Genomic DNA, 275,948 nt, shown 5'->3' on the forward strand with positions numbered 1-275,948 from the left:
CTGGCCGTGTTGACCCAACCTTGCTATCGACAAACGTAGGCTGCCATATTGTTGGGGCCGGGCAGGGACTTTTTCCACTTGGAAAATTGGCACCAGCCGTTTGGTTTTTGCCTACCTTGTAGCAACTGCCACAACTTGGTGAGGTTAGGCCAGGCTTCCTCAAACTCGGCCCTCCAGATGTTTTGAGACTACAATTCCCATCATCCCTGACCACTGGTCCTGCTAGCTAGGGATCATGGGAGTTGCAGGCCAAAAACATCTGGAGGGCAGAGTTGGAGGTAGGCATTGGGTAAGCCTTTGTTTGGATGGAGGGGATGTTGTAGCCGCCGCCTGTCCCTCCTCATTAAGGGTATCCTTTTAAAGGGATCCAGGGGGTGTGGATCCTGTCCGATGCCTGGATGTTTTACCCTTAGATGGTTTACCCTTAGATGCCTGGTGGTTTACCCTTAGATGGAGCGGGATGGCGAGATATAGCCTGGCTTCACCCGGTGCCTAAGCCAAGCCGCTCACATCTATAAACAGTAAAGTTGTGGCCTATTTGAACCCAGAAACCTAAATACTCGTGTCTGTGTGTTTATTATCCACTAGGGAACTGCGGGTCACGGGACCTTGGCATGCAAGATGAGTTGTGCCATCCTTCAGCACTAAACACATCTCTCTGACTTCTGTTCCAGCTGTGTCTTTGTTCAGCTGTAGATTCTTAAGAGTGAGATTTAGAGCTGTCTGACGGAGTAATGTCCAGAGGCACTTCACTATTTGCAAAACTTCTCCTGCTTTATGGAATTCAGCACAGGAAGGATTTCAGGCAAAATTCACTTGCAGAGAAAACAACAACAAGCCATGCAAAGGATTTTATCACCGTAGGCAAAATGGGCAGCTCATTAACTAAGCTGAGCACAGCATTGGCACACGGAGGCAAATAGTGCTGAAACTCTAGCCGGCTTCTAATCACTTAAGCTTCACATATTTCCATGTTGGAAGCCAATTTAAATTACACATAGGGCCAGGTTAGCAAGCACACACCAGCATCTCATTATCAACAGCATAAGTGGAATGTTAATAATGATTTCAGCTCTAGACTTCAAGATCCATCTAGTGTGCAGACCTTGGCTTCACCTGGTATCTAGGTTCAAGTTGGCTCTCCAGGACTTGATTAACATTTCCTAGCTCCTCAAATATAACTTGGAAAAAAAAGATTGCTGAGGGAAGAGAACTGTTTGTTTCCTATGGCCACTGACAGAGGACAACCGTTCCCCACAAAGGAAGCTTATACTGAAAAGGTGATTCTACACACTGAGCAACTATTAACAATGGACAGAGTAATCTAAACTCCTGATATTCCATTCTGGAGGGTTTTTTTGTTGTTACATGCAGGTATTCCTGGGGGAGCCTCACCACCAAGGCATGCTCTAATGTGGCACATGGTAGGAAGACACTGCTGGTGGAATTCTTGCCAGCAGCAGCCAGAAGGAATTCTCATTTTTTTAAAAAAAAGCGGGGTACGGGTATAGTTAAGTCGGCACAGGATCTAAAGGACTCTGAACTGGCCCTGCTGCCACAACATGATGGCATTGGGCCTGATCCAGGTATCTTTGCTGCAGCAGTCTAGAAGTTGGCATATCCCTTGACCCTTGCCTTCAGACATAGACCAGTGTGAGTGGTAGGGCAGTGTGAGTGGCAGGGTTGTGAATGCCAAAATGGGTATACTTCTCCATTAAGGCCTACTGCTGATGGCCAACGGGTTTGGACTCTACGTATATACATTTACTATATATGCATACCAAAGGCACAGACCTAGATACGGACTCTTAGACACTGTGTGCCCTGTGTTGATAAGACCAGGGCTTTTTTTTCAGCTGGAACTCACTGAAACTCAGTTCTGGCACCTCTCAGGTGGGCACCATTGCCATTATAAGGGAGGCGTTCATTGTGAGTTCTGGCATCTTTTTTTCTAGAACAATAGCACTATATAAATCTACTATAATTATTCTGATATATAGCAAAAAAAGACTACATATGTTTTTTAAAAACACTGCTGTTTTGCAAGTAAACCTTGAATGCATTTAGCAGCTGGTAAAGCCTTGCTGAATCAGAGCCCTGCCGTATCAAAATCTATTTCCCCATTCTTACTGAAACTGAAAATGGTGCCCTTGAAATTTGGTTCTCATCGTTTTCCAAAATCCAGATCCAACAATGGAGAAATGGACCATGAAAGAAATGTTCCTTAATCCTGTTTCTACACATGGCCTACTTTAACAACCTTCAATGCTTGGGCCAAAGGAAAACACTGTTTGCTCTAACTACCTTTCAATGGGCTGAAAAGTCATAGCCAGAAAATAATTATTAATGATTTGCTGTCATATTGGAACAAGTGAGGTGCCACTGGGATCTGCTCTGAGTTCAGACCATTTCAGTATTTATTTCCATCAGTGTGTTTTGCTCTTAGGTTCAAGACAGCAAGACGCCAGGAAGAACTTAGTTGAATACAATGAAGAAAGCAGAACACCACAATTCAAGGGCTTAGTTACAACCAGCAGCATTTAGAGACATTTTAAATATACATACATTGTTCACCCCCCCCCCCACCATACGGTTAGGCTGCTTGCATCCCACTGAACTTGGTGAAATCTAAATACTGTCAGCAATTTCAAAAATGCCAGGCTGACCAGTGACTTAAAGAGACCGGATATATTGTATTTGATTAATGGATAATACTAAACAAAAATTATGGAGGGGAAGAAAATAATATAAAATCAGGAAATAGTAAAATAAATTTTGGTATAACACCAATACTGAGTATTGTAGTGGAAGGAAAAATGAAACAGAAGTGAAAGTTCTCCGAGGAACACGTCAGTCAAAGAAGTTGTGAGATCTACAGGGAAAATATCATTGATGATCAACTAATACATGCCTTTATTGGCTTACCAATGCCACAATGTCTGTGGTATCAACTAGTATTCTAAGCTATGCAGTATAAAAATGGTAGCAAATATGTCAGCCTCTGGATGTTGTTGGACTCTAACTCCTATCACTCCTGTCCATTGACCATGTTAGTGGAGGTGGCTAGGACCTGGAGTCTGACAACATCTGGAAGGTAGAACGTTACAACATCCAATTCACACCTTCTATTCCAAAACACTCAGGGATGGTTGCAAACAAGTGTGACAAGACTTCTTCCATAGCTGCAATCCACATCTCAGATAGTCTTCCATTCTCCCCCTCAAGGCCATTGGACATCACATCTGATGGTAGAGCCACTCTCCTTTGTCCTGTGTTACAGGATCGTGCCCTTTGAAATGTTATTGAGGGATGTAGATTAGCTGCAGAATACTGGATTCAACTCTTTTCAAGCTTTAAAGGATGTTCACCTCTGCAGATAAGAGAGGCAGGAAGGTTAGATTTTATCTCTCTTCTCACTTCCCTCACATACCCTCGCATATGAGAAGGCATGGCCAATATGTCAGTTTGACAGATCGCCAGCATTCGTTGCAGCTAGAAATTTATTCTATTTACTAGACTAGCAACCTTCTTATGTGAAATATATATGAAGAGTGGTTGAGGGAGTTGGGTATGTTTAGCCTGGATAACAGGAAACTGAGAGGAGCTATGATAGCCATCTTCAAATAGCTAAAGGGTTGTCACATGGACAATGGAGCAAGCTTGTTTTCTCCTCTGGAGGGTAGGACTCAAACCAATGGCTTCAAGTTACAAGAAAGGAGATTCGGACGAAACATCAGGAAGACCTTTCTGACAGTAAGAGCTGTTTGACAGTGGAACAGACTCCCATGGGACAATAAAAGTACCATATAATAATGCAGTATATTACACTAATATGATATCATACAGTGCTATTTTTCTAGAAAAAGAGGTGCCAGAACTCATCATGAACTTCTTCCTTGTTCTCTTAGAACGACAAGGGCACCCACCTGAGAGGTGTCAGAACTGAGTTCCAGTGAGCTCCAGCTGAAAAAAAAGTCCTGATGTAATACAATATAATATATAAAATGGTAAAATTCAACAGCTGTTCAATAGTGGAACAGACTCCCTCAGAAGGTGGTGGCCTCTTCTTCCTTGGAGGATTTAAGCCCACGTTGGATGGCCATCTGTCATGAATTTCTGCATTGCAGGGGGTTGGACTAGATGACCCTTGGAGTCCCTCCCAACCAGTGGCGTAGCGTGGGTTGTCAGCACCCGGGGCAAGGCAAGTAATTTGCGCCCCCTAACCCATGGATTTGCGCCCCCAACCCGTGGATTTGCGCCCCCTAACCCGTGGATTTGCCCTAACCCCAGATGTTGCGCCCGGTGCGGCCGGCCCCCCCTGCACCCCCCACGCTACGCCACTGCTCCCAACTCTACAATTCTGATTCTTTGATATAGCACAATATGCTTGTATTCTGTTTTAGGCTTATTTTTTTGAAACATTGTTTTCCCCATTGCACCAATTGTACTTCTTGACATGTATCTCTAATAAAAGTCAATAAATATTTGGGTTTTTTTTTTACTTTAAAAAAGATATATAAACACAGGGCATAACAATCCAAAATCTCTTTGGATTATAGGTTTAAGCATTTATAGTGACTCTGAATGAAATTGTGTACTATAATTAAAATATTTGTTGTTTTTTTAAATTAACTTTACTTTGGTTATTTGTCACATTGGCTAATTACTTGAGTATCCAATTCAGTTAATTGCAAGATTGCTCATTGTTCATAACAGATTAGGATGAATTAATTACAAGAATGCTCATTAAAAACATGTCTGCTGTATCAGCATATTAAAACTACACAGGAGGGAGAACAGGGCAACCCTCTTTTTCTGCTAGAGGGAGGCCTGCAGCATAGCCAATGTCATCAACGTGGAGGGGAACAGTGGAAACCTAATGGGAGATGAATGATCTCTTGACCTCGGGAATCTGGACAGCTTTGTGTTCTCAAATTTAGCTGCAGTAAGATCTCCAAGGGGGCTAATCTTAGATTTAATTAAATTAATTAGTTTCAGATAAGGCATCTCCTAGCAGGTAACAGGTCCAGTGGCTATGCTAACACGCTTGCATAGTTATAAGCTAGCAGCCAGCAAGCATTAGGTTCTGTTTTGAGGTATTTATTTTTAAGATAAAAGCAACCCCAAAACAGTGCAAAGGTATTATATCCCAATAACTAAGTTATATATCCCATAACCAAGCATAAGGCCACTTCCAGACTATTTTACGGGTGGGATTAAATCTCATAGTGGCAAATTAGAGCAGATCTGGAGCTCTTGTGGAACAGACCTGCTTCAACCTAGCACCCCAACCACAGGAAGGTGTAGAAGAAGTTCACTGGATGGTGTAGGATAGCAACTGTTTAAAAAACATCATCTTTGCAAACAAATCAGAAGGGAAGCTCAGTCAACAGTAGATGTCACATAACTTCTCTGCAAACCTTGTGCAAACAAATCAGGGTGAATACTCAATAAAATATTCATTCTGGACTCCACCAATTGGGACTACAAAGTTGGTGGTGAATTCATTGCAGCAATATATATATGTTAGTCACACAAACACAAACACACACGTGATACATTTATACAGTGGTACCTCGGGTTACATACACTTCAGGTTACATATGCTTCAGGTTACAGACTCCGCTAACCCAGAAATAGTACCTCGAGTTTAAAACTTTGATTCAGGATGAGAACAGAAATTGTGCTCCGGCGGCGCGGCAGCAGCAGGAGGCCCCATTAGCTAAAGTGGTGCTTCAGGTTAAGAACAGTTTCAGGTTAAGAACAGACCTCTGGAACGAATTAAGTACTTAACCCGAGGTACCACTGTGATAATGTGGTTCCTATGTTATCAGAAGGACAGTTTTTCAAACTTATATGTGCTTTTACAGAATACTTACTTTTTGTGTAACTGAGACAAAGATCATGTTGATCTTTAGGAAGAATTTGGAGGCAACAAAAATGTCAAGGGTATTCAATTATTTGTGCCACTTTTAAGTATTTACTTCCACCATTTAACTGTTCAGTGACTTAGCTTCCTAAAATCCATTTGTCCTCCCCATTGATTTTCTTGGGTGATTTACACTATCATCTATTTAACTAATTAGGACACCTTATTTACCTTGTTACAAAGCGTTGACTTCTGTGCACAGCCTTCTCCTGCCTTAGCATAGATTCATCATAAATCTCTGGAGGTCCCTTTTATCTGACTTTACCTCCCACTTGCTTGCTATTCTCTTTTTAAGTAACAACAATTTTGCCAGGAGGTGATTTAAATTACTTATACAGCTTGTACCACAAAAAGGTGGGGTGAAACAAGCGACGATAAGAGCTTGCAGAGTGCAGGCATAAGGTTTCTGTGACAGTAACAAACATACGGAAACATGATCAAAAGATGTCAGAAATAGGAACATCTGCTGAAGAAGCAGAGGCAATCAGGGTACAGCCCAACTAGTTTTGGCAGCAAACCATTTCTAGATACGCCTTGATGGCCTCTCACTTCTGTTTCTCATGGGAAATAACTGCTGGAATTCCACTTCCTGTTCAGCTAGACAGCAACACCATCATGATGATCATGTTTCCACTGAGGAGAGTGTTTTTTTCCAGGGGGTTATATATAAAAAAGCTGATATGTATCTTTTAGCTCTGATATAAAAGAATCTAAACTTTTAAAAATCATCATTATTTGTATACCACCCTGTACCCACAGGTGTCATCACTCATTGTCCACTTCCAAGATAAAATAAGAACATAATACTGTATTAGCCTGCTGGATCATCTTTCCCCTCCCTCCTGCCCTAGGAGTCCTCATAAGGGAGCTGTGCCTGGAGGAAGAACTGTGAGGGGAGAGACTTCATCAGGCAAGGCCTCTTTCCACCTGCCTTGTCCCACCCTCCAGTCTCTGCTTCTCATTTGTATTGTATTATTTTATGAACTGTGGCTTGACATTGTTTTATTGATTGTAGTTTAGAAATTATTTATTGTAATTGTCAAGTGTAGATTTTTGTTTAATTTTTATATGCTGATATTCTAATGATTGTTGAATGTTACCTTATTTGATGTAGGTTGCTTATTTTAAACTTACGTTTTATTATCACATTTTTGTATTGCATTCGGTTGTTATAAGGTGTACTTTCTTTGTTTCTTCAGCTTGTAAACTGCCTTGAGTATTATAAGATAGAAAGACGGTATAGTGGTACCTCAGGTTAAGAACTTAATTCATTCTGGAGGTCCGTTCTTAACCTGAAACTGTTCTTAACCTGAGGTACCACTTTAGCTAATGGGGCCTCCTGCTGCTGCCGTGTGATTTCTGTTCTCATCCTGAAGCAAAGTTCTTAACCTGAGGTACTATTTCTGGGTTAGCAGGGTCTGTAACCTGAAGTGTCTGTAACCTGAAGTGTCTGTAACCCGAGGTACCACCGTATACAAATTAAAAGTGATGATGATGATGATGCCAATGGCCCATCTAGTCCAGCATCCTGTTCTCACATTGACCAAATGCCTGTGGGAAGCAGAACATGAACACAAGCGCCATCTCCCATTCTGTTGTTTCCAGCAACTAGTATTCAGAAGCATTGTTGCCTCCAACTGTGCAGGCAGGGCATAGCCATCATAGCTAGTAGCTTTTGATAGCCCTCTCCTACATGAATTTCTCCAATCTTCTTTTAAAGCCATTCAGGTTTATGGCCATCACCCAGAGGCATACCCAGGGTCCCTCGTGCCCTTGGCAAGGAGCTGTATTGTGCAACCCACTCAGGAAAAAAAAAAAAAAAACCACTTTACCACAATAGCCACATTAGAAAATGAAGACATTTTACTTGACCCAAGTACTCAAAGTGTCCAGAGTGATGGTGAGGCAAGGAGGGAAAAAAATTGTATACCCTTGTGCCATTTTGTGAGAAGGATGGGAATAATACTATATGGGCCTCCTTGAGCATGGTTTGGGCTTTGGGAAGGTGGCATAGAAATAAAATGATTGATGGTCTGGACCAGTCTTCTATGAAACTCCACTTATCAGGGGTTGGGGTTGGACTTTTATCATATTCAGGAGCTAAGTGGTGCTTCTACAAAAAGAGGGTTGATTAGAAGGGAGCAAGAACAACTCAAACACTCCTTTCAGTGAAAGTACTTAAAGGGGAGGGGAGGTCACTCTGCCACCCTTTTAAAATAAATCAATCCTGGCATTAGCTGTGGCAGTCCCTGTGGAGCCCATGGACCCCAGCACTTTGCTAGCCATTTTGGGTGCTGATGCCAGCCCAATCCTGACCAATACGATAGGCTTCAAAAAACTAATAACAAAACATATATTATTTGTCTATCTCACAGAGATGCTTGTTAAAAATAAATAAATAGCAGCACCAATATTAATTTCATTCCAAGGGAACTGTCTGTTTGAAGCATCATCATCAAATCTAATTTAAGAAACAAATTGCATCAAAATAGTGCCAAATATAGCATGAAGAAACAGGTACAATGCTCAACAATTGCGCAAGGTGTGAGGAGGTAACTGTGGGAAGCCCCTTTTGTAGATTGCAGTTGGAGATCTACAGGATTTAAGGGAATGTAAAACACACATCACTGAATGTACTAAGGACATAATAAAAAATAAGAAACCCACACCACTCAACTGCAGACAAAATTTTAAGAACCTGTTTATTAGCGGGCCACCATATAGTTTTCCATATAAAAGGCCATAGCTCGGTGTCAGAATACCTGTTTGCATACAGAAGGTCTCAGGTCTGGCATGCCCAGGTAGGGCTGGAAAAGACCACTGTTGGAGAACCTTAGAAAACCACAGCTAGTCACTGCAGACAGTATTCAGCTAAATGGACCATTGGTTTGTCTCATTGTAAGACAGATTCTTATGTTCCTACTACAGAGACAGAATTTCTAGAGAGTGTTTGGGTTTTCAAGAGGGATGATATGCGACTAGGAATTTTGCAAGGACAGATTTGTTTGAAGCTCTGTTCCTCATCATACCATCAAACCTATGGCTTTAGTATGGTTTTCTCCCCCTGCGTCATCAATAATAACTGACATTGATCTCTACCTCAAGCATCCCTACCCTCTTCACTGACAGAGATACTTTCTGTTATTTTCACTTAAATGGGTTGAAACAAGTGTTTCAATCCATCCTGCACAAAATCTTCAAAAATACATTTACTGTCACCATGATGAGATGGTGTGTTGCCATTTCAATATACATTGAAGCATTTACAAGACTGGCGACAATATTAGCTACACCACTAAAACAATGTGTTAATGTTAACTATTTTAAAAAGTTAGCTCTGAAAAGTGTTGAAGGGGGAACTGATAGCTATGCAGGGGCGAGGAGAACTTAACTCTCTGCCTTTATCTATTTTCAAAGTTTAAAAAAATCCACATTCTGCATGCAATTCAGTCATAAACTATCACAGAAGATCAATAACAGAGCAGCATACATAATGTAAGCTAAACCATCCCGCTAGACTATGACTGCAATTGTAAGCCTACTTGCCTGGCAATAAGCCCCATTGAATTAAATAGGAGTTGCTTCATGTTTAGTCTTGTACCGTATCTCTTTGTAAAAAGTCTGATTTGGGCCTCTAACAAATATTACATTTACTCTGTATTTGCCTTGATTGATTTAATGCTGCTGGTTTTGGTGCTCTCCCCACGGGATTATTGTTTATTAAGGGTTTATTGGTGTTTGCGATTTTTGGATGTTTAAGAGAAGTCAGGACTGAAAGGTTGGATTTAAATACTCAGATGAACAAAATAAACACAACAATAATATAACATGAACCGTGCTACCATGACCTCCTCTCACCCTCAGAACCATTCACTGCCGGACCACTTTCACATTTTGTATGCCAGCTTCCTACTAATTAGGAGACAAGGATAAGCAAGTTGTATGAACATCTGTTTGGAGCAAGAGAAAGCAAAGCTATTCAAATATGTTGCTATTCATCATTCATAATATGAAAGTCTGTATTTTTGTCTGTGATTTCCAAGCCTGAACAGGAAGCTGGTTTTGTGGTTAATATTTTATTGAAAACTTATTTTCTATATGAAAACAAACTGTTCCCACTTCCCCGTTCTCCTCATCTCCTCCCCTACATACATAGATATCCCATCCATTTTTGTTCACTTTCTGCAAAAATTCAGTAAACAGCAACAGTCCTGGTGCAACCGTGACCTCCTCAAACCCTCAGACCCATTCACTGCTGGCCAACTTTCATACTTTGTATGCCAGCTTCCTACTAATCAGGAGACAAGGAGAAGCAAGTTGTAGCAGAACTGGGCAGGACCAGAAAGAGAAGGCAAGGCAAGAGAAGGAAAAGTGGAAGACCCCCATCCCCTCAACTGAATTGAATTTTTCATATGTTACCAAGGCCAGCAAGTATTTATTGGTGGGGGTTTGGTTGCTTACCTATAGTTAGTTATTCATTCATCTATCTTATATATTTCCAGATCACTATATTGCCCAAATACAAGCTCTCTTTCTCTCCATCCCTCCACAGAAATAAAAGTACAAAGTTGCCTTGGAAAAAGTGACTCTTGCTTACCTCTTAAAACCAAGTTGTGCAGGCTAGCATGGAATTGAAACCTATCCCAAGCTATACAGAGACCAAGATTGTCTTTTTAGCTCCAGTTGTCTGGCTGGCTACTTAATGAGTGAAGGAGGAATGGGTATGGTTTGGTGGGCTGTTTTTTTTAAAACGAGATTGCTGTCACAGAGGTCAGTGTGGGAGTCCTCTGTTCCTGCTAACACAATGAAAACCTGCCTAGCTAGCAAATACACTCTAATAATATGCAGGAGAGCAGAAGAAAGTATTGGTTTCCTTGGCCCCCTTTCTCACTTCCCCAGGTATCAGGTAGCTAGAAGAAAAGAACCATCCATGAGGCACGCTAAAATGAAATGCTAGTTTCTGCTTTAGCTATAGCCACTTACATTCTGTTGCCAGATTTTGCCTGTCATCTTCTGAGGGATGAAGCCACGCTATAAGGTGTCCTGTACTAGTCCCAATCCTGCCAATTCTGGACTTGTTCTGAGGGTCAGAATGATTATGACAAGTGTGTTGCACATTGGGTGGCTCCTCCACGCCACTCATTCAGCAAACAAAGAGCGGAATCTCATTTGCAATACAACAGATTAACTTACCAGTTCATGTGCAGGTGGACCCAAGAATCTTGCAGCAAATAGCTTTTGGCACAACTTTGCAGATTTTGCAGTCTTATTTGTGGGTGAAAAGCATTTGAAAAATGCTGTCTGGATTAACTAATGTTTCTACAGCATTTTAAAAGGAACTGGCTTATGGTCATTGCATTGAGCTTGTTCTGAATTGTGCTCTCCATTTACTGGGAAAACATTTATGATAATTCAATTCATGAATTGCAGCCAATACAATTTTGTTATTGTTTTGCGGGTTTACGGTGCCGTAATAGGTAGCAAGCAAGCCATTTGGCAGGGAGGAGGCATATGTGTTCTAATATACTGTAATGTCTCATTGGGAAAGATAAAAGATGAAACAAGAAAAAGGATCCCCATGAAAAAACAACTTCGAAAAGGGCAGCCCGTTTAGAGTCTTGCAGCAAAAACAACAAAGGGCTTGAAGACAAACCCATTGATTATGGCATAAGCTTTCATGGATGAGAGTCTACCAGATGCATTAGTAAATTAATAAAAAATAAAAAAGGAAATATACATCTGCAAATGTGCACAGACTAATTGATTTACATATATGCAAACTAACTAGTCAGTGCATATCAGAGTAGCTGAACTTCTAAAGAAAAGCAGTTGGTTTGTAAAACACCAGTCAGAGAGGTAGCACCTTAATACTGACTTTGGAGGCTGGTCATGTAGTAAGGGGGCAAAATAGTGTTTCCTTATTCTTTTTATTTATTTGTTTATTTGTTTATTAAATGTCAGGGACGCAGCGGGAGCGCAGGGAGGGGAGGAGATGGAGAGCGAGGGGGAGCAATCCGAGGGCAGCGTAGGAGAAGAGGACAGTAGCCCGAGAGATTCCATGAGCCTCTCCAGCGAATCGGAAGATTCACAGAAGGGGGCGCCGATGGCCAGGGCAAGGGGGGCCCCAAGGGGGACACCCCAGAAGCAAGGGGCCAGCGGGGACTCCCAGAGCAGCAGTTGGAAATCAGGACCAGCTTCCCCACCAGAGCATAGTGGGGGGGAAGGGCCCCAGGTATCAGGGCCAGCGTATTCGCCACCAGCGAGAGAAGATGAGTCAGGGTTGACCACGCCTCCATCGGAGAGCGAGGGAACGGTCGAGAGGAAGGTTACCGGCTGGGCGCGTGCGCCAAGTTCAAATGTACAGGCGAGCGGCACAGCAGGTAGCCCGGATAGGGAACCAGGTCCTAAAGCCTGCCGGAAGGAGGGGCAGGAATCAGGGGGGTCAGCGTCAGAAGAGTCCAGAAAGGATGAAACCCCAGCGGGCAGGAGGGCCCAGAGGAGGAAGGAGTGAAGGAAGAGGTGGGGCAAGGCTAGAGTCTTAAACTGGTGTCAGGGGGGTGGAGACTCAGACGGGACTTCGCCGGTCTAGACTTTAAGACGTAGAGCGGCACGCTGCGGCTTTGAAATGGAAACTGAACTTCAATAAAGACTTTTGTACATAACTACAGCCGGGCGTTGGTCCTTTGTGAGCTGGGACCAAGGGGTGGCTCTGACATTAAAGATTTTCTTGATTTACAAAAGTGTGTGCAATGTCTCTCTCTCATTTTTTTTTCATGTAACATTTTTACAAATCGGTTTCATTTGTTGAGACATTAGGAAGAAAAGGGGGAAAGAGGTGGAGGGGGGAAGAAGGGTGGGGTCGGGAGGTGATGTTTCAATTTTACTTAATATATGTAGGGTTTGGTGTCAGCGTTGCTTGTGCAGGTTCTCTGCTGTTCACGTGTGTTCCTTTGGTTAGTGTTTCTTTATTCACAGCAAGAAAGCCAAACCCCAGGACCCTACTTAGTGGCCCCCTGTCTTATTTGTGCCTGTTGTGGGGATGGTGGGAAGGTGGAAGAAGGGAACCAGCAGAGTTCCCTTGGGTCCCCCCCAGCTTGCTGAGCCTAGTGGGTGCAAAATGGAGATGATCCATTTGGGGCCACCAAAATTTGGGCTCGCACATATGTAGCTAACTTAAACTGGTTTGGCTCTCCCTTGAGCCAGACAATGATCTGGTCCTGGCCATGCAGTTCTGTGAGCAGTTTCTTTGTTGTTCATCTGCAACATCTACCGTATTTTTCGCTCTATAAGACACACCAGACCACAAGACACACCTAGTTTTTGGAAGAGGAAAACAAGAAAAAATATATTCTGAATCTCAGAAGCCAGAACAGCAAGAGGGATCGCTGTGCAGTGAAAGCAGCAATTCCTTTTGGTGTTCTGGCTTCTGGGATAGCTGCGCAGCCTACATTCTCTCCATAAGATGCACACACATTTCCCCTTACTTTTTAGGAAGGAAAAAGTGAGTCTTATAAAGCATAAAATACGGTATATATCCCAATATCCAGCCAGAAATTTAACAGAGCAATACAAAGAAAATAACAAGATAGCATATATGTTTTTATATGTATTGCAGAGAATTAGTTTTCTAGTATTTTTAGTTCATTTCTAAACTGATCTTTAGGAAGAACCACCAGCATTTTGCTGGTAAATGTTACTCACTGAAGGTTATATAAGTGATCTGAGTTGATTTGTGTGCTTACGGACTTTCAAGAGAACAAAGGTGCTGCCATCTCTCCTCCTGGAAATCCACAATGAAAGCAAAAATGCAAACACTGTCTGGATAAAGGCAGGAGAATCTCCATATAGATCAAGGGAGATGACCAAATCATATGGGACTGCATATTTCATTTTCAGACAGGGATGTGAGACGCACATGCCATTATGCCTGTTTTCTAAAAATTTCCATGGCAATGCTGAAAGGCAGCTGGCACCATCATCTGACTGGGAACTACGGTTGTTTGCACAAGCATCAGACAAAAATGCTTGAATGCTGCTTGCTGGTGTTCTGATACTAGAGACGAGAGACACCTAGCCAAACCTGTAGTGCAAAAGGGGACATGATGTTCTTGCCGCAATGCTTTCTTCCCTGCGGAGAAAAGGGTGGAAGGGCTGCTTAAGCTGATAACACAAGAGCTGACTGACAATGATCGAGGCTGTTTATTTTGAAATTTTGCTACACAATATATTTTTCTCGGGGCTCTGGCATATCCCCAAGGATTGGAACTAAACTGCTCATTAGCACTCTCATTTACTGCAGAGAGTCTACCATTCTAATATCCATTCTCTGTGTTTTGCCATGCAAAGATTATCTAGAGATCAGGCAGAATACTTTGCTCTTCTCTTGTGTTTTACATGTGTGACCTTATTGCTGTGTAGACCTCAGTCAATGAGGCTCTGCCTCTCCACAAAGTAGGGGCTACACCAGCCTTCTACTTAGTGCCTTATATGTGTTTTGGACCACAACTCCCATATTTCCTGGCCATTAGCCAGGCTGCCTAGGACTGATGGGGCTTGTGGTCCAAAATGTTTAGGGAGCACCAGGTTGAGAAAAGCTGGGCTATACGAAGTACATCAATACTGCAGAGCATTCCACCATGCAACAATTTAGAAGCAGAATTGATTCCATATACAGTTGAAAGTGCAGGGAGGCCCTGCTGGTGATGCAAACATTGAGAGTTGCCTGGTTGACACTTATGACAGGATCTTCTCAGTGGAGGCCCCACATTTGTGGTACACCCTCCCTAGTGAGGTGCATCAATCTATTAACTTTTGGGGAACGTTTTTAAAACATTCCTGTTTACCAAGGCATGGTTGAAAGTTCTGTCCTTGGCAAGTTTGCAATTATCAGTTTGAGAGGTGGTGATTGCTTAAGACAGTAGGAATTCACTTCTGGATTCCAAGAAAGATCACAGTACAAATGAGGAATTTGAAACTGTTTTAGAAGTTTTAAATGAATTGTTTTAGGATTGACATGTTTGTTGCCCTGGACTCTTCCGGAGGAAGGTGTGGGGTATAAACTTAATGAGCATTTAATAAAGCCCCATTGGGCAGAGCATTCGTGCAAGGCTTCCACAGACAAGACTTGTGGAGTGAATCTTGCTGGACATCTTGCCTACTGTAAATTCTTCAGTCCATCTTCAAACCTTATGCAGCTTTCCTTTTTCTTTTCTTCTCAAATGTATTCCATAGTTTCTTGCAGAAGCAATTTGGGGTGGATATATCATGGAACCAGCGGCGGAGCTTCATGCTCCGGCACTGGGGGGGGCGGGGCGGAGAGCAGGCGGGGCGGGGCTGGCGTGTATCCTGGGGGTGGGGCATGCTGCTCACAGGGCCATGGCATGCACCCTGGGGGCGTGGCACTCAGCGTGGGCAGGGGGGCCAGCCGTGATGGCACCCAGCCGGGATCCCGCTGCTGGGGTTGGTGCGCTCCCCCCGCACTCCTCTTCCTCCGCCAGTGCATGGAACCAGGCTATTTTCTTTCCAGTTTTTGTGCCATAAGATGCTTTAAATGCCACAGCCGAATGATGTACCATGGGTTGTGGAATTTTGCTTGCAGGAGAAAGACGAGACTATATTGCCTTCAAGGCATCTTAAATATGATCTGGGGCTGTACAGCTTTTTCCCTCTGCTCTGTATTTTATATTATGCTGTTGTTGTTAATAATAACATTTATATCAGCATTAAAAACACCACAATGCACATATTTTGCTTCTGTGGTTGCAAAAGAAATTACCGGCCTTCTCTGCTATGTTCAACTATAGAGAACCATAGGGAGATCAGGTGACCCTCCTCCTTGCTGTCCTCAATAAATGCTGTATTTCTGACAGTAGATGAGCCACAAGTCCTTTACTCCATTATTCCTTCTACCATTCCCCCCTAAACCTAGTAAAACCTCTGGTGTTTTTGAGCCACTGCAGCTATCTCTGTGTGAGGAAACCTGGATGGCACCCATTCTGTCTATTAAGGTTCCCTTAATCAGCGTCACTGTCATTTCTGTAAGTGATACTGAAAGTATCATCTGATTAACACCCATTGATATATGGATTCTCCCCTTTTGTGTCTCTCAACCTAATTTTCACAGCTTGATGAGAGGGAAAAATTAACATCCCATGAAAAGTTTTAATCTGTATTTTTCATGCTAAAACTATGATGAACCTAAACAGGTGTTCTCCTGACTAATTCATAAATTAAAGCAATTCCTAGAATTGCTCCAGAGGAAGCAACTCCAGAGGAAAACAGATTTAATTTTATGCAAGTTGTTCATTGAATTGCAAATAAATACAATCTGTTTTAAATCAACTACAGGCGGAAGGGAGGGCAGAGAGATAGGAACAGGTTGGGTCATTGCATGGACAGAGCAAGAATGAGGAACAGGTAGCAGTCAGTGGGTCAGGACAGCGTGGGCCCATAATGCCTACCTGCTTCCTAATGCCAGGATTGCTGCCAGTCACTGAGAGGGGGAGAGGCAAGATGGCGGGGAGGTCAGGGTGGTGTAGTGCAGGCTGTTGCTCCTGCTGCTGTGCCTACACCATGCTAACCTTCCTGCTACCTCAACCCTCCATCTCCCCCTCTCAGAAACTGGCAGTGACTCCAACATGAGAAAGCCAGCTCAGCCATACCTCTCTCTTACCCACTGGCTGCTACCGTGAGTAACCTGTGGCCCTTCAGATGTTGTGGACTACAACTCCCTCCATCCCTCGCTGCAGCTCGTAAGAAGAGCAGGCCAAAAGCACATCCATCCCAGTCTCCTGTTTTCACAGTGGCCAACCAAGGCTTATAGGGAGCAAAAGAACTCTACCCACTTGTGAGTCCCAACCACTGGTAATCAGTGTTGCCTTCAGCAGCGGAGATTGGCTACCCCTGCTGCAGAGGGAGGCAACGAAAGTCTGTGCTCAAGGTCATTCAAGGTGGAAGGATTGCTGTGTGAAGTTGTTAGGGAAGGAAACGCTTGCCATATAGTTTCCCCATCGCCATTTTGCTCAGCACATATTGAATGTCTCCTCACCTTGCAGGAATTTCAAGGCACACTGTAGACGACTGTTCTGACAGCCATGAATATTATCTGGGGGGGAAGCTAAGGAGCAAGAAGAGACAAAGTTTCAAGACCTGCAATGAACAGAAGTGAGAGCCTGTGAAACAATAAATTAGGATAAATATCAGATTCTCCCTTCACAGGCCCATGCTGCAAGCTCAGTTCTTTCTTTTGCTATCAAGCCCGAACAAGGGCTACTGTATCAAAATGCTGCATATGTAAAAAAACCCAAAACCACAGCTTGCTTGCCTTAACACATCCCAGGGCTTTGTTGTTAAAAAGGATTTATGCAGCTTTGTCCCATAGGATATCAGCATATTTTCCCTTCTCAAATCAGCACACAAGCCAGCCTCAGAACTAAGCAGCATATGCGACTCACCATGCACTGCTGAATCTTAGAGCAGGGAGAGAGGGAGGAGAGGGGGAGAGGTGGGGGGGGAGCTGAGAAAAGCTGCAGTTGGGTTTTGAATGTCAGCAAACTATTGGCAGCAGTAGCCAAGGTTCAATGTGCTTTCTAACTGCAATATCCTAAAGAAGAGAATATTTTTTATTTTATTTTTAAAGGGACGAGAATACAGACTCAGGTTAGATGATGCCACCTTAAAGGCAAATGCTTTTCAGAAACTTCTGGCAGTCATCTCATGCCTTTGAGAAAGAACTGTCAGCAAAAGGCATTTGTTTTTGCATTACATTACGGGGGCGAAAGTTACAGATCTATACAGTTATCTTAAAAAAACCAGTGCTCAAAACAACGGAGCTGCCAGATGGTGGTGTGGTATTCACATATTTCCCTTTAGCCTAAATATTCTTCATACAGGGCTATAGGACTAGATGTGTTCCAGGTTGAGGGAATGAACTAACATTTGAGAACAGTTGTGTCCCTGTATTTGCTAGTCGTCAAGAACATATCATGCCAGCCAAAGAATCCCTTTGTGTCACCAACCAAAAGCCAAGGGCAACTTGGCCAAGTGAACAGAGGGAAAATAGAGCAAAAGCACCATGTTGGTCAGTGAAAGTACACGAACAGATATTGATGCTTGCCAGGTAACTAATAGTTGAGCTGGTGTCTGCTGGGAGGCCAACTGTCTGCTTGCACTTCCAGATGGAGATGAAAAGGTAAACAGTACAAAAGATGCATGGGGCAAGTTGAACAAGCACAGGTCAAGTTATATATACAGAATAGTCTTGTATAATTAGGCCAATCCAGTGGCAAGGAAGGTAATTTGAGACAGCAAGGTATGTGACCCACAAAAAGCTGCATATTATCTGGAGAGCCATGGGGAAAAGCCAGACAGGAATCCAGGAATAATCTACCATAAGACAGACCCCCCAAGTTGTAATCTATACTTCCCAGCTCAAACAATTTGGTGTAATCTGCAGTCTGTCCTGGACAATGTTTATTCTCTTTCACGGGCTTTAGGTGGTAGGACTACCTTGGCTCACAGACAGTCCTCTAACTTGACATGGCTACTTGCTTGTACCAATAGACCCTGCAATGGACTCATAGGCTAACTCTGCCTCCATTCTGTTCCAGACAACACTGTTGTAGGACCAAGCAATGTCAGCCACAATATCAAGGCTTTATTCCAATGCTCATCTTCCACTATGGTGTGTGTTATCATTTGTCAGTCATGCTGGTTTGCATGCTGCATAGGACAAACAGGTGGATCTCTACACAGAAAGAATAAACACTAACATGACATCAGAAAGGGTGGTAATCAGAAACTAGTAAGGGGACATTTCAGTTTCCTAGGACACTTCATTACCGATCCTAAAATGACTATTCTTAAACAGAGGCTCCAGTATGAACTTGCTAAATGCAGTGAAGATGCACCTCTTTACCCTGTCTTTTTCACTTGAGATGTGCATTTTTAGGAACCACCCTATTTCTGTGATTGAAAGTTTTTAAAAACTGTTCTTAATATTAAATTTTAGTTTTTGTAACTCACTCTAGGACCTCAGCATGAAGGGCAGATAATTAACAACAGCAACAACAACACCTGAACACTTAATCCAGATACCTGGTTTCTATCCAACTTCATGCTTTAAATTAGTGTCCTGAACCATGGGGTACCGGGCAGCAAGTCCCTCTGGAGTGCATGATCCCACGGGAGATGCTAGCACACAGTCCAGCAGGCCAACAGGTTCAATGTCCAAAGTTCAGTCAGGCCAGGTTCCCACCTCTGCAGCCAATACAGGGGTCAGGGCACCTGGAGGTCAGTTCTGCATACCCACAATCCCAAAGAGCTTCCTGGACCATCCAAGCCATGGTCCAATCAACGTGAGAAGTTGAGCAGACACAACCCCTCAGCAATGCTTCCCTCTTATACTTTGCATGCTGATTGCAACATCTGGGCTTGATGAGGCACGTGACCCTCATCTGTCCTGGGCCTATTTCAGCTGAGGAATCACACACCTCCCAGAGCTAGCGAGCCCCAGGTGGCCAGCTAGGGAGCTCGGCTATGGGCCCTTGCCTGCCTCAGCCTCCCAGAGCAGGCACCCCCAAACTCGGCCCTCCAGATGTTTTGGGACTACAATTCCCATCATCCCTGACCACTGGTCCTGTTAGCTAGGGATGATGGGAGTTGTAGTCCCAAAACATCTGGAGGGCCAAGTTTGGAGATGCCTGTCCTAGAGCATCCTTTCCTGCTGCTCCTTACACCTCAGAGTCTTCCATGTCCGTGGACACGGTGGCTACTCTGGTGATGTGTCCTGCTGCTCTGGTTCCTGTGCACTAATCCCATCCCCTAGTCATCCTCCACCAGCCCATGAGTATTTCTTACACCAACCTCTCCTTCCCCATCCCCTGCTTGCCCAGGAACCTCTTCCTCTCCCCGCCGCCCCAGACATCCTGCAGCTTCATGGCAATTAGTTTATCAAAGCTGGGGCTATCCTGAACATAACTATTTGAACAGTTACTGTGATTATTTCAACATGTTTGTAAGAATAATAAGGAACCACTCAGCTTTATGATCATCCTGGTACTGCAAGGTGCTGCAAAGCACTGAGTAGTGTTGTGTTGACTGCCTTTTGCTCATGTGAAAGGCATTGTAAGCTACTTTGTGAACCTACACCACGCTTGTGTAAATATGTGGATTACCCATACTACTTATCCAGGCTTCCTCACACGGAGACAGCTGCAATGCCACCAAACCACTGCCCTAACCAATTCTATTGGATATCATAGGATGAGGCCAATTTAGTTAAAAATTGAGTGCCCCCTGATAGTTTTTATGATGTCTGGTTGTGGTGGTGTTTTGATGGCTATTGAACAACTTGACTGAAAGGGTTTGGGGTGATTGCTCATAGCTGACAGAGTTCATTGCTTATCAAAGAGTGATCACTATTTGTTTATTATCAGCTTCCTAGATAGGGATAGAATAACAAATCAGGATTTCAATAGCAAACATATGTGCCAACAGTGGTCCCTTCAAGGCCAGTATAACACCATAGTTGATGCCTTTGCATCACAACAGAGATTAATGTGCCCTGCAACTACTGCCACAAATTTTAGGACGGGGACATTTTACTGATGATTTAGTGATGCTTGAAAGTAGAGTAAATAACTTCCCAGTTCTGCTTTCTATAATTATCCAAGTTGTGACCTTAGAACAGCTCCTGTAGCTTTTCCACCTGACGCTGCTTTAGCTGCATTTGCTTTATTGCCAGATAAAGCAGATGGCCAAGTTCATGCCCCTCTTTCCTGTTAAAACATCATCAGGTTCTTTAATAGATAAGATGACAAATTCTATCATACATTTGCATTTCAGGTTTCAGAGACATTTTCCTCCATGTGCACGGAAATGCCATTAATCGCAGTCACGATGTCAAGGACTAATTTATATGCTAACAGATCTGATGCTTGGCTTCTTTCTGCTTTGGAAAGGGGTGACTAGCAACAGAAAAGAGGCTAAGGTGTGGGGTGAGGAAAAGTGGAACCTTCCCATTCGTATGGAAAGTCAATTGCAACTCTATTTGCAGTGCCACCTCTTGGCAAGCAGCCTCGGATCTTACAAGCCACTTTCTCATTTACAGGATCATAGGCTTGGGATGTAAGGCTGTTGCTTGTGCTGTTCTCTCACAGAGTGGCAAACTTTGGATGAAATCCAACCAAAATTAATGAGTTTAAAAATATTATACAAAATTAATAAAAGCCCAAAGCATCAACATTAATGATATTTTCTAGATTGTGAGCCTATTGTGTTTTCTGTTTTTTTATACCATCTAGTACATATTTTGCACTTTTATAAATAATAAATGGTGATGTCGGTTTTCAAAAGATATGTCACTAATCCCCAAATCTGTGTTTTGTTAGCCTAGAACTAGACATTCATGATTTTAACAAGGGGAAATCGTGGGTCTGAACTTGCTGTTTAGGGTGTTGCTGATGAAGATTAGTTTTTGTATTTATTATTACTCGTTTCTAATCCCCTGTTGTAACATTAAAAATGACTCTAGACTGCATATCACCCCACAGTACATAGGTGAGTTCTCCAGTGCTGAATAGAAAAAGGAAATATAGGGAATATAGCCCGTTTCACTGTCGCTAGTCCCTGCTTCACCACATTACTTTGGTAGGGCTGGCAGCTCTTCTAAAAAATCTGCATTCAGTAAACATCTTGATGACACATCAGTCCAAATGTCTGGATGATGTCTTCTAGCTGTTACACACAGATATTGAAGAGCTTGAGGGACAAGATGGAACCCCAGATATCAGTAGCTGGTGGGCAGAACAAAAGTCCCTCAGCATCACCTTCTCATTCCATCCCCTGGGAAGGACTGTAGCCACTGTAAGGCCATGCTGCCAAGTCCCAACAAAAAGAGATGACGTAGAATGATACCACAGTCAATTTCTTATGCTTTTGTCAACCACCCTGTATGATATAAATGAGCAAACAAGCAAGCAAACAAAATATACATCTGTGGGATCAACTAACACCTTCCATTCTTCTGGGTGTTGTGTACTTTACATTGTGCATATTATTTACCTTAGTGATCTCTTTGCACCTATATTGTTTTGTTGAAAAATGAAAGCTTGTAGTGAAGATGATGATGATGATTTATTTGAAGTGGGAACAGGCTTAATAACATCTCTTGGCATTCTTGGGGTATGCTTGACCCCCAGACTGGATTTATACAGTATTTTTTTCCTTTATTTTTTTAAATTACTTTTTTATTCAAAATTAAAACAAAACATATTATCCAGAAACATATTATCCTTATTTTCTCCCTTTTTTCCTCCCTCCCCTCCCTCCCCCCACAGAACCCACCCCCCACCCCCTGACTTCCCTCAGTTCCAGTCTTTGATTTCTCTAAAAATGCTGTTTTCTGCATGTTACACAGTTGTATAGATCCTCAAACTATTTAGCTGATAATTATAAATAAAAAGTTTGTGAATGTTTATTCAAAACATACAATAATATATATATATATATCTATATCTATATATATATATAATGTGTGCAGTATTTTTTTTTCTATTGACAAGGGGTTAAAAGAACAATTCAAATCAATTTCATTTGTCCAGCTGCAGCCTTTTAGGTTCCTGTCTTTTCCCAGCCTCACACCTTCTGGGCAACTTGCAGTGTTCTGTAAGCGACACTTAGTACAAATTGGGTTACTGGCTTTCTTTATTTGATAGTCTGTCTCAACATGCAATCTGTTTTCAACTCTGTCAGCCAAGGTGAATATAACTTTTCCTTTGCAGTCTCTGCATGACACTTCTAACCTTTTCCTGACATGAAGATATCAAGCATGTTGAAAAACACTACAAGCTTTAAATCGAGCCAGTGACCTCAAATGAAATGTTACGTTGCATTTTGGGCTGCATGTTGAAGTTTCGCATTTCGCCCACCCCAGAGAGTGGTGTTGCTGCTTTTAAAAAATGTCAGCTCCATATAATATATGTGAGAGATGGTGAATATATGTCAAATCATCTTTCTTTGTTTTACCTGATGAGCTAGTGAATGAAATCAGGCCAAATAGGGAAGATGTCAATAGAAGGAGGAGGGAATGGAGAGGTGAAGGTAACAAATAATAGGGGACAAAGGGAAGGAAGAACTAGGAACTGATGCGAACAAATGCAGCTGGAGTAACTAGGGCTTTGTTTTAGCTGGGGAGCCAGTGTAGTGTCATGGTGAGAGTTTTGCGACTAGGACCAACAACACCCAGGCTTTAATCACCGACTTGTCCATGAACCACAATGGATGCATTTGGCCCAGGCTCTTAGCTTAATCCCTTCACAGGATTCTTGTGACAATAAAATGGGACAGTGGAGACATGGATACCACTCCAAGTTCTATGGGAAAAGAGTGGGATAAAAATGTAAGCAGTAAAGGAATGAGGACTACGGATGGAGTGGCCCCTTTCACATCACTTGATGGCTCCTTGTGGTAATTTCTGGCCTGCTGTTGCTTCTGAGGAAGGCCTGAGAGAGAGCCATGTGGTTCAAAGTGTGCAGTGTGCAGTGATGTGGACCAAACAGTGCTTCAACTTGAGGAGTGTAAAGTAGGACACATGGCCACCGTCATTATGGGTTTAGAGACCATCCTATTTGTGGGTTAATGGAACGAGTGAATCTTGAAGGAGGATTTGAGGGAAGAGAGAACAATGGAGCTGAGAAGGAGTTCCAGGCACAAGAGATAATAAGGCCAGGTATGGAGATGATTCTAGTTTCTCAGCACAGGAAATCTTTATACAGGAAACGAGCCTGCTCTAATGGTGACAGACTCACAGCAGGGACTGTAAGCCAACCTCATCTTTTGTCTATTAAACTGAAATGCTGAATTGAATGTGATCATTAACAGGCAGCCAGAACAATTCACTGGAAAAAGAGTTGTAAAGTGTTCAGAAGATGATCCTCTTTACTGTAGATGCGCTTCGTAGATTGTGTTGCAACTGAGAATCTTTACCTATTAATCATTACAGCAATTATTCATCATTGTAGCAAATCTGTGGCCATTGGTTAGTTATAATTATAGCTGTAGTCAGTCCAACGACATGTGGAAAGCCACAAGTTCCCCAATCCTGGTATAGAGGAATTGTGATTTAATCATAGACTGACTGAATGTATGTCTGGCTGTTTGGACACAGCTTTTTCAGATTTCACCATATGCAAAGGCTGAATCACATGGCCTTCTGGGCATTCATTGTTGGTGCTGCTGCTTGTTAACATTATTATTATAATACCCATCTTTCACCCTTAGGCTTCTGGACGGGTCACAACAATTTACAATAAAAAAGTCAAAACAGTATAAAACAAATTACAAAATACAGAAATAAGATGGGCCCTAAAAAGTATGCATAAAGTGTCAAAGATCAGGGTAAAGAGGTGCATCTTCAACAAACAATAAACATTGTACAGTGAAGGTGCCAGGCCCATCTCTGTGGTGAGGCAATTCCACAACTTAGGGGCTGCCACAGAAAATGCAATACTCTGAGCCACCAGCACCCAAGCTTCTGTGGGTGGTGGAACTGCAAACTGGGTCAGTAGTGAAGGAGGCAGTCTTTCAGATAGGTGAGACCCAAAGTCATTTAAGACTTTAAACTAATTTGTGCATTAATATTGGGCTTGGCAATGAACTGACAACCAATACAGCTGTGTTAAAACAGGCGTTATATGTCTTCTTGACAGGAAAGAAATAAAAAAGCAAGACAGGAGAGGGGGTGAATCTCCTTGTTTCTGCAATGTCATGCTGCGACCATATCCATACCACCAGTCAACAGTAATTATGATCCTTAAAATATGTAATTTCATCAATACAAGCAGCTGGTCTTTGCCCACAGGAGATAATCCATCACATTACCAATACATTACCAGTTTCAAACATTTCTCCTTCAGTCAAAAATGTCCTTAAGTATTGGAACTGCTGCTCAAAAATCTGTAAATTAACCAACTAGTTCTAATCAGATATTTTCAAAACTCATATAATGCAGTCCTATGTGTGCTGACTTAAAAGTAGCAATGGAAGGCATTATCTATTTTGGCTCTTTTGATTTCTCATTTTCCCAGTCCTAAATTCAAAAATCCACATTTCTGCAGCCATTTGTGGGTTATTAAAATGCTGAAAATTATTCAGCATTTTAGTGTGAATTTCTCCTATTAAACATGTTTTCATTGGCAGTTGTGACCAATGTACACATTTTTGCAAACAATTTATTACAATATAATGCATTTCAAATGCTGTTTTAACAAATGTATGCATTTTTGTACACATTGTCCTCCAATATACACATTTATGTAAACATTGTTTGGTGTGAGGACTGCATCGCAAAATTTGAATTTTGAAGGATGGCCATGCTTTGGTTTGCATATTGCTTTGGAAAGTGCAATTTTAAAGATTTGCCTTTAAATGTGAACTGAATTGAATTTGTCCCCCATCCCTGCTTAGAAGCAAGTATGTAAATAGGGCTTACTCCCAAGTAAACGTGTATATATTTGGCACCTTTAATATTTCAGGCTTTTAAAAAGATTTGTGTGATCAGAATGGCACACACAAAACCAAAACCATTCATTATTATTATTTAAATACCACCACCACTTGATACGATTAAAGCTGCAGTAAAGGATGGTAAATAGAATACATTAAATTGCACAATTAGATCCCCCCCTACTGAGTTAAACCCTAGCTGCTCATGTAATAATAATAATAGCAGAACAACAGCAGCACTGCGGTGCATCAGCCTATGAACAGGGCGTGCTAATGATAACAATCTCTGCTAGAATATGAAGAACTCCCACTGGACTACCTTAGGCCTACATTGAACCAAAGCTAATTGCTGCTTTATAAAAATTGTCTTCATTTTTATTTATTTCCCTAGCTATCAGAGAGAGCAGAAGCCCTGCCAGAAGCACTCTTACACAAAGTAATGTATGAGCAGCCAGTCAGCCAAGCTGCAGTTTGCAGAGTAATTAGTATCTTTCATGAATGATACATTTTTTAAAAAGATGAAGAATGGCGTGCAACTTAGATCTTATTGAGAGAAAGAGAGAAAGAGAGAAAGAGAGAGAGAGAGAGAGAGAGAGTCAGTGCTGTTACTTCCTGTACTATTTAGCTACTTCTATTTTCATTTCAAGAAGGAGGGTGGAATATTCTTTTCTTTTCTTTTCTTAATTTGGCAAGGACTTGGGTATGGGCATAAAGCACACGCCCAGAGAGACCGGAATACTGTACAGTGAATCTGGTACAAGAATTCCCTGTGACACAGAGCTGTTTGAGAGGCTTCAGTTATTGTTGTTTAGAAAAGGCATCAAGAGGCTCTCAGAGGGAGAGGCTAACTAGGAGCTGTGGAGAGTTTGGTTCCCATCACATTGTGAGAGCTTTGTTTATGTCACAAATGCAATCCACTGATCCACGGGGAATGAATTGTTTCACAGGCCGGGTGTCAGGAGTGCTGCTTAAGAGTGAGAGGAATTATCCTCTCCCCCTGTGTTTCAAACCAGATATGAACTTGATATTACTTCTATTTCTGACTGACTCACATGGAGTCTAGTTCTGTGTATTTGTCATTATAAGCAACTAGTCCTGCCTAGATCTGTGTACTAGGCAGGACTAGTAGGGAGAGACAGCAGCATACAGCTGGCCTCCTGAGACTGATGTTTTTGCTGCTAACTGGGAGGAAGAATGGGAGGGGCAAGGTAGCAAGGAGGGCTGGTGCTGTGTAGACCCACCAGCAGGAGCACCACACAGTGCCAGCCTCCCTTCCTCCTTGAACTTCTCCATCCCAGGTGTGCATCTGCATCTGGGATGTACCTTCCAACATTTCACAGGTGAATGAAAATAGGGGTATGTTTGTAAGACCTTGATCAGGCATAGGCAAACTCGGCCCTCCAGATGTTTTGGGACCACAACTCCCATCATCCCTGACCACTGGTCCTGTTAGCTAGGGATGATGGGAGTTGTAGTCCCAAAACATCTGGAGGGTGAGTTTGCCTATGCCTGACCTTGATTCTCATATAGGAATGTTGGAGAAAGTAAGTTAAGTTCACATTTTGAATGTGAGCCTACCCAGTTTTGGATTTGATATCCCTCTTTATCACTACCTGAAGGAGTCTCAAAGCAGCTAACATTCTCCTTTCCCTTCCTCCCCCACAACAAACACTCTGTGAGGTGAGTGGGGCTGAGAGACTTCAAAGAAGTGTGACTAGCCCAAGGTCACCCAGCAGCTGCATGTGGAGGAGCGGGGAATCGAACCCGGTTCACCAGATTACGAGTCCACCACTCTTAACCACTACACCACACTGGCTCTCACCAGTGTGCACTACTTAAAGTATTACACAACTTCAAGAAAAAGTGTGCATGAAAATGCATATATTTGTGGAAAAAACATACGGACATGCATTATATTAGAAGAAATTGCTTGCAGTGATGTGTATACCAGGGGAAATTTATTGAAAAAAATGTGTCTATTATTAAACGGGCAGTAATCAAAATAACCACACACTGATCCAGAAGAATGCTCAATGAAACATAAGATTGAAAAAAAGGAGAAACCAAGAGAAACGGAATTGCAACAACAGTATGGTTATTTTCAAGGACTTTATATCTAAAGATAAGCAGAACAATGGTACTCTTTGCAACAATGTGAAGAATAAATAAATGGACTCAAATGTGTACAAATAGCATATATACTAACATAAAAACCAACAATATGAAAACATTACAAACACATACAGTATCCTTGGGTAACAAAATTATTAACCACTGACTAAGAGTGAAAGTCTGTTTCAGTGATGATTCTTTCTCACGTTCATGCAATTGATGGATTGCTTCTGATTCCTTGGCAAAAATTCTTAATCAGATTCTAGTTTGAATCAATAATAAGTAGGATAGGTGCAATTCTTTAAATATGTCATTCTAAATAACATACCAACTCTGCTTCTATATAAGATACAATCTTTCTGAAAAGCAGCTAAGTTGGTAATAAGAAGCAATTCATTATAAAGAGTGACAAAGCAAGTCTGAAGAATTGCACCTATCCTAAAGCCATTGCAGGGCGGGGCGGGACGACACACACTAGTACTTATTGATTCAAGCTGGAATCTGATAAATGTCATCAATCAGTTGCATGAACTTGAGAAATATTCATAATTGAGTGACCTGCAGCTGGTGGCACATATTATTCCTTGTTTGCTGGGATTCTCTATGTTTTTGTAAAATTTTCATGATGTTGATATTTTATATTATAATAATATAGATACTATTTTTAGTATAATAGAATAGTATTTGTATATATTTAATTCTCTTTCTTTATTGTGCATATTTTCCATAGCTAACAGAAGTTCTATGCTATTGTGGATACAAATTTACAAACAGGAATAATGCAAGTTAAGTGCAAGATGTCAAACACTGATACTTTCAGAAGTGCTACATTGTCAGAAATTGCATCGAATGTCAAAAGGACAAATTAGCTTTGGTTTGCCATGCTCAGTTAGCTTGTTATAGACAATACTAAAAAAAAAATAAAAAAAAATAAAAAATCAATTAAAGGCACATCCTGTGAGATGTGACTTTTTCTTTATTATGCATCAAATGACCATCATACATTTGTTTGGGAAGAACTCAGAAATGGTAAAGGTAAAGGTAAAGGGACCCCATAACATTTGATCCAGTTGTGGCCGACTCTGGGGTTGTGGCGCTCATCTCGCTTTATTGGCCGAGGGAGCCGGCGTACAGCTTCCAGGTCATGTGGCCAGCATGACTAAGCCGCTTCTGGCAAACCAGAGCAGCTCATGGAAATGCCGTTTACCTTCCCGCTGGAGCGGTACCTATTTATCTACTTGCACTTTGACATGTTTTCGAACTGCTAGGTTGGCAGGAGCAGGGACCGAGCAATGGGAGCTCACCCTGTCGCGGGGATTCGAACCGCTGACCTTCTGATCGGCAAGCCCTAGGCTCTGTGGTTTAACCCACAGCGCCACCCACGTCCCGTCAGTACCATTTGGTCCTGAAGTACCATTACCTCAGAAATGGTACTTCAGTGCAAAAGATGTAGGTTGCCACATTCATTAGTCCATTAGCAACCCCTCCTCTGCATATCACAGTAAGGTAATACCTTTATATGAACCAGCTAAATGTCACCAAAAGTATGTGAGTATTGCCACGGTAGAAGAAGAAGAAGAAGAGTTTGGATTTGATATCCCGCTTTATCACTACCCTAAGGAGTCTCAAAGTGGCTAACATTCTCCTTCCCCTTCCTCCCCCACAACAAACACTCTGTGAGGTGAATGGGGCTGAGAGACTTCAGAGAAGTGTGACTGGCCCAAGGTCACCCAGCAGCTGCATGTGGAGGAGTGGAGACTCGAACCCGGTTCCCCAGATTACAAGACTACCGCTCTTAACCACTACACCACACTGGCTACCACACGGTAGTTAAATAAATGCACAAAATAGGAATGGACAGAATGAACAGAACAAAGAGCCATTTCACACATATATGTTCATAACTTGATAGCTGTAGCATTAATTGATTGATTACATTTTTATCCTGCCTTTCTTCCAAGGAATTCAGAGACAAAACACAAGCTTCTCTGTTCTCTTCCACACATTTTATTATCACAACAGACCTGTAATGTAATATTCAGCTGACAGGAAGTGGTTCAAAGTCAGCCAAGAAGCTTCACACTGGCTAGGGAACTGAACTGAGATCGCTTTGGTCCAAGGCCTAAATCTGACATGTAACCTCCATACCACATGTATCGGTATCACTTGGTGATTTGCCATCCCAGATCAGACACACAAATAGCACTCCCATATCACTGACCTGGTCATCATGATTTCTAATACAGCCAGCTCACACATTCAGCAATGAATCAGGAAGTGTTGAGAAATCAATGGCATATTTGAGAATTGGGGGGGAACAGTTTTCTGAATGAATATACATTCAACTCTGTGTTCAACCATATTCTTCTCTGTCTGGTTCTTTAAATTTATTTCAGATCTGAACAGTGGACCTGAAAGTCAAGATAATGTATGAAAACAATGCTGAATGACAGTTATCAGGATAATGAGAATAAATGAAAAACAAAGCATGTCTCTTCCCTCAACCATAGTTTCTGTCAGGAAGTGGCAGCAATCCTTGGGTCATAAGGGGGTTAGTTATCTGGCTCTAGGACACCATCTTAGACTGAGGCTTCTGGGAAGACCGGATGCTCAGAAAGCACATCTGCTTAAATGAAACTGGGCTGAGCCATGACACGTTGTCAGGTTCATTGACAAATAAAAATGGAAGAGGCTGATAGACTCTTGAAACTAAGCACCCAGGCTATATCTGGACCTTTGCTCAACACTCCCCAAATCTACAAGGACGACCGCACTTTCCTATTACATCCCTGGCAAGATAGGACGGGTGGAGTTCCTGAGCATGAAGCTGGCTCTTTGCTGGCTCTTTGCTGGCTAGTGATCCCCATTTTACAGCATATGCCTCCCAAAGGCCCAGAAAGAGTTAATAGCCCCTCAGCCATCCCATGAGGGAGGGAGGGATTGACAGCTAGCGAGCCACTATGGGGTCGCCCTCCTTGCCTGGGGTGCGGCGGGATGGGCTACACCTATTGGGGATGTTTGTCCTGCTGATTTTATATCTCAACATTATACCCTTCCGATTCAGGAGACCTGGTCCAGGGACGACTTAGTGAGGGGATATGATTCCTTTATAGAGGAGGCCAACACAGGGTTTGGGATCACCACCGTTGAAGGGCAAGGGATGTATGGCTGCGGGTGTAGATACTACAGGCAAAGGGTTTTGAGATGTGGTGATACTTGAACCCCTTCCAATCTATGCCCCATCCCGAGGGACGAAGGTGAGCAGGGATTACCCTCCTCTGTCATTGGTGTTGTACAATGCCAGGTCTATAGGCAATAAAACCGCCACCGTGCAATACTTTTTTTTATTTCACTGGGGGTTGACCTGGCTTGTGTGACAGAGACCTGGGTGTGTGAAGGTGAACTAATCTCCCTGCATGAGATACCACCCCAAGGTTTCTCTGTCCTCCACCAGTTGCAGACTGTGGGTTGGATGGGAGGGGTAGCATTGTTAATCCGGGAGGATTGCTCTTTCAGGGCTCTCCCATCACCATCAATCTCCGGCACTGAATGTGTTGGCCTAGATTTGTGTATACAACTGGTCAGTGTTCACAGATGCAATCTCAAATTGGTGGGTGAGTTGTCTGATTTCTGAATCAGCTGCATCCTGCTACCATTTTAGTAATTCCCTGTGCATCAGAAAGTTTCCTCTTTCTTAACTTTCATGGAAGTCCACACAAAGTTTTAGGATTGGAAGGTTTGCAGTGCTATTTCTGTTCCTGGGCAATGGGAAGTCAATGTACTTAGTTTTCAAGGAATCAGGATTTATTTTTTTTAATGCAACACTTACCATTGAAGAGCTGCTTTTATATCAATCTCATTTCCCAACATTAACATAATATTTTATTGCAGGATTGTCATGGATGATTAGTTAAAAGGCTTCCATGATGAATAGCACTGAGACTGCAAATTCTTTATGTTCCTCTGGTTTATTAAATGCATGTACTTTGAGGTTCTCTGGTGCATTCTACAAACACTATTGTTTGGGTGAGAAAAGTCTCCTTGGAAAACCCCAAAAAAGGTCCAGTCTTTCAAAGACTTGTGTTTGGTAACTTAATTTCCATCCCAATTTCTTTCTTGAAGACAGGATTTGAGATAGCATTCCAACACCAAATGGTATTTGAATATGAAAGGTATACCTTTGTTCTGAATATTCATACCAAAATTCACTCCAATATCTCAATCTTCAGTGAAGATTTCATGTTACAAACAACGATACACACAAATGGAATGCCAAAAAGTTATACCAATGGCTTATTTCACTTGGCTGATGATTATCCAATGATAAATCCCTATATTTCCCTAGTATTGAGAATTGTAAAAAGAAAAAGAAAAGGCAATATTAGCAAAGATGGAATTGTCAAGAGAGAGGGGATCATAGAAAGCTGACTAAGAATTTGATTTTCTGAATTTTTCTGAAAATCTTGATGTCAAGCTTATCTGCATGGTTCCCCCCACCCAAATTTCTCTCTTGCTCCAGAATCTCGACAAAATGAGCCATCAGATTCATCTAAAAGTATTAACAATTTGCTGACCAGACTAAATTCTGAGACTCTCTCAAAGCAACCGGGTGTGAATCTCTTGCTACTTCAACTCCTCTACACTGATTAAAGGATGGGGCGTGGCACGGATGCCAAATGTAGGCATGCCAACTTGGGTCTCTCATTGGCAAAGCTGCTGCACAGTGTCTGGAATGCCTCACCCCAAGCCTCATACTCCATTCCCTCAAAGGCAAAACCATTCCCCACATTCATTGACAGGGGCACAATATGTTCCTGTATGTTCAATGACTATGAAATCCAGGATTTGCAATTAAAATTACTCAAGATGCTTTCCCTCTACCAAAGTAGATTTGAGAGGCAAGCACAGGGATTACAATGTATTTAAACAGCTTGCTGTGCTACACACAAATCATTTAAAATATTATTCTGCAAGTTTAAAAAGAGCAGATCCAGGCCCGTCTATTCTCATAATTTTTTTCCTGCATCCTAAATCATATTATATAGGATTATTCATATCATTCCTGTCAGGTTCTTGTCTCAATTTAGTAAATATTTATGTAGTATTTAGCATTCCCATTATTTGTTATCTTCTTTTACCTCTGAAATCCACTCTTGCCCATCAGACAGGGTTATTTTTAAACCATTTTGGCTTCTCTATTCTGATTTTAAAAAGCACAAAAACTTCATTCATTTTCTGGAGACCTGTTTCTTTCTGACTTTTCCATTAGTTGACTTCTCCAGATAATGTGGTCATACGATCACTGTGTGCAGCACTTCTTCCCACCTCCGACAGCTGTTCCTTTTCAATAATTTGAGGAGCAGGACGAATCTGGAACATTGTAGTGACATTGTAGCTTCATGAGTGACATGAAGCTTGACCTCACAATTACTTGCCGAACAGTCACAATAACATATGGTATTCCCCCATGACTCTCCAACATGCAATCCCCCCACCCCGGGAGTATTTTGCATACAGAAATTAACTTTGACAAGAAGCAGTGGCTATCATCATTATCTTATCTTATGACTTTTCAAGTCGCAGATCTGGAACACAGAATGAAGAGCAGAATTTCACCACCTGCAACCTTTGTATCGCTTTCAATAGCCAGGGGTTCAGAGAAACTTCACACAGTCAGTGAAATGTTATGGCCTCTCTGAAGTCTAAATGCAGACTAATTAACAATCCTGGTCAGCTGGACCTGTAGCAAAGAGCAAGCACTTGCATCCAATCAGTGAATGTCTGCGGCCTAAATTTGTAATCCTATAAACACTTGCCTAGGAGCAAGTGCCATTGAACTGAATAAGACTCTTTACCGAGTAAGCTTGCAGAACAAGAATTAGTGCAGCCTGAGGGATATTTATTTCTCGAATAATGCCTTCACCCCGGATGTGCCCATTTGGTTACTTTGATATGCCAAAACAGCACTTTTACAAGTTTATTCCACACTCAAGTCAAAAATGCTTCTTGCAAGATCAGTTTCCCCAGAGAGAGAGAAAGAAAATGGCATCTTCTAAATCATTTGCTGTAAAAAAAAGTAATACCAGGTTATAGGATGCGTATTAAAGCCAGGTGAGGGAGAGTAATTTTCTTGAAGTTTATTTTTGCAGTTTCAGGTTGTAAAATGAGCTGATGGTTTTAAGTGGAATGTGTGGCAGCGTTGCTGAATATGCAAACACCAGCAGAGTGTCCTAAGTATAGGAAGCCGGCAGAACGTATGGCAGCTGAAGTTCCACCCACATAAATTACCCCTGAGCAACAGAAGAATTGTGTGACCATGTCTGCACATGCCACAAATAGTATTCACTGTAGTGAGGGGGGGGGGAATGTAGCTGCTACCAATGTTTGTTTGATGGTTCCTTAGATCAAGGATATATATATTCATTTCACCACCCCCAGAAGTGAGAGAAATGGTGGCCCAGGAGAGGGGTTTCTCTGTGACAGCTCCTAAATTGTGAAACCTCCCTTCCGCAGAGGTGTGTCTAGCATCTTTCCCTTTCCCTGGATGCTGTAGATTGGGGTCAGCAACCTTTTTCAGCCGTGGGCCAGTCCACCGTCCCTCAGACCTTGTGGGGGGCCGGGCTATATTTTGAAAAATAAAAATGAATGAGTTCCTATGCCCCACAAATAACCCAGAGATGCATTTGAAATAAAAGCACACATTCTACTCATGTGAAGACATGCTGATTCCCGGATCGTCCGCGGGCCAGATTGAGAAGGCGAATGGGCCGCATCTGGTCCCCGGATCTTAGGTTGCCTACCCCTGCTGTAGATGCACCTCATTACCCTGGCCTTATGGGGCCCACTGTTGTAACTGCCTTGGGTAACTTATGGTGAAGAGCGGGTAAGAAATCTTACATGTGTATAAATAAATAAAAACAATGCCAAATGGGCTAAAATAGCACATAATATTCAGCACTTTTTTCACTTTGTACTTCTCCCACCTTGATTCTTGTTCTTTTTCGTCCATTGATCTGTTTACTCAGATAAGAGCCATTTCGATGGGTACTAAATAATACACTCTCTTGAACTTCCGGTTGACAGCTTCTAGAGGGTAAGTGCTTTCATCCAAAGGAAGGGTCCTTTCCATTTGACGCACACCCCAAGAACTAATTAAACGCTCGTCATCTATGCGCTGTGTTTTGGTGAGTGACACCAGATGCGTTATCAGCTCACAGACAAAATTAAGAGAATAAAATGCCTTTGCAAGAGTGGTCCGAAGGCCATCATTGTCTAATAAAAGATTTGAAACTATGTGGAATTGGAAAAGAAATGATACATTCTGAGGCTATTTTCATCTCATTAGCTCAAGTCAAAAAGAATAAAAGCAAATGTAGTTTAGAAGATTAGCGGAGAAAACTGATGTGCAGTGAAAGAGGATGGCAAGCACCTTTTCCCTGGGCTTGTTTAAGCAGAGAGGCTGTAAAACTGTCATTCCAACTCTGGCTTCAGACATTCTAACAAGTGCTGGGAGCTGCACTTCCTGCTTTTGCAAAACGTTCAAAAGGGGAGCTTTCACAGCTTTCCTGGGGAAAATAATATAGTATCTCATTTAATAATAAAAACAGGAAGCAGCACTCACTTGCATTTCCTGTTTCAGTATGACTAAGAGTATCTATAGTGATGTATGGAAGTTAATGATGTATGGAAGTGAGAGCTGGACCATAAAGAAGGCTGTTCGCCGAAGAATTGATGCTTTTGAATTATGGTGCTGGAGGAGACTCTTGAGAGTCCCATGGACTGCAAGAAGATCAAACCTCTCCATTCTTAAGGAAATCAGCCCTGAGTGCTCACTAGAAGGACAGATCCTGAAGCTGAGGCTCCAATACTTTGGCCACCTCATGAGAAGAGAAGACTCCCTGGAAAAGACCCTGATGTTGGGAAAGATGGAGGGCACAAGGAGAAGGGGACGGCATAGGACGAGATGGTTGGATAGTGTATTCGAAGCTACAAACATGAGTCTGACCAAACTGCGGGAGGCAGTGGAAGACAGAAGTGCCTGGCGTGCTCTGGTCCACGGGGTCACGAAGAGTCGGACATGACTAAATGACTAAACAACAACAACAAAGAGTATCTAAGGCTGCTCCAAGAACTGACATTTCAAAATCCTAAGTAACAATATTCTCATTTCTCCATACTCTGCTATGTTTTTTGCAGACACTGTAGCACAGTGAATAATGAGTAGAATGGTAAACATAGCATAGCTGAACACCCTAGAAGTAGGAAGCATGCACACCTGACTACCTGGCTCCCCATTTGTGGAGTGCTTTGCCCAAGGAAGCACACCAGGCACCATCCTTGTCAGTTTTTGGCTATTAATTTTCATTGTACCTTGCTATGATTCTGGCCTCTTTTTGTTATTCTAAAGCAGCAATGCAGCAGCAAGCAAAGGCTCTAACAGCTCAGACAGCTGCTAGTGGCTGCAAAGCCAGACAGGGTGTGTGTGGCTGCTGCCATGGAAACAAAGGGGCAGTCCATTCTCCTTGTTGAGCACAGGATATGAGCTCAGTGTGTGTCGTGTGACCTGTACAGGATGTACATGGGTGGAGTTTGGAGTTTCTCTCTGTTGGTTGAAGAGAGCAGACATCTTTTACTGTATGACTGCTAAAGACAGGAATAAAAGCAATGTAGATACATTTCTGTCTGAGTCTGATTCCCCTCCCTGGGGATATGCAGGGAGGAGGAGAAGGAGGAGAAGCAGATGGTGTGTTTTTCTCACAGCCTGAGGAAAATCGCCGGAACGGACCTCGTGTGTTTTTCCTGCCGGGAGTTGCCGGAGGGAGGTCGAAAGAATTCAGCCGGTGCCTGGAGAGATAGGCACATACCTCTGACCGAGCCTGAATTCCAACACTTTTGTGGTGCTCATCTTTTAGCAGGGCATGGATAGGTTTGTGCATGTAATACATATGCTCCCTTTGGGTGAGTCCCACATCTCTCCCAAGAGTGAGATGCAATGCCCCAATTATATGTGTAAACAGTGGCATGAAAGATCATGGAAACAGAAGGCTGGCCATGCACAGATAATAATAAATAATAAAATTTTATTTATATCCTGCCCTCCCCAGCCGAAGCTGGGCTCAGAGCGGCTAACACCAATAAAAGTAACACAGCATTCTAAAATCAATTCATTCTAAAACCAGTTTAAAATCAAATTAATGGCAACCATTGGGCTAGAGTTCTGTGAGGATTACCAAAGGAGGGGGTCAGGCTGTGCCTTGGCCAAAGGCCTGGTGGAACAGCTCTGTCTTTCAGGCCCTGCGGAAAGATGTCAAGTCCCGCAGGGCCCTAGTCTCTTGTGACAGAGCGTTCCACCAGATCAGGGCCACAGCCGAAAAAGCCCTGGCTCTGATTGAGGCCAGCCTAAATGGACTACAACTCCATCTTTTTCAGTTAAAAATGTGGAATGCTTATAAGCTTCTGAAGCTCTGCCTCCCCCTCCTTTTTATTTTTAAAGATGCATATATCTATAAAGGCTTCTTTTTAGTACTATCTTGAAACAACTAAAAGGTGTCATTCTGTTGACCTGCCAGCGGAATCTTGGGCTTTGTTGCATGGCTCACTTAACAGTCACAAGCTCTCCCCCAAAGAGTTAGGCCTCTTAAATTTGCAAAGGAGTAAAGACTGACCCTTCCAGTGACAATGATTGCCTGCTCTTCTGAGATAACGGAGACAAGTGATTGAGTAACAGAGGCCAGGGCAGAGAATCAATTCTGTGCTAATGAGCATACGAGGCTATCAGGAAAGCATATAGCATGCAAGATTGGTTAGGTTAAAGGCAACATTCATCTGCTGACAAAGAAAAAGGGTACTTTTGACCCTGTAAAATGCTTGATCTGCTGTGCATAGATAAAAGTTGTTTGGCAAGGTTTCATTCCTCTTCCAAATGCCAGTGGCATGATCCTGCGAGCTGCTGCACCAGCAAATGAGAGTATAAACAAGTAACTGGGCATTTTTACCTTTCTGCCCAGAGCTTCACAGGTTTTTCTTCGTTGACCAGTATACAAAGAGAAGCACTCTGTCTCTCCCATTCCACTCCCATTACACTAGGTTTGTGATATTGTGAGGACTGGACGACTGTTTGTACAGGGGTCTCTGCACATGGCTGTTTTGCCACATGGATAGGGAGAAATTCAAAGAAAACCTGCAGTGACATGTGTTTTCTGTGTTTTGGAAACCTCTTCCTATGTTTTTGTAGTGTATCTGAGAAGGAGATGGTGCAAGATTTGAGATGCAATAAAATTTTATTAGTCCTGACTCATGACCATTATGTATTGGGACTCTCTTGTGTTCCTGGCATGATGGACTAGTGCTAGCTACCTCATTGGCTAGCACTGGCTGATGTCCTGGGTTGCTCCCATTCCAGGAACCAATCAGCAGGCTTGGTTGCTGGAGCATGGAGCTTGTGGCATGGACCAGAGGTAGAGCCCTACCTCCTCTGGTCCACAACTGGGCTATAAATTCAATCCCAGGTTGCAGCTTTGGCAGTCAGTGCCATCATGGATCACTGCCTTGCCGTGGCGAAGGGGCTTGAATAACTCAGAGAAGCTATGAGCTATGCCGTGCAGGGCCACCCAAGATGGACAGGTCATAGTGGAGAGTTTTGACCAAACGTGATCCACCTGGAGCAGGAACCGGCAAGCTACTCCAGTATCCCTGCCAAAAAAACTCCATGGACAAAGATAATTTGCCAACAAAGGTCCGTATAGTTAAAGCCATGGTTTTCCCAGTAGTGATGTATGGAAGTGAGAGCTGGACCATAAAGAAGGCTGATCGCTGAAGAATTGATGCTTTTGAATTATGGTGCTGGAGGAGACTCTTGAGAGTCCCATGGACTGCAAGAAGATCAAACGCATCCATTCTTAAGGAAATCAGCCCTGAGTGCTCACTGGAAGGACAGATCCTGAAGCTGAGGCTCCAATACTTTGGCCACCTCATGAGAAGAGAAGACTCCCTGGAAAAGACCCTGATGTTGGGAAAGATTGAGGGCACAAGGAGAAGGGGACGACAGAAGACGAGATGGTTGGACAGTGTTCTCAAAGCTACAAACATGAGTCTGACCAAACTGCGGGAGGCAGTGGAAGACAGGAGTGCCTTGCGTGCTCTGGTCCATGGGGTCACGAAGAGTCGGACACGACTAAATGACTAAACAACAACAACAGCCATCACAAACTTAGCTGAAAAAACAAGAATGCTGGAGACAGCAAAGAGCAGTGGCAATGAAGGAAGTGGCCAATGGGAAGCAGCCCAACTGCTCCTATATTCATCCCGCATCATGCTCTGTCTCCACTCACTTAGGTCCTGCCTAAGCTCTTTTGCAGATCTGTGCATTTAAGCTGCACAGATGTAGCAGGATACCTAAGTTCTTTGTACTGGTGCAGGGAGTGAGATTTCTGGGTGAACCAATACAAAGTGGAAAGAGACACTCATACCTGTGCAAGGCAACTTGGGTGGCATCCTGTTCAGCTTAGTTTGGTGCCTCAGGGTTAGAGAATAATGTGCAGGATGTGCAGTCACAACCTGTAGCATTGCCCTTGTATCATGATTTTACTAAGTATGTTGCACCACTGCACCAATATTGACTGATGTCCCTACTCAAGACCCAGTTGCCTTTACTACCAGCGTGATTATGCAAGGCTCTTGGGAGAAGTGATGTGCTAGGGTGCTGATGGGGCAAGTGGTGAGCTGGAAGCCATGTTGTATCCTAAATATGTTTTGCACTGAACAAATGTAGTGATATCACTCATGCTCTTGAAGGACTTGGAAGCTTGGGTGATATTTGTCCATCTGCACTACCCTTTTCTTGCCATCATTGGGCTGTCTGCTGTTTCCTCCATAAATCTTTGCCCCGTATGAAGTTTAATTGCAGGAAATGAAACTGGAAGTTTCACATGTGAATTTTGTGGCCATATCCAGCCAGATTGAAAGTACAGTGAGCATCCAACAGCTGTTTGAAAATCTTCCAGACTGTGACAAAAAAAAAGGATGTCAGACTCCTGGGTGCCAGACCAGTTTGTGAGTTACTGAGCAGGTGTGGATTTGAACATTTGCTAATTGCCTCCTCTTTAAATCCATGCTGTCAGCAAATGTGTAACACCTGAAATAATTGGGGGGAGAGGAGACAGGGCCCAGCTCGAGAGCTGCTGTTAGTTAATGTTTGCAAACAACCCAAATCATCTATTTCCATGATTGCTGCATATTGGGATAGTGGTCTGGACTGACGTGATAGGACTCTTCGCCACAAGCTGTATCTTGCTACCCATGGAATCAAGCACAGTCTCCAGAAAGGCCAAGACCAGTGAAAATGAATAAGATAAATACTATGCACCATTCACTTGGGGAAAGGAAGAAGGGCTCAGCAGTGGGATGAGGACCCATAGCTGAGTGGCAGAGCACATGCTTTGCATGCCCAAAACTCCCAGGTTCACTCCTTGATATCTGAGGTAATGGAAAGTACCTCCTCTTGACTCCTTGCAGTCAATGCTGACTTAGACAAACAGCGGAACCTGGTATAAGGACAGATATGGCTGGTGGGATGGCACAGGTGGAGTGGCCTCGCTGACCTGGCTTTCCAATGCCACACACCATTGCCAGTTTCTGAAAGGGAAGGGAGAGGGGCAAGGCATTGGGGAGCTTGGCAACTTCCTATGTTTCTAGGATATATATGGGTAAGAGTGTGCCTTCGTAATATAATGAAATTTTTGTTTTCTTCAGCACTACAGGGTAGAGGGTGAGAACACACCTTTTTCTTGAGAATGTCCAGTGTCCCACCTGGCAATAGCAATATCTAACCTCTGTTTTACCTGGTGGAAATATAAATTTTAGAAGGGAGAGGCGGGGCTTATCCACACTTACCTTTTGCTCCACTCTTTCCAGGCAGAGGCCCACACTTTAACACTCTGTGTCTGAGCTTTTTGGTGTTGTTGCCCTGAGCTTTCCTCATGAAAACCTGATCCTTAAAGCTGAATTGGAGCAAACACACATTTGGGTTTTCTGTGGAATAACATTTGCTCCAATTGAGTTTTAAAGAGTGGGTTTTCAAAGGGAAAGCTCCGGAGTAACAACAACAACAACATCATCAAAAGTGCTCAGACATGAAGCTTCATGGACGGTGCCTGGAAACCTAGCAGCAAGTGAGAGAGAAACACAGGACAGCCTGGGCATGATGAATGGTGATGGCAGAGAGAACTGAACACACACGAAAATATATTATCATGGTCCCAAGCAATCTGAGCATGGTCTGTGGGAAATTGCCAGCTGGAATTCTGGTGACTGTGATTCCCACCTAATGGAACATGGCTCAGTTGGGTCCACTGCTCTTCAGGTGACATTGCATCTGAGCAGGCTGAGTCTGGAAGAGGAAGGCTGAGAAGTCTCTCTCTCTCTGTGTGTGTAAGGTGACACACTGCACGTTAGATCCTGGCAATTGTTACTGGTCATTAATAGCCAATGGCCTAATAAATACTAATGACAACCCTGGCTCTAATTCACAAACAAGTTAAGCAGAATGGATTGAACCCATACAAGGCAACAGCTGTAAGCACCTTTAATTGGAAGTAAAGTCTACTTCACCCATTTCAATGGGAATAGTGCTGAAAATGCAACCCTCAAGGTGATCTCTCTGTTCCCACTCTGGCATTTAGAGATCTCTCTACATAGAACAGCCTCCTCCTGTTCGCTCTTGTGCAGCCATGCTCTTAGGTCATCTGCTTGGGAGCCAAAGGCAGCAGCAGCACGGCCACATGTGCCACGATGAGGCAGATCTGCATAATAAAAGCATCTCGACATATTGGCCTGGACAGCAACATAAAACTTGGCAGGAGGATGTGATGTTGAGCAGCATCCCCATGACGAGGGTTGGGCCTACAGCCACACAGAGATTTTGAGGTGCTAGTCAGGTTGATTTCAGAGGGTCTTAGAGGATGTAACCTAAATGAGCTTCGTGCTTGTTAGCCTGAGGAGCACCAAGGGGCTGGGTCACGTTTCCAGCAGGCAACAAGATATCTGACACAGATTTCTTGATGCCAATTTTAGCAGGACAGTTCTTGTATTCAAGGGAGCAAGACTTGCCAAGTATTTTGCAGTGTCAAAGTCATGAAAGCAGGTACCTTATAGAGCTGAGTGAGGATACAGCAGTTCAATAATGAGAGTAGACAGAGCTGTGATATGTCATCCAGAAACCCTATATAAATGAGAAACATAAACCTCCATTCACCATGACATGCCAGCTCTCTTTATTTTCAGTTTGGGGTCAGTCGGCACAAAATACTTGGGTGCATTCACCCCCCCATTTTTCTGGAGCAGTCAACGATTTAGAGACACATAATTCTCACAGCATCCAGCCAAATGTCACCTGAATCTCTCCGACATTGTATACTTTATGACATGTCTGTTCCCTCAGAGACATACTTAATCCTTCACAGCTGAGTGAACCAAGACACCGTGGGCCCAATTTGATTACCTCTTCATTGTTACAGCCCTTCACGGCGGAGCCAGGAACCTCCTGTCTGCTCAGCTCATGTCCCCTTTCACCGATTGCCAAATAACAACTGGAGGAGATATTTGATCGCAACGCTAAAAGCTTATTCCCAGCTCCAGAACTGACTTGCCGTGGCTGCTGTCCAGCCCAACAGCTGTGCACACTTGCGTTTTCATTGAAATCGGCAGGTCTTAAGGGCCTATAGTGTGGAGCGGGAGGCTCGTCAATGGTCGCAATCAAGTGTGGAGTTATGCATCCCCCTTTCAATCAGTTGAAGGACACATAACTATGCGGCAGATTAAAGCCAGTGTTGCCAACATTCTGATAAGAGGCAGGTCAGCTGTTTTCTTTCTTTTGCCAGATGTCAGCATCGGCAAATTTATGGGCACGTGGGTTCTTTTATTTATTTATTTTTTTAAAAAAATTAGGGCAGGGCGACTCACATGCCAATCACCTGATATGATGCCAGATAATCAATAGGTGGGTTGCCAGGTTTCTTACCCAGTACTTCCCACGTGTCGAACAGTCAACAGGTTGTTGGTCACTTGGGAACTGCAGTGCAAGGGGCTTTGCCTGTGCTGTGTTCAGGGCTAAAAGCCCAACAACCACCTATTCTTCATGTTTCCCAAGTACTAAGCATCGGGCTGGCAAAGCTGCTTTTTGGAGGGATGGGTTTCTTGATCAAATTCCCAATGGGAAGCTCAGTCATGCAGCTGACTTTTCAGCCGATGGGTGGTATGTTCATGCTTACTTCGTGCCAGGACTGGCTACAAGATTGAGTTCCCTGTGGGAATCATAGAAAGCTTATATGATTCTGGAATGCAAGGTAAGGCCATGAAGCAGGAAATTCTTGCTACAGATTTGGGGGGGGGGCATGGTTTTGTTTTATCATTACACACACCAGGGCCGTATTTAGGTTTGATGAGGCCCTAAGCTACTGAAGGTAATTGGGCCCTTTATATGTCCAGCTGTCCTTTGTCAACAACAAATTGTCACTGTTTTTTGTGTTGAATATATGCTACTGTATGTGGTAATCTATGGACCTAATAGGTATCTAAGGCCATTTGCACATAAAAAATAGGAGCCTACACAACACAAAACACTGTTGCTGTATGTAGGTTTTATTTTATTTGTTTTTTATCTTATACTTTGGAAATGTACATACAGGTTTTTTCCCCTTTAAATTTTTTTTGGGCCCCCAAGAGAGTGGGCCCCTAAGCTATAACTTGTTTAGCTTATAAGTAAATCCGGCACTGACACCCACACATAGGATAGTGAGTTATAGATTTTTAAAAGACTACGGTATTTGCCTGTCTAGCCCGGGATCATCTGCTCTCACCGGTAGTGACTCTATAGGGACTTAGACAGAGGAGTCTTTCCTATCACCTTCAACCTTTTTAAAAAAGGAAATGCCAAGGGACCTGATAAATTTAGAGCAGAGATGAATAACCTGTGACCCTACGTATGTCATTTGACTCCAACTCCCATCCTCCCTGTCCATTGACCATGGTGGTTGGGGCTGATGGGAGTTGCAGGTAAGATTTGATAGATAGCAGGTAAAGCAATGCATTTGGAGCTTTGTCAATTACCCATTTCTGTAACCTAGACTAATTTATTTGGACAGCAGTCTGTTACACTGATAACACTGGTCAACAACAAATTGGTTGTCTGTGTTTTTTCAGTTGATTTAGGACAAATCTGATGCGCTGAATCCAGAAAATCACATTGGTTTTGCTCAATCAGGTCAAGTTTTTGAGCTATGGCCACATGTCTTTTTTTTTACATTTTTGTTCACATGTACGCTTGTGTGGAGCATTTTAGAAGAAGTTGGTAGGGGTAAAATGCCATGTTGAATAATTGTTTTGATTGGAGATGATTATTTTAATGACAAGAAGTATTCAGGTCCGATAGTTCTGGGTGATTATGTCAAAAAGGGATCAGTTTGAAGTCATAAAACCTTGAAGTCTTCCATAAATTGGTGCGGCTGGGATCAACAGAAAGAACCGGAGCAGCCTCAAGTATCCTGATCTTCAGTTAGCACGTCGTCCTGTAGCTCATTGTGATGAAATTCCAGTGCCTATCTTCGGAGAACTTCCTGACATTAGTGATGAAGATGCCTCCAGTGTTGAAGGACATGAAGAAGAAGAAGTGGTTCTTGAAGATGATGCTCCATATCCATTTTCCCAAAAGGAGTTGAATGATCTAGTTCGCGACCTCAGCTTGTCAAAGGACTCTGCCGAACTGTTGGCATCCAGATTGAAGGGAAAAAACCTCCTCTCTGACAGTGCTCGCATCAGCTTCTTCCGCAACAGGCATCAAGAGTACCTCTGTTTTTTCTCGGAAGAGAAGGACTTGGTGTACTGTGCAGATATTGCGCAGCTTCTGCTCAAGCTTGGAATGCAACAGTACGAACCCAAAGATTGGAGACTGTTCATTGACGCAGCAAGCGATCACTGAAATGTGTTCTGCTACACAACGGCAACCAGTTTGCCTCTATACCCCTGGCTCACTCGAGTACACTGAAGGAGAACTATGAAGCGGTGAAGTATGTGCTGGAGAAAATTGGTTATGATCAGCATAAGTGGTTTATTTGTGTTGACCTGAAGATGGTGAACTTTTTGTTGGGACAACAGTCTGGCTTCACCAAGTACCCATGTTTTCTGTGCATGTGGGATAGTAGGGACTGTGCTCAGCATTACACAAAGAAGGACTGGCCTGTGCGGGAGGAATTGGTGCCTTGCAAAAAAAGGAACGTCATCAACGACCCTCTGGTGGACAGAGACAGAATACTCTTCCCACCACTGCACATCAAGCTCAGCTTAATCCAGCAGTTCACCAAGGCTCTGGACAAGGATGGTGACTGCTTCACTTACTTGTGCCAGGCTTTTCCAAGATTGACCATGGAGAAGTTGAAAGCTGGCATCTTTGACGGTCCTCAGATCTGTCAGCTCATCAGAGATCCAGAGTTTGGAAAGTCAATGAACGAAGTGGAACTAGAAGCGTGGAAGGCATTTGTTGTGGTAGTGAAGAACTTTCTTGGCAACAATAAGGCCAGAAACTACGCAGAATTTGTCAACAACATGCTGACTGCTTTCAGAAACCCGGGCTGCAACATGAGCGTCAAGATGCACTACCTATTTTCACATATGGACTGGTTTCCTGAGAACCTGGGTTCAATGAGTGATGAGCAGGGGGAGAGATTCCATCAGGACATGAAAGAGATGGAGACCAGGTATCAGGGTCGCTGGGACGCAGTCATGATGGCTGACTACTGTTGGACTCTGAAGAGAGACCTCCCTGCCGCTGAGCATTCCAGGAGTTCCAAGAAACGGAAGTTCAAGCCCTGAAGTTTGTAAAATGGTGAAGCAACATGCAATTTACGTGTACTTACCTTTATCAATGCCCACCATTCAGTTTACAGTAAACCTGACCTGATGGAGAGAAACGGATGCCATTTCCTGATTCAGCAGTGCAAAGATACCCTAAATCAGTTGTAGAAATCTAGACAACATTCAAAAAGTAAAAAAATTGTTGCCCAGTGTAATCTCCAGATTGAAGCAGATAAACCTTATAAACAAAGCCCTCAAAGCAAAGCCTGAGTCACTGGTGTCAGTCTGTGCTCCCTGGATCCCATTATCACTCTCCTCTGATATTTTATCTCTAAGTCATCCAGTCAGGTGCAAAGGTGATGAATGATACAAATTTGCCACTTCAGAAAAAGATGCTCTTTAGAGCGCAAGGGGTGATTTTGTCAGAAAGAGAGGCAGAGAGAGCTCCTTTATATCTAGTTCTACTTTCTAGGGGAAATATGGCACATCTATAACAAGTGCTGCTGAAGGACAGATCATGCCTTCAAAAAAATATGATGCTTACGTCTCCCAGGGCTATAAGGCACTTCCAACAACACACATCCGACAACACCTTCCTTCAGTTCCACCCATGCAAAGTTGCATCCACAGAAGCCACAATCTATTCAGCCATAATACCTAAATGGAACATTCATGCTCAGAAGCAACAGGCCAGATTCTGGAGGACAAGCAACAGGAGAGGATTGTTGCCTTCATGTTCTGCTTGCAAGCTTCCAGAAGAAGAAGAAGAAGAAGAGTTTGGATTTGATATCCCGCCTTTCACTCCCTTTAAGGAGTCTCAAAGCGGCCAACATTCTCCTTTCCCTTCCTCCCCCACAACAAGCACTCTGTGAGGTGAGTGGGGCTGAGAGACTTCAAAGAAGTGTGACTAGCCCAAGGTCACCCAGCAGCTGCATGTGGAGGAGCGGAGACGTGAACCCGGTTCACCAGATTACGAGACTACCGCTCTTAACCACTACACCACACTGGCTCTCCGGTGTGTCCAGAAGACAATTGGACAGGCACCACTGGAAGCAGGAGAAGATGGAAAAAAGTAAGTTGACGAAGACCTGAAGTTGAAGGCAGAGATGGAGTGAGGTGGTCCTGGGCAGCTCAGATTCTTTTTCAAACTCCCTTGCAGCCAAATTTTGCTGTAATGCTATCTCTACTCTCCTCCGCATCTAGTTTATGGAGGCAGGAGAGCAAAGGCACAGTGTTTTCAAGAAAAACAAGAGAAGATGCCCAATTACCCACCAGGGTCACTGATAAACCAGCTTCTTCTCACTGCCTTCCCTACGATCCATGGCCCCAAAAGAGCAGGCTCCCATGCAGTGCTTCTGGAGGGCAAGTAGCAAGGAGCAAATATTGTTTGTACACCTCTGCTGGAATATTGACGTCTAGTGTATTTTTGTTTGTTTATTTTGTCCTTAAAATGGTGATTCGGCACTCTGTATGTACTGCAAAAAAGGCCATGCTGATGCTACTGTAAACAATATAGCATGAACTCCCACTTAGAAAGGTGATGTTCCTACCTCCCAGTCGTCTCAAATTAGAGCTTAAAAACTTAATGGGAGCTCAGCTGTCAGCCACCTTATTAGAAATGCTGAGCTGTAATTGCTCCCTCCCTCCTTTTGATCAAGCTGATAGATCGGCTTCAGAAAGAAGCACCATTTTAAAACAGAAATTCAAGGCACAGCCAAGTTTCAGAAACAAAATCAAATGCAGAACAACACCTCTTTTGTACGTGTCTGATCTAAATTGTCACCCGATGCTTCCTTCCATTTCCTAACTATTGAGGCTTTGCAGCTTCTGGATGTATTTTATGCATTAAGTATCAACATGCCTCATTTTCTCAAGGTTTGGATTCAATGGAGTGTAAAGAATCAAGATGTTTTATGTTGAGTGAAACAGCAAGCAGTCATCAAGATCATATTCATTCTTCATTTTGGGAATTACCAACATAATTGATTACTCAGAAAGAGGAGACACTAAATAATTATTTAACAAGTTCCAAGGAGTGGATATAATTGGCATAGTTAATCACATTGGTCATTAAATGACTTCATTCTGGCAGAGTTCTCAAAATAAAAATAATACTTCATAAACATATCTGATGTGTGTGTGTGTGTTTGTGTGTGTTATAATGAACACCACAGTTACCAAATGTAAGTGTGGAAGCTCTGATGTACACACAGAGCAACTTTGCCCACTATGGTTTCTCTATTCATTTCAGTAAAGGGAACAGCTCTGCAAGACCAAGGTGATGCTCAGAGCCAGCCCTCAACTGAAGTAAATGAGGAAGTTCGCCTGAGGTGTACTGCAAGTGTGTGCATGGGACTTTGGATTGAGAGCGTTAAGTTAAATTGCTCTATTGCTTTTACCTGACCTAAAATAAGTACATAATTTGCATATTTGACTCTATTCAGACTGTTTGAATCAAATGACAAAGTACACTGTGGTACTGGCCTTTAAAACACTTTGGGTTCATTCTTACACTGGCACATTTTTCTTGTACACAAAAAGGAAGGAAATTTAAGGTTGCCATTCAAGAACACTTAAGACAGTGCAAATGATTCTTCCTTTGTTATTCCACTGATGAACAACTTCAATTCAGAACCCAATTACAAGTAAGAACTTTAAGGTCAATGCCTGAACCCATATTCGTTATTTTGGCATAGGTTCCATTGGAATAAAAAGATTGTACTATGGAACTGGCACAAGTTGTGTACTGTTCATTCTGCACTTGCAGTTAATCAATCTTTTAGTGTGGCATAACACTAAAGGTAAAGGACCCACCTGGACAGTTAAGACTTGTCAGGGCCTACATGAGCTTCAGAGTTTGAGAAAGGTGGGTGTAAGGGAAAGGTCGCTGCATTCTTCTGCAATTTTTAAAAAGATGCATTCTGCCGTTCCTGTTGAGGACTGCTATGGCAGATAGAGGTTAGAAGGGTCTGGCTGTCAAACTCTACAGTGAGAAACGTATGCTTTGTTTTAGCTGCAGTCCAAAGAACCACAAAACACACACAACCTTTTATCATTTGGAGAAGAATACAAAGAGGACCCTTCAAGTTCTAATCTACACACATAAAACAAATTCGTGCACAGGCGTCTTCCAAATACCCAACCCAAATGCCGAAATCCAGCATCGCCTGAGCTCTGTGAGTGCGGCTTTCTCCTAATTGAAGCACAGAGTGTTTGACATTCACAGGGAAACCAAAATGCTTGTTGACAAAGCTATTGTACTACCAACCTTACTATATGCTTGTGAAACATGGACTACCTATGAACGCCATCTCCGACTCCTCGAAAGATTCCATCAATGGTGTCTCCGAAAAATTTTACACATCACTTGGGAAGACAGGAGAGCTAATATCAGTGTACTGGAAGAAGCAAAGATCACTAGTGTCGAAGCAATGATTCTTCAACATCAACTTCGTTGGACTGGTCATGTTGTGCGGATGCAAAGCAACTACTCTATTCCGAACTTAAAAATGGAAAGTGTAATGCTGGTGGTCAACAAAAGAGGTTTAAAGACTGTTTCAAGGCAAATCTAAAAAAATGTAGTATAAACACTGACAACTGGGAAACACTGGCCTGTGAGCGCTCCAGTTGGAGAACAGCCTTTACCAAAGGTGTCATGGGCTTTGAAGACACAAACTCAGGACGTAAGAGAGAAACGTGCTAAGAGGAAGGCACACTTAGCAAATCCACACCGTGATCAATTCCCGCCCAGAAACCAGTTCCCACTGCGGAAGGACATGTGGGTCCAGAATTAGCCTCCACAGTCACTTATGGACTCATTGTTAAAACCATGTTTATGGAAGACAATCTTACTGAGTGATCGCCAAAGAAGAAGAATATAAAAAATGAAGCACAGAAATATGTGCAACTTTCTGTTATCCTTATGCCTAGAGACTAAACACATTTATTTGTAAGGTCCATTGATTTTAACTAAATTCATTTCCAGTTAAAGGTGCCAAAGACCTCTCTATTGCTGCATCCTCAGTTCCCATGGAACTTATTTCCAAGTGAGTAGTTTTTAGATTGACAGGTAAGATTGCAGTCAAAACCAAACATTGATTTGAAATGCTTCATTGCTGCCGCAATCCTGCACCAGAGTGTCTGTCTGCAATCTTCTCCTTTAGCATCTCTGCAATGTCAGTATATTTGCATGCACAGTTTGTGACACTGTGTTTGCACAGCAGTTGAAAGATGCAGTTCCAAGTTCTCATTTCCTGTTGTGGCGAGAGCAATGGCATGAGCCGCATGGTTCCATTATGCAAAAAGAAGGGATGGCACTTTGGAATATTAGGGCTACTGTAAATGGACAATGGACACCAAGAGGCAACTTCTTGGTACTTCTTTGTACTTTGTACTTTCTTGGTACTTCTTTGTACCAAGTAGCTCGAATGCACCTTAAGTTACATCCATTTGCTGAGATGCGAGCTGAAATCAGACTCACTGAGGGAGAGAATGCCAAGGGAGCTGAAAGCAGGTGGACAGGAGGGAAATTTGGCCTAAGATTTATCTGAATTTTGGGACAACTCTCTTGATGCTGCTCTGAATAGAATGTGGCAGTATCTGTGTTCTTTGCTTATTCAACCCCATAACAACCTGCTCAACCTGTACATATGTACAGATTGTTACAAAGTTATCACTCTCTTCTGCTGCACTCTCCTCTTAAAGAAGATTACCTCTGAAGGTTGCCAAAATGTCTGTGCCAGTGTAAAGCTGTAGAGAAAAGAATACACTCCACCAAGTGGCTGGAAGCGGAAAGTGGAGAGAAAACGTAATGTCTGAACTCAGCATGACACACTCATTTGCAGGCTGGTTAGAGTTGTACTTTGTGGTAACTGTTGGTGAGGGCTGCCACATGTCTGGAAATTCATGGACATTGCCAGGACTGGTCCTTCAAAAATGGCGTCCAGGAAAACCTGGGCGTATGGCAGCCCATATTGAAAATTTTGTTTGGCCAACAACTTTTGTTGATTATACTACTGTTGGTATAAGCTGATGGATGGAAAGGTGCAGGTCAGCCAACCAAGAGCGAGGGTGCTGGTTCTCTGCAAGCAAAAGTGACTCCTGGAGAGCAGAAGTGGCAGATTGGGCTAGGGAGAGGAGAAAATGCAGGGGAGACAAGATTGTAGAGCTGAACTCCTGCAGAATGCTTCAAAGAGGGGATTGCTGAACTTTACTGGCTAAAACGCTAAGGGTTGAATCACTGTTCCTAGCATGGGAAGCTTAGAGCTACCCTAGACCTGGTTTAGCAGTTCCTTTAAGCTTGGGGCTGCACAGCCACAGAATCCTATTTGCTGACACCCTCTGTACCTTAGTGTAACGCACTCCAGTTGTTGCTGCAGCCTCTCTGCTGCCACCAGCTTGGATTTCCTTATTGTGGTGCTCTCAAATTCTGCAGTTGGAAGAATCCCACTCTTTGGTTGCATCCCTGAAAGGGCTGTGAGTAAATGTATGCTGTATCACTCATAGTGACACCTCCATAGACTTAAAGTTATTAGAGTCACCAGGCAGATACTGAACTTCATCATCACATCAACCAATGTCAGTAACAATGTCTTAAATAACTGTTGCTGGTGCACAAGAAGCCAAGATACAGATAATGTGACAGGTGATTTATAGAGAACCAAAAATATTTCAGCCACATGTTGCAACATTTATCTAGATTGAGATGCTGGAGGTCAAGCATGTCCTACAGAAACAGAAACATAGAAATCAGTGAGGTGACAGCAGCTTTTATTGGCCCAGCTGGTAGTTGAAAGATGTATACAAGCTGTTGGGTTACACCCAACACTTCAGGCAAAATAATTTCCCTTGCATAAAAAGATTGGAGTAAATTATTTTAGATGGCATGTCATTATGTGCCCACGGCAGCACACAAAAATTCAAAGAAAGAATGGGAGGAATTCAACATCATGCTATTACGATTTTTTTCCACCAGGAAATGATTTCGGGCATGCAAGGAGAGGAGAGGGAAAGCCCCATTGCAGTAGCAGGACTCTTTGCACTGCCTCCCACTAGCACACTTGTTTAGCTGAACCCAGTCCAATAAAACTAACTTTGCAGACTCTGGATCTTAACACCACAACACCATTCATACAGCAAGCCAAACACAGCAGCAAAATGCTTTAAAAACATGACACCCCCCCTTAATGGTTAATTGTAGCTACAGAATTAATCTCGCACTGCAGAATTTTTCCAAGGGAAACCATGGAAGATGCATTTGTCCCTGCAGATCAAAGCACTTGGGGGGCTGTTTTAGCAAGTTTTCCAAAAGCAGGAGGTGAAGGGAAGAAAGGGCAGGGGAAAAAAAGGCTGAGAGAAAAGTTAAATTCATGAAACATACGGTAGAAACAACTTCCATGCGTTCCCAGGGAGCACATGCAAAGAGATTCCACTATTGCACTGCACTCACACTTCACTGCTCTTCAGTGCCCTTGGAATGTGAAATCTATTTACTGCAGCTCTCCACACTTTGAAATGTCTCTATTCAGTATCACAGGTGCTCCTCACCTATGGAGCCCGAACAAGAAAGGTGATTACTGCTGCAGAACAAAAGAAGGAGAGTTGCTCACATGACCCACATAGAACCAGAATCTCATCGTTGCCCAGAGTTAAGTGTTTCTTTAATGCTCATGGCTGCTGCGGTACCTTCAGACTGTGCCTTTTGACTGACAGTTTGCAGACAGCTAATTCCTCCATCCTGATTTAAGTCTTCAACTTATTTCCCCAGTGCTTTTGTTCCCCAGCTGACTGATTTATACGTACTCCAACAACTTTGACTCGGACAGAATGCATATTCACTTGTGGCAGACATCACAATAAAGATGTCGGTGTTTTTTGTGGAATTGCTAAGAATGGCTACCCACAATTCATCTCCAAAAAAGGAACAGAATTTGTTTTGTTTTTAACAAAAGAAAACTGTAGCAAAATGGGAAGGGTTCATGAGAAATAACGAAGAATTCGAAAAGGTAAATAAGTCAAGCGAATAATTGTATTAAGGAAAGACACTGACTCAAAGCAAGCCCATGATGAATTTTGGGTAAATGTTATCAGTTTAATTCACAAAGTGGGATGGCGGGGTTTTTTGTTTACAAAAAACAAACAAACAAACAAACAAAAAACAAAAAACAGGAAAAATGTTGGTTCCAACATTCCAAGTTAAAGGTTTATCTGAAGTTTGATAAATTCTCAATTTATCACCCGAGGTTTCACAGAATCATATGACTGTAGCGTTGGAAGGGACCCTGAGGATCATCTAGTCCAGCCCCCTGCAATGCAGGAATATGCATCTGTCCCATACGGGGACCAAGGCTGCCACCTTGGTATTATCAGCACCAACAGAAAGTTACTTACAATTTTGTTGGTCAATTCACAGTCAATTAATTTTTAGATGTATACACGTATTATGCGGAAAAATGTGTTATTGGAACAAATATATATTTATTAATAAAAATAGAAAAGGAACTCAAAGACACCTTCAGTGCAAATTACTATTGTAGGAAACCTGAAATGAACGCTCAACAATTTGAGGGTTGAATTGGCTTAATCAGCTCTAGGTGGTAACTGGCAACCTAGGGCTCCGGGGGAAAAATGGCACTTATTTATAAAACTTGCAAAGCTAATATCCTGGCACATTTCTGTGAATGTACCCCACAGTCTTCAAAAAACAGTAGCTAAGGCATGGGGTCACAGAAGATGAGGAGGCCAGGCCATGTCTGCATCCTCCTAGTGATTCGGGCATAGTTTTGAGTGAGCTTTTCAGCTGAACCTTAACAATTCTGATGCTGACCTACATAGCGCCATTCCGTTCATTTCCCCTGGATAATAGTGGCTGTTGAGGTGTGCACAATTTTCCAATATAGTAAGGAACCTTGCAGTCCTTTAAGAGGGAAATGTTGATTTAAGATGCTGTTAGATGGCAGATCAGCTCTCATCTCATTGATAACTCTTATTGCTCATTGTAGCCAGAATGTTGTAAAGCAATTCAGCAGTAACCTCTGAAATGACTGTTTGACTCAATTCTTATTAGGATAAAGGTTTGCTTCATCAAGGAAAGCCTTACAAGTGAATATTTTTACATATCTATTTGCTATACAAATTTATATCCTGCCTTTCTGTCAAAAGCTCTCAAGGCAGTTTACCTTGTAAATTTTAAACACAGTTTTAAAATGTTAATGATATAAGAGTCAGGGGGAGGGCTCTAAAATAACCCAAAGAAAAACGAACAGCAACAGCTCCAAATTAAATTGGTTAGATCCCAAAGCTTTCTCTAAAAGCCATGTTTCAGCTGCTTGCTGATAACTGAGCAACAAGGTTGCTGTACGAGCCACCTCAGAATATGCATTCCACAACCCAATAAGGGTTTTGGCCTTGTAGCCAAACCACTGAATTTGAAATGGCAAAGGGATGATGATCACTAGAGCCTCAGTTGCTGAATGGAGGACCAAAGGAAGAAGCCCCTGACTTGGACCACTTTTAAGGCCTTAAAGGTACCATAGTACTGTATATTGAGCCTGCTAGCAAACTGGGAGCCAGTGTGACCGAAAGAGCCCTCAGGCAATGTGATCAGAGCACCTCGCTTTAGATACCAGTGGAAGAAGTTGTCTCAGATTAACTGAAGTTTCCACACTCTGTTATGTGCAATACAACGATCCACCTTGAGAGCCAGTGTGGTGCAGTGGTTAAGAGCGGTGGACTTGTAATCTGGTGAACAGGGTTCGCTTCCCTGCTCCTCCACATGCAGCTGCTGGGTGCCCTTGGGCTAGTCACACTTCTCTGAAGTCTCTCAGCCCCACTCACCTCACAGAGTGTTTGTTGTGGGGGAGGAAGGGAAAGGAGAATGTTAGCCGCTTTGAGACTCCTTTGGGTAGTGATAAAGCAGGATATCAAATCCAAATCCAAAACTCACCTTGGATATAACAAGGGGAAACTTTGTGGGATAACCAGCCCCACATAACCAAGTCTAATTAAGGAATGAGGGGATTAAGACCACAGAGTAGAATGTTCTGTCTGGCTTAGCTCTCCTTGGGAGGAGCTAGATCAACACTGAAAACATTGCCTTTTGCCTCTAAGCTCTACCAGTCTGACATGGGGGCAGGAATCTTTTTATTTTATGTACAATACCTTTTTGTACAATACCCTGTGCAGAAGAGGTGCCGCACATTGAAACTGCTCCAAGCAGCTTAAAAGTGTTAAAACAAGAAAGAGAGAGAGAGAAAATCTTCCATTCACCTCATAAGTATACCTCATTGGTGCATGTTTTTGTCACTTTTTATGTCACAAAAGGACTTCCCTGGAATTGTCCTTTAAAATCCACACAGGAATGAGGAAGGACACACATTCACATCCACCTATGGAAGCAGGACAGGGGAGGCTGTGATCGATTCAACCATCCTTAATATATGCATATCAAACAGAAGTTTTAAAACGCAACCTTTAAAGATGGCACATTATGTTTATATCTATTTTGGGGCTGCCCTAACATACAGTAGTCTAATTTCAACCTTATAAAATAAAGCTGAGAAATGAATTGATTAAAATTACTGTCTTGGTTTCATTGTCTAAAGAAATCTGAGTTGTTCAGTACGTAAGGCCACTGCCCCACACTGGCTCACAGTGAGGGATTGGTAACAAATGCAGGGGTCAGCAAACTTTTTCAGCAGGGGCCACTCCACTGTCTATCAGACCTTATGGGGGGGCTGGACTATATTTTTTTTGGGGGGGATGAATGAATTCCTATGCCCCACAAATAACCCAGAGATGCATTTTAAATAAAAGGGCACATTCTACTCATGTAAAAACACGCTGATTCCTGGACCATCCATGGGCTGGATTTAGAAAGCGATTGGGCCGGATCCAGCCCCCGGGCCTTAGTTTGCCTACCCATGAAATAGGGTCTGAGCACTCCTTAAGCCTGAAGATGAAAAAGATGAATGTGAGCTGTATTATTCCAGTTACTCTGATGAAGATATCAATGAATGCCATGGGCTAAATAGTGGAGGCGGATTGGTTGATGGATTAAATAGCGTGGGAATTGGTTGAAGGGCAGGATAAAAATCCTATAATAAATAAAATGAAATACATCATGACAGCACCAAATGGTAGCAGCATATGTGCTGTGTTATCCTTGAACACCATTCCTTGTCTTACATCTCCCCCCCTTTCTGTTTTTTTAGTATACAGTGACCATAACAATCCAGAAATTTCTCTGAAGCAGACAGGACCTCCCTCTCTCCTCAAACTGTAATCACATCCAGGGATTTTCAGCAAAGAAGCAAAGTCAGCAGGAAAAGAAATCATCTGAGTGCCCTTCAAGCCATTCATCCTGAGCGTTTTTCTAGCACTGCATTGGTACTGCTGTGTAGTACAAATGACTCTTATTTTAGCATGCCTTCTGACTATAAATCAAGAAAGATGAAGCACAAGAGCAACAGGCGAATATCAGATGGACGGGTAAACAGCAGCAACACGGCTGGCATAAAAATGTATTCATCCCTCTTGTGGTGATTATTGGGACAAAATAGAAAGTGCAACTCGTGTTCAGATAAGAGCAAACAAAAGACTTACCTTTATTTAAAGTACAGGATGATGAAACCTTGAAAGCTCTGCTTTAAAGGACATGGTTGGTAGAGTGGAAAGCACAAAGTGGGGCTGTGGATACATTCTGGCATTGTCAGCCTGACAGGCAAGCAGTCCTAGAGAATGTAGACTGGTCAGGCACAATGGGATGTCGGTGGCGCTGTGGTCTAAAGCACTGAGTACCGTGGGCTTGCCGATCATAAAGTTGGTACAGTGGTACCTCAGGTTACATACATTTCAGGTTACATACGCTTCAGGTTACAGACTCCGCTAACCCAGAAATAGTGCTTCAGGTTAAGAATTTTGCTTCAGGATGAGAACAGAAATTGTGCTCCGGCGGCGCGATGGCAGCAGGAGGCTCCATTAGCTAAAGTGGTGCTCCGGTTAAGAACAGTTTCAGGTTAAGAACGGACCTCCAGAATGAATTAAGTACTTAACCCAAGGTGCCATTGTAGTTCAAATCTGTGTGATTGCTCTGTCCCAGCCCCTGCCAATCTAGCAGTTCAAAAACATACCAGCGCGAGTAGATAGTGTTGTGGCAGGAAGGTAAACATTGTTTCTGTGTGCTCTGGCACTCATCATGGTGTTCTGTTGTGCCAGAAGCAGTTTAGTCATGCTGGTCACATGGCCTGGAAAGCTGTTAGCGGACAAATGCTGGCTCCCTCGGCCTGAAAGCGGAGGTGAGGGCTACACTCCATAGTCAAATTCGACTGGACTTAACTGTCCAGGGAACCTTTTACCTTTACCTTTACCTTACAGCAGTTGAAAAGTTCAGTTGGATCAGACCAAGGGCTGAATGAATAAAACAGAAAAATGAATAAAACAGAAAGTCAGAAGATTCTAACATGTAAAACAGAGCCCATTCCCAAAACAGGGAAAGCCTTCACAAGATGTCTGAAGCAACTGATACTTCCTGCTTCACACATGGCAGAGGGAAGGGCATTCCTCAGCAATCTCCCATTGCTGTTCCCCAATGACTGGCATTCAGGTTAGGCATGCCCTCTCTGATTCTGGAGGCAATATACAGCAGTCATAACAAATAGCCATTGGTCACTCCAATAATTTGTATAATTGCCGGTCTCATAGCATTGTTGCCTTTTGGAGGTCTCCAGCATCAGATTCCACGTGATGCGTGTTGCACATGGCAGCCATACCACATAAAACAGCTTGTCAAGCAGATCATCCACATATGTGAAGCCTCTCATCCTTGGAAATGACTGCTGGTGTCACAGGATCTCTCATGATGGGCCAAGCTATGCTGTGAGCCTGTCTACATGTTACGGCCATAGCAGCTTTCATGTGGAGACGGTTGCAAGTGGGCCTCCATGTGGCAGTTGCAACTGCAACCTTTTCTCTCTCTTCGTGTTTTCTTTCTTATAGATTCAGCAGCAACATAAAGTGCACATCCAGCACATGACAGCAGATCAATATAAAATATAAGACAAAAGGTTACCCGACACAATAAAACAACAATGATAATTAAAGAAAGGAACAACAACCTAAAAACAATTAACTCCAGGCTCATTATTTACCAAACAGATGAAGCTAACAACAAACAACTGTGAATGTTTTTATACAGAGGGAAATTGAGGGAGATACAATTAGCGCAATAACAAAAATCATTATAAAATTGGCAGCGATCAATGGCTTCTGCATATTGGAATCTAGGTTATTTACATGAGTTATGATGTGAAACCAAGCTGGGAACAGTGAGGCAATGCACAAATAGCTGGCCACATTTTGTTAATTTACAATAAAGTTCTGCAGAGCGTGGTGGCAGTGCAGGAAGCTATCCGATTCAGGCTTATGTATATCAGGTGAGAAAAGCTCCTGCTGAATGAAAATGGAAGAAATTATCCCTGCTCTTCCCTTTAAGCTTCATCATTCAGGTGCATAAGAAACCTTATATCCTAATATCCTCCTACCATGGGCCCACAACTCCACTCAGGTAACCAAGATTAGCATTGTGTATTTTGCCCATGGGTCCCTTAGCCCTAAGTGGCAAGCCTCAGGAAGCATCCATTACCCTCAAACGTACCTAAGGGTGCTCACCTTAACTCGTTCCATGAGTTTGGCACAGTGCATATCCAGCAGGGGGAGCACCGGGATAGCCCCACTGGGACATTTTCACTAAATACAGTCTGCCCCCTACCTCCCAGGAAGCAGCAGTGATAAGCCTGACCAGATATCAGGTGAGCACTGCTGCCACACCATCTCTGTCTGCTACTGATCTGAACATTGGCTCTTCACTGACTTGCCCAGGTGCAAATGCCTGCACAGCTGTGAAGCTCACTGGAGTGTTGTGGAGAAGTCATCCACTCCCTGCCATCCTAATCTAGCCTACAGAGCTGCTCTGATGAAATGGGATGAAATTTGAGTTGAAAATTGTATAGCATTTGCTACAGCGAAAAGTGCTATCTTGATTAATAATATCCTGTACCAAACAGAATCACTTTCTCACACTAGTCCCTCTACAGAATCTCTTTTTGCAAAGGTACATTGTGTGTGTGTAAGGGGAAAAGGTAAAGGAGCCCTAAACAGTTAAGTCCAGTCAAAGGCAACTATGGGGTTGCAGCGCTCATTTCGCTTTCAGGCCGAGGGAGCCGGTGTTTGTCCACAGACAGCTTTCTGGGTCATGTGGCCAGCAGGACTAAACCGCTTCTGGTGCAACAGGACACCGTGACAGACGCCAGGGCTCATGGAAACTCAATTTACCTTCCCATCACAACAGTACTTAACTTATTTATTTACGTACTTGCACTGGTGTGCTTTTGAACTGCTAGGTTGGCAGGAGCTGGGACAGAGCAATGGGAGCGCACCTTGTCACAGGGATTTGAACTGCTGACCTTCTGATTGGTAGGTTCAAGAGGCTCAGTGGTTTAGACCACGGTACCACCCACCCACCCACCTGCCCACACGACAGACCTTTTATTAATGTCCTAGTCATAGGTCATTTTCTGCCCACCTAGCAGTTCGGAAGCACGTCAAAGTGCAAGTAGATAAATAGGTACCACTCCGGCAGGAAGGTAAACGATGTTTCAATGTGCTACTCTGGTTCACCAGAACCGGCTTAGTCATGCTGGCCACATGACCCAGAAGCTGTCTGCGGACAAACGCTGGCTCCCTCGGCCTATAGAGCGAGATGAGAAAGTCATCCATGGCTGGAGCTAAGGGTCAGAGGTACCTTTACCTTTAGTCATAGGTCATTACAGTATAATTTTTATTTTTTTAAAAAAACCAGGCCAAATAAGAATAAGAAATGCATCTAGCCTCATGTAATCCTGCATATGCTCATTGTCTTGCCGATTTCCAGGCCAGATTTGCGCTGCTGATGAATTATACTTCTAACAAAATCCCAGGGAACATGGAAGCCAAGCTGTGAGGCACTGTTGCATGTATCAGAACTCAGCAGTTAGAAGTAGTTGGGCTTTTGGAATGGTTTGCTTGACAGGGCAAAGCAGGCTAGTTCATTACCCCCACAGCTGCCGCTGCTTATGAAAAGCTGATGAGAATAAAAATGGGAAGAGGAAATGACTCTTGGTAGGATTGATACGATTAATGTTGTGCTGGGTAGGTCTAAATGCATGCCTTCCGCCATGGGGGTGAGCCACATTGTATGTGCAGAAGGATCATATTACAGTGGTACCTCTAGTTACGAACTTAATTTGTTCCGGAGGTCCGTTCTTAACCTGAAACTGTTCTTAACTAGAGGTGTGCTTTCGCTAATGGGGCCTCTTGCTGCCGCCGGCACACGATTTCCATTCTCATCCTGGGGCAAAGTTCTCAACTCGAGGTAACTCTTCCAGGTTAGCAGAGTTTGTAACCTGAAGCGTTTGTAACCTGAGGCGTTTGTAACTCAAGGTACCACTGTATAGGATATGTCTTATATGGGGGGGGGCATTGCCTAAAAATGAGGAAACGAAGCATAACAAAAGAGGGCAGAAAGGAGTGGCAATTTGTATATAATGCACAAAGGCTAATTTATGTGTCTTATACATGAAAAATTAGAATAATTAATATATGTTAAACAGAAATACATTTCACCATAGTGGGAAAGACTATGGGAGGGATTCAGCATAGCTCCATGCAGATTCCTGTGTCACACCAGCAGTTCTGCTTGCTTGGTGGAGTGATTGGCGTTCTCCTCCCCTCCCTGCTGTTCCAGGGGTTCTCCTAAAAAATTGGGGTTTACAGGGAGAAAGGAAGGAAGCACCCACGCACAAGCTTCTGCTGGTGGGCCTTTCTACTTAAATCCCATTTTATGACAAGGTAACTTATGTGTAAGGTCATTCCTAGAAAAATGTGATTGCCCTCTTTTTGGACAAAAGGGTCTCCTGTCCTATTTGGATGTCAATCAGGATGCCTTTTTTCCTGTTGAGCTTCGCCGGCCCAAAATGGCAGTTGTATCATTGTTGGTGCAGCTGAGTAGGAGCTCCGCCCAGCATGAGTGACAATAGAGAGAAGGGGGAAGGAGCAACTTCCCCTCCCCTTCCCCCCTTTCTTCCCTCTCACTGTTGGAGGACATTCCACAAACAGGAAGCCACCAGTGAAAAGAACCTCTGTTTTGTAGCCACCCATCTCACGTCCTTTGGCAGGACCACCCAAAGAAGGGCCTGAAAAGATTATTTTAGGGACCACTTGGCATCAGCCAATGTTGCCATTTTCTGGTTGCTGTGGCAAGGTTAGGGACAGAGCAAGAAGGAAATGTAGCAGAGAGGTGTGGTGTCATTGCCCAAGATACAGTGATGTTCCCTTCCTGTTCACCAGAAGGTCTGGATGTTCAGTGAGGGTCAAGAGAGGCTGCTGTCAGGCCTGCTTATACCTGTTAAAATGTTGTTCTAGGTACAGACCTGGAGCTTTCGAGGGGCACAAAGAAAGGGCAGAATGAGGAGAGTGGAAGACAGTGGGTACCTGAAGAGTGTACAAGCACAGCTGAGATGAGGAGCAGGCATTGTGACCACTTACTGCCATAGGTATCTTTTGGTTTGGCTATATTTTCCATCTTCCTGCAAGAAGGTTTTACAGCCAGTTTGAATCCCAAGACTTCTTCCAGCATGCTGTTGCAATTTCAATCCTTCCAAAGCAGCTGAATGAATTTCGCTCAGGGTAGAACAGCACCGAACAAGTCCTTCATCTGCCAGAGTCAGAGGTTTGTTTAAGAAGCACAGCTGCATAATGGCCCATGTAGGCTGCGCAAAGGTGCACCAAAGCGCCCCTTTAATCAGAGCACAGAGGCTGCACGGAGAGCCATTAAATGCTTTGTGAATGAGGAGTGATAATTGTGCTGTTAAATGTCTGCTTCTGAGTCCTAATGAGCGATGAAAGAGTAAGGCAAACCGCATTCTTAAGTAAGAAGACAACAAGCAACACATTTCTTAGCAATTAGAGTACCCCAGGGATTGCTCTTGAGGCAGAAGGCCAAACTTAGAACAATTCAACCACAGAAAGTACAGCCATCTCTGGAAGATGCTCTGCCTCTGTTTTGCTGCTTATGGTTTGGTTATTGTGTGTGTGTGGGGGGGGGGGGGGTAGGAAAGTTCACAGTGAAAGCCAAAGCAAAGCAAACAAGTGCTGGTAATGTTGGTACATAAGAGGCGGTTGCAGGATCAGGCCAATGGCCCATTAGTCCAGCATCCTGTTCTCACAGTGGCCAATCAGATGTCTGCTGGACTAAGTGCCACAGCACTCCCTCTACCTCATTTGCACAATATGATTATTGACAATGATTCAGAGTTTATCCACTCGGATCAATTCCAACCATACTTTTTCACCTTGATCCAGTTTTAGTGTCACCCAGGGATGGAGGGAAAATCTGCAAAACCTGGATTCCCCATCAGACTCGCCTACTTTGATCCAGGTGGGAAATGACCTGGACTGACTCACGATTCCTTTCAGTCCTCTTTAGAACCCACAGAAGATCTCGTCGTGAGGTGACTCGAGAGCAGCTATGCTGTACATTACTTTTTCATTATTATTTTACAAAGCTCCAGAAGTTGTCCTGCTGCTCACAGGCTGGTGCAGCTGCCATGTGAGATTCTTTCTGCTGCGTGCTTTGAATAGAATAGAGCAAGTCCCCCTGGCAGGGAGAGGATTTGATGACAGTCCATTGCTCTCAGGGGGAACTGTAGCGAGAGAGAAAATCACTGCCACCTCCATGTAACAGGGGGATTAAAAAACAACAACACTGGATGAAGGCAGCATGTAGCCCTCAGTCTGCCTCATCAATACTTTGATTTGTTATATTTTTATGTTTGCATTTCCAGGCAGATTTTAAAGGATGTCTCCTTTACATCACTTCTTCTAAAGTGCTTTATTCTCAGTGACTGCACAGTTCATGCATCTGATGATATAGACTGTTGGCCACAAAAGCTTCTTAGTCTTTAAGGTTGTCACAAAGACTCTTAGCTGATTTCTCTACAACAGACTAACGGGAATTCCTTGGAACTCAACTGATCAGTGGCAGACCTTGGGGTCTCAAATTTCAGTGGCACCCTGTGCGACAGCCAAATTTTCTCCTACCTCTCACCTTTCATTCAATGCAAGAGTTGCAGAGCTCCGAGTGTGACTGAACTGGTTTCACTCCCCTCAATCTGCCTCCGAAATGATTTAAACCCTGGCAGTTTAAACCGGTTCGGGGAAATCACACTGTGAGTCTTTAATAATGATCTTGTCTGAAGTCATTTTATACAGCAGCTTTTCCAAAAACATTCAGAGGTAAGTGTGAAGGCCTGAACAGAGCCTCATTATCACTAGTCAAGAACATGAAGAACAACATCATGCAAACACATTTATCAAACTGTCATTCTGCTGAAAAATGGAAACATTCAGGGAATGTATGTGGCAACAGAATATGGCATCCTTTCATATCCTAAATAATGTGTTATTCCATTATACAGGATATTGTTTAAATTTTGGGTGGGAAAACGATAATCAAAAAAGGTTATTGATTGTGTCACTCCACCAATAATAATGATTTCTTTGTGACTTTTCAACAGTGAGATACTGAGATTGCATAGTTAATATGAATATATTACTGTCAGTAATACACAGTCCAAAGGTAGCCTAATGCTCACCTTTTAATTATCCCAGATTTGGAAAAAATTGTGAGAAGTCTTCACTTTCAAGAGTCACTGATAGGCGTATCAATATTGTTAAAGAGAGTGCGTTTCCAAATGGGAAATAGTTCAGGTAAAACTAGAGGGGAAATGTTTATAATTGAAAAAGTGGAGTTTGAGTCTCACAAAGGAATAAGCAGATGGTAAAATCAAAGGATGTGAAGGAAAACAAAACCTTCTAAAAACTGAATCTGTTCAAAACTGTTCACAAGCCAAACATCCAGGCCCCCAAATGCAGGCTCAGAGTAAACAGCTAAGAGAAGTTCCAAAAACTGAAGAAGGGACAAGCTCAAATCAAGAAACCTGTTGTTATCTCCAAGCGAAGGGCAGGAGGGAACAGGGCTCCAAGGGCGTCCAAACAAGCAGAACTTGGAGCCAAGAAAGAATAAATAAAATTAAAGCAAAATGAGTTTTAGCACTGAGGTCATGATCTCATGTTCCAGCACAGGGTTGCCCAGCACTGCTGGCTGTGGGGAGTTTCACACCTTGTATCTTCTTTGCATAGGGATATGACCTCAGCTCGACTCAAGCATTGCCAACCCTTCTGTTTCTCACAATCCAGCAGAGTTCAGGAAGACAGAGACATTTCTGCAGACATTTGGGCCTGCTTTTAAGCTACAAGTAAGTGTCTTCTTGACCAAGGTTTGCTTCTATCCGCTCTCAAGGCTCTCTTCTATCCAGCTTCAAGGGCCATTGCCTTTACAATGCTTGCAGATCCCCCCCCCCAAATGGCCCAGGTAAAATACTGTACTCTTCCCTAAGCATCCCTTCCATCGAAAATCTCTCCCCCAGCCTGCTATTGGCTATATGGGTAAAGCCTCAAATACATAATATTATGCAGTTAAGACCCACATGAGCAGAAACATGCACATGGAGGCGTGTGAATTCACAAAACATCACAAGACCACCGTGATAGATGTTTGTTTTGATAGAATGCATTATTATGGACACATTATGTAAATGGAGAGATACAAAATGTCAAAGATCACCTTATGTGCCTGTGTTATGGTGTAGTCGCCTTGGAAGAATATTAAGATACACCCACACTGAGCAACTCAGCATGTCAGTAAAATGCTTTTTAATTGGTATGCTATATCCTGATGTTTGGTTAATGTGAGTTTGTGTGAGGAGAAGAGGGCAAGGGTATCTGCAGGGAAATGAGAGCAATGGGGCAGCTTCAGAAAGCAAGGGAGGAAAAGGGGATGGACAAATAAGGAACAGAATAAGAAAAGGGACACCCTTTTCTCTTTTTTTTATGCCTCCCTCCTGCCTCTCTCTTCTCCACATTCCTGCTACCTTGTTGCATCATGCCGAATATCCTCTGGATAGCTAAGATAGGAGTCTTACCCGTCTCTTATTTATGTAGCGCCCTCAATGTACCCACTGCCTTAGAGCTTCATAATCAAGGAGGTGGAGCTTCCAATTTGAAATAGGCAAATATAAAGGCAACAGAGCACAGGGAGGAAATGATATAGAGTTAGCAGAAAGTTTGCTGACCCAGAATTTGGGTTTGGGTGATAGCTGGCTCTCCAGGGCAATCCCCCCGTCCTCATAGCTGGCTGTTTGTTTTGGTCTCATGGCAAATAACAATATTTGCCCGCTTAGAGTTTAAATTTGAAATGGCCAATAGAGGCCATGGGGGGGGGGGGCAGGGCCTTGGCAGCAGACTGGATTGAACAAGTCTTCAGTCTGGTCTGTTTCTGGAATATTTAGGTCATCTGCACCTGGAGCTGACAACGCAGTCGGCAGAGCACTGCATGAACCCTTAGTCTATTTCCAGCAGTGGGGTGAGTTGGTGCATCAGTCCCGCCCTTGAGCAGGTGTAATATCTCAGAGTACCCCAGAAAAGGGGCCTGTTGAAAACTTCAGGCATCAGGCAGAAGGCTGATGCAGGATACACACCCAATGCTTAAGCCAGAGCCTACCTACATCTGTAATCAATAAAGTCATGGCCAATTTTCCATTCCAGTAGGTTATTGTGTCCATTTGTTCCACCATTTCACCACCTCACCCTTCCCGTCGCCAGGGGAACATTCAATTTAATTTAAATCTATGTTATGCTGGGAAATGTATTAATATCTCACCTACAAGGAATTTCGTAGGATGCTTGTTTGGATGGAGATTAAAATAAAGGAAAACATTGTGACTATTTTGTACTGTGCAAAGGTTAAATTAATAACCAGTACTTTCCTTCACTGTCAAGTTGTTATTTCTTAATTGTATATTACTAAACATAGCGGCACAATTCTAAAACAGAGACTCCAGAGCGGAATGCAATTCCACGCAGTTGTTTTCAAGCATTTACATTTTGATAAAAAAAAGATTTAAAGAAGTATAGAGTTTTTCACACCTTACAGTTTGGATTGCTTCATAATCTTGAATGCTCCATTTTCTCTTTTACTGCTTCACCAGTGAGCATCACATTGATGCTACAATGTAAACAGTGGTGGTTTTTAAAAATCTTTTTGTCCCCAAAGGGATCTCTTTCCTGAAAAGACATTTATTTTTCACAAATGCATTGTTACATGAACTGTGCAAACCAGCTTCCTTTTAAACACTGCCTAGTTGTCATATATTGACGTTAATCACTTTGCCATGAATTATGTGTAGCTGTCAGTGTTTGTAAAAAGAAAAAAAAAAAAAGAAAAAAGAAGAAGAAGGAAAGGGTTCTGACCTCCCTTTGTCTCTACAGCCTGGTCCTCAGACCCTTGTCTGCATAAAAGAGTCCACGAGAATATCCTTGCAGAGTTTTATTCTTAAAAGTCTTTGTGCAAAACACGACTGAAGAACTATACACACCAGCACCAATCAACCAACCCAAACACCAGCCTCAGCACCAAACTAACATTTCTCACTATATACAACCTGCTGCAAGCTGCTGAGTCATGCTGACCCAGCTTTATTCACATTAAAGAAACAGCGGCCATTTTAGCCGTGACAGTAGCTTGTAGGAAAGTGTTCTGGAACAGTTTCTGCAACCCCCATACAGGCCCTGTGGCCCACCAAGCCCTGCAAAACCCCACCTATCTTTTCCTGCATCCATTAAAAACTGCATACCCAGCCCACCAAACAGCTGTTTGGTGAGCTGGATGTGTGGTTTAAATGGGGAAATAGCTGTGCAGAGATTGCTATCCTCCTCACATGTCCATTTCTCTCTGTGTTTGTGGGTGTGCATGCACACACACAAATGCCTGTGCAAAATTATGTGTGTGCATGCAAGACACACAGCAATGACCCTCTCTGCATGTCCCACCCCCCCTCTGTGTGTGCAAGAGACAGCATTTGTGCATGTGTGTGCAAGAGTGTGCGCACATATTAATATGTTTGTGTGAGGGAGAGTTTAATTATGCACTGTTTTGAATGAGTACTGCCTTTTATCTATCCTGAATCTCCACCATTCACCTTCACTAAATAGGGACAAGGGTTGCACTGTGGTCTAAACTACTGAGCCTCTTGGGCTTGCTGATTGGAAGGTTGGCGGTTCGAATCCCCGCAACAGAGTGAGCTCCCATTGCTCTGTCCCAGCTCTTGCCAACCTAGCAGTTTGAAAGCACACCAGTGCAAGTAGATAAATAGGTACTGCTGTGGCAGGAAGGTAAGTGGTGATTCCATGCACTCTGGCTTCTATCATGGTGTTCCACCAGAAGAGGTTTAGTAATGCTGGCCACATGACCCGGAAGCTGTCTGTAGACAAACACCGGCTCCCTCAGCCTGAAAGCGAGATGAGCATCGCAACCCCATAGTCGCCTTTGACTGGACTTAACCGTCCAGGGGTCCTTTACCTTTTACCTTCACTAAAGAACCTCAGATCCTAGTACTATGACAGGGGAGAAATCAATCCACTTTTATAAGCCAGGGATAATTTTGTACAGCTATATCACGTTCCCTTTATCCACATCCCTCTTGGAAACTAAACAGCCCCAAACACTAACCTTTCCTTGTAGGGCAGTTGCTTTGATCATTGTGATTCACCTATTGCAGTTCTATAAAATCCTGTTTGACATGTGGTAACCAAAACTGGGCACAGTATTCCAAGTGTGGCTACACCACAGATTTGTATAACTTGTTGTTGTTTAATCATTTAGTCGTGTCCGACTCTTCGTGACCCCATGGACCAAAGCACACCAGGCACTCCTGTCTTCCACTGCCTCCCGCAGTTTGGTCAGACTCATGTTTGTAGCTTCGAGAACACTGTCCAACCATCTCGTCCTCTGTCGTCCCCTTCTCCTTGTGCCCTCCATCTTTCCCAACATCAGGGTCTTTTCCAGGGAGTCTTCTCTTCTCATGAGGTGGCCAAAGTATTGGAGCCTCAGCTTCAGGATCTGTCCTTCCAGTGAGCACTCAGGGCTGATTTCCTTAAGAATGGATGCGTTTGATCTTCTTGCAGTCCATGGGACTCTCAAGAGTCTCCTCCAGCACCATAATTCAAAAGCATCAATTCTTCGGCGATCAGCCTTCTTGATGGTCCAGCTCTCACTTCCATACATCACTACTGGGAAAACCATGGCTTTAACTATACATGTAGTTTGTATAACTACATGATGATAATAGGAATTTTCTTTTTGATACCTAACATGGAGTCTTCCTCCATTTCCACAACACTAAGATCCCTTTCCTGGTTAATAACAACCAGTACAAACCCCATCAATGTGTTTGTGAGGTTAGGATTTATTTATTGATTTGTCTCAGTATGCATTGCTTCACACTTCCTTCCATTGAACTGCTTTTGCTATTTTAATAGCCATTCACTCAATTTGCAGAGCTATCTCATGTGAGCAGAGGTAAGAAAATAACACATTTAATGGAAATAACTATGGCAGCAAGGCTCACTAGATTGTTTACTCTCCACAGTTTACCTTCCAGCAGTCGGATAAAAAATAGCTGCAAAATCATTTATTCAGCAATTATCAAATGATTTAAATAAGCAGCAACACTTTTGTCCTTGATATCATAAAAATTAATGAACCCACCTACGATTTTGTTCTTAATTAATTCTTTACCTACTCACATTTCCCAGATTCTATTAAATTCATCATCTCATTGTGGTCTTTTCATAAAGCATATCAAATATCATGAGAATAGATGGGTGTAACATGAAGATTATTTGACCTATGCATGGATAGCTACTAATGACAGATATTTAAATATTCTTCCCTGAATTTTAGGAGAGATTTTGCTCCTTTGGGTGAGCTTGCTTTTGTTTTGGATCTTCTTCCTAATGTGTTTCCAGTATCATAACCTTACATGTGGCATTTTATGTGCCATTTTATGCAATGTGCCTAGGTAGTTCAGTCGGTAGAGCATGAGACTCTGAATTTCAGGGTAGTGGGTCCGAGCAAGGTAGGGGGTTGGACAAGATGACCCTGTGGTCCCTTCCAACTCTATGATTCTATGTGGGTTTTTGTCAGGGCTTTTTTTTCAGCTGGAGCTCACCGGAACTCAGTTCCGGCACCTCTCAGGTGGGCGCTATTGCCATTCTAAGAGAACAAGAGAGGGATTCATGGTGAGTTCTGTCACCTCTTTTTATAGAAATATACCACTGGTTTTTGTGAAAAGCAATGGCAGTTAGTAAGCAATGGCTGTGAGAGAGGCTGTAGAGTGCTTTGGGTCTCCTGCTTTGCCATGGAGATGGAGGTCTCAGCATATGCTGAGGGTGGCTCAGGGGAGACCTTGAAACCACAGCTCCACACCCTAGAAAAGGGCAAAACCAACCAACCAACCAACCAACCAACCAACCAACCACCCTGGAGCTGACATAGTTATTTCCCCTCCTATTGGAAGTGGTCTCTGCAAATTTATAATTAGATAACAGATGAAATAATAGATTTGTATCAATTAATTATTTACCCTTGGCTACTTAAATCACAGCCCTTGATTCCTGTACAGTAATTAATTTGTGCTTCTTCAGCATCAAGATGAAAGACAGCAATGAAAAGGAGACAGACGCTCACCATTTGCATATGGATAGCTTATCCTCGATTGCCAAAGCTAACATAGCAGTTGGGAGAAAGATGCCTGCCTATTATTTGTCCTCTCAGCCATATTGCATTTTCAACTTCTGATCAAAATATAGGCTCAGGCAGTTTTTAGCTTTTACTTGATCCTATCCATTATGCACGTTATCTTTAGGGAATCTAGCAACTATAAATAAGATGAATGTGTGATGTCTGTTTCTCCAGAAACTCTGTTTTCATTGCCTGAGCACAGAGTAGTGAATTTCCCCCCAGTTTCTAACAATACTCCTATTAATCAAAGAGAATCAAGCAAACTGCATAATGAAGAAGCTAATGTGATATTAGCATATCATTCCACTTCTTCTTTGAGAAGATTCTGCCGACTCAGGGGATAAACAGAGAGGATTGATGATTGCACAGCGCTGCTTTTTCTACCTTGATGAAGTCTCCTGAGGATTTTTTTTTTTTTTTGCATGAAATGCAAGTGGGAAAGTGGGCAATTTTAGCTTCCTAGACTCTGACGAAATTTAAAGGGCAGCAGCAGCATGCATTAATGTAGCAACATTCCATTTTTAAAACTCCTAAACAAGATGATGGCACATTTTTAAAAAAAATAATACTTTATAGACAGGGACAGACAGAGGGATTATAAATAAACACAGAATGTATTATTCATTTGATTATTCATTACCTTACTGGTGCCATTTATTCTATCCACCATACTGTATTTGAAAGCAGCATACCTTGGATTTTGGTGTTTTCTGTGGCAAAGTTGGGTGGTGTGGAGAGAGTTTTGGCTCATCAGAGGTGAAACAGGATCTGCACCAGGCAATGAAGGAGGGGTTCTAGGGCTGCATGTCATGCAGGTCTTTAAAGTAAGCACTAGCATTTTGAATTTTACCAATGATACTCATATATTGTAATCCCATTTAAGCTCATTTGGAAGAAAACCCTGTTGAAGTCAGTGGTACTTACTCCTACATAAACATGCATAACATTGTGCAGTAGGACAATATTTCTTTTTTAATGACACCAAACTGGGAGTCTGCAGAAGGCAGAATTAGAATAGAAAAGGAATAGAATGTTACACTGAGACAACAAAGACCAAGAACCATGTTTGCCAGCAACCTTGTGAGCCACCAATTTGAATGGGCTATTAATGTCTTACCCATCAGTATTATCATTCTGTTGTGGTAACCTTCATTAATATGACTAGCCCACACCACACACATTTAACTGAAATAGTCTTAAGACAAATTTTAAAAAAGACTGATCGTTAATGCATTCACAATACTACTGCACTCTGATGAAAAAATAAATCTGTATTCAACCCTTCTTTATTAGTTTTGATTGGATTGCCAGCATTGAACGTTTCTGTCAGTGCACATATGGAGTTTTACTAAATACACTCAATTGTATGAATGCCAATAAGAAAATTTTAAACTTTGTTCTTAATTAAGCTCCAAAGAGCAAAGCTATTATTAGTAGTCCTCCTGCAGGGATGAAGATTAGAGGTACAAAACAACCCCCCAATAAATCTATTTCTCCAGCAACACAACATTTGCATATCTTTATCAGGACAGTATGTGTGTTTATTAAAGAGACAAGAATACGGTGGTGGATAAATTAAGCCTTGTTAGTGATCTTCAATACTTTTTTAAAATCCCGTACACAGTATGCTACAGACAAAAATGGAAAGAATAAAACGATCCTAGAAAATAAAAGAGTGTTGCAGTTTGCAAAGCGTTCCATCTTGTTTAGTAGAATCTAGTAATAGCATATATATCAGATCATACATCAAAGTACTCTCCTTGGCCATCAGCTCCACAATGTACCTTCCATGATTTTCCTTCTAGGAAAGAAAGAAGGAAGTGGCCTTATATGGAGTCAGACCATCAGTTCATCTAGCTAAGTATTGACTATACTGACTGGCAGTGGCTTCCCTGGGTTTAACATGAGAACATAAGAGCCTGCTGGGTCAGGCCAATGGCTCATCTAGTCTGGCATCCTGTTTTCACAGTAGCCAGCCAGATGGCTGTGGGAAACCAGCAAGCAGGACCTGAGAGCAACAGCACTCTCCCCTCCAGTAGTAGTAGTAATAGTAGTAACAACAACAACAACAACAACAACAACAACAACAATTTATTTATACCCTGCCCATCTGACTGAGTTTCCCCAGCCACTCTGGGCAGCTCCCAACCAAGTGTTAAAAACAATACAGCATTAAATATTAAAAACTTCTCTAAACAGGGCTGCCTTCAGATGTCTTTTAAAAATAGGATAGCTGCTTATTTCCTTGACATCTGATGAGGGTGTTCCACAGGGCGGGCGCCACTACCGAGAAGGCCCTCTGTCTGGTTCCCTGTAACCTCACTTCTCGCAATGAGGGAACTGCCAGAAGGCCCTTGGCGCTGGATCTCAATGTCCGGGCTGAACAATGGGGCTAACTGCTACTCAGAAGCCTACTGTCCCCAGCAGTGAAGGTAAAACGTATTCATCTTATCCTCAATTTGCAGGCTGGGGCATAAACAGCTAGCCCTGAGGTTGCGAACTTTTTCACAAGTGATATCAGAAATGTAGCCTGGATTGCATCACTTGTGAGTTTTGTTAATGCATCGACAAAAGCAATGATGAGCTGTGTTTAGATCGAATGAACATTGTAGTCATTTTGTTGTTGTCGCTTGACTGCTTTCCGGGTAAAGGAAACACATCCGTTTAAGCATCACTTTTAAAAATGCATTCAAACATAGGAAGAAGCCCAGCCATATAAGAATCCCCTACCTTTCAGAGCTTATTCGAACATTATAGCCCACCATGAGATGGTTGTTTGTGGTTGGATCTATAAAAGAAAAATGGTTAGACAATGTAAGCTGTTTAGATTGACTAAACCAATTTACATGGCAAATTGGTTACAAACTTTTAGGTCACCGCAGAAGCTTCTGTCACCATATAGCAAACTCTTCAGAAGTTTGCCGCAGAAGGTGCCTGTAGAAAAATGAAGGGCTAGCTCCATCCCCTAGATTGCTCTCATCCTGGCAACGCTCCCAAGGTGACACATGATTGGTAGTTCATCTATGAAGAGTTTCCAATGCGGGAACACGATCCAACCGGGGTTCCCATCGTAATATTGGTACACGTTTGGCTGATGAACTACCATGCTTCAGAGGCAACTGACAGTACATTGGCTTAGGATCACTGCAACCTCATCCCAAGGGTCAGAGCTAGTCTCACACATTCCCACAGGCACTTTCACATGGAAGCATTTTCCGCCAGTCTCCACACTCTTCCAAGTATCTTTTAAAGGTTCAAAATGCTACATGTATTCCCAATGTGCCATGGAAAGAGGATCTCCAACAAGCTTGCTAATATGGTCCTAAATTGGTAAGCACAAGGCAGAGGACCTTTTCCATTGTGGCAACACAGCTCTAGAATTCATTGCCAGCTGACCTCCAGACAGTGACCTCTCCAGTCTTTTTAGAAAACATTGAAGGCCTATTTGTTTCAGGTGGCCAAATCATCATCATCATCATCATCATCATCATCATCATCATCATCACCATCACCACCACCACCATCATCATTTAGTGTACTATTTTGTTAAAAAAAATAAAGAATGAACTGAAGAAATTGTGTTTTTATATTTTGGATTGAGTGGCTTTTTTAGTACAGTCGTACCTTGGTTGTCGATTGCCTTGCTACTCATACGTTTCAGCTCCCAAACAATTGAAACTCAGAAGTGAGTGTTCGGTTTTGGAACTTTTTATGGAAGCCAAACTTCTGATGTGGCTTCTACTATTATTTCCAGCATGCCTGCACAATCGGGAGCCAAACGGAAGCCGTGCCTTGGTTTCTGAATGTTTTGGAAGTCGAACAGACTTCCAGAATGCATTCTGTTCGAAAACCAAGGTACGACTGTATTACCAATTCATTCAGCAGTAGGGATGCCTTATAAAATAAAAATTATGTTGTATTTTACACATTTGAATTACTTTTATATTTTTGAATTTTAATCATGCAAGCCACCTTGTGAAAGTTCTACTCAGAAAGGTGGCTTAGAACTATTTTGAATAAATTAATGCAAATAAACACATGCTTGGAACAAAATCCTGTTTCATATCATTCTCCCCCAAAACGTCCCCTAAAGTTGGCATGTTCTCTTGATTTGATAGTGATATATGCCTCACTATGTATCAGGCATTTTTTTTTTCTTATCCAAGATTAATTAAATGCTCGCATCCATGTAAGTATGTTTAGGGCCAGGGTATTTCTAGAAGAAAATGCCGATAAGCTGGCAGCGCTACAATGGATATGTTTACATCATAGCATAACCATCTGGCTGGTGTGAGGGCATTTCAGCCCTGTGGAGTGTGCACATGGACAGTTTTTGTTTAGCCACTAGCTTGGAATCCATCCCATTACAGAGAAATATTCAGCAGGACATTTGCTTCCCAAGGACACAGGCATGAAGTATTAGCCAAGTGAGCCCCTCTTAGCTCATTTCCTATATTCCCCTGAGATGCGAATCAAAGAAGTAATGGTTTTCGTTAGCGATCTCCACCAATTACGGTAACTTTGTGGTCCAAATTTTACCTCCATCTTCCTCCATCTGTTTAATCTTAGGCAAGCTTGTGGCATTCTATCCAGCCCACAGCTAAGGATGTGAAAAAGTCTCTGCATTTTTCTTGGCCATTCTCCTTTAAAGAACAGCACTTTTCATATTGTTTGAGGAATATTGGAAATAACACTGTGTCCCCAAATTACTCCAGGATTGTGCAAGCTCTAAATTACTGTCAATTTTTAGCTATGAAATTTTCATCTGTACCGCAGCACCATTTTTACCTTTTGTTATTGCCAGAGCTGCCTCTTATATAATTTAAAATATTCTGAATATTTCGCTGTCCCTCTGATTTGCCACCTTACTTCCCATTTGTGGTCTCCAACTGATGTTAATGAATGTAGCTGTTCAGTTTGGAACTTGCAGTATAGCACTGTTATAAGTTGGAGAGGTTAAGATGTGTGCTAGACTCCTCTAACCTCTGGATCTGGCAAGTGTTATAATTTAATCAAGGCTTCTAATTATTGGATAAGCCAGGTTAGATTCCTGGTGAGGGTGATAGCCTGGGTTATGTGAAGCTGGCAGGCTGTAGGCTGGGCAGCTGAGAGACACAGCCATGCCTGATTTCTGCTGGGATTCAAGACCCTTAATGATGTAAACCCCTCCACCATAGGCTTGGGTTGTATATATGTGTAAATCAGGTCCTCCCTTAAAGAGGGAATGTATTGCAGTGAGACCTGGACAACTGACACCCTGTGTTGTGGGTGGGTACAACTGGTAAGCCACAACACCTGATTGGTAGGTCCCTCAAAGCTGGGTACAAGCTGGCCAATGGGACGCAGTTCAAATGGTTTGAGGGACCTATTTATGCCCATGCACGTGACCCAGAGCTTCCTCTTTCGGTGCATGCATTCAGAACACCCGCCCACCTCTCACCACTTTTAAGGCTTGTTGTGCTTGACCTTGCTATGCCGTCGTGTGTCGTCTGTTGTTGGGACAGGGGCATGGCAGGAATTTTCCCCACTTGGCTGATTGGTTGTTGCAATTTGGGTTTCGCCTGCTGCATAGCAAATCGTCACAACTTATAAGGTTGCGGATAGGCGCTGGTTCAGGTGATAGGGATGGGAGAACGCTCTCGCCATCCCTATGTGTAGGGTATTCCGTTAAAGGAATCCAGGGACTTGTTGGTTTGGTAAACCCCTGTGAGGGGGTTGTACCCGTGCCTGAGTCCAGGGGGACATTTGGGTGGCGGAGTTAGCCCATTCCCGGCTTTCCACTTATCCAGGTGTTCACCCTTGGCTGACCTATGCTGGTGCCCTGGGTCAGCACTACCTGCATGGCAGGGAGCTAGTTGAACCAGAGCCTATGCAACCAGTCACTTTCTGTAATCAATAAAGTTGTGGCCTAAATTCTGCCAAAAACCAAACCAAAAATTTGAGTCAAGTGTGAATTTATTTAGGGGGGAGGTTTCTGGGTCTGAACACACAAATAAACCATATATCATAAAGACACCATATATCATACTGCACCTCATTCCAAAGGAAACCCAAACCCTGGGTAAGTCCCTGGAATTTCGCACCACTCAGAGATTGGGGCGGCATGCAATAAACTAAAGCTGAAGGCCTAACCATGTCTACTCAGATGTAAGTCCTATTGAATTCCCTGAGACTTACTCCCAGTTAAGCATGGTTCGGATTGCAGTCAAATTCACCAGGCCTTTCCAATTCCAGAAAAATTTGGTTTGCCTTTTGAGATGCATCTGAAAAAACTCCCCAAATACCTTTTGAGGAATATGGTGAATTTTGTTCCACTCTGAAGCCCATGGCAAAATGCACATGGTGGTTTCGATTGATGTTTTTTTTTTTTTAAAAAAGATATTTATTAAAGTTTCCAATTTAATACAAAAAGAAAAACAACAAAAAACAAATAATGCACAAAAAATTACAAAAATACAAAAATACACAATTAAAACAAAACAAAACAAATATAATTCCCATTACTTATTTCCATTACCTTATATCCCGGACCTCCTCTCACCTCCCCCCTTTGTATTCCAGTTCAAATTCTTAATTCAGCAAATCCTTATTATAACTTAATATAACTTATTTTAGCTTATTACTCAACCTTTGCATTACAGCTGGTAACCACTTAATTTCTGTCCAACATCACTCTAACATTCCTTAATTTTACAATATTTCTGTAAGTAGTCTTTAAATTTCCTCCAATCCTCTTCCTCCGACTCTTTTCCCTGGTCTCGGATTCTGCCGGTCATTTCTGCCAATCCCATATAATCGATCAGCTTCGTCTGCCATTCTTCCAGAGTGGGTAAATCTTGTGTCTTCCAATACTTCGCGATGAGTATTCTTGCTGCTGTTGTTGCATACATAAAAAAAGTTCTATCTTTCTTTGGCACCAATTGGCCAACCATGCCCAGAAGAAAGGCCTCTGGTTTCTTAAGGAAGGTGGTTTCGATTGATGTGCCCTCCAAGTGCCTATCAATCTTCTATGTATCACCCATTTGCAGCACTAAGTGGATGCATCATTCACAGTAAAATGTGCAGAACTATGATTCTGCCTTTATATCTTCCCCCCCACACATGATAAATGAAATAAATTTAACATTATGACAGCTAGATTAACATCATTGGATGTAGCATGGCCAACTACTATCTCACTGAGATGAATGTGTCTGTCACAGCTGTGTCTACGTAGACTTTTGTGGACATTTCTCTGCACTGCCTCTACATGGCTCACATTAGAATAGGCTGTTTATAGTAGACTTCACATCGTATCCAATGCTGTTATAGTGCTTGGGCACTATAGTGCTTGCTCCCCTGCAAACCTTCAAAACGTACAGCAGTGGGTTGGAGGGAACCCTCTTGAGCAGGTTTTGGGAGTGCACTGGGAGAGGAGAGGAAGGGGAAGTCCCCCTGAATGAGAGGAACTCTGCACCCTCCCCCCTTTGGTTAGATATATTAAGACTAAAGCATTACTTGTAAAAAAATAAGCAAAACCAGGTGTTCTGAAATCTTCACTCATGAGATTTCTGCCCTGCCCACCGTTTTCCTCAGAATATGTAGTTTTGATTAGTTTTATAAATTTCCTTCCACACCCTTCCACTCTGTCTTTTCAAGAAACCGAACATTTTGCATGGAAATATCTAACCACAACACATGATTTCTTATAGAAACATATGGTTTCAGCAGTGCCTTTTTGGACCAGAAGGTACACTTCTGATTTTGAGACAGTGCTCTGGAGACCAAGCACAACATGGCTGCTATGGGGATGTGGCATAACACAGAATTGAAGAGAGTACAGTCATTGCTGCTTGTTCCCATCTTCACCTCAACTTTCTGGGGCAATCTTATCCTCACCAGGCAAAGTCAGCTATGGCCTCCTAGTCCTGACTGTAGAGATAACTACTAAATTGTGCCGGCTAGTTAAATGCAAGAGAATCATTCCCCCCTCCCCATTGCCAATCCTAAACCAAAGCCAAGGCTGGCATCCTGCACCTACTTATTGGGAGTAAGCCCCAATTAAGCACAAAGAGCCTTCTGAAGTAGACATGCATACCATTGCATTGTAAATTGTATGCATGTCAGTGGTACCTTGGTTTACGAACCTAATCCATTCTGGAAGTCTGTTCTTAAACCAAAGCATTCTTAAACCAAGGTGTGCTTTCCCATAGCAGCAGGGGACTCAATTTACAAATGTAACACACTCAACAGGAAGCGAAACATGTTCTGCTTCCAAGGCAAAGTTCACAAACCAAAACACCTACTTCCGAGTTTGCAGCGTTCTTAATTCAAGTTGTTCATAAACTAAGCTGTTCTTAAGCCAATGTACCACTGTACAGTGCCTTCTTAATGTGTACCTGGCTTTAGGTTCTGCACAGAAGTAGACAGAACCAAGCCTCTTTACAACATTTTCATATTTTCCATTTGCCGTTTAGTGAGAGTATAATTTGTAACTTATTGTGTCGTAGTATTTGGAGAATGATATTAGGGAGTACCTGCACTCAGACAAACCCACTACAAGAAAGATGCATCCTGGTTGCTAGGGAAAAGGAAAGGGAGATTTCATGAACTACTAGAAAGTAAGACTGAAGCAGGAAAAGGGCATGAAAGGGGAGGGGACAAAAAGAAGCTCTTTAGGACCCCAAGACCTCAGGACCAGCAGGACCTCTTTGAGAGTGTCCCAACAACTCACTTAATAATCACAGCTTTGACTTCCCTCATTGACTAAAAACTTGATTGGGGAGAGAAGCCAGGCTGACTCATTTCACAGAAATTGCTTAGAAGGGTGACTGCACATTTTGCTTCATAACTTTCTTTCTAGGAGGACTAAAGATAAACTTAAAAGAAAGAAAGAAAGCAAGCTCAGAGTTGGGGGCCCTTCCCATGGTCACCAGTGAGGCTCTTTGTGGGTGCCATAGTGCCTATGGGCACCTGATCATCAACCCCCTGACGATGGTATTTACTGATGTAAATAGAAGTGAAGGGCTAAGGAGCCTTCACAGCAAAGAAGTGGAATCAGCTGGACCATCAAGAACCTAAAATAATATTTGACATATATTTTTCTCCTAGCCAGCACAGTCTAGGTATCATATTATAGAAATATTGCTTTGTGTCTGTACTTACTTTTATTAGTCCGTGACTGAAATAAATCATTCATTCAGAAAGAGACATAATTATAAAGCATCTCTCTCTCTCTCTCTCTCTCTCTCTCTCTCTCTCTCTCACACACACACACACACACACACACTCCTGTTAATTCTTGATCCACATACACAAGAGAGAGACAAACAAGGGTCAGCACTAGGCATGTGACAGAAGGCCTTGTGTGCTCTAAAAGGCTTTACTCAGCGAGTAAGTGCCCCACATGTTTCAAGCACAGCTCCTCATTGGGGCAAATCAATACTTCCCACCAGCAATGCTTATGACAAAATATGAGTACTTTAAATACCATAAGTTTCATATTGCTCCAGGGAATTTCCAAAGCTGGAAGAGAATGGTGGTGGCGTGTGGGGCAAAGAGAAGAAATGTGTGTGATGCATTGAGGGGATGATTATGAAAATAATGTATCCCTCCATTTAATTCTGAGGCAGCAATATCAAGGATTCTCCTTTCCCCTGCCCAAAGTAGGTAGATCCTTGAAGGAAACCCCTTGTTTACAGAAGAAGGGTTGCTGACAAGCATGCTAATTTCACACTCCCATTAACTGACTAGATGAAAATTTTCAATACAGAAAACAAATACAGGCCACAGCTGTCAATGTTTTCCTTTTTTAAAAGGAAATTCCTTATTCCAAATAGGATTCCTCGCAAGAAAAGGGAAAAGTTGACAGCTATGATACAGGCAGAGTTCACTTCTACGCATGTCTATGCAGAGGTAAGCCCAACTGTGTGCGTTGGGACTTACTCCCAGGTAAGTGAGCACAGGATTGCAGCCTTACACTGTACTGGAGAAATATTTCTCTTAGAACCCACTGGCTTTTGCAATCTCATTCTCTCTGTGGAACCCTCTGGGAACAGGAAACGAATGGCTCCATTAGTCAACGTGGTAGCTGTTTCATTTCTGTGTGTTTATTACTTTCATACCTGGTCAAAATGATTTATTCTCCAATCTCCATATTTTATTATTTTGTCTTACACATCTTTCACTAAAGTGACTGACCATAATTCCCAGCGGTCGTTCGAATAATAAAAGAAGTCTGTTAATATGATTTCCTCCATAGGCCATTTAATATTCATTATACCTGGATAACATAAATGATTTATGCAGTGGCAGGAGGAGAAAGGGACCTACGGCTCTGTACGGTGCCGAAATCTTCACATATGGTTAATAGAGCCTTATTATATCTCAATCATATCAACTGACCCCATTTTGACTGCAAATCTTATTGCCTGAAAATGAGCTTTGAGCACTTCTGAGATGCAATCCTCTTTTGCTCGGCTGCATTGGTTGCCGGAGCTCCTGCCTCCTTCCCTGTTCTCCATCCTGAGAGCCATTTTAATTGCTCAAAACATGATGAATTAATAATGCGAGTAGTAGACTGAGGCAGATCATAGGTGCAAAGAACAGACATAGTGCATGCGGGGGGGGGGGGGGGGAGAAACTAAGAAGCCCTAGTTACACTTTTCTCTGAAAGTACCAATTTGAACTCCAGTGGCAGAAAGCCCAGCCAAATAAGGAAAGCTGAGCAAGGTTTCCAGAAGATGCGCAGATCCAGCATTTGGCAAATAGCCCAGATGATGTGACGCCACTGAGAATCTGTGCCAAGGGAGCAACGTTCTGTGTTATCCACCCCTGAACAGTGAGGTGGGAGAGCCAAAGGGCTGCAGACATATGGGCTATGCTACTTGGTGGGTGGCATTAGGCGGCTGGCACTTTAACATAAAATATGTAGGTGCCAGAGGACTACAAGGCTGCCATTAGTCAAGAGCAGGTCAGCCCCACATCATATGACACAATGCAATGCAATCTGGAGCAGACCTTCTGCCTGGCACGAATGCTGACGCGCACCTACAGTTGGAAGAATTGCCATGCTGTTTATGCTGTGTCATTGAAATTAAAAATAAATGAAATTAATTAATTAAGCACATGAATTGAGTTTCTTTTTATTAAAAGAAATCCGGTTGATAGGTTAGTCTGCAGGACTGGTGGGTCAGGGTTTAGATCAGGCATAGGCAAACTACGGCCTTCCAGATGCTTGGGACTACAATTCCCATCATCCCTGATCACTGGTCCTGTTAGCTAAGGATGATGGGAATTGTAGTCCCAAACATCTGGAGGGCTGGAGTTTGCCTATGCCTGGTTTAGATTGTCTAAAGATGCAATCCTATACCCAGCTACCTGGTAGCCTGTCCTGTTAAACCCAATGGGGCCTCCTTTTGAGTAGACACATTTAGGATTATACTGCAAACACTTGCTGTAGCTCTGTCTGTGGAGCCAAATGTGATTGCCCCTAACTTTTACATGCTATGGGATTGCCTGAGAACATGTTTGATACTTGAGAATGTGTATGATACTCCGCACTACTTACTTCAAATATAGGGATGCAGGTGGTGCTATGGTCTAAACCACTGAGCCTCTTGCCAATTGGCAGGTCAGCGGTTCGAATCCCTGTGACAGAGTGAGCTCCTGTTGCTCAGTCCCAGCTCCTGCCAACCTAGCAGTTTGAAAGCATGCCAGTGCAAGTATATAAATAGGTACCGCTGCAGTGGGAAGGTAAATGTCATGGTGTTCCGTTGCGCCAGAAGCAGTTTAGTCATGCTGGCCACATGACATGGAAAAGCTGTCTGTGGACAAACGCTGGCTCCCTCAGCCTGAAGCCTTTGACTGGACTTAACTGTACAGGGGTCTTTTACCATTTTTACCTTTACTTCATATCTATAATCTATCTATCTATCTATCTATCTATCTATCTATCTATCATCTATCATCTATCTATCTATCTATCTATCTATCTATCTATCTATCTATCTATCTATCTATCATCTATATCTATCTATCTATCTATCTATCTATCTATCTATCTATCTATCTATCTATCTATCTATCATCTATCTATCTATCATCTATCTATCTATCTATCTATCTATCTATCTATCTATCTATCATCTATCTATATCTATCTATATCTATCTATCTATCTATCTATCTATCTAGTTTAGTCATGCTGGCCACATGACATGGAAAAGCTGTCTGTGGACAAACGCTGGCTCCCTCAGCCTGAAGCCTTTGACTGGACTTAACTGTACAGGGGTCTTTTACCATTTTTACCTTTACTTCATATCTATAATCTATCTATCTATCTATCTATCTATCTATCTATCTATCTATCATCTATCTATCTATCTATCTATCTATCTATCTATCTATCATCTATCTATCTATCTATCTATCTATCTATCTATCTATCATCTATCTATATCTATCTATATCTATCTTTCTATCTATCTATCTATCATCTATCTATCTATCTATCTATCTATCTATCTATCTATCTATCATCATCATCATCTATCATCTATCTATCTATCATCTATCTATCTATCTATCTATCATCTATCTATCTATCTATCTATCTATCTATCTATCTATCTATCTATCTATCATCTATCTATCTATCTATCTATCATCTATCTATCATCTATCTATCATCTATCATCTATATCTATCTATCATCTATCATCTATATCTATCTATCATCTATCTGTCTATCTATCTATCATCTATCTATCATCATCTATCTATCTATCATCTATATCTATCTATCTATCATCTATCTATCATCTATCATCTATATGGCAGGGGTAGACTAGAAGAGGCTTGGAGTATTTTCCAACTGCGCAATTCTATGATATATGAAGTATCACTAAATGTGGGTTAGGAATAGTAACAGATTTTGAGAAACCTTCATTATCAGGATAGTTAAAGGGCAAATAATTTTTCAGTTCCCACTGTTTCCATTCATGGTTATGGGTTTATATAATCTGTATTAATTATTGTGATACCACAGGGGGTGGTAATTATGCAGGTTGGTTAATACAGGGAACAAGGACGTGATCCTGCACATGTAATTATTCTGTGCTGTCAGAACTGTACTATGGGCTTCTCAAAAGGCCTCTCGCCACCTGAGTAATAAGTTTCACCTGTGAGTGGTCCTCGTTGATGGAAGCGTCTGCAGAAAGTGAGCCATTCCATTTGCCATGCCAGGCTCCCAGTCCAGGTGCTAAATATGATGTGTGTGTTTTTTGTATTAAATGCAGTGGCAGCGGCAGATTAACTGTGCTAACTTCTCTGAGCAGTTGCATTATCAGCGATGTAGCAAAAACCCATAAACCAAATTGTAAGTAACTCTTCCCTTTTTGTGTCTCTTGGAAGATTACACGATACTGCTGCCAAACAAGCCTTGCAAGCTGCCATACCAGCTGGAAATACTTCTGTTTAGTATAATGTAAGTGTGATTCTCAACAGCTTTTAAAGTTATGACTAATTCTATTTAGCTTCATTGTGAAGCAATGCCGCTGGCCAGCCAATGGCATAGCCATTAAATGAACGGAATGACTCTGGAATTGTCAAAAAGTCTCTCTTAACCTGCATTTAATGAGGCTATTTCTGCTCTATGGTTCTCCTGCCAGAAGTAGAGAGAGGATTATAATACGTTGCATACACCCACATGCTAGTTTCTTATGGAAAAAAACTGAGCACAACTCAGTTGTGGAACTTCTGAACAATACAATAATACTAAACAATGTGCTAAAGGTATCTAAATTGTTTTCTATTTTTGGGTAGTCTGCCTCTGGATGACTGAGGACAGAAATGAAAGAATAGGACCAGGCAGCAGAGAGTTCTCCTGGTCTTGCAGAAAAAAATGAGTTCTAACTATGATTCCTTTCAAAGTTAACATGGAAACTGCAGGTAGCAAGGGACCAAAAGAAAAACGATAACTGCTACACAGTATGGGGCGATTTTTTGAACACACAGGTAGTGAGGCACATAGGAGAAGTTGGGGTTGGGAATGGTAACATAGTTCGGAACACTTGAAGTATACATTTTAACCTTTCAAATTGTTTTAGATATAATGTCTTCCTTCCTTTTAATGAGATAGGAGCACATGATGTGTTATTTTATGGGTTTTTTTTTTAAGATTATGAGAATGTTCCAAATATATGCTGTGTCAAATAAACTATTTTTAAATACAAATACAAAACAAAACTGATTCCTTTCCTTCATTTTTCAAAGGTTCACAGATACTTCCCTAATATCCATATTAATCTAGGATGCTGGGTTGGCAGACACAGCCAATTTCAACTTGTGTTCTGCCAAATTTGTCTTCAGCCTCCCCACCCCACCCCATTCTCCATCGTTTGTGTGTACGTATGAAAAAAGGGGGGGAGCCAAAGGTTTGGCTTTCTCTCCCTCTACTCATTTCCTTCTGCAGCTTGTGGGGGCTAACAGTGAGCAGAAGGAGGGGATGAAGTTCTGTCCCTTTGGCCCTAACGTAACGTTATGGATTATTGTTCTTATTTATTCCTAGCAGCTTTCTCCCCAGCAGAGCTCTCATAGTAGTTTACAACACATACAATTAGATAAAACAAGAACGTTACCAGAAGGAATACACTTAGACGGCACAGAGGGACAATGCATTAAATAACAACAACCCTGCTGCGCCCTGCTCAACCAGTGGAGCTCTGCTGACAACCAGTTCTTAGGGCAGAAACAGACATCTGCGTACATTTTTTTTTTTAAAGATAAGCTAAGAAGTCATATGTTTTTATGTACTCATAGGGTTGGAAGGGGCACTGGGGGTCATCCTGTCCAAATGGTTGTGCAGTTCAGGATGTGCAGTGCAGGATGCAACTTCAGCATCCCTGGCAGACAGGTGGCTGGTACAGCCTCCAGAGAAGTAGAGCCCACCACCTGCCCCATTGCTCAACAGCTCTTACCATTATGAAGTTTCCACCTTAACCTTTAACTATTTGGTTCTCTCTCTGTGCTCTGGAGTAGGAGTGCAGGCTGGTGGTGTTTAACGCTCTCCATTCACACCACGCTTTCTGTTCACGACATTTTCCTGACCTCAGGCCTTGTTTACACCATACATTTAAAGCACTGTTATACCACTTGAGCAGAATGATTTAACGATCCATCATTCTTTCCAGGGAACTCTGGGAATTGTGGTTTTGTGAGGGAAATAGGGTTCTGCGTATGACCTTGGCAAACGATGGTTCCCAACACCTGTAACAAACTACATTTCCCAGGATTCCCTAGGTGCAAGGTGCAGAAGTGGTCTCAGTCACCAAATGTATTCACATCCACAATACACACTGTGTGTGTGTGTGTGTGTGTGTGTGAGAGAGAGAGAGAGAGAGAGAGAGAGAGAGAGAGAGAGAGAGAGAGAGCTTGCATGATAAGTATACTTGTATTCCTCCTTCTTGGAACTAATAGCCACCAGGCATAGAGCAGGTCACTCAGTCGGGGAATGGGAAACTTCCTCTTTCCCAGTGCTTTTGTTCCAATGAGAATTGGAGCGCTCCACAATTGCTTTAGTGTGTATGTGTGTTTTAAAAAACATGGATGGATGGATATCTCAGCTGTTTTGGTGGTTAACTATCCTTTCAAAGGCTGAGATAAGGGTGGGACTGACAGACCACACCAGAGGAATTGAATCCCACAAACAGGATGCCACCACCAAAATCATATGGAACAGGCTTACTTTGCTAGCACTAAATTCAGAAGCCCATTGGCACAGTAAGGAAAGTATTAGGAAAGTAAGCCTGAGTACCCAGGGACAACTTAATTAAAGCAAATGGAAACATCCTCTGAAAAAATAGGGGGAGAGAGAGTATTACGCATTTCAAAGTGCTGCTGCTGTTCTGTCTGATATGCAGAATAAAACAACTCAATCTGTATGTCTTTCGAGATTGGCAGTATTCAGAGATACTTTTATCCAAAGCCCCAAACAGTGACATGCCAGGAAGTTCTCAATATGTGCCGACTTCCTCTGAGGAATTCTTTTGTGTTGCAGATTTTTTATAAAGGAATGAAAGCTGGGCCACAGCCTTGTACCACCACACAAAGACTTGTCTTACATGCCACTCCCAATCACTAAGCAGTGTGAGATTCCGGGGAGTTCAAGGCATGCTTTATCTAGGGTTTGTGTCTCCTTTTGGGAATGAGGCACAGTGGTGACTGTGTTGTCTTTAGGATGTATGGTTTATTCACACATATATACACCCTGAGTCTGTGATGGAGGGGTTCAAAGCATTACACTCCAAGAGGGTCCTGGCTTCTTTCATAGCCACAACAGCCTTGGACCTAAGCAGATCCCACCCACTGATTTCAAATGTATTGGTTGTGATGCCAGGCTGTTTGGGCAAAGTGCTCCCTTTTTGTGCCATGTTCCCATTGCCAGAGTTCTCCCCTGGCTATTCTATGTTCAGCTAGCATTATAGCACCATGCATCTTATATTGCTGTAACCTACCGTGGGATCTTCTGGTGAAACACAGGCAGTGGTGATATGTCTGTGCACAGCCTCATGTCTTCAAGATGTACCAGCACAGGAGACAGGCAGGATCCTGTGGCCACTGCGGTAACCACCAGAGCCTAGGAGAGTGCCGCTAATATTGCAGACATTTATTCTGTACTTTGGGAAGGCAGCCATTCCTCCATTCTTGGAACTGTTTCAAAATTATTAGCAGAAGCCGAAAATGTGACAATTACAGAGAATAAATGAAACGGAATCAAATTCTCCGTGTCAGTTCATAGCAGCGGTTTCCAGACATCAACAAGTCACTTGAAACACCATTATGCACTCTCCCTTGACCTGAACTGGGAGTCTATTTCACTCTCTGATGGAAGAGTAATTTTCTTGAAATGGGCCATGTGACCATTTCACTTCAAACCAGCCTCTGGAAGCCTTGACTGCTATTTTGCACACTCCTTTTCACCACCCCACCTCTCCTGAGGAGCTCTCTTAGACCCTGAAATCTCAGCACAACAACATCTTCCCTGGCAACGCATTTCACTCTAGTGTCTTTAGCCTCATTAGTAGGCAAGGCAGATGCCCAGCCACTGTCTGCAGCACATACATTTTTATATAAGGCTCTGTTGTTTATATATTTTGGAAGCCCTTGCCTAGAGAGAGCAAGCATTCATTACCGGCCAAACATTTGTAAGTGAAATTCGCTTGTACTTACAAGTGCTATATTTATTTTAGCTTGCTGCATGGCTTTCTTTATTTTAATCTCATCATGAATTATGCTTACAGAGAGATGGAAAGAGACAGAGGGAGAAAAGCAAATCTCCTTGGGGACCTTTCCCCTCTGAATATATTCCAGATGCTCAAATGTCAACGGCAGAGCTGCTTACAATGTAGCACTTGTCAGCTTGCATACTTTAAAAATGCTCCAAAGTTTTAATTATACTGCAGGAGCTGCAGCTCATTAACATTTGTTTTCTTGTCTAAGGTCTCTGTATGGGGAGTAAGGTGATACGGTCCAGAGAAGGAGCTGCAGGTATACGGTGTGGTGGTTTGGCCGAAGCTAAGCAGGCCTGGCCATATGAGCTTCCTGGATGGGAGATGGCCTGGCAACTCTTTGTAAGCTACTTGGAGTTACTTAGCAGTACATGTGATAAAGTAACAATTTCATGATAAGGACATCTTTGCTTGAAGCCAGCTCTGAGAAGGGTAGAGCTCTCTACCTCAAACTCTTTACTGAGGCTTTTCCCCATCCCTACCAGGCAACAGCGTACAGTTAGTAAGTACCTGAAAAGAGTTGTTAGCCTTGGGTGCTTGGAACAGCCTTCCATTTCTGTCACATGTGGAGACCAGGCAGCTAGAACAACACAAGAGGGACACCAGCAAGCATCTGAGAGCCATTTGATGGTGGCATCCAGAGCGATCTCAAGAAAATTGTTTTATGATTACTTTGCCCTAAACCCCAGGATAGTTAAAATCTTTGATTCTCAATGGATAAGCTTTCTTCTTAAGTAACTCTCATTGTTTAGTTTGGGAAGGTTTTCTTTTATTATTGTCTGCCCCCCACCCCAGTGCTGAGATTCTGCTGTCTTGTCGGTGTGACTGATGACGGGTTTATTTATTCTGTTTTATTATATTCTATCTTTTGTTGTGTTAAGCAGTGGATCATTGGGGCAAGACCTGGTATATGAATAAACAGACCCTAACCCAACTCTGGCATACCCAACTGTTGGTACAATCCCACAGCATATGAAAAACAAAACACAACATATCCAGGCATTTCAGTGGAGCTAAAATGACCATCACAATGTGGATGGGTTCACTGTCTGCTACTTTGCATAGATCCCATTTGTTAGATGCCTTCCAACCTTAAGAGAACGTCTTTGATAATAAGGTTATCTCCAGTCTCTTGGCATGCAGAACTCAGAGTGTGAGGTTCCATTTCAGTTAAGATACATCTCTGTCAATGCCATGTGCTGTTGCCTATGAAAATTCACCTTGAACCATAATAACACGAGTTTTTTTGTGCTAAATATGAAGGCCTTCAAAGATGCCTTCGCTGAGGAACAAAAAGAACTTTAACCATAAATTTGTCATTTTAGTTCCTGTGATTTTTTTTTTTAAAGGAAGATTTGCTGCCCTCTCTTTCACAGACAAGGTTCTGCTCTTCAGATTAGGCTGCAATTGAGCTTCTGTTAGCAATAGTCCCAGCACCACCTGTTTAGCTGTCCAGGCATAGGAAATTCATATATCCAAAACTGGAAATCTTCCAAGTAGCTTTCTGGTGTGTGTATTCATAGCAAAACCAACAGTTGCTTCAATATCACCCTTCATGGTGTACACCCACACACAGACATTTTGAGATTGTGGGGGAAGCTAGATGGTACGCGAAAGGCGTGTAAAGTACCTGGGCTTTTTGTTGTTGCTAAATAGCAGCCCTGGAGGGAGGATTAGGATTGGGACTGTGGCTCACAGATGGCCATTTAAGGCTGTCTTGCTGCACCATAGCCCTAGTGAATATTGGCTGCATTTTTTTATCCCACCCGTTTCTCCAAGGAACCCAAGTTGGAGTACATTGTTTGCCCCCTTCTTCAAGTAATCCCCACTGCAACTGTGCATGGTAAGTTAGGATGAGAATGACAGGGCCGAGGTCACTCAGTAAGTTTCATAGCTGAGTGCAGATTTGAACCACAGTCCATCAGGTCCTAGTACAACCCTCTACCCACTAAACCACACTGGCTTCCACAATTTTAACTGTTGATATTCATTCTGCATTTTAGTGTAGCTCTCATTCAGAAACCAATGGGAATTCCTATCCATTGTCTCTTACTTTTGGATCAAACCAAGATGATGACTAGTTCTGCATCAAATTAGAATTGTTCTGTGACCAAGAATTGCTTAGGTGACAAAGCTGATGGTTGGCCAAGGCAGAATGCACCTGCTCTTACACTTTTCGAGCCCAGGTGTGCTTGCTTCCATTTAAAAACAGTTGACCTGATGGGTTTGAGAAGTAATCCCTTTTATTGTGTGAAGTAAATTATTCACTGCTAGCCTTTAGAGAAGTAACCTCCTCCTTCTGTACCTTAGTGGTTGTAACAGAGGGAATAATTTTGCATTGCCACCTGGTTCTGAGTCATGGATATTTTGAGAAGCCTGCATCCTCTTGAAAGAGCATAATAGTTAAGCTGAGAATGGACTCCTTCCAGAACATTACACAGCGCTCCTGAATTGGGAAAAGGAACGAAAGCTCAGGTACACTTTTTGTAAGGTGATTTTCTGGACTGGAGACATAGCACCGGGCATAAGTGCAAATGATTTGTATTCAAGGTTGTGACTGCAATGCTGGCAGTAATTCCTATGGAACCCAGCAAGGCTTATATCTGAGTAGACATGCAAAGGGTTGCACTGTAAGTCAAGCAAGTGCCTGCAATAAGACCACCAAATGGCTGAAACACTGTAAGAGCTCTCTCTTTCCCGTTTTTCTTTTTAAAACCACACATAGATTAAATAATTGATATAGAGCATTTCTCTGTTATCCTTCTTTGGGACTGACACCATTAGTTCTCTCCAGGAACAGCGTTCTTGTCCCCCCCTCCCCCAAATGCCACCCCAACTTTTGAATGGCTAGTTTGTAGTGATTCACATGGCTTTCATCACAATTGTGACACCATGCTTTCAGGAGCAAATTGATACCCCGTAATTAAATTAAGGCATTTAAAATTATTGTATTTTCAGCTGGTTGAATGGTTTTATTTCTCTCACTTTTACAATATGTTTTGTGCTGTTTTAATGTTGTGTTGCAGATTTTAAATGATGCACACTGCCCTGAAATCAATTTCTGGATGAAGGTGCGGCTTATTGTCTATATATACTAACTAGGTGCTGTCTGCCCCCCTTGTCACCCACGCCAAAGCCTCACTTACCAGGGTCGCACAGTTGCAGCTTCTGGTGTGATCATGTGAGAGCCCCAAGGTATCTCACTTGAGCCTGGAAGCTGCTGCAGCCACTTCCTCTTTCAGTAGCTGTAGGGGCGTGCTAATGGAGATGCTTCTTAGATTCTACCACCTGAAGCAGCTGCCACAGTCTTCCTCATGGGCAGGCCGGCAGTGGGAAAGGGTAGTTGACTGAGGACTTTGCTTATTTACTGCTGCTAATGTTTCTAGCACAAACTAGGAAACAGCAGTCAGAAAGGTGATTGCTTGGACAAGGTCATGAAAATATGTTATCCAGTCATTGTTCCACCCCAACAGCAACTTATTCAGTTCATCAGTATTTTGGAAAGCTTCAGCGCTCGCTCTGAGTGCCTGCTCTGTTTTAGTGCCCCTGAAATGTTCTTGAGAGATTAGGATAACTTTGAGCTAAAACAAAAGAAAAGAATAAGCAGAAGTAATTTATTGCGAGCAATACAATCGCAGAGAGGATTATGTTGATAAGGGAATAGTTCTGGAAGATGGTAAATTCAAAAAGGAGTCCAACAGTAATGCACTGCATCTTTGAAAAGTACTTATATAACAGCTGAACACAAGAGGATGGTTCCCAGAAAACACAGTTTGTTCATTTCATCATCTGCAAAAACTGTTTCTGTCATGAAGACATTGTTGCTTTTTGATTTACCCATTTGTGAGACTGATCAAAAAAGAAAAGAAGGGAAATCCATTCTAATGAAATATTTTCTATATTTAATGAATTTATTTTGGAAGCTGATTTCAGGCAAAGCAGAAATATTTGAAAGTGGATAACTGCAAACCAATCAAAGCATTATACTATTATAGTTGGGTAGTTATGGCAACAATGACAAAAAGAAACCTGGAGGTAAGAAGTTGAAAAGGGATTGCAGCATGGATCTCAGTTTATTACCAGCAGTGCCAGATCTACACGTTTTGCTATAGAGGGCAAATGTTTGCACTGTCACCCACACCCACAATCTATCGATATGTATGTATGTATGTATGTATGTATGTATGTGTGTGTGTGTGTTTCTGTGTGTGTACATACATATACAGTGCTGCCAAAAACATTTTTCTTCATTTGCAATTCATGTAAATATTTCCCCAAGATTATACAAATTTTTATGTCACAAGGGCCACAGTCCTATACTTGCTTCCCTTTTGTAACTACCGTAGAATGATTAAAACTAACTGGGTTTAATTCTAAGTAGACATGTATAGGACTGTACTGCATTTAAAGAGAGAGGATATGCAGAAAGGTCAAATTACTCTTGACTTTCTGTCTTTCATTATAGAGACCCTTACACATGGAAAATTTTGGAGGATGCAAGGCAAAAACAAAAGGTGAAAAAATAAAATAAAATCCTCATTCATGCTCAGGTCTGGAAATAAATGACAAGTATTACACCACCACAGAAGATCATTCAAGTTCTCAAGTGTTTGGAACAAGGGAGGGAAGGAACAGGAACAGGCTTTAAAATAAAATAAAATCAAGGACAAAAGAGCAAACTTGTTGATAGGATCTCAAGAGAAAGGGGTGGGTTCCAAAAACAGATTCAGAAAACCCTGGGCACTTGAGTATTTTTGAATTATACACAAAGATCTCAGAACAAAATCTCGAGAAAAGTGCATCAGGGCAGCAAATGAAGGGAATGAGCTGCAGCTGATCTTAGGGCCACACCCAGCCTGTGCTTGTCCAATTCCACACATCCATGTGAAGTGACCTGCTAGGCTTAGAGAGCACAGGGCCACCAGCCCAATCCTTCCCCATGCCTTTTTGTCACCAGGGGACCTCACTAGCCAATCCCCATGGCCACCTGTTGCTCTTGTGTTGCTAGAAAGGGTGCCCCACTCACTCCAATGATGCCTAAGTCTGCCAGCGGGAGTGCTGCATTGCCATAGCATGCCAGCTGCTCTTGGAGATTACACTTCCTGACCCCTTCTCAACCAATCCTAGGCACGTGCATCTGCACACAGTTGCAAATGCATGCTCGTGCTTCTTCAGTATTAGATACATTATGCAGATCAAGGATCAGATGGTGCTAATTTGAACCTCTCTGGGCAAAAAGAGCAGTGAAAGTTCCATTATCCTTTCGTTAGCTGTCAGGATGCTGTCAGCAGCTCCCAGCTGGTTGCCCAGGAAAGGATAAAGACAAGTCCTTTTTTATTTCAAACTTTACAGAGAGAGGCTATAGAACCCAGCCTCTTGGATAATGGCATTGTCCTGAGTGAATCTCCATCCATCTCTCCCACTTCCTCATCACCTCTGTCTTTGAACTCTTCGCTCTCCTACTTTTAAGGCTCACAGGGTTCTGGGAGATAGTGGGTCTGGAATGCTTTCTAATGCTCTGACTCCCCCAAGATTTCCCAACTCCCCCCCCATCTGCCGCTGAACTGTGACCTCCCTCAAACCCCTGTTGTAAATCTGTACTATCTTCCTTTTTGGAAGGATCCTTCCTTTTGAAAGGATCAGGATTGGGGAGGCAGTCTCCACCATTTCTCCTCTGCCCAGTCCCTGACATTCACGTTGATTCTTGTACTAACCATCTATTGCTATGTCCTTTTGAAAACTCTCCACCAACACTTCAGGTATGAAGGCCACTTCATGGCCTTGTGGTTGGTCCACAACGGTGAGGAAAGCAAATAAACAAAGCGCTGCTCTTAAAACAATCAAATGATACAGCAAAAACATTCCCATTGAGGGTCACATCTGAAAGGTGGGAAGCAAGAGACCCTGACCTGTTTGATGAGAACCTTGGAAAACAAAGCAAAATGAAATCCAAGATAAACAATATTTTCAAAAGCCCGTCACTCTCGGAACACTGTGGCATGTTCAGCTTCATATCACTTCACCCCAGGGTGACATATTTGAAGCTGGAGCTATGTTCGCGGTAAATAGATTTGCTAGGAGGCAGATTTTCTGAAATGCCTGTCCAAGAGGGGTGGAGCACAACACAGGTTAATGTTCATTTGCCCTCTTTAGGTTAAACGAATAAGCCTTTCTTTAGAAGAAACATTTTCTCTTTCCATGTTCAGGATGTTATATAAAATACCACCTCTTCTTTCGGAAGAAGATTCAGTTTTGCCCATGTTGTTCCACATGCTCCTTGACCTGTAATAAGACCATCTCTCAAGAACTTTATTCACAATTTCCCAGAGGCACAGAATCATAGTGAATCTTGACATTGGGCAGACATCATTTCTACCAGCTGCAAGAGCAGGAATCGATGCTGTTGGGCAACTTTGGGGAAGCTTTGGACTACAATTCCCAGCCACCCCGGCTATGCTTGCTGGGTCTGATGGAAGTTGTAGTCCAACAACATCTAGAGGCCCTGCTGTAAGGCTTAGTCAATGTTATGTTATATTGTATTAAGGGCTGCCATGAACACCTTCATACATTGAAAGCAGGAGTAAGGGGATTTCAGGTTTGTGACAATTAGCTACACTTCCCACTGTCACTGTGTGTGTTGCCTGTGCATCTGGCAGGTGTGTGAAGTGGCGCTCCCTGTCTCAGTTTTGTGCATGTAGGGCTCATTCACGCAAGGGGGAATCCTGATTGATCCAGAGGAGCTGTTCACACATGCATTGGCATGAGTCGAGGGCTGCTTCACATGCAATTGATGGGGTGCATGAGAACATCCCTAGAACCCCATGCTTTCAGTGTGTGAAGATTTATTTTGACACTAAGGCAAGAGATCAAATTAAGATGTCTTCCTTTAGAGGTACCCAACGAGTCTTATTACATTGAAGCATAAGCGATGTTGGTATCTCACTCCATTTTCATGCCATCAGTGAGTTTGTCTCTTCTTAGGTCACTGTTTCCCAAACTTGGGTCTTCGGTTGTTGTTGGACTACAACTCCCATCATCCCTAGCTAGCAGGAGCAGTGTTCAGGGGTGATGGGAGTTGTAGTCCAACAACAGCTGGAGACCCAAGTTTGGGAAACACTGAAGGGCCACAAAAGCAAAGGCTGTGGGTCCTGATCAGGATTTTGACAGTAAAACTGTCCATTGACCATGCTGGCTGGAGCTGATTGGAGTTGAAATCCAATCACACCTGGAGAGCTGCCCTAGGGTATCTGCAAGGGCAGTTCCACATGAAGACTCGTTCTTCCTTTGAGCCCACCAGAACATCCATTCCTTATTGGCCATGTCAGCCTTTGCCAGCCTGATGCCCTCCAGATGGCTTGGACTATGGCAGCCTTGTTGGCTTTGGCTGGTGGGAGTTGTAGTTGGAAACATCTGGAGGGCACCAGTTTGGCAAAGGCTGCACTGCACCTTTTCCAGTAAGCAGGCAGGCAAGTGTCTGATGCAATTAACCAGAAAAAGCCACATTACACTGTCAGCTCCTTTTCCTGACCTTTCAATATCATCACTATATGCATAAAATCGAGAATGTCGCCTGCAGTACGAATCCTGTTCTGCAGCACTTAAAAACTGTTACGGCAGTGACCTGCATGTCGATGGGCTGTTTCCTCACCCCCAGTTGTTGTTGTTTTATTTAAAGTTGGGCATTTGGATGAGGAGAGGGGAAGACAGGATCACTTAGGCTTAACTTTTGCATTGGTAAGGCAACGCCACCAGCATTCTCCCTTCCATAAAAACCATGCGACACGTTCCAATTTTCAAATAGTAAGAAGAGGGAAAGACATTTGGTCGAATGCTATGCGGTATCTGTTGCTTAGGCAACCACCTCCTTGGAAACTACACGGTATTCTCAGCATGCCTGTATATCAATTCATCTCATGTTCTGAAAGAGAAAAACCTGTGGTTTAGCAGGAACAAACATGCAAACACGATGAGTCATAACAATGAGCAAAGGAGAGGAAGAAGTGGCATGTTTATCACCTGCGGCTGAAATCTGGCCCAGAGTTACACTGTTTTACATACACTTGGCACCTGATGTCCGGTTTAGATATCTTCACCATCTGATGTCTGGTCAGAAACTTTCAGTTCCAGGCAGCAGTGGATGGTGTGGTGGGGCAGAGATGCTTAAGTGACCTCCCAACAGGTGGGCTGTTGCTAGTGGTGCGGTGCAAATGCACTGGTAGAAGCACCAGGTTGGTTCTACTGGTGCGTTTGTACCACGCCAGCCTCACTGATGCTTCAGTGTGGCAGTGACTCACCTGCTGGGAGGTCAGGTAAGCTCTTGTGTCCCATCACACTGTCTGCTACTGGCTCCAGGGCCTTTTCAGTGGTGTCACCCTCACTGTGAAGCACCTTGTAAAATAAGGTCTGCCTCCCTGCCTCCCTTCTGATATTAGGATCTATGTAAAAGCAACAACCAAAAATACCTTTAAAAGAGCAACACACAAATGCATTGGGACAGTAGTTCCCAAGTGGTGGTCTGTGGACTCAGGAGGTCTGCATAACCCACCCAGGGGGTCCGTGGCACCATTCACAATACAAAAACTACCACAGAGGTATCAAAAAGTTCAAAAGTCAATGGCTTGGCTTTTCAAAAACAAGGGGTCCGCAGTAATTAGCTAATTGGGAATCACTGCATTAGGATGTTGAGGTGATACGTATGAACTGGTTTAGAGTGGTTGGTTGCTGGGGCTCATCTGTTGGTAGATTAATTTTAAAACAGCATAATTTTAAATTTCTTAACAGGATTATCAAAATCCAGGGGAAGTGAGATGTATTTGAGTCCTGTTGATTTCAGTGGTAATCCTTAGGAAAAATTGAGTGTTCTTAAAGAAAAAAACGTTATTTTCCTGCTAACACCTTTTTGTCCTTATCTCCATGCTTTTATGCTCTTTGTAGGGAACCCGGACTGCACCCACTGGCCATGAATCCATCTACATCCCTATAATTAGTGGGATATCTGGAAAAGGGCACCTTCCATGTAGGTGTTCAACTGCTCCCAGTTGTGTTGGTGCTCCTTTTCAGTTGGCCCACTGAATATGCGGTTGTCAGGGGCATGGACAGTGGTGTCATCGCCCTGGGACTGGACCCTGCCATTTTCTTCAGGGTCTGAGATTCAGAGCTCTAAAAGGGAGGAATTGCATAAAGGCTCAGCCCCAGAAAGCAGGTTGTATAAGATGAACCTGTGGTACCAGTGTCCCTCTAGTTCAGCCTTTCTCAACCTGTGGGTCCCCAGATGTTGTTGAACTAGAATCATAGAATCATAGAATCATAGAGTTGGAAGAGACCACAAGGGCCATCGAGTCCAACCCCCTGCCAAGCAGGAAACACCATCAGAGCACTCCTGACATATGGTTGTCAAGCCTCTGCTTAAAGACCTCCAAAGAAGGAGACTCCACCACACTCCTTGGCAACAAATTCCACTGTCGAACAGCTCTTACTGTCAGGAAGTTCTTCCTAATGTTTAGGTGGAATCTTCTTTCTTGTAGTTTGGATCCATTGCTCCGTGCCCGCTTCTCTGGAGCAGCAGAAAACAACCTTTCTCCCTCCTCTATGTGACATCCTTTTATATATTTGAACATGGCTATCATATCACCCCTTAACCTCCTCTTCTCTAGGCTAAACATGCCCAGCTCCCTTAGCCGTTCCTCATAAGGCATCGTTTCCAGGCCTTTGACCATTTTGGTTGCCGTCCTCTGGACACGTTCCAGTTTGTCAGTGTCCTTCTTGAACTGTGGTGCCCAGAACTGGACACAGTACTCCAGGTGAGGTCTGACCAGAGCAGAATACAGTGGCACTATTACTTCCCTTGATCTAGATGCTATACTCCTATTGATGCAGCCCAGAATTGCATTGGCTTTTTTAGCTGCCGCGTCAAGTTTGTGGTCAACCAAGACTCCTAGATCCTTTTCACATGTACTGCTCTCAAGCCAGGTGTCACCCATCTTGTATTTGTGCCTCTCATTTTTTTTGCCCAAGTGCAATACTTTACATTTCTCCCTGTTAAAATTCATCTTGTTTGTTTGGGCCCAGTTCTCTAATCTGTCAAGGTCGTTTTGAAGTGTGATCCTGTCCTCTGGGGTGTTAGCCACCCCTCCCAGTTTGGTGTCATCTGCAAATTTGATCAGGATGCCCTTGAGTCCATCATCCAAGTCGTTGATAAAGATGTTGAATAAGACCGGGCCCAAGACAGAACCCTGTGGCACCCCACTAGTCACTCTTCTCCAGGATGAAGAGGAACCATTGATGAGCACCCTTTGGGTTCGGTCAGTCAGCCAGTTACAAATCCACTGAGTGGTAGCATAGTCAAGTCCGCATTTTACCAGCTTCTTTACAAGAATATCATGGGGCACCTTGTCAAATGCCTTGCTGAAATCAAGGTAGGCTACATCCACTGCGTTCCCTTCATCTACCAGGCTTGTAATTCTGTCAAAAAACGAGATCAGGTTAGTCTGACATGACTTATTTTTCAGAAATCCATGCTGACTATTGGTGAACACAGCATTTCTTTCTAGGTGCTCACAGACTGTTTGCTTAATGATCTGCTCCAGAATCTTCCCTGGTATTGATGTCAGACTGACTGGGCGGTAATTATTTGGGTCCTCTCTTTTCCCCTTTTTGAAAATAGGGACAACATTTGCCCTCCTCCAGTCTGCCGGGACTTCGCCTGTTCTCCAGGAATTCTCAAAGATGACTGCCAGTGGTTCTGAGATCACATCTGCCAGTTCTTTTAATACTCTTGGATGCAGTTCATCTGGCCCTGGAGACTTGAATACATCTAAACTAGCCAAGTATTCTTGTACTATCTCCTTAGTTATTCTGGGCTGTGTTTCCTCTGCTGAATCATTTGCTACAACTACAACTCCTATCGCCCCTAGCTAGCAAGGCCAGAGCTCAGGGATGATGGGAGTTGTAGTCCAACAACATCTGGGGACCCATAGGTTGAGAACTGCTGCTTTAGTCCAAGGATATTACATTGCAGTCCTCTGACTCAGAAGACACCATTACAGAAGACCCAATATATTCAGAGTCTCACCCACTTTATCAGAGTGAGATTGCTGGTGTGTGCTGGGCTGTTTTAACTGAAGAGGCACTTTTCAGTAAGGGCAGAACTTAACAATTGAGATAGAAATACTGCTGCTATGGAAAGCTCAGTCCAAAGCTCACTGTTGCTAAAGCAACATCAGAATTACCTCACCTTGAGCAGGGTGTGGTGATGCTCTCTTCCCTGTTCCCTTCCTGGGTGTAGACTAAATGAATGGAACACCTGAAGAGAAATTACTCAAGCAGTCACCTACCAATCTGACTGCAGAAAAAGCTGCAACAAATTTCCCCATCCTGAATTTCTGATGAACTCACAATTAAGAGAGCAGGACTCATCGCCCACAGCAGATAATGCTATGAAGACATTTCAGGAACAAGAACAACAAGAAAAACCCCAAAATTTCATGGGGAGCAGATCAGTGAATTAATATAACAAAATAACATTATGGCAGTGAAATGCACCTATTGGTTCCACCCAGGCAAAAACTGGAAATTGATTTTCATCCTTGCCTCAGGATATATTTCTTCTTGCCAGTCAAGAAAGCATTGAGGTCAAAATGGAAACACATTTGCCAATAATTTAAAGAGAAAATAGTGTAAAGTAATTCCCTCGCAGGAGATATTGCAGCTTCATTTGTAGAAAGTTTCAAATGAAGGAAATGGAAAACTCAGCTTAGAAGGTTACAAGGCTATTAGATGCCAGTGAGTTTTGGGAACTAGTATGAGACGTGGGTGGCGCTGTGGGTTAAATCACAGAGCCTAGGACTTGCCGATCAGAAGGTTGGCGATTCGAATCCCTGTGACGGGGTGAGCTCCCATTGCTCGGTTCCTGCTCCTGCCAACCTAGCAGTTCAAAAGCATGTCAAAGTGCAAGTAGATAAATAGGTACTGCTCCAGCGGGAAGGTAAACGGCTTAGTCATGCTGGCCACATGACCTGGAAGCTATACGCCGGCTCCCTTGGCCAATAAAGCCAGATGAGCATCGCAACCCCAGAGTCGGTCACGACTGGACCTAATGGTCAGGGGTCCCTTTACCTTTACCTTTACTATGAGACAATAGAGTCTATTGTCCTAGACAAAGAGATTGATCACTAACTCTTCAAGAGGCAACTATTCCACAGTATGAGTAGAATTTTAATTATTTTTATGGATCCTTTTCTATCAAGGATTCAGGTCTGGTTTTGGTATGGAAACTGCCTTGGTCTCCTGGGGGATAATCTTTGCCAGGAAAGGGGCAAACCCAGGGGAAATACCATCAAAGGAACAATGGCAAGAGAAGTTGATTAACTATGCAGAATTGGCAAAGATAACAGATAAACTGCATGAAAAAGACAATAGTGATTTTGAAAAAGAATGGGAACCTTTTACATCATATTTGCAGAAACAACAACAAAAAATAGAGTCATTGGCAGGATTTAAATAAACATTTGCAATTTTATTTATAAAAAAATAGGAAACCTAATAGCAGGACAATATAGAAGTATATATAAACAGCAGAATGTAACATGAGATGTAATAAACCAGGGATGGAAGTTGAGGGAAGTCAGTGGGGAAGGGGGAAATTGAAATTTGAATGTAATGTAATGATTACAGATATTGTTAAAGAAAAGAAAAGAAAAGAAAAACCCAATAAAATGATTTTTTTTTTTAAAAAAGGAAAGGGGCAAACCCTGTTGATTCTCCTAGATCTCTCAATGACTCCTGAATCCTGATACCCTTGAACATGACATCTTCTGGGAGAGGTGGCGGGAATGCTCAGTCAGTGCCTGGATGCCAAGATGGAGATACTTTTGAAGGGTTTATCTGCCCAGGTAAGTGGCATTCAGCTTGTTCCAGAGGGGTTGCACTCACCCTAAAGGATCAGGGTAACCATCTGTTCAATTTTTTTGCTGGAGGTTCAGCAACGTAGGCTGGTATGCCAAGTGCAGCCTTGCCTCAGTTATCCATACATTTGGGTGATTATATGGGCCTGCCTTTGAAATAATTCAGAATATGAGTGCAAGATTGCTAAAGGGGACTGGGTGATTTGAGCACATCATACCAGTATTTCATTGTATTCAGAAGCAGGACCTGAGTGGAACTCTCCCCACCTGTGATTTTCTGCAGCTGGTATTCTGAGGCATGCATAATGCCTCTGACATTAGATTCAAAGCACCATTTATAAAGTATGTGCTCTGCCACTGAGTTTATAGCTCTTCTTGCTATGTGTTCTGGAGTATTCAACTTTCTGAGCATAAATATTTTCCATGCTACAAGACACAAAATGACCTAACAAATTAGTCTCAGGGAGAGGATTACCAAATTGTATAACCATTTCCCCACCACCTCACCAGATTCAATGGTGCTTGAAAACTCCTCTAACCTTTTCAGATTCCAAGCTTAACATGAAAACACTCCAGATCTTCACAAAAGTCAGCTTAAGGAAACCATTTATTATTTATGAACCTTCAGGTCATGCATGAACTTTCTTTATGTCCAATGGATCTTTTTGGAGATTTCTTGGTTGTTGTCATATTAAAATTTATTTGGTTTTTCTTAGCGTGTGAGGGAGAGTGCAGATTCAGACATAATTAGGAAAATCTTCTTTAAAAGTCTGTCGCCTCCTCTTCCAGCAGACTCTTGACATTTTCCCTAATGTCATTCACAATGGTGATATTTACATTGTATGTCTTAGGGATGCATTTGGTTATTTCTTCTCAGTCCATGTTTTGAGGTTAGAAACTATACTAAATGCAGTCTGTAACCAAATGCAGAGCATCACAAATAGAACATTCAGGCCTGGGTGACTGTACAAGAAAACTGAGAGAAGATTTGGGGTATAATATACAGTTTGCAGCATGGGAAAAACTATGGAGAGAGGATCTGAAATTTACAGTGTGTTATACATTGAAAGAAAATTATATGAAAATGATGTACTGCTGGTATGTAACCCCCAGTAAATTAGCAAAAATGTACAGGACAAGCTCCAATGTTTGTTGGAAATGTAAGGAGAAGGAGGGCACCTTTTCCCATAAGTGGTGGAATGGTAAAGTGATCAAGGAATTCTGGGAAATGATATACAATGAGTTGAAGAAAATGTTTAAAATAATGTTTGTTAAAAAAACCAGAAACCTTTTTTTGTTATGCATTGTAGGTGCAGAGATACCGAAGGAACTGAAAAGTCTGTTTATGTACACTACAACAGCTGCAAGGATTCTGCTTGCCCAGAGTTGAAAGATGATTAGATACCTACGAGGACAGACTGGCAGATGAAATTATTGGACTATGCAGAGATGTCAAGATTAACCGAGAAAATCAGAAACCAGAAGGATCAAAACTTCAACAGAGAATGGGACAAATATAGATAGTATCTGAAAGACCACTGTAAACATTTGAACTTTTTGGCAGGCTTTAAATAATTTACAATGATACATCGACTTTGGGTATAATGGACAGGGCCACCTTTACCCGGGGTGCAAGGGGTGCGGGGCACCCGGGTGCCGAATTCTGGGGGGCACCAGGCTCCCACCACTGAACCCGCTTAAGCTCTTAACTATCTACCTGTTATGAAATAATAATTTTGATCAAGCTAGAAAAACAAAATACATATATACCTAATATTACCGAAATGTATACCTACTGTTTCACTAAAAGACTTTCGACTTTGTGCGCTCATTTACCAAAGATGTGCCATGCCAGCGGCAGTGCTTGTCATTCACAAGGCTAAACTAAATTTGGGGGAGCTGGGCGGATCTTTGCACATATGCTAAAGATAACACTGATAATGTAGGACTGTAAACTAGATGTACATATAATATGCAGTTGGAAAACTTACTTAAAGAACCCATGGAGGGGAGGAGGGAAGTCTTAGGGTTCGAAAGAATCTTGTATATAATTCAAATATTTGGAAGAATATTATTTCTGTGAATGAACTTGTAAAATCATATATATATATATATATATATATATACATATATATATATATATATATATGTATAATATGTATATCCTGCCAACCTAGCAGTTCGAAAGCATGTCAAAGTGCAAGTAGATAAATAGGTACCGCTCCTGCGGGAAGGTAAATGGCGTTTCCATGCACTGCTCTGGTTCGCCAGAAGCGGCTTAGTCATGCTGGCCACATGACCCGGAAGCTGTACGCCGGCTCCCTCGGCCAATAAAGTGAGATGAGCGCTGCAACCCCAGAGTCAGTCACGACTGGACCTAATGGTCAGGGGTCCCTTTACCTTTATATATATATATTTGAGAGAAGAAATCCAGTACTGAAACATCCATTGAGGAATCATTCAGAGGCAAGTTAAGGGTCAGCCAATTGGTATTTCCCCCCAATAACACTATAATTAACATGGAATTTCATCCTGTCTTCTAATAACAATATTAAACAGCTTCATGAGCAGCTGGTTTTGAGCACCTCAACACTTGCAGCTACTTTAAAGCTTCTAAAGTTCAGATAAATGGATCTTCTAAGTAGGAGTCTAAAAACACCTGGACTTTTTTCTTTTGCTCAGGCAAATCGACAGTGACAGTGGAATAGGCGATTGTGGCGCAGGGGGAGGGGACTTTGGTAGTGATAATAATCAACTTGGTGGCATGACTGTGGAGAGCTGGAATGGCCCTTGAGAGGAATCAGAATACTTTTTTCTGAGTTAAGATGCTAAACAAACAAACAAATCCATTACTTTGAAATAATATCATATTGCTCAGCATTATAGAAGCAAGGCATCTTCATTTTTCTGTCTGTTTTTATCATCCGTTGTGCCACTGTTAAAAAGCAATAGTTTTATAAGCTGTAGGAACCAATCTGCTGTTGTCTGTATATTCCTGAAAACTTTACATGGTCTGACAGAGAAAATTGCCCTTTGCATTCACTGTTGGCAGAGGAAACAAGATGAAAGTATGTCCAGTTCTTATAAAACACTGACAACCTCACAATGCACCAAGCAATAAAAAGAATAGATTTTCTATCCTCTGCTTAAAGTGGTAGAATAAAAGGGAGCTGTAATAAAAGGGGAAACTTTTTTAAGAGCCATGGATGCATCAGAGTTAAACTGGGTCACTCTGCAATGCAACGTAGATTTTTACCGCATATAAATTTAGCAGCTTTCTTTGGCATTAGGTGTGTGCCAGCAGCATTTTTCTGTTATCTCAAGTTCAGAGCAGGTCCATTGAGGTACTATGAAATTTGAGCCAGGTATCGTAAATTGTAGTAGTTAGAAGAGGAACTGTTGTCAATTATAAAAGACAGGTTGGTTGATGTTGCACCTAGAGTAATACCTGGGAAATGTTAACTGAATTTGAAATTGGAGAGATGCAAGTAGTTTTCCTGCTTGTTTTTCAAATGCATGACTGAGCACTCTCTCCTTAGATGCATGTTAAAAAAGAAAAAAAGAAAAGAAAAGCTTGCGAAGGCAAGGGATTCAAGCATCTTTTTCTGGAAGGCTAATGAATATTAAATTCTCTTTCAGGAGCTTCACAGATATGTATTTCCACAGGAAAATCAGGGATTTGTGTGCAGTTAGGAGCAAACTTTCACAAGAGATGTGTCGCTGCCTCTGAAAACAGGAGCATCAGTCACATTCCTGCCTTCTCTCTTCCATGCTAACAATACCTCACCATACTGTGTGCTTTGCTACCCTGCGTCACTTCCTTGGTTGCTGCTTGGGGAGAGGGGCTGTCCCACATATGTTTTTTACTAGTTATTTGAAATATACTCGGAGTCAAGAGTGGATTTCATGCTTTTTATTCAGCTCATAGTGGTGAGGAGGAATGGAAGTTTTCCCAAAATGTCTGCTTTATATACATTATTTACACAGTGGGCCCCACGTGATTGGTTAATTCCGGGATTCTCCTGTAGGCCAATCAGGTTGCAGATTCACTTCCACCTGGAGCTGGATTGGGTGGCTCCTGTGGACCAATCAGGCTGCTGCATTCAGAATCCTATTGTTCTAGGACCAATCAGACTGCTGCATTTTGGATCCTATTGTTCTAGGACCAATCAGACTGCTGCATTTTGGATCCTATTCAACTCTGTACATAACATTATTGCAGGGGGAGGAGGAGTTGATTTGGGGTTGCTGCTGTCAAATTCATGCCATACATTTAAAGCACATGGCTTCCCCCCAGAGAATCCTGGGAACTGTATCTCCCACCTCACCCCAATTGCTAGCATAGGTGCCAACTCCTTGGGGCCCTGGAGCACCCACAAAATTCCCCATGAAGAGGCCAGGCACCCACAAATTTTGGTGCCAGGGCCATGCACACTGCATGGGTACCCATGGCCCCGGGCACTCAAGTCATGGGGCCAAGTTGGTACTCCTGATTCCTAGCATAGTTCCCAGGATTCATGTGGTGAAGTCACATGCTTTTAATGTGCATTAGGTAAAGGTAAAGGGACCCCTGACCATTAGGTCCAGTCGTGACCAACTCTGGGGTGCAGCACTCATCTCGCTTTATTGGCCGAGGGAGCCGGAGTACAGCTTCCGGGTCGTGTGGCCAGCATGACTAAGCCGCTTCTGGCGAACCAGAGCAGTGCACACGAAAACGCCATTTACCTTCCCGCAGGAGCGGTACCTATTTATCTACTTGCACTTTGATGTGCTTTCGAATTGCTAGGTTGGCAGGAGCAGGGACCGAGCAACAGGAGCTCACCCCGTCGCGGGGATTCGAACCGCCGACCTTCTGATCGGCAAGTCCTAGGCTCTGTGGTTTAACCCACAGCACCACCCTTAGATACGCTTTTAATATATGGTGTGGATCTGTATGCTGGCGGCTGCCTGTCTCACCTAGCATTTAGTGCCGGTCTGATGAGCGCTCCAGGAATTGCACTTGGAGAGATCTGATTTGACAACTAAATTCAGAGCGCTTACCTCAACTGTAAGTCATCAGCTGGTGACTAAATACACAAACACATGTTTTGACACAACCATACTACAGCTATTTTGCAGCCTCTGCTTTTAAGTGTGTGCTCCTTTTCATATTGTTTCCTCATTCCCCTTCAGACCCCATTTGATACCAAAACGGGAATGTGGTGAATGTGCCAGTGTGGTGTACTGGTTTAGGTGTTGGACTAGGACCTGGCAGACAAGGGTTCAAATCCCTACTCAGGCATGGAGCTCACTGTGTGGTCTTGGGCCAGTTCCCTTCTCTCTCTTAGCCTAGCCTACCACACAAGCCTGTGGTGATGATAAAGTGAGAGCGAGAACCATAGATATCATCTTGAGTTCCTTAGAAGAGAGGTGGGATATAAATGCTATAATAATAATAATAATAATAATAATAATAATAATAATAATAATAATAATAATTTCAAACCCAAATGAATATTAACTCACCAAAAAATTGGAAAAAATACAGCAATCCTGTTCCAAAGCAGATCTTAACATGAATTTTCATGTGCAAGCTCACTGCTGAATTTTCTTTCTCAAAGGCAGGGTTCAGGTTGGTTTCTGTGCTATTTAAAACTCCACAATTTCCCGCTTTGACTGAAACTGTGTTTCTTCAGAGTTTCCCATTCAGAATTGCTTCAGAGTCAAGTAGAAGCTCTTTATCTCATGATCTCTTGTTTGCAATTCAGCAGGATGCTGGCTTAATTACAGAATGTGATGGTGGCTGAGTTTACAGCCCACCAGATGGTTATGTCAGTTGTTAAAAGCGCAAGATCCCCACCCATCCATTGGAATGTTGTCACAGCTCTCCTACGCTGGATTGGCATTAGTTAAGATGGCTGCTTTGTTTAGCAGTGAATGAAGTTAAAGAAAGATGGTGAGGTTTGCTGCACTTTTGTAGATGCCAAATGTGTAACAATATGGAGGACGCCATAGGTTGTGTGGTTTCAGCTCCCTTAGGAAAGCTGGAATTTAGATGGAGCTACTTGGAAAAAAATGCAACACTGAGGCAAGGTGTAAAATAAAGGTTAAAGGAATAGCCTGTATTGCCAGTACAAATTGCAAAAAGGTGGCTTCTTGTAAAGGACAAGGCAATTTATACCTGGTGCTGGACTTGCCGCACTAGACATCCTATTCCCTTTTAAAATGTGTTGTTTTTATTTTGATTATGTATTTTGTGGTTTTATATTCTGATTTTATTCTGTGAACCACCTTGAGACCTGTGGGTGTAGGGTGGTATATAAATTCAATAAATAAATAAAATAATAGAAAAGTGAAAATTAAATCACGTGCACAAGTGGAAGCATGAAATCTGAAAACATAGCACTGTAGGAAGTCCTGCATGTCCTTTTGTGGGAAGACTATTTGCCTTCCACTCATGGTTGTTAACTCCCTGCTTTTTCTGCATTGTTTCTCTTCTCCTGCTTCCTAGATTTGATGCTGGCTTTTTCTTTGTTAGCATGAAAGTCAAAATCTGCTCAGATATTGCATGATGGGCTATAATTTAATATGGTATTTAACCTTTTAAATGTGCTTATCCTTTTCTCTTTTTTTTGTCTACCGCTAAGTCATTTCACAGTTGAGTTGCAGTAGTCAGCAAATGAACCCATTCACAATATCCACATGGATATCACTGAAATAAAACCAGCTATGAATATCAACCAGCTACTTCTTCTTCTGCCTTCATAAAACCTTCTATATTGGGGTGATGTACAGGGATGCAAGACTTAGGCTGGGTTCTCTGCACGGCGTTGTGACTCTTGTCTATTTCTCGACTACTCCCCATGCTTGTCGAGACAGTAAGCTCTTCTGTGCAATGCCTTTTTTATTATAAGTGCTCTCATATTTGCATAGATGGCATTATGTCAACATTATACACAAAAGTGTATATAAAAACCCACCTCTGGGATCCCCACTCTTGTATGCTAACAGTGCAATCCTACATATTTCTGTTCAGAAGTAAATCTTGCTGAGTGCAATAGGACTTAACTTTTAAGTGGGTATAGCTTTGCAGCCTTGGAAAACTAAAACCAAAGCAGGGCTGTGCATTAGTAGGTGGCTTAGTGTCCAGGGACTCTCACTGAATTCTATGCAGCAAAACAAATAGGCTGCAAATGGCAACAATATTGGGAGATAAATTGGGTTCATTGGGTACAGATTTAGCTCACATTCCAATAGAATTATTGGGAACACATCCTTTAATTTTTTTAATCCTTTAATTTTGCTTCCAGGGCATTTTGAGATGTATTTTCAACAAACATGGAAAGTGCTGCGCCAAACAGCTAGAAACTATTTTTAAAAGAGAAAAGAAAATTAATGCAGCCCTTGGATCACCTTGCAAAACTGTAGGTAGTTGACCAGTGTTCTGGAGGTACATGCATTAGACTTATTGCAGAAGTCTAATGCATGTACCTCCATCCTCATCCATGCACTGGTGTGGACGGTGCAAACCAGGGATACTGGCTCCAAATTGTGGCACAGCCATAATTCTCTCTCACTGTTCATTTTTGCATTGAGATGGAGAAATGAACTTGCTTGGAAAAAATATGGGTTTGTTTCCACTGATAATAGTATAAGGTCAGTGGCAGAGAAAGAGAGAGACAGATTAAGAGTGAATCAAATAATGAAATCCAAGCTTCAATTCTGCTCCAATTTAAGCTGTAAAAAAATTCACCAGTTGGAGACTATCCTCAAGGTTGTATATATAGGAAATCCAGCAAGAGAAATATATGCAATTTGGCCTTTTACATATAGTCATATTGAAGAAGTGTGCATGTACATGAAAGCTTATACCCAGAACAAACTTGGTCTCTAATTTTTGGGACAATTTTAATTTATTTATTTATTTATTTCAACCGCGTCAGACCAACACAGCTACCTACCTGTACCTTGGAAATATTTTATACTGAAAGGCGAGGTGTGAGTCAATAATAAAAGCAAATATTCTTTTACATTTTCTTTATTTATATTTTTTTTAGTTTAAGAATTACACACTAGCCAACATTATTATATATTTACATGCTGAAACTGGCTGTAGTAAGTTTAGATTCAAGAAAATATCTCTTATGTGCTACTCAATTTACAATCATCATTTGACTACCTCCATGATCCCAGAGGTTAGCAGTCCTTTTGAGAAAAACATGAAAATCTGATGCAATGATATCCACTAGTATTTTGCATTTTCTAGCCATTGGAAAATGTGCATTATGTGCATATTAGAAAGGCTACAAGGTCATTAGTAAGGCTGATGATTACTACATTATGAAGTAAATAGTACTAAGTAAAAAAAAAGAGAGAGAGAGAGAGAGAGAGAGAGAGAGAGAGAGAAGAACGGTGCAAAGACAGTACTAACAGAACCATTTAAACACCCATGCAAATTAAAATGTGAAAACTCAAAACATAGTCAACTTGATAGAATTTTTGGATGTTTTAAATGCCCGTGTTAACTAACTCAAACTGTACAATGAACCTTAAATATATTTTCGGGTGAAATTTTCTATAAATGGCATTAACAATGAAAACATATAAAATGCTGATAAACTTGAATTAGATAACTTTGAGAGATGTGTGAAGCATTAAGAAAATAATTTAAACTAACACTCCAACTAATATCGAACTGCAGCTAAGGTTGCCACCATTTCAAAATAATAGTAATAACAAATTCATCATCAGAGCACTTACAGAAATAATTTGACACATAAGGTATGTGTTGTATATAACCTGCAAAGATAATGAATTTCAATATTTCAATTAATTAAAATGTATAGAGATGCTATCTGTATAAGCTAAAATATGGTAGTGATTAATTAACATTCCATTTATTCCTCAAAAATTCAGACAAATGTTTCCTAGTGCATTTTGTTAAACTTTACCTTTGGTGTTAAGCAGTGTCTTGATAGTGTTCCCTTTAAATAAATTTCTAAAGTAAAGATTCTTTGGCATGGGGGGGCTGGAGTAGGGCTAGGTTGGTAAGGAAGAGACTACTATACACTGACAAATATGCCTTTCTGAAGACATTTACCTTCATGAAACAATGTCTAGAGGCCTGACCTTCATTTATACTCAAGGGGAATGACGCAAAGAGCATGTGGGGTTCTGATATGCACATGGAACTCTAAATGTGCACGACCCTGCTTTGGTGTTTGGTACGGAGGCACCAGGCCCATGGTAAACTCATTGGTAGAGGACGATCACACAGGCACAGTTCTTCTGTTCTAAGTCCACCTACTATAGCATGCACTGTCCATCTGCATTGCCCATTGTGCAGACCGCTCGCCTTTTAATTCTTCCATAACTGGAAACATGAGCTTTGCTCCTCTGTCATGATGGCAAAAAGCCACTATGTTCTAAAAGGTAGAGAATTTTTAAAGGAGCCCATCATAACACACAGGTCAGGTCTCCTCTCTCTACCCATAGGTATGCTCATTCAACTACATGATTTCATGTTGCCTGGGGTCTACTTTATAGCATGCTGATTAGCCCAAGGGTTAACTCAGAGCTGCCCATTAAAATGGAGTTATGCCAGCCCTATTCTCTCAAGATCATAGCTTTAGTGCAAGTGAACATCAAAACACGTCTTTCTGTTGCCGTGTCTACAGAATTCCGCTATGGATCTCCAATCTTAGAAGGAGCACTGCGCCAGCAGTTACTGCCCAGTCTCTTTAGTGTTGAGAAAGCTGAAATATCAATCACTCAATATGTGCAGGTATTTACGAGATGCTAATGCAAATAGGGCATGCGCACATGTACATCAGAGCCACTGGATGGGGTTGATAACTGAAAACTCTCAGTCGCTTGATTTCTCTCTGCATTATGTCAATGACCCAGCTAATGGTCTGTGTATTGACGGTTATAAAGTTGCACTTCCCACAGATTTGTGTGTTAAAATTCTTTTCTGGAATCCAAGTCTTATGCAAAAGGGTGTTTAAATTATTCTGCTAGAGAACTGCAAATATTGTACTTGGTTTTTTTTAAAAAAATCACTGAACAATTACTGTTTCTATTGACCGCTCATTTACAGCTTATTTAAATATTTACATGATTTTAGGACACTAACCTAAACCATAAATAGAATCAGCTTTTTGCCTTACATTAAGTACAAATTAGAAGTTAAAAATGTTAAGAAATCTGATAATATTTACACATGTTCGGTTTTAATTATGATTGCTCACTTTGTATGTTCTATGTACAGATAGCAAAATGTTATGACCACTACTTTAAAAGTATTGTACCCTGGCCTTCCTTTTCACTTTTTTCCATATAAATATTTCATATTTTTTCCACTCCTTCTAGGTGTTAGGACTTTTTTTTAAAGTTACTAGTGGACAATGTTTTTATTTTAAAAAAAGAGAAGAAACAGGCAAGCAATGTGAGAGCTAGTCTACTTTGAGATGCTAGGAGGTACAGTACTATCATAATGTCAAACTCTGAAATGCTTCGTAAGAATTATATGCATTGATCTGCTGATATAGAAATGCCCAGTTACCCTGTATAGTAAGATTTTAATTACATTAATAATTTGCTTTCTCAAAAAAATATTCACATATCATTTGAATATAGAAAGAAAACTGTTATTAGCTTATTCCTTTAAAACACCTATGTAAGAGTCTAGCCCAAATCCAGACAACCACAAGAGCTACAGGAGGGAGGATGCCTGCCTGCATGCCAAAAAAGAAAGAAAGAAAGGAAAGGAAAGGAAAGATAGGGCTCAGCAGCACCGTCTTAGTCTCAGCCCGGATCATCCACCAGGAAGGCAGTGCTTGCTTTTGACTCTGTGAGCCCTCTTCTCCTTTCCCATAACTGACTGGCAGTATAAGCATCTCACCCCCCTCTGTACAGATCATCTCTTAAGTGGGGGGCAGGAGCATCAAGACAGAGTCCACCTGACCTTTTGCTTACTCCTCATTCCTGTTTCCTTCTCACTGTGTGGATGTGATATAAAGGGAGAAACCACGATCCCACAACTCTGCTGGGGTTACAAACAGTTTGATAGATCTTGGAATTTCACCTCCTCGCCACCCCAAATTCCTTTTGGCAACCTTCCTGCGCCTCAATAAAGCAGATCTGTGGGCAGAAACCCATTTCCATGTGGGTCGCTCTCACTGGATTAGGATGTCTGTGTGCATATATCACGTATATTACACGCGCGCACACACAGAGAGGAATATATATACACATATTGGCATACATGTCTATATATTCATTGTTTGCTTGGATAATGTTTAGTGTTTTTTTCCGTCTGCTTACATTAACTTTGCTAACTATGAAATTGGAACACAGTTTCAGGTTTGCTTTTTGTTTTTTAAAAAACATTATTTCATTTGCACTGTTAATGTACATATTACCTTAACTTAAATGGGATTTGTTCCCCAGATATATCTATACTGTATATCTATCTATATATGCACTTACTCTCATGTTCTCTATGCATTGTGCTTTTGTGTCTGGCAGATTCTAAGTCCCATCCCACCCCCATATTAGAATATAAAAATTCTCAGATGTTTCCTTCAGTGCTATTATTCAAGACTTTTGTTTCCCCCTGGGGATGATAACAGAAAATGTTCAGAATGACATTGCTTGGTTCTTTCTTCCCAGTCATTAAAACTGCAATAATATAGAAACATAACATTCCTTAGGCAAACACAAATATGCTGCATGATTCTTTTAGTTTGGAAAATGCATATTAGACTTACTAGTAGTCATATACAGAACATATTTACAGAGCATTGATTGCAAAGATATTGTTAAAACTGTGCCGTATTATATAGTAATTTTGCCATAAATTTCACAAAGATGAAGAGAAAACACCTTAATTGCTGGCTAGTATGCATCCTGAAACCTGAAAAGATGGAGTGATTATTATGTGGAAATATAGACCAAACAAAACTGTGAGAGAGTATATTTTAGCTCAATTCAAAGGTAACCATGTATTTAAGTTTGCTTTATGCAACGATATTATGGTCCCCCACTTTTTAAAAGCTCAATCTAGTCTGTACACCTGTACACAGTATTTAGAATTAATTAGCTCAGAAACAGGGTAGTCTGTCTATTCCTGGAAGCATCTTTTCCTTAATAACAAAAAGGACCTCATGGAGGTGATTGTTTACTTGCTTTGTTATCCCTGTGGGTAGTATTTCATCCTCTCATTGGCAAGGTCAGATATTATTATGGCTTGTACTATAAACTTCCAGATATCTTAAAGTGCAGTACTAGGAGCTGATTTTGTAGTTTTTTATTATAGCTGACCTGTTGAACCAATGTGAGAAAAAAAGGTATTTTCTTTGAAGGCCTATAAATCCCGTGCATTAATTACAAGGCCAATATTTTTCACACTCCTTAAACTTCATTTCTTAAAATAATAATGGGTGTTTGTACAAAGAAAATGAAAATCAGAAGAAACCATGAATACAGTATAGCTCAGCTGTCACAAAAGATGTCCTAAGCAAGGGTTGTCCAGTTGTGGATGACATCAAAAGGCAGATGATGCCCTGACTTGTGAAGTGTACTCAGCCCCAATGCGCATGGAAAAACATGAGTCACGTGATCAGTATTTTTTACAAATACATCATGATGTTCGAAATTCTCAACAATTATGTATGAACACTGGGTGCTCAGTTACCCCAATTTTAAAATTCTTTACAGAGGAAATGCTCAAACACTCATAGTGCTACTAAAAAGTCAGGTGGAGAAGATACACCAATAAATAAATAAACTCTGCAGAACTGACTGGAAGATTCAACAATACTTAGTGGATTTAACTTTTTGCCTTTATTTTGTCCCACTGTTTCAGGAACAGTGACCATATAATAGTATGAATTACTTGAAGAAAAACAGGGGCATTTCTATAGTTCATGATTTTGAGAAAAATAATTCAGCCTCTTCCACCAGAAGATGCTGGAGAATCCAGCTATTTAAAATAAATATTTTCCCCCTCCAGTACTCCCTTAAGTATTGCGTCTAAAAAGAACACTTCTCAAACTGAATGCAATGGAACTGGGTGAGGAAAACAACCCAACTCTTATAAGTTTCTAAGCTGTCTGTCTTTTAAAATATATATTGTCTAAACAGCAGACATGATTCTATTCCATCTATTTGATGTGGAAATGAGATACAAATCAAAACAGCAACTGAGAATCCGTAAGAGAGGTTTATACTAACAAGCAAACTGACACCAATTATTTGTATAGTCTTTACCTGTCCCTTACATTTGGAAACATTTGCCACTGTTTTCTCTCTTCCACAGGGAAGGACTGAGCACCGAGAGAAAGCCACCTATGAAGTCACTTGCTGGCCCACTTACATTTGGCACTTTACACTTTAGACATTATGCTTCATGGCACACTGTAGCACATAGTTGGGAATCTCTCAAACAACTCTAAGGGTCATTGTCACACAGCACGGTAACCACTGTGCTGCATTAACTCTTTGCAATTTATCTTCCAAATGAAATGCTTTCAAGTTTCATGAAAACTCCTCACTCACCCAAAACTTCCCTTCTCTACATCAGTAACATCATCTATTTGGGAAACCTCTGATACTCATTCCGCATGGTATGAAGGTAGGCACTACTTAATTTCAAGTTAATGCATTTGACAGGTAACACAGGAAGATGGTTTGGATTGCAACTATAACACTTCTCTCCATCCAGGTAATGTTGTGTATGCTCCAGATGTGAAGAGAGGCATGAGATACATTGCTCTTTGAACTCAAACCTATTTTCTTGCTTCCTCTTTCTGTGCTTAAACTTATGAGTGCTAAAAGGAGGGTGGAAACAACAGAATGAGGAAGTTTCAAATTCTGCCTCCAAATATCAAATGCTATTATATATTTAAAGGTCATGTTGTATACATTTGTACTGTAACTTAAATATTTCACAATTTTGCAAAGAAAACCCAAACATTACAAAACAGATTATAGAGTGGGCCAGCAACTAAGGTGTTTTAAAATAACTTTTTGTCCTGAATAGGCTTTTTTTTTGTTTTCCCTAAGTCCCACATTTGGCTGTACAACCGATTTTGAAGAGAAATCCAGTTCTTGATAGCTGTGTGGCTTTATTTTGTTTTAGTTCACATAGTAAAGCCAATAGACAATATTGAAGAAGGAGAAAACAACAGGGAAGAATATGCGTGACCATCGATCTATGGCATTTACATCAGTCAAGTCAGGGATGGTAATTTTCAACTGAGAAGCACGTCTCCTTAGCCGACTTTTCTTTTGTGCCACGTGCCGTTCCAGCGCATTGCGGCCAAAGCTGTGTCTTGGTAAGCCAGCCTTCCGGTACTGAATACTTGAGGTATCATAGGCCAGCATAGTGCTTCTGGGGTCCCCAAGGCCTATAACAGCTTCAGAGGCAGCCATCTCATTTTTTATTTCAAGCGTGCTCAACAAAATGTTTTCATGTGGATCCATCTGGAAAACACAAGAGGTTGTCTTAGAGTGTGTAACGAAATGTCAGATTCAGCCAATCATCAAGCAGGCAAGACCCAAGAAGTCCAACTCAATGTTGGCCTACGGAAGTATGCAACTTAAAGTGGCATACATACATTTACTTGTGGGTCCTGTATTTTGAAAGCACAGGCAAATACATTGTATGGCACTGTTAGTAGCCACATGTTTGTCTAGCAGATATCTCGGAAACTTGCGGCACTGCCACTATGCGTTAGCATGAAGTGCTGCACTTTGCTGGCCCAAAAGTTCTGTTCTGACAAGACTTCTCAGCATTTACAATTAGAATGAGCTCAAAAGAATGACGCAGCGACGAGATACATCAGATATAACTTCTGCACTTCATCACAGGCCTTCTGTTTGGATGCAGTGTGAAATCCATTGGAACAATTTTGGAACTCTCATATCACTAGAGTTCAAAATGCATATTTTGATATAAAGATTAGATTCTGTGTTTAGAAAGAAAGCTGATGAGCTGTTTTACACCTGCGCTAGGACCTCTTTCAAGTTGCAATGCCCAGGATAACAGTGTTCAATTCATCGTGGAACATCTCATCAGAACAGAAGGCTGGCCATGGCATTAGGCTGTACTTCAGAGGCAAGTAACCAGGCATTCATTTCAGAGTATAATCACATTAAATCTCAACACTGGTTTTGAAGTGTAATAAAAAATAATAATGCCATGTTGTTTCTGGCATTAACTGTACAAAAGGAAAGTAGCAGAGCTCTCTGTTACTCTGAGGTAAATCTTTCACTATCTGCAATTTTTTTCCTCAAAAAAGTTGCCATTTTGCTTGGCAGGAGATAAGTACCAATCCTTAATTTTAATAGCTTTTATAAACCAGTTTTCTTATCAAACAATTAAATTTAAATTGATGCTGAATATTATGTTAACACATTTTATAGCAATTCAGTAAATTCTTTACATTTTCATTTGAAAAGTGATGTGTTTTATTGGGCTGACTTCTAATGGTGGACAGATTCCATTTTCATTACATGAACATATGGATAAATAGTTCAGAATAAACTGCTTTTTTCTACTCTTTCACTCTAGCAATTCCTTACATGATTGTGAACTCAAATGTGTCTGCAGGATTCTCGCCCCATTTCCCAGGTCCTCACTCACTTGCATTTCGGCAATAGTTCCACTTCAAAAGTGCAGGCCCTCTGTTAATTTCTGCTGCTAGAGGGCTTGGAGAATTTTAATTCTCGTTTGACAGTATATATGAAAATACTGGCAAGAATATTTATGGCAAGGGTTTCTCAAACTTTGTTTCTTATCAAATCTTGCCTTCATTTTTTATTTTTCCAAGCATAAACTAAGGGAAAATGAAGACAACTAGATAGGTTTAGGTGGGATATAATACACACAAACAATGATATTCTGAAACCGCTAAAGAGAGCCACACATTTAAAGTAGTCTTCCACGACTGCCATTTGCTAGATCAGGAGCTGTGGGTAGGCATAAATCAAATGCGCATCTGAGTTTGGATGCTGTATGTCAACACTGCTTTACTTTCAAGGTCCATTTATTGATAAGAAATAAATAAATAACATTGCCAGCATGTACCGTAAATTTGATTCATGTGCGTTTAGGGAGGAGGCCATACTTTCAACCTCATCCCCACTGTTGCCTGTTCTTCCTGCAATAATTGTCTGTGCTGCATGCTGTTTTCTGCAGAAAAATTCAAATGTGCACACAGCTACCTGAGTATACAGGTTATGTGTGATAGGCACACTACAGGTGAGTACATGCTCACACATTTGCATTTGTCTGCTAACAACTACAGACAACAGGGACAATATGGATGTACACATGAGTAATGAGTAGTTTGAAAACTGCAGCCAAAGTTTTACATATTTATAGGTTTATAGATTATCAGTGAGGATTTATTTATATTATTATATTATTATATTATTATTATTATTATTATTATTATTATTATTATTATTATTATTATTGTTGTTGTTATTATTATTATATTTAACTGATTTAACTCATTAAATGTTTATCATGATATTATATCGAAAAGTTGTTTTAAATCAAGGATTCTGAAGTAAGCTGAGTATGTTAAATTTGAAGTTGTGCTGCTAAACCCATGTGGGACTTTGCTTCTTAATTTATGAACATTTAAGTTTCAACAGATCAAGGTGTAATTTAGTCAAAGTGATCCAATTTTGCTTCCCTATTAAAATCATGCGGAGTCGGGTATTGTTTGAAACCCCATATAATTTCTTTTTGAATATCTGGAATGAAATTGTAATTCAAAATCTGTTCCACTGTCACAAAATATGCCTGTTGCATAGGATATGTCTGAGCTGGAAAACATTTACGGTCTAGCCTGTAACAAAAGCAACTTAATTCTGATCAGAATGCCTGGAGTAGGTTCTCTACCACTTCCCATCGAAACAAACAGCACATTATTTCTGCAGTCCCATAACAAACATTTATGTATGTATAAGCATAGCCATTTCATTTTACAAGACATTATTACTACCCCGTCACTGAATTTTGAAGTCAGCCAGCCAATCCCAAACAGGAGTAAACAGGCAGGGGTGAATATTCCGGGCCCCCCACAGTGGATAATTGCATATTTCAACATGTATTTCATGGCATCAAGCTTTATTAAAGAATTCACCATTTTGCAAACAGTAAATTCTTTATAAAGTTGTTTTTTTAAAAATCATTTTAAAGTGAAGGAAGTTAGTCTTGTGACACAAAAACTGCAAAACAAATACGGCATTTTCAATTACATCCAAGGTTAAAGAACAGGAGCACTGGTTAATCTGAACAGCTATACTGGGGGTGGTGGGTTGGTTGGATGGGGTGAGTCACACAAGCAGGGTAGCAAAGCTATTTTAAAGTTTCATTTTCCATTTCCAGTCAGAGTCCCGACCTCAGAAGTTAAGCCAGTCTTCAGCCTTCTACACACTTCAGGTAAAATGGAACTGTGCGCTTGGCCAGAGATAAATTTGCTTGAATGTAAAATAGGGGTTGGTGTATTCTGACAAGGTCACTTTACAGAATATTGAGGGTATGAAACACTGAGAAAAAAAGTGCCTGGTAATAAATATAAATCAAATTCTCAAATGGCCAGCTTTGGAGTCTTCTATGGCTGCTGCGGAGATGCCATTAACGGTTGCTGCAATGTGAATAACTTGTCACACACCCAAAGAATTTAGGAGAAAAACAGCATATAAGCAATTTAGTATTACTCTTTTTTTCTTGTCAGATGTTTTTCTGCTGTTATCAGACTCCTTGACTGATAACACCACAGTTTGAGAAGGCTGGAGGTCTCTACACCTTTTCCAAAGAGACATTGGAAATTACTACATAGCCGTAAATTAGTAATGGATGAACCTCCCAATTGATTTACTGTATAGCAGTTAGAAAGTGATTGCACATGTCTTCAAGCTTTTCCCCGTTGGAAATTGGTCTACCTTTCATTTCCGAAAAGCGTGTTCTCACTAAAAGAGAGCACGTGTTGCGGATGGGGCCGAACAAAACTCCACTGGGTTGCCAGGCAGAATTAGATCGGAGGGGCTTGGAGCAGATTGGAGGTTGGTGTTACTGGGGTAAATTTGATGTTGCCAATTTAGGGGTGGGATCAGTGGTTATTTAAGTAAGGTCCACACCTTTCTCTTTCTCTTTTGCTGTGGACACCGGATCTCCCGCCCGCCCTCCCTTGTTGGGCTTGCGCTCTGATCTTGCTCTGCCTGTCATGGGGTCGTCCGCCTTGGTGCGGGGGCCCAGTAGGAATTTTCCCAATTGGCTGATTAGTGTGTGCCTTTTGGGTTTTGCCTACTGCTTAGCAAATCGTCACAACTTGTAAGGTTGGCGGTTAGGCATTGGTTAAAATTGGTTGGTGGAGGGGTATGGATTGGCTGTGCCTGCCCCTCCAATGCTGCTGCTGCACGGGTATTCCGTTAAAGGAATTCTGAAGCTTACCATCCCCTTCGTCCAAACCCTGACGGCAGGGTGCGGGCCGTGTAAGCTTCAAGGAGCATGCGGGGAGTAGCTGAGGGTCTGTTTCGCAGCTCCAGCTGACCCTGATCTTGTTCCTCCGCACTGGCTAAGGAGTCAGTGCTGTCCCCCAAGGCGGGGGGGGGGGGGGGGACAGCTAGTCATAACCAATGCCTAAGCAACCACTCACAATTTGTATGATAATAAAGTTGTGGCCAAAATTATGCCAAAAACCTTAAACAAAAATCATGTGTGATGTGTGAGTTATTGGGGTAGGGGTTTTGGGGGACCTCATCACGCAACAGGAAATGCACAAGGTTACGATAAAGGATAAAAGGATGAAAAGCAAATTGACCTCATATTTTGGATTTGAAGTGAAGTTTTAGGAAGGCAACTGAGAGCACCATTGCAATACAGCAGGTTCACCCATCCCTAATGAAAATGTATGCTTATAACTATATAGAAGCTTACAATACAACAGTGAAACACATTAATTCTGCAGGGCGCCTTTTATCCAGATGGATCCCAAAGCGCTTTACAGATTTTTAGAAAGCGACATCACTTCACCAACAAGTGCAATCACCTCTCAGGCGAAATGGGGTGGCTATCTAACATCGCCAAACAACGCATTGTATTTTAGTACAGGAAATGAAGAATGCTGTAGCCAATTAAAACTATGCAGTGGGTGGGTGAGTGGTGGGAATGGTTTAGAAGGTAGAAGACAACTTAGAATACAACCAAAACTTGGACAGGAGCCTGGCATTAAGATGCCAGTTCTTGCAAAAAGTGCCGTGGGATCTTTAATTGACCACTAATGGTCCAAGATCTCACTAGTAAGTCTCTAAGGATAGAATCATTATAAAACAATAAAATATACCTTTGTTGAATACATTTCTGGACAATGATATGTGCCAATTATTCTTCTGTCCTGTAAGTTAATAAAATCAAGACCGGTTTCCATAGAGAAAAGGCAGCTGTTAGCTTTCATTAAAAATTAATGTACTATAGGCTATTATCATAAACGATGCACTTTAATTAAAAGCACAGGGCAATCTGAGCCAACAATCAGCAGAAGTATATCCTTGGTTTAGAGGTGCTGTTGTTGTCTTGGCCCTGACATTGTAGACAACACAAATTTGTAATGGAAATGTATAGCCCCCCCCCCACAAAAACCTGGTCATTTTTGACCAAGAAAGGAATGATGACATGTAAACATTAGTCAGGAGAGAGGGGAACAACATGGGGATTTAAAAGGTGGTGGGGGAAGGATGTCTGGATGCTGATGTGGTTCTTCAGCCACATAACAGGATTCTTGATAGGGCAAGACAGACTTTATGTATAAAAAAATTCCACAGGGCAGGGAAAATAGGTAAACATATGAAAGGGGGACAAGTAACAAAAATAGAAGATGAATGGTGCAAAACATTAATTTGAACATAATAATCATGGAGGTATCAAACAATCACTTTAAATGATAACATGATTAAGTGATAAAAATAGAATTCATTGTTGGGCCTAAAATCAGCTTGCAAAATGTAGACCACAGAGCATGGGACATTGCTGACCCTCCCAGCTCAAATAGCAGATAGACCTACATGGCAGGTGATTCCCAATATCTAGAAACTCCAAAATGATGGCTCTTTATAGGTGTTGACTCTTTAATATCAGCAGCACACAAATCTAACAAATTATTTAGGTGTAAAATAATTATACCTATATAATAAAGTGACAGTTTTTATTTAGTGGTTACATTAGTAGCTTTCTTGCTTTAAAAACCAGCTTTATTCTTGAGGTGCTTCTGTAGTGCACATTTATTATTTACTATCAAACATGCATCAAACTGGCACAGTAAAGCATTTCAGCCCTTCAATTCCATTGCCTGCAAGCAACTCACTTTTAAAACATGGACAAACAAAGCTGTCAATACAGTCATACTTTTTTATTATTATCTCTGATTCTGAAATCAAATGGAACGAAGAAAACAATGTGTGAGAGCACTAATGCAACATTGTCAAAACTGGCCCAATTATTGGATGGATTGCCTTATCCATTCAGCATTTCACCCCTAACAAAGCCCTTCAGTAAAAGATCTGACTGATCATTTCAAATCAGTATGTCTTCCTTACTGTCCTCTGCTCTACTCTTCTTTTCCATGTCCGCCCTTCCCTTTTCTCAATTTATTTAAGACTGCTCCTTCTGTCAAAACCTTCTGCTTTCCTTTCCCTGCTACCTTCTCAATTCCTTTTCTTTAGTGCTATATACAGTAGTCTTATTCTAAACCTACTGCACTAGGCCATTTAGCCTGTGCTGGACATGGATTGCTCAGTCAATGGCAGTCAGAGAACCTTAGGATCAAAGCAGCTCAGTCAAGGGCAGCAAATGACTGTTCTACAACAGTCAGTCCTTCCAGCTATTCTACAGCTATCACAATATACCGTAGATTATCGGGCCTCTAATCTTGTGCACTTGACCCATTTTAAGATTGATAAATTTTCTGAGAAATTGTTTCATTGATGTACAATTTACTATATAATTTTAACAACAACTGAAATAAAAAAACAACTGAAATTAGATCTGCGTTTACAAATGTGCACCAATAGGTGTGTGTAATTGCAACCCACTATTTGCCCAAATGATACCACTGCTTCTGTCAAAGCATTATGCAGTTGCACTTTTCAATACTGCCTGAACTGCTACATTTAAACATTCTATTTGTGATAGCTGTATCAAAATGTATTCTCTATAAAAAGATCTTGAACAACAACAACAAAAAAGTGCTTTCTGAGAATTTTTCTGTCATGGAGAAAGCTAATTATTTAGCTCTCTGAAAGAATTGGAAGGCAGGCTTTCAGATTATGTAAGATAACTGATGTATCTTAAACAAGCAGAAGCTGGATACACACTGTCCTTGTGCAAATTAAAAATGGCATTCTGAGATTGTTGCTATGGACAGAGAGCTTTACACAGCTGACTTGACCTTTTTTCTGATGTCACCAGGAATAGCACTACAGACTGTATGGAGAAGCTACCTTGTGACCTTTTCTGTAAGAGGCCACAGGCAAAGTCTGCTGCCACCACTGCCTCACATTACCTTCAAAGCAAATTCTTACATAATGCTAATGGAGAGATGGAAAACAATGGCGTGTACACTGCTGGTTTATAGAAAATTCTTACACAACAGCAATGCATAGTTATAAATAGTTGCTTTTAGGCACTTTCTAAAAAAAAAAAATACAAATTCAATGTGGAAAATATGGATCAAAGTAGTCATTTATTGCAGACTGCTTTAATTTTGGCAACTCTCTAAACCTGCAAAGTATGCAGTATAGATTTTGACCACATTCTAAACCAGAACTGGCTAACCTATAGCCCTGCAGATATTGTTGGACAACAATGCCCATTATCCATGACTGTTTGCCATGCTTGTTGAAGCTGATAGGAGCTGGAGTCTAACAGCATCTGGAGGGTTACAGGTTTTTCATCCCTGATTTGAACTGTAGCTTAACCATAAATATTTACATGGTGGAAAGTCATGTATACTTAAGCATATCAAAGCTTCATGATATCCTAAACAGTAGGAATAACTCAAGATAAAGGCAAACACTTAGCAGGATTCAACTAATGAGTGCTATCAGCAGGAACTCTGTGCAAGGACTTCCTCTAGCACAGTGGCCCCCCCTCCAAATGGATGTCCCTGGGAATTGGTTGCTTTCCCAATACTCAATTTTTAAAGGCACTGGGATGTCAGAGGAAATGGAATTTCCTTTACGAATTCCCCATCCCTGTCATTCACAGTTTGCCACCTGACACTGATATAGCATCATCATACAAATACATCTGCACTTGTTGCACTTTTTCATTGGCATATTTATGGAAACTGTTATGAGTGGACCAGCTCTATGCTACATTTATTTCAAATTCATTTGAATTTTTTGGTGCTTGCTTCGGCAGCACATATACTAAAAAAACATTTGAATTTTTTGTTGTCATCATGGGAGTGCAAAAGGGATGCAAACTTGATAGGTAGCTAGAGATTTAGTACTGAGCAGAACTGGTTCTATCTCCTTTGTGGCTACGAAATAGGTAGCCTTTTTACTGCAATTCTCTTTCCACTTTCTCGTGGACCTATGAAACTACTGAATGACACTGACAGCTGAAATGGGAGCCAAGAGCAACACAAAAAAGGTCTCCCACCATGTTCTTCAATCCTACCTTCACTAGCAAACTAAAACACAATGGTGGCTAAAGTCCCTCAGGCTTGCTCTTTCTTAATTATGCCCCTCTCCCACCTCTTATTCTGGCTAGGGAAATTTAACAAAATGACCTGGAACCGGTTGCCTGAGATGGAGACACTTCTCAAACAACATAGAAATACAAAAAGGGAACACATAATACTAAATAAAAACACAAACAAACTGATAACCCTCCCCCCCTCAAAAACATTTAAAAGGACATATACAGTGGTACCTCGGTTTACGAACTTAATCCGTTCAGGAAGTCCGTTCTTAAACTGAAACTGTTCTTAAACTGAGGTGTGCTTTCCCTAATGAAGCCTCCCTCTGCCAGTGCCCTTCCACCATTCAGATTCCGTTCTTAGACCGAGGTAAAGTTCGCAAACCGGGACACTACTTCCGGTTTTGCAGAGTTCAAAAACCGAATCATTCGTAAGCAGGACTGTTCTTAAACTGAGATACCACTGTAATGTTAATCCGCCAAAGGCCTGGTTAAAGAGAAACTGGCGCCTAGCACCTAAAGATATGTAATGAAGGCACCAGGTCAGCCTTAATTGGTTGTTTCTGAGACAATGAACAGGCTTCCAAGTTTTCAAGCATGCTGTCCGTAGATATGTGACATAATACAGAGACTACTGAGCCAAAGTTTATCATTATATGCAGAGTACTCTTAAATCACAGCCAACATGTCCACATAATATACCTTATCTAAAAGTGCAGATGCTGGCCACATCAGTTCAGCCTATATTTTGAAGTGGGGTTTGCCTCATAGAATCAATAATGGAAGTTTTATTAACATATATTGAAATGATTTAATTGTCAAAGGAAGTGATTTCTATATGAACGCTTCTACAAAATAGCAGATCCTATTTGTGTATTATTGGACAATGATATTGTGGGATAAAAGTTTAGACAAGAAAAAATGTGTTTATAAGTGAATAGACTTGAAAAACAAATAAATCTCAGGCAGTAAACTAAAAAGAAGTTTGCTAGTAGCAAAGGCAGTTGAACTTTTTCAACTTTTGCAACCAGAAAGAACATGTGCAAATCTGTACAATTCTGTAAAAGAACTGAATCTTGGCACAGAATTCTAGGCTCCCTTCTTCTACTAAACGCTGCTTAGTAAAAATCCTTCATTCTCACGTAAATACTGTTGCTTACTAGCTTGTTATAAATTACTACTGCTGTTATTACTGTTGCATCTTCATATAAGATAATAAGAGCATGCAAGGTGCACCAAACAGGTTAGAGCAGTAGCAAGAGAGAAGAGATCCCAAAAGAGGAAACAAGGGAAGCTCAGAATGTTAAATCTCAGATAGGCATAAGCCCCAAAGAAGCTATCCAGAAAAAACTGCAGTGCTAAGAAGTTATTGATAAATGATTTACATACTCTGCATGGAAAATGAAGAGAAAAAAATATTGCTCACTGAAGGAAACAGAGTTGCACAATACCTGGAACAAAGCAAATCCAAGATGGTATGATATCCAAGCAGTGTGAAAAGTTTTATGGATTAAGATTTCTAGTTGGCTTTAAGTATGAATGTATATATATATATATATTAAAAATAGCTAGTAAGCCACAAATGGAAGAACAAAGCTCATTGGGAAATAGATTACACAAAACAAGTAACTGCTTACACACACATATATACACATACACAGAGAGTCTCATACAAATAAAAGACAAACTGAAATGCATCCAAAAAGAAACTTTTCAACTTTCAGGCACTCCTCAATGAATCTGTGAAAAACTAATGAAGACTAAAATAATCTAGAAGGAGCCATAGTTCCCACTAAAATTAGGAATAAGTTAAAATCGTGACTCCATACTAGAACCTTAGCAGTCAACTCCATAATAATAAAACAAATGGAGTATGTGCTATATTCACAAAGGGCTAGATCAACATGGTTTAAAGCTAAACCTGCTGAATTAATTCATAAATTGTCATTGCAACATAGATAATTTATATAAAAATTCTTTTGTTGCTTTTCTACTAAAAGAATTCAAAGTGACTTACAATGTAATGGATGATGAGAAAACAGTGGATATTTTATCTGGGTTTTAGTAAAGCATTTCATACAGCACTATACAATATCTTATGGTTAGAAAGCCAACATAAGATGTCTTGGACAATTAGTACAATCAAATGGATCAAAAACTGGCTATCTAACCGTATTAAGAGAGTAATCGTAACTGGCAGTCCATCTAGATGGGGAGAGATTTCCAGTGGGATCCAGGGATCGCAATTCGGTCCCATTTTGTTTTATATCTTTATAAAAGATCTGGAAGACAAAGTAGAGAATATGCTAAATAAGTCTTTTGGCTTCTACTAATTAGGGAATGGTGAGCAGAGCTAGAACTAACATAGTAGTTGTAAAATAACTCTAAATACTTCTTTGAAATTGGATGATAAATTTACAGACCATATTCTAAATTAAATGTGAGACAGAAGATAACAGAACACACGGGAGCTTCACAGAAGAAAACAATAGTAGGCTTTGCTAGTCATGCCTATGTCAAATATCCAAAATGATTTGAGCCTTTTGGACTCAAATACATCATATATCTCTTAAAAAGCCAAAGACATTGTCACATGGAATGGCAGAAGAGGCAACGATCTCACATGGAGGTAAATTATAAGAGCTAAGTGGATAGAGAGCTTGATGAAAGCAAAGAGAATAACGAATAACATGACAGTCAACTGCAGGAGATTGTCAGAAGTAGAGGTGTAAGTGCAATTAAAGCCATTAAAACCAATTGATCTGACAAAACAAGCATTATGGTAGTCTTGACACTATCTTCCCAGGCTGAATGTGCGGTGTCAGCACTGAACAAATTACACATTTAGAACATAACAGAAAGGGAATTCATGAAAAATCAATGGAAGAGGGGCTTCAATGGAGCTGAAGCAGCTTTGGATCAAGATTTAATGTGTAAAATATAATATAATTGATCTATGAATGCATGTTTTCTTGGTAAATGGCTGTGAAATCACCATACGGGCAAACCCTTATGTTTCTTTTGCTAGCAAAACTGAATTAAAGGAAGAATTGAGATGCAGAGTCAAATATATAAACACAAAGTTCACATACTTATAGCATGGATACCCAAAAAAGGAAGGAAAGAAAAGGAGATACTAGGTAAGAACAGAATGTGAATTTGAAACAGAACAAACAGATTTCACAGTATATTTGATTCATGGGCAAACCTTTGAGCCCTAAACTCCACCCTGGAATGCTAAAAACCCGACAATGGCACTTGGGTAAACATCAAGCAGCTGCATTCAGGACAGTAGACAAGAAGTAGAAAGGTGTTACCACTAAGCATGTCTGAGGGTTGTCAATTACTAGGACAGAAGCAACAGGACACATTCCATTAGATTTTGCTTCTGTGCTGGCAATCATTATGTTGAGTAGATTGCTTTCTGTTTTTTGTCCGGAGCTGGAACTTTCGGGACTGACTGTGGTTATAAAAATTAAATAACAAAAATATTTTGGGAGACACTGTTGAGAGGATCCGCAGCATCAATTCAGATAGGCTTATCTGGAATGGTATTAGGCCCAAACTTGACTGTTTTTGCAATTTATTCTGTGTCAAGTTAAGGGCTTCTTGTCTGCCTGTGCATTTGGTCTGCTTTTTTAGCAGTTGTCTTTTAGATTTTATCAGTTTAATGGGTTATCATTTACTTCTGGTATTTTTTTGGTGTTATTATTATACAGCACCTTGGGATTCATTGTATGGAAGGTGAATTAGAAACATTAACAATAAAGCAATCAATAAAACCTGAGACTGATACCCTTCTTTATAATTTTTAAGAGCTCGAGAAACACCCCTTTGGCATGCACAGTTCTTTTCCTCTCCTGATTGATTTCCTCTTCCTTTTCCTTTGTCTATAGCTTCCATGCCAACCATGGTTACACTTGAAACTGATATTTGAAACCATAAATCAGGCATTCTAGCTGCACCCCCATCCTCATGGTTTTTGCCCTATTTGTGATGGCAGTAGGGAAGTCTCCTGTACACATGGAGGCTTCTGAACATTTTAAAAACCAACAAAACGAGGGTTCCAAAACATGAAGGAACCTCCACAGATACAGGTCTCCCTGATGCGGACAGCCACTGAGGAACATTTAGAGGACGTTGACGATGAGGAGGATGAACAGGTAGAACTAGTATGCTTGTGGACATTGTTCCCTCCTCACACATTGACTTAAGCCCTATTCACTATAGTGCTGTTTACAGTACTGAAAAGAGAAGGGTTGGGAGAATTCAGGCCAGATGGAGATGACAGATCAGGTGGGCCCTTCAGGATTTAGGGAAATTTATACTTGCACCAAGCTACACACAAAGGATGTTGAAAGAATAAATGAAGCTATGCTGCTGTTGTTTCCAAGAAGGGGTTTCTGAAGAGTGAGAATTGTGACCTCTTAGAAAATAAGAAATGTTGCAAGTTACCTTTTAACTAATAGCACCACAAAAACTGATACTTTGATTTAAAAAATCGCAACAGTTTTGTCATGCCCTATGATACACTGGAGGAACACTTGGTTGTATCTAAAATGTTGCTTCATCTCTGGAGATACAGTTCTGAAACCATTTTCCTTTGGCACCTGAAACTTCACACTGACTTCCATGGGCCTCTGGAAGCAGTGACAAGTAGGCACCGATGTTAAAAGATCCTCAGTGGCTCCCAGTTTGTTTTCAGGCTCAATTCAAAATACTGGTCTTGGTCATTAAAGCCCTAAGCCTGATACCTGTATATTTCAAAGTTCCACCTTCTACAATGGTTACTAAACAATTGGTTCAGATCTTCCCTAGAAGCCCTCCTCTGAGTGCCCCAGCAAGAGGCCAATGAAGAGATGGCCTTCTCTGTCACAGCACTCAAATTGTGGAACTGCTGCCCTACATATGCTCATTTTACACCGTCCATGTTTTATTTTGTGTGGTCTGCTCTGTGTTCTTGAACCTTGACAGCCCTATTCTCTTTTTATACATCATCTACTGTTATTATTTATTTATGCTTCTATCTTCATTGGATATCTTGTTGTACTATAATTCACCCCAAGTCTAATTTACAAAAGGTAGAAATATATTAAATAAGCAAGTAAGGAATATCCATCAGCCATAGTCTAAAAGGAGACAGTCTAGGCACAGAGAAAGGAACCATGTATGGAAATGGAGTTCCTTTCCCTCTTCTTTGGAAAGCTGATACATATAAAGTATCATTGAGAAAACCTTTGTATAGATCAAACCTTTGCATGAAAATGTAATATTTGAAATGGCTCTATGAGTGAATGGCTTCCACATTTCCTCAAATAAAACTTGAAATTATAATTTTGGCAGCAAATATTTAATATCCAAAAATTAATCATTTTTTGCCAATAGTTTTTATTGATTTTCCAATTTTAACCCAATTACACAAATTAATTCCAAATTAATATAATTTTGTTTAAGAGGTTTCCCACAATCCATTCTTGATGCATCATCTAATACTACTGCATTTCATATTCTTATTTACTTCTAGCACAATCCATATTACAAATTATCACATAGTCAACAGCTGCACTCTTAATGATTTCTATTCATTTTATTATATTATTTAACTTTCAAAAAACTTCAAGTGAGGAACAACAGATTTTCTTTTCTTTTTCAATCTGCATGTGCCCCAAAATAATTCTTAACCCACCTTTATTCACTGGTTTTCTTTGTAAGCACCTTCGGGCATTTTTGGCATGTTTTATTATTTGAAATGTTGAAAAAAAGATTTTAAAAACAGACATGTACATGCCAATAAAGTTTTGTGTGTGTATGTGTTATATAAACTGTTTTTGAGCACCACTGTGAAAAGATAAGGCTGCTGTGATGGTTGCTTCCTGTTTTTATGCAGTTTACCTCTGTTTATTTGCAACTAGAAGTCAAGCAAAATTACCATAGTACCATTATTGTAACAAGCTGCAGGTAGGGAACAGGGAAATTAAGGGTTGTATCCAACAAAGTACCCCCATTCACAATAATTTCTGCTTGCACAACAGACCTCTCCCTTCCTCTTCTCTCCCTGTGCTCCTCCTTCCCAATCTGCTTGGGAGAGCTGAGGGAAATCCCAAAACATCTCATGCACAGGGAGATAAGAGGGAGGGGACATTCCACTACATGAGGGGAAGTCTTTGCATAAAGGGGGGGGGGGGGACCCAGAAACATACCAAAACGTCTAGCCCAGAACCGTGTGAATCCAACAGTTATTAACTCTTTCTCTTTTCACATATTTGAGAAAATACGACATGGAATTTGGATTTTTTTTTAAAAAAATAAATACACGATTTTCTATGAAATATTTCAAGTTTTACATCTATACAATTTTACAAATAAATCCATGCCATATTTGCTGAAATGATGCTTTTGCTGACATTATAAAAATGTAAGTATACTTATATTGATTTCGTATTCTCTGTCAAGTTTATACCCCCTTTTGGTTCTGTTATAGAGTATCACACAGCTTTCAAGCACGTCGTAGTTTAGCCATCATTTTGGATTGTTCCTCTGAGGAACAGCTGGAAAACTCATGAATTTTTTAAAGCCTTCAAACCTTCTGCCTGACAGATGACAGCAAAGCCTATAGTAAATACAATCCATCTTGTAAATCAAGCTTCAGAAAGAGGAAAATGCCACTAAGTGACAGTGTATCTAAAGCCCAAGGCATTCAAGAGCTTTCCAGATGATTTTGGGGTGTTTTTTTTTTTTTTGCATAATAAAGAAGTGTACAGCTGTGACAATTGGTTGCTCAGGATCCAGGCATCTATGGATCTTCTTCCAATGTAAGAATATTGCATTTTTTACCACTGCACAACACCACATTAAAAGGGAAAATGTTATTTCCTTCAGCTGCTACACTCTTTTGTTAGACTTTTAATGAGCTAGAGAATTCATGCTATGTAAAACCATGGGGGGGGTCTGTTTAGAAGAATGATCAGCGACACTTTCTAGAAAGAATTTGCAACACCAATATTATAAGCTTGTGACACTTTTGATGTGTTTAATTCTTTTAGTAGTGCTGTGCATCTTATTAGACTGTTTCACTATTAAAATGCCAATTTATTGTGGCATTTATTGAATGTTTATTGCTATTGTATTTTACTGTCAACCGCCCACTTTACAAAACAACAGCAGCAAATAAATATTTGCTGGGGGTGAGGGTGGGACACAAGCACATCAAAATTTGAAAATAGAAAAAAGTGAATACTAACAAAGTTGTCTATACTATATTAATGCCCCCACCATCTCATGAGACTTTTGCATTGCTTTGATTATTAAAAAAAAAAAAAGCCATCACAGCCATGCACTATTTGTTTCTTTTGGGTGGATATAAAATCTTTTGTAAAGATCCACCAATGGTTGTGGAGAAGTCTATTTTTGCTGATTTCCCTTCTCCTCTTCAGCCCCTAGAAAATATGCTCGGTGGGGATGGTGGTTCGAGAGCAGTTTGGAAAGTGTCATGGGCAACTGTAAAGGTAGGAGGCAAAAACTGCCCCTTCTGTGAGCAAAGGCCTCCTCTAGATCAAATACTCTTCTATAAAAGCACTTCTTCAGTCTATGCAGAACTGACTGCATCCCTATATTTAGGTCTCTAAACATTGTGTGTTTATGTCCAGAGCACAGACACACAAATTTACTTTTTCCATGGCATATGGACTATCTTATCCCTTCCACAATGCTACACCTTCATCCATTATGTAAAGTTGGAAGTATCATATTATGAACATTGGCCTGGGGCTAGTTCAAGCTTATTTAATAAGACTATAAGGTGTTTTGTTTTCCTTTTTTTTTTTGCTTTGCTTAGCTTTTAAAAAAATCATCTGGAAAGGCTGTATAGTGAAAGCCAATATGGCCCATAAAATTCCTACTGGACTTGTGCAGCAGAAGAACCAAATGTAAAAAAAGGCTCTGTTTGGAAGAAATTTTCTAATGCTGTAACTGTAAGAGGCTAATCATGTTCCATTGGAACTTACCTTATTGACATCCATTCGTAATTTCTCATTGTTAGCACTGGCAGCTTTTTCGGCTGCTTTCTTCTGGCGTTGTGGTCCCCTGCCAAAGAAGATGTAGTTGACTAATGCATACTCCAGTAGGGCCATGAACACGAAGACAAAGCATCCCATCAGATACATGTCAATGGCTTTCACGTAGGGGATTTTGGGCAGAGTTTCTCTGAGATGAGTGTTGATGGTTGTCATTGTCAGCACCGTGGTGATTCCTGGGGGGAAGCATCAAAAAATTCAAAATAGTGTGTGTGTATAGATATAGATATAGATATATAGATATTAGGGGGAGCTGGATATTAGGGGGAGCTCCAGAAAAGCACTAGAAGAATTATTTTCCATACTAGCTTCTTTTTGGTTTTTGGGTGGTGATGCTTATTACAGTAATGAACAAAAAAACATTAAATGCTATGAATTCTCAAAGTCAACACCATGGAAATCTTTCCACTTGTGTATCACACAGGTTATAAAGTGCACCTATTTCTTCAGTATGCTGGTTTTACTTAATATTTTTTTACATGTTGTCTTCTGGTTTGAATTCTCAGAAAAATCTTGCTTGAAGACCTTGTGCAATATACATTAGCTTGAATTGAGGGAACAGTAGAGAATGCATTCAACCTTCCTTTAGGTAATGTTTCTTCTTAAGAGCTATGGAAACTTGAAGAGGCTTAAGTTTAAATTTGCATTAGAATTGGATCCTTACCTGGAATGCAAGGTTCAGCAAACTCAAAAGGCTTGCTAATGTAAACTAGTTTTAAAAGACCAGTAGCAATAATAATAATAATAATAATAATAATAATAATAATAATAATAATAATTTATAATTTATACCCCACCCATCTGGCTGGGTTTCCCCAGCCACTCTGGGCGGTTTCCAACCGAATATTAAAAACAAAGCAACATTTGTTGTAGCTGATCATTTATTGGATTACTGCGCCAGGAGGTTAAAAAAATTTGTTTACATTATCAGTTTTGTTGGAATGGCAACACAAAAACTCTTTCAACCTCTGATTTGTGTATAACTGTTGGGTGAATGAATCACAAGTTGAAAGAAAGTAAACAAACCATGACAAGGCCAGTGTCTCATGAGCTGTTCCTATTCTGTCTTGGGACACAGACCCACATAAAAGTGACTTGTCAATTTTTCTGTCAGGGACAAGAAGGTTTGAACTAGGAATTGTGGGGTCTAGGTTTGGGACCTAAGCTGAACTGTAGACTGTGCATGTTCTCAGGCTTCAGAGCTTTTTTCAGGCACAAAAGGACTTTGCAACATCAAATCGTGTGACTGGTGAAGCCTGATACAAATCCTAGAAGCCATGCCTTTTACTGCTGTATGGTCAGAGATGTAGAACCTATTTGCTACTCTTCAAGCCCAGACCTGGGGTTGGGTGCAGTTCCACTCAGCTCTGGACTGCCTTGGCAAATGTCAAGACAAGTCAACAAGGGCATGTGACTGAAGGCAGTGGAATTCCTTGTCTGCATTGCCTGGAGTTTTTACCCCAATGTAGCCAGAGGCAATACTATGGTGTAAAGAAGTCCATGGTAACATATATTATCAGGATTCAGCTCGGTAAACTATTTTAATTGTGGAATTTGAAATGCCATTAAGAGAAGAAGCCATACTCCTGCAAAGTAGAATCCTGTTTCAACCTTACCCAAATTTTACCTAAGAAGACAATACTACATGTTGAGATAGGAGCGTAGTAAAAGATACAAAGTGACACCATTGGTTCATTAGCTGGGTACTTCTCTATAACGATGGGCATAGAGGCTTTCCAGAGTTCAGGCAGGATCTTTCCCAGCCCTGTGAAACAAGAACCTAGAGACTGAACTTGGGGTCTTCTGCATGCAAAATATGTTTTCTCTCCAGCTTTGAACCCTCCCCATAGTCTGAGGAATTACCAGCAAGGTAAGAATATTTTGTAATTTTTAGATTAAATATATTGCAAGAAAAGTAGCTAAGGTTGCAAAACTCTATGGTCCCTGAAAAGGTAACCTAAGCCATACGGTCTTCTGGATCTCCCTGAAAAGAGAGGTCTGCTCTCTCAGGGGAAGATCTGGATTTATAAGCCTCTCTGTGAGGCAATGGAGATGTCTGCAGCTAGTGCTCCTCCAACCAAATTAGAAAGGGGTGGAAAAACCTGTGCCCCACTCTTTCCACATGAACTGGCAGGGCATAGGTTCTTCTAATTGTATTTCTCCCCACTTCCCACCTCATATAGGTTTGCTCCACTAAGTAAACAGTGCTAATATAAATTGCAATGATTTTAAGCTAATTCGGAGAAGAAATTGTTTTAGCTGGGTTGTGATGACTCAAATTCTGAATCTTAAATGTAAATTTAATAGGTAGTAGTACACAACAATGCTGAACACCAGCACAAAACATCACACAATCTGGCTGAGCTGAAGCACTTGTATTTACCTCGATTTACTCACTTTAAAATTATCTCTAAATATTTCATCCAAACTGGTTCAAAAGAAAGCTTTTCAGTGCTTAAATATATGTAAACCTGACCAGCCTCCAAAATTAGAACAGGAAGCACATTCAAAGGGCAAGAGCCAAAGTAACATTAGTGCAAGAAAAGCTGCTGCTTCACAGGTGAGCTTTGTTGTGCGATGGGTATCACAAGTGGAAGTAGCGTAACAGCACAAAAAGTAAATGATAGAGTTAAGCTGTGCAACAATTCCAGCATTCTAAGTCACCCATTGGATTTGGCTGTTATGTTATGTTAGGAATGGAGCTTCTGTTATGGGTAGCTGGCACAACAGGATATATGTTGAGCAAAAAGTGCTTACCTAAAGCCACTCTGGCAGCTGAAGCATCGTAATTTATCCAGAATGAAACCCAGGAGAGAATAGTGATCAGAATGGAAGGCATATAGGTCTGAAGTATGAAGTAGCCAATGTTTCTCTTGAGTTTGAAACTGAGTGATAGCCTTGGATAGGAACCTAGAACAGAATTTATGTTTAGAAGGTCAAGTTTCAGTTCTGTAGCCCTGCAAACACATTGTTAACATTTACAACCCGCAGACTTTTATTGTAATTCAACACCCATAAGGCAAAAATAAAATTTATTATTAAACAAACAAAATGCCAGTTTCTTTAATCTGTGCCTAAACAAAGATGTCAAAGGTTCACTGCGCCTTTGCTAGCAGGTGTGCATACACCGAAACCATTAAGCTTTGCAGTAGCTCAGCATCCAATACTGCATTTTGACCGTTGCATGTTCTACCTTGCTATGGTCACTTTGAAATCACCTGAAGTGCTAGGCTCAGAAACTAGTTCATATACTCATAGCCACAAAATTCAGGTAAGCAGAGTTGTATTCATTCTGTACTAGCTGTCATATCAATCAAACATAACAAGTTGTCATGTTGGGTATTTATGGCATGATTCTGCTCCTTCATCATTATCTTCTTGGCAGGTGATGCCAGAACAAGTAAAAATTGTGTAACCAAATAAGCGAACAGTGAAAAAGACCGGGCTGGGAAAAGGGAAATGAAAGGGGATGAGAAGTAAAAACACCAGAAACAGAGCAATATTTAAAACTGTTTAGGCTCTGAGGTTTGTTTAGGCCTCCCACACAAACCTCCTGTGAGAGGAGCAAAATTCTGATCCTTATACTTTCAAACCACTGATCTCTGCTCCCAAGAAAAATCAAACTGGGACAACTGTTCTGCACAAATCCATGAAATGCAAAAGTGGTATTTGCAATCAGACTTGATTAGCAGTCCGGATAGTTACATCCTGTTCTCTTGAGGGTTGCTTGTTAGTTAACCCCCCCCCCCAAAAAGACAGCCCCACTGAACTAGGATTGGAAGTCTGTGTAGCAGAAGCAGGAGTTGGACATCTGAGGAATGTACTGCCCCCACCCGAAGCCTCGCTTATCGGGGTTGCACAACAGCTTCCGGCAAGATCTCACGAGAGTTGAATGAAATCTTGCTGGAAGCTGTGACTGCTTCTCCTTGCTTCCATAGTGGTGGTGGCAGGGGCGCCACACCATGGGATTCCACCATCCAAGGCAGCTGCCTCAGTCCGCCTCATGGGCAGGCTGGCCCTGAAAAAGGGGAGGGGGTAGTATCAAATTATGATTCCATATGGTGTCATCAGGCATAAGAAAAGGGCATCCATATATTTTAATAATGAAAGTGTATGGGAAAAGTAGCTTGCTTTTTTATCAGCTTTGAGAGTGGCTGCAGAAAATAGAAAATAGTTTATTCGTTCAGGTCGATTAAGGTTGATACCCTTTTAAAACAACAACAACCCACACTGGCTGAATACAAAAGTATTTATTATATGTACACCACAGTCCTATACATGTTTCTTTATGTACTGTGTTCAATGGGACTAACTTCTAGGCAAGCATGCATAGGACAGCAGGTTTAGTGCACCTGACACGGCACAGTTATTTTAATAAGGAATAAATTGTATTGGTTTGCCTATTCAGTGCTCATTTGTTTATTCTTTATACGATCCATGCAGTTAGTCATTATGTACTATCCAAAACAACTGATGGGAAGCTTTTCAGCGAGCAGATAGATGCATTTCCTTTGTGGCACCCCTTCACAAACCTGTCGAGAAAGCAACTTTCTTGGTGATAAGTTCATAGTCCACAATGGAGAATTGCGGCAGTTCAATCTTTCGCACTCCTGTAACTGCATTATCACCCCCACGCCAGTAAAATTCAATATCATCTGTTGTGTAGCCATCTGTAAATAAAAAAAGGAGGAAAGCTTTAGGACATGGAGCACTTGCAGTATCACATCTGCTGCAAGAATAATCCAGTCATTTTACTTTGGTTTATTCTTATTCGAGATAAATATTTACAAAGTTCAAATGCACTGAGCACTTCTGCTATGCATACTCTGTACATTTCAACTGGTCTTGATTTAATCTGGGACAAGTGAAACAGAAGCCACTTAGGAACAGGAATCAGAAACCGCTTGGTAAGAATAGAGAAAGGGACTTTTTTGTTATGGTACCTTGAGAGCAGCTAGAAGACTGTCTGCCTCAACCCATTCCGCCTCTCACTTTTGTTGTTTTCACTTGATATATTGTTTTGTTGTTTTAAAAACTTATGAAGCAGTAGGGAAATGGGTTAAAAATCCTGAGACAAATAAATAAGAGAAATAACTACTAGCTTATAGCCTAAACTGATGAGCCTAGCTAGTAGCTGACAGATTCAGATTTTTGACAGAGGAATCCAGAAGTACCAGGTGAAAGACAGATTTAACAAAAATAAAATCTGCATTTCTATTTTGCACTAATTTACGGCAGGGCTGTTGGGCTGCAAATGAGATATTTCTTCTCATTCCTCCTAGGCTGCACTTGCTTCTTCAAGTCTGCCTTTCCAGTACTTACAGCATGTGCTAAACAGACTTTTCTGAGTCAGAGCTCATGACTGCTGGGTGTGTGGTGACCAGGAACACCGCACCAGCTCAGTGATCATGCTAAACTGCCTCTCACCACTACTGGACTGCATCCCCCTGCAGGCAAAGTGCCTGAATGGAAAAGGAATGTCACTTGTGCAGCTTGTTGATGACACCAGCAAAGAAACTGTGGGACTGATGCAGGAAATGACAAGTGGCAATTGAGAGAAAAATCAAAGGCTCGGCAGAGGAGTATCAACGTGATCCTCCAGTTTTAGATATACAAATCTGACTCCGATTCCTTTTAACTGATTCATGAGTTCTGTAGCCTGCAGACCCAACAGGGGTCTATTTAGCTATTTAGGGATGCTATTTAGCTAAAAATGAAGAATTTAAATTAGTTATGCTCAAGTGCAGTTTAAGTTCCACCGCAATCCAATGAATATACTTTGGGAAATAATCAAAGGCATATTGATTTCCTAGAAATAGACTCTTCTGATTCATAGTAAGCAAGCAAATAAAACAGACTAGAAACAGAGCCCCCTTTTCTTTCCCCCTCTGCACTCCCAAAATCTGCCCTGAAGGGTCCACCAACCCCACCGCCCATAGAGTTTGAAAGTATGTGGGGAGATGCAGGGTAGAGGAGGGCAGGGGGAGGAAATGAAGGTGAATTTTTGTGTGAGTGGAATCTTGCACACAGATAGCTTTGGATACAGTGCTAATAACTATTTACAGGCCCTTCTGAGCCATTTACAGCATGATCCTATCCATGTCTGCTCAGAGGTAAACCCCACTGAATCCAGTAAACTTAATCTCTGGGGAACGGGTAGAGAACTGCAACCTTAATTGCTTTTACTTCCCTCATTGCTATCACGGACTTAATTCTATACCGAAGCCTGAGAAATATTTCATGCTTCAAAAATTTATGTTTTCATGCTCTTAAGCAGCTATTAGCATCTCTGGAAACAATTTTCATTTTTCAAAAAAAGAAGAAGTTATTTTGGTAGCATGAAATATGGAGCTTAAATCAGGGACAAACATGATGATGTCCTTGAACTTTATTTCCACTATTGTTCCTTGTTGCCTGCAGCATTCACTCTTTGCTTTCTCTGGAAAAAGCGGACACCAACATGTTGTTTCCTACTGAGTTAACCATATGATTGCTTCTCAAGGGCAGCTGGAAGCACTGATTAGTGACATCATCCTTTCATTCTGTTTCCATCAAAGGTGAGCACAGACCACATGTATAATATTTCTTTATGTTTCCTGTTTAAAATCTCCAAACAATTTTTGTTAGCATCTTGCAGAGCTCTTTGACAATATCTCTAATATATATTTGTGTAACATTGTCATCATGGTGCAATCTATGTGGCTGACCACAGATAGCACACTACAGTAGAATGACAATTATGAGAACATGACAGTGAAGACTGGAAGACGGGGCAAGTCTAAGCCTGGGGCGGAGGAGGTAGCGAGGGCAGAGGAAGGAAGGTGACCTGTTGAGGAGGCAGAGGTGATGTGTGAGGCAGAGCACAAGAAGAAGGACTGGGGGGGGGGGCTTCAAAACACACCACAGGCGTCAACATGCTGCTAAAAGGAAGGTGAAAAGAAGGTGCATTGAAATTCTAACTTCAAGAGTTCAAAGCATGATGTCAGTTGTTGAATTTGAACTGCAAGGCACATCCTGATAAGGATCCAGCCCGCAGAACTAAAACAGTTCCCCACTTCTGGCCTAAGGTGGGGAGGAGGGCAGTGTGAGAGGTGCAAGTGGGAGCAGGGGGGTTTGCAAGGGGAGAAAGCATGGGCACAGGTCCTGCAAGTTATAGAAGAACATACAGAAAAAATGCATCAAATACAAATATAATCCTAAATACATTTGTACAGAATCTAGCTTCACCGACATCGGTGAAAATGGTTTCAATCTGAGGAAATGTCTGAATGAAGATTGAGTTGGAAATTCAATGTCCCACTTCTTTTATTAGGCCATACATAAACACATGCACACTACCACAGTAGTTTTATCAAGGGATCAGTTCTCTCTTATCGATAATGAACTGGATTTCCCCATTGCCACCCAACAGAGGTCTGAATAAGAACTGTTTTAATACATAGGCTGCAGCATTTTCATCTGAACAAAATTCAGTGAATGAATCATTCATTTCTTAAGGATTAACTGGGTCATTATATTTAATCCTTCTCTAAACTGGTGGACATGTGTTCCGCTTGACTGTAACATTTTCACTGGATTTGTGTCACATTATGTTGACTTGCTTCTTAAAAGACTGAAAAACTAATGTGCTGTAGAAAACCAACTCTACTGCATTTTAAGATCCATTACCTGATTTTCTGTACGTTCAGATACACAAATATATATACTGTTTCAATGTACTTGCTGAGATCAGTAAAGGAGCACCACCAGCAGGGACAAGTGCCTAACGCCTAGTGCATGTGTGATCCAGTTGTATGAAGGAGATAAATACAACAGTTCTAGCCTAATATTAGACACAGCCCAATAATTGGTGATGGTGTCATGATTAGACCTCTGATTCTTCCAATATCCTAATTTCTTGAAACATGTAGAGTCCCAAATTTTAATATATCCCTGAGAAAGCATCTGAAAAGGGTATTTAATAAGTCTTATTTCTGAAACATTCACATCTCAGGGCAGCACCTACAGTCACGAGAAACTGACACTAAATTTATTTAGGAATGTTTTGTCATAGGGACAGGCCCTCTGTGACAGAAGGACACCCTCAAATGCTCTCTAGTGTTAATCTGGATTAGATATGGGTATGTCCTTACTAGGCTCTGCTCTTTTGCAATATCACTGTACCTATGAATATAAGTCCCTCATCTAGTAAATGTGGCCCATACTGCATGGAAAATATTATCTCTGAGAAATAATAAAAAGCATACACTTGTAAACCAAAAATGCTCAAAATTTGCAAAATTAAGTCAATATACAGAATAACAGATTTTGATGCAAAAATTAAAAATTTAGAAACATATTGTTTCTGTTCGAGCGCTTAAAAATTCATTAGTATGGAAAGGTGGGGTTGGAAACCCTTAATTTTTGTGATGTAGCCCCTCTCCCCCAACAGCTACAGTTCTTAGCAAGGTGGAATGGGATGATGGTTTAGATACAATTGGTGAGTCATGTGGTGGGATTTCTGGATTTCTTTAAGGGCACCCTTAACCATTTCTCCATAATCCACCCCCCACCCCCACCCCAATTTAATAAATAATAAATTAGACCAGGCATAGGCAAACTCGGCCCTCCAGATATTTTGGGACTACAACTCCCACCGTCCCTGATCACTGGTCCTGTTAGCTAGGGATGATGGGAGTTGTAGTCCCAAAACATCTGGAGGGCCAAGTTTGCCTGTACCTGGATTAGACAAATTAATGGAGGCTATCAGTGGCTACTAGTCTTCATAGCCATATGCTGCTTCCAGGATCATATGCACTCAGCCTCTGAACACAGTTGCTGGGGATGGGGAATAACAGCAAGAGACTACTGTTCCCACATGCCCTTGCTGTGAGCTGCCCATAAGCATCTGGTTAGCCACTGTGAGAAAGGTGTTGGGCTAGATTCGCCTTTAATCTGATCCAGCAGATCTCTCCATTTATTCTTATGATTCGACAAAGTACACATACTTCTGTACTTCCTGGGATTATCTGGTGTTTTGGAACAGAAAGATTTGATATTTATATATTACTCATTTTTCTGAAAGGCTTACCACTGACACCTGAACATTCCCACAAATATACCACAAAAGCTAAATGCCATCACTCAAGTGAAAAATTCACACAAAATCTAAAATGCAGATACCAGTTGTTGTGGAATGTTACAGAATAGATTGCAGACATACTGAAACCTGCAGCCTGCCATTGCATCTCTCTTTCACTAAAAAGTGAAGAGAATGCAATTTATTGCAAATTCTATGTATCATTTATAAAAGTGCCCCAAATTTTCTTGTTTGCTTCAGTTGTAATTGGTTATTAAAACTGTAGGTTGGGCTGACCAAGCTATTCTTCCTGGGCTTATAATTTGTTCACTCTGTTTCACACCTGGACATAATAATTCATTCTTCTGTACAGTACTGACTACTATCCCAGGTAACCTCTGCTATTTCACAAATCCACAGAAAACAAGCATAATCTCCATGACCCAGATCAAGCTACTACAACAAGAGAATTTTAGCAATGTCTGCAGCACCTGCAGGACTTCTCAAAATACCATTTGAAATTCCCTTTTCATCGTTATGATAACACCATTACTTGCTGTAGCAGAGCAGCAAAGCTATGTAGTCCCTGATCCAAATCTCGACCCAAGGATGTTTTCCATCCCTGCTCTATATCAGATGCTATGGCATACTATGTGAATGCAGAAATGGTCCATCAAAGGTGCTTATTTTGCCATACAAATTTTCATCAGGTGCTGATGTACTCAGTTAAACCTGGACATGCTACTTATAGTCTCTGCAGGCCGTTTAACAATTTTGACTTTTACACTGAAGGAAACTGAAATCCAAAATAAGAGGTCAAATCAAAACAACAAACAAACAATAAACCCAATTTGGCAAAAATCAATAAATAAAAGAGGGTTGGGGGAAGAGAAGTGGCATTATTTATAAAAGATGATGGTTATGAACAATCTTAACAGTGCCATTTTGGCACTGAAAAGACAACAAAAATGTATGTGCCGGGATGTGCCAGAAACCCCAAAATTTTCATTCTAGCTTCCAGTACAAAATTAAAAGATTAATGAAACATAACTGGTGAAATGAGGCACAACAATACCTTCTAAGTCAAGCTTTCCACACAAGCACACTAATATGTAACATCTAACCCCTATCCCCACTTGCTTGGCAGGCTAACGTGGTAGTGAATTAGAACCTTGAATAGAAGAAGTGGATAACATCTGGCAACTCCAATAATGCTGGCAGTGAAATTGCATCAGTGCTCTGCTTTGCTTAATTATTCCACAGTTATATCACAAATATAGGTTGCAAGGAATAAATCGTAATTCCCAAACATAATGCCCACAATGTAAAGTTACCAATTTCCTTTGTTGAAAGGGAAACGTACAACGTGCCTATGGGGAATTTCCACTCTGTTCACCAAACACTGTATTCGCGCCACTTGGGTTTTGGCACATGTGCCATAACATGAGTGTGTTTCATTAATCTGCTCCATCTTTGGCTGGTATGCCAATTGTTTCCCTTTCCTGGAGAGAGGTCTGCCTCAGCCACAGTAATCCATGCTCTAGTCATGCCCTGGCCTGGGTACTGTAATCTATGGTATTGTGCTCTCTGTTGGGGCTGCATTTGAACTTTCCTTCAGCTAGTTCAAAATACAGCTGCCAGAGTCCTGACAGCTCGACCATGTAATACCACTTGGGCATGGAAGTTGGCTCATGTAACACCATCATTACAGCAAGTGCACTGTTTGCCAATGCATTCCTAAGTGCTAGCTTTAATAATTAAAGCTTTTAACAAATTCGGCTTGATATATCCGAAGGACTGTCTAAAGTGTTGATATCAAAATGACCATAGGTTAAGATTAACAACAGAGCCCTCCTAGTCTGCCCACCAGTTAGTTCAGGGAGGTCCTTTTCTGTGGTAACCTCACAGCTCTTGAACTTCATAACAATTTATTTCTGGAAGGCTACCACACAACAGTGTTTTCAAAAGCCTTGGAAATCTACCTGTTTCAGGTAGTCTTCACATGACAGATATCTCTGAAGGCTTTATTGAGCTTTTAATTGTGCTATGAAATTATGTTGCATTAGGGTTGCCATATGAGGGGTACCCAGAAAAATGAGTACCTATTCATGTTTAAAAATAAAAATAAATTTCTATCTGAGTTACAAGTAATTTTCAAGAGATGTAAACAAAGTAATTCATTCTGACATTTCATTTTGGCCTTTATGGACATAGTAACCTGTTGTATGGTATCTCTAAGCAGTAACATGAAAGGGCACAAGGATTTCTTACTCTTGTTCACAAAATGGTTTTCAATAGTATACATGGATTTCTTCCTTTAGCAGTTCATCTAAGTCTCAGCATGACAAGAGACAATAGGGGAACAACTCTAGATCCTGTATGGTACCAGCCTATAAAGACCTGCATTTTGCAAGCAGATTGTTCCAAGAGGTTAACCTACTCTTCCAAGTTCTCTCAGTGGTAGCCTCTTAATTATGTCAATATGCATATGAGTGTTACATAATCTTGCCTCCTGGGCTAGAAAAGCAGGATATCTGCATGCAAATATTCATTAAAAAGAAGCCAGCAATAATATCGTAATATCTTTACATACATAAAAGGAACTTGGCCTCAAAGCAAAAGATGACACACTACATTTGTATGCAAAGAACACCACACAGGCTCATTTATGCCTGGGTATGTGAGTCTTGTACCGACAGCAGAATGTATTAATAATAAAACAATGAAATAAACTAGCACAGGAGGGCTTCAGATTTAGGGGATGATTGGAGAATACTAAGCCATGATCTAAAGAAACCCAGGACTGTTGGAAACTTGATCATATGCTGCTGGAGCTTAGAGGAAGAATATGTGACTGCGTGCCTAGTCAAGTAAAAAAGTTTAGCACAGCATAGTCTGGGGGTGATCCATATTCTAAAGAGTAATCCATAGTGCGGCACAGGTACCTTACAGGGTTTATGGAACATGATTTTTCTTCCTGTCATATCTCAGGCTTTTCTGTGCATAACACAGCAGAGCGTGGAAACTCATGTCTGCATAGGGTTTCTCTTTGCTGGATCAGGATGAGGGACTAAAATGAACTAGCCAAGAATGGATAAGAAGCCTCCTCTCAGGGGAGAGCTCAGAGTTGTGAAACTGCATCGCAGCAGTAGGGAAACTCAGGCAAATATGCCCCTCCAGGCCTCTCCATCTAGGGTACTTTCCCTAGGCCATGCTCCCCTCCTCAGGCTACACCCCCTCTTCTGAGGCTCCCCATATCCCTCACTACCTGTGTTCTGCATTCTCCCTGAGTGCTTTTGCCTGGTGAAATATGTCTGTGAACTGACAATACCTATTTCTTGCCTGGGTGGAGAAGTCTCTGTGTGCAGAAATTTCTGGCTTCTACATGGTTGCAGTACAACCTAGTCACATCTGTTACCTAACCCGCTTTTGCCTCTGTCCTCTTCCTTCAGTGGAAGGTTGCTTATAAGAAAATGCAGCTTTTAGGCTAATAAAGGTTTCCAACTCTGCTATATAATTTAAAGAGACTTCATTAAATTTTGTCACCTAAGGTCACAAAAAGAAAGAAAGAAAAAGGACACAGCCTTAATTTATTTGAGCAGAAGTTTATCTTCCGGTAATCGTTTAAAAACCGCATTCAGCACAGTTCCAAGTTTTCACCGATTTATCTGTACACTGAAAAAATGCCTGCCAGATTGTGGGAATGTACTGTATAAGAAAAGAAGCCCCCAAATACAACTGGCTTGGCATGCATACTTATGGTACGACAAGGTTAAGATCAATAAGGCCTTTAAGAACCATATTGTTAGGAAAGCAGTATTTAATGTCTGGACAAAATACAAAGACTTATTGGAAAACAAGACTCTGAGGTGGCTTTCGCCTCTGGAAGCTAAGGCCCGAAAAAGACCCAATATGGAGGCCAAATGGCCAAAATATTGGGAAATATTAGAAAAAGATGGAGACAATTGGAAATTGCAGAGTTTGGAGAAAATGAAGGATAAAGTGCGAGACTGGTTACATTACGCTCAGATTAAAGAAGTTTTTAAAAATGACAAAAAGTTAGGGTTCCAGGTGGAGAAATCGAAGTTAGAAACAGAATTGTTAGAATCAAAGACTAAGGTACTATCTAGAATGTATAACTTGCTGTTAAAATGGAATACACAAGACGAAATGGTTAAATCGGCTATGATAAAGTGGGCACAGGACACTGGGCATAACATTATGTTTGAGGACTGGGAAAGGTTATGGACCACTGGGCTGAACTTCACTGCATGTAATGCTCTGAAGGAAAATGTAATGAAAATGATATATAGATGGTACATGACCCCAGTTAAACTTGCCAAAATATACCATTCATCTGATAATAAATGTTGGAAATGTAAAGAAAATGAAGGAACATTCTTTCACCTCTGGTGGACATGCCCTAAGGTGAAGGCCTTCTGGGAAATGATATATAATGAGCTGAAAAAGGTATTTAAGTATACCTTCACTAAGAAACCAGAGGCCTTCCTTCTGGGTATTGTCGGCCAGAAGGTGCTAAAGAAGGACCGAACATTTTTTATGTATGCAACAACGGCAGCAAGGATACTCATCGCTAAAAACTGGAAAACTCAAGATCTACCCACACTGGAAGAGTGGCAGATGCAGCTGATGGACTATATGCAACTGGCCGAGATGACTGGCAGAATCCGAGACCTGGGAGAAGAGAGGATTGAGGAAGACTGGAAGAAATTTAAGACGTATTTACAAAAACATTGTAATTTGGTTGAATGTTAAGAAGGATGCTAGATTATAAAAAATTGGCCACCACTAAATTAGATTTGAATTTGATGATAAGTGAGATTAAAGAAAACATAAATTTTTTGGAGAATTGCTAGATTATATTTAAATGAGTGGATATAAGATCGTAAACAAGTTGATAATTTGCTTGGAAAAACCTTTTAACGATGTAAATGGGAGCGGGAGACGTGAGGGAGTCCAAAGAAGTGATGAAACCACGTTGTGATAGAAGTAAGATTGTTTATTATTTGTGCATTTGTATTCAAAAACTCTAATAAATATTTATATATATATATATAAAAAAATACAACTGGCAACTGCAACCTCCCTTCCCGCTCTCAAATGAATTTCACCAGCTTTCCTTTTTGTAGCTCCCTCTTTTCTTCTCTGTTAGATGCTGTGTTTGTTTGTTTGCTTGCTTGCTCCATACAGAACTTGGGGCTTCCTTGTCCTCTGCTGCCTACTCCACTTTCCCCCTTTCTAGCTACCGGTATTTGACCCTTCTCTCTTAGGTCTTCTCCCACCACCCTTGTTGGCCCCACCTTCCCCACAACTCTCCCCCCCCCCACTAGGACACTAGTTTTGCCTAATACATCTCCTCTGAGAGAAACAGGAGGCTTTTCTCTTGGGCATGGTAGGCCAAATGATTCCAAAGAAAGATAGAACATTTTTTATGTACGCAACAACAGCAGCAAGAATTCTTTTGGCAAAGTATTGGAAGACTAAAGAACTACCCACTCTGGAAGAATGGCAGACCAAGGTGACTGAATTTATGGGACTGGCAGAGATGACCGGCAGAATTCGTGACCAGAGGAGAGAGACAGTGGAAGAGGACTGGAAAAAATTTAAAATTTATCTTAAAAATTGTTGTAAAATTTCGGAATGTTAAGATGTCAAGGGATTTGATATAAAGAATTACAGCTGTAAAAATTTAAGCTTAAGAAAATTTTAAAGAGAATTAAATATAAAAATGGATGAAGGATTGCTAAAAAATTTTAAAACAAGGATGCAGTGAAGGGGAGGTATGGGGAAGTCGTGTTATGTTTGTTTGTATTTTGTTTATGTTGTAAAATTAATAAAAATTATTTTTTAAAAAAATACATCTCCTCTGAGGCACTTTGGAGGTAGTCATCCACAGATGCTCTGATCTGGATGCAGTATGAGCAGAGATGACTTGGCCACTGTTGGGATAAGTTCCAGTTCTCCTGGCACAAGGATGTTGACTTAAATACGTTTGTCCTGCCACATGTACTTCCTGACCGCTGCTGATCCCAGTTTATAAGAGTTAGCTGGAGGGGAGTGGCTGAATTTGCCCAGGGGTTGGTGAGACAGTGAAGGCACTGACCCAGAGCCTGGAGGTGCTAATGGCCTGGATGAGGGCCAATAAATGAATTGTGACAAGATGATACTCTACTGGTGGGTTGCTTTGATGTCAAGATAATGGGTAGATGCCCTGTTTTGGATTGGGGTCAACTCACTTGAAGAAGTACCCACAGCACCTGTTCCTTCAAGGGAGTTTAACTCCTTGAAGATTCCATGGAGGCTGCAGCTAGTGCAGCATGCTACCTATTTTCCATGATTTGCACATGGTGCAGGGACCAAATACTTGATGAAGTGCCTCTTCTGGTATGTCCCAGCCTGACCATGGGGATCAGTAGAGGGTACCACCAAAGAAAGGCTAAGGGGTGGCAACTTAGCTGAGGACCTTCTCTCTGTGGAATTCCCAGCCTCTGGAGGCCTGTCTGTCATCACCTATACTCCAATTCTGTTGGATACTGAAGACATGCCTCTTTACCCAGGCCTTTGAATCTTACTGAGGTTGCTCTTTAGGGTCAGTGAATTTAACAATCTATGGGAATGTTTTATCTTGTTTGCTGTTTAAAGGCTTGAGATTATCTATGATGCTTTTGTATTGTTGTCTACCTGTGTATTTTATATTCTTATTCTGAGCTGCTCAGCAATTTTTAAAAATGAAGATTGATCTATAAATGGATTTAATAAATAAATGAACTAAATGAACTAAATAATGCTGTCATTTACTTTCCTTCTCAGACATTATTTTGAGCTTAACAGTGCTCACTTTCTAAAATATATTCTCAGAAGATATGTTTGAACAGCAGTTTTGAACCAGTAAGAGAGCCTTTGGGGCATAATTTGTGCTGTGAAAATGCCACCTGCCTGTGTGTTGAAGGCATTTTCCTTCCAGCTCACTGCATACCTAGAGCATTTGGACACCCTAGTCAGAACTCTCACTCACACAGAGGATGCCTGTTTTCAATCTGCTTGTGAAAATTATCAGAGATCGCAAAGAAAGGAATATACGATAACAACAAGAAGAGAAAGAAAGAAATAAAGGACTATCTGGATTGAACTGGATAGAACCGTCTAATTAAAGCAGTAATATAAGTGATGTTTGGACCCGTGCGGAGTTTTGGACTCGTGCGGAGCTTGATGTATGGGTACCCCAACAAAATTTAAAATTTGGCTGTATAATTTGGAACTAATGTGATTTGGATAATGTGATGTGATTGGCCTGTTAATAAAAATTATTTTTTTAAAAAAAGTCAGAACTCTCACTCAGCAAATTAAATTATCCAGTCCCAATAATTCCTGAGCTCTTGGATACTATAATAATAAAGTTCTTTTGCTTGTCATAAGGAACACGTGAGCTTCTGTAAAAATAAATAAATCACTTAATTGTTTGCACTGCTGTTTTTATATTATACCACTTAAAGGTTATTGCTAACATTACTTTCCAAGTGTGGAATCTAAGGTTTACTTTTGAAACTCCAGTTCCAGAAGTATTTAGATATTTCAAGCTGGAAGACAGACTAAGAAAGGGAAGCTAGTGGGTCAGCTTCTGGATTTGTTTTGCTCAGCATGTACAAAATGAGTGGCAGGCCAGATCAAGGTGCAATGAGGTTCTTAAAATGTGTTTATTTATTTAACTGCAGACCTGGCAGCTGGATGCTTACATAGTAATGTGAAGCAGGGGACCCAGATATTTGAAAATATATATATATTGTCCACATAATAGAACTCTGTTTTAGATTTACACCTAAATACTTGAGGGTGCCTGTCAAAAACTTGTCATATTTATCCAGCTATGGATCAATATACCTTACAGTGATTGCTATGAAATAGGATTGTTATTAATGCCTTGGATTCATAAACCAACTGAAACTTTGTCTTTTAACCTTTCATGATAAGCACATTCTGGAGATATATTACACCATCTCTATGCCATTCTTCATCTCCCGTAATTTCAGAAGAGGAAATTCTTCCTGGAAAGAGGAAAAAGCTTATTGCTAGCATGACAAATAGCCTTTTTGGCAACTTCTAATTTATTACAAGCCTGCCTCCCACCCTATACAAACAGGATGCATGTGTGCATGCACGCACACACGTTTGGATCATTGTTCAGCAACTGAAACCTAGTGCTGATAAGGTTTGGGCTTAGGAGGAGCACATGCTGCACTTTGTCAGAACAAACCAAGCTCCCACCACAGGACTGGAGGTTGAATGCATTATGATTCCATCAGCTAGGCCTTAGGGAATACTCCATGCACATGGTAAGGTATCTAGACACCCAGCAAAGTATCTATATACCCAGCTAAGATCTTTTACATCCCCTGCCACTGCACTCAGCACTGCCTCCTTTAGTTTCTTCCTATCCTTCTTGGCCTCTCTCTGCAGTGCTAAGACCTTCCTATTTAGAGGTCAGACTTTAATTCCTGTTGGTGAAAACTACAGAGTTCTCCCCCAGTCCATATCCTGAACACCATAAAGCATACTTTTCATGCATTTATGTATCTGCTGTAAGTTTCAGTATCTCCGATTTTAAATGCCAGGAGCGGTATCAAATTTCTTCATTTAAGTTCACACCGGAGTACCCTGGTGATGCAATTTCTGATCTTTGCTGGCTCCAATAAACATTTTTGTGAACCTATTTTCCCTCTATTCTAATATTTGACCTTCTATTGCAACGTAGACATTCAGTGCCATATTTTACACTATTTTCTCACCTGCTCATCCCCCATTTCTGGTCTGCCATCCTTCAGTGCCCAAAGCAATAACCCAAGACTATCTAACAGCTCTGCAGGGTTCCATTCAGAGAACTGCCAGTCCTTGGCAGAGCAGAGCACATAAGAAAAATTCTCTTTCTGTTTTCACAAATGTGCATTGAAGAAATATGCTATTGCTCAAGGTCTCATCAGCATTTACTTTCATCTTTCCTCACATTTGTACCAAAAAAATCTTTTTATTATCTTAACAAATTAACAAGACATGGCAGTTCTGCTGCAATCATGTTATATAAACATCTCCCATGAAGATATATCATTAGATTATATTTTAAGCTCCCATATGTCATCAGAATTCATGCTGAAGCAACCTTACAAAGCAATCTTTATGACAGATTTCTATGGATTAACCAGGTTCCCCTCCCCTCTCCCAACAATTTTCTCTGACATTTTGTTAAAACTTTAATACTCTAAGCATTGACAGTTGACATCCTTTCTGACACTACTTTTACCAAACATCAGCATATGCTACAAAATAGTAAATGATGCCTTGCAGATTTAGGCCTCTTAGCTTGAAATACACAGAAATGTTTTGGTAACCAATGGCACCACCAAATAAATAATTAACTCTATTAACTCTATTATGCACTATTCAGTTTTCTGGCTTCTTTCAGAAATCACTTAGATCTTCTAGATTTCTTTGCATTGTGTTGTTCTTGCCGCCCGCTGCATAAACTTTACAATGTGCCATAAACATTACAGCCTTTATTAATAGGCAGCATGTATTTAAATAGCCTTTTATACTCCAGCTGCTGGTGATGTACATGAAACATGGCATTCGATGTAACTGGAGCTTATGGTGGGAAGGTGAGGGAGTGTAGAAGGGATCTTAATGGCCATTTGCAGGCCTAACAGCTTTTAGTTTTTTACAGACTAGAGCTGCCAACATACACAGATAGGGGCAAATCATAAGCATCACCATTATGGGCCAGTGCAACTGGTAATTAACAGTTGCATCACACAAGCATCTCTGGATTGGTTCCCTATAATACATGTTTCATATCTATCTGTCTATCATCTATCTATCTATCTATCTATCTATCTATCTATCTATCTATATCTATCTATATGGGGTCGTGGTGGCGCTGTGGTCTAAACCACAGAGCCTAGGGCTTTCCGATCAGAAGGTCGGCAGTTCGAATCCACACGATGGGGTGAGCTCCCGTTGCTCTGTCCCAGCTCCTGCCCACCTAGCAGTTCGAAGCACATCAAAGTGCAAGTAGATAAATAGGTACCACTCTGGCGGGAAGGTAAACAGCGTTTCCATGTGCTACTCTGGCTTGCCAGAAGCGGCTTAGTCATGCTGGCCACATAACCCAAAAGCTGTACGCCGGCTCCCTCGGCCAGTAAAGCGAAATGAGCGCCACAACCCCAGAGTCATCCGCGACTGGACCTAATGGTCAGGGGTCCCTTTACCATAATATTTGAAGAAGAAAAAGGGTTCTCAATGCTTTGAGATGGGAAAGGCTTTGTTTCGAATGAAACTAGTTCACATTTCTATGGGAGATTGAGGTGCAGAGGGATTTTGTTTAGAGGAAGGAGGGAGATTAGAAAAGTGGGGAAAGGCTTCATTGAATCTACTTTAGAGTTAATTGAATACTAGTTACTGAAACTATCAGCAGATGGAGCTGCTGCTTTACTTAACCCATTTTAAAGAACATACCAAGGAGCAATTTCCACCCATTATAAATAGCAGTTTCAAAGGAGTGATTTTTGTCAGGAACCCAACAAAAGAAGAAAGGGTTATATTCCTCTTCCTCACCTGCTGCAATAACCCAAATGCTCAACATTTTAGAATGGGCATTTTAAAAGACATGCATATAAAGGCAAATATGAATTTAACATCAGATTTAGTTTGGCTCAAACACTGTGTTTAATAATGAGCGTTCTATGTTTTCACATGTTAAAACAGCCAAAAATATCAATTTTTCTCCAAGATTCTGCTTTTTCAAACATTTTCTTGCTGAGGACTATTAGTCCTAGGATTCTTGCATGAGAAAGCTGCAGGAAAATCCAATGAAGGGCTGTCAAACCCTGCACCAAAAATACAAGGGGGTAAGCATTATTAGAATCAGTCCTTTTTTTAAATGGAGGTATAGTTTGTATGGTGTGTGGCAGGGGTGGGGAATCTCCAAGCCATAGGCCTGGCAAAATTCCTAATTTGGCTCCCTCAAACCATGGCCACCTGCCTCGTATGTCATATGTGCCATGAGGTGTGAACCAGGCTGGGATATGACTGTTTCAGTTGCATAGATGATCCCTGCAGAAAGCCAGGTTGAACCCACCGCCTATAATCTAATAGGGCAATGAATCCAACCCTGTTGTGCAACTGGCTTCCCTATGGGGAACTGGGCCATGCAGCTGATTCTTAAAGAAAGCAGCTCTTCTGCTGCAGTTCCCAAGCACCCAACAACCAGCTGTCCCCCCCCCCATTGAACCCTACTGGAGTATCGTACATATGTCAATAAAGGTTTGAGAGTCTGACATCTCAGCATAGCAAGGGAGGCTGTAACCAGGTGATCTTGCTTATTCAGCCTGCTGTGCAGGTGTTAAGCACTGACTCAGAGCTCCAAGGCTCCTGCTCTGCCTTCTTATGATTCTTTATCTTTAAATCAGACTTCGACTGCACAGCGTTTCAGAAAACTCATTCCAAAAGAGGACAGCTCCCAAGTCCTTCACATTGGGGACTGTCATCTGTAAAGCAGTACACATGGCTACCCTACTAGGGTAAGATTATGGGATAGCGTGATCAGAAGAAGAGACTGAGGAATCTGGTTCTTGAGTTCTCAGTTGTTCTCTTTGCAAATCTGGAGGTCCAGTCAGTCAAGAAGAAGTGTGCTAAGACTCCTGAGTTCAATTTTATATATGGGGTGTATGGTATATCCAGATTTAAGTGACAGAGGGGGGAGACAGATAATACAAAGCATTATCACTACTTTCACAAATCCATACCTTTTTTTTTTTGAAAATATTAAATTACGTTCATGTGGAACAAACTGTGCCGGATTTTCAGCCCCAGCTGGAATCTCCCTAGTGAGCTTTACTATACCTTCTGGCTAAAAAAGGCTTCCTAAAAATCAGCCAAATCCCTGAAGGAAAATAAAAGGATTTAAACATAAGCAGCTGCCCTATGTTGCTTGACTAACAAAATTTAAAGAAATGTGTTCTTAAGAATCCATGAACTGAAAGCCTAAGGCTAGCCAATGGTCCATTTCAAGAATGGTCAAGTGGACTCTGAAATAAAATAATAAAGCATTCAGCCAGCCCACACCTTCTGGCCATTTAACAGCCCAAGATAAAATTCAGCTCAACCAAAGGAGGAGTAGTATAGCTAATTCTATTCCATGGAGCAAATATGTCACCGAAATGTTGAATATAAAAGTGAAGACAGATATTCTAAAATGTGGGGGAAATGGTTTCAACATGCATTTTCTGTATTCTGAGGAACACATCCAAAGTGATACTTAACTTCCTGGTCTTCCCTGCCTGCTTGCTGCCTCAAATTCTGTATGATGTCTAAGATAGACAACAGTTTCCTGCTTACTAATTAAATGTCTCCTGTTCAACACTTCCACTAAGGAAATATGACACTAAGGTATAGTGCTTGCAAAATGATCTCACACTGGAGGGACATGGGAAGAGCCAATATTGACTTTAGCACAGAGCACGCTTGTCATCTAGTGGTTAGAGCGACAGGCTAGAACCTTAGAAACCACAGGGTTCAAATTCCCACTTGGCCATTAACTTCACTGATTGATCTTGGGCCAGTAAATGCCTCTCAGCCTAACCTACATCAAAGAGTCATGGGGAAATAAATGAGGAACAGAGAACCGTATACACCACCCTGATCTCCTTGCAGAAAAGGGTGGGATATAAATGCAATACATTAAATAACAAACAAAAACATTATAACATGGGATCATTTGGATGATGTCCATGAGCCTGACAGGCTTAAAGAGAACCAGAGACAAGGTAAATTTTGCGTGCCTTTTTTGAGCCACAGCAGGACCAACCATGTTTATGAAGCAGGAAGACTTAAAAAAAACCTTTGCCAGACAAGGGTGGGGGGGTGTGACTTATTACAAGCAGAGATAAAATATGTTTTATCAAGCTCTCTAATGGAGAGTGGATTTGTTGACTGGGAGTTTACTGTTTCCACCTCATATGTCAACATTACCAGCTACTGGGTTTCATAAAAAACAAACCTAAGTATTTGCTTGAATGCATGATTGTCCACATTCGTAATGTAACTTATGGAGAACATATTGCTTGCCACATTGTATTTATAAATCCAGCAATCTGTGTTGATGAGGTTCAGGAAAGAGAGTTCTTTGGAGGAGCTGCATCAGTGGTAACAAATGAGGCATTACATTACCTTCTATCACACTATCAGCATCAACAGCTGAGATTTAAGGGGCTTCTGCAGAGGGTTGGAAACGCTTTTTCAATTATGAAATGGATGCAGGCCACTTCTGAAGGAGGCTGCAGATTACCTCTGACAGCACTAGTAGTATAATCCAGTTTAAAGCTATACAGACTAGCCATGGAAGTAAAGTCCACCAAACTCAATCGATCTAATTTCAAGTAGACATGCATTGGATTGCACTGTAAGGGAGAAACTAGGTGCTATGTTAAATACATGTATGCATTTAACGTAACCTTTTTGCTTTAAAAAAACAGCCATTCAGGAAGGGGGAACGAGCATGGTGGGGGAATTAAACTCCCTACAAGCTACAATGTTGATGGATCCCTGGCCCTTCTGCTATTTTCTCTAGAAGAGAAGCTGCAATTGGATTGCAGAAACTGTAAAGTTAAGTAATTATGTTAGAAACTGACTTTAAAATAAAAATAAAAAAATGCATATTTGTATCCACAACCGTGGGAGTTTGTCCTTTGTCTTCCTTGTAAGAGTTTTGATTTTAACATTCATTCAATACCTTCTAACTTCTGGGCATCGTAGCTATGCCATGTTCAACTTATACACACCATTCTTGCAAAGAAAACTTTAAAAATGTGAAATTGACAAGACTTCCCCCTTCAATTCTGCAGCAGTCTTGGTAGACTTTCAAAGCAAAATGAGCAAAACATTTTTTAAAATAAATAAATAATGAAAGCCATTGTTTTTGAAATGGTGGCATGATCTTCCTTGCTATGGAATCATAGAACTGGAAGAAAGAATATCACTGAGAGCACTAATCAGCTCCTCAAGATTACAGGGATTTGAGTTCTGTCTTCCTCCACCTATGAATAGGATGAGCATTACCAGCTGAGGATGGACTGTCTGAATGTGAGGCAATTCTCAAAAAATTAAAATACTATTTTGTTTTTTATTCTTGTCATGTTTCAGGATAAATATTCATTTTGAGATAGCCCAGCCTTTCGTCCTCCAAAGGACTGGAAGAAGCAGAGCTGTTAATTCACAACAGCAAAAAAGTTAACAGTCTTTGCCATAGCAATTTGGAAAGACAGTATGTGCCAAGTTTATATTCCCATGATACTGCACCATATGCATTTTGTAATTTCTGAAAGCTTGTAAAGTTTCCTACTGAAGGAGTCGTGTTACAACTTGCATGCCAATATGCTCTAGCAAACTTGCAATGGCATTTTCTCACATCAGTTACCATAGTTTAGGCTGATGGGAAATGACAACTGCATCCCCTAGCATTGCTAAAAGTTAGATGAAGCCTTGGCTGAATTCTCTTAAATGAACTGCTGTTGTTGTCAGACATAAACTAACTCATCACTCCAGATTTCATAGATCTAAGGCATGGAAAATGAGAATATTTCTAATGGCAGAATGCAGCTACGTTTTCATGATTCATACAGACTTTGAACATGCTGTATTTGCAATACAAACAAAATACTGATTGAAAAGGACAAAAGTAACTTTGGATGGCACAATGTGTTCATTCTGTGCAAATGTCATTCCAATCTAATAAATATAAGATTCCATGTGGTTTAGTGTTTCATTATATTATTTCATAATCTTCCATCCAATGAAACATTGCCTTCCTTTACACTATCGGGGGTCTCTTAACGATCCAGCACTTTTGAGTTGGCTCATGCAGTGCAAATCTCCCACATGTTTGTCACTGGAGAACGTGAGGCCACAACTGGGAGGTGCTCATAGGTTAGTGCTCCCACCCAGGGGCCAACGAAGCAGTTGCAATGACCTGTGTGATTATGTCATCTTACAAATTGCAGTAGATGCATGGACAACGTCATGTAGGTGCACTGATTAATAGAGAATACCACCTTTGTAAGAGCCTAATTGTGAAACCCTGCAGACTCCCTAAGTAGCTTCTCTGAGCCTTCCCTGAACTAACATTCTGCTACCTTCATTGATTTTGACACTCCCATTCCAAGGACCAACCGAAGTGGTGCAGCACATGACACCCCCTCTCCAAATTAAGATATAATAATAATAATAATAATAATAATAATAATAATAGTAATAATTTTTATTTATAACCCACCCATATTATTATTATTTTTAAAAAACCATAAGACATAAAAAAATGTCCCAATACAGGGCTGCCTTCAGATGCCTTCTAAAAGTCAGATAGTTGTTTATTTCCTTGACATCTGATGGGAAGGTTTTCCACAGGGCAGGCGCCACTACCAAGGAGGTCCTCTGCCTAAGGCTGGTGTACTTATTTTTCAATCTGAGCCTGATAATCCCACATGTGCCTCTTTGGTTGCTGACAGTAAAAGTGCAATCATTATAGATCTGTAGCTTCTAGTGTGGTGTGCCAGCCATGACCTTGCCACTGCCCTGCCCCACTCCATCTAGCACCATCCAGGAAAGCTGCAGAGATGCCGGTGTTGGGAAAAGCAGCTCTGCACCACCATACAAGACACTACTGTTATGAACTAACTAATTAGCTGCCCATTCAATACATCTAGAATCAGCTGCCCTCCCACTCTGTTCGACGGAATGGCCAGTGCTACCCATCCTCCTTCCCAGCTCCTCCACCTAGTCACGGTTCTCAAATGTTGAACGAAAATCCTCTTGATAGGGACCATAGGGACTAAACTAAGCATGACTGGCAAGATCTATGATTAAGATCTCCCAGCAATGTAATCATAATTTAAAAAATAGTAGCTGTAGCATGCCGCCAATCAGATTAGCACTGTGGCACTGGAAATATTGTTCACCTGATAAAAATTATGCCCCTTAGCTGCTAGTATCTCTACAGAGCATATAGTATTTTGGGGGGTGGGGGACAATTTTATTCACAAAAACATCACCAGTGGGGTGGGGGAAGGGCTAAGACCCCTCTTCACCAGCATTACAGTCCTAAGGCCATTCTCACTACAGCTGCTTTGTTCACTGATTTAACCATCTCCTAACCACAAGTTTTGTCTCCCATGTCATTGCAAAAACAAGATTTTTTTTAAAAAAATGACTACTAATAGTATAATAATGCTTACAGTAGGTTAATCCAAACAATCTGTGATCAGATATTAGAGCCACAATGAGAGATGGTGAGAAAAGGATTATTTTTCTGCTTTTAAAATATATTTTTCTCCTGTTGCCCAAAGTAAGAAATTAGCCCATTTATGCAATTCTACTGGATGACAAAGTTACAGAAGTGGGAATTTGGACTGCAGCAATTTTAAGCTGAGCTGGCAGCACTTTCAACAAAAGAAAATACTATGATTAGCAGATTTCATTATTCCATACAAAAATAGCTGTTCAGTTCTAGCAGGTTTAAATTCTTGTTGCAGCTGTTATAACAACCGGACATCTTCAAAGCCTGAAATTCATCATTTTCCCATGCCAGGAGGTAGGGGTTATTTATACAGTCATTTACAAAGCTAAGTTATTGGTTCAGAAGCAATGTATAATGAATGAGGCAACTCGGTTTTCCTAAAAGATTTTGCAGAAATACCTAGGGTACTCAGCCTCCCTGCTTCTCTAGAGGCAAAAAGTATAATAGGAATGAACAATACCTGTTCTAACCTAACATGAACTTGCATGTTTTCTAGTATGGGTCAAGACGGGAACATCTTATATGCTGTTTACTGGTCTGGATCATAAAGAATCATATATTTAGTTAAACAAAATGTCTTAGACATGTTGAATGCAATGATAGTGCAGTATTGCTTGGTGAATATGAGACAATGGAATATGAGACAAAGACCCACAAAAAATTTATCTTTCAGTGCAACTAAGGACATAAAGATTGACTAGTATTAGTTCTGAAATGCAGCAGAAACTCCAGGCAGTACTTTTTTTTTGGGGGGGGGGGAAGAACTGGAGAATGCCTCTACCAGCATGCATTCACTCTGGGATAATCCATTTGCCACTAGTGATGCCAATAAATCAAACTCCCAGTATATTTATTTTGAAACTTTTAAGTATGGATTTACTAACCCTGCTCCTAAACTGGACACAAAGGACAGCCAATGCGTTACTTAGATAATCTCAGAATTCCAACAAACACAGCTTATACTCATGAAGATTGATGCAGTTCTCCAATATCTAAAGTTTGCTGTTTGATATTCTATCCAAGGCACACTAATTACACTTCCTCACTTTTTCTTAAAAGCAGATGTCATTTGCTAGATTTTAAGAGCAGATAATGAACAGCAATGAACATACACAGTGTCAAGAACTGCTGTCAGGAACGTTAGTAAATTTTTGATCTTATGGATACGTTCAGAGTAGACCCTAGTACCTTCAGTGAAGAGTTATTTGACAAATGAAACAAAGGCTACAATTAACTCTCTCCACGGTTTCACACAGTGAAAAATGAACAGGACTCCACATGTTTCTGTTCTTCAAAATGCAAACATGGCTATTGTTTTGTAAAATGTCTTATAGAGCAGCAAGATAACACATTACGTATCTATATATGTCTACAAGCAATAATAGAAATTTGGCATTCATGAGTGTTGCACAGCAGATCTAAAGTATCACATTTTAACCAGAAATCAATATGACAGAAATCAATACCATCTACTTTCCTGGAGCAAGCCCCACTAATCCCACTGACTCTTTCTTCTGAGTAGGCATGTATAGGATTACACTCAAAAGTAAGACCCAATGAGCCTACTGAAACTTATTCCTAGGTAAGTGTTATAAGATTGCAATTTTGTTTTAAATCAAACAAAACAAAAAAATTTCAAAAGACAAGGAAGGATAAAACTGAACAGCAGTGTTATGTACTGAGTTGAATAGGATCCAAACTGCAGCAGTCTGAATGGTCCTAGAACAATAGGATCCAAAATGCAGCAGTCTGATTGGTCCTAGAAAAATAGGATTCAGAATGCAGCAGTCTGATTGGTCCTAGAACAATGCAACAGTATGATTGGTTGGCAGGAACCACCCAATCATGCTCCAGATAGAAGTGAATCCACAACCTGATTGGCTTACAGTAGAATTCCGGAATTAACCAATCATGTGCAGCCCATTGTGTAAATAATGTATATAAAGCAGATACTTTGAGGGGACTTTCATTCAGCTCATTTCATTCATTCTCACCACTATGAGCTGAATAAAGAGCATGAAATCACTTTGCGACTCTGAGTATATTTCAAGCAGTAACAAAACTTTTTCCACTGAAGAATGGCTTTTTATGCTTCATACTGTACTTTTATGTAGATGTTTCTAATTACTGTGTAAGCCACCTTGAATCCTGGTTTAGGAAAAGGCAGGGATATTATAGAATCATGGAATCATAGAGTTGGAAGGGACCCAAGGGTCATCTAGTCCAACCCCCTGCAAAGCAGGAATCACATCTCCTCTCATTCTCCTCTTTTCCAAGCTAATCATACCCAGCTTCTTCAACTACTCCTCATAAGTCTTGGTTTTCAGACCCTTGAGCATCTTGGTTGCTCTCCTCTGCACACATTCCAGCTTGTCAACATCCTTCTTAAATTGTGGTGCCCAGAATTGGACACAGTATTCCGGATGTGGTTTGACAGTATTATTACTATTATTATTATTATTAGTAGTAGTAGTAGTACTTTAGTACATATATGTAAACACAACATATTTGCAGACAATGTTATGCAAGTCAGATATGTATAAACCTAATTGAAATAACTCTTCGCAATGAAGAAGAATCACAATATGCACGTTTTGTACTTTGTGATCTGAATTCCAGTACAAACTGCAGCTTGAAAAGCTACTTTCTGAATATGTTAAAATGCTCACATTGTATACAGTCTTTTCATGCCACTGGACCAAGTTAGAATGCACATCGGAGAAACCACCATTTTTTGAAGACATGCCCCTCCTTCCCTTACAGCCTCCCTCAGTGTGGAAATGGCAAACATCCTTAGCAGAACCACAGTCATTCTCCTATATGCATTCTGAGGTGGTGCAGTCTTATGACAGAACTGCGACAACCACCACACATTTGAAACACCTCTTATTTAAGCTTGTTCAATACCTTGGAAAGGATAGCCAAGGGGCTGTTTTTACTGAACAAGGATATCTATTTCTAGCAGAACAAGAAGTATTCTTCAACACAAGGAAAGCATTTGAAAAACATTTTCCTGCAGTCCCCTTGAGTGTGCAGAAAGCTGTAAAAAGAAGGGATCTGTCAAGAAAACCTTTAAACGAAATGAGATTGCATGTAATCTTATGTGTGGTATAAGAAAATGGGGGGGGGGACCTTAGCCTTTGATTCAAAATCTCTTTTATGTTCCATTGCTAGAGGAAAAGGTACTTCCCAGGGCAACTGCCATTCAGAGAATTTATCCATGCACATTTGCTCTCTATGTGCCACAAATTAATTTTATTATTCTCAAATTTATTATTTTCAATGAAAGCTATTTGTTTTATTTGAAAATGTATCTAGTCAAAACTATTTAGTGCGCTGTTTATTATCATCATTTCTGTGGCTATTATAAACTGTGAAACAAATTAGCCTTTTAGTGTGCATATGTGGCCGTGCATTTGCTTCTTCCTTCACAATTGTGAGCAATAAAATCAGGAAGTGTCCAATCAATCATGGTTCCCATTTTGTCTAATCTGGGAAATTATGCTTGCCAGCTTCAGAAAAAGTCAGTATATTAAACACAAGTTTGAAATTAGTTTTGTTAATAAAAGGTATGTGGCATGTGAACATACAGATTCTACTTTTAGCTGTCATGACAATCACCCATTGAAAGGCTTGCCCTTCATGGATTTGCCTAATTTTGTTTAAAATGCCAGCACTAAATTCAGTGCACAGTACATGTATTGTATAAATATGTGCTTTTAATCGTTCTGAACATACAATCAGTTCCATTGTATAATGAAGGTCTAGCATTATGACAAAAATAGTTTCTCTTTATTCACTACCTATATGGTTGCTAATCTGGTACGTTTCTGTCATGCTTCCTCCTCCCCTAGTTATCTTGTTCCTAAGCTAGCCACCCACCCAAACAACCGAACAAACACTAGTTTAGCCTTTTCTCATAGTGAGATACTCTATCTGGATGATCAGGGGGCCTCTAGTTGGCCTTTTATTTATTTATTTATTTATTATTTAAATACTTTATTGACAATCTTATACAACAAAGAAAGGATACATCTTCTTTTACTAGGTAAAGGTCAAGGGACCCCTGACCATTAGGTCTAGTCGTGACCGACTCTGGGGTTGCGGCGCTCATCTCGCTTTATTGGCCGAGGCAGCTGGCGTACAACTTCCAGGTCATGTGGCCAGCATGACTAAGCCGCTTCTGGCGAACCAGAGCAGCGCATGGAAACGCTGTTTACCTTCCTGCCGGAGCGGTACCTATTTATCTACTTGCACTTTGATGTGCTTTCGAACTGCTAGGTTGCCAGGAGCAGGGACCAAGCAACGGGAGCTCACCTCATTGCGGGGATTCGAACCGCCAATCTTCTGATCGGCAAGTCCTAGGCTCTGTGGTTTAACCCACAGCGCCACCCATGTCCCTCTTTTACTAGACATGAGTATAAATCTTATAAATGAAGCAACAACCATATACAAGTAATACTCAATTTGTTAACAAACAAAAAACTTTCTTATTCCTTTTAGTGAATTTTCCATTATGGTTCCAATCTGTCTTCTTTTATGGGGGGTGGGGGGTGGATGGACCTTATCTGCTGACTTTAGGCTTTTTTTTATCTAGGTCACTTTTCAGCTATTGCTTGAATTTATTCTGTCCTCATACCTCTCTGTGCTGTGCTCCATCACATCTGGCTTTAAGTTTTCATATTTAGCTGCTTTCTCCAGCCCAGTTTGTTCCTTTCTTTCACATTTCAGCTGCTGTTTTGACTTCCTTACTCAAATCCTGGCAACTGACCTTTTGTTCCCCTTGGATTGTGATTTTGGATTACTTTTCTGGTAAATAATTATTGGCTCCATCATGATTTGCTGTCCTTTAGAGCAGGGACAATGACCGCTCCCCACTTAAAACGGGGGGCGCCTTTTGCGTGGACGTGTGCAGCCCTGGATCTGGAGTGGCCCCATCAGCATAGGCTTTGCCTTCCCTCAGGTGGGATACCTGGAGGTCCCTGCCTACCCCAGTGAGTTGTCCAATCCCACCTGGGGGAAGCGTTGCCAGGGAAACCAGGCCAGGTAAGGGGAGGGATTACCTGCCCACACAATAGAGGGTGGATCTTAATTGTTAATCCTCACTTGGCTCCAGAGCTTCTCCCACCCTACCCACCCTCAGTTAATGTCTTCTTTTGCAGGTTAACTTTTCTTCATAGGTTTTGCAGGTTAACCTGTCTCCACAGGTATGCGGGAGCTGCTACGATAAGGTCGCTGTTAAAGGGCCGGAAAGGAATTTCCCTGCATTGGCAGGTTTCGCCTTTCCCGTAGCAAAACGTCACAACTTTGGCGGTATCAGGCCTTGGGCGGAATCCTTTAGTCCATCTTCCTCTTTGCGGCGGCGATACCAGGGTTCCCCATTAAAGGGGTTTTTGAAGGGAGGCTTTGGCCGTACGCCGAAAGGTCGTCATTGCTCTCCCCTGCGGCGGCGTAACGGGGGCGGCTATCTCTGCTTGAACATATGTTCTCCAGAGCCGGCCCATCCTCCCCACACACACTGGATAACCCTGATGCTCCCTAGGTCACCGGCTGGGGACTAGGGAGGGAGAACGCCCAATGCCTGAGCCAAGGTCTACCCACATTTGAAATTTAATAAAGTTGTGGCCAATTTAATCCCATAGCACGTTGTCTAGAGTCGTTATTCCACATGACGGGGGGGGGGACCACTTGGGATCTGGGGACTCCGCCTGTCCACGCAAAGAACTTATAGCCCTCTCAGAGCAAACCATACTGGGCTTGAGAGTCAGGGTGTGACTAAAATACATGATGACTATTTACATTTGTTGTGGGAGCAGATGTGCACCCCTGAAAAATACCCTACTGTACCAGGCGAGGAGACAACAGAACTGAAGTCCATGCTGAATAACTAAGAAATGACTAATACCAAGATAAACTAAACCTAAACCCCTGAAAATAACCTAGTGTAACTGATTTTAAAGATTGTGTTGAGACCATTTTTAGTGTGCTGTGCACCCTAAAGTAAAGCACATAATCTATGGCAGAAAGCAAAAAATGGCCTAATCCCATGTTTCCAGAAGGTAAAAGTGCTTGAAAATGTTAGTAGTTGAATTTTGTTGTTGTTGTTATGCTGGTTTTTCTGTTGCTAAAAATACATTGTTATAGCTTCCGAGAATGATCTGCCATTTTTAAAACAAACAAACAAACAAACAAACAAACAAACAAACAAACAAACAAACAAACAGCAACACACCCTTACACCTTATCCAGGATACTTTGTGAGCAGAGTAACTTTGTAAGCAATAGAAGCTGACAGGAGCCAATGAAGCTGACAGGCTTATAACTGTGTGTAAGCTGCATGGTACCTGTTACAACTGTCTTATTCTTTCATGGCCACCTATTGTTTGATAATACATTTCTTTTTTAAAGTGACAGAAAAAGAGGGAGAGAATAAAAATTCTACCCCTAGTCCAGTTTCAGCAAACTCACAATACAGGTTGAGTAGTCTGTGAAATTGTGGGGCTGTGTCATGGAAGTTACTCCTACAAGGGTTAATGAAATGGATGACAAGTCTGAAATGTAGAACTGCCACAGTCCAGAGCTGCTGGCCAAGGCATGTGCCTGTGTGACACCATATCTTAGAATGAACTAACAAGGTCACTAACAATTGAAGGCTACTAGTTTGCGTCAGGGTAGTTTGGAAATTATGGAGAAAGAAAACCACACCGTGTGAACACGCCCCTTGCAAAAAGAACTGCGGCACAATTTCCTCAATACGCTTTAAAAAATGCACCCTGCTGTCTCCATGGCAAGTCTTTACCACAGAGAGATTAAAGGATGCTGAAAATAAACAAATAATATCTGACCAATTTTCCTTGTGATATGCAGTTCCTACGTTTAAATGGTGGGAAGCCTTTTTTTAAAAAGAAAAACTTCACTTATCACAGCAGGTATTTCTTGACTGCAAACAGTCATATTGCACAAAAGTAGTATGCGTGCGGGGGGGGGGGGATAAAAGAATCCTAGGAAATAGAGTACAAGCAAAAATAAGCAAACCATTTAAAACTTTGTGGTAATTCTGAACAATGCAGTAGCCATAACTCACCCAAAGGGGAATTAAAGTTGAGTATCGCAATTCTGAAAATTCAAAATATTCCAGAAAAATCCTATTGGCCTTACAAGAAAACAGAAAGACACACACCAAAGTGGGTAAGGGGCTTCTGAAAAGATGCGTGTCCCTCATGAAGCAATAACATGGTGGTTGTAAAGAATATAGAGGATTAATGGTGCTTTAATTAAGTACTATAATGGGGATGAGACAAAGATGACTCTTAGACAGAACTCTTCATTACATAGATTACAGCATTGTGACAAACAGGAAGAAGAAATAAACTGTTATCCTCAAAATCATCCTCACATCATTGAAATCAACGGTATGAGTGGTACATGATTAGCTGAATGTTTCCAAAATCATCTTAAATAATTTTCTGGTTGTATCTGCAAGCTACACACCATAGCTTTTACATATGGATGGTGTCATCTGAAAACCAGTATCCAGCAATTCCTGGGTTTCTTTGTTTTATTTATTTATACATTTAATGAGAGAAACCGGTGTTCTGTGAACTGCAGAAAAACATCTGTTTGCCTCTGGCACAGAGGCTCATTTGTTAACACACAGCTAATATTGGAACACGGGGGGGGGGGGGAGTTGGTGGAAAGGGAAAAGTTTGAATTGACGGATAACGTAGAAATAGATTTTGTCCACTTAATAAAATAAAAAAGGAGGGAAAGACCAATGCATGCACTACAATTCTATTTTTCTGGGAGAACATGTCCCAAGGCTCTGCAGTCAGGACTGAGTTATATAATATTGAAAAGAAAAGTGGTGAAGGACCTAGGCAAGAGTGCAGAGAAGACTGGGAGCCTGAAGTCATGGGAACCAGGGATATTAAAACAAAAACAACAACATTCATGTAAACAGGTTTTCCCTCTTCCACTGTCCTCAACCCACTTACACCCCCTCCAGAAAAATTGTTCCTGGGATAGTACAGGGAGTGAAATTAAGATGGAGGAAGCAGTTGGTATAAACTGGGTCCTCCTTATGTGAAAGGAGGAGGAAAACGAAACCAATCCATTTGGCAGGAATTGGTGCAAGGCTGCTGTGGAGGAAAGGAGGAAACAATGGATAAGGGCACCCAGGGACTAGGAAGATTTGTAAGAAGCCCAAAAATTTGCTCAGCAGCAGAAGATGGTGGGGCGGGTAGTGGAGTTGCCCTGCAGGTTGGGGATGGGCAAGGTAGTGGCAAGGTTGAGGGAGCTCTGGGTTGGTGACAGCACCATCCAGCTGCATCCCAGGAAGTGTTATGTCACTGGGAGGCTGATTTGTTGTTCCCTAACGCGGGTGGCGCTGTGGTCTAAACCGCAGAGCCTAGGACTTGCTGATCAGAAGGTCGGCAGTTTGAAACCCCACAATGGGGTGAGCTCCCGTTGCTCAGTTCCTGCTCCTGCCAACCTAGCAGTTCAAAAGCATGTCAAAGTGCAAATAGATAAATAGGTACCGCTCCGGCAGGAAGGTAAACGGCATTTCTGTGCGCTGCTCTAGCTTGCCAGATGCGGCTTAGTCATGCTGGCCACATGACCCGGCCACTAAAGCGAGATGAGCACCACAACCCCAGAGTCGTTCGCAACTGGACCTAACAGTCAGGGGTCCCTTTACCTTTACCTTTTAACATCAGGATACATTAATCAACAAGAGGCAGGCTAAAGATCCTGGCTTGTTATGAAGCAGTAAGCCATGCTCTGGGTTTGGATGTAATAGAAACATGCTACTCATGCAGAATAAATGATGATAAGCCAGCAAACCTGGCTTACCATGATGTGCAAATTTCATTTCTGCTGTATATCTAAGTCAGCAATCTGAAGGATCTGAAAGCAAGGACAAATGTGCATAAGCACTCTTGCTTTTCCTTAATTTAAACATTTTCCTATGCTGTGAATTCTGATCCCACCTTCAGATTACCTTGTTCTAGTATGCCAATATTGTTATAAGCAACTGGCACTAATTTTTATTTAAAATAAATGGCTTGTTCTACACTTACCCAACGAATCCATTCATCCATATACCTCCCCATACACTTCTTCCCAGGTGTGACCCTGGAATAAACTACAGGAATAATAGCCATCTATACTTTCTCTCTAACTAATTGTAGAATTTACTTAATTTCTTTCTTCTGTGTTGTAGTGCCATTTTTCAAGTGCTGTTTCAGTTGTTTTTCATATATCCTAAATGTGCTTTGCAGAAAGCAATTTTAGGGCTGCCTTATGACCTAATTCACCTACACAGAAAATATTGCACTCCCTTTACACACATATACTTTGCACCAAACTAAATGAAATGTAAGGCATTCCATCCTGCTGATACTATATAAAAAAGCACAAAGCTGGCAATATGTCTTATAAATTGTGCTAGTACTTTCTCAGACAGATATAAGTGGAAGGAAAATTTGCCTTCCCATAGTATTTCATGTTGCTGTTACTAATTCTGGGTCATTATTGCTGAACTGGAAACAACCGCAGAATATTGAGAAATCCAGGTCACAGGGAGGAATTCAACATCATGCTATTTTGATCGTTCTATCCGCTCCTGCGTTTTTGCTTACCAGATGGAACAAGCACCCTCATCTCCTCCCTGCACACTGGTCTGGGGGAATCTTCTGATCCTCCAAAGTGGATTAGAGGAGGAGACACACAGGGAGAGGAGAGAGGAGGGAAGTCCCATTGCATTAATGGGAGCCCTTGGGTTGGCTTCTGGTAGTTCACCAGGTTATATGAATCTGGGCCACAGTTTCCACTAATATAATTCAATGGTTTCATTTTTCTCTGTTTGCTAACAATGCACCATTGCTAGTTATATATCACACACACATAATTAATCATACATGTATACTCAATAAGCAAAGGCAGCAATTATTAATTATCCTTAAATATTACAAGTAAAATACTGAAAAATGCATTGGGTAGGTTAAACATCAAAGTGTGGTTTCATGGCAGGATTCAGCATAATTTGGCCAATTAAAAATAATAATAATGGAGGGACTCATCAATTCAGTGCCACACGGAACCATGACACCACAGCTCATTAACAAACCACAAAGGAGTGCTTAGAATGCAGAAGGAAGGGTTGGAATTCAAGTAATAGTGGATGGGCATAAACTGTCAGCTTTGTATTAAGGCCTAAACAACACCCACCCACCCACCTAACTTTAAGGTCACCCAGCACTAGGGATGCTCGAATCTGTCAATTTCAGAATCTCTCAGTTTCTCATTTTTCCAATCAATAGGTGATTGATATCACCTATTGATTGGAAAAATGAGAAACTGAGAGATTCTGAAATATATATATATATATATTTTCACCAGCATTATATGCTACTTTCTCCTAATATACACATTTCTGTAGTTGTATGCAATTTTGCCTTATACAAACATTTGTGTTTGTGATTTTCATTAAAATATGTGTTTTTATGCCATTTTGTATGTGAAGTGTGAATTTTGAAGGGTGGCCGTATTTCACTTCGCTTATTGTTTCACAAAGAGCAAATCATGTAAGATTACATTTAAGTGCAAACTGAAATGGAATCCATCCCAGTTCCTCTCCAGCACCTTATCCTCCTGCATGAGTGCTTCAACAAGCATACCTAATCATCTGAATATGTCAACTAACTTGCTGCACACAATGCTTACTTATAAATATATCATTCATGTTTTATGTTCTTGTGCAGAAAATGCAGAATTTGCAATATAAACACTGGGGGGGAGGAATCAAATATATGAATCAGTACAAAGAGGCAGGAAATAATAATTAAAGTAAACACACATGATAAAGCAATCACGTTTGCACTGGGAAGCCTAATTACAGTGGTACATACACCATCTACTTCAGTGACCAGTCTAAACCCTTCATTTTAAAAACCTGAAACAAATAGCAATCCTGTTCAGCAGCAGAAAATGATAAGGAATTGATAGTAATCCTAATGCTCCTCGCATGAACTCCAAAAGACATTTGAGTGAGACTTTTAAAGCTGAAAATTGTCCATCAAACACACAAAATAAGTTCCTCTAATCCTTGTGCCACAAATTACTAATCCATCTGGAGAGCTAAATTTGTTTTGTGTGTTTACAAGGATCTAAATGTCATCAGACACACAGACAACTAGGTTAGTAGCATGTGGGTGCAGGGGGAAACATTAAACGTCTGAATCAGTTTGAGTAAGTAGAATTTACAAAAAATAAAAATAATGTACTTACAGCTCTCTATCTCCAGTGTGCAGTTCTGTTCATCCAGGGGGTATCTTCGTAGATCCATCATACATGCAGCTGTTGTTGTAATTCTAGGAAAAAGCACATACAAAAGCTAGTTTTGTGGATTTTGTTCAATCTGCTTGAAATACAGGCAGATTCTCAAGGTCCAAGAAAAGTCAAGAAAACAAGCCATATTTGCAAGAAAACAATCAATATTTTTGCCTGATTTTAGAACAAGCTGAATGCCATTTATATTGCTTTATGAGGCATTAGTCTTTTTTAGTCAGGATTTCACTTCCAGTGGTCATAAGCCAATTGTGGGTGGGCCACAGGCAAAAAGTGGGAGGAGCACTTACCTTACCTTTGCACAATATCTATGAAAAAGAAATAGGTTTCTACATACACGCACACACCCTTCTATCCTCAGTCCAGGTAAACAAAAGGCATCATCACAGTTAAATGACACATTCTAGCCTGGCAAAAGCACTTGGGGAGAGAATGCAGTATGGTAAGTGAGAAGTATGGTCTGGGAAGGAAGTTTGGATGAAAAATAGTCCCTGCTAAGTGCAGATAATTATAGAACATCACCACAACGGGCCACCATCCCAAACAATGGTCACACAACTTGTGGTTGTGTGAATCACTCTTTAGGCTTCTGAATCTCAGATGAATTAAAAACCCAACAAGCAAGTTTTCTGGAACCAGTTCCTCTCACATACTGGGACAAAGAACGACGTACATTGAGACAGAGCTTTTTGTACAGCACCATCTCAGAAGAGCATGATGTCTCATGTATCCTGCAGTCTGCTGGAAAGATGCAGAACTGTCCGTGACTAATATTTCTTGCTAGTTCTGCCAGGGAAAGGGAAAAGAGTAGTGAGAGTGAGTAACTCTTTTGTGAAACCCATCATGAAGTTGTGTAGCCCTTTGGTGCTGAAATGCCACAGCCAACCAAATCTATAGAGAAATTACCCTTTTCTGGCCTTTTATCTCTCACAGAAGCCATGGCTCTACCACCTTTCCCCCCCTTTCCCTTTCCTTAAAGACTACAGCTTGGTCTGAGGTTTTGAATTTTAATAGAAAATTCTAATAATTGTATTTTTCTTCACAAACACAGCTTTCCTTACTCACACCTAATAGGGTGTTGGCTTCCCCACTTCCACACAAAACAGCAAAAGAGTATATAAACTTATGGCAAACATTCTGAGAAATTTTTCTGAGAAAACTTGTCCACAAAATATGTAGAGTAAGGTAAGTATTTAAAGTTCCTAGTTTCCTACCTGCCGCACCCAGCAGAAAACAGGTATGCAATCAGAGGACAGATTTGAGTTCCTCATTAGCAATCTTCAGTATAAAATAATTTTCTGCACCTGATTTCATACTTTTATTAAAACCCTTATCAGAAGTCTCCCATGTGCAATGACTAAGCTCTGGTGACTCTCGTGTCTGAAATAGTTACAAAGCTGTGCACTTGTAGCTCTGCCCAATGTTCACTTCTGCTTCTTGGAAGCATGCCTGCTTTGTGACAGTTGGAAAGGCTGGCAGCAGACCCAGTTATAATATATGGAAATCTGAGGACAAAACTGCCTTGTGATTAATTTCTCTCCTGCACGGAGAGATCAGCTTTGAAGAAAAATGGTTATGGCTTTTAGCAACAGTATTTTCTTCTTTTCTTTTAATTTGCTGCCTGTTGTGAAATTCAGGATAATTCTGTTTCCAGGTCCCTTGTGGAAAAAATAAAATAAATTCAAAGCTTCCCTTCTACTTGGGCATAAAGATGAAATGGGGCATTTTAAGAAACCTTGAATTATAGTGACATAATCCCCGCTCCCCAACATGTGAACTTTTCAACAGATTTGGGACTTGAAAGTACTTGGTCTAGCTTGTGGGGTGGAAAAAAATACTGCCACAATCTGCTATTCTTCTGCTTTGCTTTGTTTTGCTTCTGGACTTTTTCAATCCAGGTGAATGAAAGAGCTTGTGCCCATGGATGAAATAAAGCAAAAAAGAGATGTTGATATGATGTTTCACACCATATCTCTTGGTTCATGGTTGGAGAAGGGAATTACAGTGTGCAAGCTCAGATGTTAACAGCAATGATCAGAATCTTATTGACCATGAGAATCATGTGATACCAGAAATCCAATATACTGTCCTTGCCTGCTCTATGAACACCCAAGTGGAGCAGGGTCTATGAGGCACAGTGAGGCGACCACCTCAGGCAGCAGAGTCCACTTGGGGCAACAGACCCCAATGTCAATCTTTCTTTCCCTTTGCCTTGTTCCTGATGTAGATCTTCCCTGATCCCTTCTTCCCTGGCATGGAGGAGGGACACCATTTTGGAGTCTGCCTCAGGTGCCAAAATGTCGTGGGCCAGCACTGATGTGGTGTAATACAGCATCATTGCACTCTACGTATAGAATCAAACTGGGGATTGTTGTTGTTGTTTAGTCGTTTAGTCGTGTCCGACTCTTCGTGACCCCATGGACCAGAGAACGCCAGGCACCTCTGTCCTCCACTGCCTCCCGCAGTTTGGTCAAACTCATGCTGGTAACCTCGAAAACACTATCCAACCATCTCGTCCTCTGCCGTCCCCTTCTCCTTGTGCCCTCCATCTTTCCCAACATCAGGGTCTTTTCCAGGGAGTCTTCTCTTCTCATGAGGTGGCCAAAGTACTGGAGCCTCAGCTTCACAATCTGTCCTTCCAGTGAGCACTCAGGGTTGATTTCCTTCAGTATGGAGAGGTTTGATCTTCTTGCAGTCCATGGGACTCTCAAGAGTCTCCTCCAGCACCATAATTCAAAAGCATCAATTCTTCGGCGATCAGCCTTCTTTATGGTCCAGCTCTCACTTCCATATATCACTACTGGGAAAACCATAGCTTTAACTATACGAACCTTTGTTGGCAAGGTGATGTCTCTACTTCTCAAGATGCTGTCTAGGCCTGTCATTGCCCTTCTCCCAAGAAGCAGGCGTCTTTTAATTTCGTGGCTGCTGTCACCATCTGCAGTGATCATTGAGCCCAAGAAAGTAAAATCTTTCACTACCTCCATTTCTTCCCCTTCTATTTGCCAGGAGGTGATAGGACCAGTGGCCATGATCTTCGTTTTTTTGATGTTGAGCTTCAGACCATATTTTGCGCTCTCCTCTTTCACCCTCATTAAAAGGTTCTTTAATTCCTCCTCACTTTCTGCCATCAAGGTTGTGTCATCTGCATATCTGAGGTTGTTGATATTTCTTCCGGCAATCTTAATTCCGGCTAGGGATTCATCCAGCCCAGCCTTTCGCATGATGAATTCTGCATATAAGTTAAATAAGCAGGGAGACAAAATACAGCCTTGTCGTACTCCTTTCCCAATTTTGAACCAATCAGTTGTTCCATATCCAGTTCTAACTGTAGCTTCTTGTCCCACATAGAGATTTCTCAGGAGACAGATGAGGTGATCTGGCACTCCCATTTCTTTAAGAACTTGCCATAGTTTGCTGTGGTCGACACAGTCAAAGGCTTTTGCATAGTCAATGAAGCAGAAGTAGATGTCTTTCTGGAACTCTCTAGCTTTCTCCATAATCCAGCGCATGTTTGCAATTTGGTCTCTGGTTCCTCTGCCTCTTCTAAATCCAGCTTGCACTTCTGGGAGTTCTCGGTCCACATACTGCTTGAGCCTTCCTTGTAGAATTTTAAGCATAACCTTGCTAGCGTGTGAAATGAGTGCAATTGTGCGGTAGTTGGAGCATTCTTTGGCACTGCCCTTCTTTGGGATTGGGATGTAGACTGATCTTCTCCAATCTTCTGGCCACTGCTGAGTTTTCCAAACTTGCTGGCATATTGAGTGTAGCACCTTAACAGCATCATCTTTTAAAATTTTAAATAGTTCAGCTGGAATACCATCACTTCCACTGGCCTTGTTATTTGCAGTGCTTTCTAAGGCCCATTTGACTTCACTTTCCAGGATGTCTGGCTCAAGGTCAGCAACCACACTACCTGGGGTATACGAGACATCCATTTCTTTCTGGTATAATTCCTCTGTGTATTCTTGCCACCTCTTCTTGATGTCTTCTGCTTCTGTTAGGTCCTTTCCACTTTTGTCCTTTATTATGGAAATCTTTGTACGAAATGTTCCTTTCATATCTCCAATTTTCTTGAACAGATCTCTGGTTCTTCCCATTCTATTGCTTTCCTCTATTTCTTTGCATTGCTCGTTTAAGAAGGTCTTCTTGTCTCTCCTTGCTATTCTTTGGAAATCTGCATTCAATTTCCTGTATCTTTCACCATCTCCCTCGCATTTTGCTTGCCTTCTCTCCCCCGCTATTTGTAAGGCCTCATTGGACAGCCACTTTGCTTTCTTGCATTTCCTTTTCATTGGGATGGTTTTCGTTGCTGCCTCCTGTATAATGTTACGAGCCTCCATCCATAGTTCTTCAGGCATTCTGTCCACCAAATCTAAATCCTTAAACCTGTTCCTCACTTCCACTGTGTATTCATAAGGGATTTGACTTAGATTGTATCTTACCGGCAGTGGTTTTTCCTACTTTCTTCAGTTTAAGCTTGAATTTTGCTATAAGAAGCTGATGATCTGAGCCACAGTCAGCTCCAGGTCTTGTTTTTGCTGACTGTATAGAGCTTCTCCATCTTTGGCTGCAGAGAATATAATCAATCTGATTTCGATGCTGCCCATCTGGTGATGTCCATGTGTAGAGTCGTCTCTTGTGTTGTTGGAAAAGCGTGTTTGTGATGACCAGCTTGTTCTCTTGACAGAACTCTATTAGCCTTTGCCCTGCTTTGTTTTGATCTCCAAGGCCAAACTTGCCAGTTGTTCCTTTTATCTCTTGACTCCCTACTTTAGCATTCCAATCCCCTATAATGAGAAGAACATCCTTCTTTGGTGTCACTTCTATAAGGTCTTGTAAGTCTTCATAGAATTGGTCAATTTCAGTTTCTTCAGCACAAGTAGTTGGTGCATAAACTTGGATTACTGTGATGTTAAAAGGTCTGCCTTGGATTCGTATCGAGATCATTCTATCATTTTTGAGATTGCATCCCAGTCCAGCTTTCGCCACTCTTTTGTTGACTATGAGGGCCACTCCATTTCTTTTACGGGTTTCTTGCCCACAGTAGTAGATATGATGGTCATCCGAACTGAATTCACCCATTCCCGTCCATTTTAGTTCACTGATGCCCAGGATGTCAATATTTATTCTTGCCATCTCATTTTTGACCACCTCCAACTTACCCAGGTTCATGGTTCTTACATTCCAGGTTCCTATGCAATATTTTTCTTTACAGCATTGGACTTTCCTTTCGCTTCCAGGCATATCCGCAACTGAGCGTCCTTTCGGCTTTGGCCCAGCCGCTTCATCAGCTCTGGATCTACTTGTACTTGCCCTCCGCTCTTCCCCAGTAGCATGTTGGACGCCTTCCGACCTGAGGGGCTCATCTTCCAGCGTCATATCTTTTATATGCCTGTTGTCTTTGTCCATGGAGTTTTCTTGGCAGGGATACTGGAGTGGCTTGCCGGTTCCTCCTCCAGGTGGATCACGTTTGGTCAAAACTCTCCACTATGACCTGTTCATCTTGGGTGCCCTGCTCGGCATAGTTCATAGCTTATCTGAGTTCTTCAAGCCCCTTCGCCACGGCAAGGCAGTGATCCATGAGGGGAAACTGGGGATACCCAAGTTCAAATCTCTACTCAGCCATGATGTTCACTGGTTGAATTTGAGCTAGTCTGTTTATCTCAGCTTAAACTATACAATAGGACATTGCTTGTAGCTGCCTGTGTCCACCTCTTAAGAACTGTAGGAACTGTAGTTCACCCCTCACACTGCTACGATTCCCAGCACCCTCAACAAACTACGTTCACAGGATTCTTTAGGGGAAGCCGTGTGCTCTAAATATATGGTGTGTATGCAAACTTCTTCTTCACTTTGTGCCTTGTTTCATCAGCCTTCTGCATTTTTAATGCTCACATCCACTTTTACTATCTCTTTCTGCTAGATTGTATTGGCCTACATACAACTATTATCGACTTTAATCTCAAGGAAATAAATGTTAGATGGGATCGTTTTATTCATCCATCAAATTAGATTACTGCTATTTTAAGCACCCTGCCAGCAAATGGTGCTCCTCAGTACAATTTGTTCATAGAATTTATTAAATAAGTTACTTTATTTTTTTAAATAAAAAACTAGGCAGGGCTGTATCAGAAAGTTTTTAATGTTTTATATATGCTGTAAGTCACCCAGAGTGGCCGGGGAAACTCAGCCAGATGGGGTATAAATAATAAGCACTATTTTTTTTTATTATTATTATTATTATTATTATTATTATTATTATTACTTCCAAACTTTCATGGCCCTCTTTTTTGTGTCTTACAAATAAAATAAAAATGAAATTGAAACCAAAAGACATTTTGGCTAATGCAAAAATTGTATGCCATCTGCAGTCTGTCCTGCTACATAAATACAGCACAAACCAGCATCTAAGTGGTCACTTCATCATCAGGTTCAAGCTTAAACTCTTTAACCTCACAATAAGCACTCAGGTGACTGGCATATTTCACTGTGATTGAAACAAAAGGTCTTCTAAGCTAGACAGCTGCAGAATCACAATTTGTAGTCTATGTAGGAGGATTGCTGTGATTCTATGATTCTATAACTCACAGAAGCCACAGTAGAAACAGAGCATTTGGCCATAACACAGAGGAAAGCTGAGAAACAGACACATAATTGAGTTAAGAATACAGTCTATCACTTGAGTGATTTTAATAACAAATACAGCTATAGTTATGGGGTCATTAGATGTGTCTGGTGTAGGAGTTGATGGCCCTATGTCAAAACCCGAAAAATGTAGCTAGACTAGGAGACAGCTCATATGTTTAAAGAAATGGCTGAATAAATCTGAGTGATGTTCATGCTTCTTCTTTTCCTACACAAAGAGCTATGTGAGATTAGGACTAACTGTTTGGGCCAGCACATCTGCTATTAGTTACCTAACTACCTACCCATGTATCAAATTTATATCCTGCCCTCCTTCCCAAAGGAGCCCAGGGCAACAAACATATCTGTAATAAAAGCACAGTGTGTGCACACACACTCACACACTCACACACTCACACACTCACACACACACACATTTTAAAACTGTTTAGAAATCTAAAAAACAATGAAACACAATAAAACATGTCTGAATAGGCCTGCCAAAAGATCTTTTCAGAAACCTAAAATAATGTGATGCCTTCAGGAAGTTCCAAAATACAGGTGTTGCCACGCTATAGGGAAGCACAGAATGGACACTGAACAACATTTGTAGAAGTGCAAGTTCTGCAGATTGAAGTGATCAAGTAGACTTAAAGTAAACTCTGCACAAAAATTCTACAACCCCACCCCCCGTACAAAATGCATTTTATTGGTTCGAGATCTCATTAAACAGCTGCCACTACATCTCTCTTTAATATTTTTTTAAGTCTGTTTTGATAAGGATAGCACCTTGATGTGGAAATCACTTAGTATACATTACCCTCCTTAAAGCATCACCACCATTAATTTAATAACATTCTAATTTTACTTTAATTTTTCGCCACTGCTCAATTCAGTACTGAAGTCCATAAAAAAACTTCTAATGCTTTCACTTGAATTGGAAAGTGCCTCCTCTGTCCACTATCCTTCCATAGTTCTTTCTATCTTCCTTACCGCTAGGACACTGCACATTGTCCCAGCAATCTTGTAGATGACAGATTTAGATTGTATTGAAAATCAGATGAACAGATGAAGCTTAGAGGAAATTAAATGAGGTGAAACAGGCAAGAAGTGAACAGATGAGACAGATGAAATCTCTCACTCCGTTATCAAATAAATATACAAAAGTTGCAAACAGAACATCTAACATAACTAATGCAATTTTGTGGGATGGAAACCCTTATTTTTTTAAGGCAGAGAAAGAAAGATGGTCGAAAAAAATAATGGCATCTTAAGCGTGGGGACATTCCTAACATTTCAATTTCCTGCATATTTTGTGGCTGTATGTGTAATCTTTCTATCACATTTGTTCATAGTAAAAATAATTGCTGAGGAAAGTGTTGGGGAGTAGGGTTTTGAACACTATTTATGAAAAAATATATATTTATAAAAAAAATTATACATGACTTATACATGTTGGCAGGAATGTGCAATTCATTCTGGGACAGACCATCTTAAGGAGAGGCCATAAAATGGGCCACATTAGGAATAATACAAAGCCAATTGGATTTCTTTATTTTAAATAGGTTGGAGAAAATGCCTGATTGAGTGCGCGAATGGATTACTCCTTAAAAACTGGGTACATCATGCTGCCTAACTGATGGGCAGATAGGACTTCTCAGTGACCGAGCTCAAAGAACTTTCCCTACATTCTCAGAAAAATATTTTTAAACGGACCATAAGGGCAGTGGCTACTAAAAACGACTTAAACCCCATATACCTATCCACATGTGCCCCATTATATTTTAAACTTAGAGAGGCCCATGGACATATGTTTTACTTCAATAAATTGACTTTTGTACAACTCCAGAAAGCTTTTAGAGTAAATACAATAAACTCTGCTTATAGAGATGGGAGACATAGAGGCATACCAGTAAATGAACGTGTTTGTATTAGGGGATGCCCTGAATTAGAGGACCTTATGCATTATATCTGACATTGCCCCTTATATAATGAACAAGAGAACAGTTTTTGACACCTATAATGACAAGGTCCCCTGGCCAGAATCCTTCTGACATGATTCTTTATCCCCTCGCAGACATAAATAAGCATGTGACTGCAACTGCCACCAGGAAAATTAGAAAAAATTATATACTGTAACTGAAATAGCTATCAACTGTAAAGGAGATGAATTTATTTGACGCCATCTACACTAAGCTGCATCTTTCTCACTAAACTTTGTACATAATTGTCGCTTGTATTATTTAATATTACTTTTAATATATTAGTGGCCCTGCGGTGATTTTAGCTTATAAATTTTATTGTCTAATGTTTCAATTTGTATATTAAGAAGTTTCTATAGCTTTGTGCAGGTCATGTTTTGACAATGTAAATGTTTTAAGTTTTTGTATCAAACTAGTATATATTTTGTTGAATGACATTGTATACATTGCAGCAACCTTTGGCTATAAGCAATAAACTTGACTGACTGACTGACTGACTGACTACTTATGCATTGATAAAACTAACTCCAAGATCCAAATACAGAAATGGCTGCTTGGAATATACATGGGGATAGTATATTGAGACACTGGGGAGATAATGATGCAATGAAAGAATCCAAGAAAAAGATAATTTTTAAAGGATAGAGCTTATCAAAAGAAGCCTACAGTGCTGACTAAATCCTCTATTTTCTGAATTGACTTTGTGAGAGAATGTTCTGTGGCACTGGCTACATGACGTAAGGACTTTCTAAGCTGTGCTAATGTGGCTTCCCAACCTGGAGTGAATGGAGGCTTTAGCTCTTGTTTTTTAAAAATGGTTATGTGTATGTAGTTAATCTCATTCCCACTTTATTATTATTTTATTTAAAAAATAAGTAAGGCTACAAAAGCCTCAACATAGAAGTATTCCTATTTTTCCATACACATCATTAAGTGTAATTTTGTAGTTCAATTATTTATATTTTAATGCTATCCCATTTTGAAATTGCAGAACAATCTGCTTCCAAGAAATCCACACACCATATAACTGAATAGGAACATTTATAGCTTTTTAGCTGAGTGCACAGCTCACTGAAATTCTAACAATAAAACCCAAAAGGAAACCAAACGCTCCACTCTTTTGAAACCTGGCCAGTTCCCCCACCTTGCTACTTAACTAAGAAACATGAATGCCTCTCTAAAATTAGAAACATATATACAATTATTTGCCTCTTAACCAATAAGTTTCATCATAGCCCACTCTATCCACAGTATGCAACCCTCTCTTTTAGCAACCTTAGCTTTCCATCCAACCTTCCCTTCTGCCCTCTTAACTATTTGACTAGCTAATCCTACCAGGTGGCCATCTTTATAGAATTCCATTCCCTATCCAACTTTTTCAATCAAGCTCAAGATTCCCTCCCCCTTCCCCTAAGAAAAAGGCCATGTGCAAAATTTTCTCTGAGCCAGCCCATTATTTTTTGTGGCAGCCACCATTTCCTTCCACATTGCCTCAGAATAACACTATATTCTGTCCAACGTTTTCAAGCCCCAAACCAGGACCATGTGTCTTCTGGTACATACTCCTAGGTGAGTCATGTGACCCATACCCTTTGCTCTCGTGGGTTTTTTGGGGGGCAGAAGACCTTGCATGGCTCTGATAAAAGCGCTTATTTGATGCAAGAGCACAGCATGAGAGATGACGGCACCCAAAATGGCCACTGTGTGTGTGGAAAATATGACCTTTTTTTCCTGGGGTGCTTGGGAGGTATGTCACTTTGGGCAGGGTGAGATTCATCACTAGAAGCCCTGCACAAAGGCTCCTGCTTCCAGAATGGAGCTTCCTTCCTTTTCCCTGTTTCCAAATTGGCTGGGGGGGGGGGAGTTCAGGAAAACTCCCAGACAAACAGCAGGGAGGCAGGGGGAGGGGATCACAGAACAATTGCCTGAGTGCAATGTCAAGCTCATCCCTAGGTCTGGGAAACTGCGGAGAATACAAAACAGAGGCCAGCCGTCAACACCACAGCTACTGCAGAAGCAGCAAAAGAAAAGAAAAACTTGGGGAAGAATAATAAAGCTGTGCTACAGCCGCTGCTCATGATGATTCCCAACTGTGAAAAACTGTTGGAGAATTTCTCTTCCCCATGGAAAAATTCAGTCACATTGTCCTCCAGTCCCCCAGTCGCAAATACAGTGCAGAATGCCGAGAAGCCTTCTGCTCACAGTTTTACAGTACTGTCAACAAACCCCAAAGTGAGACATCACAGCAAAATGAAAGAAATAAAATAAACTCAAAGGCAGGAGCATGAGAGCTGCCAAGTCATGATACAGAGGACAGTGACAGGTATAGACCCTGCATCCACCTGGGGGGCAGAGCCCACAGAAAATGCTGTTTATTTAAGTCTTTGAGCCACAAAGGGCATATAGTACTAAACCCTCAAGATCATGACACAATCCAGAATACAAACAAAAGCCACTTACATGCCGAGCAGAGAATTCAAGTAAGCAGCCACACTCAGGCTTTTAAGGGTCAATAAAGCTGCAGCCCCTGCCCTACATAATATTTATTATTTTAGGGCTACTGCTGTTTTTATAGTTTTTATGGATTTATGTTTCATGTTAGAAGTTAATATTTATCATTGTCTTAAGTTTTGTATGTAAGATTACATTTTTAAAAAAAAGAATTACAAAGGAGGAGTAGAATTTAAAAAAGAAGCATTCAAGGAATTAAGAATCTAGAAAACACTGACCTATTTTAGAGATACAAAACAGCAAGGCAATGCATTTACCCTTCCCAATCCTGTCTCTTATGTGCACAGGAAGGTTCATATAGCTACTATAACATTATTATTATTATTTATTGAATTAATATACTGCCCTATACCCGTACAACCACCTCTCTCTCTCTCCCTCCCTCTCTCTCTCTCTCTCTCTCTCTCTCTCTCACACACACACACACACCCCCTAGTTTTAAAATACTAACTAAATACTAAAATATTTATACTAACTATTTTCAGTGGTGCTTGTGAGTGTACACTGACTCTAAACCCTCCAGTAGGCAACACCTTCACTGCCCTTCCACCTGCTGATGCTTTTGCACAAGCTGCTCACTAAGGCTCTTCATCACCTGCCCTTCCCTACCAGCACTTTCCCCTTCCAGCTGCCTTTATTTAGCCACCCTAATGCATGGAGATAATATACTTAAGCGTTTCACAAAGCTGTCCACAAAATACCTCGCCAAAGACTCCTAAGTGAGCTTAGCAGTCATGGAATAAAAGGAGAGGTTATCTTGTGGAGCAGGAACTAGTTAAACAGCAGGAAGCTGAGAGAAGGAATAAAAGGCAAATTCTGTGCTAGGGATCATTAGGAAAGGAATTGAAAGCAAAACTGCCAATGTCACAATGCCATTATACAAATCTGCCGTGCAACCACATTTGGACTAGTGTGTATGGTTTTGGTCGCCCCACCTCAGAAAGGATATTGCTGAGTTGGAAAAGGTTCAGAAAATTATCGAGGGGAAGGAGAAACTGTCCTTTGAAGAAAGGCTACATAACTTGGGGCTTTTTAATTCAGAGAAGAGGCGAGTCAAAGGCAACAGGATAGAAGTGTACAAAATTTTGCATGGCATGGTGAAAGTGAAGAGAAGCATTTCTACCTCTCTCATAGCACAGGAACACAATGTGCCTGGTGTTTTGGGGTTTTTCTTTTCATTTTCTCTTCCTTTGGTCTCAGTAGGAAGGAGAACAAGTACTCAAACCCAAGGGGTAGTGTACTTAACCCCCCTCATCCAGGGGTCCGTTGGGGCAACCAGATCAAAAGCCTCCCTTAGTCTACTCCAGTGCACCCTCTCTTCTTCCCCCTGCTGTGCAGAAATGCTAAATCAGGTTTTCCATAGCTCATAGGAGAAGAATGAGTTTTCATATATTTGCAGTGTAATCCCACACGTCTACTCAGAAGTTAGACTGAGTTCAATGGGGCTGTTTTGCAAACAACAGTTTCTAGTGCCCAGTGCCACAATCAGGCAATTCTAGCATCTAGCATCTATTCTGTTTTAATGCTTTTTTTTTTTTTTTACAGTGGATGTAGTTCTTTTCCTTCTGGTTTGATTTTTTGACATCTCCCTCTGGCCCTGTAGCATAGTTCCCATCTGTTCATACAGATGGCACATTCCAGAAAAGTCAAAGAAACTGGTGTCCCAACATTCCAATATATTATGCTATACTTGTATGGGCATGTTGCAAAATACTTGGGAAAGGAAGCCATTTCAACTTTCTCAGGAAAATTAAAGAAGAAATACAAATACAGAAAATTGATACCGTAGCTATATGGCTAACTACCCATCCCACCCGTTTCCTCCTGGTGGCCTTTTGTAACTAACATTAGAACAACAAGATTATCTTGCAAAGGGGCTTCAATTGGTTAGCCTCAAAGCCAAGCCTTTTGTGACTTTCATCCATATTGGGAGTCTTCAGACTGCCTCTAAGCTTCAGTTAGACTCCCTGCCAAGGAGAAATCTGCAAGAAGACTTCTCCAGGTTTTGTCTCTTTGTAGACAGAGCTGGTATAGTTGGGCAAATGATTAAAAACGCAAGCTGATCTTCCCATTCCACCCTTGGCATAATCATAAATATATAATGTGGTATCTGAGCTTTTCAAATAGAAGGACATTGGTAGCAGAAGCTTACACAAGGACTTCTGCTAGTACAAATGGGTTCCCCCCTCGTCCCCATTGCAATTGACTTGCGGGTGTTGTGAGAAGCCCCATAACAGCACAAGGGACAGCAGAGGAGGGAGGTAGAAGTGGGATTGTTGTACCCAGCAAGCTGAAAAGCTTCTGCTTTGCAGAATAACTGCTATAGCAATTTCCTCCCAGTTTAATTCCTCCCAGTATAAATACTAAGAGCAGAATTCTAAGCTTGCTTTCTTAGCTGTCAGACCTGCTGCATTTAATGGGATTTGGAATGCTTCAAGACAGGTGTTTCTTGTGGGATGGGTGCTCCTCATGCATGACTTTTTTCTTTTTCTTTTTTTGCGGTATCCATACAACATTGTTGGTACAAGAATGCCAGCCCGTAATCCACCCCCACACTTACACTTTATAAGAAATAAATTAAGTAAGTTTAAAAAGAGAGGAAGTCCTGTGGCCAACAACACATTTGCATTATTAAGCCCCCATATGGAAGTACCCTAATTCTCAAGCAACTGTGTTTGCAATTGGAGCCTAAGTGTTATGATTTTCTCCCAAATATGGAATCCTACCAGGATGCAATCTGGTTTTAAAGTTAAGTTTCAGGAGACACTAATTGTCACATAAAGTAGCAATCAGTTCTCTAATGTTCTTGCATAAAGTTAGTCATCCCTCCTCCTTGATCACACATATTTGCCTCCTGCTGCCTTTGAAAAGGTGGGTTAGAAAACAGATTCCTGGTTTTCTTCTTCTTCAAACTCTATAAGACAAACCATAGAATGCCCACAGAAGCTCAGTTTCCAAAAACCCACTAGAACTTCATGGGTGTCAAATGTTGAATCATCATTAAAAACATGCCATAACACCATGAAAGCAAGAATATGCTTGCTCTTCTGAAACAGTTCACATCACACAGAAGTGAGCATCTTTCTTTTTTTTCTCCAAGGGGACAAGTTTTTGTATTTAGGCAGTAAAGTTTGAGAGTTTAAAATTAGCGCATTTTATGACAGAACTAAGCATTCTGCAGCAAACAACAGTCTGGGAATCCAGGCTGTTGTTTCTCTGCAGTAAAGGATTTTTAGGGAACAAGAAGCATCTGGGTGGAAATGCTGAGCTGTTTCCCATCTTTTGTATGACCCCTCAATGCCACATTGTTCCCAGTCAGGGTTCTGAAATAGAAAATAGCAGGTGAGGGGAGGGTTACCTTTCCCGCCCCCACCTGGCCACAGTGATCCATGCGACGGCCATCTCCAGGCTTGACTACTGTAATTCGCTCTACGCGGGGCTGCCCTTGAAGCTGTCCCAGAAACTCCAGCGGGTGCAGAATGCTGCAGCGAGGCTCCTCATGGGGTCTCTGCCATGGGAGCATATTCACCCAGTGCTTTTCAAGCTGCACTGGCTCCCGGTGGAGTACAGGGTCAGATTTAAGGTGCTGCTTTTGACCTTTAAAGCCCTTCACTGCCTAGGACCCTCGTACCTACGGGACCGCCTCTCCCGGTATGCCCCACGGAGAGCCTCAAGGTCCATAAATAGCAACACCCTAGTGGTCCGGGGCCCTAAGGAAGTTAGATTAGCTTCAACCAGAGCCAGGGCCTTTTCAACTCTGGCTCCGGCCTGGTGGAACGCTCTGCCTCATGAGACCAGAGCCCTGTAGGATCTGATTTCTTTCCACAGGGCCTGTAAGACAGAGTTGTTCCGCCTGGCCTTTGGCTTGGAGCCAATTTGATTCCCTCCCTCCCTCTCTTTCTTTTTTCTTTTCCTTCTCCTGCGATGAGACTACATTTTAATATTTTAATGTTTCAATATTTTAATGTTGCATTTTAATTTTGTTTTTAAGTTGTAATCATTCAACTTGTTTTTATTATTGCTTGTAAGCCGCTCTGAGCCCAGCCTTGGCTGGGGAGGGTGGGGTATAAATAAAAATTATTATTATTAGTGAGCATTCTACTTCTTGCCACGTCTTCTCTACAAATCTCTATGCCCCACTCCTAACTTGCTTTACAATAGAAAAGCAAAAACTGAGATCTTAGGGCTGATCCTGACTTCTGTTGTTTAGTGGGTCCATTCTTGTTCAATTTTAATTTCCCTACCTGGAACCATCTCCAGAAAACCTGTGTTTCTTTGTCCACTCTTGGGTAGCACTTAGCCTGATTTTTCTGCGTGTATCTGTCTTGCTCCACCACCATGTGTGCTTGCCAGGACTCAGAGGGACTGTTCCTAAGAGGGGTGGTTAAGGGTGTTCTAGGCTGTCAGGACTCCGTTTAGCTCCTCCTCCCATGTTGTTAAGAGGAGTTCTTAAGGGCACTGTGGACTTCTGAGTCATTGGTACTTCCCCTTCCCTCTCCCTTCTCTGAAGACACTGGGTCCTTTTATTTTTTAGAGGACCAGTTTTGTGATTATGTAGAGATGTGATAAAATGAGGACAGAGGTATGAGCTGATTTATTTATTTTTTGACAGGGTCAATTGGAAAATGGGGGGGGGGGAATCCAGGCAATAATAACTAGAAGAATGCAGTTCAACCTTTTGGAACTCTAATAAAAACTGGCAGGGGGAGGGGTGCATGGAGAGAAAGGGACGAGAGGAGACTGCCTCACCTCTAGATACAGGAGAAGCAAAGTATAGATGGGCCCTTAGACTTTAAAAACAACACTTGACAGCTTTGAAATATTCTACCACAGCTGTAATTATGATGCCCTTCCAACTTCATCATCTTTACACTGATGGAAGCTCAGTTGCTACAAATATACTTAATTTTGATGTGGATATAAGCTGTTTGGAAAACTCACTTGCAACACGACAAGGTCAACAATCAAAAGATGACCAGGTGGTGTCTCATGTACAATGTAGATGTTAAAATGAATTCTTACCTTTTAAATGTTTACAATATACTAGTGCAGGAAAACTAGTATTTCAGAAATATGCTGCAGCAGTGCAGCTAAAGTCAAGAAGGTAAGCAGAGCATTTTTTCAAAGGTTAAGCACATATCTTTCATACACACATGTAATCAAGCACATATAGAAAAATGTTTTCTGGGAAAAAACTCTGCTGTATTGTCTGTGATTAAAGTAGCTGACTTTTTCACAAAGGCATACACTAACAGTATATGATCCACTTTTCACAGTTGAGTGTTTCTTTATTAAAAGCTACACGGCTAAGTCTGATTGAATTCAGTGAAACTAACTTTCAAGTAAACATGCACAACACTGGACTGTTCTATCACATATCAACTCTACCAAAGTTGCATTCCAGAAACCTCCCCTCTCTTCTTTCTTTGTTGCATGTGTTTGTATAAAACTCAGTATCTCTTAAAGTCTCTTAAAGTACTTAAGATGGGTGGGCAAGTCCAAAATCACCTGGAACTGAAACTATGGAATGCTGGAAAAAAAAAGGAAAAAAATAAATCTTAGCTTTAGATATTAAATTATGGCATTTTAAATATTAGATGCTGACCTGAGACCATAGAGAACTGTCCCATCAGGATGTAATCGAATCATTCTGTTCTTCACAGTGACACCATGCACAAATGACTTCTTATCATTCAGGAAGTAGGTATCGGGAACCCAAAGCTGATCTGCTACTCTATTGTCCAGTGTAAGATTTAAAGGTATTACATTATACGAAAGCCTCTTATCCCTCCATGCTTGCTGAAAGTACATTGTCAAGGTATAGTCCTGAAATGATAGAAGAGAGAGGGGAAAATAGGTTGAAAACGGTTTTACCATTTCTTGTGTTACCTGAGATATGCAAAGCAAATCAGGGGTTCTTCCTGCAAAACCACCAACATATGGCCGAAACCTAAAACATCCATGTCTGAACTACATCTGCCTCCTAAATCGTAAAATAAGAGGTGCACAAATGTTTTGAGTTATAGGACTCACCTGTGAGTAGCATGATAAAGTCTTCTCTTAATTATTCTAACTTCTCACATTACAGGCAAAAATCTTGAAATCATAATAGTCAAGTGACCATCCAATAAGTATCCTTTGCTCATTAAAAGATACTTTATTTAGTATGATCTGCATTACTTGATTAAAATGTGAAAATGTTAGCTTTGGAAATGTACATTCAGTTCTCTTTTCCCAGATGTCAGTGATAAAATTCCTTTATTTATGTAAGCAACTGAAATAACAGTGATAAAATGAGGCATTGTTTCATGAAAGCATCTATCCAGCAGTAAGACAAAGTATTGTGTCCAAGAAAGACTATTTAATAATTTTGAATAAATTATAAAATAACAGGTTTGTGATTTACCATGTATTTACTAACACAACTACTTAAGATTCAGTTGGTCAGACAAAAACCAAAACCTAGGCAAATTGTCACGTTCATCTAGGTCTCATATAGACAGTATAGAACTGCACTGTCAGCCTGAAGGAACTACTAATCTGTGATCTTTTAATGAAGAGCAGTTTATTATTATTATTATTATTATTATTATTATTATTATTATTATCAATAATTAATTAATTAACAATAATAATTAACCATTATTATTATTATTAACAATAAAAATAATAGTGTCCTGCTGAAATGAGGTACTTCTTGGCAGTGTAAAAGAACTGCTTGTCAAAATACTCACGAAGACATATTGTACAATACCTGGTACAGATACGGTAACTTTCCTTTCCTGTTCCCCCCTTTTAATTGAAGTTGAAATAATTTTATTCATTCAGACACATACCACCAAGGCAATCCAATTATCCTGTTTGTGGGGGCAGGAACAGTTTAGCTTCAGGTTTGATGGTCATTCCCAAACTTGTAACTGAATATATTTAAATGCTCCAGTACAGCATATCTAAGGCCAGATGCTATTCTTTGCAGCTCTTTGCAACACGTATGCAGGACATAATTTCAACCTATGACTGCATGCAGTAATTTATTGCAAATATTTATAAACAATCCAAGCACCAAAGCATTCAGCTGCCCCTCAGAAATTTAATACCCAAAGTGCAATGTTTGCAGAGTGAACAAACACACTTTTTATATTCTATTATCAGGGACCATTAACAAATTTTTCACCAGAGTTTCATTTTGACACTGGCAGAGGTAAAAAAGGAAGTTGGAAGGAGATGACTTATGCATGTGTACTGAGATCTCCCTTAGGAATGAATTTGCCGCATACACTCTTCAGCTTCCCTTTAGCCCAGAGCAGAACACTCAGGCGTATCCCCATTCATTTCCTTGTGCTCAACTCAAAGGCATATGCAGTTTCAATTGAGTAAATTTCAGTAAATCAACACTGCATCTCAGTCTCTCTCTGTGAGTATATATGTGTATATTTTTTTAAAAATACACACACCACTATTTGACTTAGCAATCATTCTCATCTCTTTATCATAAATTACTGTAATTTTTCTTTAGATTGCAGATAAATAGTTGATCAATCCTTCACTAGAAAGTCCAAAATGCAGAAACACTGTCCACTGATCTTACAATTTTTCCCTTTAGATAATAAATGGATGATTTTCTGCCATTGATGAGACAACTTCTGTAGCGATTTCTACCATTTAAGAAATATATTTTAAAAATTTAAAAATTGTCTAGTAGCACCTTAGAGACCAACTAAGTTTGTTCTTGGTATGAGCTTTTGTGTGCATGCACACTTCTTCAAATACACTGAAACAGAAGTCACCAGAACTTTATATATAGTGAGAGGGTGTGGAGGGGTATTTCTCAGAAGGGTGGTAGGAATGGGTGATTGGCTGATAGGTGTGGTAAACCTGTTGACAACTGTTAACGACTGCAATTGGTCTTATGGGAAAAAGCAAGGTGTGAGATGGCCAAAAATAGCTTTATCATGTATAACGAGATAAGAATCCAATGTCTCTATTCAGACCAGGTTTCTCCATGGTTTTAAATTTGGTAATAAGTTGTAATTCAGCAACTTCTCTTTCTAGTTTATTTCTGAAATTCTTTTTGTAATATGACAGCTACTTTGAGATCTTATATAGAATGTCCTGGGAGATTGAAGTGTCCTCCTGCTGCTTTCTCTGTCTTGTGTCCTTACATCCCTTCTCCTTCAGGACTGCAAAAACAATTCCAGCTGCTTCTTAATTAGCATACCATGTTTTAAATATGCAAAGCATGATTCTGAAGTACCGTTGCCTACCGTGTTGTTATACAAATGTCTTTAGTTATTAAGAATAATGCTCAAACTATCTGTGGATGAGGTCTGCAGAAGGTAGCACTCCAGAGAAAAAGAATAGAAAGTATCAAGAATGGAAACACCACATTGAGAATCCTAGACACAAACACACCCCAAAATAGTTTACAAACCTTGTACCTTTAGCAGAGAAAGCAAAAGCCTTTGTAGCTAAATGCAGAGTAAGAAACTTGAACTCTCTAATGGGGGGAGGGAAGGCTGATTTCTCTTGGCATACTAACATGTATCTAGCATTTTGTGTAGATTTGGGCACATATTTTAAATCGCAAATTCCATGTTATATAACATTTAACAGCATAAAATGAGTTGTTGTTTTTAAAGAAATTTTAATCGCAGACACTGTTCAGTTTAAACAATGAAGATATTTATCACTTACTCTTATTAAATTCGTGTTTGCACCAGAAATGCCATCAATTCAAACAGGAATGCTCAGTAAGCTATTAGCCTGCTGCAAGTTTTGGCATGCAAGAAACAATTTCAGCTTGCTGATACCCCTAAATTTTATATGAAATAAACTGAAATATGAAGTCAACAGATTTATAGTCAACCTAGACAAAAGGCTGATTATGGCAACAGATCACTGAAAGAGAAGGAAAATAATGACTGCTGCCACCCACTCACTCTTAACAGGATTAGTATTCTTAACCACATTTTATTTTATTTATTGCAATAATTTGTATATGGCTTAACACTTCAGTTTCTAAACAGAGCACAACAGAGATACAGCATTAATTTAATTTAATTTAATTAACCATTAGATAGAATACTGATGGGGAAATGTCTCCCCAACATCTTATATATCCTTGGAGACACTCATCATTCTTCCTAACAATGAAAAAAATGAGTTACTCAGCTGAGAGTTCTTTCACCCAGTTTCAGCAAATCAGAACAGCAGAGTCTGGGGAAATGTTGGCAGCAGTTCACCTCAGAACTGCTATTTCCTCTCACAAATGCCTTGTCTTGTAATTATAGATAAAGGGTAACAGCCTATATTCATCAGCACACGAAAGCATTCTAAACATGTGCAGAGACACTCTCTTTATTATTTAACATGTTTGGCAAGCTTTGGTGCAAATGAGGCACTGGCTAAGGAATAAAGCAGCAATTTAAAATGTCTGGCAGCTGAAGCGATGGCCCAGCAATGCATAAAAACCAATTTGGCAGTAACAAGCCACAAGTGTACTTAAAGCAGATAAATGAACATCTAAACTGTACACCAGAGAAGGTCTGCTCTGCGATGTGAGAGCGTTGCATAAGTGACTTTGCAGACTCCTCAGGAAACTTGGCACAGGCCAATATTTAAAAAGAATGATACATTGCTGAGTTACTCTCAGATGTGTCTTTGCCAAGCAAAGGAGGCAAGCTGACCTAATTATTATATATCAGTTATAATATTGTGCCAAGATCATTTTGGGTAACATTTCAATAGACACAGTTACTTTAGTGAGCTCAAACACCTTTTGAAAATAAAAAGGAAATATATAGAGGAGTCTATATAAAGGAAAACAAGGCACTTCCATAAATTCCTTTGGTCATAGCTGTTCTTTACCAAGCCCTCTCAAAGCTGTAAACTGCAATCCTGAAGACATTTATTTGGAACTAATCCTACAAAAAAAATCTGTACAACTTACTTCTGCATGAACACAGGTAAGGTTTGTGCTTTTTCTTAGGATTTTTAGCATATGTTTCTATGGAAGCTGAGCCACATTGAAAGGATAAGTTGTATCTTTCCAGGGTGTTGTCATGTGTCTATAAAGACCTTTACTCAGTACAGGGTTGAGATATTTGTTCATGAGTTTGCAGCAGTGGTGACTAACATGTCTCTCATATCCCCTTATATCCCCCATCCTGATTTTTTACATTTACATTTTATATTTACGTTTATTTTTAGTGGGGGTTTCTGCAGCTTGGTAGGCAGAGTCTCTCCCCTCCCTTTTAATTTTTTTTAATTTTTGTTAATTAGCACAATTTATTTATATACTGCTTTCAGTCCAAAAACACCTGGCTTGGGCCTTCCATGTTACTCTCCACATTTATCTTCCTCCCTGGCTAGTCCATTTCCCTACCAGTCTCATGGACCCAATAATTGCAGGCCACTCAATGCTGGGAGACCAAATGGTGCAATGGGCTTTGTGGAAGCCTTTCGTCATGATTTTTTTTTTTTTTAATAATTTATAAAGATTAAGACCCATAGGGCAGATAGGCACTTAGGCTCCAATCCAGGTACACTCAGTGGGACTTAATTATGAAAAGATACATATACTTAAACTCTTAATTGTACAATAGAAGATATCAATAAAGGTGAAAATATATAGATTCTGCGTCGGTAACAAGCAGTAAAAAATGACAACAGGAGAGTACTTCCACTTCTATTTTTATAGCCAGTGATTTATGATTTAGTTTGACTCTAAAGCCTGGTTGTTTAGAATATGTATAATACAAATGCAAAAGAAAAGTAACAATGCCAAACTAAATGTAGGTTGTTGAAGAGAGTACACAATGTGCTCTTCTGGAGTTAAAGCTTGTAATAAGAACAAATTCATCTTCATCATTATGTGCTGCTAAACATCAACATCAATCAAGAGACAATTCCATAAGGAGGCACATGCATTCTCTCTCACACGCCTGCACCTCCTTCTGCTAAAGACATCCTGTTGCAAAAGGTGGGGCTCTGAACACTGCAAACAAGCATGCTAGTATTTATGAAAAGAAAAAGAAGAAAAGCTGCAAATTGGAAGTAAGAACTACTAAGTGAGTTCCATTTGGTGCCCACATGCCTTTTCTCAAAAATAAAAATAAAATATTTTGCTCCATAAAGCTCATACCAATTTCTTTTAATATTATCTTTTTGATATAGTCTCATCCCACAAAATGAACAGTCATGCTTGTAAAGATCAAGAGAGAGGATCCTATTCAAAATCTTCTAAGTATGGGGAAATGAAAAGGCATTCACTCGGTGCTGAAAGAATATTTAACTCCGTACCAGGTAAAGGCCCCTCAGGAGTAGGTGCCACAACACAAATATCTGATATAGGGTCTCCACCCTCCTCATCTCCAATGAGAGGAAAGAGGAAGAGGAAGAAGACCCTCTGATAATATACTATGTGGAAAGGCTCATTCAGAAAAAGGTGGTCCCTTAGGTATCCTGGTCCCAAACCATCTAAAGGAATAAAAATTAAGAAGAACATTTTAAGTTTTGCTCAGAAGCAGACCAGGATCCAGTGCAGTTGCTTTAAAACTGGTAGAATATGTTACAAATTATTGATCATGGTCAGCAATCTGGCTGATGCATTTTGAACTAAGTGGAGTTTTTATTTTCACCCACCAACAGTATATCCACGTTGATTATTTTAGACATCAGTTCAGCATTTCAAACATACATTCTTAAGTGTTTCTTTAAATAAGAGTTAATTTTATTTTATTTTATTTCTATTGCATTGTTTTCAATACGTTTCACTGATTTTGTATTTTTTAATATAGTTTTCATTCACATTATAAACTACTTCAAGCTTTGGAGGAGGAACACACAAATAAGTAAGCAAACAAAGATAGACCACTGCTGTCATAAATGACCGCTCCCCACTTAAAACGGGGGGCGCCCTTTGCGTGGACGCGTGCAGCCCTAGATCTGGAGTGGCCCCATCAGCATAGGCTTGGCTTTGCCTTGCCTCAGGTGGGATACCTGGAGGTCTCCGCCTACCTCAGTCAGTTGTCCAATCCCACCTGGGGAAAGCGTTGCCAAGGAGACCAGGCCAGGTAGGGGAGGGATTACCTGCCCACACAATAGAGGGAGGATCTTACCTGGGAATCCTCACTTGGCTCCAGAGCTTCTCCCACTCTACCCACCCTCAGTTAATGTCATCTTTTGCAGGTTAACTTTTCTTCACAGGTATGCGGGCGCTGCTACGTTAAGGTCGCTGTTAAAGGGCCGGAGAGGAATTTCCCCGCATTGGCAGGTTTCGCCTTTCCCGTAGCAAAAACGTCACAACTTTGGCGGTATCAGGCCTTGGGCGGAATCCTTTAGTCCATCTTCCTCTTTGCGGCGGCGATACCAGGGTTCCCCGTTAAAGGGGTTTCTGTAGGGAGGCTTTGACCATACGCCGAAAGGTCGTCATTCTCTCCCCTGCGGTGGTGGCGTAACGGGGGCGGCTATCTCTGCTTGAACACATATTCTCCAGAGCCAGCCCATCCCCCCCCACACTGGATAACCCTGAAGCTCCCTAGGTCCCCGGCTGTGGACTGGGGAGGGAGAACGCCCAATGCCTGAGCCAAGGTCTACCCACATTTGAAATTTAATAAAGTTGTGGCAAATTTAATCCCATAGCACGTTGTTTTGAGTCATTATTCCACATGACGGGGGGGACTGCTCAGGATCTGGGGACTTCGCCTGTCCACGCAATGGTTGGAGCAGCTTCATAAAGGCAGTTACAGCTGCTAATTTCCTTCCGAGTTGCTTGCAAAAGGATATGCTATGACAAATGTATAATAGCAAATACCAAGCATTTTTATTTGTATAAATATATATCCATTTTCTAAGGATTCGGGTTACAGTATAACAAGACATCTCTTCTGATTGTCCAGCTAATAAACACAACTGTCTCACAACCAGTGGGAAGCAAACAAATGACAATTGCAAAGCTGAAGAGAGAGAGTGGGGGCGGGGGATGTTATTTTGAAGCTAGGATGTTCCTCAGAAGCTTCAGCCTTAATAACCAAAAAGCTGTGTGCTGAGGGCTACTTCTCTAGTTACTACTTAAGTCAAATCCAATAAAAGTTAATGGGGGATTGCTGGCCTAAAACAAGTCAGCAATGCAGTGCTGTTGCAAAACAGGGAAAGGCTATATGGCAAATCTGAGTTCACTGCAATGTAACCCAGATCTACTTTTTTTCTGCAGTCCAAGGAAATGTGATATACTTGCTAAAACAAACAGCAGCAGCAGCAATAACAACTGTGGCATATAGCCACGTTTTCATAGAATCATAGAACATAGCTGTCAACTTTCATATTTGAAAATAAGGAATCAGCAGCCTTGAAAATAAGGGATCAGCAGCCTCACCTGTCCTGGGGACAGTCTACGGGATATCTAACAATCTGGGATAGCAGTGGGAAGCAGCGGGAAACAGAGCTGGAATAAGGGAATTTCCCGCAAAAAAAGGGAAGGTTGACAGCTATGCATAGAACTGTACAGTTGGAAAGGACCTGGGGGTCATCTTGTCCAAACCCCTGCAATGCAGGAATCTCAACTAATGCATCCAAGAGAAATGGCCACCCAAAGCTCAGCTTAAAATGAAGTAGAGTCCACCACCTTCCAAGGGAGTCCTCTCCACTGTCAAAGAAGCTCTTACCATCAGAAAGTTCTTCCTGATGTTTAGCTGAAACAAATAACATGCTTTTGAATTGTTGATGGTGAATAATGATTTTCTATATTTTTCTGTACAGTATTGGTATTCATCTGGTGGATCAATGTCCTCAAATGGGTCATTGCCCTCACCTAAGACATACTGCAGCACCACTGTATTTTATTTGGCTCAGGGTATATATATATATGCAAAGAAGATGGGAGGGAAGAGAAAAGCAAGGGAACATTAGAGAGGGAAAATGTTGATCAAGTTTGTTTACAGTCAAGGGTTAGCATAAACAAAGAAAATGTAAAAATACAGAACAAACAGCGATAATAGCTACATTTCACTTCAAAATGAAGAGGACATCATATGAAAAGGAAAGGTAGGCATATATAGTTAAAAAGTGGGCTTCATGTGGCACGTTGTGCTCAAAGCTGCTTGAATCCTGATCTGCAAAGATTTTAAACTACAACAACTACATTAACCAGAACAGAGCTCAAAAGCAATTTTCATGGCTTTCCAAGTGGTGAATATGCAAAATTTCCCTGTATAACGTCTGGGAAAGTCTCTCCCCCCCACATCATAAAGATAGAAGTAGCCGTTCCTTCTCCCACAACTAGCAGAGATTCCAAAATGTTGAACACAGATTTTCTTGCTAATCTTAGCCTGCTCTACAAAATGATGGCCTGATTATGCCTAAATAAGAGCAGTATTCCACTGCTGGCACTATAGAGGAAGCAGTAAAGGCAAAACAAAGGAAATGTTGCTTAGGCTTTTGAAAAAGGAACTAAATCACCCTTATTCAAAAAGGGCAAATGTATTGAATTCTTCATTATTAGTGCTTAATACTAATTACTAAGAAATATACCAGGCAGAAATTATTTTCCAATGCACTATGCAGGTAGGAACATGAGGGAAATTACTTTCAGTAAATGCTTGCATGAAAAATGATGCACAAGGGAGCTAGGGAACTAGGCAGATCCATCTACTCTTTAGGACGGGAGCCGAGATGAACAGAAGATCTCAGTTAAACCCTACAGTTTGTTGGAGCAAGTTCTTTGCACGGAACTTTCCAAGGTCCTGCAACTCCAGTCAGTCACAACCTGCCTGCTCTTGTGGGCTCCTGTGACATTCCAGGTACTGTTCTTAATTTACAGTAATTCATTTTTTGCCTGTGTACACATTGATTCTAAAAAAGCAGTAATCACAGTTCATTTGCCTTTTTCCTGGGGAAAAAAACAATATAGCTATAGGCTTCTCGTAATGTAGCAACACATTTTCCCTTGCAACTGACCCTTTCAGAATCGCAAAAGAACACAGTACCCTGCTCTTTCCCTCCTTATTTAGCAGTGTAACGTCTGGTGCTCTGTGAAGTGAACTAAGGAATCAAACATGTAGAAAATAATTTAAAAACCAACCCTTTCAGAATGGTGTCGATGTTACCCTGGAGGTCTAACCTTGTCGATTCCAACCACTCCTCTGGGCCTAATGGGTCTAGCTTTGGCCTGACAGGCCATCTGTCTTTCTGAATCTATTTCTACCTTGTGCACAGGCAGTTCTACTGGCCTGTGCTTGACATTTGGTGCAGAAATGCTGTGGGCCTTTTTACGGCTAAATAGAGTCTCCCACAACTAATTATTCACACTATATCCATTTCTCAGTGATAAGGCAGCATCCCCCTTCCCGATTTTATTGATTATGCCAGTGTGAAAGAAGGAAAGGAGAGGATGTGCATGTGGGAGGAAAAGAACAAAAATCATTCTCAATTGCTAATGCAATTCTTCTGCTTAATTTGTAGTTTTAGACTTACTTTAACAATTGCAATCCAATACATTTCAATACATCTAAACTACAATGCAGTAGAATATTGATTATGATTTTTTTGGAATGGTTGCAAGCTGTCTCCTAGCAAGCAATGATCTGGCCTGCATGAAGACCAGATGTGGAAAAGGGAAGAATGGTTTCACACTTAAGATGAGCGTACTGCCATGAATAATATGTGTAATTTGCTGTATTTGTTGACATATTCCCCAAGTGTCTTTTCAAAAGACTAATGCATTATATCACAAGTTTCTTTTGCGGTAATATGATGTTGGCTTGCCCAAGGACAGCTCCTTTTTGGTCTCAAGTTGCTTGTCAGGGGGCTGGCCAAGACAGGACAGATAGGACGACCCTGCAGCAGGATCCAGTGGCCTGGGAAGGTCTTGGCTCAGGTTGGGAGGGCCCAAGGAGCTTGGAGAGAGACTTGGCTGCGGGTGAGTGTTTCTACTCACCCTGTTCCATCTTCCCATCAGTCCCTACAGCATGAGGACTCTACCTCCATCTCTGGAGTTGTCAGAGTCTTGAGTCTGGTTCATTCCATCAACCATAGCCACACCTGCCTCTCCAGGAAACACTGTTGCCCTGCTTGTCCTGTCCACCTGAGGAAGCAGTGATGCACCGCCTATCACAGAGATGCCACTGAATGCATGAACAGGCAGGTCAAGTTCAGCCCAATCTACGGTTGCCCAATTTAAGGAACCACTTGCTGTGCTAAGCTGTGCTAATTGTCCTGTGAATATAAAAGCTGATGATTTTGGTTTCATTTTGTTGTTTTCATTTCCTCTTCTCTCCCCCCTCCCACTTTAGTAAATCTGCAAAAAGAAAAAGAAAAAAATTGCTACAGCCAAGAAGCAGTGTAACACAAGAAGAGCACTGCTGAAGCATTACTAGGAATTAAAAATGTCATATGATTGCCAGGCTTATTTTAATATATTATATTTTACACTGAATATTCTCTATTTTTTATATGATGTGAAATCACGATTACATACTGCAAGTCTTTTGGACAGAGAAGAACTCCAAGGGAAAAAACCAAAACAAAATATCAAATATAGGTAGCCATTCATTAGCGAAGATGCTAGGAAAATATAACTTTTTGCCAAGTTTAAGTAGTCAACAATAAGAAGCTGCTGATGAGTAACTAATATGGACTAGCACATTCTATTAGTAACCTGTACTGTTATTCCCTTCCATGCCTTCCAAGCAGGTTGCTATCAGAGTGGGTGGATCATCCATCTGATTTGTAAAGATGCTGTTATGCATGCATTGCTAATTACTTTTTTAAATACATAGAATATCAAGCTTTTTTCTTTCTTTTCCCTTTTCAATGGAGCCAACTGTCCAAATCAAGTGCATCAAGATCCAAAATCTTGAATCCCCTGCAACTAGATGCACGAAAGAAAATGAGCCAAATTACCATTTCATGTATTTGGAAAGCTTTGGCCGCAAGCCATACAAGTAATATTTATTTAAATTACATTATTTAACAGGTGTGTGTGTGTGTGTGTGTGTGTTGCTAGCTGACTTGCCCTGGAAATTCTTTAACATATAAGCCTGCTTAAGATTAATCACAGACTTACCAAAGTATTTTTTTACTCTCTATGATATGGGTGATATCCAATGATAGTCATACTCAAATTAGACCTACTACCAATGAACCTATTCTGAGTATGACTACCATTGGGTATCACTCAATTTCTTAATGAAAAGGCATAAAGATAATGCCTGCTAGGAGTCAGGATTTTCTCAAGGATGTTAAATTAGTAAAATCCACACAACAATATTTATTTAAAATATTGATCACTTTCAGTGATAAATCCCTAATGAATATACAACAGATTAAAACACATCAGACATAAAACAGCAAAGTATTAAAAGTGAGCAGATAAAATTATCCTTTAGAGGGGATTGCTACCCCATAGAGAGCAAGTAATTTACTACTGCCATCACACCCATAAAAAACTCAAGATACAACGTAATTTTCAAAATAGGTTATAACAGATTAGAGGAACTGCACAAACAAATTAACAAGATCAACCAAATCAAAGTAGTCCAAGCAGGAGTTATCCAGTAAGGGGAGAATCTGACCCCCCCCCCCAATCTCCTGAGTCATGTTTACAGCCATAATCTGTGACCATGCAGCCAAGGACTGGAAATAAATCCTTCCTCCCCGCCATGTGACCCTGACATGCACAACAGGGGCTCTGCTGCCCAGTGTTCACCACACCTAAAAGAAACCCCCAGTAATGGAATGGGCTAGCACACAATTTATGAGCTTTGAACCAAAACAAACTGAGTTCTCACAAGGATGTAGTGAGGGAAAAATGATTGGGTACATGACTGTGAGCCCTGTCACCTGGAAATGACTGTAATTTACCACCTGCAGCTTAACTACCTCTTAGCATATTTGCTGGCCACAACAAAGCCAATTCCTCAACAACAGAAATATATCCAAAAGCATGCGGTCTGCAAAAGTGTTGTGAATTTCCTTATTAATTCACTTTTTTGGTACAGTAATGTATCTAAAAACAATTTGAGATGCATTGTTAGCAAGCATTTCAATCCAGTTAAGACCAGTCTGATTTTAGCTTTCTGGTCCTCTTGCTGGGAAACCACTGCAGTGCCTTGCTAATCAGTGGGGAAGTTCTCTAAGTTCTCTCTGAATTCTTGCAGACTGTACATCTGTTCACAAACTCATCCATAATTTGTATATCACTTCCTTTTCGTTATTTAAAAAAACACACACCAGCGGTTTGAATGAAAACAATAAGCCGAAATATCAACTCACCAAAAGGGAAAAAAGTGAACACAATCTTAATCAATAAATCCTAATGGGCACCAAGTTTCCAGCAAAAGGAGGTTGACAGCTAGATAAAGATACACCTAAGAACATTCATATGAAGCAATCTAAGAATTTTTTGATTGTACATGCATAATCTTCACAACTGGAGGTGCTGGTGGACTATGGGCTAGCTATTTTGAGTGGAATGCATGGATCACTGTAAAATATCATAGACAGGATCAGGGTGTTGTCAAAGTTGGGGGTGGGGGAAGCAACAAGATCCAGTATTTCATTAAGTTTCAGTGTTACTTTACATGGAGGAGGAGTTGACAAATATGCCTGGGAAAGGCCTCTTTTTGGTGAAACTGCAGCCAAATCAGGTTTAAGTGCATAAGGAGGAACAGCCAGATATTTTGTTGTATATGGAAGGTTGTACTGCTGCAGAGAAAAGCTGATCTGCATTGAGAAAGGTATTCTGCATTGACTGTGCATAACATGGTAACATCTATATACACCTTTATGCTACAGAAGTGGTTCCCCATTTCCCCACCCCCACAGAACACTTGAAAATTGGTAATGGTCTTGGTGGACCATTTAATGATTTTTCAACCTGTTGTAGCAATTGCAATGCCCTGTGCTAGATGCTGTAAGACTTTTAGCTGTGTTTTTATTACTTCTTTTATTTCTTATATTGTATTACAATCTGCATTCCATAAAATTTAAACTATAGTACAATAAAAAACTAGACAAAAAAAAGAAAAGAAGCAATAAAAATATAATTTGATATCAATATGAATTTTTAATATCGACATGCCACAGACCCCGCAAATGGTGTTTGCAGACGCAACCATTGGTGATCCATGAACCAAAGCTTAGAAATCCCAATTCTATAGCCTGGCAATGGTTAATATTTTCATGCTAAATGGAGCACCCTTCCACAAACAAGATTACATTTCAATGTGATTTTTCACCAACGACTGTTACAGACTGTAGCAATGTAGACAGAAGGAGCAAATTTGGTTTCTTTACAGAATCCACAAATTGTTTAAAAACTACAACTATCCATAATGGAAAGAGACACGACACAACAGAAAAGTGGCCTTTTAAAATAGTGGTCCAGAAAGGCCTTCTTCTACAGTGCATCACAATATTCAAAGCACATCAAGACACAGTAATGCCCAGCTTATTACACACTAGTTATTCCAGAACAAGCAAGTGTAAACAAGTTTAGCCGAAAGGTCAAAGAATACTGATACTGCCATTCTGTGTTTGTCTACACAGAACTAAACCCCACTGAGTTCAATAAGGCTCACTTCCAGATTAGTTGATACAGAATTGCCACTTAAATGGAAAACAACAATAATGATGCTTCCAGCCGTTAAAGGCAGTTGTCAAGATTATTTATGCATGTTATTATAGGAAGTTTTCAGAATGTAATTGCATCTCATTTTAGTCTTGTTTTATTCAGATTAGTTCATTTCTTTAACTTCTGGTTCACTTGTCAACTGTTTAATTTGGAAAACATCCCACATAATATTTTGCAATTCACGGATCCTGTTTTTTCCTTCACCTTTCTGAAGATATTTGAGGTATTAAGGAAATGGAGTGTGGAAATAAATCCCAAAGATTTCCTGTTGTATTTGTTATAAAACAGAATGCCATGCTTCTAAATATCAAGGAGGAAATCATTTCGCACACTTGCAGTCCAAATGAAATTATCCATTATAGAGCCAGTCTGCATTTCTTTTTATAGCTTCTCTAATTATTAAACAAGCAAAGTTGTGGAATGCTTCAGTTTCCTACTAATTCCATGCTGGATTAAAGTTCTTTTAAACTCCACTGGTTTTTAATTATACTGCTGATGAGAGTCCCAAATACTTCCAAAGCTAAGCTCTTCAGATAAATTGCTGCAATTCCAACCACCACCTCTCTTTCCTCTGGGTCCTCTTTCCTATGCAGTCTTGAGTGCTCTCAAGTCCAGTTCCTTAGAAGAGCATATGCAATATAGCATTGGAATCCTTAATAAGAGAAGTCATGTCAACTGGATTATGCATAAACTGGACACCAGTGAATTCAGGCAAAAGAAAAGGGGGCACACTAGCTGTGAACTGCAACAGATGCTATGACCAGCATGCCAACAATTGTCCTTCAGTGCCACAAGAGGCCCTGGAGCTGACGATCAAAACCAATTCTGCTGCTTTAATTGTTGGAGACTCGTTGAATCTGTTCATCTACAGATGCCCTCCTTTCACCCTTCCATCCCTACTAGCTGATCAAGAGGTTGTAAGCAGAGACCGGGTTTACTTTTACCATCAGTTGGCAAACAACAATCCTGACTCTTCCCGGAAGCTGATGTTCAAACTAGTAAATGTAGCAGTGTGCTACTAATGCTGCCTTCTTTCTGCCGTTGTACGAGTGGTGTGATTCAAGAAAATATATCACATATATATATTGTCCTCCTTGCTATTATTTAATGGTTTTCATTAACAAAGGGACTGACAGAATTCCATATTATTCCAGAGGGGCAGTTGTTCTGGCCTGTTACAACAAATATTTAAAAAAACATACTGTGTCACTTTGAAGACTAATAGTGTTTTTCTGGACTACTGAAATGTATACAATATGCACAGCGTATTCACAACCATTCACAACAGCATAATTGTCAATAATAATATCTTCCTAAATTTGCTGTGCTAATCTTAATACCTATAGTGGGAAAGGAAACCTTGGTTCTGGCAGTCTGAAACACATACAATTGGATTCAATGAAATTTTAGGTCAGAACTTCCATGCTGGGGTCTCTTTTATGTTATGGGGGGGGGGGTTTGAGGGGGAAAGAATACTGCCTTTTGGTCATATTATTCAGAATTCCTCAGTGTACCAACTGGGCAGAATTTTATGACTTTTGTGTAGTGAACAAAATTTGGAGACTCAGAATGGGAATTCATCTGCTGCCTGTCATCACATCATGTGTCAGCTGCATGATGCCCTGAGCAACATGCATGCCTTTAGCTTGTTCTAATTTTAGTTTTGATTTATTCATCTTCGCTCATTTCTTTTGTTCTTGGGTCACTTCATTCATCTGCAGTGATTGAAAAACAACACAAGTACAAATAAAGGAATGCTTGCAAGCCATGGTAGTGCATAACATGATTCTCCACAAACAGTCATTTGTTACAAGGTTGTTTTAATTAGCTTTTAAAGGACAAGGCCAGTTAATAACCTAGAGAATATACTTGTCACAATTCACATTCTTCTGAAGAGGTAAACAGCATAGACAAGGTAAGCAACATAAATAATTCTTCCAACATTTATTTGTGAGAGCACAGACCTGAATATTCCACTGATTATGCCTTCATAGAAGCATTATAAAAACACTATTAAAATCATAGAGAGGTATTTAATATGCACATGTTGATTTTGTGTTGAACGGCTGGGCAAATGGTAGAGGTTAGAAAAATTCTCGCATCTTATAGGTATGCTTTCCTCAGCAACAAATTGTTTTGCCCCCAAACTTTGGAAAATAAGCATATACATAATAGCTCCACTTTAGTTAATTAATCTACATTTATCTTACTAAATTCAAAATGAATTGACATAAGGAAGGTTTCTCTCAACAGCTTCATTTTTGAGCAGAAATCAACAAGCACTAATGCAAGTCTCAGTCTAATGATGTTCATTCCCTACCTGCACTAATTTCAAAAAATTCACTAGATGATTGGCAGAAAAGTCAGCAACCTCCTTTTGGATGCAATTTCCTAAACAGTGCTTTTTTAAAATGACCACCACCACCACAACAACAATCTGAGAGTTAGCGAGAAAATGATTTGGAAGTGATATTTCAAATTCTGCTGGATAAACAATGATAAATAAAACCATTTACTGTTTCTATAACATTTAAAATTGTTTAAGGTGATATTATGTTTAACCTCTGTGGTGGTGGTGAGTGCGCACTTCTAGATAATGTTGTATTACAAGAAGCTAGGATAAAGAGGAAGGCATTAGGGACCTCAGATCTGGAAGAAGAAGTTACATCAGATAGGGAAAAACATGGATCACTTCTAGGAAATATGAATGCTTATGGGAAGTAGGCAAGTGACCACCTTGCCCCCATGATTGAGGGGGCTGGGGCCATGCAACATCAGCAAGCCATGTGTGCACACATAGCATCAGCACACCCTACAGCACACCCGGCGTGCCATGCTGCCAGGAGTTATGTTTTAACATGTCTCGTACTTTCTCTCCAAAAATGTCACTAGCCTCAACCAAGTCAAAGGGGATGGCATTCCAAAGTGCAAGGGCAATTGCAGAAAATGTCCATTTTCTGGTAAACACCCTGTGATATTCTGTAGGGTGTGTTGCCACGTGTAAAATGTCTGCAGATTTTCTAAATGATCTTACAGATCTGTAAAGAGGCAGGCAATCCTTTGGGTAACCTGGCTCCAGTTTTTTGGTGTGTTTTTTTTAATCATTGATCTGCTTTGATTTAAATAAGTATTTCCAATTTACTTTATTTTGGGTCTGACTCTGGTCTCTCTGGTCACCACAGTAGATTCAATGAAGCAAGCTCAATACTGCCAGTTAAAGAACCTATTTTCACCTGGAATAACAGCAGCTAAAAGAATCTTCCCAGGACACAGAACAGGAATTAAGCTACTACATGTGGCTGGAACTTTCCTTTTTCAAAAGGAGGATTAGAATGAAAATTATCAGATGATTTATAACAGATGATCTGCTTGCAAAAATCATTGTGCAGCATTAGCCAAAGTATTTTAGGAATATCATTTGTAGAGTCAATGAACCTCTAAAATGTGGCATATAAAGCAGCTTTGAACTGGATAGGGGGTCATGATGTACTAATTATTTGGTTACTCACACAGTGGCTTAGATGTAAATGTACAAAGTTTAAGGCATCAAATTGTGTAGCACAGCTCTCCATAAATCTCAAGTTCCAGCATTCTAGGGTTTGTAGTTGATCATAAATCCTGTTAAAATGGAAACCTATCTAGCATTAACTGTGCTGAACAGCAGTACTGAGACAACACTTGACAATGGTTAAGATTAGCAGGTGGAAGTTTGGAGGAATCTGTGTTTCAGTACATACAGTAATTCTGTAGCAGTGTAGTCCTATGGTTTCCAATGTGGCACACTTTGATACTAAGCAAGGGCACTGCCCCTCCCAATTTTCATTAAAAATGACTTTTATTGTTGCTTTCTTGTTTGCAAAGGTTGCTTGCTTTGAGACACGTTAGGTATTTTTCCTGGTTTGCGGTGTTGTGTGTGTTATTTTGTGGCGCTTCTTAGATTTCCAAATATGCCCCAGGCCCAAAATGATTTGGAACCACTGCTGTAGCCAGAGGCACCAGGTTTCGAAGTAGAATGTGTGGGTTGACTTTATGCACCTGACATCAGGACATCGGGGGAGTCAGGGGCAGAGTCAAACATGGCTCAACCCCCAGAAGATGGTGCCCCTAGCTGTAGCCCATTCCCAACACTTTAACCATGGTAGAAGGCTTAATTTATTTTTATCAAATTAAATATCAATATGTTAAAAGTGAACTCTTCCATGAAAGTAGCAACAGTGTTATTTATTTACCCTGAGATAGAAAGGTTGGCCAAATCATTACAATGAATACCACCAGTAAGAAAAGCACAGCACTTGCCTATATTTCTTCATGCAAACTGAGTATTAATTCAAAATTAACATTTCATTTTTATGTAATTTGCCATAGCAGAATTTTAAAACATCATATCATAGATAAAATGGCACACTCAAATCAAGAGAGTTTTAAATGGGAATCTGCCGCCACAAAACATTGACCAGAAGCAGTGGCAAACTTTTCCCTTTTCCTTGGAACTCAACACCAACTTATGCAAACCACTGATACTGATGAGTTGGTATTGCCCAGTGCCCACAAGCAAGTTTGGAGACAAAAAATGAACAAAATGCAGGCAAAGTTTGTGTCTCAGCATTTAGTGTGACAGCTTACAATGGACAACTAGTCAGAATTCAGAGTGAACTGGAATTCTGTATCTCTCTCTCTCTCTGTGTGAACTTGCCTTTAAAATAGGCAATAAGCAGGTTAGCAGTGAAGATGGCAATTAAATAAAAACAAATTCGAAGATAGAGCATGGCAATTTTAAATTATCCCAAAGGTGCACATACCCGTCAGGTTTTCTGAACACATACAAATATTGCTTATAAATGGGGATAATCCTGTTTGCAGCTAGTTATATAAGCTGAGCATATACATGAGTAATAAGCATGAGCTGTCAAGCCCTTAGCAAGTTACAGTTTACTATCTTGCCTTGTGTCTCATATTATCACCAAAGGGCTGGCCTCTGTTGCCCCAATGATGCAAAACAAGAACATTTTAGAAAATAATACTTTGTAACTTGTATATTACAAAGCACAACTAATGCAACTGCCTAATTTCAGTATAAATATGGCTTTGCATACTTTTGGATTAAACTGTCCACCCTCCAAAATTGGCTTGTGGGGAGTGCGGGGGTAGGGAATCCCCAGAGTAGCGCATTGAATTCACACAAAGTGTGACATTGAATTCTATCCTATAACTATGCTTTTGTAAGGTTTCACTGTACTTTTAAAACTGTTTTTAAAATGTGTTACATAATAAAAGCAAACATAATAAAGTATAGATATGATACTGCCTAAACCTTATTCTGTGATGGTTGTTCGCTCCTCTTCCTCCTCCTTTCTTTGGCGATCACTCGTAGCTGAGTAAGATTGTCTTCCATGAACACAGTCTTAACAGTGAGTCTGTAAGATTTTGGCCAGCCACAGCTAATACAAAGATAAAGAGATACCTCGATAGAACAGACTGCGGAAGCTATCATCTTTTTTAAAAAAGAGATTGATAATTTTGACATCCTTAAAGTCTGCTGGGATCTCCTCTCTCTCCCAGATTTTTTCGTGAAGTTGTTGTGTAAGTTCTATTCCGCCCACTTTGAAGACTTTGGCAGGTCCCCCATCAGGTCCACTGACTTTGTTGTTTTTCATTTGGTTAATAGCCGCACACAACTCTCCCAGAGAACCTCAGCAGCTATGGGGGAGCTGCGGTTAAGGGGATGCTGATAATGTTCTTTCCAACACAGTGCAATAGCTTCTTTATCTTTTAGAAGTGTGGTACTGTCTGTTGTGCGTAGGGGGCATATGCCATGATTTATTGGCCCAATAAATATTTATTATTTTGTGGCTTTAAAGAAACTCTGTGCATCGTGAGTGTCGGCTATGTGATGGATCTCTTGAGCTTTTTTTTTTAATCCACCAGCTGTTCTTTAGTTCTCTGGTTCTTCTTTGAACCTCAACCTTAGTGTTGGTATAGGTTTTTTCATAATGGCATAGTTTCTATCTCTTTACCAGATCTGAAAAGCCTTCCTTTTCTTGTCAAGAATGTGTTCAATCTCACTGTCATACTCATCAGACCAAGTCCTGGTGTTTATTGGTTTGGTATCCAATAGTTTGTTCACAGGCTGTAATAATGGATGTTTTTAGCTTGGTCCAGTGTTTTTCAGTGTTATCAGGGAACTCCGAAAGCAGATGGTCTTTAAGAGTCATTTGGAAGCAATCCTGCTTAATAGGATTGAAGAGCTTGAGTGTTCATTTTGCACCTTGGTTTCCTTCCTTGAAGCCTGCACTGAGGTATAATATTGATAGCCACCGTGGAACGTATTAATCGGTGATCTGTCCAGCAGTTGTTGGCACTTGTCATACCTCTGACAAAGAGCACATCATGACTGCTTGTGCCTCCATGATTTATTTATTTTGTCAAAAGAGTGTGTTGGTAATAACAAAGTTGTGTGTTGCACATATAGTCAAAAGTCAGATTCTATTCTGGTTGCTGTTGTCAATTCCTTCTTTTCCCAATAGTCCCAAGTCACAGTTCGAAATCTTGCCCAACTCTTGCATTAAAATGCATTTACCGCCCACTCATACAGATATCCCCTTTTCCTTTTCAGCCCTGGAAATAATGATAGTGCTATATTTGCAGTGCTTTAACAAAGAAAAAACAAACAAACTACAGTGAACATAAACTAATTTGAAACCATGATCGGAGATTTGGGCAATTTTGAGTAAGAATATCAGTTATGAGATAAATGTTTGCCACAGTTAAAACTAAAGGGGGGGGGGATAAGTGCACAGGAATAAGTCTGTGAGTTCTGTATCACCAAACTATGGTTCTGTGACTAGGCAGTGTTTTATCTTCGCTAGAGAGTGAAGGGTTATTCGTATTTCTATTTACTGTGACTCCAGTGTGCTCCTGTTGTTGTTTGTCTTAAACTAGGTTCACATCAATCTGCATCCTGTGGCTTTTAGAGGAATACTGCTATTTGATGTACTTTCCCTCAAACCAGCTTCCACCTGATTAAAAAATGGAAGCCGCCATTCCATTGTAGTGTGAAAATATGTATTATGATGATCAGGATGGTTTTGTGAATGCACAGATGACAGAATGTGCACAGATGAAAGTGTCACTGGGTTAGGGAATGAAATCATGGGGAGAAATCATCCCTGCCCTGATATGAACAGTTATTAAATATACCAAGAAAAAAGCAAAAAAATATGTCCAGATTCGTCGTAGAGGTCTTGAGAAATGTAGAAAATAACAGGATATATTTATCTGAAAGTCTTCAAACTTACACGACCCTTTAAAAATTAGCTGATGAAGGTGAATACATCGAAACAGGGCCCTGTCCTGGTTTCTAATCCATAACAGACTTCTGACTTCTGCTCAGTGATTGAAACTAAGACCTCCACGACGAATCTGGACTAACATGAATTTATCTTGACTCATAAACTCTTATCTCTAATTCTGTAATGAATTATTGTGTTATACATATTTTTATGAGTTTGAGTCTGTAATCTCTGTTAGAGTTTGTAATCTCTATTTGAGTTTGTAATCCTTGTCAGAATACATACTTTTGAATGGATTAGTTTTTGTTACTATTGACTATTGATTTGCGAGTAGGGACCACTCCCACTATTGAAACTTACATTGGCCTGAGTTCTTGGTGTGCTTTCCCCCTGATATGAACAGTTGCAGGAGAAATTGACTTAGAGACACAGCGGGGGTGGTGATGGTGTTGATGGTGGGGAGACAGCAATGACCTTGCAGCATTCCAAGAAACTAATGTGAACACATAGAATCTGCTTTGCCCTTTCATACTTTTTTAAAAATATTTAACAGAGAAAAAACACCAGAAAATAAGAGAACCTTATCATGCTTCCCTGTTTATTCCTTAAAGCATACAGAATGAACCTTAATGCAGAAAACAGGATAAAGATCAAGACAGGGTCAGTTTCTCCCTACTGATCTGAGCTAGTTACCCTAGGATGCTAACACACTTGCTCCGAGACCCTAAACACACTTTTTTTTTTAAGTGTATGCTTAAATGTATGCAGCAGGGAAACCTAATGTTGTTTCCTTGGAAAAGCAAAGTGTCATCAACAGTTTGATTCTCCACATTCCTCCAGTTCAAACAATGACTGAGTTTGTACATACAGTGGTACCTTGGGTTACATACGCTTCAGGTTACATACGCTTCAGGTTACACACTCTGCTAACCCAGAAATAGTGTTTCAGGTTAAGAACTTTGCTTCAGGATAAGAACAGAAATCGGGCTCCGGAGGCATGGCGGCAGCAGGAGGCCCCATTAGCTAAAGTGGTGCTTCAGGTTAAGAACAGTTTCAGGTTAAGAACAGACCTGCGGAACGAATTAAGTACTTAACCTGAGGTACCACTGTAATGCTGAACCATTCCATGGCTAAGATTGAACAAACAAGCATGTTTTCCTCCTTCCCCACCCTTCTTCTTGCTGCACTACCCAGATCTAAGCTTGTGGTTTGTCTCTCTGCAGAAGAACCATGAACAGTAAACTCAAGAACCAACTTTGGTTATAGCTGCCTTATATTGAATCCACCCAGCTCAATATTGTCCACACTAACTGCTAGCTGAAATCCCAAGTTTTCAAATAAGGGACATTAGCTCTAACTAGAGATCCTGGGGACTGAATCTGGGACCTTCTGCTTGCAAAGCAAGTTCTCTACCACTGAACTACATCCCTTCAAATCCTAAGCATAGGGCTGACAATCTTGTAAGCATGTTTAGGATTGCAGCCATCGTCACATTGTTCTTTCATGCTTCTAGAATGTGTATTATTGTGATGAAGCTGATTATATTTTAGGTGAGAAATCAAAAATCTATTCTGCTGTACTTAAAGAACTTCTGGAAAATGACAATCAATCAGCCGCATTTAAACACAAGGGGATGGAGTTGTTTGCCCTCATGTAGCTTTAAGCAACAAAAAACCTCAAAATATCAAAGATTTCAGTTCATAATGACTATTCTTTAATTATTATTTTTTTTTAAGATACATGCACGTTTCTGTTATCATTACAGAAATGTTACCTTGTGCTTTTTTCAGATAATTTCTGGTTTCTTTTCTTTTTTAAAAAATGAAAGCAATACAGCTAAGAGATAGTTATTCAGTCATTGTACATACAGAATAGATGCCTCATCACCAAAATGTCAAGTGATGCATCAAGTGTTGATGCATCATTCTGTTCTCAAAAAGTCAACCCAATTAAAAAGTTAATCAAAATGAAATCCTGCACTTCAGTGCTCTTATGATTATGAGTACCTTATCTAACACATACTCACTTCTGATTTGATGAAAAACAGTTCCCCCCCTTAAAAATAATAATTAATAATTTGCTTACTGTGTTCAGCTCTAGAGACTGGACATCATGCTTATTTATTATATTTATTAGTCAACTCATTAAAAAAAATCTCTAGACAACATGCTGATTAAAATAAAATACATTAAAATTCAGCATGGAAACCCTAAGCAACCCTAAATGTTAAAGAAAATAAGAAAAATTGAAGAAAATATAGCAAGAAGTACTATGTGCAACTACAAATACATTTAATTTCAGCCACATACACTTTCTTTCACTTAGATAGTATGGAAATTTTGGATGTTACATTACATGAAACAGACTGCGACTACCTACCACTATTTCTGTGGAGCAGTGGGAGAAACTTACTCTTGATGTTATAGTGCCACTAGCCCTAAAGCTATTATAGCTGCTCGATAAAAATGAAGGATGCAAAAGGAATCATCGTTACACAATTAAAAAGAAGTTTGCTCTAGTGCTAAAGCGGGGGGGGGGTCAAACCTCTCCTCCCTTCACGCTATTGCCCACAATCATTTATCCCAGCTACCCCTACGTACTTAAATAAAAAGGGGTGGAAGTAACTGCATATTGTAAATAGCACTATTCACACTGGATAACAAACCTGACACATTATCATTACACCTTTTAAGTTCATCCCCACTCAAATACTGAGTTCGCTTAAATGTTACACTACTAGGAAGAAGGCACCATTCCATGTCCCAACTTGTATTGTGACTGCAAAGTGTCCTGCCTTCTCTTGGGTCATGCACTACAGATGGGCATGCTGTCCCAAATGCTCCTTGGATTCATTCAGAAATAATCCAGAGTTATTGGTGGGGAGGTGTTGTGGGGGCACTGCACTGTAAAAACTCAGATTATTTTCCAAGGGTTCGGGAAAACACCCACTTGTTTTTACCAATGTACCCAAAAAACAAACAAACCAACAAATCCCTCTCTTCTTTTTAATGACCTATCCAGTGGTTGCAGAAGCAGTAGTGGCCCGTGGTGAGAGAAGGAAGGTTTTTCCTTTCCCATCTCCCTCCTCCGTCTTAGTTTCTGCAACATCCTGGGCAGCAGAGAGCATATTTGGAAGATCATGGAAGAGGTGGTTGCAACTGTGTTAACCCTAGGGAGAGCTGCTATCTCACTGTCTTCCAGGTTGCTGGTATTTCTACTGTATGATGCTCTTAGGGCTGAGTTTTCCAGGCTTTTTTCAAAGATGTAATTTAATTCTTATTGTGGCATTTTGTGTTGTTTTTAGCATATTGCACACCACTTCAGGTGCTGCTTAGAAAGTGGGGAAAGAGGTACAGCAGTAATAATACTGTCAATAGTTTAGTATATTTTAATGCTAAAGTAAACAGTATGAAATACTTTATACAAGCAAAAATGCAAAGTTTTACAGAAGTAGGTTAGAACGGACCTATGTCTCAAATAAATAATTCATACTTTCAAGCTCCCATAAAACATTTAATAGGCAATAAAGCTTAAGAGCCAGAGTTTTCAAAATTTCTCAGACCCCAAAATTGATACTAGGTTTTCAAACAAGCTTAATGCCTAGTTTGTCTCTTTCAACTGAAGTGGACAGCTTTTTCAAAGCACTCAGCACTTCAAGCTCAGATTCTTATTATGAAAAGAGTCTGGCAGAGCAAACATCCGGCTGATAGAAACTCATACAATTTTATATGACCAAAAAACACAGCTGAAATGTAAGAAATGCTTTCTACTTGCTCCAGTGGCAACAAAAGCTATAATTACACATATTCCAAGTCTTCAAGATCTTTTTTTAAAGTATTTTAAGCTTCTCCATCAATTGATCTCTGTATGACTTATTTCCTAACCATTTTCTCCTTCTCCCATCTGCTTTCTAGTATGCATTTTCTAGCTTAGGAAGTGCTGATCATTGTTTCACATTTAAATATGGCCCAGTTCAAACTAAGCCAAAATATGAAAGAGCCTTTTGCTTCTGCATCCCTTTGCTTCTTCCTTCAGCACATGCCTAAATACCAAGTTTCATCTCAGCTGAGAGATTATGTTGACAACTTCCAAACAATCCAGAATTCTAAACCAACTTCAACTTTTTACAAAGTTTGGAACCGTGATTTCCCAATAAAGATGAAACAGAAAATGATTCCTCCTTAGAGATTTCCTGGTTTAATCACACCTCATGCAATGGGGATGGCGCATCAGCAAAAGACTCGTTCGTGTCTCAGATTATTAAGAAGAAATATCATTGTCCAACAGTCTCTTCAAAGCTCCTGCTTAAATTTAAAAGTTAACTCTTCTCAAACAGATAGGGCTTGGTTGATACCAGGGAGCTGTGCCTAAGCTCTGGAGACTCCCCTTCCAAAGGAAACCCATCACACCATCTCCTTATGAGCCTTTTGCAAGTTGGAAAAAACCTTCTCTTTTAGGAAGCATTTGGACTGTGGACTGCTATATTAAGCAATTGGTCTCTGGATTTTTGTTTTGTTGTTAGTCACTTTGACCTCTTCAGAAGAAATGTCAGATAGAAATTATTCACATAAATAAGCCTGACTCCCAGAACACATCTGTCTTTCTAAAATGCCCTTCAGCCATGAGAGCCAACTCTCATTGGGCAGGCTTGCCTGCTCTGAGTGTTAAAAGGTATAAAAAAAAGTCAAACCCATAACACACACACACACACTGAAGACTTTAAAAAAACAACAACACTTATGCTTCTACAGGATATGATCTGGCTCACAGAAACTGGATTATTTGTCAGTATTTCTCTTAGTGGAATTTCCACTCACCAGTTAAAGTATTTCTGAATATTCCAACATTCTGTGACATCACAGCACACAGGGAACAGCTGGGAGAGAGGAGTTTGTAGGTGGCAGGCACCAACTTCCTAGTGAGAGCCAATTTCAAGCCAATTGTAATTTTTAATAATTTACTCTGGCTTTGTTAAATGTAAGGATTCACTCACTGTATTGTTCCAGCTTGTTCTGCATTACTCATATAACCAGAAACAGCATAATGGCATACATAAACCACAGGAAACTTATCAGATGCTTCAGCCTTAAAGTCATGTCCAACACTTAATCATGCAATTAAAGACCAGTACGATGCCCATATAATTAATACTATAATAAAAGCCATTAATGCCAGTGCAGTGTCCACACTACAGTACTTATTACCAAAGTCCTTGTGGTTATATTGCTTGTTTCCTGTGTTGTTTTTCCAATGGCTAAATGTTAATGCAAATATGTTAGAGAGGGCAAAATGTTTAAATATTTTTTTGTCTACCCACAGTATAACTATTACAATAGGAGCATCAACATCTATGTATAAGTTTAACTGTTTCAGCAGCAAATTTAATTTCCAGAATAGGCATGTTAACTTTGTAGCAGCAACAAATAGCTTGAGAGCTCATTTAAAAGAAACTTGATAGCCTCTAAATTGCTACCGAAGGGTTTGTAATGTTATTAATTGCTTAGGTACCCTTATTAAAGTTAGGATGTGGGTCAGTCCTGATAGGCAAATGGCTAACAACAGACAATTCCTATTATGGCAGTCTTCTTTCCCACTTCTTTCTGGAATCACTGGGGCTCATTTTCTTACAATGGTTCAATCTGTAATGGGTGACACAGACCCCAAATTCAGAATGAATCTGATCTTTTTATACTCTCTCAGAGAATTAAATGGGCGAAAAGACTTTATCTGAGAGGTCTCTGAAATCTCATGTCAAGTGCCCAGGGAACCACCCTGCCAACTTATTCATCCATTCCACTCTTTTCTCCAAATCTCTGCTTACCATTTTACACTTGTTCACACTGAATTGCATTTTATCACCCACTCACGCAGGTTTGGAGAGGTCCTTTCAGAGCTCTTCACAATCTCTTTTTAATGATCCTGAACAATTTAGTATCATCTGCAAACTTGGCCACCTCACCACTTACTTCAGGTTCAGAAGCACAAGTCTCAATAGTGATCTTTGCTCCACTTCAGAGAACTGTCCATTTATCCCTAGTCTTTGCTTCCTGAAACTTAGTCTATCCATGAACTACAAGAGGACCTCTCTTCTGACTCTTTGACTGCCAAGCTAGGTTTGCTAGGGAAACTGTTTCCAGTTTTCCTGGCAAACAACACAATTGAGGCTTCTGAACATGCCACCAAGACTACTGGGGTATGTCATTTGAACTCCTCCTGGTTGAATGAATTGAGCCAAATGGATTTAGAAAATACAGACACACAGCATATAGAAGCACCAAGCATGTTTGGAGGCCTTCAGAGTGTCAACTGGTGTCAACAGTCTTCTTCCCCACTATTGCAACCTAAGCTTGGGAATGCATGGGAAGAGGCAAACCAGGTGAACACTACAACGGAGGCAGTAGGTGCTGAGGCAAGTGAATTACAAGCTCAGGTGAACTTTGGAAGGAGGATGGATTCCCTATATTTGGGTGTCTTAAATACTTGTGTAGTTTAAACATACATACACATCAGTTCAACTTTGACTATCTTATATGTACACTGGAGCTTTTCTGACCTCTGCAAAGGCTTTAATCTGCATGCTGTTTATTCTAGTCCTCCCCTCCAGCTCCCTTCATATGACTCCTCAGAAGAAAATGATGATTTATACTTTGCAGATAGAAACCATTGCAATGGTCTCTAAATTTAGCAATCAGTGAAATCTGTTCATGTGGGAGCCAAGAAGATTATTCAAAAGCAACCAGCAAACCAATCACAACTTCCTGCTGGATTTGGAAACCCAGTTCTTTCTGCTCCAGAATCCAGTGGGGAAGGGGCGCTCAGAAATTCCATGGGAATCCATTGTTTGAATTCAAGCATGCAGGTTCATCTCTGAATTTTGTTTCCTGCTGAAGTTACTTAGATGATAAAAAGTTCCAAAATATTACAAGAGCTCTCTTCACTTAGTCGCAGCTGTGAAATGCACTATGGATAAATGATGCCCACCTGCATAGTTAACAGCAAACATTATCTATCCTAACATACATTTCTAGGATAATGCACTTGGCTGAACAAAATTTCTGAGCTAGGCTATATTATTTGTTATAAAATAGTAACATTAATATTTTCAATCTCAAGAGAGCTAGTGCCATTCAAGATAGAATGATAGACATAAATTATTGACAACTAGGTAGAAAGTCAACTATTCAAAAGTATTCTCAGTGGTGTAACTGCTGCCAAAAATCACTTTTTCGTTGTCAGGATTGCACAAGACATATTTGAACCTTCTTGTGTACACTGTTAGCTCACAAGGCAGAGAGGCTTAAAAAAAATGGGGTGGGGTGGGAACAGTGATGTGCATGTGTGGTAGAGTTGGAGCACACTGTCTGCAATGAACTATATTTAAAAATGGGGAGGGGCATGTTTCAAAAGAAGGTGGTGGAGAAAGGGGTGTTCTTCCTGGTGTTCAGCATTTGTTTTATCATTCCTGTTTTTAATACACTTGCTTGATATAGAAGGGGTACTAAGCCTTTGAAGTAATAAAGCTATAAATAAGGTCACAAAATGGCTTCAAACTACAAAAATTATTGCAATATGTCCCAATCTGCAGAGGAAATCACATTTTTCCAGCAATGAAATACTGCCATTTGAGTGTTGGGAAAGTGTGATTTATCGCCAACAGAAACACATGTGAGGAAAGGCAACTAGATTGTCAGTGCCAGAGTAAAAAAAAAAAGCACATTTTTATTGCTGAACAAAAATAAACTGGCAACACCCTGACAAATTAATTAAGTTCTTTTTTTTAAAAAAACAACAAAAAACACTCCTTGTCAACAAGCCTGTTTAATGGAAATGTGTGCTTGCTCTCATATGCTACTTTCACATGTCACTCAGATTGTATACTGCCATACATATATGCTTTTTTGGACGGATCTCCACTCTCTTCACTTCTGCATCAACAATTGTTCTTGTACATTCTTTACCAATATATCCAGGAATGGAGGGAGGGCAGAGGAGAGTGTGTGAGTGTGTGTGTGTGTGTGTGTGTGTGTGTGTGTGTGTGTGTGATAATCCTCATATCTTCTCAAGATATGGTTCTGCATCAGCATTTATTGACAAATTAAAGGCCAACAATGTGTTAGACCAAACGTTAGATGAACAATTAGAAGATACTACGTGACAACTATGTTCAAAAAGCCTGGGCTAAAATTTTCTAACGTTTAATAATATTGGTGTTGCTATTGACAATTGGATACTTGTAGTCAACAACCCAATTCTATGAATCACTCGGGATTGAATCTCACTGCATCCAAGGAGGCCTACTGCAGGCAAGTGGGTGTGTGTAAGGCTGCAAACATAAAACACTTGCTAGGAAAAAGTGGAGCTCACTTTTGAGTTCACATGCTAAGGATCACGCTGTAAATCTTCTGTTTTGTCACACATGCCAAGGTTTAGCTGTGCTAGACAGTAACTTGTACAACATTTTGAATATTTTACTTTAGACTTTGGGGGGCGGTGAGAGACCACTAGTTTCAATGAAATGTAAGTGAAGCTCTAAATGAAGCAAAACACCTTTGAAACTGTCACTCATGCTTTTGACCAGACAAGCCCAGTATAAAAAGGACACACACTCAATCTTGTACAGCACAAGGCTACTCATATCTACTCAGAAGCATGTCCCATTAATTTCAATGGGCTTATTCCAAAGTATTGCATTGGATCGTAGGCTTAACAATAGTGAATGACTAGGAGCTGTCCATGGTACCATGTGCTTCTCTTCCCTGCAGCCCTTACACTCTTCTGCTCTAGTTCTTGTTACCAGATTTAAGTAATTGTTAGTTGGCACCAGTTGCAATTAGGGTTAATATTAACTGAGGATTGACCTTAACTAGGATTTGAAAGTAGCTTAAAATTCTGGTAAGAGACAAACACCAGTTAGTCTAAACTAGTGTTTCCCAAACACTAAGCCTTCTATGACAAAATGTCAGAGAACAAGCTATGCAGGTCTATGCAGAATTAAGCTCCAATGAGCTCCAATGAGTTCAGTGGGAGTTATGCTCAGGCAAGTGTGTATAGGATTGCAACCTCTATTTTTTAAAATAAATCAGATCACACTACAGGAAAGCGAAGAAACTCTGTGTTGTCCTTGGCACAGGCACATACCCACCATCTCATGAAATAAGTTTGCTGACAATTTTTTTATCTTTCATCTGATTAAAAGAAGCCTTATGAGGCCAAATTCATTTTATCCAAACAGGTAGGGTTTTTTTTTTTAAAAAAGAGTATTATCTAAGTAGGACTATGAATATTGTTTTTCACACTATGTCCATTCTTCATCTGTACAGAGACCTTTTCTGATACTAAAGTTTCAACATTCAAACTTCAGGAGGACACAAAACAGACTGCATTATCTTTTTAACAAAACAGAATAGTTCCAGCCATCAGATCAGAACAGGTTCTCATTTTAACACCAGTCTTGCAGATCAGGTTTGTAAAGTATGAGACTCTTGAACAAAATAAATGTTAATATTTCCAAAAATGCATTAAAACATGGTATGTGTTACCCAGGTTAGTTTTACTAAGTAGTGGGCCGATTTCAAAAATATAATCTGCCATTTCTAGACATATAGACAAAACACTAGGAGCATGCTGGAATATGTTCACGTGACAGTGATCTAAATTCAAAGTTCAGCGCCTCTCACTAGACATATTATACTTTAGGATCACTTTCAGGAAGAAGGAATTGGAATCATGCATGGCCTCAGTGATCAGGTTCCGACATGGTACAACAAAGTCCCTGAACATGAAACATGCAAAGATTTAATATTTACACAACCATTTCTCAATACATTAGAAATTGAATTGTTCTTTCAAAGTTTGGAAGATTATGCCTATCACAAAGACACATTAATAACTTCTGAAGGAAAAGTATCACACCCTGACAATGTCACCGAGTGTTAATTCATGTCATGCTAATATGAAATAGAGCCAAATATCCCAAGCAATCATTTAAAAAAATGTAAACACAGTGCATGGGGGAGGGGTGGGAATCTGTAATTTAAACTGAACATTTTCTGTTTGAACTCTAGGTCTCACTCATTAATGAAACTGAGCTGACACAATTTCATGTCATTATAATTTGCCTGGTTATCTCATTAAAGCATAGTCTTCCATATTTTACAATGCTAAGCTACTGTGATCCTTTAACAAACACAATGGATATTAAGGTTCAATACAGTCTGCAAATGAAAACCAAAAGTTCAAAAGAAGTTAACCCTAGTGCTTCTTGTTACTTTCTTTCCTTCATTAGTGGTCTGCCGCCTGAGTAATGGATATATGATGAGGCTATCTTATAAATATATATATTTAAAAGTGTTTTAGCAACTCTAGATTAACTAGTCTTACAGATAACGCAATCACTATGCAAGAAGTTTTGTTTTAATAAAATAAAAATAATAAAAACTTGCCTCAAGTGTAGCATGCTACAATAGGGCAGTCTTCCATACAAACTTTTCAGTGTGTTTACATGGCTTCTACAACCATTTTTAAAAATGGAAGGCCAAAGATATGCAAGACAAAGTGTGACCACATTTTATGCGATCCAGGTCCCATTCCAACATATGTATACACCCATCTCTTCACCCTCTGTACTTTCATTTAATAGTATGGCTCTACACATTAGAACTGGCAATAAATTTATATGAAGCGTTCATGCAACATTTAAAAACTGCATTCATCAACCTAATTACAACTTTATGTTTGGGTGCAGAACATTCATCTCAATCCCCATGCCTCCCAATAGTAACTGAAACAATTAAACTGTCCCAAATACATGATGAAAATGTTAAAATATTCTGAACTGTTGTGCAAATCGATGTCAGCAGGGGGCGCTCCTGCATGAAGCAAAAGGAGGCCACTATTGTTCCTCTAAGTCTCTCAGTAGCACTTAACTATATGTCTGAAATGGTCTCTCCTATATACTAAGACTGTCAAAAATAATAATAATCGTACCAGTTTTTTACACACTAAAAGTCGTAGTGTTTAAAAGCCTTTTGGAATAAACTTGCAGATGTTAATCTGAAGGACAACATTTTATTTCAGTGGCTGTACAAGAGGCCTCCTAAAACTCATTCTAGTAATTCTATGGATTTCCCCAAAATACCATAGGTTACTAGCATTTTTCTTATTCAGACGTTTCGGATAAAAATAGCCCAAAATCAATAGCTTGAGAAATTATTTCACACTGCTTTCTGACATCTATGTAGAGAAGACGCAAGCACCCAATTGGGGGTGGGGGGTGGAGAGATGGCCTAATTAACTGGAGAGCTCTGGTGCACATTGGTGGTAAATGAGAAATAAAAGCGATAAAGTCAGAACCTGCATTCACAGTTACTGATTCCACAGACCCTTGTAAAACCTGGTTGGGGGGAGATGGACTGAAAGATAAATGAAATACTCACCATATTGACTTCTGACACCATGTCTATGCTGGCAATGTCTATGTTCATGCCAACAGCCACAGGGGGACCTGCAACACAAGATGGTCTGCACTGTGATCTCTCACAATTTAACTCATTCATGCAAGCAATATTCGGACTGAAGAAGGGGTGGGGCAGCAGGGCTTCATTTTAGCCACGAGTTTGCCTTGCAGCGTTTCTAGGATCGCCGTCAGCAACGGGTGCTTTATATAACACACACACACACACACACACACACACACGCACGCACACACACGCGTGTGTTAATAATAGGGTAAAGTGTCTTTAAGTGGCTGGCCGGAGATACACCCCACTAGACTTGCCGTGTGAGTTTCAACCCAGAGGCTTCTGTTCCCGCTTGCTGCACGGGCTCAGTCCGGTTAGCCTTGCAAGCAGGCGAAGCCGAGCGAGAGGGACGCTGACTCGGGATTCAAGGAGGACTTTACAGGGCTCTCGGAACCGCACGCTCCTCCGAGCCCAGTAACAGCAGAGTGCCGTCTGTACTAGCGGCTGCCACATACGTTCAGCGAGGGTCCAAGGACCCGGTTTAGCATACACAAGCACAAACGACGCGGAAACCTGCTTCCCAACGCACAGCTCACGGGGAGCAGAATGACATTTTCATCTCGCTTAGCCGAACATCCTGTACTCAAAAAAGGGAGAAATGTTTACTGTGGCCACAGGCACAGCACACCAGGCTTGGTGACACGGATGCTGGGGAAACTTAGGAGATTTGCATCTCCATAAAGCCAATTAGCCAAGCTTTAATTACGCGTTAATCAACGCACACGAGACTAAGTACTGTATGTATAGATACACAAACATACAAATATAGTCAGACACACACACACGAGATTTAAAGGACCGTGTCACGGCCGTTCTGGGCTAAGGGAAATTGGGGAACAATTGGCTTAACTTTGGGTCGAGCTTCAGAAAATGGCAACATAGATGCAGAGCAGGAGCAGCGCTCACACCACGTTGAAAACACACACACGCGTGCGCGCACACACACACATACACACAGACACACACTCCGGAGAAGGGACAGCCTGAGCGTGGAGCAGGCTTTTCTACAAAAGCAATCGAATTACCTCCGAAATCTGGCCTCAGCCGAATGTCGTAGCCTTTCAGCAGTCTATCCACGGTCTCTTTTACCAGGGACATATTGCTGGGATCATTAGCACTAAAGAAAGGGGTAAAAAGACATGAGGAGAGAGCGGTTTTCCTTGTCTCTATCTCGCAAGATGCAATCTGCACCTCCCAGTTACACAGTACAATTCAAAGTGAAGGCGAAAAAGAGAGACCCTTTGGCCACTTACCTCTGTGCACACACCACTGTTATGATTAAGGGCAACGACCAAATTCCAAAGCAACCCTTTTCCCGGACTCTCAGCATCCCTTTAGCTTTTGATATGATTTAGGGCTTCAGTGGAAGAGAAGAAGAGATCCAACTTATTCTAGCCAGTGCAGTAATTCTAATGTGGAGCGCATGCGCACGGCGTACCACAACATCAAAAGGAGCAGTGGTTGCTGCTGGAGATGGAGCAAATTTCCTTGCCAAAAAAAAAAAGAAGGAAAGGAGGAAAGAAAAAAATTAAAGGGGAAGAAGGAAATGCATTATTTAAAAAAAGAGAGTAATCCACAAAAGGATTAAGAGGTTGTTTTTTGTTGTTGTCCTTTTGAGTAAAATAACATAGACTTCAACAACCGAGGAAGTTTCAAGAGTTGCAGGTTACAGCAGTTTTGCAACCTAGTTTAAATGGAGAAATGTGCAAAATCGGATTAGGAACGGAAGGAAAAAGAGGTTAAAATGGGAATGCAAGGCGTGCACATGGGGGAGGGGGAAAAGCTAGACTTTATGCTCTTTGGAAATAGTAAATGGTGAGTGAAATCGCGGGGGGGAGGGGGCCCGAGTTAGCAATGGGTGGCTGGAAAGGGCTCAGCCTATAGCATTTGGGGGAAGGGGGGATGTGAGATGATGACGAGTTTCTTGGTAGGGGTGAGATGGTTGCCTGAGCGCCTGGAAAAGAGAGAGAGAGAGAGAGAGAGAGAGAGAGAGAGAGAGAGAGAGAGAGAGGTGGTCTTGGGGGCACAGAAATTAAGAGCGGGGGATCGCTGGATGACGTCGTGGGTCCTGCGATGCTCAGGATTCTTTACACCGGAAAAAAGTAAAAAGTAGGATCTACAGAGCCTTAACACCATGCAAAGAGGCTGAGACAAAAGGCCACGTCTTTCTTTTTTCGGTTTTTATTGTATTATTATTATTCCACCTAAGGAGATCGAGCATCTATAAGAAGGGATGGGGCAATGCGAGAAGGCGATCGTGCCTAAATGCACCACCACATCGTGCCTAAATGCACCACCACCATTCCTAGGAAAGGTGGGGTGGGGTGGGGGGCTGGAAGAGGGCAAGAGGGGAAGTTACCCGGACGAGAAGTCTAGGCTGTCAGTGACCATGCTGCTGCTGCTGCTGCTGCCGCCGCCGCCGCCGTGGTGCATTTGGCACTCACAGCCTCCTTACCTTCCCTGGTAGGAAATTGCAGAAATGCACCGCTCAGGGCTCGAATCGATGCCCGCGAAGAAAGCGCAGAGGAGCAGCGAGCTGGTTTGGGGATGCTTTGAGTGACACTTAAATCCCCAGAAGCCGAGCTAGACCCGAAAGGCTTCCTTGCAAAGATGCCTGCTGCTGCTGCTGCTGCTGCTGCTGCTGCCGCCGCCGCCGCCAGCAGCTCCTTTCCTCCTCCACCGCCGCCGCCGCCACCTCCTCCTCCTCCTCCTCCTTCTCGTCCTGCAAAAACCCACTTGGAGCCGCCGTGGATCTGTGCTGCTTCATTGAACGGATGCGGGGTGCGGGGCTGAAGTGCTCGCCTTGCCGGGGATAGCACGAGAAGCGAGGCGCGCGGGGCGGGGAAGGTTGGAATTAGGCAGAAACCCTTGGATTCCTCAATTAAGCCACGAAATCTCTAATTCGCTACAGGGGAGAGAGAAGGAGAAGGAGGAGGAGGAGAAGCAGCAGCAGCAGCAGCAGGGAGAGGAGAGGAGAACGGGGCGGAAGGGGGGGGGCGTTCCACGCCGCGGGAGGCGGAGGGGGGCGGCGGCGGCGGCAGAGAGAGGTGAACTGTGCTTGTGTAGGAGACGCCGAGAGCCTCGGGTAGCTCCTCAATAAACGTTTAGTCATTCCGCACACACAGACCGCGGCAGGCGGGTTTCCAGCCCCGGCCTCCTCCTCCTCCTCCTCCACCACCACCACCTCCCCGCCTTTTGCCTGCTGGCTGCCTCGGCTCGGCTTTTCGGGAAAGGCTGGAAGCCATTCTCCCGCACTGGGCCGTCCCCAGCCCGAAGCTGCCATTACCAGCACACAACAGACACAAGACATCAGAGCAAGGCGCCTCTCGGCTGCCCCGGAATGAACACAGCGGGGTCGTTTTCCTCAGGGAAGGCCTGTCCCGTTTCAGGAGCCCAGGCCTGGCTGGAAGGGGCGGGGAGCGGGCGTGAGGCGGTGGCGGGGGGACGTGGCGGGAAGAAGAGCGGCGGCGGCGGCGGCGGCAGCCAGGCTCTCTGGATTGAGCCCGTCTAGCTGCTGCACTGCCTTGCCCAGCGCCTGTCAACCGCAGAGGCGGCCTGAGGAGACCGGCTACCGCAGCGCTCAGCGGGAGAAGGGGAGGCGGCTCCCCCCCCCTCTCTCTCTCTCGGCTGAGGCGCTTCACCTGAGGCGCTGGGCTGCTCCAGAGCGGAGGCCGCAGGCGGGAAGAAGCGGCCTCGCGTGGCGCCACACAGTCCTGCCCGCCCACCGCTGCTGAATGCCAAGGCGGCGGGCGGAAAGGGGGGGGGGCGCAAAATGTCCGCGTGAGGCAAGAGAACTCCCCGCGTTTCTGCATAGCGGGGTGGGTGGGTGGGTGAGGTGCCCCCAGGCGGGCGGAAGCAGCGAGGAACATGGTGGGAGCTCAGGTGGGAGCACGGCAGCCCCCGCAGAGCCAAGAGAGAGAGAGACTCGGCGTCTTCCACACTGGGAAGCACATTTTTTTTTTTTTTTTACCTCAGGTCCTGTCCCAGAGGGTACGGGGAGCCCGCTTTAAACGGAGGCTTTTTATTTGGACTCCACAACCGCCTCTTATGGTGGCGCAAGTGTCGAGCGGGAAGGCTCTCCGGGGTCTCTCCGGCGCAGTCCGTCCGTCACACACGCGCCCAATGCAGTAGCGCCCACTCCTTTGGCAGCGGAGCTCCGGAGTCTGCGAATGACCTGAGACTGGAACTCCCATGACTTGGAAGACAGTCCCCTTGCGATGCAAACAAAACAAAACAGCAGTTGGAATGGAATCATAGAATTGGAGGATCATGGCCACACTTGGCCCTCCAGCTGTTAGCAGGACCAGTGGTCAGGGATGATGGGAATTGTAGTCCCCAAACAGCTGGAGGGCCAAGTTTGGCCATCACTAGTCCAACCCTCTGCAATGCAGGAATCTTTCGCCCAGTGGGAGGCTCGCCCCCACAAACCCTCAGATTAAGAGCCTCCTGCTCTACTGACTGAACTAGCCACATCATTTGATGTGGCATCATTTGAATGAATGGGGAGCTGTGGGCAATAGATAAGCATGTGCTCATCTTGAGGGGGTTGCTGGCTCACAGCACCCTGAATTCACCGTCGCCCCCAAACAGCGTTGAGGGACCTTCCACTGGCCAAGCCACTTTGACTCTCTCCTTCAGTTGCCAGCGTTCAAGGGAGCTCCGTTTCCCCACCCTGCAGTAGCCAGCTTCCATTTGGGATCCTAACCACAGGAACCATGAGTAACCCCCTGAAATCCTTTACTGGGCAGGTTATTTCCAACAGCAAGGAGGAGGAGTTGGCCTTGGAACATACTCAATCCATGTGACCTAGTTGCCACTCTGCAGAACTATGGGGATTTCTGAAGCTGCAAAGGATACTGCTGGAAAGGGAAATGATATGTGTAAAGGGAGTTGTTGCTCTGCCAAGATGGCAGGAATGGGGAATCCGAGTTAAAGGGTCATGCAACAAGAGGTCCAGGCTAAAGTTGGTGTGCCACAACAGTGGAAACAGCTTCTAGCAGCATGAAAAGCTAAGTGGTGAAAAGCAATATGAAAGAGGCAAAGATGAACAGGGAGGAAATAGCCCTGGGACAACTATATTCAGGCAGGGAGGAGGCTAGAAAAAAACATATGTGCATACTGAACCAGCTGGCAACAACAATTAAGAATATTGTTCTGGATTTCCTGGCTACTGGACAAGCAGCCATGGAAGACAGCAACCTGAACAGATTCCTGACCCAAGTTTTCCTGGGTATAATTTTGAACTTTACAAATTGACTCTGAGGCTACATCTTTCTTTCTTCTTTTTGGTTATGGATAGTCTCTATAGATACCTCACCCTCTATATGGAGGAGCTCCCAAATTCATAGCTCTTTGCATGCCTCCGAAATGGCTTCAAAGTTTACTCCTGTGAAAATTGAGCTATTCACATGACTGAATCATCTGCCATTATATTTCCCACAGGATCCATTTTAAACTTGAAACTCATCTGAACTCCTGCTTTGGGGAGGCTGTGTGAAGATCCTTAACTCCATGCCATCTGACCAAAGGCTATATAAGAAGTAGCTAAGAAAGGAGCTGGGGTGTGGTTGGGGAGCAAAGTCATCTTCTTCCCCAGCCTTCCAGAAACCTGCCATTCAGCTAACAGAAATGCATGTCTCCCCACTGAATATGGGGACGGGAGAAACTGACAGGAAATAAACTGTTTCCCTTTGACCTTTTTGAAGGTCAACAATCAGCTGGGGGCAGAATTAGCTGGTTGGGCACAAACTTTATTTCAAACTGGGAGCACCTTGGCTGTACTAGAAGCTATCCTTCAGTTGAGATGTTTACACGTTTTCCGACCAGGGTTGAATAACTTGGATTCCTGACAGCCTCCTTAGCAGAATGTTCAAATGACAGAGTTGAGTAATTCAGCCTCCTCTGTTCCCCTTCCTGCCCCCCCAATCTTGTTGCTCAGCTGGGAGGTGTGCTTACAACCATGTACAGTGGTATCTCAGGTTAAGAACTTAATTCATTCTGGAGGTCCGTTCTTATCCTGAAACTGTTCTTAACCTGAGGTACCACTTTAGCTAATGGGGCCTCCCACGATTTCTGTTCTCATCCTGAAGCAAAGTTCTTAACCCGAGGTACTATTTCTGGGTTAGCGGAGTCTGTAACCTGAAGCGTCTGTAACCTGAGGTACCACTGTATTTTGGTTGTGGACACATCCAGGAGACATATAAACAGCAGCAAGCATGGTACATTGTTTATGCCACTGAAGTTGATCCACAGGATCAAATTACCTGCCAAACACCTGCACTTTTTAAACCACCTTGAGTGACATCTACCCAGAGCTACCTGCTATACAATTGCATTCATTTTGGTATAGTTTCCATGAAATGCAGTTGGTGGGTGGAAATTGTTCAGCAGCAGTTGCTTTCAGGTTTGAATTTTAACCTTTTTCCCCTGGCTCTTTAGTTGTCATCTTTGGAATAGTTGCTTTTAAAAAATGTGCAACAGCAATTCATTAGTGACTCTTATGAATTTATTTTCCTCTGTTCTATTTGCATTGCAATCTTCTTTCATTTTCTGTGGTATACAAGACCTGCCAACCCTCTTGTGTTGAGTGGGAGCCACTTCTAAAAACTGATGCCTCCTTCCCACTGTCAAATGTGACCTTTGCTTTTGTTCCTGTCAATTTCACCTCTACTGAAGTTTCCTCAACAGCCTTATTTGCTATTAAGCTGTTCAAGAATCGAGTTGGCTAAATCAAAGTGCAATATGTTGCAGTACATCTCGGCTCCTTTGCAAGCTAATTGGCAATACTCTTGCCTATTTGCTCTGATGAACTGAGTCAGTATTGGCCATGTTTGAAAGCTAAGGTTTGGCCAGCTTGTTATTATTGGCTTTTAGTTTATTTTTAAAAGGCCTAAACTCAATTTTAAGAGGCAGCCAATAACCTGCCCATCCCAAGGGAATGTGGTTTCCTATATATGTCACCTCAGCAGTAGCTGGAGGGTCTGGTTGGGCAAGAGAATTGTCAGATAGAAATTCTACCCTTCATTGAATTTCTGGTTCAACTGTTAGTAAGTTTGTCACCAATCAAAAGTATGTTTCACTCACTTGGGTTCTTGGTGTAATCTGTGCCTTCCTCACTTCTCATGGCCACTGCTCTCATGGGTTTATAAGGTATTGTTTCAAAGGTATGTGTGGGTTCTGTTTTGCACAATCCTGAAGGCTTTTCCCTATCAAAGGATGGATGCAATAGCTAGCGTCTCTCTCTTTGGTTCTTTTCCTGCTTTCTCTCTTTTCTGCCCAATGGAGCACATGGTTGGTCTACAGCTCATGCAATGCTTGGGCAGTGAAATGGCCTCTGTAGGACTTCTAAAATTGGGTAACTAGAGCATGCATGTTTCCTTTTCTCTTTATGCACTTATGAGATAAAAGAATCTTCCTTTTTTAGCCTGATTTGGAAACAGTCTTTTCTTTTAGGTTTTGAATTCTAGGTGATGGGATATGCTAATAATAAAATGAAGTTTTTGTTTCAAGAGCCTGTGAAAACTTACTAATATCATAGAGTACAGCAGAACATATCAAGTGGTTTTGCTGGGGTTTTATGATGGATTGGTTTATTACCAAAATGTCTGGTGGGCAAAATAAAAATAAAAATTAATGAGTGTTAATTATTAAGGTCCAGCTGACATGGTGACAGTCAATGATACGTTTCTCTGATTTACTTACTGTTAGTATGTGACTATAGGTATGAGGTTAGGTGGTTGAGGGAAAACATTTGTTGTCCTAGGTCACACTTGCCTCATGTCCTTTCTTACCTTCTTTCTCCACCTACAGGAGAGGACGACTCTACAGACATGAGGCTGTTGCCTAGCAACACCCCCTTCCTCTCTTCTGCTGCATCTGGCTAGTCAAGGGAAGAGCCAGAAAACCACTGCATGACAATTTTTCCATGTGTCTCTAGCTTCCCCTTCTATTCTCCTTCTGTGCATTGCCATGTCCGGACTCCTGGTACCCTGTTCCTTGAAGTATTGTACAGAATAGTCTTCCCCAACTATTGGGGGAACTTGTGCATTATAGGTATATTTTACCACAATTCTCATGCTGACTGGTGCTGATGGAAGCTGTAGTTCAAAACATCTGGAGGGCACCAGGCTTGGGAAGGCTAGTAAAGAAGGAAAAATCCATCTGTTTCAGTGTTTTCCTTGTGCAATTCTTAAAAGAGTATGAGTTCTTGCAGGCTTTGACCTGGCATTGGCCTTGGGGCCAGATTACCTGAAAGGCCATTTCCCATATATGTGTACCCAAACCTTAAGATCCTCTTTGGAGGCCCTGCTCTTGGTCCCCTTGCAAGTGAAGTGTGACATGTGGCTGCCAGGGAGATGCCTGCAGTGGGCTTGAAGGCACAGGGCTGGCAGTAGCACCCCAGCCATGAAATAGTTTTCCCAGGGAGGCTTTCCTGAAACGTCCATGGGCTTAGTGTAGACCACCAGTGTAGACCTTGGTGTAGATCACCAGTGGTTAGCGAGCATCACTCAGCATATCCAGTTAAAAATCATACAGTATCTAGCACAGCAGGCAGAAAAATCATTACATGGTCTGTAATGATCCTCAGCAATTTTCATGTGGCCTACCTGGGGGGGAAGAGGGGCACTGCTTTATTGCCATGAAAGTTTTTTGTTGTCCTCTATTTGTTGGTTTCAATTATTATGTATTATATTTTTAACCTTGTTTTGCTTGTAACCTCATGAGCAAGTATTTATTGATAACTAGAATGATCTGTTCAATAAATCATTACTATCTTAGCTCCATATGCAGCGAGAAGAAGAAAGGGAGGCAAGATGAGAAGGTCTTCTGATCATATCTAGACTGTACTGTACATGGGGCCGTGGGGCCTCTGACATCATGTGGCTCAGTTAGTGTGGTGGTACTTATTATTTAGCATTCCAACAATTTTTCAAAAGTGACCACAATGTTTATAAGTTGAGATTCTGTCAAAGACAGGAAAGTTGCCCATTTGGCTGTGAAGTCTTGGCATAACAGTTTCAATATAAAATGATTCTCCCCGCCCCCTCAATGGCATAGCAAGCAACTTCCCTTAAATATTACTTCTAAGTAAAAATGCGTAGGGTTGCACCACACATATACAATCCTTACTCTGCAAGCCCAGTAAACTGTCCTAAACTGAAACTAATTTGTATCTTTGTATCTTCCTTCCTTTTTTATCTTGTAATTTGTATCTTCCCCCCCTTTTGTTTTTTTAACTGCTTCCAAAGCCTGCCTGCAGGCATCCTGATACTTCAGGGAAATGTATCAATAATAATATTGTTTCATTGGTTTTAGTGAGAGTAAGGAATTTATGTAGCTAAGTGCTAGTGCATCTCTACTTTTTTTGTGTGTAATTGTATACCCTTGTATCCCAGGATGACATGTTTTTATACAGAGAGACCTGGAATTAAACAAAAGGGTCTGGTGCTGTCATGTGTACTTTGGCTCTTACAGAATAAATTCAAATTGTGACCTGAACCCTTCTAAAACTAGTCTCAGTTGCTGCACTCATGTGTTACTTGAGAATAAGCTAATGGATTTTATTGACATTTGATGTGCTGGTGAGGTGCACAGAGCCTTCAGTGAGCATGATTGCAAATTAATGCCAATTCAGGTGGATGTGAGTGCTGCACAGATATGGAGAAGTGTCAGAATTAGATAAAGGTGCTTTAGTGAAATAATAAGGGGGGAAGGATGGCAATATCTGGCTGACTATAGAATTGCAACTTCATATTACTTTGAAGTAATAGATAATTTTTTGTTGTTTCTATGAACAACTTGATTGGCTACAAGCGTAGGTAGGTAAGCACATTCCTAATGGGCTGCATTATGTCCCATGTTTTTTTTTGGGGGGGATTTCAAATATATATCCAGTTTCATATTGGATCCAAGTTTTTATTAACCGTCTAAAGGTAAAAACAGCCGTCTTGTAGCACCTTAGAGGCTCACACGTTTGTTATGGCATAACCTTTTGTGTCCAGAGCGTTAGAACAATAGTTTAGCTTAATACACAGATTTATACAGTATTAGTGCACTTTAAAAGACTGTGTGATGGGTTCTTGTTTTTTTGTTTTTTTAAAAGCTTGTTTGGCAATTCATGCATATCTGTAAAATATGCTATTCTGTTGTGTTGTTGGTAAGTTAACAAACTTGCTGCATATGTAACACATGTCACAAACTTTCCAGTTGTAGTGAGAACCCATCAGAGCTAAATAGCATATAACTCAATAAGACAGCAATGCACAAAAGTCCATTCAAAACATGTGTTATAAATCCAATGCACTTTGAAGACTGCTCGTATGAGTATGTACAATGAATGCACACAATTTCTGTATTTGATAAAGAAATATATTGCTTGTGATCAGCGGTGGAGGAAGTCACTTGGGCACCTGGGGCAGCGGGCCCAGGGCTGGGGTGCACCGCCGGGCCTCTGAAGTCTGCCTGCCTCCTCCCACTCAGCCGCTCTACAGCTGGGGGGGGGGGAGAGGCAGTGGGTGGACCATTTGAGCAGCGTGGAGCCTGTGTGCGCTCAAGCCACTGCGTCTCTCCCAGGAGAGACGCGTGGCTCAGGCATGCTGCAGGCCCCACAATGAGTGCCACCCGGCATTTTGTCCCCCCTCCCAGTGGTGACACCTGGTGCGAATCACCCCTCCCGCAACCCCTTCCTCTCCCCCTGCTTGTGATTATGATGGGTTAATGGGCAATATTTCTGTTGCTGTTCTATGGTTTGAACAGGAGTATGTGAATCTGTAGATCATGGCATGAGCATAAGATTGACATAGGGGCATAAGGTTAAGGGTTAACACATACTCATAGACAAGTGTGTGCTATAACTCCAGCCAAAGATCCTAAACCTCTCAGCAGGGTGTGTATGAACATACCCGAATGCTTGCTGCGCTTGTTACACAATTGTAACAACAGCTCATTAAAAACTAAAGAACGTTGTTGTTCCCACGCCCACCTTTAAGGAAAGAGACTGACCTTGTCTTATAGTGAACTTCTGGTACTTTAATTCCCTAGAGAGTTTTTTCTGGTCCCTGACATTCAGCATAAGAGTCTGAGTCACACTCACAATCTAGCACTTAGCTCTGATTATTCTTTTTTAGATGTTCTTATAAATCAAGAAATGTTTTCTTTATTCAGTTCTGTGTTTCTCCGTCTATTGCTTACTGTTCCTCCCCCCCCCTTCAGCCATCCTTTGCTTCTTAGGCTTTTGTCACTTCTTCTCCTATTTCCTTTGGCCTCTTTCCATTCAGCTTGCTAGCCCTCTGTTTCCCCCATATTTTGTCCAGCACCCTTTTTTCCATTTGCTTGGTAGAAGCATAGCCTTATATTTAAACAGACCATTGGTTGATCTTGGTTGATTTTGTCAATTTCTTTTTTTACTTCACCATGTTTTGGAGGTGGGAGGATTATGGGAATCTGGCAGAAGATGCATTGGTTGATACAAATTGCAACCCAGATGCTGAGTGATGCATAATAGCAAAGATGGATATGGTTTAAAATGCCAAGCAGGCTCCCAAATGAAAGTACATGTCTATCCCCATAGTTCAGAGATTTTCACTGAAATCTCTCACATGGTGCCTCATCCTTCATTTTTTCAGAGGAATAAACAAGCAATGTTAATCTGTCAGCTCCAATTGTCACTTTTATTTTATTTTCCTCGCAACCCACTCCCTTCGTATAGGATTTTATGTACATTAGTATTCTGTTGCCTTCTTACATGGCATGCCTGCTTCCTGGGCTTCTTACGTATATACCTGGCATGTGGTTTCCTATGTGCATAGGTAAACTCTCACAAAATCCCGAGATTCGAATCTGAAGGCATGAAGAAGAGATTACGATGTGTTAATATCTGAACCAATGCATAATCTTCTCAAGAGGTGGGCTGGATATCACTCAAGTGGAGCCAGGAGTGTTAATAAAGTGCTTGACAAACAGGGACTACAGTCAGTAAACCTGAAAGCCTTAATCAATTAATGGGTTTGATTAGTAGCTTAATTCAGTAATCACTGATTTAAAACGTAGGTGTTTAATTGGATTTTCATCAGGACTGTTTTTGGTGATGGGATTTTGGTGCTGTGAAAACAAGAAGGGAATATTATTTTGGATATGAAGGGCTCAGGGAAAAAAATGAAAATGCAGTAACTTTGAAGAGTGTTTGTTTTTTAAATGAAGGAGCAGTTCATCCATGTGCACCAACCTTTATAGCAAACAGCATTGTGAAAATTAAGCCACTGGGCAGTAAACACCTGCATTATCAAACAAATGCAGCAAAAGTTTGTTTCCAGAGGCAACACTATTTACTTTTTCATTCATCTCTTCTTTCTTCTGGCATTTTAAAATTAATACTAGATTATAGACCTATCATCTATCATCTATCATCTCTATCTATCATCTATCTATCTATCTATCTATCTCTATCATATATCTATCTATCATTGTTTTAAAGAAGAGCACAATCTACAATGACCTTTTCACTTTTGTTTCACTTTTGTTTAAAGGTCATATTTGTCCTCAAGCAGAATGCAATTTACTTATTCTTGGTCACAGCAGAGATGAAATACTGTACTCAAGAGTGTGTAGGTCTGGTTTTGAGTCATGAGACACTGAAAAGAAACCCTACAAAGCAAACCCCTAAGTAGCAATATATTTGCATGCTTTATATCTCTCTATCTTGTCACTGAAGTAAGACTGGCTTTTATTGAAACAAAGGATGAATTAAATTATTTAGGAAGGGCTATACTTTTTAGCAAACTGTATGGAATAGATGTAGCTTGTCTCTCTATAGGACGCTAGTCACTTGCTGATATCTTAGGGTGAGGCCTTGCTCAAAATTCCATCACAAAAGGAGGAGAATCTGGTAGGCATTTGGTACAGGACCTTCTCTAAGGTGGCTTCAACTTTTAGGGATCCAGTTAACTATTGAGAACAGTTTTAGGTCAATTCAGCAGACTCAGTAAACATATATGTATTTAATTGGGCCTGTATCATTATAGCAGAGGTGAGGAACATGTGACCTCCAAATGTTCTTGGACTCTAGCTCCCATCGGCCTCAATCTGCATGGCAAATAGCCAGGCATGATGGGAGCTGTAGTCCAGTGACATCTGGAATGCCACATGTTCCCCTTCCCCAATGTATGGGTTTAGTAGTAGTTAACTGATTCCCAATATTATGCTACTGTTTACAGTATGCTTCTTTTTTAAAAGCTAGATGCTATAAATATTATGTACATAAGTAAATAAACCAAGTCCGGCATTGTTGTAATTACCTTGACATCACAGATTTTCCAGCTCTTGCAAAACAAACAAGGAACTCCTTTTATAATAATAATAATAATAATAATAATAATGATGATAATAATAATCGGAACTATCCTTTAAATAGCACTTAGAACAGAAGCTTGGAACTGGGAAGATCAAGGCCATATATCACATCATTTACTTACCAGAGCAAGGAGAGTTCATGTGTTAGTCTAGTAGTCCATAAAATGTTGTCATTTCTCTGCTCTGTATTTAGTCCCACAGCTTCATTCCCCCCTGTACTACATCACAGCAGATCACAGGTAGAAAGAACAGCTATGGAAGAGGACTCTTAGAGTACAAAGAGTGACATTTTCTTTTGCAGTATGACCTTTTATCCTAAAAATCTTGGAGTTGCCAATATGGGTGATCCCACTTTCTTCTCAGCAATCGTATTAAGTATGTTAGGTTGGGACATAGAGCTTTATGGCTGGGCAGAAATTTCAGTCCAGATCTTCTTAGTCCAGAGTTAACACTCTCTCAGAACTAATAAACCACATTTTCTGACATCCTCATCAGAAGAGCTCTGAATGTTCACCTCTAGGTGGATTATAGGGAGTAAGTGGATGTCACTGAATGGTATGATGCAAACAAGGAAGGGAGAGTGATCACCCTATGTGGATGTAAAGGCACTGGTGGGGCCAGTCTGGCATGCCTACTGGTGTGTTTCCACCTCCAGGATGGCCAAGTTAATTTGGCACCTGGGATAAAAATATACCAGAAATAAAAAAATAAAATAAAATAAAAAAATAAAAATAGAGCAGTAGTAAGCAACTACCAATTCCTATTGTTTCGTGACATCCAAAGCCAGCTGCCTGAAGCACCTTCCTCACTCTACCTAATGGCAAGGCTGGCCTGTTTGGACAAATCAGAATGGTGTGACATGCACTTAACTGGCTTATACATTTGGCAGATGTTACTTTTCTCAATCCACTGAAGGCAGGGGAGGTGTATGTCCAAAGATGGATGTGATGAACTGTAGAAGAAGACTTTTATGAATACTTTGTGATTTTTAATCAAAATCTCCATTATCAGCTCAAATGCCTCCTCTACTATGTCATGCGGGTGACATACTGCTATCAATTTGGATTACCTCCATCATCAGAGGCAATTTGCTTCTGGGCAACAAAATTGGGAAAGTGCTGTTTAACTTATGTCTTCCTTGTGGGCCTCCTGCAGTTACCTAGTTGGCCTTGGTGGGAACAGAATACTGGGCCAGTTGGGCCTTTGGTCTGACCCATCAGGGATTCCCCCCCCCTAACATTCTTAATTTCAGGTGTGCTTCAGCTGTATTTTGAGAAATCTGCATTTTTAATTGAAATGAGAGGGCGTGTGCATGCACGCACATATGCACATAAATAAATAAATTAGTGGTCTGCTAAACAAATTGTTCACCACCAGTGAAAAGAGACAATAATATTTGTTGGTATGGTAATGTGCCAAATATAGACTAGCTGATGTCAAATAGGGACATAATTTGGAGAGACAGTTTTGAGTACAGTAAACAAAAGCTCCTTGGAACTGTTCATTCTGAAGCACAGAAGAGGAAAGGCTACTCTTGACTTTGCCCAGAGTAACAGACAGGAATTGATTCAGAAAGGAAGAGTGGTTGAGCCACAATAGACTGGGCAAAATATAATTCAATTTGACATCTTCTGTGCAATCATACTTAGAGGTAGTATTGTGACACTGAACTTTAATAGTGTGAGGGGCTTTTTTTAAAAAAGAAAAAAGTTGATATTTATTTTTTTAGTGAGAAAGACCCTGTCTGTAAAATCATAGACTTGTAGAATTGGACCCTGAGGATCGATCACCCTGTCCAATCCCCTGCAGTGCAGAAATATGCAGCTGTCCCGTACTGAGATTGAACCTGCAGCCTTGGCATTAACAGCACTGTCCTCTAACCACCTGAGCTATCCAGTAGTACAGAATAAGAATCCATAGAGAGCAACATGGCGGTAGTTTGCAAATATCTAAAGTTTTAGTTAAGAACCATGTAAGGCCCATTTGAGTCTCAGGTCCAAGGGCTCTCCCATCTGTTTAAGAATCTTTACAGCAGATGCTAGCGATTGAATCTGTGATCTTATGGATGCACAGCACGTGCTGGAGCTGTCCTAACCAAGTTGCACAGACCTAATACCCAAGTATCGAAAATGCTTAAAATAGTAAACAGCAAAGGCAAATAAAAGCAGCAAAGAAACAAACTGTGGCTGCACAGTTAGACATATTGCCCAAAATGCCCCATTCATGACAGGAAAACTTGCCCAAATGGGTTAAAAGATAAACAAACAGTAGCTTGGAACTTAAAAAGAAGAATAAATCTGAATACACAAAAAAATTCAACATGAGCTTGTGATTCTGAATGCTCTGACTCATTTTACAGGGTGGTTTTATATCTCAGAAGTAAGTCTACTTTGAGTTAAATGGGGCTAACGTACCAATAAGTGGGTACAGAGTTGCAGTGGAAGCAATTTTGTTTTAAGTGGGAAAATAAGTGTGGAAATGATAATCAGCAAATGCATCCATCAGTCATGCATTTTTGAGTCATCCTCCTAGATGTGTGTCCTCCTGGCAGCTGAGAGCTGCAAGCAAAGAGGAAGCCATTGTCCACTGTGCAATGCTCCCTTCTTTTCATACCATATGTGTTCTAAATTTACTCCTCTGTGTCATTGGCTTCGTTGTTTATAATCCAAAACCCCACAACGTAGCCTGCTGACCTGTGTGCTCTGGTGCAGACATGTCACCAGTTTTAATAAAGCCTCAGAGCTCAAAATAGGTAAACCCAACAGGTGCTGAACATGTATGATACTGGGGTGTTGCAATCTGTTGTAAACTTTTGATTTGTTGCATTCTTTTGACAGTCACCCAGAGACCCTTTTTTAAAATTTTGTTCTGTTATGGGGCAGCCAATAAATAATACAGACATAATTTCCAAGAGAAGTGAACCTTGACTATCCTAGGCATTTGCTTATATAGATTTGGATCCTAAGATAAGTTAACCTAAGCAAATTCACATAATATTCCCTGGTCCTGAATGGGGTAACTGTGCCCCTGAAGGACCAGGTGCGCAGCCTGGGAGTCATTTTGGACTCACAGCTGTCCATGGAGGCACAGGTCAAATCTGTGTCCAGGGCAGCTGTTTACCAGCTCCACCTGGTATGTAGTCTGAGACCCTATCTGCCTGCGGACTGTCTCGCCAGAGTGGTGCATGCTCTGGTTATCTCCCGCTTGGACTACTGCAATGCACTCTATGTGGGGCTACCTTTGAAGGTGACTCGGAAACTACAACTAATCCAGAATGCGGCAGCTAGACTGGTGACTGGGGGCGGCCGCCGAGACCATATAACACCGGTCTTGAAAGACCTACATTGGCTCCCAGTACGTTTCCGAGCACAATTCAAAAGTGTTGGTGCTGACCTTTAAAGCCCTAAACGGCCTCGGTCCAGTATACCTGAAGGAGCGTCTCCACCCCCATCATTCTGCCTGGACGCTGAGGTCCAGCGCCGAGGGCCTTCTGGCGGTTCCCTCATTGCGAGAAGCAAAGCTACAGGGAACCAGGCAGAGGGCCTTCTCGGTAGTGGCGCCCGCCCTGTGGAACGCCCTTCCAGCAGATGTCAAAGCGATAAACAACTACCTGACATTCAGAAGACATCTTAAGGCAGCCCTGTTCAGGGAAGTTTTTAACGTGTGATATTTTACTGTATTTTTGCTTCCTATGGAAGCCGCCCAGAGTGGCTGGGGAGGCCCAGCCAGATGGGTGGGTATAAATAATAAATTATTATTATTATATAGAAGTTCCTTGCCTCCTCCTTTCTGCTGCAACCACTTACATCCCTTAGAAGCCTTCCGAAGTCACTGGGGAGGAGGGTACTCATGGAAACTGTGGGCTGGGGTGCAGGGAGTTCCTAGCATAAAGAAGGGATGGGAAAAGTGTCATTGCACGAACCTTCTGAAGTTAACTTATCTCAGGATCCAAGCCTTTATATGGCATTGCCTCAGACAGTCATTAAGAAGCCCTCATTTAAGCAAAGGTCAGATCCATCCAACTTCCTCTTTCAGCTTGTGGACCTCATTAATGAAATTGTTGAACAGAAGGAGCAGCTGAAACAGCTGAGAAACCAAAGGAAAGGTTTGGAGGATGAACAAAATATATACAAGTATATATACCCTTGCTGTTTTTTGCCCAAGAGTGGACAGATAAGTGATCATATAACTAGGATTTGCAAGATAAAATGAATAAAAGAACGTATGCTGGGTGGAGAGAGAGGTTGTATATAATTATATCTGCTGCAGCCCTTAGGAGGATTACCTCTTTCAGGCCCCAGCATGTCAGGAAGAGAGGGATATGGGTGGCACTGTGGTCTAAACCACTGAGCCTCTTGGGCTTGCTGATTGGGTGTGCTCTGGCTTCTGTCACGGTCTTCTGTGTGCCAGTAGCAGTTTAATCCTGCTGGCCACATGACCTGGAAACCTGTCTGTGGACAAACACTGGCTCCTTCAGCCAAAAAGCAAGATGAGTGCTGCACCCCCCTTTTTTACCTATGTCAGAAAGATATGTCAGAAGGGAGGCGAAGGGCAAGCCTCCTTTCTTTCCTTTTTCCTTGTACGTGCTGCTGCTCCAAACACCACTGCTTGCCAAGGAGCTTTTGGGGAGAGTTTGTGGGAAGAGGCAAGAGCTGATGGGGGTAAGCTGGGAATTCTTCTTTGGCTCATTTTTAAATTTTATTTTTTAAATCCAACATGTAGAAAAAGGCTAGGGTTTTAAAAGGTTACCTCTCATATGAAGGGTACCTTGAGCTCTCAAAGTTCATATCTAAACCCCTGGAGAACTTTCCTGGCACAACTTTCTACGTACACAAACTATGATTTCCAGAGCATGTCCTGGCAGAAAGTGAAAATATGACTGCTTCTGCTATGTCATGTAGCACAGCAGAAATTTCCACATTGGTGCTAATGATTTTCTATGACTATATCTTGCATGACCATCTTGTTTATTTGTTTATTTTTGTTACATTACACTTTGGGGTTGATAAAGTAGACACTCTGAAATTGATCCCACCCCAGGAGACCTGGAAGAGTAGAGAAATATTAGCGTTGAGTCATGGAATAGGGAAATATAATCTATATTTTTGGTATATAGCTTAGTGAGGTTCACTAATTTCAAAGAAAAGGTGATATGTCTGTCCCAACAGCAGGGAGCACGAATAACCCAAGAATCACGTGATTTTAAGATGCATTCCAATATATTACAGATGTACTTGCAATGCTTCAAATAATAGTGTCAAATGTTTCTTCCTACCATTTACAATGGTACCTTGGGTTAAGACCTTCATTCGTTCCAGAGGTCCATTCTTAACCTGAAACTGTTCTTAACCTGAGGTACCACTTCAGCTACTGGGGCCTCCCGCTGCTGCTGCACCGCTGGAGCACAACTTCTGTTCTCATTCTGAAGCAAAGTTCTTAACCCAAGGTACTATTTCTGGGTTAGCGGAGTCTATAACCTGAAGCGTCTGTAACCCGAGGTACCACTGTATAGACTTCTTTTATGCAAATATATACTCAAAGTGGGATTTAGCATACTGAAACAAGGCACAAGTTAAACTAGCAGAAAAAAGGGGGGCACAACAACCCTTTGTTCAGGGGCAAATAAGTATAACATATGAAAAATCTGAAGAAGTTATATTCCCTTGTCTCTGCTGAAGGTGAAACACACTGGACATATCATATTTCTTAGTTTCTAATAGCGTAGCTACATGCTCTGTTAACATAAAAGATTGTCTACTGTTATATGTTATATGGGGGGCTGTTTTTGAAAACTGCTCAGAAATGTCATTTATTTCAATATACTTTCTCCAGGCTGTTCAGGAATTGATCTGGGGTAACAGTGAAAGGACATTTCTGGCTACTGATCCACTTTCTGAGCAAAGTGTTGGTGCTCACCTTCAGAGGCAAGAAACCTATAGTTCTCCAGAAGCTGGACACTAATTTCCATCAGCCTCAGCCTCAGCCAGCATGGACAATGGTTGGGGCTGATGGGAGTTGTAGTCCAGTTCCAGGTCACCCAATCCTGCTTTCAAGCCCTATACAAATTAAAGCCCATGTACCTGTAGCAATCACTGCTCACATACTGAGTTCATCTTCAAAGCCTTTCCTCCAGATGTCCCCTCACCGGAGGTAGGGAAGGTGATGATCACAGAAAAAGAGCCTTCTCAGTGGTAGCGACCCATTTGTCAAATGCTCTACTCGCAAGAGGCCTACTTTGTGCCAATATTGTTATCCTTCCGTTGCCAAGCAAAGGTCTTTTTATTTTCCTATAATTTTAATGTATATTAATATTTTTTTCTCTGTTAACATGTTACTATGCTTTATTTGTGCTCTATCTGTCTGTCTGTCTGTCTATCATATCTATCTATCTATCTATCTATCTATCTATCTATCTATCTATCTATCTATCTATCTCTATCTATCTATCTATCTATCTATCTATCTATCTATCATCTATCATCTATCATCTATCATCTATCTATCTATCATCATCTATCTATCTATCATCTATCATCTCTATCTGTACTGAGGCCTTGTCTCTCATAATCACCACCCCTGCAAACTTAATTGGGAAATCAGTTTGGAGAACCGGACCAAAGAATGTAATCACTGTGCCTTTTTCGCTGATAATGTGATGAAGGAAGGAAGTTATTCTGCAATGAAGAGGAAACCAGTGCTTGAATCAGCAGCTTCAGTTATCTTGTGGCATCACCATTGTGTACCTGATTGCAGTCAAAGAACTTCAATCACGTCATCAAAGAACTTCATTCACTTTGAATTTTTTTTGAATTATTGCTTTTTTGCATAAACTCTTGAGACAGACCCTTCTGTCCTGCTTCAACAAAGACTTCTGAAAAATAAGAGGATTTCTTTGTTCTAGAAAACTTCAGATCATCTCCCCATAAGCACTGCTAGGGGAGCTCCAAAAAGGCCATTTTCTGAACCTTTGACTCTTTACTTCCTGTCATATGTATATACACATACATAAATTCAGATATTGCATTTAAAACAAACAAAAAACCAAACCTGGTTGATGAGAAAGGCTTTGCAACATAAAAAATACTTTTTTTTGTTAGATGTGGGTGTGTGATTTTAGTGGTTAACTGAATCCTTATATAAATGTGTGCTCTGGAAAGTCTGTAATTGAATATTTGATGAACTGCTAGCTACAGCCAGAATTTTATACATACCATCCAAAATTTAAGTCTAGTGACAGGCTGCCTGCTACATGACGTGGAGCAGACAAGCTTTCTAATCTAATGTAGTGTTTCTAATAGTTTTAGTGGGCTGACGTTTTTCTCATGGTTACAGTAGCAGCTTTATGCCACCTGCAGATCCATCCTTTAGAAATGTCCCTTTGTGTGTGTGTGTTGCTCTCTGAAGTGGAAATTAGTGTCAGTGCCAGAAACAAATATTGCAAGGAGGGGAAGAAAAGAAATGATGACCTGGCTTCTCAAGATAGGATGGGGAAAGTCCTTATCTGAAATGTGGAGAGCTGCTGCCAGTCATCTGGTCTCCTTTCCCCTCTAGTTGTAGGAATAGAACTCCCATCATCCCTGACCATTGGCCATGCTGGCTGGGACTGATGGGAGTTGTAGGCCAGCAACGTGTGGAAATAAAATGAGCTTTCTGAATATTTGCTATCATTTCACTTTCTCCTTCCTTTGGCTTAGCTCTCAGTATTCAGTTTCTGTGTTTCTCATTTTCTGGGTGACTTGCTCATATCATCTACCAATTGTTTCTTGCTGTTGCATCAGCTTCTGTTCCTCAGATTAAAAAGCTTGTAGGAAGCGTAGTTATCTGACAAAAGAAATGAACTAACGCAGGGTGGAAGTGTGTCCCTGCTAACAAGGACACACACAAGTCGGGAGGGGGAGTCTGTCTGGATGAGACCCTGAGACCCTTCCAATTCTTGGGATCCTGTATCTGTGGAGATAGAATATACAAGAGCAAACTTGCCAAACCAGTTCCTTTATTAAGGCAATGACCTTGGCTCAATAGTTAAGCACCACAATTAGCACAACCAAAGAGGTTGCTCTGTGCCATAGAACAAATGAGTGAGTCTTTCCTCCCACACCTCACTAACTGCTACAGTTGTGTGCGAGAGAGCTGGGGAGACAGACATATTTGCTCTGTGCTGGGCTTTTGGAGTGCTAATGGGGCGCCTTTTGCATGATCTTGCGCAGCCCCCCAGATCCCAGTGCGACTCCTGGTAGTTCGGGCTGGCTTCATTTTCCCCAGGCTGGATACCTGGAGGTCTCCACCTACCTCAGCCAATTGCCCAATCCCACCTGGGGAGGTGTTGCCATGGGATCGGCCAGGTAAGGGGAGGGACCACCCTGCCCACACAAAATGTGAATCTTACCTGCGAAGCATTAGTTGGCTCCAGAGCTTCTCCCATCATGTCCTCCCTTAGTGAAGTCTTCTTTTGCAGGTTAACCTTTTCCCCACAGGTATTGGCAGGTTTTGCCTTTCCCATAGCAAAATGTCACAACTTTGGCTGTTTCAGGCCTTGGGCAGAATCCTTTAGTCTGTCTTCGTAAATGGGGGGGGGGGGCATGAAGCAGTGACCAACGCCCCCTTGTGGCAGTGATACTCTGGTTCCCCGTTAAAGGGGTCTTGAGGGGAGGCATTGGCCATACGCCAAGAGGTTGTCATTGCTCTCCCCTCCAACAGCGGCGAAATGGGGGGGGGACCTCTCTGCTTGAACAGATATTCTCCAGAGCCAGCCCAATCCCCACACATTCTGGATAACCCTGATGTCTCCCAGATCTCTGGCTGGGGACTGGGAAGGATAAATGCCCAGTGCCTGAGCCAAGGTCTCCCTACATCTGAAACTTAATAAAGTTGTGGCCAATTTTAATCCCATAGCACGTTGTCTTGAGTCATTATTCCACTCGGGGGTCACCTGGGGTTGGGGGGACTCCACCTGTCTACACAAATAAAAACATATATCCTAAAGACACCAGAGCCTCTACTGACCTTCATTTCAAGGAAACTGAACCCTAGGTAAGTGCTGGAACTCCTGGCCATTAAAGTGGCATGTATAGTCAGGGAAATGAGTTATTGAAAGAATAGGAGACCTGATCCATTCCAAACAGCAGAAACAATGAATTGAATGCCCAGTAATATGGAGGCTTATGACTCAATTGAGAACCATTCACAATCAAGGCAATAAATTCCACAGGGAGGCTTCATGAATAGAAAAGGCTCTCTGCTGCTGAAGTTACTCATTGCATGGAGGGCAGAGGATCTGAGCAACAGGATTTTACACAGGAAGAGGCAGAGCCAGCAAACACAATGCTGCCTTCTCCTTGAACAATACTAATTGCGTAGTTGGTTAACATCTGAACAGGGCTCAGAATAATTCCTAAAACAAATCCTGAAATTTGAGCATTCACAGTTTGCCACTTTTTACAGTTCCTCCGTTTGCATTTTTCCTTTCCTCTGACTTAGCAACACACACATGGAAATTGCTCCTTCATTCTTGATGTGATGGCAAGTATGGTTGCATTAAGATTTCTTTCGTGTGGTGCTTTACTGATGTGCATGTATGCGCTGATGAAACACCGCAAAAAAGCAGTCTTGATCTGATTTGATTCCATCACATTAAGATTTATTTTCTTGTGGCATATTATCAATGCGTGCATGAGCACATCAGTAAAACACGGCACAAACGGAATCCTGATGCAGTTATACCCAATCACATCAAGAGGGATTTCTTGCAATGTTGATCAATGTATGCATGCACAATGGTAAGGAGGAAGGGTGATATGACTAAAGGAACTGAAGACTGCAACAAACTGCATGCTTCAACACTCTGTAGAATATCCAAAAATACAAAAATGAAAGATTTGCAATGCATCAACTCCAGTTCAGAAAAGGGACTTTGGAATGTCTAGATCTGCAGCAAAATCTGAATGTAGAGAATTTTGGAAGCATCCTTCCATCCATCTGTTGCCTCATATTCAAATAAGGAATATTTAGGAGATGTAAAGATTTCTATATTCTGCCTGCAGGAAACCAGACAGGATATGACAGTATGACTGCCCAGCCTAAGGAGTTAAAAATGTATAGAGGAAACACAGAGAACAGCACAAAAGAAATATATCGTCATTCTGTTTCTGATATCTCTCTCTCTCTCTCTCTCTCTCTCACACACACACACACACACACACACACACTTGATGGATCTATTCTACCATGTAATTTATTTCAAAATAGCAGAATTTTAAAATGTGGATCGTTTAGAGCAACTTACTTTGTGCAACCTATGAAATGTTTGCCACTCAAGACTGCCCAAGACTTTAATCATCAACCTGGGAATACAACCAATCAAATTCCAGCTGCCAGTAGTTTCCTAGGTAACCGGTAAAGATACTGACATAGATTGCGCACGGTGAAAGAAATGAAATATATATAATATCTGTCTATCAATTTATCTATCTATCTATTGATCTACACACACAGTATGTTTTGAAAAGGTTAAAAGGTATTGATAAAAATAAATACAGAATTGAATGACATGTTTAACTGTGTTGTTGCACAGTAATGCATGTGTGTGTGTGTGTGTGTGTGTGTGTGACTGCTATGTGGGATGGGTGGTGCCCACAATGGTTTATCTGGTTTCTAAATGTGCCCAATATTTATTGCCCCTACTTACTATTTTATTGTGCCTGGTTTCACTTATGAGCTACTAATAGCAAAAGAAAAAGAAAAAAACCCCAGAGAGGACATATTTACCCTCTAAGTTATGTCAGCGAAAGGAACAGCTACATCTTCCTGTTCCTTCAAAGCCTCCTGACAAATTAGCTTTTGTTATTTGAGTGGTTAACTAATAGCTCTGGAGTGGATTATTTATGTTTCCATGCAATTTTAGAGAATGGCATTGTAGACTTATATTAGTGCCACAATATAAATGTCATTGGTACACTGAAGGAAGGTCCATTAAGCTACCCACAAGGACAAAAGGGGGCACCTATTCTTATTTTACACCATACACATATATCTTCCTGGTGTTGTTATTCTGAAAGCACACAACCCCATGGATGCAATATTTTTGAATACCCAAATGGTTCAGTTCAGATGTTAAATAGTTTTCGTAACATGCAAGCACTTTGAGAAATTCAACATTCTCAATCACTTGTCGGCAAAGAGCCAAGTACCATGCAGGTTGGTTTGCTTCAAATCGATTCAATTTATACTGGTAATATAAATCAACAAGCATGTCTCCATGGCACCTAGCACACACACAAGGGGTATGCAACCAATCCATGCCGGACCTGAATAACAAAACAAATCAGGGTGATTTTACTTCTCCCCAACTTGAACAAAAATGCCCTCCGTCAGAGACTCTGTGGCTCTGTTTTTCTAGATTCTCTACTTATCTTTTTCTGATGCACCAAGCAGAGGTGGAGGAGGCAGGCTGCAGGCATTCATTTATTTCTTAAAAGGAAGTCTCTGGCCCTCCTAGAAATAAAGTTATGGCACAAAATATTCAGCTCCTCTTCTGGACAATTTATATGAGATGAGCTAGTGTGATAGTTCTTGCCTTTCAGTGTTTTTAACCAATGAGTGAAGTGAGAGCTGTGACTAACTAGCGAGATTTTTGGACACCAGGCAATCGGAATCCCTAAAGAGCTGCTGTTTCTTCCTTCTCTTCAGTGCGCTTTTCCTGCATCTGTCTCCATTTTTTGTCCTTGGAATCTCTGCAGTTTGCCCTTCCTTTTTTCCTAGAAACCAGGATGCATTTTTCCTCTGGTGGGCACGTCTGAGTTCAGGCACTCCCTAGTAGTAACTTTCTGCAAATATACTGCACAATAAGCATGGGTGGATGTTAAGTGATTCCCCCACTCACCCCCACAAAAGGCAAAAACTTTGCCAAGAGACCTAGGCATGTCTTCTGCTGTACAGGAGCTAAGGACCAGACACACATGAAGACTTCACTGTAACTTACAGTACACTAACTTACAGTAACTTACAGTAACTTACAGTACACTACAGATAGGTAGCCGTGTTGGTCTGCCATGGTCAAAACAAAATAAAAAAATTCCTTCCAGTAGCACCTTAAAGACCAACTGAGTTAGTTCTAGGTATGAGCTTTCGTGTGCATGCACACTTCTTCAGATACACTGAAACAGAAGTCACCGGACCTTTCTATATAGTGAGAAGGTGGGGAGGGGTATTACTCAGAAGGGTGGTGGGAATGGGTGATTGGCAGATAGCTGCGATGAGCCTGTTGACGACTCTTAACGACTGCAATAGGTCTAACAGGAAAAAGCAAGGGGTGAGAAGGTGAAAAATGGCTTTGTCATGTATAATGAGATAAGAATCCAATGTCTTTGTTCAAACCAGGTCTCTCTATAGTTTTAAGTTTGGTGATAAGTTGCAATTCAGCAGCTTCTCTTTCCAGTCTATTTCTGAAATTCCTTTGTAATAGAACAGCTACTTTGAGATCTTGTATAGAATGTCCTGGGAGATTGAAGTGTTCTCCTACTGGTTTTTCTGTCTTGTGGTTCCTGATGTCGGATTTATGTCCGTTTATTCTTTGGCGTAAGGTCTGGCCTGTTTGTCCAATATAGAGAGCTGAAGGACACTGTTGGCATTTTATGGCATACACAATGTTAGACGATGAGCAATTAATTTAATTTAATTTAATTAATTTAATTAATTCAATTAATTTAATTTAATTGCTCATCGTCTAACATTGTGTATGCCATAAAATGCCAACAGTGTCCTTCAGCTCTCTATATTGGACAAACAGGCCAGACCTTACGCCAAAGAATAAACGGACATAAATCCGACATCAGGAACCACAAGACAGAAAAACCAGTAGGAGAACACTTCAATCTCCCAGGACATTCTATACAAGATCTCAAAGTAGCTGTTCTATTACAAAGGAATTTCAGAAATAGACTGGAAAGAGAAGCTGCTGAATTGCAACTTATCACCAAACTTAAAACTATAGAGAGACCTGGTTTGAACAAAGACATTGGATTCTTATCTCATTATACATGACAAAGCCATTTTTCACCTTCTCACCCCTTGCTTTTTCCTGTTAGACCTATTGCAGTCGTTAAGAGTCGTCAACAGGCTCATCGCAGCTATCTGCCAATCACCCATTCCCACCACCCTTCTGAGTAATACCCCTCCCCACCTTCTCACTATATAGAAAGGTCCGGTGACTTCTGTTTCAGTGTATCTGAAGAAGTGTGCATGCACACGAAAGCTCATACCTAGAACTAACTCAGTTGGTCTTTAAGGTGCTACTGGAAGGAATTTTTTTATTTTGTTTTTACAGTACACTAGTACAGGATTTCAGCCTAGGTTTGGGTTTAGGGTTGACATGGGGATCAGGGTTCTTCTGCCTTTATCAAACATGCGGTAGGGAAAAATTCAACAGGTCAAGCCTTTTCTAGTATGGAAATACAATTATGGGAAAGCTTCACCTGTACACAGTCTATCTGTTAGGCATGCTATTATGTGTGTAGTCACTGATTTATTTTGGGGCCCTCCATTCCACCTGCAAGAGATAACACATATTTGCATGAGATACAAAGCACCAACTGTGGCCTGTTTTCCAAGTTGGACAGAGGGTCTAATGAATATGCAGCATGTTGGGTTCAGAAAATCCCTGCACCTGAATATTTAAAATATAATATTATTTGATTCCTGAATATTTAATGCTAGTCCTCTTTACAAGCTACACAGTAAAGCTATGAAAGTGGGTAATTTGATTGTAAAGTTAATAAAATGCAGTTTGAATCAAATCTTTCTCTAATGTATTTTTGGAACAAAGCATTTTTTTATTTAGAGCCTACAAATTTTAGGAACAAGTTGGATCAACTGATTCTTTCTTTCCTTATATGTTTCCTTGGAAGCCTGTAAGGCCATTCAACTGATCTGCATTTTGAATGTGTCACTTGTAAACCCATGTTTTCAATACTCTCCAGTGCTGTTTAATTTAGCTCAAAGTTGCCCAGTGTCAGGATGTGAGGCTACGATGGGTCTTGAACTGATGATATGAGGGATGTCAGGTAGAAATTCAGTTGACAGACTTCAAGAAAAGGACTAGACTGAGAATTCAATTGTGTGGAGATGGGACTTCCTTTTTACATTTTGACAGTGTGCTCCCCTTGACTGCAGGACCCAGAAACAGTGAGAGCTGTATATAGGAATTAATGAAAAGTTAATGACCTTGCTCACTGGTCACTGTTTTGTTTTCTATGTGTATGTTTGTTTTGCTGTGTATGTGTCAAACTGCACTCCTTCAAAGTGTTTGTGTTCTTTCTAAGTCAGGTTTTATTCTGTCAAAGGTTTTTATAGTTTAAAAAAAGTTATGCAAATACAGCCCACAGTATATTATCTCTATATACTGAAGGTAGTGCTGTCTTTGTTGGAGAGAGTGACTTATGACAGCCATGCAATGTAATATAACCCCGTGTCCAATATTATTTTAATACTGCTGTCTGGGGCTGAGAGAAATCATCCCACAACAGCCCTGTAATATAGCCCAGATATGCTTTATGATACACACATGTCTGGATGAAGGAGATTATCTGGATCTTTTCAGGATGGCTTCAGGCCTAATTTTGGCACCAAAATTTGGCACCTTGGTCACCATAACTAATAACATTTACTTGGGGAGAGATGGGGAAGTCCTACTGTGTTGATTCTTGTCAATCTCTCTGCAGAGTTAGACACCATCGGAGTGACTCTGTGGATTTGGAGGAGGGGACAATTGTGGTTCTACTCCTGTCTACACTTCCAGACAGTAGCATTGGGGAACTTCTGCACTTGTGCTATGGGGCCCTGCAAGTTCCCATCTTGTTCGCACCAATAAGAAACTGCTGGGAGCTGTCATATGGGGATTTAGAGCACAGTACCATCAATATGTGGGTGACACTCATCTCCCTCCCTCCCTCTCTTCCATCTGAATCAGGAGAGGTGGTGCACTTGGTAGACTAGTGCCTGGAGGCAGTGATGGCCTCAATGAGCACCACTAAACTGGAACTGATTCCATTCCTCCATGCCTGTTCACTTCTGATAGGAGAGGCGGGCTGAGGAAGAACAGTTTATAGTAGCAGAGCAAGATAAGGCAGGGAAGGAGGGTGAGCTTTGCTCCCCTCTCCAATGCACTCCTTTTAGTAGAGAGCGCTAACACCCTCCTCCAATTCCCTGCTTTTCAAATGTATATACACACATATATACGCATATCTGGTTTGGTGCTTAGGCACACTGCTTACTCCTCTTAGGTGAAGGTTTGGAGATCATTGGTACAGCACACACTTTATATGCAAAAGGTTTCAGGTTTAGTTCAAGGCATCCCCAGGTAAGGCTGGGAAATGCTGCTTTCTCAAACCCTGGAGAACCACTGCTGGTCAACACAGGTAACACTGAGCTAAGCAGACCAAAGGGAGCTTTCTATGTACCAGCACTCTAAAGCACTATGTTGCTTTAGAGTTCTTGTTTGCATGGCAGACTGATGACCAGGTGTGGGAGAAAACTGGCCATAACTTTTTATTGACTACAGCAAGGTAAGTGGGGTTGGCATGGCATTGGGTCAGGATTGGATAACCCTTATGACGCCCAAACTGAAGCCTGATACACCACCCCAGAATGCCCACTGGGGAATGCCAAAAGGAGACAGTGTAATGTGTGCCATGTGACTGTCATTCCACTGGTAACCTGCGATGAAGGGTGCCAGTCCTGGCCCACCCTGAGCTCAGCCAGAAGATGGAATGCCTCCTCGAGACCCCCTATGAGGGTTCTCCTCATCATACCCAGTGCCATTTCCACCAGGTTGAGACAGTGAAGTAGAATATGCCCAGCAATCATCTGCTATCCACATAGGAATAGGGAAAAAACCAAAACCACAACCCTCTTATCTGAAGGCCAATCATGGTTGAGTGTAAAAATTTATTTCCACCTCTAGAATTAGTAGTCACTTGAAGCCTCAGTGGAAGACTCTAAAAGCAAGGGAAGGAGGGATAGGGAAGGCCACTAACATGAGAAAGAAGCTGCTTCTACAGGTAACAAACCCTTTTAAAGGGACTGCTGTCACACCTTTCCTCAAGATCTCACCAGGAGGAAGTCCCCCACTTCATGGTGGCAGCTGCAGCACCCCACAAGCTGACTCCAGTCTTAATCCCTCTTCAGGCCAATTTTCCATAATTCAGCCTGCATATCTCTTGCTATTGAGGAGAAGAAACTATAGAGACATTAGCCAATGAGTTCTTATTCCAAGATTTAAGAGCACAAAAATGTCTGTGAAACTCTCTTGGCCATTTTTGATCACTGCAACTAGGAGACTTGCTCTTTCTGGCTGCAGTGCACCTTTGCTGAATGCTACATCAGTGGGCCTTGGAATTCAAAACCTAAACATTTCACATTAGCTCCATGGCACTCATTGTTCTGTCCCAAGGTTGCAGGGTGCCCTCTGACTGCTGACCCAGTGACAGTCACAGAGGCTGCAACTCCTGAACATGCATCATGCCTTCTGATGCTTTAAAAGGCTTTGTGGTCCTGAGACCAGAAAAACAAAGTAATGTGCAAGCAGATCCATACTGTTGCATCACAGCAGAGAAAGTGACCTGATGGCATCAGTTGGGGCTCTGAAAGGAGAGTAAAAGATTGTGTAGCAATAGTTTTGGCAATGTCCATAGCTCCTTCTCACACTTGGGGTTTTAGTTATTTATGTAACAGGTAAATATCTAAATAAAATGAGACTTGGGTACCAAGGCTGCGTCCTATAGCCACTTAGCCTACGAACTAAGTCTAATTGAAACTCAGTAGGACTTACTTCTGAGTAGACATACACAGGATTTTGCTGTAAGGAAACTCATGAATTCAGTTTTGATTCTAGTAATTTACCCTAGATTATGTGACAGAAGAATGAGTTATCTGTTTATATAGCTGTGTAGGGAGACCATAATTTTAGTCTATCACAGAGACAAAGCAAGTAAGCATCAGAAACAGCAGAGTTGGGTTTTTAATTCAATATATGCCCAATTAATTTAGAGACAGAAAATTGGTTTAAATTCAAGTGTCTGTCTTGAGATTGTTGATTAGATGTAGTGTTGCCAAAAAACTATTTCCTAGAAATTGTATACTTTAAATAAAATGTTTTAATTTTTTTTTAAAAAATAAAACAGTATTTTGGACAGAAGAGTCTCTTTAAAAGCTACTTGTTCTCGAATCTCTTATTTCTGCAATACTTAGGTCAGCCGTTCAGACTGCAGGGGGGAGTAGTGGAGGGGAAGAGACGTATTTATAAAGAATTTGTATGAGAACAGATTGACCCAAATGTAAGTTACTAAAATAGATTATATTAGCTAGAATGAAGCACATTGCATGCATGCAATCAGCATGAGCTTTGTGAAGATGTCAGATCCTGTATATATATTCTGGAACATATGCCTAGGTTAATTCAAGGTAAACCTTTTCCTCAAGGAAGTAAAGATCATTTATAAATACACGTGACGTAGAACAACATCCTCATAAAATTAAAAATGCCTGTGAGTACTAGTAGAAATACCAAGTCTTCTCTATTTAATTTTTACCTGCGCAGAGCAGGCAAAACAAGTGGTCTATTTTTAGACCAGTCTTCTAAGTAATTAATCATTGGGGTTAACAGAGTGATAACCAGCACAGTCAATTTTCTCCTTTAGACCTGTAGGTCTGAGCATCTAAGGGGGGTGGGTGGGGGTGGGGTCCAAAAGAGAGATGCACACGGCCTTTTCTGTCTGGAGGTGAGATAGCTGCAAAGGCAAGTGTTAAAACAAGAGCACAGGTTCTGTGTGCTTTTAGACATTGCTTATAATAGGCACTGACAGAGGAACCGCAAGTGACTCATGCTTCTTGTGTAATGTGCTGAGCAGCAAGCTGCACATCCCCAGCCCATCCCCACTGTGGGGAGAGGCATGGACTCCACATGCATCCAGAACCCATCCATCTCACAACACGATAATGCCAGCCACGCTCCATTTGTCCATACGGGCATATCCCATCCATTCTGATTTCAAGGTTCTCCTTTTGAATTTCTTGTAGTCAGGCCTGCTTTAAATAGTATACAGAGTAGGGCCAAAGCTAATCTGATACACCTGCTCTGGCTCAACTGTATGGAAGTTTACCAAGATGAAGGATGGTCCCAGTTTTCAGCACTGGGCTTTCTTAACCATCATTTTCAATACTCCCCAGAGAAGCCTATTTCCTTAACCCATCACTAGGAGGAGTGGTGGACATGGTCTAGGTCATAAGAAAACTTAACATGCTGGCAAGCATGAACAGGGTTGGGGTAAGAATGCCACATGCAACATAATGCATACAATGTTGTGAGCTGGACAGATTTGTACCACTTTAGGCTGGAGGTGGATGTCATTGAATGTTCTTATAGAATCATAGAATTGTAGAGTTGGAAGGGACCCAAAGGTCATGTGCAATGTAGCAATCTCAACACATGGTTCCCCATCCAATTTGAAACCATACCAGACCCTGCTTTGCTTTGTAAATGTGCAAGCAGTTTTATTGCTGCATGACCCCCTTTTTAAAAAGCCCTATTGGGGTGTAGGTTAGTAGAAGAGCATCTGCTTTGCATGCAGAAGGTCCCAGGTTCAATCCCTTGGTATCTCCAGATAGGGTTGGAAGAGACCCCTATCTGAAATCACAGAGAGCTGCTGCCAGCCATCATAGATAACACTGAGTAAGGCAACCAATTTCTACTATCTGGGCTCAGATACAAATGGCATGGTCCAAACTGGCAAGTGGCCAGGTTCCACAGTGGCAGACAGGGCTCTAAAGGGCCAGAGATGGATAATGTGGTCAGATGGGATAGAAGTCAGGCTCTCCAGCTGCAGCCCATTTTAGTTCCATAGGTCATCTGATACCTTCTGGGCTGACTGGCTGCAGCTTCTCTTCCTACCACTGTAGGGGGTGCTGTGGTGCAGCAGGACTCTGGTCACCCTTCTGGTAGAGGTGAGGGGAGAGAGAGCAAGGCATCTGGGCCTTGCAGCCAATTTCCTGGCTTGAGTACACAGGCGCCTTCCAACAATGCAAAAAACTAAATGTCAAGGGAAAGGGTTCTCTCTGACATGCCAGTTTTCTGTGTGAAGGGATTAATTTATTATATGGAGGAGCACTTTGCCACCTGAAATCTGAAGCAACAGACCCCACCCCACAAATTTACCAGCTCAGAGCTTTGCACCCAGTTGCTGTGTGTATATATAATTAATATTTTTTACTTTAGAATGCTGGCTGCCTCAAATGCATATATATGGCCATTTCAGCACTAGGGCTGTGGACAGCACCAATAGGGAAAAGTCAGAATTAAAAGAATTAAAAGGAAGGGGCCTTGCTATCTCTGGTCTTGGCTCCTAATCCTTGAGCTTGTTATATCCCACCTTGCCCACCAAAGAGGTACACAGTTCTCCCCCCCCCCCATCATTTAACCCCCACAACAACCCTGTGAGGTAGGTTATGCTGAGAGGCAGTGATTGGCCCAGGGTCACCCAGTGAGCTCTATGGCTAAGTGGGGACTCAAACCCTGGTCTCCCAAGGTCCAGCACTCTAACCACTACACCACACTGGCTGGGCAGAAAAGCCAAGCCACACAGACAGCTCTCTAAAGCACCACTGTTGCCTATTCAACCACTTCTAACATACTGCACACATGCAATTCAGCCCTAAGTGGCTCTTGTCCCAACTCAACTGCCCAGCCCTATCCGGTACATATCTAGTATCATTAGAATCACAAATAATTGTATCAAATGGAGCCTTGGGTAAGGGCTCAGAGGTAGAGCATCTTGTTTGAAAGGTCACAGGTTCAATCCCTGACATCTCCAGGTGGGGGGAGGGGCACACTGTTGGAAATCCTGAAGAGCCTGTCAGTCACTGTAGACAATACTTAGCTAGAAGCACCAATGGTACAAGGCTGATTCCTATCTTCCTATGGTATCTCCAGAAAAGTTTCTCAGTTGCTGCTCAGGTTTTCATTATAACTCTTAACCTTGTGCTTGCTGTCTGATACCCTCCCTTCATTTTCTGCACCTCGCAGGCTGAGGCTCAAGCATGATTCCAAGTCTTGTCATGTGCTGTGAGTTGCTTAGTTCCTTAATTAAGGCTGCTGCTCTCTCTGATGGAACATTTCAGAAGCCAGTTAGCATTTGTACTCTTCCAAGTCTTGCTCTAAAGCTGCTGCTTTTTAATGAGAACTTTTGCTGTGGTCCACATAACTCCAAATGGCATCCAGCCATTATGCTCAGGATCTGACAGGTGGCCTTTTCCATTCAGCTTTCCATTTAGGTCAGAAATCAAACCTGATCCAGGCAAGCAGGCTCAGGGGGAATAAGAGAAGATGGCTGTGCTATCCAGCAATAATAAGGAATTTACCTTTCTATGGCACCAATATAACACAGTCATTTAAAGGTAGACCCTACTACATGGACAATTTGAAGTGACTGCATTGTAGAGGCCAGTCAGTAGTGGTAAAACACCAGGCAAGTGATCACATAAGTTGGCTTTCCCAGCACTCACTATTAATTTGCATTAATTTGCAGTTGCGGGACTGCCAACATTATTCAGCAAATACCATAGTTCTATCTCTATTTGCAGCACTCAAACAGCCTTGATGATCTTGCCTCAGTGTGCAAATACTGGTAGCTCTGTCAGCTGACAGATTAGATTGGGTACGTGGTAAGATTTTGGTCTTTGATTTAGTTGGTGAATGTTCCTATAGCACACCAGATTAAACATGGATTTCCCAACCAGTGCAACGGTATGACTACAGCAAGCATAATTTACATATAAGTCGTAGCAGGTACTTACAATCTCTATTTTGTTTTGCACACAATTGGCAATAAAAGCACATTACATAAGAATAAAAATAATATGGGATATGCCAGAGGCCCAAACTAACAATACTTTATGTGACAGATCTTAGATACTGCAGAATAAAGAAGGTGAATGCCAGCACAAATATCGGCTCAGTCAGTCATAACGCAAGATGGAAATCTTTTAAACATATATGTGCAAAATGCCATCACAGTAACTCAGCCAATTGGCGGCAGATGCACCACTGCCACAAGTACAATATAAATAGAGTAGATTGGTGGGGCAAAGATTAAGGAGAAAGACAAGATTCTTCAGGATGATATAAGAGAAAACAGAAGAAAACAAATTGAAAATGTCTGGGCTGATCCATTCAACAGCATTGCAAAAGTGGTTTTCAAGCAGAGATTTTAAGAAAGAGTAGCTTGATGGGTAGGATATGTTCCCAACAATAGGGGCAGAATATTACAAGGCATGATTCAAAATAAGAATATTTGTTTTGTTTCCTATTTCCTACTTTCCCTGACAAAGCTCTATAGCAGCTTTTGGAAATTAGACTTTAGGTGTTTTGTTTTGTTTTGTTTTGTTCTGTACTGGTTACAGCCATAAAGGTTGAGTAGGTAGTAAACAAGCTGGACTAGTCAGGCAATGCAAGCTACAAAAAACAACAACAGTACAAATTCAGCAGAAAGCACCCTTTAACTTCCAATAACTTTTCTTCCAACCAGTATAAAAAAATAGAACTGCTTTCTCCTATTGGCCCAATTATGGACCAAAAGCCATCCCAATTTTTAGTCTTTCCACAGGCAGGAAGGTATAATTATTTTTATTAATTTATTATTATTATTATTATTATTATTATTATTATTATTATTATTAATTATTATTATTTCATTATTTATACCCTGCCCATCTGGCTGGGTTTCTCCAGCCACTCTGGGCGGCTTACAGCATATATTGTTGTTGTTGTTTAGTCATTTAGTCGTGTCCGACTCTTCATGACCCCCATGGATCAGAGCACGCCAGGCACTCCTGTCTTCGAATGCCTCCCACAGTTTGGTCAAACTCATGCTGGTAGCTTTGAGAACACTATCCAACCATCTCGTCCTCTGTCATCCCCTTCTCCTTGTCCCAACATCAGGTTCTTTTCCAGGGAGTCTTTTCTTCTCATGAGGTGGCCAAAGTATTGGAGTCTCAGCTTCAGGATATGTCCTTCCAGTGAGCACTCAGGGCTGATATAAAACATACTAAAATACCAAGCATTAAAAACCTCCTTATACAGGGCTGCTTTCAGATGTCTTCTAAAAGTTATGTAGTTCTTTATCTCCTTGACACCTGAAGGAAGAGTGTTCCACAGAGAGGGTGCTGCTACCGAGAAGGCCTTCTGCCTTCTCTCTGCTGGCTCATTTCCTCCTCCAACAGAGCACACGGAGACTTAGGAGAGGACCACTTTGCATCATGTTACTTTATAGAAATGCAATGCCATATTCCTCTTTTTCTTTTCTTCTTTGCAAAACTACTACTTGTTTGTCCTATTGTGGTCAATAAACAACAACAGTGCTCCTTCGTTAGATTAATGAAAGGTTGCTGAAACCTTTAATGCCATCAATGCATCAATGGTCTTGAAAGTCAGAATTATTTCCCCATCCCTTGTCAGCTTCATGTTCTGTCATTCAGGAGGTGGGGCAATGCAATTCTATTCAAATGGTAATCCCCATTGTATTTCTTATTACCAGACAAGTGTGCCTGTGATTGACTCCTGGTGGGATTCATATGTAATGGCTTCAGAGAAGAGAACCTATAGCAAATTTCCAGAAACACAGGCAGAAATTATGACAGGCAGCCAATTAAAGTAATTAAAGCAAGACCCAGCATGAGAAGGAACAATACTCAAATTGCAGAGGAGCTCAGAGTGAGCCACTTACCATTTGAGTTGGCATCCTTAGCTACTGCCTTTAGAAGGCAATGTGACAGCCATGGTTGACCAAAATGGAAGACAAGGGGTGGGACTTGTGGAGTTCATGAAGACCCTTCCATATTCTGAGCACTGATACAGCATTAAGATCAAAAACTATGGAGCAGATTTAATGAATTCAGTATGGTAACCTTAAACTTTGCCTGCCACTGTACTGTGGGAATAAAATATTCATCTGAGCACTGTTGCTCCTCAGTAGATGCCTAGATTGTAGCTGGGTAAGCTATTGACACCTTGTCACAAACAATTAGGCTTAGCCCCGTCATGCCTGTGAGCATGACAGAGCAGAAAATAAAAGGTTTGGAGTCAAAACAGCTGCCTTATACTCATAGTCCATCTTGCCCTATACTGTGTTTAAAGCTGTGACTGGTATCTTTTCTGGGTTCTTTTGAGCCCCTGGTACATGGGGTGTTTCAACAGATACACTGAATGTGAAACTTCATATTTGTAAAGCATTCTGTACCACAGAACCAAGGGAAAGCTCCAGGTCTGAGGCTGAATTGGACAAAGTGCCCACTGACAGGGCCCTCTCCTACTTCAGTGGATTCCCCCTCCAACCTCACCACAGTGTTTTCCTGGAGGTAGCAACAGCAGGTGGCAACAGTACTGTGCTTCAACAGAGATGTCCATTTTAATTTCCCATAATGCCCTACAGCAAAGCTATGTTGGGAGCATTGGAGGAAAATAAATGCGTCTCCACCCCCATTGTTCTGCCCGGACACTGAGGTCCAGCGCTGAGGGCCTTCTGGCGGTTCCCTCACTGCGAGAAGCGAAGTTACAGGGAACCAGGCAGAGGGCCTTCTTGGTAGCGGCCCTGTGGAACGCCCTCCCATCAGATGTCAAAGAAATAAACAACTATTGGACTTTTAGAAGACACCTGAAGGCAGCCCTGTTTAGGGTAGCTTTTAATATTTGATGAAGCCTTGTGTTTTAATATTCTGCTGGAAACGCAGCCAGATGGGTGGGGTATAAATAATAAATCATTATTATTATTATAATATGAAATGCTGGCACTATAGCCTAGAAAGAATAGTTTAAGGTGGAGGGGGAAGACTAGGCCTCAGCTACATGGATGGGGGGGGGGCTCTGCAGCTGACTAAGGATGGTGGGTCCTGGTGTTGGGCCTGAATAACAGTATAGTCTGTCACACAAAATGTTGGAGGTATAACCTCTTCTCCTCTGGCAGTAACAACTTGGTAAGCAAAACAGAGAAGGGAATTCAACCTAGCACTAAGGAGACCACTCTGTCACCGCAAAGCATTTCTGCTTTCCTCTCCTCCCCAAACATGCCAATGGGAGGCACATGGGGTCAGGGAGTGCAGGGAGGACCCACTGCAGTAGTGGAAGTCCTTTTTGGGCTTCTGCTGATGGGACTCATTAGTTGAATCTGGCCCATATTCACAAGAACCGGCTCTACCAATCAAGCCTCATCTGTACCCTGAAGAAAGCAAGATAAACCATGCTGGGGTAGCCAGTGTGGAGCCTTCCCTGCCACATGTTGCTGAATTCCCATTATCCCTGACCATTGGTCAAGCTAGCTGGAACTGATGACAGCTGAAGTCCAAAGACATCTGGAGGGCTACCCTCGAACTACACAGTATCCTTGGTTTCAATGTATTCTTATTAAGTATTTGTTATACTGATATATCTGCCTGCTAAGGCAGGTCAGCAGCTCTGAGAAATGGATTCTGCATATTGCTACAGCAGGTGTTTCAGGAATGTGATCCTGTTACATAGGCAGCACGGTGTTCTATCATGGGGTTTTGTTTGGTTTCTGTTAGCAACCAATGTAAATTTTTGCATGATTCTCCTATTTTCTACTTCTGCTTACTTCTGTATCAAGACAAGGCTGAACGTTACGTACAGAAGAATAATAGGCAGCCTGCTCATTGTTTTCTGGGGCTAAGTTAATACTGTATACCTATGCATTTGTCAAAAGGTTTGGAGATTTGTTTTTTAATCAAGAGTCTTCAGAAAATAAAAAATGCAGTGGAAGGGTTGCACCAGCAAAAATAATAAGGACTTTCCCCACCCTTTCCCCCCAGTGCGACAAAGAGGGAGATGCCCAAGTGAGTCGCTTCCACCCCCTTCATTGTCCAACTGCAACATAAAAGCCCTGCAATGCTCCAGTGGGTCTTACTCTCGAGTAGTTGCATCTACCACCCTCCCATTTACTTCTGCAACCCAAATGGTAAGCAATTAATTTTCAAGCTTCCCTTGTGAGTTACGTGGAGTGTTAAGGCAGCCCAACGCTCTCTTTGAGTCTCCCAGACCTCAGAAGAGTGTGCTGGTCACTTACAACTCCGGTCCTAAACAGCCAGTAGCCTGAATGCCAAACATCTGGGCATGTGGGGATTCTAAAACCCTGAGGTTGGCAACCACACACACTCCAGCAGTCAAATCAAGAAACTTTGTTAGGAATCAGGTGTGTGGGGGAAGCAGGCAGAAGGTCAAAACAGAATACAAAAGAAACCAGAGCTCTACAAGTGAACTAATCCTAAACTACACACTACACTAGCTGTTCAGGTTTACTCACCAATAAGAAGCATCAATGGTCAACTTTACAGACAGTCCAACTTGGAATCCTGGTGTTGGAAAGAGAACAACAGGATCCCCTGGTTATGGGAGGTGAATGAGGCTGCAGGGGCAACTAAGCTTTATAAAGTTTTCTCTGACTCTTCCTGACTGATAAGCTTCAGAGTTAATTGGTCAGCTGTCTCTGTTCCTCAGGCCCTTTAAGTACCCTTTTTGCATATAGGTTTAGCACAGGCATGGCCAAACCTGGCCCCCCAGCTGTTTTGGGACTACAGTTCGCATCATCCCTGTCCACTAGTCTTGTTAACTAGGGATGATGGGAGTTGTAGTCCCAAAACAGCTGGAGGGCCAAGTTTGGCCATGCCTGGTTAGCAGGAGACACCTGACAGACTGGCTTAGAGAAATGATGGGCAGTTTAAATCCATGCTCGCTAAATCTGCTCTGGAAGGTTGGGGGAACCCATAGAACAGATTTAGGGGGTGCATGGGAGAGAAGGGGGAAATCCCATTGTATGAGTGAACCTCATTCCACACATGCATGTTCCACTTAGTGCTATGTTGATTTTCACCCAGAGCTTCTAATTTTAGGAATATATAAACTGAAGATGTAGCCCAATAGTATCTAGAGAGATACTGTTTTCCCACCTCTGATGTAAATCAATAACAAATCGATATTTGGTTGACTGATGCCTACAGGAGAGTAGAAAAGACTATACCACTTTGGAGGGAGATTCCAGTTTTTAATTCCCCTCCAAGTTAGAAAAAGGTGGGGCTGCAATAGAAACTAGTATATCCGGGAAAAATATTATATTCCAGCCTTTGACTTACTATTCTATGTTTCTATTTGCAGACAGTTTTAACGCAGGAAATGGACAATAACCAAAGATGGGATCATGTGCTGTCAGTTTGAAGTGGTACAGGCCATTCTGTGCCTCTGTAGACCAGGAACAAATTAAATAAGTAATTGACATAAATGCATTTACAGGGAAATGTCCGAGCACACAATTGCAGGCCCATCACATATGTATTTAGGACTGGGGTGGTTACCACTAGTTTAACAGCAGTACATTCCTGGTACTAAGCTTGAACTGTGGTTTGGAGTGCTTATTTAAAAATAGAGTTTGGGTATTCAGTCATTTGTAGTGCTACCATTGCTTTGGTTACAGCTCCAGCTAAATGTGTTGTGTCAGCAGACTGTAATACACACAGACACTTTTAACAGGTCACCAACTGACTAAACGTCACACTTAATTTCTATATTCCCTCTGAGCCACATTCTTGAAAGCTGAAACACTCATTCATCAGGACCCAGGCTTTCAAATGCTGTTTCTCTTTCACAAGATGACAAAAGGCCAACAGTTGTGTTTCATCTGGATTGCTAAATGAACCACATTGTTAATTTGAACCCCCTCAACAACTGACTGTGTTTTATTTGGGCGCTGTCCTCTTGGGTACAGGCCAGGGCCCACCCGCACTTTTCTATTTTTGGAAGTTTTGCTGCAGGCCTGCATTAGGAGCCCTGCCACCCTGCCCTCTTGCTGCCAGCATCACCATATTTGCTAATGATGCCATCACTTGCACCACCCACCCTGCCACATTTGTTGCTGGCACCAGCCAATTTTGGGTAAGATCTCACATGAAATCAGCAACACCAGTGCTGCTTCTCCATTGCTGGCAGAGACATGGGGCAGCCAGGCTTGCAGGCTTCTGCCAGCTTGGCCCTGCCTGCCAGGGATCTAGTAGAAATCCTGTTAAATAAAACCTGTTACGTTATACCAGCTACTTATTGTTATAGATTTGAGGAGGTGTTTCATTGGGGTACAGCCCATGCTGCAACATCCTATTTGATCATGTATTTGAGATCTTAGATGCAAAGCCTGGAACTCCTAAAGTCATCTGGTTCTCTTAAAGCAACCGCAAAACCCCCACTTTGGATCAGGACTACAGTGCAGGTTGCAATTGTTATTCCCACTGCTGTGGGTCCAATACAGATTGGGGTCCCCATGGTTACTTTTGGATAAGAAAATCATTCTCTGTCACAAATCTCCCATGTAATCTCTAGATTAGCCTTGAGGTGCTTCCAGACGGGTGTTCATTGTGGGATTGGTGTTCCTCATTCAGGAGCCTTTTTGTTTTTGCATTTGGTCACCTTCTTCCACTTAACACAGCCAGCAATGAAGCTGGATACTGACATATGGGAAATGACTTCTCTCTTTTCTTTGCAAGTGTGAGTTGCTGCTGGCATCCATCCATCTTGAGGGACAATGGAGTGTGTCTCCGTGGGTGAAGTCAAACTGCTGTGTTAGCAGCACCAAAGCGACTTCCCTAGTGTGTAAGCCTTGGCAGTGTATATGAAGGTCCTGGGCTGCCCTGTTGACAAGATCCCACTCTTGACATCGCTGATGTGGTCCAAAGGAAAGCAGAGCAACATGTTTGGCACCAGCTTGGCTGCTGGAGCTGCCAGAAGGAGGCCATTCAACCGTCTTAGGGACTCCACACTGGTTCTTCTCCTGAGGATATCCCACAAGGCAGCAGATGTTTAGGATCAGAGTTTTCCTTCTATATGGGCCAACTTCCCAGCTTGATGAGCTCCATCTACTCCTGCCTTCCCTCTACAGTATGTGCAGTAACCACCTTCTTGACCGTTGGACCCACTATTGGCCTCGGCTTCTCAATCTGCCAGAGCCTGCCTTTGCATGCAGATGAACTTCCTAACTCACCAAGGGTTTGAGATCCATCGGCTGTCATCACCTGGTTTAGCTGGCCAGTCAAAGCCATTCCTGGGGTGCGGCCGCTGTTGCATGCTGACAGCTTCTAGGAGTAAGTGCTATAGGTAAATAATAAGAAACACTTAAAGATACACTAAACTTAAAGATGCATTACCTTGCTTTCTGTATATACCAAATGCAAAAAACCCGAATAGTGTGCAGCTGGTATTTAAGCCCCTGAGGTAAACAGGCTCTGTTAATATTCAGGATCTGCTCCGGCATTCTCACACTCAAATATCAGCAGCTGTCTGGGGAGAGGACCATTACATTGGTAGTTGGCAAGCAATTATGCTGCTGTTTGGGCCGAACTCTTTCTCTATATGGCTTGCTGCCTCCAGATCTCCATCTTTGTGCTTCCCTCCCCACTTTACAAATAGGAAATAAAGACATCCAGTGTTGTTCTTATACTTCAGGTGCTTTTGGGAGATCTACTGTTGTTCCCTTTAATGCTCTGGGCAGCAGATAATTCTTAACCAAGGCCATATTTTGAACTGAGCTGAAAAGGCCAACAAAATGAGTTCTACCCATTCCTGCATGAATTGGAGCACAGGCAAAGGGCACATTGAATTGCTCATTCCCAGTGCAAATATGAATGGCCCTTCTTTCCCTGTCCCTCCACTCCCCCATTCAGTACCAAGCAGGACTTCATATATATGCTCTGTTGCTGACAAAGGTAATTTCCATGTGATTGTTGTAGGTGAAAATATAGGCTGGTCTTTAGTTAAGTGGTTATCTTCCACACAAGATTAGCAAAACTTAAAAAGAAAAAAGATCATGATTTTAATTTATTATGATCAAATTGTGGATGATTCCAACACCAGGCCATCCCCAAATTCTGAAATATGGCAGGAGAAACAGAGTGGACACAGCCTCTGATGTAACTAGCCCTCCTCCTCACTCCTGTATACCTTTGACCACCTCCATATCTCCCCCTACCAACCATCATAGGGATGGCAGTCCCATTCCCATCCCCTGCCTCGGTCCCAGCCAAGACACACAACTTCCCTGACCCATCTCTAGTAAACTGAATACATACAGTAGAGGATACTGTCAGGGGACAACAAGTAGGACACACACAAAGAAACGATATTGGATGTGACTCACACTCCAGCTCTCACCTGGGATAAACACTCAGCATTCCCCTTTTCCAGCAAGGACACAGTTCCATGCAGGATTGGACTTGTACTCCAGGGACATGAAATCCATTTCCACTAACACACACAACTTCAGACCACTTCCAGCCCCTCACACTAGAAATGTTCTAGACCAGGCATGTCCAAAGTCTGTTTGGGGGGCGAAATCCACCCCTCCGGTCAGTTTTATCTTGCCCCTGTGGCAGTTTACTTATTGGTATTAAATCTTTAAAAAAATTCAACAAGGTCAATTCTAAAAGCTCAACAACTTTGAGGGGAAATCCTAAAAAAGCTCAACAACTTTGGTCGGTGCTCAAGCATGTTCACTTCATCAAATCTGGCTCTCTTTGAAAAAAGTTTGGGCACCCCTGGTCTAGACTCTACAGAAAAACTTTACAAGTCCCCCACCCGTACATAAAGACAAATAATACCACACATAAAGCCCTACTCTGTAAACTATTGGAAGAATTGGAAGAAGCTGCATCCTACAGCCATGAGTGATGCCTTTCCAACCATTTGAAACCACCATCAAGTAATGTGATTCCACAATTTCTCTTTTTTAAAAAGCTCGTTCAAATGTTAAACAATCAGTTGCTAATGGTGTCCAGCATTCCTAACAACCTGAGATATTGCGTCCATAACAATGTCTGTAATACTTGTGTCTCTGCGTGGTTTTTCTGGCCATTTGATCTTCTTGCATAATTCTTTTTGGCACACGCAATGGCAATTGTCTATTCCAAAATATGCAGTCTGTCCTTTGTAATAAATAGCACTGGTGCCAACAATGTGCCTTGAGAACTGCAGTAGCTTATTAAAGTCTCTGATGAAGTACTCATGAGAAAAGTGAATGTTTTTGGACTGGGTTTTCAGTGTTGTGCTTGGGGAGTTACTCTTAATAGGAGCTGTTGTGTTGGGTAAACTGTGGTTGTTGTATTGGCTGTTGACATTGCTCAAGACGGCTAACTTGTGTGGTTTGCAACATTCTTCAATCCTGATAACTTGGAACGAGAAAAAAAAAAGATAAGTGATGCTCTTAATTTTTTGCTTTCACATGAATATTTTTCTTCTTGTAAAGCTCATGTCAGGGACTGGGCAGAGGAAGAATGGTGGAGACCGCCTTCCCACCCTGACCCTTGCAGAGAGGAGGAGGAGGAACAAGACAGTACAGATTTACAACAGGGGTTTGAGGGAGGTAGCAGCTCAAAGGCAGATGAGGAGAAAAGCTGGGAAATCATGGGAGAGCCAGAACAACACTACACAGCTGGCATGTTGTTATTAGAAAACATCCCAGATCCTCCATCTCCCAGAACCCGGCGAGCCTTAAAAGTAGGAGAGCAAAGAGCTCAAAGACAGAGGGCACGTAGCAGTACCCATAGAGGAGATGATGAAAATGATTTGTGGAGACTTATTCAGGACAACTGAATAACATTGCAACATTATGCAAGAGTCTGGGTTTATAGGCTCTCTCTGTAAAGATTGAAATAAAAAAGGACAGTAAGAAACTTTTTCTTGTCTTTATACTTTCCTGGGCAACCAGCTGGGAGCTGCTGATAGCATCCTGACAGCTCAGCCGTTAATATAGGAAATGGCTGTATCCCAAGCCAGACCATAAACTCATTTAGTGCAGGAATGTCTAACAGCTCTCCAAGGTTTCAGGCAGGAGACCTTGGGAATGGTCCTCTGATCTTTTGCATGCAAGGCATGTGCTTTACCAATCCACCCCCTAAATACAGGTGGGGATGCTCCAGTTTTGCAGCAAGCCTACTGAGTGTGTGAGTTTTCTCTGACGGGATTAGTTAGTTGAATTCTGCCCCAAAGATGTGTACTTTGCACACTCACTTAACACGCTAAAATTTTAGAGAGGGTGCAACATATCCAGTAGCAAATGTGTTGTGGGCCAAAACTCATTTTGGAATCAAGTGTGAAGGTCATTGAAGAAATAATTGCATTTGATCCAAAAAATCTGACTGTTGGGTTGATGCCCAGAACAGAATTATTTTAGGCAAGAGGGAAAACCTACTGCCTGAAAGGATGACAGCATGCATCAGGGCACAATAATGTTCTGACAGATCTTTGGAAACAATAATTCAGCTAAAACAGAGATTCTCGAGATTTATCATAATAAGCTGCCCTACGTAAGGAAAACCCCCCAACAATAACAGGTTCTAGCTTTCAAAATCCAGCTACACCAAAACAATTACAGGCACATTTGGACAGTAGGCAAGTGGGTTTGGGGAGAAGAAATAATGAGTAGGTCCGCATGGAATAACAGCTTTTATGTGCTCCTAGGAAGTGGGGAAAAAATGAAAAACAAGCTTGATGAGTAAGAAGAGATGATAACAATGATACGGTAATGCTTATGATTTGAACAGCACCTTCAAGTGTTCAAAATGTGTCACATGTATTATCTAGTTATAATACATAATTACAACAGCACTCTAAGGCCAAACTGGATGTCATCAATGGAGGATTCCCTTTTGTTTGGCAGTCTCAGAATTGTGGCCTGTGGGTGTAGCAGGAATGATACACATTAGATGACGGTTTTGGTCAAAAACAGCCCACAACTTCATTGATTATACAGCAGGTAAGTGGGGTTGTCATGGCAGCAGAGTGAGGTTCATGCCATCATTCCAATCAGCCCTTCCTGTTGGAACTGTATTCCACTTCCCAATGTACCCTTTGAAATTGACCAGTGTTGGACCCAATGTGATGCAGGCCAAGCATCCAGGAGCCAACTTAGCAAATGTGGGAAGAGTTTAGGCAAGGCTGCCCCCCCCGCTTCTTACAGGAGCCCCCAATGCCATTTTTTGTCACAAGAGAAGGATGCAAAGCAGCCTGAATCCCACCCAGCCCAACTACTGCTGCAGCCAAACAAAGAGGCTGGAGCATAGGTTGCCAATTTTGAGCAGCTGCACACCAAATGGGTGGAAGACCCCTGATGACCCTTTGCTGGCAACACCACCCATGCTTGGGTCACATCTAGGTTAAAGATATTGCAACACACTCTTCCTGAGGCTGCCTTTGAAAAATGTCTGCAGGCTTCAGCTGGTGCAGAATGCTTCAGTTAGAGCGTCAAATGGGTTCTATTTTGTGGAGGACGTTGCTCTGATCATTATCTGATCTTCCTTAGCTCCTGCTGTGTGTTCCAAGCCCCATGCAAAGTGCTGGTTGTCACACTTCCAACTGGGACTTCAGGAGCTGCCTTCTCCCACATTCTGATGTCTGATGAAGGCTGTTCTATTCTGGGAGTGAGAAGTTGTCTACCCCACCACTGACTTGCTACTTTGTTGTTGCTTCTTCCTGCTGCTTCTTAAAATTCTGGTTCTTGATCTTGCGCTGTCTTGCTAAACACTGTTGATTATTTTAGTGTCGTTGTTTTGCTATATTTATATGGTTTTATTCTATTGCATTTTAATTGCAAGTTGCTTTGTGAGCCCCATCATCTGAAAAAGCGGATCTTAAATTTACATATAAGGCTGCGCACATGCCAGACATTTAGGGTGGAATTCAACATAGTGCTAAGTAGGGTATGTGTGCACAGAACAGGGTCTCTGCATGGAATGAGTCTCTCCCCTCCCCATGAACCCTGTTTTGTGAGTGGCCCTCATTCTATGCATGCAACTACTTAGTTGAATCCTGCCCTTAAAGGACATTACCTCCTCCAAAGAAACCTAGGACCTGCATTTTGCTAAAGTGGCTGGGAATTGCAGTTCTGGGAGGGGTAAGCCAAAGTTCTGGGTTTGTTTGTTTGTGGGGTGTGGGAACTCATGCACTTTAAATGTATGGTGTGGAAGCGGCCTAAAGAAATAAAATGCCGTGTCACTGAAAAATTAAAGCTGTCTTCCAAGGGCCATGTTCCAAGATGGGCAACTTTCCAGGGGCCGTGTGCCAGTTGATGGGAAGAGCCAGAGGCAAAGACGTGTGGAGCAATGGTTGTGATTCTCATAATTATACAGTAGGCTACACTGCATCCATACAAAAGTCAGAAATTTCTATACCTCCACCCACAAGCACCTAGACAACATCTCATCCTTGAGTGTGGTAAGCAAGAGACTTTATCACAGTTCTGGGACGCATTCCAGCCAAAACACTGAAAGAGGATGTAGAGCAGGGCTGGTGAGGGGGCTAGGAAGAGTCCCAAGAGCCAGATGTTCAGCACCTAGACCTGGGGTTGCCCACTTCTGGGTTAAAACATGCCCAACTAATTTTTCCAATATGGGAGCCAAGAGGAAACAGCAGGAGGCACACAATTGTCACCCTTAAAGCTGAATGGAAATACTCACAAATGTTCAAAATGAAATGAATATTTCCGTTTTACTGTTCATATTGTATGCTTGACTTTCTGAATCAACAAAACAAACACATGGTTTTAAAACAAATCTTTTTTTAAAAAATGGCAAAGACTGCTTGCAGCCTAATTTGTTCTTGAAAGTTTTTGTTCCAAAACATTTCAAATAACAACCATTGTTCCATTAAATAGTATTTCTAAATGACTCAGAATAAGTACAGTTGTGATGGCTATATTTCAAATCCTATAAAACCAGTCAGTCATTGTAGTATTTCTTCCAGTAGAACACAATTGCCATTGCTGCTACCAAGAGATTCATAAACAGTTTTAAATCTATTATAAGCTGTATTGTCCTAATAACCTAAAAAATACATTGAGTGGGATATTTTCTATCCTGTTATCTGTGGATGGCAGTGAGGTTAAGGAAGGTCTCTGGTGCTTTCCCATCCTCTTACCTGCTTTTAAACGGTTTTGAGGGAAATTGACAGGATAGATTTACACCAAGTTCAGGGACATGTCAGAGTATTGAGAAAGCTATGGATCTTTTGGATTCATGCTTTTCCCCAGTATGCCCATAAAACACAATGTCATCCACCACACCCTTTTTGGTCCTACTGATGTCAAAGCTAGGGTACTAAGAGGACCAGATATGTGGATATTTCCTCTGTGCTGGGGATCCAATATCTAAATATCCCTTTCCAACATTGTGCCTCTGTCTCTCCAATCGTTAAGAGGGAGATAGGATGTATGCTATGCTCCTTGAGATGCACTGGAAGAGGTCATAGGATTGCAGCCCAAGTCCATTTAGTTGACTTCTATGTTGGCATGAACACCTTCTGCAAAATGATTGTCAAGCTCCTATTACAGATAGGTAGCCGTGTTGGTCTGCCATGGTCAAAACAAAATAAAAAAATTCCTTCCAGTAGCACCTTAAAGACCAACTGAGTTAGTTCTAGGTATGAGCTTTCGTGTGCATGCACACTTATCTGAAGAAGTGTGCATGCACACGAAAGCTCATACCTAGAACTAACTCAGTTGGTCTTTAAGGTGCTACTGGAAGGAATTTTTTTATTTTGTTTTGTCAAGCTCCTAGTACAGCTCCATGGACTGTGCTTGGTTTCGTGGGCAGTCGGTGCCAACATGCTTTAGTACACCAGAGGAGACTCTCAATTCTAAGCCAATAGACTAACATTAAATAATATTTGAAATCATGTTTGAACATCCAGCAGCTGAATACTGGGGTCACCTTTCAAATCTAACGTATTGAAGGAATATTAATTTGGCTTTGACTATAATTTATGGATTGACCTCCAAAGGATGCCTCTGATTTTGCCTGGTTGGCTAGAATGGCTACCGATTTCCTATGAATGCACCCTTCAACCAACATTTACAGGGAGTGATTTTAGATCTTGCACTCATTTACTCCAAAGAACTATTGATCCACAATGGTGAGATTCTCCAAACTGCCAGCTTTATCTCGGTATGATAGGTCTGATGCAGAACAAGAAGATTAGAACTGCAAAAATTTTACTTATACATTCTTAGCACAAGCAATCTTAACACCAGAAGCAGCAGCAGGAGGAGTGATATGAGCTGTGCAGGAAGACTTGGTCCCACTCAGACTCTTGAATTTATGCTAGTCTTTCTTCCCACAATCTGAGTTAAACCAGGTACCGACCTTTACTAAAACAGTGTGTTGGTACTCTGCTTTTTCTGTGGAAACTACCAGAAACCCCCAAATTGAATTTCCATCCCTTGACATTTTGCATTATCAGGCTAGGTTCACCTGAACTTTGGAGCTGGGCATAGATTTGCATAATTTCACTTGAAGCTTTGACTTTTCCTATGTAACAATCATCCATGCATATAAAAGTGCTTGTCTCTCTCTATCTTCTGACAAAACACCACCCTCATTATTCTTAATTTTAGACCCAAGATGTCCCAGCAGTAACCACAAGAGTTAGCCAAGCATGTCAACAGGCCTTTCCTCTTCTTGCCTACATATATCAAGTTCCATTTTCTTGTTTCAGTCACCTATGACCTTTAAAACCTAGGTCAACCTGCTTGTCAAAAGTATAGTTTTCAAGAAAATAGCAAGCCCAATCTTAGTGATTCCAATGGGCTACAATTTGTATATTGTCATGGACTGGCTGAATACAGAGGAATGCTGGGAAGCAACAGCTGGGGAACCTCAAAGGGAAGAACGCTCAGAGCTAGGAGACTGGTGGTGGGATAATGATGAGTGGCCAGAGGGGGAAGATTGGGAGCAGGAGGTATATGAACCTGAAGAGATAACAGGGCTTAGTGAGCAGAGAGAGTCTGTGGCAGAGAGAAGTCTAGAATCAGAATCAGAAGTGGAAGCAGGGGAGGAGGGAGGCCAAGAGGCAGAGATGAGATAGGCTGGTAAAGAAGCCCTGGTGTCTCCTGCTCCTACGGTGACAAGCTCCCTTCCCCACTTGTTTCCCAGGACCAGGTGAGGTATGAAGCTGGAAGAGCAGAGACAGGTGTGTCAACGTAGCTGCAGATTGCTTGGGAAGGACCTTGGAGAGGAGGAGACTTGGGCAGTTGTGGGAAGGTGGGGACCTTCAGTCTCCATAGCTTCCTCCTAGGGACAAGACCTACCAAGAAGAGTAGCTGTGCTCATTAGGTCTGGCACTCCTGGGCAGACCTTGTTTATTCTAATCAAGAGTTAGCGTCACTTACTTTGTGTGATTTATTGCTGGCTTGATCCTGACAGATATTCAGATTTTAGCAAAATGAATAAACATGCGCGCTCTCTCTCTCTCTCTCTCTCTCTCTCTCTCTCTCTGTCTGTGTGTGTGTGTGTGTGTGTGTGTGTTACACACTCTGCTACCAAGAAATATAGATGTACTTCTTTTCAAAAGTATGGTTGAATGTAAGTATATTCAGATGCTTAAAACACACAGAATACTGTTCTTGGTAGTTTCTTTCTTTCTCTGTGTGTATTTGCTCGCTGTGTGTTTGGCAGCTTCGTCTCCTAACACAAAGTGTTTCAAATCCTGTTTCACAGCATGCACGAGCAATTTCCATCTGTTGGTTGAGTATATGTACATAACTCCCCCCCTCCTCAATGCCCACTGCTTCTCTGTGCCAGAACCCTGCCAGCTATATGAACTGGGCAAGAGCATGCCAGGGAGTTCTTTACAGCTCTTTGACTTTCAAACCCAATTTTGGTTCTGTCATTACTTAGTTTTCCTTCAATGCATTTTTACATCTCACTGGTTCTGGAGTGTGTTTAATGGAGCTTTCCACAGCGGTGTCTATACATAGAACTGCCAAAGTCATCTTCTTAAATACACTTCACAGAGAGGAGAAGAAGGTTCAGATCACTCACATTTTGTACCAACAAGTCTTTTTTAAAACATCTTCAGTCACCGAGGGAGCATGCCATGAGTATGGGCACAAAAATCTACCAAGAAAATGTCTTGTGCACACTCCATTGAAATGAATGAGAATTGAACATGAACCCTTGCACAGCTCCTGTTAATTTCAGCTGTTAGTGGTGGCACCCAAGCTGTAGAATGTGCTCCTAAAGGCAGCTTGCCTAGAAACTACATGGCCATCTTTTCAGCACCAGACAAAGGCTGTCTTAGTTTCACAGGTTTTGAAAGAAAGAAAGAAAGAAAGAAAGAAAGAAAGAAAGAAAGAAAGAAAGAAAGGTTTCAATCTTAATTTGATTTGCTTGTACTCTACTATTTCATTTTTTTTCTTGATGCATTTTTGTATTTTTGATATATTTTTTATTTGAAATTTGTGACACCTTTGGTAAAGGCTGTTCTCCAATTGGAGAGCTCACAGGGAAATGTTTCCCAATTGTTGGTGTTCATACTACATTTTTAAAAATTTGCCTTGAGACAGTCTTTAAACCTCTTTTGTTGACCACTAGCATTATGCTCTCCATTTTTAAGTTTGGAATAGAGTACAGTGGTACCTCAGGTTACATACGCTTCAGGTTACATAAGCTTCAGGTTACAGACTCCGCTAACTCAGAAATAGTGCTTCAGGTTAAGAACTTTGCTTCAGGATGAGAACAGAAATTGTGCTCCGGCGGCGCAGCGGCAGCAGGAGGCCCCATTAGCTAAAGTGGTGCTTCAGGTTAAGAACAGTTTCAGGTTAAGAATGGACCTCCGGAACGAATTAAGTACTTAACCCGAGATACCACTGTAGTTGCTTTGGAAGACAATAATCAGGCATCCACACAACATGACCAGTCCAACAAAGTTGATGTTGAAGTATCATTGCTTTGACACTGGTGATATAGTTTTCTAAAGGGTAGGAGGACAGTTTATTAATAAAATAAAAATAAAATATTTAAATCTCCCCTAATAACAGAAATGGGTTCTCTCCAGACACCCCTTTGTTCTCTTGATGTGATTGGAGAGGTCACATGTGATCTCACTTTCAAAACTATTTGTGCCTACAAAAAAATTGGTTTGGTCACACGGTGCCACTTCCAATCAGTACAAATCTGTAAGTTCTGGCAGAAATCCAGCAAAAATTTTATACCACCAATGTTCCTGGTTTATTTTTGTCCCACTTTTGTTGCACTATAGTCCTTCCAAACAGCAATAATGTGGGAGTACAGGGGAAGTATCACAGAACAAATTGAAAGCAGAATAAATCTACCAATGATGCTCTATTATTGTGTTAAGAACACATTGCACAATACACCCACAATAAAACACCCATCTGGAGGTGCCCAATAAAATGGGATGAAAGTATCAATGTTAGATTTCAGTTCCAGTTTATCATCTGCACTCCGGATCAATTCAAATACAATTTGCAATGAGTCAGCAGAGACCTTACTAAAAAGGAATGTTTTGCAATATTCCCATAGTTGGACAAACTCAGTCCTTCCTTAGGAGCTGTGGGTCATATACTAAAAGAATAACAGTTCTGGTGTGAGTAAGCCCAGCTCTGTGCTCAGAACAGTTAGTTTCTTTATCTTATTTTATATAATGTATTCTGCTTCCAAGACTTGAATTTTCAAGGCTTTTTACTTGTTTGTTAAGGATTTCAGTTGCAGGGAAAACTGAAAAAGGAACACGGTATGATTAATAAGTTCTTTGATGCAAGTTGGTCAAAAAAACATTGCAACACAGTGCATTCTATTGTAATTTTATGATGAGTGAAAATATTTGACAAAGTTAGGGTGGGAAACACAGTTTCGTAAATAATGTGCACTTGCATAAATCAAGTGACTTAAAAAAGAAACTGATTAATTTGTGATGGGAATTTTTTAAAGTGATATTGCTGAAAAACTAAAATTTGCACCTAAATTTGACTAGAACAAACTTTTAACATAACTCTCGCTTCAAGCACGACAAGATAAGAAAAATGGCTCTATCATGGTTTTATGGCATCCATCTTGATCCATCAGTTTTTGATATAAATTTTGACATAAAATATAACAGGAGAGAATAAAAGCCTAATATAGCCATCTTCTTCTTCATCATCAAGTCTTGTTTTATGGTGTTGTTCCTGGCTCCTGACCAAAAGGAAGAAGTTTATGGCCATACTTCATAAAAGCTCAGAGATATTGGACAATATAGACAAAATATATGTGCATCGAAATATACCACTTCAGACCAAACAATTTGAGCCATCCCTTCTTTATGCCTAGCTGTATATTTTTTCAGAACCATAAATCCATAAACTATATGTAACAGGTAGCTCTGGTTGAATGATATTCTGAAAACATAAACTAAAACTTCTACATCAAGTACAGTTCATTACAAACATGGGACTTGGCTTGTAACCCTGTGCTATACCTCTGCTCTGAGAAAAATGGAAAATAGAAACTTGTTCTGTTCCTCGCTATCATTTGCAATGTAGCTGCTTCCCCAAGCTGGGGGTAGCCGTGGGACAGAAAGGGGAAGGCATAACCTTTCAGGAAGTGGGGACAAGAGAAATGTACCCACTACCTTCCTTTAGAGATGACTTATTCTACCATCCTGAAATTCACAAGATTTTTTTCAACTGCTTCTTCATCTGACCATTCTGTTGACACAAGAAGGGTGATAAAAGTATTGTAATAGTGTTGATTTAAATAGTGAAGATTTATTTAAAAATACTTTATTATTTTTACTTCAGATTAATCAGTAAATCACATTGCTCCCAGAAGCATCTCAAATCTCCTATTATAAACTAGTTCCTCAGAATGTGAGCTGTTTGGAGAACTGATCTGCCTTTCTCTTCAGCTTATGGTCTATGCACTATGTTGCTGCAGTATGAATAAATGAATGAATAGTATTTAAAGAAAATGACCGTTACTAACATTAACCTGCTTTAAAATCCCTGCTTTCACACAAACAGGGGCATTGCTTTGATTTTCCTTTTTTGCTGTGCATATGAGACTGATCCCAGTGTTGAATTTCACTAGTTTACTGGTACTGTTTCTCAAGCAAAACTCTTTAATAGTAAAATCCTGTTCCCCCACTCCCTCATGGCCAGCCATTGTTAGAACTGTGCATTTGCTGTTATTGCAACAAACTTTATGTTAATATACTTTAAGGAAATTAGTGCTGTGTGTTACAAAAATTTGGAGACAAAGGATTGTATCCAATATTAATCATACACAAATCCACTGAAATGAATATGCAGTACATGAATAACTTTGGTCAATTGATTTAATCACAGAATCATAGAATTGTAAAGTTGGAAGGGATCCCAAGGGTCATCTGGTCCAACCCCCTGAAATGCAGGAATCTCTTTTTTAAATAACATTTTATTAATTCTCCAACAATAACAAATAACAAAACAAACAACAATCAAAACAAAAGCAAAAGCAAAACAAAACAAAACAGAATGACTCCCTCCTATTCCCTTCCTTGGTTCCATAGTATATCAATGTATTACATGTCCATTATAAAGTTTTAACCATTTGAATTACTTACTTTCCATTCATAATAAAATTACAAGTAATCTTAAAACCCTGCCAATGTATTAACCTGTGTACATTGCTTCTGTATATATGCAGTAAAGTCCTTCCATTCTTCCTTAAATACATTGTTGTCTCTTCCTCTTAATTTCATTGTCAATTTTGCCATTTCAGCATATTTCATTAATTTAACTTGCCAATCTTCTTTAGCTGGGACACTTTCTTCTTTCCAGCAATGCAGCAATCTCAACAAAAGCATCCATGACAGATGTCTATCCATTTGGTGGATCTTATTGACATCCAACACCCTTTTAGAATGTGGATTTTTTTGGGGGGAGGGAGGTTATTGGGTTACTGCTTTTGGTTTTATTTTATATGTTGTGTCTTGTAAACTGCCCTGAGACCTCCAGGTATAGGGCAGTGTATATGTTGAATAAATAATAATAATCCAACCCTTTCTTAAAAACCTCCAAGGAAGGAGAGTCCACAACCTCAGCAGGTCTAAGCTGAGCAGCCAAAAAACAGGGACAGAAAAGTGATGAGTAGCATTTTATGTATGTCATATAGTGCTACCTTTTAAAAAGGCTACATAATTGACCTATAGAACAGATTGTGGTGAGTGTATGATGAAGTACTTCAGCATCTCTCAGCAGGTGGGACAAGTCATCTAAAGAAAACCAGGGCCGCTTGTAGTTTTCATGTTCAGCAAGACTTTTGCCTAAATGAAACATGAACAAGAATACTTGGATTGCTTCCCTGTGCTTTGAGAAAGCAACATACAAATATGAAAACTTGCTTAGCCAGCTTTCTGGTTTACTAATAGAGTGAGAAAAGGGTTTAATGGAAAACCTCAGCATCTTAAAGCTAAGGAACAAAGCCGCCACAGACATGTTAATGGTGTTTATAATAGGCAGGCTGAATTACATGGAATTATTTCCCCCCCAAGAAAGCCTAGGGACTGCATTTTTTATCACTGCTATAAATCTAAAGAGACAAGATGAATGGTATCAAGGAATAAGTAATATTATTGCATTAGGCTGGTTGTACCCAGCCCCACCGCCCTGTTCTTTACAGAACCTCTTTTGACTCATTTCAAAATGAGTAAAATGTTTGACAAAATATTTCCAAATGTCTGTAGTAACAACCAGCAATTAATTAGTGAAGTCTTCTTTCCACAGATAAACCCTTTTTTTGTGGATAGCTGGGAACGGAGCTGGTCAGAGGGGTAGGAAGTGAAATCAATGGAATCAAGTCAAGAGACTGTGACACATGGAGGAGTACAGTAAGTGTGAAGGACATGCCCAAAGCTGCTGGTGGCATGAGAAGTGGTAACGGATACCCCGTGTAGGAGCTGCTGGCAAAACAAAATGCTGCAGAGGATCCTGAGGACTGAACTCAAAGGTTGCATTAAATTAAGCTCTGGACCTCAGGGTGTAACTGAATTCAGGGCAGAGATCCATCTTCTTGCAAAACTATACAAATAATAACTTAAGGACAGAATTCAACTATGTTGTTGTATCCAAGAGATGATGTCATGTGTCCAAGTTCCTGGCTTGATAACACAGCAAGCGTCGATAATTAAAAAGAGGTTTATTGCGAAACAAAAAGATCACTCCGGACGGCTGTAACACCGCCTCTGGCATCATTAATAATAATAATAATAATAATAATAATAATAATAATAATAATAATTTATTATTTGTACCCCGCCCATCTGGCTGAGTTTCCCCAGCCACTCTGGGCGGCTTCCAACAAAGATGAAAAATACACTAAAATGTCACATATTAAAAACTTCCCTGAACAGGGCTGCCTTCAGATGTCTTCTGAATGTCAGATAGTTGTTTATCGCTTTGACATCTGATGGGAGGGCGTTCCACAGGGCGGGCGCCACTACCGAGAATCACTCACGATGACCCTTCTGAAGTCCGCTTCCGGCGTGACCAGAAGCAACTGTACTTTTGCTTCTGACATCTTTTGTTTTGCTTCTGGTCTAACAGCCCACCCCTGAGCCGACTCTTAGGAGCGATTGGATCAGCTCCAACTTCTTCCTGCCAAATTAAACTTCCTGAGAACTTTGGCTGGGTTCCAGCCCATTCCAGTCCTCCCCTTATCATCCTGCATTTCAAGGGGTGGGGGAGTTTGCTCTCTCTCCTGTTCATCCTGCATGAAAGTTAACCCTCTCTGTTCCTGGTTGCTTCCTGCGGTTGGCTGTAAGATACCACTGAGAGCTGGCTGCAAACCCTCAGAGGGAGCTGGCTCATTCCTGACAGATGAGGTCTACTCACACAATGACACTTTCTCCTCCCTCTTCTTTCCTCACATGCTCAGGAGGGTTGAGGGAACTCTTGAACTTGTTTACGGAGCAAGTGGGGGAAGTGTGGGGGCAGAGAGGGAGCAAATGTCCCACACTGTGAATGGACCTTGTTCTAAGTACACATACCCAACTTGGTGCTGTGTTGAAATCCACTTACTTATTATTGCTTATGATAGCATACAATGCTCTTCTTTGCACTCACTTCAGTTGGGTAGCACCAGAGCAGTTCCTCTGGATTATGTCACCATGTTTTTTACATAAGGATTTTTCTAATAGCATCTGGTGATTTTATTTTTTGGGAGAAAATAATTGTTTGCTTCTGCCTCTCCACATTTCTTGCAGCTCTTGCCAGCTCCATCTTCCCACTGAAATCTATAAATACTGAGAAAGCAATTCCTATAACTACATATAACTACATATATATAATAATAATTTACATCGGGCCAAATATTCTCAACTAAGAAATATATTTTTTCCACTAAACGGTCAGCTAATAATATAGATTGTAATGGTACAGATATTTTTTATTGGAAGTGACATAAAATATAAGCATTAATATGAAATGTTTTGCTAGCAATATGATACAAGGCGAAAATAATAATTCTAAACCTATAAACTGGCTTTCTTGTCAACCAGGACATGTGGTAGATTTCCTTTTATGTGGCTGTCACAGCAAATGTTTAAGCTGTTTATCATAACCTTTAATTTACTCTCCCAGATTCTGTTACTTTTTGTGAAAACGGTAGCAAAAAACAAAGTCATTTTGCAAAGTTTTTTGGGGGGGAGGGATGTTGTCCTCTTGAGGGGTTAAATTGTTTCAAGGGTTTTCAAAAGGTTTGAATGAAGGTGCATGTTGCAGATTTCTAGGTGTGTGCTGCAGATGGTGTCTTTTCTGCATGGGCTTTTTATCACCGTAAGTGTGTTGCACTATTCCACTGGAATTATTGAAATTTGTCACATGCAAATAACAAATGATTAATTGGTTGTTATGCACCCCCACACTCTCTGGCCCTTCTTGTTGAGGGTGCTGATGATTCTAGAGGGAATAATATTGCATGTTCTGGTCTTTCCACAGTTGCCCCTGTAGGGAGGGCAAATGTGGTAGAACAGGTTTCTCTTAAGGTGTTTTCGCCAGTGATTTGTCAGCAGCCAGTCTGTATGCTGCTGGACTCACACACTTTCTGTTCTTCCAGCACAGCAATTCTAGTCTCTGGTCTGAAACCCCTTCATGAAAACACCAAAGGCTGCACAGACACATTAATTGTTCATCTCACAGTCTATTCCTTACATACGTGCCTACTCCGAAGCAGTCCCCAATATGTTCAAAGCGACTTACTTACTGGTAAGTTTCTGCAGGGTTGAGGATTAAGTTACAACTTTTAGTTATACATCTCAGATTTTATCTGTTCATTTATTATCACATTTATATCCCACTTTTACTCCAAGGAGCTCAAGGTAGCATGCACGGTTCCTTCTTCCATCCAATGTTATCATCCCAACAACCCTGTGAGGTAGATTAGGCTGCGAGAAAGTGCCGGGCCCAAGGTCACCCAGTCAGCTTCATGGCTGTTATGGGACTCGAACCCAAGTCCTACTGTAGCACTCTAATCACTACATCACACTTGTAAATGTGGAGTAAGGAGTACACACTGGGTTTGTGTGTACAGGACTGCATGTTACGTTATATTTCTTAGTCATCCTGTTCACACAAAAGAATTAAAAGGCAACTAGTGAAACCACTTGTACTGTTTTTATTTGACAATAGAGGTCAATTGGCCAATCTTGGTTTTAGTTTAAAAGGGTTGGACCAAAAGGGAGGGTGTGATTTCAGGAAGAAAGGGAGTGTGATGGCCTGGGATTCGGACTCAGAGATTGAACCTGAGGAATCCCAGCCTGTGCAGGAGTCCCCACCTCCAGAACCAGCTGAGCCAGGGCTGGGGCCTGAGCCTGAAGGGTCCTCACCTGTTCTGGATCCTCAGGTGCAGGCACCAGCTGAGTCTACTCTGGCTCCTGAGATGATGGAGGACCCATTGCTTGCAGGTGCTCCACTCTTAGCCCCATCAGGGGAAGAGGAGGTTGCTTCTGGGTTTGGTAACCCTCCAGCCTCTCCTGAGCTGCAGAGGCTCAGGGCGGAGAGGCAGAGGGAACTAAGTTCCTGCAGGAGAAGTGCTTGCCTCCAGGCCAGGAGAGGTGAGTCACCACTGGACCGGGGCCACCCTATGCCTCAGGGCAGATAAAAGCCAGTCAGCCCCAGTCCCAGGTTGCGGGAGCAACATTGTTGTCAGCCTGTGCCTGCCTGCACCCTGTCCTGCTCTTCTGCCAGAGTTCCTGACCCCACCCGACTCCTCGCCTTGGACCCAACTACAGCTTTGACAGACAGACTCCATACCGCACCATCGACCTCGGACCTCGCCTCTCGGTTAGCCCCCAGGACCAGCACAGGAAGGGAAGAAGTGGCCAATTATCCTTTGTGTGCAAGAGCCCCCAGAAGTCTGGACTGGTCCTGAATTGAGGGAGGTTTCAAAAGTAAAGGATAAATTTAGGTAGAAGTTATCAGTGGCTGTGTTCTACCTTCATAGCAGGAGGCAGGAGGCAAGAGGGGAGAGTGCTTTTGTGCTCAGGATGATGGGAGCTGTAGACCAATTTCTGGAGGACCACTGCCCCACATTCTCAAGACTTCTCACATTTGCATTTTATTGCTAAAATCCCTCAATAGCATGCTAATTAAACAAGTTAGTCACTTCCTAAAATTCAAATGCACAGTAAATTTGAACATAATTTACTATTATGTGTAAATATATTCATAATTCATGAAACCATTACTTTTAATTCCTGAAATCAAACACCGTCTGGCTACTACTGTATTGATTTATTCAGGAAAGAAATGTATCATAACAACATTCAGTTAACACATCCTGTTCCACGGGGAGGGAGGAATTAAGCTTAAATGTTTAAATAAACTAAATTTTAAATAGGCTACTCTGATCTGAACTCTATTTCTGCAGCATATTCAAATCCATACCAAACAAATAAAAACAAGTACAAACAATTTACACCTTAAAAGCGATATAGTTTTCAATATGTCACAACCAGGAATGGATGAATCTGTCAATTTCAGTTTCTCTCAGTTTCTTACTTTTTTCAATCTGAAGATCAGTTCTCCACATTTTCACATCAGTTTGCATTTCCCCCCTTAAAAATCCTCATGAAAATCAACATCTTTGGGTGAATTTTAATGCAATTTTGCCTAACGTACATGTTTTGTCAATCAATTTCCTCTAATACAGTGGATTTTTGTATGTTTCCTTCACTAATGCAGGTCTTTCTATGCACATTTTGCCCAAGTTACATTTTTGTATACATTACTTGGTTGGAAACCACACTGCAGAATCTGAAGAAATGCAAATGTTAAAGGCCAGCTATGTTTCACTTTGCATCTTGTTTCAGGAAGTGTGAAGTAAGC

At 41.3% G+C, this 275,948-nt stretch overlaps 2 protein-coding genes across 8 annotated transcripts in view; both read right to left on the reverse strand.

Moving 5' to 3' along the window:
- The window catches only part of LOC309333344 (phospholipid-transporting ATPase VB-like), a 145,728-nt gene extending 75,880 nt beyond the window's left edge, over window positions 1–69,848 (reverse strand). The window contains exon 1 of the mRNA XM_081846717.1: window positions 69,763–69,848. Coding sequence (XP_081702843.1) covers window positions 69,763–69,776 — 14 coding nt within the window. The 5' untranslated portion in view covers window positions 69,777–69,848. The remainder of the gene's footprint in view (window positions 1–69,762) is intronic.
- Window positions 69,849–110,640: 40,792 nt separating this feature from the next.
- GABRB2 (gamma-aminobutyric acid type A receptor subunit beta2) lies at window positions 110,641–219,354 on the reverse strand. 7 transcript variants are annotated; one of them, XM_081846428.1, is made up of 12 exons: window positions 218,837–219,354; window positions 217,635–217,848; window positions 217,407–217,498; window positions 216,298–216,365; window positions 183,549–183,769; window positions 166,764–166,846; window positions 134,595–134,732; window positions 132,820–132,972; window positions 129,994–130,238; window positions 124,162–124,272; window positions 118,635–118,685; window positions 110,641–113,757 (listed from the first exon to the last, which is right to left on the reverse strand). In XM_081846428.1, the coding sequence occupies exons 2-12, from the start codon at window positions 217,709–217,711 to the stop codon at window positions 113,410–113,412; spliced, it is 1,587 nt and encodes a 528-aa protein (XP_081702554.1). In that variant the 5' UTR covers window positions 217,712–217,848; window positions 218,837–219,354; the 3' UTR covers window positions 110,641–113,409. The 7 variants fall into 7 exon arrangements, with proteins under 7 accessions (XP_081702554.1, XP_081702552.1, XP_081702553.1 ...); XM_081846426.1 differs by having other exon boundaries at window positions 217,635–217,868; XM_081846427.1 differs by having other exon boundaries at window positions 217,635–217,868; window positions 218,741–218,848.
- Window positions 219,355–275,948: the final 56,594 nt, after the last annotated feature.

Source organism: Podarcis erhardii (genome assembly GCF_964252035.2).
Source record: "Podarcis erhardii genome assembly, chromosome: 2".
Classification (NCBI taxonomy): Eukaryota; Metazoa; Chordata; class Lepidosauria; order Squamata; family Lacertidae; genus Podarcis; species Podarcis erhardii.

Excerpts from the sequence above, each read along its gene's own strand:
- GABRB2 (XM_081846428.1), bottom strand. The coding sequence starts at position 217,711 with ATGCTGAGAGTCCGGGAAAAGGGTTGCTTTGGAATTTGGTCGTTGCCC. Across the intron at positions 183,770-216,297 it reads TGGTGTCAGAAGTCAATATG|GACTATACCTTGACAATGTA; the intron begins GTGAGTATTTCA and ends CTATCATTTCAG. Across the intron at positions 113,758-118,634 it reads CAGAAATGTATTCAACAAAG|ATGGATCCACATGAAAACAT; the intron begins GTATATTTTATT and ends TGTGTTTTCCAG.